At 35.5% G+C, this 245,261-nt stretch overlaps 2 protein-coding genes across 4 annotated transcripts; both read right to left on the bottom strand.

Annotated features, from left to right (window-relative positions):
• Positions 1-11,356: 11,356 nt before the first annotated feature.
• CYP20A1 (cytochrome P450 family 20 subfamily A member 1) lies at positions 11,357-73,050 on the bottom strand. 3 transcript variants are annotated; one of them, XM_090282832.1, is made up of 13 exons: positions 72,882-73,050; positions 64,238-64,287; positions 61,696-61,862; positions 58,407-58,549; positions 45,797-45,964; positions 41,549-41,627; positions 39,783-39,898; positions 38,903-38,957; positions 35,245-35,365; positions 27,545-27,656; positions 24,812-24,876; positions 11,963-12,052; positions 11,357-11,843 (listed from the first exon to the last, which is right to left on the bottom strand). In XM_090282832.1, exons 1-13 carry the CDS (start codon positions 72,951-72,953, stop codon positions 11,693-11,695), a joined length of 1,389 nt encoding a protein of 462 aa, XP_090138958.1. In that variant the 5' UTR covers positions 72,954-73,050; the 3' UTR covers positions 11,357-11,692. The 3 variants fall into 3 exon arrangements, with proteins under 3 accessions (XP_090138958.1, XP_090138960.1, XP_090138964.1); XM_090282834.1 differs by lacking the exons at positions 61,696-61,862; positions 64,238-64,287 and having other exon boundaries at positions 11,358-11,843; positions 72,882-72,930; XM_090282838.1 differs by lacking the exons at positions 58,407-58,549; positions 61,696-61,862; positions 64,238-64,287 and having other exon boundaries at positions 11,362-11,843.
• A 16,863-nt stretch (positions 73,051-89,913) lies between these two features.
• NBEAL1 (neurobeachin like 1) lies at positions 89,914-240,507 on the bottom strand. Its single transcript, XM_090282704.1, has 55 exons — positions 240,412-240,507; positions 239,313-239,587; positions 221,137-221,228; positions 213,375-213,536; positions 206,114-206,195; positions 205,421-205,548; positions 197,927-198,009; positions 197,514-197,599; positions 192,547-192,853; positions 190,728-190,834; positions 182,120-182,203; positions 179,877-179,975; positions 179,195-179,775; positions 178,246-178,378; positions 175,383-175,502; positions 174,101-174,404; positions 169,148-169,233; positions 164,558-164,647; positions 162,550-162,715; positions 161,968-162,101; positions 161,380-161,539; positions 161,171-161,273; positions 160,481-160,637; positions 158,892-159,050; positions 155,837-155,996; positions 153,366-153,454; positions 150,417-150,992; positions 149,894-150,069; positions 148,981-149,134; positions 148,565-148,693; positions 147,816-148,121; positions 147,576-147,725; positions 145,519-145,676; positions 139,296-139,420; positions 138,261-138,387; positions 136,642-136,790; positions 136,001-136,134; positions 134,124-134,225; positions 132,529-132,624; positions 132,006-132,130; positions 130,538-130,678; positions 126,943-127,073; positions 123,912-124,021; positions 119,078-119,195; positions 117,267-117,364; positions 110,428-110,544; positions 109,054-109,143; positions 107,605-107,714; positions 104,255-104,427; positions 103,248-103,342; positions 100,406-100,522; positions 99,618-99,779; positions 98,801-98,949; positions 92,725-92,860; positions 89,914-90,036 (listed from the first exon to the last, which is right to left on the bottom strand). Exons 2-55 carry the CDS (start codon positions 239,361-239,363, stop codon positions 89,935-89,937), a joined length of 8,079 nt encoding a protein of 2,692 aa, XP_090138830.1. The 5' UTR covers positions 239,364-239,587; positions 240,412-240,507; the 3' UTR covers positions 89,914-89,934.
• Positions 240,508-245,261: the final 4,754 nt, after the last annotated feature.

Genomic DNA, 245,261 nt, shown 5'->3' with positions numbered 1-245,261 from the left:
TTAGATCAAGCAAACTTTTAAAGTTTAATGGATCAAAAGGCTACTGTTGATTTGAAAGAAGCCCACCAGGTGAGTTAAATGGTGGGCTTTTCTCCCATTACACTCTTCACACCTAGCATTCTTTCAAATACTGCTTAGCAATTACCCCCAATAAACACATCTCCCTGAGGGATGATTCGTCATTCTAGGAACCACTGAGTGAGAATTCCAGTATTGTGCCTTCTCAAATCAATTTGTGACATCCTGTATGGATCTTACCTTCCTTATCTGAAACTCAAAGGGGTAAATTCAAGTCAGTTGTTCTCAGACTTCATCGCAGATTAGAATTACCTGGAGAGCTTGTTAAAAAAGATTGTTAGGCCCCACCCCCAGATATTCTCATTCAGATGGTCTAGTCCAATTTATACTTCTAAGGAGTATAGGTGATGCAGATGAAAACTGCCGCTCTGGCTCTAAAGATCCATGATTCCAGTTTCTGGAAGCTGGGCATCTCCACTAAGAGGAGCTTTAACACTCAGGAGAATACAAGGACCGAAGGACATAGATACTTCTGCTGCCACAGAGATAATTTAGGCCAAAAGGATGACATCTACAAGAGCACTAAAGGTACATGTAATCTGAGTGGTGAGATTGCAGGGCTTTTTGGTTTTGCTCATCCTGATTTTATAAAATGAACATGGATATTTTTCTAAGAGTCCAGTGAGACTATTATGTCTCATAATCATAGAGAATACCTTTATCAATGCTGCCCAAGATGCCTTTTTAAAATAATTTTATCATCAGCTTGAATCAAAGTAAGCATTAAAAACTCCTAGTTTTTTATATATTAACTACCATGCCAAGCAGTTTTTTTAAATGTAATTACAGTTCTTTACATTAATTCCAATAAATTACACTTTAGCTTTGTCCCACATTTGAACAAGAATGTTGAATAAGTCAAGGCCAACAAAAGAGCCTAATGGTTTACCCCTATAAGCTGCTTCACCCAGCTGTTAAGAGCCACTATCAATATACCTTAAATATGGCCAGTTGTGAATATACCTTAGACTCACACCTACCAAAGATTTCATCATTGTTGACAAAGACTGGAAAGACTACTGTCAAATTCTTCTGCTGAAATAAAGATGCACTATGTCTGTGGAATTCCCCTGATGTATATCATCCTGGTAACTCTATCCTTAAATGAGGAAAGTAAGGTAAAGTACATAATATGCCTGATAGTATGGGTGCTAGAGAAATAAATGTTGCTTAACTAAACTGTTTACATTGCTTGTCTTACATCTAGAAGCATACTCATCCACTCCAGGCTTTCCCCTCAGATTCTTCCTATGCACCATTGACATGCTTATTACTAACACTGTTTACATCATTAACCCTTTGCCCCCAAATTTTCAGTATGTCTTTTAAGTGATATCGACCTATCACTTTTAGTATCCTTAACATTAATAAGAGGGTCAATTAGTATTTGTTACTGTATTTATCATACTTCAGAGAAATTTATTAGAGAACAAAGAGCTTCCACGGCACCTGCAGAATAATACCAGCTGTTTTATATCCATACAATGGCAGTTCCTGTAATAGTCATCTCTTTTCCTGGTTTTATATTAAATGCTTAGAAACATTAAATAAGAAACCGGTAAATGTCTTCCTTCTTCATGGAGATAGTTTGGACTATTTTGCTCTTTTACCTTAAAGATTTCAAAACTAGTTTCTGGCTGCTACATGAATTTATCAGGCAATACCAAACTGGATATATATGTATATAATTTAATATATACATAAAATATATATTTTAATGAATGAATATATATTTCCATGAAATTTTAAAAATTCCTTCTTTTTGTACAATTAAGTTCCCTGTTAGAAATATCACACAGTACTCAGGAGAAAAGCAAGTAGAACTTTTTATTCATACAATGAAATGGTTAACTAACTTCCCATTCTCACCCCAAACAAGAAAAATAATGATCAGTGATTAATATTTTTATAGTATTTATACACATTTCTGGGTTTTAGAGAGATTTAAGACAATCAAGAAATTTAAATACCAAGTGCATACAGTTTGAACATACTAAATCTGAAAAAAAAAAATGTTCTGTGATCAAAAGATAAATGCCTGGAGCCCTGGCTGGTGGCTCAGTTGGCTGAAGAGTGGTCTCTGTACACCAAAAGGTTGTGATTTCAGTTCCCAGTTAGGGCACATACCTAGGTTATGAGTTTGATCTCGGGTCAGTTGGGTGCTTTGGGAGGTAGCTGACTGATGCCTCTCTCTCTCTCTATCTCTCCCTCTCTCTCTACCTCCCTCCCCCACCTCCCTCCCTCCCTCCCTCTCTCTCTCTCTCTCTCTCGACCTTCCCCACTCTCTCTGAAATCAATGAACATATACTTGGATGAGGATTTAAAAAAAGATAAATGGCTGAAATTTAAGATTTATTCTTAGGCAAGCTTTATCATCTAAAACTTTGGTTTCAGTTTTATTGATATAAACTTTGGTCTCAATTTCAGGGATACTTATTCAATGGCTAAAAATGTACCTATTTTATGAAAAAGGCTTTTTGTACAATAAATCATTCCATGCTGTATAGCTATATGAATACATTTTTTAAAAAGATTTCATTTATTTATTTTTTAGAGAGAGGGGAGGGGAGAGAGAAAGAGAAGGAGGGAAAACATTGATGTGTAAGAGATAACATTGATTGGCTGCCTCTCACACACACCAACTGGGGACATGGCCCATGTGCCCTGACTGGAAATTGAACCAGCGACCTTTTAGTTCTCAGGCCAATGCTCAATCCACTGAGCCACACCAGCCAGGGCTGAATATACATTTCAAAAAAATAAGTTAATGTTTTAGTGTCTTTATTATGGAAATTACAAACATACAGTATGGACAATGATATAATGACTATGCAAAATACCATTCATTAGATGTAAAATAGCATCTATTTTCTCATATTATTCTTATGCTAAAGACTTTTAAAGAAAATTATAGTAATTATGACATTTAACCCCAAGTACTTTAGAATATACCTCTAAAAAATAAGGACATTTTGCTACATAAGTACAATATTGTTAGCATATTCAATAAAATCAACAATAATCCCTTCATACTATCCAATAGCCAATAAAAATAATTGTTAAAGAAGAAATTTCTCTTATAAAGAGAGGAAATACCATATACCTAAGATATAACCTGGAAGAATTATACTTAAGTATTTAGTAATATGTAACAGTTTCCTGAGAGAGACAACGAAATACCTCCCTTCTGAAAGAGAAAAAACAAATTCTGTTAAACCATTAAAGTGAACTATATAAACTTGAAATTATTCATGATAATATATCTATGTGTATAGGTATAACAATGGGGTAGACATTAGCTTGAAAGTCATGTATTTTTGAAGAATAAAAATTCAACTAAAATTGGCTTTACATATTCCTCCCTCCAAAAAAACTATGAATTTCAGAATTAATGAGTAAAACAGGTAGTAGTTTCTTCACAGCATACATATCACCAATCAGTTCACAAAAACTGGATTGTGTTAAAATTTCTGTAACACTTCAAGCCTCAAAATATATTAGCTGGGTTTTTGTTACTGAAAACTATACTGACCTTAATTTAATAACATGAATTGCTAAGAGTTTGAAATGTACCAGTTTTTCTGATTGTGCATTAATATCATTAGAACTTATATGCTGAATATTAACTTAGAGCATGTATGATTACCAAAGCTGCCAACTTTTTACAAAAATTTAACCCTCACCCGAGGATATGTTTGTTGATTTTTAGAGAGAGGAGAAGGGAGAGAGAGAAACATCAATTGGTTGCCTCCCATACACGCTCCGACCTGGAATCAAACCACAACCTAGTCATGGATTGATTTTGCAACCTTTTAGTGTACGGGAGGATGCTCCAAGCAACTGAGCCACCCTTCCTGGGCCTGCAGACTTTTTTTTTACATAACTATCTGTTTCTTGTCAGTTTCAGTAATATTGCAAAAGTTTACCCTTGGACAAGATCGCTAACTAAACACCATAGTGCATGGTAATTAAGTTTCACTTGTACAGTAAGTACAAGGTTAGTAGGAATAAGCATATTCTTTGCTATGTTCATTAAATGGAATTTAGGCAAGGTTAACATAAAAAAAAAAAGGATTAATGATTTTCTTTGTCAAAGTAATTTAAGTAGTGTTTCAGAAAGAAAGGAGAACAGAATAATTTTGATATTTTAAAATGGCAGGGAACAGTGAGTTTAACTACACTTAAAAATACATCAGTAGGATTTCTTCCTTCCTCCTCCACAGGAATTAACAATAAATTTCTCACAGATTTCTGTTAGCTACTTCTATTATCTAAATGTCTAACCAGATGAATAAGTAAATGACTCATATCATTGAAATATTTCATAAGATTTTATGATGCTATTTCAGGGAAAAATACCATTTTACCTTCCAGCAGAAAATGCTTTGGCAATTAAGATTAAAATACAGGAAAGTAAGAGTCCCATCAGTGGAACAGGGTCTAAGATGAAATTTTTAGAGTACTAGTGCATTTTTGCAACTTCAATAAATCTGTGTACTATGAAATTGCTTTTCTTTCTTCTTTTTTTTTAGAAAAGTTTGGCACCTATTTACTATTTTGTAAATAATTTAAAGCTATCCTAGAGGTTTAAACAATGAAATGATAATTCATAAATAAATCCTTGGATTTGCAGTGACAGCTAGCATATAACCAGGAAGGATAGCCTCAAAAACCACTGAGTCATAGCACCATGCCATGTAAAGTTAAGATGTGTCCAAAAGCAAGCTTCATGGTTGCAACCAGTGCAGTCCCACAGACAGAACCCCACTTCTCAGAAGGGCCCTATGCTAGGGGATTAATGCTTTGAGGATAACAGAGCAAATTCTTTAAAATTTTAGTTTTGAGTTTATGTTTTGTAAGTGAAGTCCAACGGGACCATGGAGCACACACTAGGGGCTTGGAGCCTACCTCCTTGCCTTGCATGCAGGTTCTCAGTGACTAGCTCCTTGCTCCCTATGCCCCACCTGGCCTTCCTCTCCCCACCCCTGCAGGTGACCTCTACTGTGTTCTGCCTAGGGCAGCAATAGGACTACCTTAGCAGGGAGTTGGTGAGTACCACGTTTTCATTTTGCACTGCGCTCCACAAATTATGTAGTCAGCTCTGATTGTGCCTCTTCTAAAAAATTCAGAAGCCTTTATTAACATCATAGTATGGACTACGGGACATCTTTTTTCAAGTGTTTGTTTTTAGGAGACTATTAGCCTACTTCTCTCAATTACCAATAACATAGTATACTAATTTAGCCAGTTTAGTTTTCTTATAGCGGGCCTTTTTCTTTGTTTTAAATTCTTTCTTTAGAGAATAAGATGAAATGAAAAGGAAATCACATTCTGAAGTTTTTTTTTAAAAAGAACAGTATGAACCTGAGCAAATTCCCATACAAAATAAAGTCTGCCAGGATAAACTCCATTTATGTAAGGGGACTGGATTAGAAAGTATCCATGGATTTTCTTAAATGTAACATAGTATTTCAGAATCTATTAAAACTAAAGTAAATCAAAGCTAACAAATTAATAGATCATATTTCTAACCTCAACTTAGTTAATTAACTATCTTCAGGGATTCTTGAATTATTATAAAACATTAATTTTTAAAAACTGCACGACAGAGGAACTTAAATATAAAACACAAACATAGCTCTTTAACAAGTATCTCAAAATGTTAGGTACCCATGGTCTTAAGTAAAAGTCATAGGTACTGTTACTGAAAGGTACCGATGACTACCCCCTTATTCCATTGCTAAATAAATTCATATTTCCAGAATTGCAGGTGAGAGTTCCTTCCTTGTAAACTTTAGGTCTCCAAAATCCTGGCCCCTGATATGCAAAATAAAGCTTGGTAGACAAGAGTATCTGAAATGGGATGAAAGAAGACGTCTGATAATGGTCTCTCTCTAGCATTGCTGGATAGGAGTTCAGGCCACTGTGCACATGCCCGGCCATTGTAGAGAATATTAGATTAGTTTTAGATTGGATTAGATGGTCTATAGATTAGATTTAGATCACCTTTAGATTAGATTTAGACGATCCCAGGGAGGCTGGATCAGTTTTGAGGCTGACCAAGCGATTTGATCTAGAATTTCCCAAATTTCCTATGGCCCTCCTATAAGTCCTCTGAATAAGAAAAAACAGAAACTCAGAACAAACTCATGGTTTCAGCTAAAATTTCATCTTGGGTTTGAAATCAGATAAGTCTCTGATTATGGAGAAAACAAAATGACATTTATCTTGGCAGAATCCCTGTGTTACAGAACTGCCCTATTTCTTGATTTGCATATTCCAAAATTACATAATTCCAACAAGGGCACCGTGCGGATAGAAATACGAGTATACCACAGTGCCCAATTCTTGTGATTAAACCTTATATTGGGAAAGATGAAAAACTCAAAGAAACAGACATAAAATTTGTCCACACATTAAGAAAGGTTGTCATGGCAACTTTGCTTGAAGATATATATTTTTAAATTTAAGTAAATTTAACATTCAAAACACATTTGCATCTCCCTCAAAGGTGCTGTAGCAAGAATTTTTTTAAATTTCCCAGTTCCTTCTGAATCTACATCTTCTTGAAAGCTTAACAAAATTCTATGACTATAATAGCAGCATAGACTTAAGCACATATTTTCATAAGGATATGAGAAAAATCCAAAGAGAAAGCCTAATAACATTACTACTCCCAGAATTCCCAGGCTTCTCCCTCTAAATTTTTAGATTGTGAGCTGGCTACGCTTTAAGCTTTAAAAATTAGTTATCTATTAGTTATCTATTAGCTGATGACCTTGCAACAAATCATGAAAGTTAAACACACCTAGTGCTGCTGTATAATTAAGCAACAATTCTTACAAATGACTGTAATAAACATTGCTCTTTAACACAAACCAATTCTTAGCTTTATTTCTTCTCACTCTGAAAGTTCTCCTATATTCCTATTTAGCATCAATGTTGACAGCTATTCTTAATAAGATACCTCATTTAATTATCTTGCTCATACACTAAAAATAACAAAAATAATGGTTCTTCTGCTTCCTTTACATTCATTTATTCAAAAATGTTTATTGTCTTTTTGGAGACAGGCACTTTACAATTTTATCTATCATATAGTTACAATGGTGAAGCAAACACAGTTTGACCCACTATTATCATGTGTTAAAAATTAAAATAAGAATTTGTTAAGTATTTTAAATGTAAATGTATGTGTCTTTTTTTAATTACTCAACAGGATATAATTGTGACTTATTTGCTCATGGCATTTTATCTTGGGCTCTAACAGGATCCATTGCCAATCTCTACAAAGAAAACCACCAAACTGTGAATCTATTAATTGTAGAGTGCAGTTAGAAGGCATATCATTTCCTGCCTTTTGTTTATTGCCTGGATGTTTTACAAAACAGCTCCCAACTCAGTTTTTACAATTATGTGTTCATTCAGTGTCATAAAATTCTATAAATCAAACATTAAATTCATTTCTACTTTAAAAGTCTATTCACCCCACACACACAAAAAATCTATTTCCTGAAGCCCTTATTAAAAAAATAACAAAAGAAAATGTTTGAAATCCATTAGTGAAAAGTAAACCATATTGTTATAATTGCAATAGGTAAAACTATGTATGTGTAAACAGGAAAAAAACTATTATTTTATTTTATTTATTTGTTTTTAGAGAGAGGGGAAAGGAGAAAGAGAGGGAGAAAAACATCAATGTGCGGTTGCCTCTCACATGCCCCCAACTGGGCACCTGGCATAGAACCTAGGCATGTGCCCTGACTGGGAATCGAACCAGCAACACTTGGCTCGCAGGCCGATGCTCAATCCACTGAGCTACACCAGCCAGGGAACAGGAAAAAATTTAAACAGTTGTATAGTTGGTTGAGTTGGCAGCATTAGTTCACTTTTTAAAGGTTTCTTTTAATACTGTTATGGTACTATCAATCATTTTCTTTAGCTATTACAAATAATACATCATTTGAAACTATTGTTTGATTCACTTTTAAATAAGAACAAATACACCAATAAACCCACTGAAGATATTAAAATAAACTGAAGTTTAGATCTTTTACTTACTATCTCTTAGTATTTACCTATCTTCAATGACAGTATTTTTTCTAGCAGGAATGGAAAATTATTTTAGTTTGTCACTGAACCTACTGTTATGTTCTAAGGACTAAATGAGATAGATATATAAAGTATTTGGTCTGTAACAAATGCCCATTCCAGTCCCTTGTTCTGCTTTCAGCTTAACTATTACTGTAAGTTTCAGCCTCCCTCCTTTTTATCACTGTAGGTCACTCACAACAGTTCAAAACAACATTGTATTATTAAGCCTTTTTGGCTGTGCTGATTTCCTCTGACTTCTGTAGTAACAGTAGCTGCTTTGTTGTCATATCCTCCTCACCACTAACTCCTCCCCTTCTATCTTAATCATTGGTTTTAGTAACTTAGGGAACAGGCAGAGGACTGGCTAAGAAGAAAAATAAGGTCATTGGTTTCAATTTGTTGACATTATATAAAACCTGCCCTTGAAAATAGTGTCCATTTCTCACAGCTGCTAAACTACTCCTTGATGCTATTGGTCATGTCCTCAGTCTTACAGACGGTAGAATTGTGTTTTTAAGTGGTTTTCAATCTGTCAACATAGTCACATGGAGGAAAATTGTATAGGTTAACAGTGCTTTTAATAGATCTGGAGAAGAAAATAAAGAGATCTTCAGGGAAGAATCTTAATCAGTTTGCCCCAGAGTCCAAAAACAATAACAACGATTCTTAAGATTTCCTCTTAAAAGTTGAAATGCCATCTCAATTTGAATTTAATTATACTTAAGACTTTCCTTGGGATAGTAATTTCTTTTATTAATTGTTTATTTTACATTGTTCTATGACTAGCAACTTAGATGTACAAATATACAAACATTTTGTTAGAAATGATGGAGAAGTAAGGATATTTCCAAAGTTGAGAAGAATAAAAAGAATAGCTGTGAAGGCAAAGAGAGAAAAGAATGCCAAAAATCTGTGCTTACTTTCTGTGTGAGAAGAATACTAATGTTCCAGTTATAGAAAATGCTATTGTTCATAAAATACTAAGTGAAGAGAAAAGTATAGAGAATATGTCTACAGAAATATGTGGATACAAAAGAGAGAAGGATCTATCTCATAAGCTTAACACTGACTAACTTCAAGTGGTGGGACTATCATTGACTGAGTTTGCTATTTTTGCATTTCTCCTACATGTTTTTCTACAACAAACCTATATAATTTTCATAACAAAAAATAGAACATTTTGTTTTTAAAATATAAACTATTTTAAGATAAAGAAAACAAATAAATTTTGACATAGGATCTATAAATAAAATCGAATCTATTTATATAAGAAAATGAAGCTACACATTTGTGAGCCAAATAAACACTATATGAGGTTTTCCTTTTTCCCAAACACATGTACAGAATTAATTCTGCCTTAAATTTTATGAACATGTGTGGAAAAGCCCTTTTATTCCATAAAAATGTGTTGTGCTGATGTTTTTAACAATAAACTTCTGAACTATCAAAAAGAATGCATATCACAATCAGTGAACAGTTTTAAAAAAACTAAAAAGCTGCAAAACTTATGAGTCCTGCTAGAGTTATGCTACGAACCATCAGTGACACTGAGGCTACTAAAATTTCAGTCATTTGATAAATACAAAGAGCCAAGTAAGAACAACAGTGAACGAACAACTTATTTTATGCATCATTAATAGTATTTCATTTTTTAAATCCTCTTGAAGATGTTTTTTAATGTTTTAAGTTAGTTATGTAACTATGAATAAAATATGCTTATTTAAATGATTCTTCTATCTTCTATTTTCCTTGATCCCAATCATATTAGTAATTATACATGGCCTCATTTGTTGACAATATGCCAATTCTCTGGCTCAGCTGCCCTGTTTTTGCATTGATCACTGCTGATCAGGTCTCACTTACTTTGAAATTCCACTTATTTCATCTGACTTTACTGCCACTTGGTTTACATATCAATAGCCTACTCTTACTCTTAACTTTTACAGTAAGTTTCCAAATCAATTAAGGTACTTGGACAATAAATGAAGGTGTGCTATATATACAAAACCACAGAAAATTATACCTGGCTGGGAATAAATTTAATAATTTATTTTGAAACATATCTTTTTAGAAACAACATGATGCTAGGAAATATGAATACATTTTACTTAAAGTTTTAGAATTTAAATTATTCCATAAGTTAAATATTTTTGTCAAAAATAAAGCCTGTATCTAATTAAATTCTAAGTTAACCACTCATAACTAGGTCTAAAATGTTAGCTCTTTAACCATAAACATAGCATAAAATAATAATAACTAGGGTACATTCTTGAAACTAAACTTACAAATGAAATTCAGCAGTTTCAAAAATAAGCTCACTTACAACCTTTTTCATTTTTCTCCCTTTCCTCTCCATCTGCATTTGGCATATTCCTTCAGTTGTAGTCTTTAAAAAATGTAGTTTAAAAAAAGAAGTCTTTAAGAACAGCATAACCAAAAAAAGTGGACTAAAATACAGTGCTATCAATAAAAAGTATTAAATATAAAACTTATCAGTACTGAAGTGTAAATGTTAAAAGATACTTAAAATGTTTTGAATCAGCTCCAAGATTTCTTTACTTACTAGTGAGACTGACCATTTTCTAAAAGTTTAGTAGTTATTTCCTTCTGTAAAAGCTGCTATTCATGTCTTTATCCATTTGTCAATTGTATGTTTTCTTACCAATTTGTATGAGTTCTTTATACGTAACATGGTTATTAAACCTTTCTGTCAAATATTTTGCAATTATTTTCACCCATATTTGTTTTCTCTTTAACTTGGTTTTGTTTTTTGGTTAGTGTGCTCCCATTTCTTAATCATAAATTCATTATGTTAACTATAACATAATAAATAAATTTAGGAATTGTTTTTTCCACAATAAGAATTAGTAGAATGATTTAGTGCTAATAAGATTTCTAGCAAAACAGAAGGATGAACAAGCCTCAATTTTAGTTTGTCACTTCGGTATTAAAAAACAACTGTATTATTTTCCCAATGATCAGAACACTTCAAAATGATGAGACTTGTCTAAGTCATGAAATGAGCACTATTATCTGGGGAAGAATAAAAATAGCAAATACAAGACAGGTTACCCAATGAATTATGAAACCTAATTAACAATGATTAAACACAAATTAATTTATACTCAGACAATAAAAATATTAATCCAAGAATAAAATTATGAAAAATCCTTTTTCTCTCCCTTTAAGGTGATTTATTGGAAGTATGAAAACAAATAGGCTTTTGTTTCTTTTTTATGAATATTCAGAAAACCATATTCTCCAAATTCTGTAAAATAATTTCTTTTCAAGAATATTTATTTTAGAGATAAACTTAGAAAAGTATATACAAAGAATGGCATAGAAAGTGATAAGACAAATGTAAATCATGCATTAAGAAAAATCTAATATAAAGAAGTCCAAATTTACTTAATAAAGTATTAATATGTGTTTACATTACAGTGTTACTTGGTTTGTAGAAGTATTCAATACAGATCTTCTAAATGGCCATTTTTCTCAACCAAGTTAAATGTATAATATTTTAATATCTCTTAGAGACAGTGATCCAAGCTTCTTCCTTGAAGGATGTTACCAGTTCATACTTAGTTTCAATAACTTGTCCCCCCACAGAAAGTAGGTGCAGTCTCCTCACCAATACACTCAGAAGTACTGTGGTCACCATATATGCAAACCTAGTCAAGAAGAAAGTTAATAAAGATTAAAAATTACACTTTAATGATATAGATTACTCATTCTTATCAACTTCAGTAGTAAAAAGTCTGACACCTTTCCTTTCACTTTATCATCTCACCTCAACTCTGGGCATTCCTGTGTGCCTGAGAATCCAAGCAAGGAGAAAGTTTTCCTTATCGATTCATCATCAAATCGGTCTGGATCAAACCTAAAAAGAAGACTGGTATTTAATTTTTTTTAAATGTCACCTCGGTATATTTAATTTAAAAGAAGAAGAAGTTTGGGGGCTAATCACAATAGAGTTCCATTGGCAATTTATATATTTACACTGTAAGAACACGGGTATGTAATAAACTATTGAAAATAGAAACTGTTGTCACATTACATTTAAATTTCACTTATTATTATGTTTCCAAATTATTGAACATACATAGTCTCTTTCTGCTTATTTTATTATTCTAAACAATAAATGCAAAATACATTTCTCTGGAACTAGCAACGAATAAAATTTTAACAGTTTTTACATCATTATATGAAATATAAGGAGAAGTCATACAAAATCACATAACATATATTTAAATTTAAGAGTGTTCAAAATATCTGTTATATGAGACCATCTGATCAATATGCAAGGCATTCTACATTGCCTCGTCAATTAAATTTATTTCTTAAAATCAGAGACACAAGACTTAAAATTATATTCATCAATTATGTTACATCAAGTCTTACTAATAAGTGATGGAAATGAAGAAACTAAGGTTTTTTTATTGTATAGAAATTCAGTCTGTAAAAAATTACAGGAAGAAATGGATATAGTAAAACAAATAAACCACCCACTATGGAGCATAAAATTTCATCTCAAAAACAAATGTTTCTTTGAAAAGATAAACAGAATAGATAAACATTTAACCAGACTCATCAAGAAAAGGAGAGAGGGAATCCTAATAAATAAAATCAGAAATAAGAGAAGGGCATCCAAGATGGCTGCAGAGTAGCTGGAAGCTCTTTCCACTTACTCCCAGACTGGTCTTACAGCTAAGCCACAGAGCAATCAACTTGAAAATCCAGTGGAAAGTAAGAGTGTGTGTGAGTGTGTATGCAGATGAGGTCCAGGAAGTGTGCATGAGTGGACAAAGAGCCTGCCCGTCTGCAGGGCATTCATGAGCAGGAAGCCCACGTTCTCCTAGTGGAGCAACTGCCATCACCGCTGGCCAATTCAGCACTTCTGGCTGCCCAGAATCAGGGTAGCTGTGGATCAGCTAAGGAGCCATGAGCTCTGGGGGCAGAGAGAGAGGGCCAGGAGGCTGCTGGCTGCAGAAGCAGCAGAGGGGAACTGGGGAGAACAGGCCCCCCCAGGGCTGGGTGCTGCAGCATGGGGACCACACAGATTCTTTCAAAAGAGGAGCTGATGTTAGACTTGAGACTTGGCAGGGACCCAGAGCTACGGTGGGCGTGCACAGCAGCTCTGACAACAATGAACTCAGAGGGCCAGAATCACACTGAAGGCACTGTGGGACCCAACCGATCATGGCTGGTTTGCAGGGACCTGTACAGAGGGGAGAATTCCACTGAGTCTCCTGCGAGAGAGTGACAGGCTGGGAACTAGACAGCCAGAAGCTGAACACCTGAGATTCGCTGCAGCCAGGCAAGTCCCAGTGGGATTACAGGCTCTACAGATCAGTGAGACCTGGCTCAGGAGCCCCATGTTGGGAACATTTGCACAGGGGAAAGAAGAAAAAGCTCTGAAAGGGTCTTTTTTACAAGACACTAAGAGCTTCACTGTTCCTCAGGCCCTGATCCACTGAAACCAGCAGAGCAAAGAGATTAGAGACAAGTGCAACAAGGAGGGTTCTGGGCTGCACCAAGCCTCGGTGTCTAGACGGAGTTGCTGTCTTCACCAAGCAGAAAAGTCTTTTACACAGATTGACCCCTCATAGGAAACAGACAGCTAATTCACCAGAAACCATACATTATTGGAAAGAATCTGGGACAGACCAAGACATGTGGCAAGAGGGTGGGAAAATACTCCCACCATCTTCCCTGAAGACTGAACAATGCCTCTCAGGGGTGACCCAGAGTTTCTACCCTCCCAGTCTAACCAGAGGCCCCCTCTGGAGGCAGGTGGAGAAGGTACTAGCAGTCCTCTCAGGTCATTAAATGAACCACTCCTGGGCCCTGGGCTGATGGAATGACAGCAGGATAGAACAGAGGGTACCAGCCAAATCTGAAGGAGACATCCACAGACTGTGGATTGCTTTTAGTCTCAAACAGGCTGCCTAGGGCCAGACTAGGACACCATCTGTCATTAGCAGGGGTGGATCCACAAACAGAAAACTGTGGTAAACACTGGATTCTACTGAGACAAAATCCACTGTGGTCTTCTTCATCATTTGTGTTATCTCCTGCATAGCTTTTTAACATTCATTTATTTTCCTTCAAGTCTGTGCCTATTATTGCAGTAGTTTTATATTTATGTTAATTCAAATCTCATATCTTGCTCCTCTATTCTCCTACTCCATTTTACCTTCTTCCTTCCTCTTCATACTTTTGATTTAAATTTTATTTTTTCTCTTGCTATGACTTGATTCTGTTCCACACTCTTACTATTTCTCCCCTCTCCAGGCTCACAAAACCATTTTTCTTGTCATCAGTCATCTCACATTCTTTCTCCCAGTCTTAAAAATACCCTTATTATCTCTCTACCTTGATCAGTTTTTGCTTGTTGGTTGTGGATATGGTGATGGTTGATGCATTTCTTCAATTTTATTTCTAGATCTTCAGTATTTTTCATTTCAAATCTCCAATTTTACCATTCTTCTCACCTACTCCCTTTTGCCTTCCTTCTGCCCTTTCATTTTTTTGTTTTAAATTTTAGTTTCTTTTATGTCTTAGCCTGTTTTTCATTCCTCACTCTTAATATTTCTCCTCCCTCTATCCTTTCAAAATTACCTTTCTTTCCTCTAGACATCTCATAAGCTTGCTTTCTTCCTTTTTTCCTTCTTATTCCCACTCCACCTACATTAATATTTGTTCATTTGTCACTGATATTGCTGTGGTGGATCCTTTTATCCAATTTGGTTCCTACTTTCTTCACTATATTAAAAAAAATTTTTTTTGTTTAAACCTCATAACTACACTCTTCCATTTTCTTACTCCATTTAGCATTCTTCCCTCCTTTTTTATTTACAATGTAAATTTTCTTTTCTTTTTCTCATCATCTCATCCCTGTTCCATACTCATTATTGCTCCTTCTTCCACCCTCTCAAAATCATTTGTATTTGTTAGTCATCTTATATTCATTTTTTCTTTCTTACCTCTTACATCTTTATTAGTATTTGCTCATTTGCTATTGATAGTGTGGTTATTGGTGGAGGTTATTTTTGCAGGTGTGGGTTTGTGTCCTGGGTTGTTTGATTTTGTTTTAGTAGCACCTGTACAACAGCATGCAAGACATGGCTGGCAGTGTCACTCTCGGTCAGCCAGTGAAAGGGAAGGACCCACCAAAGAACGACCCAACAACAAACAAAACCCAATTACAACCAGAGAGTCCACATAAGTGGCATAAAGGGCATCCCACAAGCATCCAGCTCAGAAGATCAATGACACTGCACCACTGAGTACCACAGGCTTCCTATCATAAAAGTCACATCATAAGGACAGGGAGTCAAAGATCAATCTAACAGGCAGGAAAAAACAAGAAGAGTCATGTAAAATGGAAAGACAAAGAAACAACTCCCACATGAAAGGAGTCCCCAGAAAGAGTGCTAAATGAAATTGAGGCAAACAAACTATCAGACACTGAGTACAAAATAATTGTTATAAGGATGCTCAAGGACCTCAGTGAGAACTACTAGGAACTCTATGGAGGCTACAAGGAACTTGCTGTGAACTATACCAGCATGAAAAAGGACACAGAAACTATCAATAAGAGCCAGGAGGAAGTGAAGAATACAATATCTGAAATAAAAAATACATCAGAAGGAATTAAAAGCAGGCTAGATGAAGCAGAGGGTTGAATCAGTGAGTTGGATAAGGTAGAAAAACCCTCAGACAGAGCATCAAAATGAAAAAAGACTGAAAAAGAATGAAGAGAGTTTAAGGGAGCTACAGTACAACATGAAGGGTAATAATATCCATATTATAGGGATTAACAAAAAGAGAAAATGAGAAGCAAAGAATAGAAAACCTGTTTGAAAAAAATAATAACAGAAAACTTCCCTAACTTGATAAGATAAAAAGTCACACAAGTCCAGGAAACACAGAGGGTCCTAATCAAGATGAACCCAAAGAAGCCCATGCCAAGACACATCACAATTAAAAATTGCAAAATTCAACCACAAAGAGAACATCTTAAAGGCAGCTGGGGAGAAACAGCTAGTAACATATAAAAGGGAGCTTTGATAAGGCTATCAAATGATTTCTTAACAGAAACACTACAAGCCAGAAGGGAATTGCAAGAAGAATTCCAAGTACTAAAAAGCAAAACCTGCAACTAAGACCACTCTAGCTGGCAAGGCTCTCGTTTAAAATGGGAGGCAAAATAAGGAGTTTCCCAGACCAAAAAAAAAAAGAAAAAGGCTAAAAGAATACATCTCCACCAAACAAGCACTGTAAGAGATGCTAAAGGAACTGCTTTAAGAAGATGAAGAAAGAGACAGAGGAATATAGGTACAAAGGTAAAAAATTGCAACGAATAAGTGCCTATCAATAATAACCTTAAATGTAAATGGATTAAATGCTCCAATCAAAAGACATAGGGTAGCTGAATGGATAAGAAAGTATGGCCCACATATATGCTGTTTACAAGACACTCACCTCAGAAAAAAAATTTACAAAAATTGAAAGCGAAGGGATGGAAAAAAATATTTCAAGCAAACGGACTTGAAAAGAAAGCTAGGGTAGCTAAACTTATATCAGTCAAAATAGATTTCAAAACAAAGGCCATAAAAAGGGACAAAGGAGGACACTATATAATACTTAAGGGAGTAATCCATCAAGAAGATATAACCCGCAGTCCCATGTCTTAAAAAGTCAGGAGGGACACCTGGGGAATGTTCCCAGCTCCTCACCGGACCTCACAGCACACAATCCCAGCACTAGGGAAAATCAAGTCTCATTGCTTCTGATTGGGCATACCCGTGGGGGTTGGGATAGAGGCAGAAATTGCCAGTCTCAGCAGATTCTGCTTGTTTAAAGGGACCCCACAGTCCTAGAATGTCTGCCAGGGAACGACAGCCAGGACAGCAGCTAGACGGGCACCAGTGTGGTGCAGAAATGGGAGAGGTGCCTGGAAAAGGGGCAAGTGCTGGGCTGGCAGCATTGTTCCCTCTCAGACCCCTCCCCCACAAATAGCGCCACAACGTGGTGAAACAGGTCGCCCTGTGCTGACAAATCCTTAAGGCTCCGCCCCTTACAACATAACAGGAGTGACAGCTCTACCTGGGACACAGAGGCAAACAAACACAAGAGCCTGTCAGAATGAGGAAACAGAGAAGTATGGCCCAAAAGGGGAAATAGATCAAGGTTCCAGTGGAGAACTAAGCGATAAGGAGATAGCCAACCTCATTGATGAGGAGATGGACAACCTAACAGATGAATAATTCAAAACACTGGTGATAAGGATGCTCACAGGCTTGACAGATATGCTTAAGTATGGCAAACGCATAAGAGAAGAAATGAACGCTATGCTAAGTGAAACGAAGAAAAATCCACACAAAACCCGTGGTGAAGGGAAGGAAACCGGGGTTCAAATCAATGATTTGGAACATAAGGAAGAAAAAAACAGTCAACCAGTGCAGAATGAGAAAATAAGAATTGAAAAAAATGAGGAAAACTTCCCAAATTTTGCGAAGGAGATGAACATACTGGCCCAGGAAGCACGGAGGGTCCCGGGCAGGCTGGACCCAGAGGGGACCACACCAGGATGCATCATGACTGAGATGCCAAAGGTGAAAGATAAAGACAGAGTCCTGGGGGCAGCAAGAGAGAGGTGGAGAGTTGCCTACAGGGGGATGCCTATCAGACTATCAGCTGATTTCTCAGAGGACACTTGGCAGGCAGGAAGGGACTGGCAAGCAGTACTCAATGTGATGAAAGGCAACCTGCAACCAGGATTACTCTATCCAGCAAAGCTATCTTTGGAATGGAAGGGCAGATGAAATGCTTCCCAGACAAGGTGAAGCTAAAGGAGCTCATCATCACCAAGCCATTATTGTATGAAATGTCAAAGGGACTTACTTAAGAAAAAGATCAACACTATAAACACTAAAATGACAACAAACTCACAACTATCAACAACTGAATCTAAAAAATAAAAACAAAATCCAACTAAGTAAACCAGAACAGGAACAGAATCATACGTATGGGGACCGCTTGGAGGGTTATCAACTGGGAGGGGGGAAGGGGAGAAATGGGGAAATGGTGCAGGGACTAAGAAGCATAATTGGTTGGTACGAAATAGACAGGGGGATGTTAAGAATAATATAGGAAAGGGTGAATCCAAAGAACTTACCTGCACGACCCATGGACATGAACTAAAGGGGGGGTCGGATTGCTGGAGGGAAGGGGTGTACTGGACAGAGGGGAGCAAAGGGGGAAAAAATTGGAACTACTGTAACAACATAATCAATAAAATATACTTAAAAAAAAAGAAGATATAACCCTTGTAAACAAACATGCACCCAACATAGGAGCACTTAAATATATGAGGAAAATCTAGGAGGACTTAAAGAAAGATATTGACAGCAACACACTCATTATAGGGGACTTTAACACCCTATTGTCAACAATGGACAGATCTTCCAAGCAAAGAAACAACAAGGGTATTGTGGCACTGAACAATACTCTAGATCAAATGGACTTAGTTGATATATATAGAACTTTTCACCCCCCAAAAGCAAAATATACATTCTTTTCAAGTGTACATGGAACATTTTCAAAGATAGACCATATGGTAGGACACAAAACAAGCCTCAACAAATTCAAGAAAATTGAAATCATATCAAGCATTTCTCAGATCACAATAGCTTGAAACTATAAACCAACCTCAAGCAAAAAACTCAAAAACATTCAAATTCATGGAGCCTGAATAACATGCTATTATATAATGAATGAGTTGACAATGAGATCAAGGAAGAAATAAAAAAGTTCTGGAAACAAATGAAAATGAACACACAATAGCTCAAAACCTATGGTAAACAGCGAAGGCAATCCAGAGAGAGTTTATTGCAATACAGGCAAACATAAAAAAAGAGATAGAAAGATCTCAAATAAACAACCTAATCCTACATCTACAAGAACTAGAGCAGCAACAACACACATAAGCCCAGAGCAAGTAGAAGGAAGGAAATAACCAAGATCAGAGCACAATTAAATGACATAGAGACTAATAAAACAATTCAAAGGATCAATAAATCCAGAGCTGGTTCTTTGAAAAAATAAACAAAATTGACAAGCCTTTAACCAGACTCATCAAGTAAAAAAGAGAAGGACCCAAATAAATAAAATCAGAAAGGAAGGGTTACAACCAATACCACAGATATACCAAGGTTGTAAGAATTTACTATGAACAACATATGCCAATAAATTGGACAACCTGGGTTAAATGGACAAATTTCTAGGAACATACAAGCTTCTAAAATTCAATCAAGAAGCAGCAAAAAGCCTAAATGGACTAATAACAACAGTAAAATTGAAGCAGCAATCAAAAAGTCGCAGCACACAAAAGCCGTGGACCAGACGGCTTCACAGGTGAATTTTACAAAATATTTAAAGAAGAGTTAACTCCTATCCTTCTCAAACTATTCTAAAAAATCCAAGAGGGAAGACTCCCAAATTCTTACTATGAGGCCACTCTTGTTGTAATTCCAAAACCAGGTCAAGACACAACAAAGAAAGAAAACTAAGGGGAATATCTCTGAAAAACATAGATGCTAAAATCTTCAACAAACTATTGGCAATCTGGATCCAGAAATACATTAAAAAAATCACACACCATGATCAAGTGTAATTCATCCCAGGGATGCAAAGATGGTACACTATTTGCAATCAATAAATGGAATACACTCATAAACAAATGAAAGACAAAAATCACATGATGCTGAAAAAGCATTTGATAATGTCCAGCACCCATTTATTATAAAAATCACTCAGCAAAGTCAGAATAGAGAGAGCATACCTACAGCAAACATCACACCCACTGGGCAAAAACTAAAACCTTTTTCCCTAAGATCAGGAACAAGACAAGGGTGTCTACTCTTACCACTTTGATTCAACGTAAGTTCTAGCTACAGTGATCAGACAAGGAAAAGAAATAAAAGGCATCCAAATTGGAAAGGAGGAAGTAAAAATGTCATTATTTGCAGATGACGTGATAGTATACATAGAGAACCCTATAGTCTCCACCAAAAAACTACTTGACCTAATAAATGAATTTGGTAAAAAAGTGTGATACAAAGCCAATACTCAGAAATCAAAGGCATTTTTATATACCAACAATAGGATATCAGAAACAAAAACTAGGAAAAAATCCCATTTACTATAGTAATGAGATAAATAAAGTACCTAGGAATAAACTTAACCAAGGAGGTAAAAGACCTGTCCTCAGAATAGTATAGAACAGTGCAGAAAGAAATTAAGGAACATACGAATAAATAAAAGCATATACCATGTTCATTGATTGGAAGAATTAACTATCCAGAGCAATCTATAGATTCAATGCAATCCCTATTAAAATACCAATGGCATAATTTACAGATCTAGAACAAATATTTGAAAAATCTATATGGAACCAAAAACAACCCCGAATAGCCTCAGCAATCTTGAGAAAGAAGAACAAAGCAGGAGGGATCACAATATCTGATACTATACTACAAGGCCACTGTAATCAAAACAGTATGGTACTGGCATAAGAACAGACATATAGATCAATGGAACAGAATAGAGAGCCCAGATATAAACCCAGGTCTCTATGCTCAATTAATATTTGACAAAGAGGGCAGGAGCATAAAATGGAGTAAAAATAGCCTCTTCAATAAATGGTGTTGAGAGATTTGGACAGGTACATGCAAAAAAAATGAAACTAGACTACCAACTTATACCATACACCAGAATGAATTCTAAATGGATAAAAGACTTAACTATAAGTGATACACAATGGAAGTCCTAGAGTAAAACATAGGCAGTAAAATTTCAGATACTCCATGCAGCAATATTTTTGCTGATATATCCCTTAGGGCAAGGGAAATAAAGGAAAAAATAAACAAATAGGACTACATCAAATTAAAAAGCTTCTACACAGCTAAAGAAAACATCAGCAAAATGAAAAGGGATCCGACTATATGGTAAAACATATATGCCATCGATACCCAGGCAAGGGTTTTATCTCCGAAATACACAAAGAACTCATGTGACTCAACACCAGGAAGACAAAAAATCCAATTTAAAAATGGGCAAAAGACCAGGACTGCCTTTTGACTCAGTGATTCCACTGCTGGGAATATACCCAAAGAATCCTAAAACACCAATTCAAAAGAATCTGGGCAACCATATGTTAATAGCAGCATTATTTACAATAGTCAAGTGCTAGAAATAGCCTAAGTTCCTGTTAGTAAATGAGTGGATCAAAAAACTGTGGTACATATAAATAATGGAACACTACGCAGCAGAAAGTAAGAAGAAACTCCTGCCTTTCATGACAGCATGGATGGAACTGGAGAGTATTATGATAAGTGAATAAACCAAGCAATGAAAGACAATTACCATATGATCTCACCTATAAGATGAACCTCATGAATAAAACAAAGGAGCAAAATAGAACCAGAGGCATGGAAACAAGGAACAGACTGAGAGCGACCAGAGGGGAGGGGGTAAGGAAGATAAGGTTAGAAAGAAGGGGAAGGGACTAGTCAAAGAATATGTATGAATGACCCATGAACATGGAAACAGTGTGGGCACTGACTGTGGAAGAGGGGGGTGGAATAGTGGAGGGGAGCAAAGGGGGGGGCACGATTGGAACAACTGTAATAGAACAACAATAAAATATTTAATAAAAAAAGAAATAAAAGAGAAGTAACAACTGACACCACAGAAATACAAAGGATCATAAGACAATATTATGAACAACTACTGGCCAACAAATGGGACAATCTGAAAAAAAAGGATATATTTCGAGAAACATACAGTCTTCGAAGACTGAATCAAGAAGAAATAAAACCTGAACAGACCAATTACAACCAATGAAATAAAAGCAATAATCAAAAACTCCCAACAAACAAAAATCCTGGATTGATGGCTTCACAGGTGAATGTTACCATATATTTAAAGAATTGAAACCTACCCTTCTCAAACTATTTCAAAAAATTCAAAAGGAGGTTAGACTCCCAAGCTTATTTTACCAAGATAGCATTATCTTAATTCCACAACCAGATAAAAACACAACAGAGAAAGAGAATTATAGACCGGTATCCCTGATGAACATAGATGCTAAAATCTTCCACAAAGTATTAGCAAACTAAATTCAGCAATACATTAAAAAGATCATACCCCATAATCAAGTGGGATTTATTCCTGGGATGCATGGTTGGTTCAATATCCACAAATCAATTAACATGATATACCACATAAACAAAATGAAGGATAAAAACCACACGATCATATCAATAAATGCAGATAAATCATTTGACAAAATCCAGCAGCCATTTATGATAAAAACTCTCAGCAAAGTGTGAATAGAGGAACATACCTCAATGTAATAAAGGCCATATATGACAAATGCACAGCTAATGTCATACTCAATAGAGAAAAACTAAAAGTGTTTCCCTTCAGATCAGGAATGGAACAACAGGGATGTATGTCCACTCTCACCACTCTTATTCAACATAGTACTGGAAGCCCTAGACGCAGAAGAAGAAATATTCAGACAAGAAGAAGAAATATTCAGAAATCAGTTCCTTTTTAGAAATCAATAATGACCTACCAGAAAGATAAATTTAAAAAGCAATCCTAGTTAAAATTGCATTAAAAAAAAAAAAACTAGGAATAAATTTAAGCAAGGAGATAAAAGACCTATACTTGGAAAACTGTAAGACACTGAAAAAAGAAACTGAAGAAGATACAAATAAATGGAAGCATATACTGTGCTCACAGATAGGTAGAATTAACATTATTAAAATGTCCACACTACTCAAAGCAATCTATAGTTTCAACAAAATTCCTATAAAAATATCAATAGTGTTTTTCACAGAACTAAATAATATAAAAATTTATATGGAACAATAAAAGATCCCAAATAACCACAGCAATCTTGAGAAAGAAGAACAAAGTTGGAGGCATCACACTACCTAATATCAAACTATAGTACAAGGCTATAGTAATCAAAACAGCATTGTACTGGCATGAAAACAGACATATAACTCAATAGAACAGAATAGAGAGCCCAGGAATAAACCTACACCTGCATGGTCAATTAACATTTGACAAAGGAGGCAGAAACATACAATGGGGTAAAGATAGTCTATTCAATAAATGGTGTTGGGAAAATTGGACAGATACATGCAAGAAAATGAAACTAGAACATCTCCTTACACCATACGTTAAAAACTTAAATGTAAGACTCAAAACCATAAAAACTCCTATAAGAAAACATAGGCAGTAAAATCTCTGTAATTCTTCTTAGTAATTTTTTTTATATATATCACCTTGGGCAAGGTAAACAAAAGAAAAAATAAACAAATGAGACTACATCACACTAAAAAGTTTTTGCATGGCAAAGGAAAACTCTCAACAGAACAAAAAGACAACATACTGAATGGAAGAAGATACTCACCTACAATACATCTGATAAAGGGTTAATATCCAAAATTTATAAAGAACTTATACAATGTAACACCAAAAAACCCCCAAACAATCCAATTAAAAAAATGGTCAGTGGACCTGAATAAACACTTCTCCAAAGAGGACATACAGATGGCCAATAGACATATCAAAAGATGCTCCATGTCACCAATCATCAGAGAAATGCAAACTGCTTGGTATTTTTTAATACTTTCTATCTCTTTTGAAATTCATACTTTGTTCGTGGATTGCTCTCTTGACCTCTGTGAGCATCATGATGATGTTATATTGAATTCTCTATTGTGTAATTCACTTATATCCATTTTCTTAAGATCAGTTTCTGAGGATTTATCTTGCTCTTTTGTTTGGAACATATTCCATTGTTTCTTCATTTCCATGGCTTCCTCTGTTGGTTTCTTCACATTAGATAAAAGAGCCAGTCTTGACAGAAGTCTTGTGTAGGAGATAAAGCCTATTAATTAGCCCAGCTGGAGCTGATTGCCTCTGAAACTTCTGTGACTATTCAAGCCCTTTGTAGTGGCTCCCAGTAGTTGAGGGTATGCCAAGTCCTGTCTGTGTCTAAAAGGAGAGGGTCATAGTCAGCACCTAGATGCAGATGGGTTCTGGACCATCAGGCAGCTGAGAAAGTATGTAGTCAAACTTCTTCCAAGGAGCCCTGGCTGGTGTGGCTCAGTGGATTGAATGTTGGCCTGTGAACTGAAGGGTCACCAGTTCGATCCCCAGTAAGGGCACATGGTTGGGTTGTGCACCAGGTCCCCAGTTAAGGGCATGTGAGAAGCAACCAATCAATGTATCTCTCACACATCATTGTTTCTCCCCCTCTTCCTTCCTCCCTTCCCCCTTCTCTAAAAATAAATAAATAAAATCTTTTTACAAAAAGAAATTAAAAAATAGTTGGAGAGATCAGGTAATTAAATAGATCTTAGGATAGAAGCAGTAATAGGAGAGACAAAGAGTAGCAGACAGCAGATTCATGAAAGAAAAATAGTGAAGGGAAGATATAAATGTATCATTGCCACATATTAAATTTTCTCCTCAAAACATAGAAAAGGAATACAAAATATACAACACATAAAACTCAACAATCACAATGACAGTGACAAATATTTCATACTTGTATGGTGATGGCCAAGTACTGGGATCCTGAAGTACCACACCAAGAGCATAAAGAACAAGGGTCTGCAAAAAATATATACTCGAGTTAGTCAACACTGACAAAATGACTCCCAGAAAGTCAACTCATCCTAAATGTTCTTTTAATATAGATAATAAATACAAATTAAAAACATAAAATAATAGAAGAAAACAGAGACCATTATTTTGGTAATTTTATAGTGGGGAAGACATCCCTAAGATGTCACAAAAGCCATAAAGCAATAGCAGACTAAACTATATAAAAATTTTAAAAACTGCATCCAGTCAAAATGGAACAAAACATATCATAATGAATACCAGTAAGAGTAAATAATACCAAGAAAAAATATTTGCCATATAACTGACAGTATATATAATATACAAAAAGGCATATAAATTCGCTAGGAAGAATGCTGAGTTACAAGCAGATAATTCACAAAAGAATAAATATAAAATTTACATATATATGTATATATATACATATATATATAAAGCTGCTCAATCTCTCCAATAATTAGGGAATAGCAAATTAAAATCATAAGACAATTTTTATATAAAATTCACAAAATATATGAGATTCATAAAGCCAGAGATGGTAAGGATATGAAGAGAAAAAGCTTTCTCACATATTATTGATAAAAATAAATCTGCCTTTTAGATGGCAATTTAAATTTAACATACATATGCAGTTTGACCCCAAAACTCCATTTCTAAAGCTCTATCCAATACCACTACAAGTATATAACTTGTAATTAAAAATATCAATCTAATTTCCATCTATGAGGACTGCTTAAATAAAATTATGATACATGTGTGGTAGGCAGTTAGACAGATAGGAGCAGAGCAAGGATGATGGGCCAGTACAGAAGGTCACCAGGGCGGAAAGCCCTGGGTGCCCAGAAACTGACCTTTCCTCCCCTGGCATATTACTGGTCATGTGGTTTGAACCCTCCCCTAACCTCTCCTCCCTGGCATGTTGCATGCAGGTTAGACTCCTTTAGAAGGGGAACAAGGGGACCAGAGAATAGCCCGTAAGCATTAAGCCTCAGGACAAGGAGGTTCTGACCTGCAGCAAATACATTTAGGCCTCAGTTGTATTTCAGCTTCAGACCCCCCAAAAGAAGCAAAACCAGGTAAATGACCCCACAACTGACCTCAAGACCAGCTGCAGTGACTAATGACCCCTGCCCTGGTGCCAACCAATCAGTGGAGGTCACATCCCTGAAAGGACATATCTGGAAAGCTGGGGCCTACTCTAAAATCCTCATACTTAAAAGGCCTTAGGAAGAAGATCCAGCCCACTCTCCCTCCTGGCAGAACCCACAAGCCTTTCTCCTCTCCCTCCTCATCCCCCAAGGCTCATTTCCTCTACCTTCTCCTCTCCTGAGCTCCAAGGACCCTTCTTTTGCCTATGTAACTTTTATGAATCACTTCTACTTCTGTGACTTTCTAAAGAAACTATCTCTTATAGTTTGAGTCTTGGCTCTGAATTCTTTCCTAGCCAGAACTCAAGTACTGAGGTTGCTGAACCAAGGTAAGTCTGACGCCACCAGTCTAACACCTGGTGCCATTTTCTCCATCACCAACACATGGCATACTCAGCCTCCATTAAAAATAATGAGTTGGATCTGTATCAAGTGCCAGTTGCACTAGTAGCCATGATACACTCAATAAAAGAAGAAAATTAAAGAACAGTATATAAAGAGTAATCTTTCACATATAAATTCAGTTTTTTAAATATATATACATCTATGTGCATATACAGACACACAAGGTGATATACATACACACAAAAAAATCTATAAAAATACACACTAAACTATTAACAGCAGTACCAACAGGGAAGGGAACTTTTCTTTATATTGAACTTTAAGACAAATATAAGAGGTATGTCCAGAAAAAGTCCAGCCATTGTTTATGTAACAAGAACAGTTTGCATGCCATCGATATAACCTGGCAGCCAAGGAGAATGGACTAGAATGTGCATGCATGAACAATGATGACTTCACTGTACTAGTCAGTAGGGGAGGTAGATGCCATTGAATGAGCCTGTGTACTTTGTGGTCGTCGCATTCAAAATGACTGAACCAGTAGAGCAACAAATATGCATCACATTTTGCATAAGCTTGAACATTTGTCCACGGAAAATATCTGGATGATTCAGAAGGCCACAGCTATGGGCAACTGGTGATTGGCAGCTTTGTTACAACAATGCATCAGCTCATGCATCACACCTTGTGCAGAGCTTTTTGGCAAAACATCAAATTACCCAGGTGACTCAGCCTCTCTACAGCCCAGATTTGGCATTCTGCGACTTCTGGATTTTCCAAAAACTAAAATCACCTTTGAACGGGGAGGAATTTCAGACCATCAATGAGATACAGGAAAATACGACGGGCTGCTGATGGTGACTGGGATAACTATGTGAGGTCCCAAGGTGCCTACATTGAAGGGGACAGAGGCACCATTGTTCTATGTACAATGTTTCTTGTATCTTGTATCTTCTTCAATAAATGTCTCTATTTTTCATATTATATGGCTGGATACCTTCCGGACAAACCTTGTATATTATTTTGTCATTTAATATGATTGTGTTTTTGATTTAATAATGGTTAGCATTTTTATGGACACTTTAAACAATACAATTTAAAAAATAGACTAAAAGAGTTGAAAATAATAATTGAATGAGGTAAGTAGATTAAATGTTTCCTACCTCTCTAGGAATAATAAATTTGTCAATCTTTCCTTCAATATCTTGAAGCTGGGCAGAAACTGGGGTCAGTTTGGCAGTTCGAACTGTTTCACAAAGCACCTGCCGACAATATCTGTTCAAAAAAAATTTTTTTTGAAGATCTTTACTTTGAGAGAACCAATTTGAAACATACATACATTTCAAAATGTCATTCAACAACTTTCATAACCTTCCTAATGTCAAATAGTCACATGATAATCCTTTCTTATATGAAGATATGTTATATATTAGAAGTATATAAAGCGTAGGTGGGTAAAGATTTAAACAAATAAAAACATCTTTAAAAGTACCAGAAAAGAGGGGGTAAAGAAGGGGAAGGGGCTAGTCAAGGAACTAATATGAATGACCCATGAACATGAATAGGGCAGGGACTGACTGGGAGAAGGGGGACTGGGCAGGACAGGGGTGAGCAATAGGGGAAAATGGGACAACTGTAATAGAAGACAATTAAAATAAATAAATATGTAAATTTTTTTTAAAGTGAAGAAAATGTTATGTGAAAAACAAAAAAGTACCAGAAGAAAACTCAAAACAACATTTTTATCATTTTTGAGTGAAAAGTCCTTTGTTTTTAATACAGAAGTTAATAAAAATTTTAATAAAGGACTCTACTAATAAAGTTATATAAATATTGAAACAATGATAGAAACACTAAAGAAAAATACAAATAATCTGATTATGAAACTTTAAAAAATATATTTGCAATTATATGTAAATTTAAAAACTAGAAAAATATTTACAGTAAATATATCTTTAATGTACAAAGCTCTTTAAAATTACATAATCAAAATAATCAAACACCCCAATAGCTATATGGAAAGAAAATATAAATAAAAAATTAACAAAATAGATACAAACGGCCTGCAAACATATGAAATGGTACTCAACCTCACTAATAATGGAAAAATTATTAACCAAAACATTTTTTTACTTGCGATATTAACAAAAATGAAAAGAAATGACAATAAACATATAAATAAAAATGGGGAAAAAGACATTCATAGTTGATTAGTAGAAATATAAATTGGCATAACCTTTCTGAAGGGTAATTTGGCAATTTATAGTATAAGAATATTAAGTGTGCATCACAATGAGAAGAATAAAACTAAAATGTATTGAAATCTTGCCATGAACCAGTTCTGTTAATAGTTTCTAGGTAGTATCTCTTTTAACCCTAAAAGAACCTCATGGATTCTATTATTATTTTGATTTTAAGAGGTTTAAAAAATGAGGCACTATATTACTGCATATATCGTTAAATAATAATATCATTACTTATTAATAGAAACAATTAGAAATATTAACAAAGATGTAAGCACAGGAATGCTGATTGTTTATAATATCTAAAAACAACAAGAACCAAAGAGGACACATCCTTCCTTTCCCCATTGAACAAATATTTATTGCATTGAACAAATATTTATTGCATATGGACATTAGAAGCACTGCATTAGATACTCAGCTACAGCAGTGAACAAGACAGATAATCTCAAAGGAAGACAAAGTCTAGTTGACAGGGGAAGGGAGAAAAGCAGGGACATCAAGGATGAAGAATTACGGGGACTTCTGGCCAAAAAAGGAGGCCTAGACAGACACACTGCATCTCCCTCCACAACTAAAAAGGAATACAACTACCTCAAAACTAGAGACAACCAGAAGTTCCAGAAAATCAAGCTGCATATCAGTCCAACAAACAAACATATAAAGAAGAAATACTCATCCAGACAGGTAGGAGGGGCAGAGAGGACAAGGTGTGGTGGCAGCAGCAGCAGGCAGGTGGAAAGCGCAATCACACGTTTTAAAAAGTAGGGAGGGACACCTGGGAGTGCTCCCAGCACCAGACCAGATCGCACAGCTCAAAGTCCCAGTACTCAGGAAAATAAAGCCTCATTGATTCTGACCATGCAAACCAGTGGGGATTGGGGCAGAGGAAGAAACTGCTGGTCTCTCAGCAGAGTCTGCTTGTTTAAAGGGCCCGCATGGTCCTAGAACATCCACAGACCCACCCACCCTGGGAACGACAGCCAGGACAACAGTTAGAGAGGCCCCAGTCCCATACGGAAGTGGGAGAAGTGCCAAGAAAAGGGGCGAGTGCTGAGCAAGCGGCATTGTTCTCTCTTAGACCCCTCCCCCACATATAGCACCACTACATGGTGAAACGGGTCACCCTGTACTGATGACTACCTAAGGCTCCACCCCTTACAACATAACAGGAGCATCAGCTCTACCTAAGATACAGAGGCAAACAAACAGAAGCCCATCAAGTTGAGGAGACAGAAAAGTATGGCCCAAAAGGGGGAACAGTTTCCAGTGGGAGAACTAAGCGACGTGGAGATAGCCAACCTAACAGACACAGAGTTCAAAACACTGGTGATAAAGATGCTCACAGACTTGACGGATATCCTTAAGTATGGCAAATGCATAAGGGAAGAAGTGAAAGCTATGCTAAATGAAACAAAGGAAAATCCACACAAAACCAGTGGTGAAGGAAAGGAAACTGGGGTTCAAATCAATGATGAGGAATGTAAGGAAGAAAAAAACAGTCAACTACTACAGAATGAGGAAACAAGAATTGAAAAAAATGAGGAAAGGCTTAAAAACCTCTGGGACAACTTTAAACGTGCCAACATCTGAACCATAGGGGTGCCACAAGGAGAAGAGGAAGAGCAAGAAATTGAAAACTTATGAGAAAAAATAATGAAGGAAAACTTCCCAAATCTGGTGAAGATAACAGACATACAAGTCCAGGAAGCACAGAGAGTCCCAAACAAGCTAGACCCAAAGAGGACCAAGATTCATCATAATTAAAATGCCAAGAGAGAATCTTAAAAGCAGCAAGAGAAAAGCAGAGAGTTACCTACAAATGGGGCACCTATAAGATTTTCAGCTGATTTCTCAAAAGAAACTTTGCAGGTAAAACGGGGCTGGCAAGAAGTATTCAAGGTGATGAAAAGCAAATACCTATAACCAAGATTATCCAACAAAGCTATCATTTAGAATGGAAGGGCAGATAAAGTGCTTCCCAGACAAAGTAAAGCTTAAGGAACTCATCATCACCAAACTATTTTTATATGAAATGTCAAAGGGACTTACTTAATAAAAAGAAGATCAAAATTATGAACATTAAAATGACAACAAACTCACAACTACCAACAACTAAATCTAAAAAATAAATAACAAAATCCAACTAAGCAAACCAGAATAGGAACAGAATCATAGGTATGGGGATCATTTGGAGGGTTATCAGCTGGGAGGGGGAAGGTGGAGAAATGGGGAAATGGTGGAGGGATTAAGAAGCACAATTGGTTGATACAAAATAGACATAGGGAAGTTATGAATGATATAGAAAAGGGTAAAGCCAAAAAACTTACATGCATGATGCATAGACATGAACTAAGTGGGGTGGGATTGACGGAGGAAAGGGGTTAACTGGGTAGAGGGGAGCAAAGGGGCAAGAAATTGCGATATTGTAACAACATAATCAATAAAATATACTTAAAAAAAAAAGGATGATCAATTACCAAAGCACAATAACTGTTATTAAAAAGAAAGTTCAGGGAACTAGTAGGAACGCATGGAAGGAGCACCTAACTAGAGAAATAACTATGCAAAAAAATAAACTTAGACTGAAACCTGCAGAAAAAAAGAGGGGAAAAGAGATTCTAGACGAAGAAATAGTCTGCAAAAGCCAGAAGAAATAAAAGAGCGCTGTACCTCTGAAGAAACAAAAGAATTACAGTATAGCTGGATCCAAGGTATGAACAGGCACGAGTAATAAGAGATAAAGTAGGAGACGAATGCAAAGCTTAGCTATTGAAATGCCTCATAAGCTGTTAGTGAGTTAAAGTTTTATCTTAACAGCAACCGGAAGTCACTGAAGGATTTAAAATTGGTAAGTAGTCTAATCAGATGTGACTCATAGATATATAAAGATTACTCCAACACAGTGACTCTCAACTTTGGCTACACATTAGAATCACCCAAGAAGCTCTTGAAAACTTCTGATGCTAGAGACTGTTGGTTTGGGATTGGTCCCAGGTTATCCATTTTTAAAACACCTGAAGTGATTACAGTGTGCAGTCACAGGCTCCAGTATCGATTTGGAGAATGGGTTGGGGGGGAGCAAGATCCAAGACTGTTGAAATATCCCAGACAAGTTCACTGTGGTCTGGAAAAAATGGGCACAATGGAAAGAACTACAGTAGTCACTTGCTATATCACGCTTCACTTATTGCGGCCTCACTGTATCGCGGGATTTTTAAAAATATTATATTTAATTATTTATCGCAGACTTTTTGCTATATTGTATTGTGGGATTTTGTGGTACTATATACGTATGTTGTTAAAGTTACATAGGTTTAAGAGTGTAGAATAAATGTAAGGTTCCTACTTCGCAGGGGTTTCTGGAACGTAATACCCATGCTAAATGAGGGAATACTGTAAAACTAAACTTGCAACTAAAAGTTGTTTGGAAACTAGAATCAACAGAACTAGATCATTGATAGGTTGTGGTGGAGTTACTGCATCTAAGAATACTGTCCATTAAGATATTTAGAGGAAAAAAAACAGATATTTACAGGAGAGTTATATGTTACATACTTTTTAATGTTTTAATTTTTTTGTTTTACATATATATGTATATATGTATAGAAAAATCTGGAAAAGTAGTAAAATAGTTAACAATTTTTATCCCTAAGAGTACATGTACAAATAATGTACCTTCTGATCTGGCCAGGTGGCTCATTTGGTTGGAGCATTGTCCTGTACACCAAAAGGTTGTGGGATTGATCCCGGGTCAGAGCACATACCTACATTGTGGGTTTGATCCCTGGTCAGGGCACAAACGGGAGGCAACTGATCTATGTCTCTCTCTCACATCGATGTTTCTCTCTCTCTTTCTCTTTCTCCCTTTCTCTCTCTCTAAAATCAATAAATACATTCTTGGGTGTGAGTTAAAGGTTTTCTTAAAAGAACAAATAATGTACCTCCTATACCTTCTACTTCATACACTTCTGAATAAAAATTTTAAAAGACAACTATATATTACTTTTAAAAATAAAGGTAGTTACGTCAATGTAATAAATAAAACTTCCAACATTTTGAAGAATCTGCAACAGAAGTCTCCCTCTGAAACCCATGGCTTCAAGTTTTTTCCAATGGCTATATCCCTATCATCATTTCTATAGCTGAAAGATGTTCCAAATTAGAGTTGCTTCTTACCCAGTCTCAGACTCCAATTTGCTAAGTAGTCACAGCTGCTATTTAAAAAAATCTTTTAAATTATTACTTGCATATAAAAAATATCTATATTTCAAAATAATTTTTTATTTTTCAATTACAGTTGATGTACAATATATTAGTTTCTGATTTCATATATATGTGAAATCTAAAAAAAAATTATTTATTTTAGCTGTATATTTTTATAAATCTTAGTAATGCCATACAATTGTGTAACCACAACTACAAGACATAGAACAAGAACAGTTCCCTCATCCTACACCTTTACTCATGGCCCTTTGTAGTTGATCCCCTCCATTGATCTGCCTTCTACCACAACAGTTTTGCCTTTTCCATAATTTCACCTAAATGAAATCATATTGTAGGCAATCTTTGTGTCTGACTTCTCTTAGCATGAGATTTTCCATTTTGTTGTGTGTATTGATAATACTTTATTTTTTATATTAAAATTAGTACTTTCCTTACATCAGTTAAGAAAAGCAATTCTATGTTGTACTCAACTACATTATAAGTAGATTTAACTGATATGTATTATTTTATGGTCTTTTGTCTGTAAATATAAAAGTAAAGATAACAATGTAAGTCATATTTATCTTCATGGCAACTCCTCTGTTTTGGGCAGTTAGAGAAGTGGGAAGACAAGCTTCTCTGTGCCTCCCCTGATGTTTCTTGAGCTCTAGCAGAGACATTTTCTATAACTGGTTTTCCACATTTGCCAAGAGTCCGTTTCCTCTTAACATTCAACATGTTTAGCAGAAGTCTTGTAATAGTTCCAAAAATAATAAAACTGGTCCCAAGCATAAAAATGATAGATACACACACATTGGGTGTTTTTTTTTTTTTAACAGTGGCTTTAGTTTTGTTAACTTCTTTTAAACAATTTCTTATTTTAATTTCTATTTAAAAATTTTTTTTATTTATTTAGAGAGGGGAAGGTGGGGGAAAGAGAGAAACATTGGTTTATTGTTTCACTTATTTATACATTTATTGGTGGCTTCTTGTTTGTGTCCTGACCAGGGATCAAACCTGCAAGCTTGGTGTAGTTGGACAATACTTTAACCAACTGAGCTATGTAGTCAAGGCTCTTTTAATAATTTTTAGTGTCAAATCATGTGGTAGAAATAAGTTTTTCTTCACAGTAATAAAACCCACCCACTGGAGAAATGCAGTGAATGACTTGTGCAGAGGGTGAGAATTATCTGCATAGGCCAGCCCAAGACAGTGATCATCTGCGATGTCCAAGACTTCCCATTAGTGATAAGTGGGAGGTTTGGTTAACTTCAATGCTGTATCCTCAGAAGGACAGAAGCTTATTCAAGGTATATGCTTCTGATACACTATCTGTAAGGCTATTCTTAATCTGATGAAATCAACTTCTCATATGTTAGCATGAAAAGGCAACATTAGCTTGTATTTTATCCAATCCTCCCAACAGTCTAAGATGGTCAAGGGTCCCAACAATTAATTTCTCTGCTTTCATAATTAGATGTTTGACAAGTGAAAACATTTAGACTTGCTTTTTAAAATTATTTTAGAGACAGAGGAAGAGAGAGAGAGAGTAACATTGATTTATTGTTCCACTTATTTATGCATTCATTGGTTGATTCTTGTACATGCCCTGACCAGGGATTGAACCCACAACTTTCGGCATATAGAGACAATGCTCTAAGCCAGCCGTCCCCAACACTTTTGGCACCAGGGACTGGTTTCGAAAAAGACAAGGGTGCTGGGGGCAGGGGGAGGTGGAGGCCAAGCTCAGGTGAGCTTCACTGGCTCGTGGTCTGTGGGCAGAGGAGGTGGGTGATAGGAGGTGGAGCTCAGGCAAGTTTCGCTAGCAGCACGGCCCAGGGTAACCCCTGCTCTAAGCAACTGAGCTACCTGGCCAGGGCCTAGACTTCCTTTTAAACTATTGTTACTTTTCATTACTTGGTAACATTCCATGGTATTGAAATAACACAATTTTTTTATTCACCAGTTGATGAACATCTGGAATGCTTCCAGTTTTTTGCTACTATAAATAATATTGCTATGAACATTTGCATACAGGTTTGTGTGGACATTTGTTTTTATTTCTCTTGGGTGGATGATAGAATCGCTGGGTCATATGGTAAGTGTATGTTTAACTTTCTAAGTTCCCACCACACTGTTTTCCTATAGGATTGTATCATTTTCCATTCCCACCAACAAGGTATGAATGTTCCATGTATGTGACATCACTGACACTATTTTATAAAGACTAATGTAAAGCTTTCCAGAACTACCATAAAGTAAATTAAGTTATCTATTAAAATCTTATGTAAATATTTTAAGTCCCATATAGATGTATAGCTTTCCTAGATACTAGCATCAGCTTTAAACTGGATAGTAAAACCAGTTCAAATTTACCTTTTAATGATCTCCTCCTCCTTTTCTTGTGTTCTTACCTGAGCTGCTCAATTTTCTCTGGGGTAATAGGACCCTTCCCAAAAACTTGGTCTATCTCTTCATACAGTTTTTTCTGCACTTCTTCAGAGGTGGTTAAAAAACAGATTGCCCAGGTACACACTAAGTGAAAGTTTATATTAATAACAATGAAAATAGCAAATTCATAGTTAGGGTACAGAATAAGAAAAAAAACATATTTTTTGTTATTTTCCTTTTTTTCTGATATAGAAGATAAATAAATGCTACCAAAAAAATAAAACAAGTTGTTCACAGGATTTATACTTCATTGAAGAGAACAAAAATATTTCCAGAATATTCCCCAAAAGCCATAGCACAATCTGGAAGATTCCTCCTGCCCTTCCTTTCTTCCTTCCTTCCTCCCTCCCTCCCTTTTTCCCTTCTCTCTTTCTCTCTCTCTCTCTCTCTCTCTCTCTCTCTCTCTCACTTAATCCTCATTGGTGGATATGTTCATATTTTTTTAGAGAGAGGAAGGGAGAGAGAGTGAAACATTGATGTGAGAGAGAAACATCGATCAGTTGCCTCCCATACGCATCCCAACCAGGGATCAAACCCACAACCCAGGTATGTACCCTGACCAGAGAACAAACCTACAACCTTCTGGTGTACAGGACAACACTCCAACCAACTGAGCCACCTGGCTAGGGCTGGAAGATTTCTTTCGTAAATTGAAAAGTAACTGAAGCCACTTAATGCATTATACCTGGGTAAAATAGTAATGATAATAAACTTCACATCTGGGGTAGTTTTAAATGTTGATAACTGATGGATTGTCTGGTTCACTCAACCCTGTAAAATCAGAAACTGATATATCAGCTCCCTCAGGAGCCCTAATGAAATGATTCATACAAATCAAAGCAGCAGGAGATTTACCTGCAAATCAATATTCTAAATTTTTACTTGTAATGGTAGATACACTGGCTCAATGACTGGAACTGGTTATTGCTCAGGACAGTGGTTCTCAAAAATCACCTGGAAGCCGGTTGATCGAACCACCTCACATCCAGAGATTCTGATTTATTAGGTTTAGGGTAGGCTCCAAGCATCTTACTTATAACAAATACTGCAATTATTTTGATGAATATTTTCCAATGATAGAATTGGAAAGTCACCAATTTATAGTTTACTTTTGGTTAAAACTGCTTGTGGATTATATTCATTATGGAAATAAAAATGTAAGAAAAGTACGTGATGAGCATAAAACAGAGAAAATAGAGTAGTTATATTTCCTTTAGTAATCCACTGGGATTACAACTGTTCAAAGAATTAAATCATTCATATATATGGTACCTCTTTCCCTAGATCATGCTTGAGATGACTATCTGCAGCTCTACTTTTCCTATGTCAACTACTTTAAAAAATATGTGTACTAATTGCTACCTCTACTTATTACCTCTTTCCTGAGCTAACAAGGGCTGGCATAAATTTGTCTCAAAGTTAAAATTTTTAAATGTTTGCCTAACTCACATATTATCCAATTTCTATGCCTGAAAAAGATATAATTCACTTTCTACACCAAATATATTGATAAAATCAATAGCGTCCTGGTCAATTATTTTGATAATTTACTGACATAGAGTTCAAAAAAGGCACATGATGAATAACTGCCTGTCTCTAACTTTTTCCTACACGTTTTTTTATTATGGCTTTTGAGTAAACTGCAGAATTTTTGAAAAATGAACAAGTAATAAAGAAATAGACTCCTAGATAGAGAACATTTTGATGATTGCCAGAAGGAGGAGAGGTTGGAGGGATGGATAAAAAAGTAGAAGAGATTAAGAAGCACAAATTGGTTATTACAGAATAGTCATGGGGATGTAAAGAACAGCATAGGAAATATAGTCAATAATATTATAATGACTATGCACAGTATCAAATGGATGTGAGATTTATCAAAATGATCACTTAGTAACTTATGTAATGTCTAATCACTGGGGTGTATGCCTGAAACTAATGTAAGAGTGTATGTCAACTTTAATGGAAAAATAAAAATGATTTAAAAATGAAAACAAATAAGTGACATGAAAACTAGTACAGAGAGTGTACAGTATGTATATGTATGCAATGTATACAACACTGAAAGATGGAGCACAAAGATTTGAATACAGTAGGCACCTGTATACTCTGCTTGACCAGAGTATCATTATCACTCAAAATTAATATAACTGTGTAAGCTTAATAATCTCAAACATTGGTTCTTGTGTAGAACTCTATTAAATATAAAGTATCTCTGGAGATAGCCTTGAAATGTGATTTTAAGCCCCTGAACATTCTTTAATTACACTACTAAACGAAGACACAATTTTATAGCTGCAAGATCCCTTGAAGGTCATCTAAAGCTAAATCCTTATTTTAGAAAAGGAGAAAATGCAGAAGTAAGTTACCTTCTTCAAGGCTCATAAGCAGTGGAGGAGGAACTTTAATTAAGGTTTCCTACCTATCTTGCCTCTCAAAAACTTCAGAGATGACAAAAAATAACCAACCCATATTCAAAGAAATAATAATACTCTGAAAACTTACTGTAGAAATAGCAAACATGATTAAAATATTAACAACCTTGGAAACAGTTATTTTTTTCTGCTATCTAGAGCACAACTGATTCAGATTTTTTGAAGGACTCAGGCAAAAATATATTTTAATGTAATAAAATTTTAAAACAAATAAAGCATTAAAAAAAGGTTCAATACATTATATTTGATATATGCTTACCTCCATTGCATTTAATTTATATTATCTAGACATCTCTAACTGTCAAAAATTTTACAACAGAAAAATTTTTGGAAGGCCTGGCTGCTGTGGCTCAGTGGATTGAGCGTCAGCCTGCGAACCAAGTGTCACTCGTTCTATTCCCAGTCAGGGCACATGACTAGGTTGTACGTCAGTTCCCCAGTTGGGGACGCATGAGAGGCAACAGCACAGTGATGTTTCTCTCCCTCTCTTTCTCCTTTCACCTCTCTCTAAAAATAAATAAATAAATAAATAAATAAATAAATATTTTTAAAAATTTTATGGTAATTTTATATATGTATTCATCATTTTTAAGAAAATTTCCTTCCACAGAAAGAGTTGTAAATGAAATCTTTCAAGTGAACATATTTTTTTTAGATTTTAAGTTGATGTTTTAATATTTCCTTTAGCATTTTATGTTAGTATATTTTTATAGATATACATAAATCTTAACATATCACACTTTTTAGATTTTTAAATAAAAATCACCTTCAATCCCAACAAAAGAGTTCTTTTACATCACAATTTCTGTGGCCTATCTCTTCTGTTGATAGACCTTAATAACAGCAGGCTGAACTGGAGTCGAAGTGAAATGCCTCAGCAGGAAATTGAAAAGCTCACTGCTCAGCTGGAAAGTTGTCAAAAGCAGTTCATTTTAAAAGCACTAACTAGAATTCACAATCCATAAACTGTCAAAAATTTTATGGGAACATTCAGAGGTGGCATAGAACACCTGGGGTTAAAAAGAAAAAGGTACCTGTGTGAATCAAGACTTTCAAACAAAAATTTTTTTAAAAAAGAGGGAAGGGAAATTATAAACAGTTCTTACAAACAGTGTTTCCTTTATTTCAGAATAGCTTTACCCTAGTATATTTTATACTCTATCTAAAGAAGGAATCAAGTTATACTTACATTTTGCAGTTATTATGCAACTGGCCAGAGAAAATATCATACTGTCTTCTAGGATCTAGAAAACAAAACTAAGTTTAGAAAGTATGAAATGCAAGGTAGTCTATATCAAGCCCTACTAAAAAAACCTAGAGTATAGAATTAAGAGTCAAGAAAAGGGAAAAAGTATGTTATTTCTTTATGTTTCACTTAAAAAACACCTACATAATGGAAAAACCAACCTAAATATTTTATCGTCTTTTTTCATGCAGTAAACATTTATCTATACTATTACTATCTCATGATATATTTTTGCAAACAAACTGGCTCAGTCTTCTCTGGTTTGGCCTCATGAAGCAATGATGCCTCAGGAACAGTGGAGAAGAGCCTGCCATTCACTGTGCATGGAACCTAATTCAATTTCTGTACTCACACACACACCAGAAAACCACTTCTGTCTACAAAGACTTGCATGCATAGAATGTGGCTGAGGAATCCTCCTATAAAAGGATGTGGCAATAATGGTTTTACTCCTGTCCTCCTTTGCCTGACAACATCACACAGTGGTGTGCGGGGGGTAACAGACACATGCTGGAACAAGCCAAGCTGCCATATCTGGTCATAAGGGCAGAACAGTTTAGTCAGTGAAGACTGACAGAAGTCCTCCTATCTTATGATCAGAGAATTTTGGCTCAATATTTGCTTACCCAAACATTAAATAATATACAGCTGCTTCAAAGAGCTAAGTAACAGGAGACTAAATACTTACATTGTTTATGGATAATGCACATTAAAGAAAAGAAAGCCATTGAATTTGGAGGAATTTTGGGTTAAATTAATAAAAAATATATTCTATACATGTGTGATTATCTTTTATCTGATAAATATTTAGCAATTATATTACCTGTTGGTCATTAAGGTTCCCCTGTACTAAGGAGTCAATGAAAATATATTGACTGAAGTTTCTTCCTTTACGTTCTTTTATGATTTTCCTCAAAATAGATTCCAGTTGCATAAGGGCTTAAAGGAGAAAAACAAAAAAGATTTTAGAATATTAAGCATGTGTAAAGATTAAATTTTTAAAATATTTCTGTACAATACTACCACTGCAGAATAAAATTTTCAAAGGTAAAAGAGTGGTAATCAACAATTTTTTAAAAAGCTAATTTATGTTTAAACTCATCTGCTTTCTTTTCCTTCTTTTCACTAACTTTTAAATATGTATAAAAAAGTAATAAGACATATATGCACAGTCTGAGACATAATTATAAGGCAAACATTCATAATATCACCACCCAGGTCAAGAAGTAGAACAATACCAGCACCTTACAGGCCTCCACACTCATACACATCTTCCCTGATATTATCCACCTTCCTTCTAAATTCTGTCTTCTTAACTTCATTCTTCTCCCAAATCAGGCACCATTCATTCATGGACAGAAACAGATGTGAAATAACCAATTTTTGTTAAATATGTTTGTTATTAAGGGAATTACTCTACATGCATCCATCAAGATAATCAGAATGTTAACAAAAACCAGATAGCATAAGATGTGTCAATTAAATTGGCTTTCTGGACTTATGTTGGACATCAAGGGAACCACCAGAATGGTAAGCCCCATCAGGACAGAGAGTTTTCTTCCATACAAAGAAGAGTGCCTAGCACATATGGGCCTCAATAAATATTTGTCGGAATAATAAAGGAAGAGAATCCTGGGAAGCAATACTATTATATATGGGAAATAATCCATTATTCCAATGCACTTTATGTATTTTAATTTACCCAGCCTGCTTCCAAAAAAGGAATTGAAGCAACTCAGAATAAAGGTATTGAAGCATTACATTTATTAAATTACTGACAAATATATAGAATAAAATAAAAAGGGGGGAGGATAATTGGGAAACCATCTTAAACTAAAATTGCTATTTTTCTGTGTAGAGTTCACAAAGTTGTAACCAATGCTGAACAATTTTGAAAATATTTTTATTCCATATTAAATGGTAAGAACTTTTATGTTGCTACATTTTTAACAAATATCTACAAAATATTTAATCATGTTGTTATTATTTCCTTAGCATATATTGGACATTTAGATTGCTTCTGGTTTTCTACTTGCAGAAATAGTAGAAACAGAAATATTCAGGGAATATTTTTCTTCTTCTAGATAATTTCATCCATCATCTATGACTTAATATGGGTCATCAAACTGCTTTCCCAGGATTGTACTCTTATGCTTTCCATTAATCCTGTAGGCTGGGTCTGCTGCATGGGCAACAGCAGACCCTCCATATCACCCTGCCCAGGCTCTGTAGCTTCAGCTTCACTGGAGAGGACACTCCAGCGTCATCACAAGATGTCGATGCAACACGGGAGGAGACAGATACCGTGTCACTCCCGAGTTGGACTGCACAGCCATTCTTGGCGGTGCAGATAGACTCTTAAGAAGCTACACCATCGTCTCTGGAGACGGATGGCTGCCGACGACGACGACGGAATCCTGTAGGCTATTCGAACTCTTCATTTACTAATTCACTGCTTTTTTCTCTTTTGTTTAAGAAGAACTTTCATTATAGGAAATGTAGAAAAAAATAAAGAGAGAGAGAAAAACACGACTTAAAAATAGAGCATATATCCTTTTGTCTTTACTAAAACTTAAGAGTAAAACCTACCATCTTCATATTGTTTTTTCCGGGTTGTACTTTTGTCAAGTGATCCATCTAGAAAGCCTTTTCCAATCTCAGACCAAACCTGAAAATAGGAGAACATACCTATTAACTAATAAGGAGATTTTCTAAATAATACCAAGCAATCTAAGCTAATAATTGAGACACTCCTATCTAACAGAACTGATAATTAAGCTCTCCCTTTTAAGTGAGTTATATAATCATTTACTCCATAGTCTCTGAAAAATAGAGCAAATATATCTTAACAATTTCAGTCAAGACTCTTTCAAACTAATTATAACTGAAAAGTCAAATGTTCCTTTTCTTTAAAAGGTGCAGAAATGGGAAGGAAAAGACTGCAGCAGAAGAGTCAAATCTCAATTTTTTATTATAATGGTACCAGTGGATAACTAAAATTCATAGAGAATTCATTGGGAATTACAACTTTTACTTCACCTGGGATATTGAAAAGACTGAGATCCAGAGCAAGGTTCAAAATTAGTCTAAAATTTGGAGATAGTAAACAACAAGATAGGCTTCAATTATTTCAAAATAGGGTAACTAGCCCTTGGAAAAACTATAACTTGTTTATAATTCAAAAGTGCTTAAAGAACGTAGGGGAAAAATACACCATTTATTAATTAATGTTAAATATTTTTTAAAATATTAATACAGTTAGGAGCACTCAACTCTAACCTTACAGAGAAAGATCTTACAGATTATTTAAATGTAAAAATTAAACTATTAAAAGCATTATAAAGATATATAGTAAATTTTTACATTATGAATACCCTTAAAACGAGAAAGGAGGTTTCTAAGCACGACACAGAGAACCAAGCAAAAATTTATAATGAAAAAGTTGAATTCATTGAGCTACTCCATCCCAACAACAAAAAGCTGAATAGACTGAAAAATCAACAACTCTTCTTGGATCCCTAGGACACAGGAAGATCCAAGGAAAACTGATGCCCCCAAGATGGGAGAGACAAGAGAAAACAGGGAGCCACATCTTACTGAAATAGACTCACACATAGAAACCACCTCAGGAACCAGTGCAAAGGTAGGAAATCCTGAACTGTAATTGACAAACTGCTTGAGGTTCAATATACACAACTCTGAGAGTTAAAAGCTCCAGGGAGACCCAGTCATGGGAGACCCCCAAAATATTGTGAGATTTATCTCTAGGAGCTTAACCAGGTTCCCACAGTAAATGCTGGTGAAAACCTCCTTGGGCTCCCAGCAGGGGTACTGAATAAAGGAACCGAACCTGAAATAAGCCAGAGCACTCCATTAATCTTAGTAAGGCCTATCCTCTTCCAAAACTACTTAGCCTAACCTCCTGGGGTATTATCAAGAGCCTAACTGACCTGGGGAAGGGAAATATCCAGCTCCAATCAGAGCTAAGCCTTCCATGTGGGAGAAGGGAAGTACCAAACTCCAGCCCACTCTGGCCATCCTGTTCTGCCTAAAGGGAGAGAAAAAACTGAAAAACACTTGTGAAGTTCACAGCACACAGGAACAGGCTCACGAAAAGACGAAGTTAAGACCTTATTATAGAACTATGGAAAGCTTCCCTTTTCCCCACTGGTGTCTTTTACCCAGTATATCACGTCTAGCTACAAAATATATATATATATATATATATATATATATATATATATATATATATATATATATATATTTGGCAAAAACATAATTTGAACAAACAGAGCAAGCATCAGAACCACATATGGCAGGGATGTTGGAATTATCAGACCAGGAATTTAAAATAACTATGATTAATAAGCTAAGAGCTCTAAAGGATAATATCCTAAAGGCTCTAAAAGATCCTCAGGTAAAGGATAAAGTATACTGTATGCAAGAAAAGATAGGCAATGTAAGCAGAGATGGAAAACCTGAGAAAGAACTGAAAAGAAATGCTAGAGATCAAAAACACTGTAATAGAAATGAAGAATCTCTTTGCTAGACTTATTAGTACACTAGGCACAGCTCAGAAACAATCTCTGAACTATAGGATATATCAATAGAATCCTCAAAAGCAGTTTGTTATAAAACTAAACATACTCTCCCTATATAATCCAGCAATCCCAGCCTTTAGTATTTACCCAAAGGAGGTGGAAACTTATGTCCACACAAAAATCTGCACATCGATGTTTATAGTAGCTTTGTTCATGATTGCCAAAACTTGGAACACCAGAATGTCCTTTAGTAGGTAAATGGATAAACCGTGGTACATTCAGACAATGGAGAAGTATTCAATGCTAAAAGAAATGAGCTCTGAAGCCATGAAAAAACAAGGAGGAAGATTAAATGTCTATTTCTAAGTGAAAGAAGTCAATCTGAAGTGAAAGAAGTCAATCTGAGAAGGCTACATACAATAAAATCCCAACTATATGATATTCTGGAAAAAGTAAAACTATGGACACTCTGGAAAAGGCAAAAATATGGATACAATAAAAAGATCAGTGGTTGCCAGGAGTTGGGAGAGGAGGGGGAAGATAAAGAGGCAGAGCACAGAGGATGTTTAGGGAAGTAAAAATACTTTCTATGACATAATAACGAATAAATGTCATTATACATTTGCCAAAACCCACTAATATACAACACCAAGCATAAATCCTTAAACTTCAGATGATTATGATGTGTCAATATAGGTTCATCGTTGGCAAAAAATACCATTCTGGTGAGTGATGTTGATAATGGGGGAGTCTTATATGTGTAGATGCAAGGGGTACATGGGAAATTTCTGTACCTTCCTCTCAATTTTATTATAAATGTTAAAATATTTTTTTGGAAAGACTTTTTAAAAAGCACTATAAACAAAAGTAAAAGAAAAAGGAAACTTAGAAAAGAACACAGAGCTCTTGCAGATTAGTATGAAAAAGAAAAATATCAGTAGAAATATGGGCAGAGCATATGAGAAAGCATCCCACAAAAGAACAAACACAAGTTTTCAACAAAAATATTAAACAATGTTTAACCTCACGAACAATAAAGTAACTATAAATTTTAATCAGGAAATATCATTATTGAATGATTAGGCAGGCAAATATTCAAGGACTAGTAAATCTAAATGTCAAAAGCACAAAGAGAGAGCACACTATGTTGTTGAGAAAATAATTGGGACAATGTGTTTGGAGAAATACAGTATGCAATGAATGCGGAGTGTACATTTTTCACACCTTAACATCTGTGAAATCGGTACACATCCTACAACTGATGACATCTCCCAACTGCTGTCAGCCAAGAAGCAGTCACGACACAGTTGTTATGGCCTCTGCATTAACAAATTGGTTATTATTCCTAGTGACATAAACCCCTTTTAATGTGTCTCAGACATTAAAAGATCATTTGAGGAAGGATTTCAGTTTATGTTTATAGTCTAAAAACTTTCCTTTGACAACTTCTAGTAATATTAAAAAATACCAGATTCCTTCTAAAAATATACAAAATAAGCAAAACAAAAGAATAGGCAAAACAGAGCAAAAACAGACCCATAGATACAGAGAACAAATTGATAGGTGCCAGAGGAGAGGTAGGTAGAGGGATGGGTGAAAAACATGAAGGTGAATAAGAAGTACTAACTTCCAGTTATAAAATAAATAAGCTACAGGATGTAGTGTACAGCACAGGGAATATGCCAATAGTATCATAATAACTTTGCACATGGCATATGGTTACTAGACTTATTGTGGTGATCACACTATAAAGTATATAAATATTGAATCACTATGTTGTACATGAAACTGATATAATATTATATGTCAACTACACTTCAATTTAAAAAATTATTTTTTAAATAGAGAAAAATAAATTCCATATGTGAACCTAGAAAGGGCAAACAGAAAATCAATTTTAGAGTGACTAAGCCTTTCTTCAAATCATATTATCTCATTACATTTTAATGCTCATGGGCTTTAACTGCTTTCTATATAGGACACAGTCTAGTTGTACTAAATACAGTTTTTCCCTTTATTCTAGAATTCAGTATTATTGTATTATATACTGGGTAAGTATTAAAAGAAAATTTCTTTAGTTACATAATTTTTTAATTTCAGAAAGTAATTGCAAGCAAAAAGTAATTCTTTAATTTTTAAAAAAGGCAATTATCTTTTTTTGCATTGTTGTTTTTAGCCCAAAACATGGAATTTCTATACTATAAACTCTTAAATCTTATTCTTGAGGTGGCAAAATCTACATTATTTAACTATCCAATGTGATGAAAGAATAATTTAAATTTGGCCCTATACTTACTGTGCCATGATTCTTCTGAAAACGAATGACTTCCTGATCATCTTCAAATGTACTCCCCATTACCATCTGTGTAACAGACTTCATAGCAAAACCAAGCATCTGCTGGCAAAGGGGTACATGCTGAGACTCTGGGTAGGAGAGCCATTTATCTAATATTTCTTCTGAAAGCTGAAAGAGAATGGAAAACTACAATGATTTACTGTTTCCTCTTGCAAATTTGAGAAAAAGTCAACAGATTCATTTCACAGAATCCATAGTTCAGCTCTAATCAAGTAAGCATTCAGGTGGTTACTTAATCTGTCAGGCTAATACTGGCTCCACCGAAAACTACATGCTCAGTGGTTCAGATTCAGATTCTGTCAAAGGACTGATTTGCAAAACAGAATGAACCACCACCACCATCACAATAACAAAATATATAACTTAAAAGTTCAAAGGCTGGTAAGACGTTAAAACTAATGGTATTTAAGAGACTAAAATCTTAATATCTAATTAAAATAGAAGAGGCTCACCACAGAGTATCTGTGATATACTAAACAATCAATAAATACATGAACATGTAAAAGTCCTAGACATGCTCAAGTAACAGAAAACTCTCGAAGTCTCTCTGTCATTCCTTTATCAAACCCCTTATGGAATAAAAACAATGTGTAGGAAAAAGATCAAAAGCTTTGGAGTCAGAAAAACCTTGGTTTTATTTCTGGCTCTCACTTAGAAGTAATGTGACTTTGAGCAATTTGCGTAATTTTTCCAATGTTCAGATGTCTCAACAGTCCAATAAGAACGCCTCCTACCTCGCACAGCTGCTGTGACTGGGATAATTATATGCATGTCACATAACGTGGTAAGGATTTTGTGAGGTAATAGATATAAAGCCCCTTTCATGTTAGGAACTCAGATTTAAGCTCTTTTTTCATATCATCTTCATGAAAATTCTGTCACAGTATAAAGAATTAAAATCAATTTTCTGAGAAACAGATAAATATTCAAAATGAAAAGATAGGCACAACATAGGTTTACACCTACTTAAAGTGAATGATGTGGAATATAAGATTGTTTTTGGAAGAAGGGAAAGGGAAGCCTTCATGATTCCATAGTATCAAGATTAATTAATTGAGCTGGGTAATATATTTTATTTTTTATTTTTTGGTAATATATTTTAAAAGCACTCTTTGAGACTTAGATGAAGTATAAAGAAAACAGGAAAAGAATGAAGTAGAACATGACTATATAATTAAAAATAACTTTCATATTACTAACAAAAATAATTGCACATACTTTAAAAAGTTAGAATTCAGTAATTATTATTGAGATTACATAGTTTCCTTTATACTAAAAAGTAAAAAAAGAAAGGTTTCAGAAACAAACCATGCTATTTCTAGGTGAAAATAGAAGAGCCCATATAAATATGACATGCAGGTAATGATAGAATTTCCAATTGGAAGGGCAAACACTGGGGGAGAAAGCTTTCTTGTAAAAGAAAATAATAAAATACATTAATAAATGTAAGGTAAACCCATAAGATTTCCTTTTTCAAACATCACAGTTCACTTGCTTCAGAAAACACTATTTTTCTTAGAAAGCATGATATTTTTGCCTCAAAACAATTCTTAGAAAAATATGTAACTTGAAATCATCTCAGCTTTGTGCACAGATGGGAAGCTCGACTGGGTGTCAGTGTTTATCCACTTAAGATACTCAGCTGTCAGACCTTACCTTCTTCATCGATCTACTCCTGAATGTCTAATCCTAAATTATGAGACCCGACCCATGTGAAAAAACTACACCCTCATGACTTACAGCCTTTGCGTTTCACCCATTTGCTTGGGTTTATGACAAATACCACATGTCAATGCTGAGCCTTTACCTTGATCATTTTGCTTAAAGTAGAATTTACTTGGGTGTAAGTGTGCATTCCATTTGCTTATGTGTTCATTCAGTTTTCACAAATGGTTACATTGCTGTCTGTCCATTAAATTCATATCTTTTTCCCACCAATTTGAAATCCCACTCACCATACATTGAATTCCTGTAAGAATTTGTGACTGTTTCTGGACACTGTTTATTTTGTTGTTCCAGAAACATGCCATCATCATAATTTTGAAAATTTATTATATTGTTATAATACTTCCCATTATTATTCTCTTTCAAAATGTTCCAGAAGAGAGACTGACTTCCAGATTGGTGGAGTTAGGACCTTGGTGATCTAATTCTCCCTCTAAAACAATAAAAATATGTACAAAACTAAACAACTAGTCAACCATTTCAACACTTTGTCAGTTAACCAAAACCCAGTATCCAATGAAGTGTTTATCCAACAAAAGCAACTGAACCTCGGTGAGACAGTGGGGTCTGTGATGTTTTGATGTTTACATTTAAGGTCATTTATATCTCCCTTCTCTCTCCAGCTTAGTAATATGGTAGCCAAAACCCAACAGAGACCTGACATCTTTGAAGCACTAGTCATCAAAATTGTCTCTGAAAATAGAGGAGTAAGGAATCCCAAGATTCTATCCCTCACCAAAAGTAGGTAATGACCTGGCAAAAAAAACTGTCAGAATCAACTTATAAAAAAATCTGGAAAACAGTCAAAAATGTACAACAACCAGGGGAAAGCACGGTGAAGAAAGAAGCAAAGCTGCTTTGTGGTAAGAAAGTACCACGATTTTAAACAACCTCCCTACCGTTCCCCACACCACAGATAGGCAGCAGCTCTGACAACAGCAGCCCATACTACTGGTACCTGTTGATAGGAAGCAATACATAATTCTTTTATTCTCAAAGAATTATGGTTGTGAGTCTCAACTTGGAGACTCCCATCAAGGACTGGTAAAAATGCTTCCCTTTATTTTGTCCAACTCTGAGCATTCCCAGAGCTAGGATGAATTCCTGGGTGGCTACTGCCAAAAACATCTAAGGGCACAGGTATTGGCCAAAAGAGTTGGGCAAGAAGCACTTAGGACAAACAATAAACAGACCAAGAAGCACAGAAGGGAAGAGGTTGGGAGAAGAAATAAATGTGGGAATAAGAGCTCTTTAAAGTTCCCCCCATACACCAGAGGATTTAAGAAAGCCATGCACATGCCCAAGGGCAAAACACATGCTACCAATAAGCCAAGACTAAGCTTTCACATCTGGCAAGTCTTTCCAAACATGTAGGAAGTAAAACCTAAGGTAGACTTGTAAAAGGCCTGGTAAGTCATTCTGCAAATATGGGAGAGTATTCTTTCTTTTGTTGGCTCCAAGTGTTTATGGTAAATCAGTCAAAACAGCACCTGACCATTAAACTAACAGAACAGATGCTTTAATGGCCATACATGACAAAGAACACAGTCTTAAAAAAAATTTTTTTTTCAGAAAAAGACACTCAAAAACAACAACACACGGCAGGTAGCAAAACAAACTCTGAGGAAGGTGAAGGATCTGATTTCAAGAGTTGCCACCCACAACTGCGCCCCCTTCAATAGTCTGGATCTTAGTCCTGAGCTCCCTCAGGCCGTCTGTCCCATACCTATAATTGGTGACTACTCCTTATAACTGCGATTCCTATATTCCGTAGAGTTCTCTTTACGTCTAACTAACCAATTTATCTTTATCTCTCATTACTCCAATCCTATTATAGTTAATAATTCTTTATGTTAAAATTTTCCCTTTTTAAATAATTGTGTGCGTTCTCTCTCCTAATTGGACCCACACTGATAAAGACCTTTGGATACACTCATCAAGAAAAGAGAGAGAAGGTATTACAGAAGCTAAAGATATTAAAAATGTAACAGAATATTTGGTAATAAAGCAGGGAAAGAAATAAAAGGTATAAGGAGTGGAAAGGAAGAAATAAAACTCCTTAATCTCAGGCACCATGATAAACCATTAGGGTTAATAAGGGAATTTGGCAAGTTTCATGACTACCAGGGCAATGTGCAAAAGTAACTGTATATATCGGGAACAAAGAAAAAATAAAATTAAAAAACAGTACCATTTATGATACCATCAAAAACCCTCCTAAATACTTAGTAGTAAATTTAATAAAAGATTAACAAGACCTCTACACCAAAAAATAAAAAATATGTATCTTGAAAATAACAAGACCAAAATGAGCAAAAGGGCATTCTTCTATGTCCACAGAAAAAGTGCAATGCTCATACACTGCCATGGTAAAACCACTGCAGAACACTGTTTGGAAGCACCTACTAATATTTAGCAATTCATTGCATCCATAATACTATGACCCAAGTAACTGTTACTATCAGCATGTGTCAGAAGAAAGTAACGTGCCCAAGGCTACACTACACAACAAAAGTCACAGAATTCCTATTCCAACCTACAAAGTCGGATGAAGAAACCAAACTCTCAACTACTATGTTTCTCTCTGTGTAAGGAAGGTAAAAAATACATTCTTAGAGTAACCAACTACTTGTATGTTCCTGTTATGTAAGAAGGAAACTAAAACCAGAAGACTGATAAACCTCAAAAATAGGTGTTCTGAATAAGGGTCAGCATGTGGGCCAAGAGTGGATTTAGGGGAGAAAGACAAACTGGTAAAAAGCCTGCTGTCAAAAATTCAGAGTTTGAGATTAGTTCCAACATTTAATAAAAAGAATGATTTAAATTAGCATCACTATAGTATTTAAAGACCAAGTATTTGATAACCACTACACATAAACCTTCTTAAAGGCAGCTCTGTATACAGGTAATTCTATATAAACTTTGCAGGCTAGAAGGGACTGGCAATAAATATTCAAAGTGATGAAAAGCAAGGACCCACAACCAAGATTACTCTCCCCAACAAAGCTATCATTTAGAATCAAAGGACAGATAAAAAGCATTCCAGACAAGAAAGAGCTAAAGGAATTCATCACCACAAAACCAGTATTATATGAAATGTAAAAGGGTCTTTTTTAAGAAGATTTTAAAAAATGAAAAATAAAATGACAATAAATATCTATCAACAATAGAATCTAAAAAAAATAAAAAATAAAAATAAACAACAAGCAGAATAGAAACAGAATCACAGATAAAGAGAACATTTTTATGGTAGCTAGATGGTAGGGTGGGCAAACCAAGGTGAGGGGATTAAGAAGTACACATTGGTAGTTACAAAACAGTCATGGGGATGTAACGTACAGCATAGGGAATACAGTAGCCAAAGAACATATATGCAGGCCCCATAGACATGGACAATGGTGTGGGTATGATCTGAAGGAGGGGGAGGGTTTGGGGGGACGAAGGCCAAAAAACTGGGACAGTTGTAACAGCATAAACAATAAACTACAGTTTTCAAAGTGCCTGTTTCCCACACTGCTGACCGCACTATGTTTTGTCATTTTCAAAAACCTCTGTCAGTTTAACAGGTAAAAAATTGGCTTATTTTGTTAATTATACTAGGGTTTAGACAACTTTCAAATATTTAATGGCCATTTACATGTTTTCTTCAATGTATCGCATGCTCACTTCTTGAATCATTTTTCTATTGGGTTTATACCTTTTTCTTAACAACTTGTAAGAGTTTTTGTACATTGCTGGTTTTTCAATAAAATCTAGGGTATACCTTTCCATAGTTCTTAGTGATAGGTAGTCAAACAGCTCTCTGGTGATGTTTCTTCAGTGAAACATTTCACATTTAAAAAAAAAAATAAAAAAAAGCTAAAAATGGTATTACCAAACACCAGATATGCGACCTAAATGGTATCCTAAAAACCTATTAGGACATTATGTTACTTCTCAGAGATTTTAATTGTGACTAACTGCCCCCAATACCAGATCACTGCTGATTATGCAACTAACAGATTAAATACTTTCAGCTAAATGCTGGTAGATTTAATCTATGACCCTAAACATTTTCTTACAAATACAGTCACTTATATCACTGCATTATGATTTGCTCATGGCTTAATCCACTTGCTTTGCACTATACTCTATAAATCAATGCAAATATTATAAATGATTTATACAGGATTTTCCTCTAGGTACATATCTAGTCGGTTAGAGGATCGTGTGTATCTCTTTTAGTTTGTGAATCTTGACTAGTTTATATTAGGTGGGTATGCTAACAATCTGTTGATGAGCTTCATTTGATAGTCAGATCAGTGTTACATATTGACTTATTATTGGTAGAAATGTCCAAATCTATGATAAATGCTTTCATACCTAATAGACTTATTTTTAAAATATCCTTTCCATTTTTGTCATATGTGATAATATGTCCATTTACACAAAAGATAACTACCCTGTGGTTGAATAACAAGAATGTGTCTATGCTGGAATATCCTTCTAGGAGCTATATTTATATGGTATATAAATTACATATATGATATATAAAAATAAAAAAGGTATGCTATTAATCTTATCAAGTGTCCTGAGAAGAACACGATACACAATATAACTTATAGACTTCTTCAGAATGTTCATATTAAAATATCATACTAATTTCAACTACCGTAAAATTATATTGAAAAAAGCGAGACTTCTGGCCAAGATGGAGGCTTAGACGGACACGCTTGGTCTCCCTCTACAACTAGAGAGGAATACAACTACTTCAAAACAAAAGATAACTAGAAATTCCAGAAAATAAAACTACACGGAAGCCCAACGTACAAAGTTATAAACCAGCGGCGCACTTTGGGCAGGTAAGAAGAGCGAAAGGGGGCGGTGCTGCTTGCGGTAGCACCAGGGACAGCGGCAGGGAGAGCAATCTCAGCTGCAGTCTAACCCCGGCAGCTCGCGACCCCAACGCTGGGAAAAGCAGCCACCGCATCACCTCGAACAGTGAGGCCCAGAGGGCGGGAGGACGGATCCCAGTCTCCTAGCGGAATAACTGTGTGAATCCATCTTGGACCCCCGCCCCCACACAAAGCGCCACAGTGCTGCGAAATAGGTTGCGGATCGCTGCTGGTCGCTGGGCAGTCACGACAAAGCGCCACAGCGTGGTGAGAAAGGTTGCTGGTCTGCTGCCGGTCGCTGGGTTGTGACAACAAAGGGCCACAGTGTGGCGAAAAAGGTTGCGGATCGCCGCCGGTCGCTGGGTTGTGATGAGTACACAGGCACTGCCCCCTATAGCCGGCCCAAGAAAACAAAACGCATCTGTCAAAATGAGGCAGACAACTATAGAAATCCCGGTGGCGCAGCTCACCAGGCAACAGATGAAGAACCTGACAGATGAACAAATAAGAAACCTGTCAGAGGCTCAGTTCAGGGCCATTGTTATCAGGTGGCTTACGGAATTAACAAAAGATCTGGGAAAAGATGAGAAAGAATTGAAAAACACTCATACTGAAAGGAACAAAACCTCATACGAGACAGATGGTGAGGAAATAAGATCCAGAGTTCAAATCAACAAACCAGAACACAGAGAAGGAACAAACAGTCAACCAGTGCAGAGAGAGGAAACGGGAAGCAAGGAAAATGATGAGAGGATCAGAAACCTCTGGGACAGCTATAAGAGATCGAATATATGGATTATCGGATTGCCAGAGGGCGAAGAAGAAGAACTAGAAATTGAAAAATTAAGTGAAAATATAATAAAGCAGAACTTCCCAAACTTGGGGAAGGAAATAGACTTACAGGTCCAGGAAGCACAGAATTCCAAAACAACTGGACCCAGGGAGAACCACACCAAGACACATTATAATCAAAATGTCAAAAGTTAAAGATAAAGAGAGAATCTTAAAAGCAACAAGAGAGAAGAAAAGAATCATGTACAAAGGGGTACCAATTAGACTATCAGCTGACTTCTCAAGGGAGACCCTGCAGGCAAGAAGGGACTGGCAAGAAATATTCAAAGTAATGAAAATCCAAAACCTACAACCACGAATACTTTATCCAGCGAAGCTGTCATTCAGAATAGAAGGGCAGAGAAAGTGTTTCCAGGACAAAATAAAACTGAAAGAGTTCATTAGATCCAAACCACTGTTATATGAGATGTTAAAAGGACTGGTTTAGAAAAAGGAGGATCAAAACTATGAACACTAAAATGAAAACTGCATCACAAGAACCAACAACAGAAGCTAGGGAATTGAAACAAAGGCAAACTAAATAGGCAATGAGAGTGGAAAAAGAACTATATGTATGGGGAGCATATTGGGGGGAGGTCAGCAGGGAAGGGGAAGGGGGAGAGGGAGGGAGATGGTATAGGAATTAAGAAAAATCGTAGGAGGGAATGGAATAGACAGAGAGGTTGAGAAGAACTATATGTACAACCAATGGACATGGACTAAAAGGGGGGGACAAGGGGAGGGAGGGGGGCCACTGGGTGGAGAGGAGCAGAGGGAAAGGAAATTGGAACAAATGTAACACTGTAATGAATAAAACACATTAAAAAAATGTGATATATCTACATGCCAAAAATCTAGAAACATGAAAAATATGCCAAAGAAAAAAGCAAGTCAGCCCTTGCTGGTGTGGCTCAGTTGGCTGGAATATTGTCCCATACAACAAAATGCTGGGGGTTAGATTCCAGGTCAGGGCACATACCCAGGTTTCAGGTTCGATCCCTGGATGGGTCCCATCGGGAGGCAGCCAATGTTTCTCTCTCACATCGATGTTTCCCTCTCTCTCTTTCTCCCACCCTTCCCCTCACTCTAAAGTTAAATAAATAAAATCTTTTAGGAAAACTTTAAAAATTTAAAAAGAAAAACAAGTCAGTTTATCTGGAGCCAGACTTACAATTTGAAAGATAAGGTTTTAAAGTATATATTACTTTTCTGAAAAAATACAAACTTTCTTTTTGAAAAGTCTTTAGGTAATTAAACAGTAATTACTGTGAAAATATTAGAATTTCAGAGAAAGCAAATTATTTTTAATTCCACCTTGCGTTAGCATATTATTGTGACTGCAACATTAACAAAGGATTTTTAAAAAGATAAAGAAAACCTAGCCAAGCAAAACTACATTCCAGGGTAGCAGAACCAAGCTATAGAGAAGCAATGTGCCAGACTGACTGGAATCAAATTCTAGTCCTACTATTTATTAGCTGTATGACCTTGGACAAGTTACTCAACTATTCTGTGCTTCAGTTTTAATAGGACAAAGGCCCATTTTTCACGCCCTCTTAGCCAGAGCTGGCTGGACCTCATAACGCATCACTGACCCTAATCGTTTTATGAGCCTTTATCCTCAGAACTAGAAAATTACTGGAAGTGCCCTGAAGGTGCAGTGGCTCCGGAAACTTACGAAACAGGACATACCAGACAGGCCCCCAACCACTCGGACCCTGCACCCAAAGATAACACAAAAACAAGCTGCAGCCCCACTGAAACACCCTGCTCTACAACCACCCCATTACCGGATAAAAGCCCAACGCCCTAACCCCTCGGGGCTGGTGCACAGCTCCGCCCCTAGCCCCTTCCCTCCCTCGGGAAAGTAAAATAAAACCTCTCCTCTGCACTTTCTTCTCTTTGTGAATTCTCTCACAGCCCGCATCACTGACCACCCTAATAAGTTTCTTCATCTAAAAACAAGGAAATAACAATTCAAACCTATAAAGTTCTTGTTAGAATTAAATGAACTCATTAAGCTATTAAACCAATGACCTCAATAATTTTGGCTATTAATATTATTACTAGGCTGTCAAAAGGATAGTCATAAATTCTAAAATCCATAAATACTTGTTAAATCAGAATTTAGCCCAAAATTCACAGGATATAGCTTGAAGCACACAGAAGAAAGAAGTTACACTCACAGAATCAAAGAGGAGGTTTACACTCAGCCTCGGAGCAGAGACAGTCAGAGCAGGAAGAATCAGAACACACAGGATGTGGTCTGAGAGGATTAGAGAACAGTCAGAACACAGAATTCAGATCTGGACCAAAAAGAAAAAAAAAGAAGAAAAGGTAAAAGGTTTAGCGTGTCACTGTGAAAAAATATACAATTTAATTTGGAGTGATAAATATGGTAAAGAGCTATTCTCTTAAAGAATACCACTGGGAGAGAGACAGCAGCACTCTGCAATCAGGGGCTCTCTGATTAAACATTAATTGGTATTTCAGACTAATGCTTAAGCCCAGTAGCTACTGGTTTGTGCTATGAGATTGACAATAAAAAATCTGAAACACATTTCTCACATCTGGACCCCGTCTGGGCCAAAGTTTGAAAATATGAAGACAAAAAAAAACATGAAAACTGGGAAATAATTTTCCATCTTAATTTGCATTTGATCAGGCAGGAGAAGAAAAATGGAATACAGAACCACAACAAAAAAGAAAGTTTAGGAAATAATGTCCATGAAAAAAGATTAAAGAAGTTAGAATTATTTACTTTGCAGCAGAGAAGAAAGAATAATTAAGACTTTTAACAGTAAATATTGCTGAAAAGAAAAAGGCATCATGAAAGCAAAGCAAAATGGGCAAAATTCCCTGGAGATAAAAAATTAAATACAAAAAGATTCTTACTAACAAATTCTATGGGCTTTAACAAAATAGAAAGGAAGATTCTGACTGGTGAATGCTCAGAGAGGGGCAACCTAACTGCTTCCAAGGAGGACACTGAGGGGCAGCAGGAACAGCTACGATAAGCCAAGCAGACAGCCTGAGAGACCCAGAGAACATGCTGTGAGCATGGCCAGCATAAAACCCTGAGATTCAAAACAGGAATGATAACAAGGAGAGGGTGGAGATTTGCTACATGTGTCTTTTAATGGGCCTCTGACGGCTATCAGTTAGAAATTGGAACTGGAAAGGAGGGACAAATCAGCAGCCAGCCATAGTTAAAGGCCTTGTCCAGTCTGTTTTCAGAAGCAAAATGAAGGTTTTTGATCAAGGGAGTAATAAAATAAGAATTACATTTTGAAATTATCTATTCTCAGGAGTTCTTAACTTCAAGTCCACAGACACCAAAGGGTCTGTGCATAAAGTCTAGGAGTCCATGACCTTGAATGAGGGGGTGAAAAAAAATCTTTATTTTTCACTAACCTTTAAATAAAAATTAGCATTTCCTTCAATTATGAATATAGGCCATTTCACGTCATATTAACAGTCATTACGAAAATCTCCAAAAAAATAGTTTTGTCCCCCTCATAACATCATTACTTTAAAATCATGAAAATTTTGGAAGCCTTGCAAAATCTAGCTATTTAATGAGTTATAATGAACCATATATATTAGATTATTACAAAAATTTAAAAAATAGTCTTTTGATTACTATATTGTAGTTACACATATTAAAATGTCATTCTCAGAAGGAATCCATAGTTTCACCAAGATTCCCAGGGGGATGTGTCATAAAATAAGTTTAAGAATTCCCGCAGAAAGTAGAAAACAAACAGATGCAGGGAAAAGGACAGAGAAACAGTAGAGAAACAATCTAAGTAAGATGAGGGAAGCTTAAACTAAGAAGATGGCAGTGCTGGTGGAGAGAAGACTGATTTGAAAGATATTTAGGAGGTACAATGGACATTAGAGACCTTTTTCAAATGTAATTTTCAAAGAATACTTTGTGTTATAAAAATGCTAATAATATAACAAGTGAAAAATGCAGTCTAAAACTACCCATATCATATGACACTGATTAAAATTCTGCACACAGAAAGACTGTAAAGATAAGAAAGTATTTTAAAATATTGAACATGATATTCACTGGGTAATGAATAGTTTTAAAAATGTTATTTTTCCTTAGGACTTTCCCAAATTTTTCTATATTTTGTAAAATGACTACCAGAAAAAAGTAAACCTAGTTTTAGTTGATTTTGGAAAATTTTTTAATGACAAAGTAAAATGTTTACAATATGTACTAATGTGAAAAATATATAAAATTGTCCCTACAGCATTATCTCAACCATATGTACATCTTTGGGGAAATTATGGGTGATTTCTTTATAAAGTTAGATTTTACTAAAGCAAGCATATATAACTATTATACATTATAATATATTTAAAGGGCGCAAATGGATGGATTAGCTTTGGACATAGGAAGGACTCTTTAAGATTTAAAATGAAATGAATAAGGACTAAGATGGACAGAGTTTGTTGGTGGAGGAATAGGACAATGAGAGAGTTAACATGTAAGGGACTCTAGTCTCAGCAAAGCAGAAGGCAAGGACATGCACTGCAAGCAAAAAGGGCTGGTGGTACCAGTAATACTACATTAAGAGTGAAGGTTTGGAACAATCCTATAGGGACACCGAGAACTGTCAGAAAGCATACGGCTCAACTAAGGCTCTTCAGGGACAAGAAGGGAATGGTATTAACTAGTATTATTTTCAAACTTTGTAAATAATTCGTGGCGCTTCTTAAACACATCAGATCCCCCTCCCAGTAATCCAGTCCATCCAAGTGGAGTCTAAGTAATCTACATTTTCAACAGGAGAGTGTTTCAGGTGACTTCACACCATGTTCTGGAATCAGTGGTTCAGAGTTTGGCCTGAAAACAAAAGACAAATTTACTGATGTAGGAAATGTTTTCAGGTTCTTTCCACTTCCATAATTTTAATTTATACAGGGAGTCTAGGTGTTAAGTTTTCTGTTTTCTTTTTGTTTGTTTCGTTTTAGAATTTCAGGAGAATAAAGATCAGCTCAGAAAAACAAGTGAGGAAAGAGTAGCAAAAGCAAGACACACAAAATCAAAAAATATACTATTATCTGTATTGCAGAACTCCAGGCCAAACTACTTATCACCTTACCTTTAACAAGAGAGCAAAATTACTCTGCAGAGAATTAGTCACACCATTCTCATACAATTTTTTTCTTGTGAAGTTTTCACTCACATTCTCACCACCAGATTGATACCGTAATAATGACTTTAGCATGGTTTCAAAAGGGTCCGCTGAAACAAACAAATAAAACATTTCTAAGTCAAAGGAATCACTCCAAAAAAATCTCCAATAAAAGGACATAGAGATCAGGAAAGTATGGAATTGTAACTAAAAGCAACTTTTTTTTCACAACTCCTTTAAATGTCTTTTCTAAATATGAAAAGTTCAAGAGGCAATATAAATTGGCAAGAATACATATCCTGACTGGGAATTTCACTATAAATAATTAATACCTATATAAATTTTCTTCCTACATGACAATAATATTGTTGACTTTATAAAAACAGATCATTCTACTGATTTTAAAGAAAAACTGATGATGCAATGTAATCGTCAAGTATTAGAGTTAAGAAAGACTGAACTGAACTTGGCTGGTGTGGCTCAGTGGATTGAGTGCTGGCTTGTGAACCACAGGGTTGCCAGTTCAATTCCCAGTCAGAATACATGTCTGGGTTATGGGCCAAGTTCCCCGTCGGGGGGGCACGCAAGAGGCAACCTCACATTGATGTTTCTCTCTCTCTCTTCCTCCCTCCCTTCTCCTGTCTTTAAAAGTAAAAAAACAAATTTTTAAAAATTTCCTTAAAAAAAAAAATCACTTAGCTGAGTTCAAAAATTTCTTTTCTCTTTTAATCATTATCTGAAGTGTTTCTTTAATGACTTTACTGTTCTCACACACATACAAAAATACATTTCACGGTAAACAATTAAAACACAGTAAAATACAATAAAGAAAGAAAAATACATCTAAATCTCACCACAGAGATATAAACTGTTAACCATTTTAGAGATTTTTTTTAGAGCTGTTAACATTTCTTAACATAGATAGAGAAATTTGGCAGATTTCACAAAGAACTGCAGTCCCTTCTTTTAGACCACTTGTGCCAGATATTAATGTGATCATTTCAATGCTGTTTACATGCTTCTCCTACTCCCCAGCACTAAACTACAAACTCCATAGGAGCAGTGACCACATTTACTCAGCACTGTATTTCTGACAGAGCCATCTTTCTATGTTGTGAAAATTGAGCACCAATTCAGAAGCCAGACTGTCTAGCTTCCAGTCTCAGCTCCAGCACTAATTAGTGGTATGACCTTGGGCAAATGACTTAACCTCAATCTTGTCTTCTGTTAAATGGGAGTAACCAACAATACCTACTTCATAAGGTTGTTCTGAGGAATAAATGATTTACTATTTATAAGGATTTATAACAGTGCTGGCACATAGTAATTACTATACAAGTATTTGATAAACAAAATAAAATATCTATTATTATATTAAGGCCTGAAAGATTACAAATATTCTCTTATGCAGCCATTGATAAGTATTTATTTCCTTCTTATTTATAATTAATGCTAATATGTCTTATTTAAGTGATTATCAATTCATGATAAATTCCTAAAGATTATTATTGCTAAGTCAAATATCACTGCCAACCTTCTCTCCAGGAAGTCTGTAAAACATTTATATTCCATGTTTCTCCATTCCCTCATCAACAATGAGTTTTGTCAATATTTTTCATATCTTTAGTCAGACTGGGAAAACCTCATTTTTATTTGCATACCACTGATTATTAGGTTGAAATTTTTTCATTTGCTTTTTGGCCATTTATATTTATTCTTTCTTAATTACCTTGTTTTAACCCATTTTCCTACAGTTGCATTTTATTTTTTCTTATTAGTTTTTATTTACTTTATAAATATATAGGTGAGAAATAGCTTTCGCATTTCCTTTAAACTTTTTCATGATAACTTCTTATTTTACAAAAGTATAGTCAATTAATACATATGTATAGTAATGAGTGGCCAACATTTTTCCATTTCTTTTTTTCAACCTTTTTCAAGGTGTTTCTATTGTACTAAAATTTTTCACTTTTCTGTCAACAGATTTATACAGCTTGTGCTTGATGACTCCTAGATCTCATGTCATGGTAAAAAAGGGTTTACCAACACTCCCCTTTAAAATTTAATATTTAATTATGTTTTCTTCTGTTACTTCTATGATGCCATATTTTAATTATCTGGAATTTATTTTGATATAAAGAATAAGGCAGGAATTCAGATTTTTTCCCAAATACACAACCAGTTTTCCCAACCCACTTATTAGCTTTCCCTTTTATCAAAAAATGCTATCTTTATCATAGGTACTTGGTTGAAATTTTTTTGGATTACTTACTCTATTTCATTTCTCTATATAGTCCTATCACAGCACAAGATTTTTAAATTAATCTCTCTTTATAATACACTGTTCTATCTGATGGTAGAGGTAATCCTCTCACTAATGTTCTTTTCTAGACATTTCTTGGCTACTCATGTACATCTACTCTTCCAGATGTAACGTGAAACTATTTTTTCAGGATCCCCCCAAAAATTACATTGGGATTTACACACACACACACATACACACACACACACACATATACACATATGAGGGGGGACCCAACAAAACCCCAGAATTATCTTCTGGATGGTGGGCCCTTGTAACACAGGCTTCCCCCACTAGGTGAGTGTTCTAGGAACCCATCAGTATCAGTGACCAGCTGGCATTGTTGTGAGAGGCTGTGCTCAGCTTCAGTGAATGTCTTTTGAAGACTCTTTCAATGCTTTGCCCACTTCACGATGTGTGAGTTACTAGTGTACCTTCCCACACCATGTTTAGTATTCAGTTGACCGAAAATGACATGACCCCCCGTGTCCCATCCTCCCTATTCATTAGATTTTATCACAAGAGACCTTTTTTGGTATCCCCAGATGAAAAGAGTCGTCAAAGGGAAACATTTTGCTGACGTGGAAGAGGTGAAATAAAAAATGGCAGAAGCAGTAAAAGATATCAAAATCCATGAGTTCAAAAACTGTTTTGATCAGTGGAAAAAAATCTCGATAGGTGTATTGCATCAAATAGAGAGTACCTTAAAGGCAACTGAAGTTTAAACATGTAAGAATAAATACACATTTTTTTATAAATAAATTCTGGTTTTGTGGGGATCCCCCCTCTCATATGTGAAAATAATAATAATTGTACAATATTATGTCTTAAATAAGGTACATAGTATAAAGCACTCAATACATTTTTATTCAAGAACAATGTATAGTTCTTTATTTATAGACATTTCTTCTTAAAAGATAAGGATCAGCTAATTAGAAAGAAAATTAAACTTACATGTCTGATTGGGGTTGATATGCTGCTTCAGTACATCAACAGTACCCAAACTAACCACAAGGCGTCTGCCAAACCAGAAAGAGACTACAGGCCCATATCTCTCATGCAAATTAACCAGGAACTCATGCAAACTTCCACTGTTCACAATATCTGGAAGATTACCATCTCTGAGAAAAGAACGAATTTGACAAAATAATCAATTTAACTTGGAATAATCAGAAAAGCAACAGTAAATTATGAATTAACTCTATCAAGGGATGAGACCAGAGGCACATGAATTGCAATTACTGCAAAATCCAAAACTCAATTATATTTGACTTCTTGCTTTCTATAGTTATATTTAGATACAGATTAGTCTGATATTTTGAGAATCCATAACAGTTCAAACTGTTACAGAGTGGGCGTCTCTCAAAATCCCCAGAGCTTGTGGGTTGGGGGATGGGGAAAAAGGAAAAGCTTTTAAGATACCTTTGCATGACTATGGCTAATAGCTTAGTTTCTCAGTTATGCAAATGGCTTTGGTTTTTCCAAGGCCCCAAGAAGATGGGAGGGGTTTTGACCTTGGAATGGTGAGGAAAGAGCATACAGAGCCTGTGCAAGGTTCTGTGAATGGTCAGAACTGGTTATCACGCCCACTGCGTCACAGGACGCAGTCAGGGGTTTAAAAATAGGTGGCAACCATTTTAGAGAGAACTCCCTGCGACTTGGAGAGGAGATCTACACGGTTTGCAGGAAGGAGATCTCCACGTGGTTTTGAGAAGAGGAAGAAAGGAGATCCACGCGGTTTGCAAGGAGGGCAGAGGAGAACTCCATGCGGTTTGGAAAGGGAAGGGAGAACTTCATGCGGCTTACAAGGAGGCTGGAAACTCCACGTGGTTCTGTATTAAGAGCTGGAGGGCACCGCAACACAGGCAAAACCTCCCCGGTCAGGATCAAATGATTGGGAGCTGCTGGTAAAACTGAACTGTGTCTGGGAAGTAGGAAGACTGTATCTCTGACTTTTCAAAAACTAGCCTGGTTTGGTAGGGGGAGGCAGAACTATGTGTTTGTGGGTGTTTTAAAGAAAATAAGACTTAACAGCAGAAATCCTCAAATAACCTAAATTTATATAACCATTAAATAAACAACTCTTTCTTTCCACCAAACTCTGGTATTGAGTTATGCTTCTGGCAGCCGGCAATTGGGCCCGTAATGTTACAGAAACAGGGGAGTCCAAAAATCCCCAGAGTTTTCGGCTGGGGGATGGGGAGAAGGAAGCATCGTTTCAGAATGCCTTCACATGCCTGAGGCTGGTGGCTAGTGTCTTTCTTATGGAAAATGGCTTTAATGCATCCAAAGCCTCAGGTAGATGGGAGGAGTCTTGAACCAGGGGACAGTATGGAAAAAGCACACAGAGCCTGTGTGAGCTTCTGTGAATGGTCAGAACTGTTTGCAATGCCCGCTGCGTCAGAGGACACAGTCAGGGATATATAAGCAGCTGCGGATATTTTAGCTCTCTCTCTTGTGTTCTCTCTCTCTCTCGCGTGCGCGCTCTCCCTCACTCTCTCGCGCTCTCCCTCTCTCACCCCCACCATGCGGCTTGGTGAAGGGGCCTTCTCCATGCGGAATAAAGAAGCTAAGTTCTCCATGTGGCTTGGAGAAGGGGTCTCCAGGCTGCTTTAAGAGGCTCTCGCTATGCAGTTTTGAGGAGAGGAGATCCATGCGGTTTGCAGGAAGAAGGCAGTTTGCAAGGAGGCTGAGAATCCAGGCGGTCCTGCATTGAGAGCTGGAGGGCACCACAGCACAGAAAGGACCTCCCCAATCAGGATTGAGTGATTGGCAGCTGCTGGTAAAGCTAAACTGTGTTTGGAAAGTAGGGAAACAGTTTCTCTAACTTTTCTAAAACTAGCCTGGTTTGGTAGGGGAAGGCAAGAATATGTGTTTAATGGTGTTTTAAAGAACATAAGACTTAACAACAGAAATCCGCAAATAACTAAATCTATATAACTGTTAAATAAACTATTCTTTTTCTTTTCACTAAACTCTGGTATTGAGAGTTAAAGTTTTGGCGGCGGGCAATCGGGCCTCTAACTAAAGAGCCCGTGGGTTTGTTTTCAATTGGAGCAGCCCACGGGTTCTGTAACACTAATAACTGAACAGCCTGTGGGTTCTGTTACAAAACCACATAAGAAAGGTTCACAAGAAACAGCTGACAAAGACACTGGAAAACAACCCAATTTTTGCAGCACCTATTTGGAGATAGCAATGAACATCATCATAGGCTGATGAAAAACATTAGATCTATAGCAATTTTCTTTCATTCCTTCTATCTTAATCCTATGTATTTTCAAATTTCTCTGGCTTACGGAGACGAAAGAAATTACAGGTTTTGATTTATATAGCCCTTCTTTCTGTTCTTAATGAAGGTTAGGTTGTATGCCAAGAGGTAAGTTGAGAGTAAATAAAGGAATTAAATAAGCTGAGTAATCTAATAATATGGTTTAGTTTCAATACCACAAATTAAGAGTTGACTCTACTTGATTCCAAAATAATAATTACTCACTTTTCTTCAGTTGGAGTAATCCCTGGAATACCTGCAGCTTGTCTGGAAGCCTTAAGGAACAATTTTAAAATAGTTTTAGTATAATGAATTATCATACATTGCATTGTCAGATGTGTTTTGCCATGACATCCCTATAACCTTAAATGATGGCTTTCCAATTAGGTTATATCTCAGAAATTATTTCTATGTTAAATATAAAAACTGGGTTCTTTGTATTTAAAATAATTATCTTAATATTCCTTTTCTATGTCAATTAAACTAAGGTGTTTGAAGAATTTAACATCCATTCTACATAAATTAATACAAGCAAGCACATTTATCTTTGTTCAATGTCTATATAGTGTCCCATCTGGCTTGGCTTAAAAAATAAAACAATGTCATGGTTATAATAGTTTCATTCCTAAAATATTCTCCTCTTTCTAGTCAAAAGAAGTTACCAAAATACAATCATCTTTTGCTTTAATAGTTATTCTTATCAGGGTCATATAGTTATGGAGGTGTCTTGTACAGAAATTAATAACTAAATAATTCATAGCAAATTGTCCAAATGACAGACTTTAAGAAATGAACTGGGGAGAAGTTTGGGGAATTTCTGTAAATCTGTAGGAAGTTTATGATTGCTGTGTTTGGAGTCAGTGTTATTTTTTATTTTACAACACACATGTAACTTCTTTTTTTGAGCTATTTCATATTTTAAAAGTATATTTTATTGATTGTGCTATACACTTGTCCCAATTTTTTCCCCTTTGCTCCCCTCTGCCCAGTACCCACCTTCTCTCCAGCAATCCCACCCCCCTTGTTTCATTGCCATGGGTCGTCCATGTAAGTTCTTTGGCTTCACACTTTCCTATATTATTCTTAACAACCACCTGCCTATTTTGTTCCTACCAATTATGCTTCTTAATCCCTGCACCATTTCCCCATTTCTCCCCCTTCCCTCACCCAGCTGATAACCCTCCAAATGATCCCACACCTAAGATTCTGTTCCTATTCTGGTTCTTTGCTTAGTTTTTTTTTTTTTTTAGACTCTGTTGTTGATAGTTGTGAATTTGTTGTCATTTTACTGTTCATAGTTTTGATCTTCTTTTTCTTAAATAAGTCCCTTTAACATTTCATATAGTAATGGCTTAGTGATGATGAATTCCTTTAGCTTTACCTTGTCTGGGAAGCACCTTATCGCCCCTTCGATTCTAAATGATAACTTTGCTGGATAATCTTGGTTGTAGGTCTTTGCTTTTCATCACTTTGAATACTTCTTGCCAGTCCCTCCTTGCCTGCAAAGTTTCTTTTAAGAAATCAGCTGATAGTCTTATAGGGACCCCTTTGTAGGTAACTCTCTGCTTTCCTCTTGCTGCTTTTAAGATTCTCTATCTTAACTTTTGGCATTTTAATTATGATGTGTCTTGTTGTGGTCCTCTTTGGGTTTAGCTTATTAGTGCCTTTCTGTGCTTTCTGGAGTTGTATGTCTATTTCCTTCACCAATTTAGGGAAGTTTTCCTTCATTATTTTTTCACATAAGATTTCAATTTCTGGCTCTTCCTCTTCTCCTTCTAACACCCTTATGATTCAGATGTTCGTACATTTAAAGTTGTCCCAGAGGTTCCTAAGCCTTTCCTGTTTTTTTCAATTCTTGTACTTCATTCTGTACTGGTTAACTGTTTATTTCTTCCTTATGCTCCAAATTGTTGATTTGAACCCCAGCTTCCTTCCCTTTACCATTGGTTTCATGTGGATTTTCCTTCATTTCACCTAGCATAGCCTTCACTTCTTCCCTTATGCGTTTGCTGTACTTAAGCATATCTGTCAAGTCTGTGAGCATCTTAATCACCAGTGATTTGAACTCTGAATCTGCTAGGTTGGGTATCTCCTCGTCGCTTAGTCCTCCCACTGGAACCTTGATCTGCTGCTACCTCTTTTGGGCCATACTTCTCTGTCACTTCAACTTAACAGCGTCCTGTGTTTGCCTCTGTGTTTTCGGTAGAGCTGTCATACCTGTTACATTGTAAAGGGTGGAGCCTTAGGTATTCGTCAGTGCAGGGAAAACTGTTTCACCACCTTATGGTGCTGTTTGTGGGGGAGGGGTTTGAGAGGGAACAATGCTCTTGCTCAGTACTCGAACCTTTTCTTGGCACTTCGCTCGTTTCCTGTATGGGACTGGCGCCCCTCTAGCTGTTGCCCTGGTTGTGGTTCCCAGAGTGGGCGGATTTGCAGATGTTCTAGGACAGTGGGGGTCCTCTAAACAAATGGACTGTGCTGAGAGACCAGCAGTTTCTTCTACCGCCCTAACCCCTCACTGGTTTTCACAGTCAGAAGCAATGAGGCTGTATTTTCCCCAGCCCTAGAGCCATAGGCTGCGAGCGCTCCCCAGGTGTCCCTCCCTACTTTTATAATGCGTGATTGCACTTTCCCCAAGCTAGCCACAGCCATTGCCTTGCTGCCACTGCCACCACCACCATACCACATCCTCTCCACCCAGGCTCCACCCCTCCTACCTGTCTGGATGAGTATTACTTCTTTATATCTTTGTTTGTTGGACTTTCATGCAGTTCGGTTTTCTGGTGATTCTGGTTGTTTTTAGTTTTGAGGTAGTTGTATTCCTTCTTATGGTTGTGGAGGGAGGCATAGCATGTCTACCTATGCATCCATCTTGGCCAGGAGTCTATTTTAGTTTTTTACTTATATTTTATTGATTATGCTATTACAGTTGTCCCATTTTTTTCCCTTTTTCTCCTCTCCACCCAGAATCCCCCACTCTCAGACATTGTTCATGCCCATGGATCATGCGTGTAAGTTCTTTGGCTATTCCATTTCCTATAGAGTACTTCATTTCCCCCTGGCTATTCTGTAACTACCTATTAGTACTTCTTAATCCCCTCACCTTTTCACCCATTCTCCCACACCCCTGCCCAACTGGCTCCATCAAAACCCTCTCCATACCCATGATTCTGTTCTTGTTCTTCTTGTCTGCTTAGTTTGTTTTTTAAATTCATTTGTTGATAGATATGTATTGCCATTTTATTGTCCATAGTTTTGGTCTTCTTTTTCTTAGACAAGTCCCTTTAACATTTCATATAATAATGGTTTGGTGATGATGAACTCCTTTAGTTTTTTTCTTATCTGGGAAGCTCCTTATCTGCCCTTTGATTCTAAATAATAGCTTTGCTGGGAAGAGAAATCATGGCTGTAAGTCTCCGCTTTACATGATTTTGAATATTTCTTGCCAATCCCTTCTAGCATGCAAAGTTTCTTTTGAGAAATCAGCCAACAGTCTTATGGGAGCTCCCTTGTAGGTCTCTCACTGCTTTTCTCTTGCTTCTTTTAAGATTTTCTCTTTGTATTTAACCTTTGGCATTTTAATTATGCTGCATTTTGGAGTGGGCCTCTTTGGGTCCAACTTGTTTGGGACCCTCTGTGCTTCCTGGACTTGCATGTCTATTTCCTGCACCAAAGCAGCAAAATGTTCTTTCATTTTTTCAAATAGATTTCCAATTTCTTACTTTTTCTCTTCTCCTTCTTGCACCCCTATGATGCAAATGTTGGTATACCTGAAGTTGTCCCAGAGGCTCCTTACACTATCCTTGGTGTTTTTTTTTTTTGTTTGGATTCTTTTTTCTTCTTGTTCTGATGGTCTGCTTTTTATTTCCTTATGTTCCAAATCATTGATTTGATTCTAAGCCTCATCCACTCTGCGTTGTTTCCCTGTAAATTATTCTTTATTTCAATAAATGACTCCTTCATTTCTGACTGAATTGTTTTTATGTTGTTGAGATACTCTCAAAGTTCCCTGAACATCTTTATAACCAGTGTTTTGAACTCTGCATCTGATAGATTGCTTGTCTCCATTTTGTTGAGTTCTTTTTCTGGAGTTTTGATCTATTCTTTCATTTGGGCCATGTTTATTTGTCTCATTTTGGCAGCCTCCTTGTTTGCTTCTAGACTCCCTGTCTTGCCAGCATGGCCTAATGTAATAGGTATCCCAGAGGGTCCAGTGGCACAGCCTCCCCTATAACCCAAGCTGGGTACTCGAGGTGTGCCTTTTGTGTGGGCTGAGTACACACACCCTCCTCTTGTAGTTCAGCCTTGACTGCTGTTGGTGGGTCAATGGGAGGGATTTACTCAGGCAAGTCAGCTGCAAGGACTGGCTGTAACCACTGACCACCAACCTTCACCATTCATGGAGGATCAGCTGTGTAGTGGTAGGCTGGTGGTGCTCTAATGTGGTTTGTAGCTGTCCACTGGGTGAACAGGCTCTGGGGTGTCCTGGGTGGTTCAGGCTAAAGTCAGTCCCCACCTGCATGAGATAAAAGCAATCTGAAATGGCTGCTACTTGTACTGGACTTGGAGATTCCCAGGTAAACCCAAGCTTTGAATCTAGGCTGGCTGCTGCTAGTGCTGGGCCTAGGGCTACTTAGCAAGATACAGGGGTTAGGGGCTCACTGAGGATGGCTGTTGCTTATTTCAGAGGATTTAGGAATGTGAAGCATGAACCAAGATGAGCTATTTCTATGGAAAAATCATGGTTAACAGTTTAGGTGGGCCTGTAAGTTGGGTAGGATGGAGTCTCAAGGGAACTCCAAGGCAGGGCAAACAGTGTTAGCCAGGTTGATGGAGTCTCAGATATGGCACCCACCTTCTGGCTCTGTGGCTCTGTGGGGGGACACTTCAGAAAAGGGAAAATGGCCTCTGCCCAGGTTTCTGTCTGGGACAAAGCTGTCCTCCAGCTCCCACCTTGATGCCAGACATTTCAGTTCCTTCCTTTATGCCACTGGTGCCTTTCAAGCTGCTACCCTGGTGCTGGAGCTCAGGGGGAGTGAGTCTGGGTAAGTCCATGTGTAGATTCTTTAAGGGAAACTGCTTGGGCCTCCAGAAGTTTCTTCTACTGACTCAGTTATCACTGGTTTTTGCAGCCTGAAGTATGGGGACTTATCTTCCTGGCACTGGAACCCTGGGTGTGGGGTTGGGACTCCTCACTCCCAACATATCCCTCCTGAATTTTTATCCACCACGCATGGATGTGAGACCAGCCCTTTCTGGGTCTCTGCTCCTCCTACCAATCTGGATGGACATGGTTTCTTTAATTCCATGGTTGTCAGACTTCTATTCAACTCAATTTTTGATGGTTCTGAGTGATTGTTATTCTATATTTTAGTTGTAATTTTGAGGTGAGGCAAGCCATATTTACTTATGCTGCCATTTTGAATGGAAGTGCATATAGCTTTTATATGACTTTTATAAAATAATTTTTAGCTCTGACCGGTGTGCTCAGTTAGTTGGGTGTTATTCTGTGAAGCTAATGGTAGCTGGTTTGATTCCCAGTCACATACATGCCTGGGTTGTGGGTTTGGTCCAGTGTTGTGCTGTGTGCAAGAGGCAACTTATTTAAGTTTCTCTCTTGCATCCATGTTTAGCGCCCTCTCTTTTTTCCTCCCTTCCTCTCTCTCCAAAAATAAAGTCTTGAACAAAGACTTGAACTAAATATTTATTTAGTTTTTAAATAAATATTTAGAAAAATACCTGAAATAACTGAATTTCAGAATGAAATCTGAATTTTGTCAATGATTTTGACTAGTACTCATCAGAGTGTATCTATTTGGCATAGCCTACTTAACATTATATAAACAAAGGAATTTTATTTATTTGAAAATTTAAAGGCTAAACTACATTTCATCATGTAACCAGAATTGCTTAATCATTTTCCTACTCTATTGCTGTAAAATAGTTGGGCTCTTTTCTTTCTTTTGTTTTTCCACTATTATAAGATATGCTATAAAAAGCTTTGTATAACTTTTATTTTTTTCTCCTTTGGGGTATATATGCCAAAAGAGAAGTACTAGGTTGAACTGAAGTTACAGTCTCTACTAATCACTACTGGAAATGCTATCTAGAATAGTAACTTGCATTTAACTGATAACAATGAAACCTACAATGTAAAATTTTGTTCTACAGTCTCATCAATATGAATATTTTTCAAGTTTAATATTATAAATAGTGGGGGAAAGGATGGAAGGAACCCCATAACTTGAAAAAGATAGTAGCATAAAAAAAATCCTATTTTTGTTTTCTAGGCTGAAATTATTAATGACTGAAATACATTTCCAGATTTCCCTTTCAACATGGTAGATCAATAACATTCATCTATTATCTCTTGCTCCTGAAATCCCACTAAAATAAAAGTGAAGAAATTTTTAAAAAGGAGAAAACAGGGATAAAAAGAATGAGAAGACAGCAGTAATGGAAAATCCAACCAATTTTTTGAAAGTGTTAAGCTGTTGGAGCAGTGATTAATTGACATAGTTGTGAGGCCACATCTGGGGGTTTTTGCAGCGTACTCCTACAAGAAGCAATGTGATTGCATTCAGTAGCCAGAAAGGCAGGATAAGACACAGACTTTAACAATTAGTAAAAAGTCAGGCCCTGGCCTAGGTTGCTCAGTTGGTTGGAGCGTTGTCCCATACACCAAAAGGCTGCGTGTTCAATCCCTGGTCAGGGCACATACCTAGCCCGCAGGTTTGATCCCTGGTTGGGGTTCATGCGGGAGGCAACCAAATTATGTCTCTCTCTCTCTCTTGCTCTCTCTCTCTCCCTCTCTCTCTCTCTCCCTCTCTCCCTCTCCCTCTCCCTGCCTCCCTCCCTTCCTTCCTCTCTCTCTAAAATCAATAAACATGTCCCCGGGTGAAGCAAAAAAAAAAAAAGTCAAAGTCAGTATACAGATCCCTTAGACACATACCAAGGTATTCCATTCCTGTGAATACCATCCTTCTGGAAGGAAACCTCGATTCCAGATTCAAGAACAAACGGCTGGGGAGGGGGAGGCCCCTATAATTCTAAGGGAAGATTATTTCCAACCTAGAATTTATACCAAGCCTAACTATTATGCAAGCTCCTCAAGCTAAAAATTTGTTTTCCTTGATGCCTCTTTCTCACATTTCACATCCAATCCACTGGAAAAATCATTGGCTTTATCTTTATAATACACCAGTTCTCACCAACTCTGCTACCCTGGTCCGTGCCAACACCATCTCTCACCAAACTTATTGCAATAGCCTCCCAACTCCTCTTCCAGCATCCACCCTTGCCTCAGATCCACAGTCTATTTTTAACATAACAGCCAAAATGAATCTTTTATAATTTAACTAACAAAATTAAATTTGAACTCTCTGAAATGGAAAATGTCACTCTTCTGTCAAAATCCTCAGTGGCTTCTCACCTCAGGGTAAAGCCACCCATAAAATGGTCTACAACTAAAATCTGTCCTTCATCCCCATGATTGGGACATAATCTTTCTTAACTAGTCTCTTCACTCCAGCCACACTGGTCTCTTTGTTTTTCTGGAACACACTAAGCACGTTTCCCACTGAAGGTTTGCACTCACTATTATTCTCTTTGCCTGTACGGCTTTCCCGTATACTTAAAGGGTTTGTTCCTTCATCTCCATCAGGTCTTCGTTCAAATGTCTCCTTATCTCTTGACCAGCTACTTAAAAATAACAGTCTTACCTACCCCAAACTTTACTTTTCTCTGCAATACTTAACACTAACATAACATATTATATGTGTTATTTGTTTATATTGCCTGTTTCCCCTCACTAAAATATAAATTTAATACATCAAGAATTTTCTGTGTAGGTGCTCACTGCTGCATCCCCAGCACATAAAACCCTATGTGGCACATATTTAGTTGAAAGAATAAATAGTATTGCTCCTATTAACTAATCAAAGTATAATCTAATGTAAAGACTATCAAAATTTCAAGACCTGGGGCCACTAAATGTAAATTCTCAGAAAGTAAGAAGTACTGGAAATTCCAGATTGTGTAGTTGCAGTATTCCATTCTAATCTATTTACCAGATCTGAAAGTGTTTACGGTGTTACGTCATTCTCAGTGATGTATTTGGGACTGTTCAGCTACTTCACAACTTTTTCTATCAAACCACCACCTTGCTTTGTAGAACACGTTTTCAGAACCACACTCTGAGGTTGATAGGGGCAAGTAGGGAAAGAAGGCTAGCATGAGATTCAGAGATAAAGCACAGTGGCCAAGTGAAGCTCAAACATGACCCACCACAATGCTCATTCCATTACCCTATCTGTCTCTGAGACCCTCAGAGGACCAAGACCCAGGCTGGGCCTTCAGGACTTTGGATTCGGGTAATGACAGGTCAAAAGACAGATAAGGCAGCGCGCGTGTGAACACACAAACACACACTCTGCTGGGAGAATCCTCGGGAAAGAATTACGAGTGGCGCACCCAGGACACACCAGAAAATAAAATTTAGGTTTGGCTCTTACTGCCAAACAGCCACCCAAAGTACTTGAGACCCGCCCTGTGACAGGGCGCAGGGAAGTCGGACCCTGAGGACCAGCCCTCAGCCCTCCCCCAGCCACGCGGGCGTTTCCTGGGCTCCCTGATGCAGCTGAGCCCCCCTGTAAGTCGTTGGGCCACCCGTGCGGCTCCCCTCTCAGCAGGGTTGCGTGAGCCCAGGCGCGGTGTCCACGTCCCTCAGTCCGTCACGTGTTCGGAGCACAAGCAGGAACCACTCCCTCAAGCCCGCCCCCTGAGGCCCGATGAGGGCAGAAAAACGTGGATATAGGCTAGACAGGGCCTGGGGCGGCGGCCACAACCCGAGGACTGACTCGGCAGTTACCGGGTAGAGATAGAGCACTGCTGCCACCAACGCCAGCAAGAAGGTAACGGCGAAGATCGCGAAGTCCAACATGGTCTTCCGCGCCCGGGAGCCACCTCTCGGATCCCCGGCTCAGGCAGCTGCGCCTTGTCCTGTCGGGAGCTGAAGAATGAGCCTCTGGGCAAGACGCCCCGCTGGACCTGCGAGCGAATGGGTCGCGGGGGGCGTGGCCAAGGCCCAACCGGGGCTCCGGGAAGAGCAATGGAAAGCCGAGGAATGTTGGTAGACAGGACTTCAGGACACGTCCACGACTCAAGGACCAAGTTGCTGGGGAAAGCAGAGCCCTGGCTTCTAAAAAACATTAGGAATTGTCATCGTTCTGCCCCAGCCAACATATTTTCCAGTGGATTTTAAAATAAAGCCTCTAAAACAATGATTCTCACAGTGGTTCCCGACTGGCAGCAGCCGTAGCATTGCCGGGGCACTCGTTAGAAATGCAAATTCCTCATCTCATCCCAGACCTAAACAATCAGACACAGGAGGGAAAGGGGCCCAGCAACCCGTGTTTTAACAAAGCTGTTAAACACAGTGAGAGCTACTGACCTAAGGTAACCTGACCAGGGAAGTGTCGGAGTTGAGCACCTTTAGATGTTCCCTGCTTGAAAGGCAAAAGAATTTATGTTTGAAGCGGTAGGAAATGTGAACCCCTGACCATTTTATCTGGCACCGCCCATGCGAAAAGGTATAATCTACTTTAGCATTTAGCATTAGTTCTAAGCTAGGATACCTCTTCCATTTCACATGAGTTTCGATACGGATAATGTAAAGCTGTTTACTTACAGGTGCTCCATTCAGTGAAAGCGTCCTACAAGTGTTTATAGATTTTACAGCTTTAATAATGTAAAGTGACCAAATGGGACAGAGGAGCAGTAATTCAATAAAAGAAATCATTCCAGATTACATTTTAGAGCTTCTATGACAATTTACTTATGACTATACATGAAACATGTCACTGAATATGGCATTTTGGGACATCTATAGCAAAATAAGAAAACGTTGCTGAGATTTAGTTTCGTAGTCTTTGAACTCCAGTCATCTGAGTACACGTTTCAAAAGTTCATTTTTCAATCTCTTCTTTGCAATTTTGAAGACATTTCCAACTTAAAACATGTTCCAAATAGGTTTTCAAAACAGTAAATACCAGATTTTTAAATGCATAATGTTGCAACATAATAGTGAACCCTAGCCCTAGGCACCAATCCTCCAGGATACCTAGATTCAGTTCCCTTTTAGTCCTAAATTAACCTGACACTTGAACTTTGAGGGTCCATGAAAAAGGGACAGAAATTACAGAGGTTGAGGAGGGCACAGTATTTTAAACTATATAACCTCCTCTTGTGTTCTTCCAACTTTTTCCTAAGTGCTTCTTAAAAGAATTTTTGAAAAATCATATTTATGTATATACTTTTACATATTTTTGTGTTGAATCGAAAATTTTTATCTTCACCTTAAAGGATTAAATTTCTTATGTTTTATTGTAAATATTCACATTTTGAAATCATCTCTCTTAAATGTATGAAAGGCTATTTAAACATCATAGTAAGGTCATGATTATATCATCATTTTAAAAAAATATATAAACTCTTTGTGAAGAGCTAGAACTCTTGCTGTGTCATCTGTGTGCCTTTGGGGACAAGGACCTGTAATCATGAAGAGCCCAGAGTTTGTGGAAATGGGAAGCACGAAGTCTCCCAGTGGATCATTAGGAGTGAAAGTCAGAGAGGTACTGCTTCTGCTTCCACCCCCAGATCTATACATTATTCTAATTGGAGCCAGGAAGCCTTTTGGGCTTTGATTTAGTAAGAATAGTAAATCCTTAAGGATGGCAACCTCATCCTTATATAGAGTACTTGCCTCTAACGTGATGGGACGTCTAGTGGATTTAATGGTTCAGCAACCTATTCCAATGCTCTGTCAGGATGGCAGCTTGTGGGTGATACATGTCAGATGATCAGTGGATCCCACTGTCACTGGCTTCCTCAACACCTATTTACTATAAAGTGGATCTTTTGGCCTGATGCGATGTTATGTGGTGTACCTGGCCCATGAATCATATTCTCCACAGCCCTTAAGATAATGGTACTGGCTGAGGCACTGTAGACAGAAAAGGCAAACCTACAGAAAATACATGTCTATTCTTGTGAGAATGAACCCCCTAACCCTTCCAGAATGAAAGGGACCCAAATTAGCCAACTTTCCAGCAAGTTGCTCATTGGTCTTGTTGAGGAATGATGTTATATAAGTGCTAAGCATAGCTTTTTGTCGCTGGTAAGTGAACTTCTAGTGTTGGTAGTAGCTAGCAGCAGCCTTGGTAAGTGGAGAGTTAATACCGTTGAGTCCCTGTAGTCATTATGCCAGCCCTGGAGTGGCCAATGCAAGGACTACCTGAAATAAACTGGATTGAATTTGTCCACTTGACTATTAAGTAAGTGCCTCTTTCATGGTGGATATTCTCTGTTGGTTGTTAATACGTAACTAAAAGATTATCGGACTTCCTACTCCCATATGTTCATCTGTATACCTCTGTCTCAGACCTTTTTGTCCCCAGTCTTAAAAAGTTGTCTTTCCACTCATGCCTTCAACCAGTTGGCCAAGCCTTTCACCACTGCCCGCAATTCCTTATATATTCTCACCTTGGGCCTCTTCTCTTTTGATCCTAGGTGAATGACATAGAGCACCACTAGAGATCTACCTATTGAAATGGTTTTCCCTTGCCACTGTCTTTCAAGACTGCCCATAAATAAAGCTTCAGTTCAGCTGCTACCCATTTTTAGTTTTACACATACCGAGCCATCCCATTTGTAAATCAAGTTTGGGCTTTTTCCTCCTCCTCCATCTGATCATATAGGATCACCCACAAACCAAATGTGTTAGCTGAAGAAAGAGCACTGGTGTAACAGTGGTTACTATGTGGATCTGGGCTACTTCCTCATACTTGTCTCTGCACTGTGGTCCTTAAGACTTGGTGGTCTGGCAATACGTAGCTGATAGGCAGTGTTGGGAAACTGAGTCTTTTACAGGTAAGGTATCAACTTGCCATTTTGTTCTGGACACCTTGTAAAAGGATTTTGTACAGCCGACCCTGAAAGATAAAAATAAGTCTCCCTCTGGAACAAAAGGCTCCCTCCCGGGCAAAGGTCAGGCAAGTCTGCTTTAAGTCCATTATACAAGATTTAACTTTCCTCCTGTCTTTTGTCATCTAGTGGTTAGGATTGAACGATGTCCTTTAACCCTGTTGCCCCCAGAATACAACAAGGATGCCAGCCTGTTAAACCAAGCATGCCATTGTCCAGAGACAGCCAACCAACCTGGAGTCTGCACGATCCTTCCCCTTGTAGGAAGGCCACCCTCCCCTCCACATCCCCACTCTTATTAGGGATTTCTGGACCCAAGGGTAGGTAGGACGACGACCATGTTCAGCTTGAAGCAGCTAGAGGAGCTCGAGACCTTCGTCCATTGTCCTTCATAAGATTGTAAAGGGTCTTAAGTCTGAGAGGGAGGGATTGTTATTTTTTATTGTTAAAATATTTAACTAATTAATTAATTATTTAAAAAAAAAAGAAGAAGAATATATGAAAGGGTGAGCCATGGGCATGGACTTGGGGAGGGGATTGTCGGGGAAGGGGGGTGCTGGGCGGAGGGGAGCAAAGGGGAAAAAATTGGAACTATTGTAACAATATAATCAATAAAATATACTTAAAAAAAAAAGATTTAACTTTCCTAAACTCAGATTCTTCAGCTGTGACATAGATTGTGAAATGTACTCTTATGATTTCTTCTAGTTTATATTTGTAGGTTTTATATTTAGGTCTATAATTCACTTTTAGTTTGTAAGGTGAAAGTGAGACATTTTTCCACATGGATAATGAGTTCTAGCACCATTTGTTGAGACGACTTATTGTTATTTGCCCGTTGAATTATTTTGGCACATTTGTAGACAATCAGTTCACTATGTATGGATGGATATATCAAAAGGGCTTCTATTTTCTTCCATCAAACTACCTGTCTCTCCTTATATCTGGATTACTATACCTCTATAGTAAGTCTTAAAGTCAGCGTGTGAGCCTTCCTACTGTTTTTCTCTTTCTTTTGTCTAACCTAATCCTTTATATTTCCATAAAAAGTTTAGAATCAGCTTTTCAATTTCTTCAAATCATTGTTCAAATTTTCTCAACATTTTGAAGTTTTCAGTATGCATGTCCTGCAAATATTTTATTACATTAACTCCTGTTTTGAATCACAAGTTTTCATTACTAGTATACTGATCATAAAAAAAAATTTTATTGATTTTTTAGAGAGAAGAGAAACATCAATTTGTTGTTTCACTCATTAGTTAATTCTTATGTGTGCCCTGACTGGGGATTGAACCCACAACCTTGGTGTATTGGGATGATGCTCTAACCAGCTGAGCTACCTGGCCAGAGTAGAACTGTAACTTCTTTTTGTATACTGACCTTGAATCATATGCTAGGCTGTGAGTATGTATCTTCGGATTTTCTATATATGCATCATGTTAACTGCAATGAAGAACACTTTTGTTTCTTATACAATATGTATGCTTTTTTGTTTTGCCTTACTGCACTAGCTAGGACCTACAATAGGAGTAATGAGAAAATTCTTCCCATATTCCTGATCATAAAAGAAATACTTCAGTCTTGCACCATTAAATATTATGTTAGCTACAGGTTTTTCATAAATACCCTTTATTACATTAAGGAAGTGCCCTTCTATATATAGTTTGCTGAGAACTTTATATCTTGAACAAATGACTTTGTCAATTGATCTGACTGCATATATTAAGGTAACTATTTTTCTTCTGTTAATATGAATTACATGCACTGATTTTTAAATGTTAACCCAGTCTTAAATTCTTAATCTTACAGTATGAACCACACTTGGTCATCATGCATTATTCTTTCTGCATACTGTTAGAATTCATCTGTTAATATTCTCTTAAGTTTTGTGTCTTTGCTCATAATAACAGACTGTAGTTTTTTTGTATTTTGTTTTGCAGGGGTGAAGGGTGAGGGGTAGGATTATATGCCTTTCAATATTTCTCTATTGCCTGCACAATCTTAAATTCTGGATTGGCCCCTCATTTTTTTCCTCCCTCACCAGTCTCTGAAGTGACTGCGTTTTTACCCTCTTCTCAAGCAGCAATGCCTTCTGAGACTGCCACATCGAATGCTGCACACTAAGTCCATTTCTCCATATACAGTACTTTGATCCACCCAAACTTTTTCAATATTTTTGCACATAGGATGGGCTTTCTCTTCTGGAAATCTTTTTTCTTTTTGGTTCAATCTCAGGTTCTCTATTCACCTACTCTTTCTTAATTTTCCTGGACTCTCCTTGCTCTCCAGAGGCTTACTGTAAAAACTTAATAGCTCTACTGGAATTTTAAAAAATATCCTTAGTAATTTTAGGTTTGTAGTGTTAACTGTCTTCTAGATATCTTTTTTTTTCAAATTGTATTATTAGGTACAGTTTTTCAGAGGACATGAAGAGAAATTCAAATATAGGTAGCTATCATTATCTTAGGCACCCTGTAAATCCAGATTCATCCATTTTGGATATGGTTTACCACTCACCCATTCATTTTCCACCTTCCAAAATGCTTATCTTTTCCATTTTCCTTATCCTTGTAGGTTTATGCTTTTGTCCTTGTAGTTTTATGTCTTCATCGTTGTTCTGATAGAATTTTAATATGGAACAAAACTAAATACAGTACATTTATATTCAATCTGTTATCCTTACCCTGAAGTGAACAGTCTCTTCAAAGAGCTGGGCAAACAGAATCAACTGTGGCAAATGTCAAGTGGTAATAGCTACTTCTAGTTTAGTTGATCACTCTTAACTTGAATTTAAGATTTCAAAGATGTAGAAGTAAAATATTTAATATCTTTTAAAATAGCCCAAATTAAATTCTTTTTGGATATTGATGCAACTCCTATTTTCCTTTAACAAACACCTTTTAATGCTGGTTAACTTCCTGGCTTACCAGTTAAAAGAGGAATGTTTTGTAAAACACATATTCCCATTTCAAACCGCCATATAATTTTACTGCATAAGATCTGTGAACCTTAATTGTAAAATGATATTAGCTAGTTACATCATTTGGTATGAGAATAATTTGGCTCAGGTAGCAAGAAAGAAAATAATGTATAACTGGTATATATTATTGTTTTTTCACATTCGCTACTATGTTAGGCTGAATCAAGCACCCAAATATGTATATATCCGAACCCCTGGAGTTTGTGAATGTTACCTTACACAGTAAAATAAACTTTACAGAATAATTAAGCAAAGGATCTTGAGATGTGAAGATAAACCTGTATTATCCATGTGGGCCGAATATAATCACAATAGGTCTAATAGGAGGGAAACAGGAAGAGTCAGTGGCAAAGAAGACAATGGGATGGTGGACGCAGAGATTAAAGTGATATGTTCTCAAGATCGTGGCTATAAGCCAAGGAACACCACTAGAAGCTGAAAAAGATAAGGAAATGGATTTTCCTCACAGAGCATCCAGAAGAAATCATCCCTAATTATCCTCTGACTTTAGCCCAGTGAAACTGATTTCAAATTTCTGACTTCCAGAATTTTAAGAGTAAACTTGTTTAAGTATATTTTATTGAATATATTGTTACAATAGTTCCAATTTTTTCCCCTTTGTTCCCCTCTTCCCAGCACTCCCCCTCCCCCAGCAATCTCACCACTCCCAGTCCATGCCTATGGGTCACGCATACAAGTTCTCTGGCTTCACCCTTTCCTATATTATTCTTTAAAAAAAAATTATTTTTTTATAACAATAAAAAATAACAATCCCCCCCTCTCAGACTTAAGACCCTTTATAATCTTATAAAGGACAATGGGCGAAGGTCTCATACTCCTCTAGCTGCTTCAAGGCGGACATTGTCATTGCCCTACCTACTCTTGGGTCCAGAAATCCCTAACAAAGTGGGGGTGTGGAAGGGAGGGTGGCCTTCCCACATGGGGAAGGATCTTGCAGACTCCAGGTCGGTTGGCTGTCCCCGGACAACAGTGAATTTATGTTGTCTTTAGCCACTAAATCTGTGGTAATGTATAGTAGCAACAGGGACATTTATAATCTCTTTAAAATGCAATGATGTACCTTAAAGGGAGATGAGGCAAAGCACCTAATGTTATGATCAATACCACCTATCAATTAATTACTTTCTAGTAGAGGTAATTAGATTTGGGGTATAAGCATTCACTTCAAAGAAATTTATTTTGCCTCTCTTAATAGATTACCCCTTGCCAGGGAAGTACATATTTCCCTTCTGTGAAAGATAAATCTAAGCACTGAGTTCTTTGAATAAGATCTGTCCCTTCATTTTAAAATCTGTGTGGCTTAACATATTATGTATTATATATTCCCTTGCTTAATTTATAACTTATTAGTAACCTTTCAGGGCATTTTTATGATGGAACTCTACTTGTTACCCAATATTTAAACATATATAGCAAACCAACAATACACCAATAGTCCTACTTTCATTAAAGTGAAAATAAAATGGTTTATTACAATGCTATATTTCTCACCTCTGATCCCTTATCATTATTTTATTTGACCCTTAAGCCATCATAAATATTGCTATTTTACAGATGAAGTGGAACCAGATAGGCTTAAGTGTCTTATTCTAAAACATTGTGCTAGTTACAGTACAAACGCAACTTGAAGCCAGATCCTTTGTTCGAAGTGCACTTCCTTTCCACTCTTATCACTTTCTATTAGAGATATATTACAGTATCTCAAAATCTTGCCCAATAATGTTGACCATAGATCAAAATTTATGTTGTATTTTCTGATGTTTCAATATATTTAAAATGTAGTAGTGACCTTAGTATACATAAGAGAATCTGTTGATAGTATATAAAGCAACTGTGAGAAATAAAATGAAGGCTGTCTTCAGAAAGAATGAGCACTGGATATTAATATACTGTATTATAAATTAGTATATTTACATTGTGTGTGTGTGTGTATATATACACCACTCTTATGAACTTGTGATCATTTGCATTCTCAAGCTTCTCTTTAGGATACTGATAGGGCTAGATCCTCAACTATGACAAGTTCATCAAGGAAATAACATCCTGAGAAAGCCTGCACCTGCACAAATCTCTGAATCTCTATGGCTCTAATTAATAATACTATTAATATAACCAGTACTCATTTGGTCAATGTGGGAAAATCAATGATTTTCAGTTTTAATATAAATTTAATTGTTTTCTCAAAAGTTCCTCAAAGTGTTATACCTCAAACAAAAGTTCCAGATGATCTGCATATTCCTTTTCAGATGTAAAATTTAATGAGCATTGCTTTTAGGATGTCAGTGTTTTTTTCCAATCTCTTTGACACTGTATTCAAGTTCTCACACAGGCAAGCTATCATGTGTTTTCCCATCTGTAAATGCCTGTGATATTTCTTGGAAAAAAAATAAAAACCTAAGATAGGATTCTGAAAGTATTGTTCTAGGCTAAATTAAATTCATCTTCACCTTCTCTTTAATCACCGTATCATATGCATGTGAGCGACCTTGGCACACTACTTTTCTTCTGAAAATCAATGATATATTAAAGGATTAAAGATGAATAAAAAAAAGAATTTTGTATCATTAGAGCATGTGTTAACCAGGGAGACCTGCGTCAGGGGTCTCTACCTCTTTGGTTCTTGCCTTGCTCTTAAGAGAAGAATTCAGGCAAGAAACAAATATGTATAGTGGAAATAAAATAGCAAGTTTATTTATGAAACATACTTTAGCAAAAAACTACAGGCAGGCACCCAACTAGTCTGAATGCCCCATATACAGAGGAAATGAAGTGGTTAATAAGTTTGTTCTATACACTTGAACCCGAAGCTGTAAGTGGGCACCTAGCTAATCTGAGTGCACAGACTACTGGGGTTCAAGGATTATACTTTTGCCAGTTTCTAGGTTCCCCCTCCTCCTCTCCCTTCCAGACCCTGGGACAGTTACAAAGGCTTTCTTTCCCAGCTGGTGGAGATGATACACACAGAATTTTAAGAGCTCCCCTCTTCCTGCGCTATCATAGTTTTGCTTGTGACGTTTGGAACGCCTGGCAATCTTACCGGATCAGGCTCAGGAGTGCTGAATCCACGGGTGAGACATGTCTCCCTTTTGTTTCTAGCGTCCTGTTTTAAGTTCTTTATTTGACTGCACTGGGCGGGGGCCCTGCTTTATTTCCTCTCTGGCCGCTCATTCCTAGCTGCTACCTAACACATGGATAAGAGAAATTCACAATTTCTCAGTAACCTTCCTCTAACTCTTCCAATCTCTTCAAAGTTACAACTGAACCACCTTTGAACAGATACAACTTTAGAAAATGCACCAAACACTATGAAAGTAAAGAGTTTTATAGGAATTGAATAGACTGAAAATCATTAAAAGTTCGGTAATGGAAAAAAGTTAAAAATCATTAAAATGTTCTCATAATAAAAAATTTTGAAGATCATTAGGATGTATGGTGGAAATATATAAGCTCCAGTACTATTGTGTAAAACAAACACATTTATTTGATGCTTGGTATGGTGTTACGGATATATTTCATATCACAAAAGCAAGGCCATATTAACTAAGCCTGGAACTGACCTGGCTTGGATTGTCCTGCGACTGAGCAATTTCACCAGCTGAATTAATGCAGGAAGTTTCCAATTCTAGCAAAGTGTCTTCAATTAAAGTATAGAATACTGCGCAGATGGTGCTAGGCTAGAAATAAGTTAATGTTCCTTTCTACTGTCCTGTTACTATGGATCTAGAGACAAAGGTACTAGCAAGAACCTGAAACAGCTCGGGTTCTGTCTTATTATGGACTAAGTTCTATTAACCTTAACAAAAACAGAAGGATTAGGTCAACAACATTTAGACTGTCAAAAGTTGATGAATAAAAATTTTAATTATGAAAGAAAATAAAAGTAAAATAAAATACCAACCTAATGTAGTGTTATTTAACTACAAATGGAGATTTCTGGCTTATGAACATTTCCTGGCGGCTTGGGGGGCGGGGGGTGTAACCATGTTTCTGAGGTGGCTTTAAAACAAAAGGCTTAATGTCTGTCATTACATATTACAAAAACTGGTCAATTAACATAACATCTTATATACACAGGACTATAGAAGAATTTCTGCTCATAAGAGAAAGTAGTAATCAGTTTGCTGCTTAATTAACAAATACTGTATTCAATTCCTTGCCTACTCAAATAACTTAGCCAAGGTTAAGTTACACTTGTAATTGGACTCTATGAATTGAGAATTTACAAATCAATTGAAGAAAGTAACATCATTTTTTAATTTGAAACCCATTTTCATGTACAAAGCTAATTTATTATGTACAAAATAAATGTACATTCTTAAGAACTTTACAATACAAATTTTGAAAGGACTAAAAAAGTGCAAAATTTTCCATTATTATCTTCAATCATGCTATACAGAAACAAATAAAACATTAGCTCATATACACGCATTGAAAAATTTTAAAACAGCAGTCAGTGTAACAAAACAAAACATACATCTTATATGTTTATTGTAAAAGTATGAAGGGAAGAATGTATTGCACCAAATTAACAGTAACTTTATTATAATGAGAATATTAATCAAAATTATTTACACATGTTTATAGTTTAAAACTTTCTCAACTTTAAAACCTTTTTTGGCATACAAATATTCAGTCACAGTTTGCACAGTCAATAATTAGATATAAATAAGGCTTAATATTCTTTTCCATGGTCCATTCCAGTAGAAGAAATGAGAACAATAACTATATAACTTTTTGAATTAAATATTTAAGTAGCAGCACAATTTGTAAGTTTTTTAACATGTAATTCCGAATTTTCAGCTACCTTCCTCTGAAATGACTATATGTATGCGTGTGTGTGTGTGTGTGTGTGTGTGTGTGTTTTCAAGTCACTGTTCACATCCTAGAAAACTGACACATAGAAGAAAAATCATTTGTATGATATTCTTCTGTCTCAATGGATGCAGGTCTATAACAATACACGTGATAGAAAATGACTGTCTGGCTAGCTGTCTGATTACTTTTATCAAAATTTTTCCTATAAGTCTTTACAAGCAAGTAGTCAGGGGAAGAAAAGCCCTATCTGTTAGGAGATTCTGAAGAGAACAGAACAGCCATATAGTTTTCTAACATTTTTTCTTATGTAAAGCTAACTGTAAAACAAACAGTAGCCATAAAGATTTTGGTTATGGTATTTATGAATCACAAACATCAGTAAAAAAAAGAATAAGAAAAACAGTCTAAAATATAAAAGATATTTAACAGTAAAATCTACTTAATATGCCATAATTTTCAGAGAAGTACTGAAACTATTATAATTAAATAATTTAAAAGTTAACTAAGAAAAGCAATCAAAATCCCAAAGGGAGAAATAAAGTTATTCTCTTTAGTCCCTATATAAAAAACTAAGAGGCTGAAATTCTTTTCAGTTATGTCCGACAACTGATAATCTCCTTACCAGAACAAGTTTCTAAAGTGTTTATTATATAATTTTAGCATTTTGAAGAGGAAAACAATGTCTATCACCAGATTGTATTTTTTTTCCTTCAAAGTGCAAAAGAAGTATCTGTTGAATTTGTAGACTGAGCACAGTAAATCTTAAAACACATGGCTTACAGAATATGAGAAAATGTTTCCAAGAGAAGGAACATCAAAACAGCATTTTAACATGAATCAGTACCCTCTAGTTTTAATACATGTTAAATTGAACTGTTATTCTGCAAATAAAATTTTAATAGTCCAATTAGATTAAGAATTCTTTTTAAAAAGTTACATTTTAATCATAAAATATAATTTTATTCTAATTTCACCTAAATCCTAACTTGTTTTCCTATTCTCAAATTGTAACATGACATTGAAACAGTATTACAAACAGCTAAACACTTTGTACACTCAAAAAGTTATAAATTAAAATAATGAGACAGCTATATTATAAGGGAACACACACATACACACATACATGCACAAAACTCCATTAACAGTCAACTATGAAAACGAATGGGTAATTCTTTCAGTGACCAAAATATGTTGCTTTATTGTTATCATTATTATAATATTTGCAACATGTTGAATTAGTGACTTTCTACTTGTTCTTTTCCCTGAATTTTCAGTTCATAAGATTATAGGCACTAAAACAAAAGTAAATAGTTATGTCTGTCTTTTTTCACTAAAACCATTAGCTTCATAAATCATAGTCCTGCAACGTATTCAGAAATCAACCACATATGACAAATGTCAGTGAGATAATGCCAGAAGACGTGTCTGAAGAATTACTGCAATATACCAGAAAAGTATTTGATAACAGACACTTTTACGCAAGTTTCTTATATTGAAGAAAATAACTTAAATCTTTCAATTAAGGATGGCCTTATATTATTACTGTAGAAAATTGAATCATTTCCAATATAGGCCTAAATATGTTAAATGTTAATGCTATATTTTTTGTAATACTAGAACTCTGCATATGAAAAATTGAAGATTATTTCCATACAGGAGCTATACTTACCAAAGTCATCATAAGTGGAAGGGCTTTATCCAATGCTTTTTACTTAGAAAAATTCTATTGGTAATTAATTAGAGCTTCAAGATTACAAGAGACCTAATTTTATTTTTTAATTCTAGCATTTTTTTACTTGTGCTTTTTTATTAAAACTTTTAAATGTTACCTAATACAAATATGCAAATATTCACTGATAGTCACTAGGATTAAAAAGCAAACATACTTTTGAGGGCAACTATTAGTTACAAGTTTCAAATATAAAAGGTCTGAAGAGGGTTTATGATGATAATGCAACTGAAAATAAAATTTAGTTGTTTCTATAGCATGCAAAATGAAGAACCCATTTCAAGCAAATTTTAGATAAAATGTCTCCAAAGATAATGATTAAAATTATTTTCAAATAAGCCTGTGAATATTAAATCTTATTTACAAAAATGAATGAATTTCTATAGAGTAAAATAGTTTAAGATTTAATATAATAATCCTGAGATGTAATTTATTTTATATTGAGAACATCTAGTAAAGTCATTCAGAAAGTCCAGAGTAGTGCCTCAACCTCTGTATATTCGTAAAACTTCAATAAGTCTGATCTGCAATGTCAATTAAGGAAAACTGGCCTAGAAAATGTTAGGTTCAAATTAAAGAAGTATGGTAGTGGCCAACATTTTAATCATATCGAAATAATTACTGATATATCGCCATTGCCTAATGTCATCAAAAAGAGTACCATTGGGCTCTGATGAAGGAAAACTCCAGAACAACGTTATACATGTGGTCAAGTTTAAAACAAACCAAATGCTGAGTATACATGATAAATAAGTTAGGCAAAAAAATACTGAGAATTGATATTTGTTGAACAAGTGACAGAAATATTTAAGACTGGTCACTTACTGGGAAAGAACAGTTTCAGTTGATGGCAAACAGTAATTAGGACAAGGTATGTGTCTGGATGATAAATGAAAACAGATCAGATTTAGAGAAGTAAAAGGATGTTCTTCATTTCTTATATCATTCAAAAACTATAGCCTAAATACAGGTTTAAGAACGTATTTATGGTTTATGGAAGTTTAATGATGTATTTGAAGAGACCAACCTTCACCCCTCCCATGCTATTACATATTGTAATATTTATATAATATAGTCCATGAACTTGCATCTTTTCCTTGAAAAGGTAATAAAGATAATGCTACTCATTTTTAAAATACAAATATATAAAAGGAGTTAACCTCTTTAAATTCAATTAAAATATTTCCATTAGTGATTTCTTTAGTAATAATATAAAATAGACTTACAGGCAAAGATCATGAGTCTATCATTAAATAAAAATCTGGTATTCAAGTTGAAATTTTTCTTTGCCTATTCTTATTCAAAATATAAAAAATCTTAGGTTAAAATTCAGCTTTCAAGTCTCAATTCTAATTAAGCATGAAGGCGCACTTATTCCTTCAGAAGCTTAAAACTGATTTTCAACAACAGTTCTTAAGAATAATTTTATGACTCACATAGTTTCGGGAAAAAAAGCCGTGCTGATATTCCTTGCTAATTTTAAGTGAATGCATAGCATTTTCTCTCCTAGAAAAGCCTGTATCCTAAAGAAAGCACTTTGACCTACAGAAAATAAGATAGAAATGTTCATAGCTGACATAAACTTCACAAGCTTAAAATATTTTAAACCATCTAGCCAAACTTCATTTTCATATACTTCCCCAATTTTCATGCCATGATCTATTTTATCTTCTCTCCTCCAATTTTAACTAAGAAAATGACCGAATACTGACTGGGGAAAGTTGAAGAAAGGCTTACAAAGTTCCTTTATTCTCTAAATGAGGACAACTATTATAGGTTTACATATCTGACCTCACTTTCTAAAAGTAAAACATCATCTTACTATAACTCTCCTCACCAACAGGAAGCTGAGATTTTTATTTCCATCATCACCAGTGTCAAGAAAGAAAAACAGATGAAAAGTTCTCCAAAGACTTTATAACAGTCAAGTTGAGATATTATATTCATTAACTGAAATATCCACCTATTTTCCATTTTAATGATATTGTTAATATCTATATACAATATAAAAATAATTTATATGAAAAGCATCTAAATACACCAGAATCTCCCAAAGTGTATCTTTCCAGTGATTTAATCTAGTGATTTTTAATTCAGTGTGCTAAACTCTCTAAAGAGAAATATATTATTCAGCTACTGGTTCCACTATATTTGCTTGTTTTATAAATAAACTTTAAGTTCTGTTCCTCTAGACTGTTGCTAATATTCTCAAAGACTTTCCTCAAAATTCTAAATTTGGGGTTTTTACTTCTTGGACAGAGTAACGTAAGGTATAATTCCACTGCTCTGCATATCTACTGGTAGTGTAGGATATCTATTTTACCATGAACAAAGCTGTCTACTTGTGCAATAAAGTGAATACTGCTTTTTCAGTTCCTTGATCTAAAAAGCAGCAAAGTAAAACACCATAAATATAGGAATATTCCCTTGATAATCTACGTTAAAACTTTTTGTAACTTGTAAGCATCCAAAATAAGGTTTTTTTTTTACAAATCTACATTTAAAATATCAAAAATCAAGTTCTGCTGATTTGAAACCTCCTAAAAAATATAAGATAAAAATTAAAATAGAATGAAATAAACTAATAGAAGCAATAAATCTCAATAAATCATAATTATCTCTACTGACTTGTTTTGAGACATTTTCACCACAAATTCCTTAAGTTTTCAAAAAGGAAACCTTCACATTTACATATGTTATATTTTATAGTTGCTGCACCAATTTATATCAATGTTATTTACCTAAAAAATAACTTTTTTAATGAATAAAAGAGAGGATTTAAAATAATTTGGAAAAAAATTATTCTAGTATATAACCTTTTATTAATCTAGACTCTAATCAAATCTATTGAAAAAACTTTCCCTACACAGAATCCTTTCCTACACAGAATCCTTTATTTCTTAAAAGTTTTTACTCACTCACAGGGTTATAAAAAAAAGGGTAGTAGATAACGTGGGTAACAGGAGAGGTTTGCAAAGGGAAAATTTTTCAATGGTTCAATTAAGACGACAATTGGATTTAAAGAATCTATGATTTGTGGAATGTAAAAGAATATTATTTTAAGAAGCTATTAATGAGGAAAATATTTTTTTCCTGATCAAAGACCCCTTTAAGTAAGCCATGCAACTATTCGTTCCTTAAAAAGAAGGCAACACAAAATTTTCACACAATTTCAGGTGATTCATACATGCCACAAAACCATAGAATCTCAAATTAAGAACACTCATAGTTGTAAAAGCTCTCTGACTTAACTCAAAAGATGACCTTATAAAATCACAAGGTTTAACACTCTTTCTGAATTCCAATCTGGCTTTTACTATAAAATCTTCAACAAAGCATAATGTAACATTTAGCTACGTAAAATAAAATTAATTATAATCCTAAAAGTTATACATAACATGAAAAAAAATGTGTAGTTTTAAAAATTACTATATCTAAATGAATAGTTTAAGTTACACATGTCTTTTCAATTCATTCATCTTTCATACGGAAGTGCTACTGAAAAATGTAATAGATTTGGGTATCATTGCTAAGTCTTCTCATTATCAAGGGAAAACAAAGTATTTGTGTAGTGAAGAAAAAGCCAAGAAATTTTGAACTTTGGAGCTATAAATTGTGCTGCAAATGCTACAGAAAGGACCCAAATGTCAGAATCACAACCAGCATTTTGTATCTCTTGTTTCTCTTATTCCTACTCAACATTTATTATTTTAAAATAATAATACATTTCAATAAATTTCACTAGTAGTACGCTAAGTAATAATGGAATAAGCCTATGCACAATTTCAATAGTCTTATTTTCAACTTAAAGAGTAAAAACCTGGAACTTATACTGAATTTTGAAGATCCAAGAATGCAACAGATACCTTTAAAATATTATCTCCAATCAAGAGTTCCATAAGTAAATTAATTTTAAAAAAAGTATGGTGGTCGGTAAATACGAAAACGATTAACTAAAGAACATATTAAGAGCCATGTCTCTCAACTGTCTTATTATCTGTTCTCTTTTATTAGGTATACCTTATATATCGTTGTTTAGAATAATAAGCATATTAAATCTAACTTCTTCACTTTTAGAAGTTTGTTTTTAAAAATGGATCTAATGATCATTGGAAATGGACCACTAAATCTAATTAAATGTATTTTCTCAAATCTTAGTGCAGACCAAGAATTAGTTAAAAAGACTGAATTCAATAATGTTAATGAGAAATTTTTAAAGTGAATAATAATACAATCTACATTTTTATACACATATCATACCAAATTATGGTAATCTCTAAGCGCTTTTCAGGGATAAAAGCCCTGAAAGATTGCAGATAGTTGAGAGAGGTGGTTAAAGTGACAAAACAGTAAATCAAGTTTCAGTTACCCATGACAGAAGACAGAAATTAACAATCACTTGGAATCTTGAGTATTATATTCAGTTTCTCCAGATGATATCTGGCTAAGCCGCTTGCTAGATCCCCAAAATTTTCGAGAAAGCTGACTTGAACGCATCTGTTTAAAATAATCCAGAGAAATGTTATTAAGGAAGGAAAAAAAGGAATAAATAAAATTGATAAAGACTTTAATTTAGTAGAATGCAGAAAATATAAGTTTTGCTAGCAGAATCAATAATATTTTAATAATTCTTGATTAATAATAATGAAAGAAAGGCTTCTCTACATTGAATGTCATTCAGTTGAGAACGGCCTAATGCCAATGTGTAAATTTTTACATTAAGTGCCCCAGCTGTGTCAAAAGTACAAGACTCTCTTACTTTATTAACAAAAATACTTCATTAAAATGATCTTTTCAAACTATATTTAAACATAGGTTTGGGGATTTTCTCCTCTTGTATGAAGCACTATTAATGCCAATAACAAGGATAAGAAGTAACATGTTTTGATGAAAATAAACTTTAATAACTGATATAAAAATTTCAAAAATATTTAACAATAAAATGATAAAAAATATAATTTAGAAAACAAGAATAGCATCGGTTCTTTAATGGTAAGAACCACATTTGTCCATTGTTAGATTCGTACCACCTAGCCCACTTCTCAGCATATAAATATTTATTAACTGAACCAATGAATAAGTGCCCCTCTATAAATGCTTACAATTCTAGGTAGGGGGAAAAAAAACACAGGGAAAACATTTCTCAGTCTAACTATATGATTTATTGGAATTATTTTCCCAAGTACAATCTACTTTTAAATGGTGATCTATATGCCATTCTTTTTAAATGGTTACTTTTCTTGGTATATTTATTGGTGTGCTAAAGACAAGCCTAATGCAAAGACACTGTGGCAAGCTTATCTTGCATTTTTGTTTCGAGATGTATTTCCAGAAATGTATTTCAATTAATCTATTACCACTTTACCATCTAATTTATAAATACACACTTCCTACTGACAGTATAATATATAAAACAGATGCATGTTTTAAAAATACACATTAATCAAGATTTTGACCTTTTAGATAAAAATAATCTTAAAATAGAACTTCTTTCATAATGATCTATTTAATTTCTACACTGTCATACACCAAGATTCGAAGTATTAAATCTGATTATATACTAAAGTAGATTGATAATTCAACATACATTCAAAGATATAAAAAGATAAAAAATACTATTCAAAATCTACACACAATTCAGATTATTCTTTGTGTTATGGACTACATAAATCTTTCAATGAGGGCAAAAACTTATTTGGTAAATATATTATATAACGTTGATTTAGGCCTGTAAATTGAGACTGCTTAGGCATTTTTTTCCCCAATCAAATTTTAAAAGAAAATGTGGGCACATATGGTCATTTCATTTTGAAAATTTCAGTAAAATAAAAAACTGACAAATTACTTAAGGTGAGGAGAGGGCAGGCAAATTTAAAAGGCACTTGAATAAACCACAGAAAGTGAAACATACTCAAAGAGTAAAGACTAAGTAGAGTTCTTAAGTAATCTCATTAGCAAAGGACAGGAGGGAACTATTTATCTGGGAAAATTATTAATCAAGAAACTATTACCATTGAATGGAAAAATGCTTAAAATGTTTTAAATACAAGTGAAATACCAAGTAACATCGGGGACTTTTATAACTGAAATTAAATACTGTTGCAATCACTTTAATAAGACCTCTCTATTGCCTAAATAATATCCCGAAAAAGAGTATGACTAATAAATCTTATATATTAATGAAACAAAAAGTTTCTTATGATTTCTGATAGGCTTATTATAACTACTGACAGTGTATTAAATAGTAATGTCTTCTCTTGAAATAACCCCTACAGGTATCATATTTTAGATTTCTCAGAAAACACCAATCATATTAATAAACATTCATAATGCTTAATTTGATGCAATTTAACAATACATTTTCTAGAATCATCACTAAATTACTTGAGTGCCTGCTACTAAGTTTTCTTAAGAACACTGTTAGATTTATATCTGAATATTCACTACTGATAAACTACTGGCAAATAAATTCAGTGACTATAGGAAATTGATTGAGAACTAGCACAGTATATGGGATATTTGCAGTTCCAAGTAAAAAATTATACTTTTATAAAAGGACAACTGATACACAGTCAGGCTGGATATCTGTTAAAATACAGTTTTATAAAGATTAGTTTTGCATGTTCTTGAACTTTATATAAATAAAATCATTCAGTATATGCTTTCTTATGTCCTCCTCCATTCAATAAGCATACTAAGTTTTAAATTTATGCTGTTAAATGTTTCATTAGTTTGTTCTTTTTATCGCTGGGAAGTATTCCATTGTACAATTATCCAAAATTTATTTATTTTCATATTGACAGACATTGAACTACATTCAATTTGAAATGATTATAAATAAAGCTAATATTTAAAATAGTTTATTGAGTCTATATCTCATTTTTTATAAAGGCTTTTATATACTAAAAATCCAAGAAGTGGTCTTGAATCTAGATTTGGGAAGATAGAGAATAAAGAATATCCTTATTCATAGAGAGTGACAGACAGAAACTGTCAAATGTGTGCTTTCAATTATAATATCAGCATCACTCTTGAATACTTGAATACTAACTTTACTGCCGTTTGAAAAATCAAATTTTAAAAATTTGTTTATTCATAATAGTTATTCTTGGTTCATTTAGAACAAAGGAGGAACCAATGGAATACCACACAGTGTGGGAAATGAAATTCTTGACTAGGTTTTACCTCTGCAGGCTTGCCAACACCCACTACAATCAATTTGCCATCTTCTAATCCTACAAGAATATGGCTGTATTCTTTGGTTACACAAACACAGTGGATAGGCAATCGCATAGCTAATGGGGTGATGCTGAGATTCAAACTAGAAGAGAAAAACATACACATAGTTAATGGATATATAATAGATTTAATAGATTCTTAGAATCTTATACCTGGAAGTTAACGTAATGATAATCTAGTTCTACATTCTAATTTTACAGATGTGCGATTTAGGTTCAGAAAGTCTGCATGCTTCACACAAGGATCCACATTTACAGCATTACTTAAAATACTTAATAGAGCTTTTCATTATTCTAAACATTTATTTTTCTTCTGACTATATATATGAGCTCTCACAAAATGATTTTTATCTTGTTGATTAATAAGTTAAAGTTGAATAAAAAGGGCAAAAGCTCAACAAGTATGTGTGTGTGTTGGGGGTAAGGTCAATAAAATTGATCTATTTACTTTGTCTTAAAAGATGTAACACATCATGGATTTCTGGTCAAGATGTAGATATAGGTAGACAAGCTTCACCTCCTCGCACAACCACAAAAAGGAATTAACAACTAAATCTCAAAACAAATAACACTCAGAACTCAGAAAATTTAACTGTGTGGAAGTCCAAAAACCAAGGATTTAAAGAAGACACATTCATCCTGACAGGTAAGAGGAGTCGAGATGCGGACACAGAGCAGAAAGGCAAGGAGACATGGTGTGGCGCAGAGAGGCAGTGGTGGCAGCAGAATGGGCATGAGTAGTCCCACATTCACATGTGGTGAAGACTGGAGGGTTACCTTGGGAGCCAGCAATCCCAGCCCCAGGCCAGAGCCCACAGCCCAGGGTTCCAGAACCAGGGAGATAAAGCCCCATAATTTCTCGATATAAAAACCAGTGGGGGTTGGAGCAGCAAGAGATGCTGATTTTCAGGGGGCTTGGCTTAAAGGGTTGGTACAGTCTTAAAAAGTATGCAAATCCACCCATTCTGGGATTCAACACCAGGACAACAGTTAGAAGGGCGCCAGTTGCATATGGAAAGTAGGTGAAGTGACTGCAAATGGCACAAGTGCCAGGCAAATCCATAGAAGTCAAGACAGTGGCATAATCCCCTCTCCAACCCCACCCCCAACCCACAAAGCAATGAATCAGGTTGCCCCGCCCAGGAATTACCTAAGGCTTTACCCCTCACAATTTGCAGGTGCCTTTTACACGGAGTCAAAGCAGCTCTACCTAATACACAGAAACAAACATAGGGAAGCTGCCAAATCAAAGAGAAAAGAAACATGGTCCAAATTAAAGAACAGAACAAAACCCCAGAAAAAGAACTAAACGAAACAGAGACAGCCAACCTATCAGATGCAGAGTTCAAAACACTGGTGATAAGGATGCTCAGAGAACTCATTGACTACAGCAACAACATGAAGAAAGAAATGAAGGTTACACTAAGTGCAATAAAGAAAAATACACAAGAAACTAACAGTGAAGGGAAGGAAGCTGGGATTCAAATCAACAATTTGGAACGTAAGGAAGAAATAAACATTCAACCAGGACATATTAAAGAAACAAGAATTAAAAAAAACAAGGAGAGAATAAGAAGACTCTGGGACATCTCCAAGAGTGCCAGCCTCCAAATCATAGGGATGCCAGAAGAAGAGGATGAGCAAGAAATTGAAAACTTATTTGAAAAAATAATGAAAGAAAACTTCCCTAATTTGGCGAAGGAAATAAGACTTACAAGTCCAGAAATCACAGAGTCTCAAACAAGTTGGACCTAAAGAGGAATGCACCAAGACACATCATAATGAAAACGCCAAAGGTTAAAGATAAAGAGAGACTCTTAAAAGCAGCAAGAGAAAAGCAGAGTTACCTACAAAGGAGTTCCCATAAGACTATTAGGGGATTTCTCAAAAGAAACTTTTCAGGCAAGAAGGGGCTGGCAAAAAATATTAAAAATGATGAAAAGCAAGGACCTACAACCAAGATTACTCTATCCAGCAAAGCTATCATTTAGAATGGAAGGGAAGACAAAGTGCTTCCCAGACGAGGTAAAGCTAAGGAGTTCATCATCACCAAGCCATTATTACATGAAATGTCAAAGGGACTTACTTAAGGAAAAGAAGGTCAAAACTGTAAACATTAAAAAGGCAACAAATTCACAACTATCAACAACTGAATCTAAAACAAACAAACAAACTAAGCAAACTAAGCAAACAACCAGAACAGGAACAGACACAGGTATGAAGATCTTTTGGAGGGTTTTCAGAGAGAGGGAAGGGGGAAAAAGGGGAAAATGGTGCAGGAATCAAGAAGTATAACTGGTAGGAACAAAATAGACAGGGAAATGTTAAGAATAGCGTAGGGAAGGGTGAAGCCAAAGAACTTACATGCACGACCCATGGACATGAACTAAGGGGGAAGACTGCTGGAAGGAGGGGAGGTACCAGGCAGAGGAGGCAAAGGTGGAAAAATTGGGAAAACTGTAATAACAATCAATAAAATATACTTTAAAAAAAGATGTAACACATCAAAATTACAACTAAACTAGAATAACCATCATTCAGAAATATCAGAAGTTGAACTGAATGAAGTCCTACAACGAAGAAATTAAAAAAGAAACCACATCAAGACTGTAAGAGGGACAGGGATGCTGGAGGGGCTGGCCCCACACCCATGTGTGGCTGATAAAAATCGGAAGGAATATTTTAGGAGCAAAGGGTCCCCACACCGGGCGCCCCTAGCACAGGGTTCCAGTGCCAGGAAGAGAAGTTGCCATAACTCTGGCTGTAAAAACCAGCAGGGATTGAAGCTGTGGAAGACAGAAACTGCTGGAATTCCGGTAGTTCCTCTTAAAGGGCCCACACAGAGACCTACTCTGATGCACTCCCTCTGAGCTCCAGCTGGAGGCAGCAGACTGACAGGCACTACAGACATATGGAGAGGAACTGAATTTGCTGGCATCAGGGTGACAGCTGGGAAGCAGCTTTCTCTCTGACAGAAGAGCTGGAAGAGGCCACTGTTCCTTTCTGAGCCCTCCCCAAAGCCACATATCCAGCAGGTCGATGCCATATCTGAGACTCCATAAACCTGGCTTACACTGTTTGCCCCACCCTGAGGATTTTATGAGGCCATGTCCCACCCAACTTTTGGGCCCACCCAAACTGTTTCCAGTGGCTTTTCCATATGAACAGCTTGTTTTGGCCCATGCTTCAGATTTTCCTAAATTCTCTCAAACAAGCAGCATCTGGCTTCCACAAGCCTCATGTCTTGCTAAGTTAACAGCATTAGCAGCAGCGGGCCTGGGTTCACAGTTTGGCCTCCCCTGGGCATGTTGAAGCTGGCACAGTAGCAGCCATCAGCAGATTGCTTTGTAGATTATGCTGTGTGACCCCACACAGAACACAGGTGGTGGCTGACCTTGGACTTGCTAACAGCAATCAAGGTTCAACTACAACAGGAATGTATAAACAGCCCACACAGAGGGTACACCTCAAGTACCCAGCTTGGGTAATAGGGGAGACTGTGCCACTGGACCCTACAGGACACCTACCACATTAGGAGAAACATAGCAGCTTTACCTAATACATAGAAACAAACACATGAAGACTGCCAACAGGGAGACAAAGAAACATGGCCCAGATTAAAAAGAGAATAAAACTCCAGGAAAAGAACTAAAGAAAATGGAGATAAACAATCTCTCAGATGCAGAGTTCAAAACACTGGTTACAAGGATGCTGAAGCAACTAACTCAGAACCTCAACAGCATAAAAAATATCCAATCAGAAACAATGGATACACTAATTAAAATTTTAAAAAATTTACAGGAATCAACAGTAGAGTAGATGAAGCCAAGAATCAAATCAGCAAATTGGAATATAAGGAAGCAAAAATCATCCAATGAGAACAGTCAAAAGAAAAAAGAATCTAAAAAAAATGAGTGTGTTAAGGAGCCTCTGGGACAACTTCAAGCACACCAACATTTGCATCATGGGCATGTTGAAAGAAGAAAGAGCAAGAAATTGAATACCTGTTTGAAAAAATAATGACAGAAAACTTCCCTAACTTGGTGAAGGAAATAGACATGAAAGTCCAGGAAGCAGAGTGAGTCCCAAACAAAATGAACCCAGAGAGCCCTACATGAAGACACAACATAATTAAAATGTCAAAGGTTAAAGACAAAAAGAGAATCTTGATAGCAGCAAGAGAAAAGCAGTTAGTTACCTACAAGGGAGCTCCCATAAGACTATCAGCTGATTTCTCAAAAGAAACTTTGCAGGCTAGAAGGAACTGGAAAGAATTATTCAAAGTGATGAAAAGGAAGGACCTACAACCAAGATTATTCTACCCAACAAAGCTATCCTTTAGAATCAAAGGACAGATGAAGAGCTTCCCAGACAAGAAAAGGCTAAAGGAGTTCATCATCATCAAACCAGTGTTATATGAAATGTTAAAGGGTCTTCCTTAGGAAGAAGATAAAAAATATGAATAAAATGGCAATAAATACATATCTAACAACAATTGGGCAACAGCAGACCCTCCATATCACTCTGCCCAGGCTCTGTAGCTTCAGCTTCACTGGAGAGGACACTCCAGCGTCATCACAAGATGTCGATTTAACACGGGAGGAGACAGATACCGTGTCACTCCCGAGTCGGACTGCACAGCTATTCTCGGCGGTGCAGATAGACTCTTAAGAAGCTACACCATCGTCTCTCGAGACGGACGGCTGCCGACGACGAACAACAATTGAAGCAGAACAGAGACATAATCAATCAGATATAGAGAATGATTTGATGGTTACCAGATGGGAGGGGCGTTGTGGAAGGAGTGGTGGAAAAGGTGAAGGGATTAAGAGTTAGAAATTGGTAAAGTTACAGAATAGTCATGGGGATGTAAAGTACAGCATAGGGAACAGAGTAACCAAAGAACATATTAGCCTAAAATCACATATGCATGACCCATGGGCAATGGTAGAGAATTGAGAGGGTCTGGGAGAAAGGGGGCAAAAGGGGAAAAATGGGGACAAGTGTAATAGCCTAATCAATAAAATATGATTTCTAAAAGATGCAACATATAAAACATATAAATAGACTGTAAAAAATACAGATTTAAAATATGATATGTAATGAAATACACCATTATGAAAAATGCTCACAGCTTTTACAATGAGGGAATAAAAAATCCTATGATATAATTAATATGTTCTACACTAACTTGCTAAAATATTAGATTTTTCTAATTTGGGATTTTCTTAACAATACCCTGAAAGTAGGGTTGTAAAACATAATGTTGGATCAGTATGATTGGAATGGTGACTCAATGCTCTACCACAGAAGATATAAAAAGAGAAGAAAAATATAAAAATAGGAAGGAGATGCTGGTATAGAAGTAATTCTTATTGAATGCAGTAAGAGAAAACATCTTGAGTCAGGAAATATTTTACAAAAAAGGTTTTTGGAAAGGCCCAGATAATTTGAGGAATATAAATAAGTCACAATAAGTTTTTTATAAAAAGAAAATAGAATGTATGTGGGTATATAGGAAACATAAACATATCTACTATTCAAACATCCTTCTCCTTCACTGCATTAAGTAACAAGATTCTACACCAATTTTATGCACACACAAACGCAATCATAACAGATCCATTAGCCTTATAAATGTTTTAGTTTGTTTTACTGCAATTAAAAAATATTTTTTAAACCCTAACTTTAGTTTGTAAAAATTCAAACTGTAATTGGAAAAATTTCCAAATCTATAATCCAGGGTGGGCACTTCCTGGCTATTTTTTTTTTTTAATTGTTTAATTGTGGTAAAATATACATAATAAAATTTTCTACACTGAAAAATTTACATCTGTATTTCATTTACTAATCCAGGAACACATTAGCTTACCCATTTTTTTCATAGTTGCTAAAAAAGACATGTTCATAATAAATGATAAACCAAAAGATTAGAAACCTTAGATTGCTGATTTTCACTCTAGGTTGAAAGTATCATACTACCAAAATTTTTAAATGTTACCTCAATAATTCTTACTATTTACCTGTGGAGATCTCTTATGGACAGGAACCCTTGTAAACTGCCCATAACAATGTATTCTCCAATTATGCATATATCTGATACTTCTTCCTTCAGGACTTGAGATCCTAGATACTTTCCATTTACAGAAAACAGATGCAATGCGTTCTTATTCTGCAAAGGTTACATGAAGAAAATTTAATTATCTTAATTTAAAATTCAGTTTCAATACTGTTAATTAAAACTATGACTGTAACAGTGATTATTGCATTTAAAATGTCGGAATAAACACTTGACTATATTTAAAGAGAAAGAGTGTAAGCAATATTATTGAAGTAATTTCAAATCAGATTGCCAAGTAAATAAACATTAAATAAGAACTCTTACTCCTCCCAAAAGAATTAAAATCTTATTCAGTCCAAAAATAAAACATCTACATTCTTAAAACAAAACAAATAGATTCTTTTAATTTTTAAAAAGTTGTCAATGAAAGGAAAATAAACATAAGAAGTCCATGGCTTATTTATGTATACCCTGCCTTGTGCAAAAAGTATTTGGTTATATTTTCCACTTAATCTTATAAAGTCCCACATAATCAGAAATTATTTTTGAAATCATATATTACATAGGCCAGTAGAAATCCTAAAAACAAAACTCAAACATGAAGCCAAGATTGTGAGAGGGTAAAGTAATGGTAATGAATGAACAAATTGAATGATGAAAGGAAAATATCCTTTTTACAACATGGTTTTGTTTCCTTCCTCAAAATGCTTCATATATAGAATGTGGGAAAGAAAAGACAAGCTGATAGTCTAGCCCTATTGCATGAAATTGTTAGGTACCTTGAGAGTGGCCTTTTCTTCAATGCTGGAGTAGATGACAATATGTCCTTCCCAAGATATAGCCAAATTGGGAATGGTCAGGAGCAGAGAACTCTCACAAGGTGGTCGTAAAGTCCTCATGTACTGACCTTTCTGAACAGTATGTATTATCACAGTGCCATCCTACACAGAAAATATTGGAAAATGAAAAAGACAAAGAAAAAAAAAAAAAAAGCACCAAAATTTTTTTAAAAAGAAAAAGAAAGTGGGCTGGATAAAGAAATGTGGGAAAGTAACTGCAAAAATGATTATTCCACCAGGAACACATGTACCTTAGGGAAAATTCAAATCTTGCAATTTCACATATTTTATTTTATGAAATGCCCTGTTATTCTTAACTAGTAAGACCAGTAAATCCCCCAAATAGACTTGTCTTTTTAAAAAAGGTTGTACTTTCTGCAGTTTTCTACTTTTGCAAAGTCCTACAGATGTATAAAATTTTTATACTTTTACCTATTCCCCTACAAAAAATATAAATATTACTTCTAAATTTATGGAAAAAAATAGCATTTTTTAATCCTCACTGATGCTTACTGACTTTAGAGAGAGGGGGAGGCAGAGATCGGGGAAAGAAACATTGACTGGTTGCTTCTTGTACATGCCCCGACAGGGAACCAAACCTGCAACATAAGTAATGTGCCCTGAAAGGGAATCGAACTTGTGATCTTTCAGTTTACAGAACGACACTTCAACCAAGTGAGCCACACGGGCCAGGACAAAATTAGCATTTCTGAAAGGTGAAATCTTACCCTTGATCCCGACACTGCCATGTCTAGCTCAGTGCTGATGCCGACACTCAATACCTCGTCAGTGTGTCCATACAAAATCTGAAAGGGTTTAGCTGCTAAGCCCACAGGAACACCTCCCTAATATTAAAACAGAAAAGCAAAGGTAATTTTTTGTAGGCTATTTCTATTAAAAGGTTTATGCTGTATTTAATTAAACTAATTACAAACTAATACTGCAACTAGTTCTTAATACTGATTCTGTTCAAAATACTCATTCTTATTTGTCCTTGGGTTCTCAAATTATTTTCAATCTTTGGTAGCTGAAAAACATAACCTGAATAATTTCAAGGTTGATTATTCTGGATTAATTTTAAAGGTATATTGTCTGCCCTTTTCATCCAGAGATTTATCCTCCCTTCACTTCAACATTTTGTATTATATTTCTGAATATTTTCTCTTTTTCATTTATTGGAGTACATCAATTTCAGGGACATCAATTATCATTATGCTGACTTGTCTTATTTCTATAGCAATCATTCTTTTTCTAATTGCTTTAATAATTTTGTTTTTACATTTGTATCCACTTTGATTAGTACATTAATTCTATCTTCCATGCTAACAATTTTATTTTTAGCCACATCAAATCTGTTCTTACTGTTTCTGCTTTGGATTCATTCTATTTGTAATGGACTTGGTCTGACCCTCAGTTTGATCCTTCTGCAATCTCCCTTTTCATTTTAACATGCATTTTATAATTTCATTTTTGAGGTCCTGTTTTACTGAACCAATATTCTTATTATGTTCTTCTAATACCATAATATTATTGCAGGAATCTCCCTGTATTTGAGTTGTTTTCTTCCAGAAGAAGGTTCTTTCTTCACTTGCTTTTGACATGTTTTGTTTGTATACGGGTATTACTTCCTATGATAGAGATTGCTTGAGTAGTTACCATGGTATTTGTGTTATGATTATCCTAGATAACTCTGTCTACACCTTCTACTGGTGCTACATTATGTGGACAAATTCCTCTTTACACACTATTACCTGGGACACATTTGTCTTCCTGTAAGAGTATATGAATGCTTAGTGTACTCTAATTTTCAAAAATCAGGCCATTCCTGTATTATTTTCGGCAATTAAGTTATAGAGAAAGATGGATCCTTCTCAAATTCATTTTATAAAGGTTGCATATCCCAATATTTAACATGGTAAAGACAAAACAAAAATAGATTTTTGTTCACAAGTAGAGAAATAATTAAAGCACTAGCAAATAAAATCCTGCAGTAAAATACAGCAATACATCACGAATCATGTGGGTTTATTATAAGAATTCAAGGACAGTTCAACCTAAGACACTTCTCAACATAATACATTACATTAAGAAAAAATAAGAGGAAACCTATAAATAAAAAAAGAGAAACTGGGAAAAAATAGCTGCAAAGGGACTACTGGGACTACTTACAAAATTAGAACGTGGACTATGGATTAGGTAATGGTATTATATAAATGCTTAGTGTTCTTATTTTGATAACTACACTGTGGTTATGAATAAAAATGTCTTAGTTCTTAAAAAATACACACTCAAGTATTTAGGGGTAAAGGAACATGATGTCTCCAACTTTAAAACTGTTCAGAAAAAAAATAAGATGTTAGGAGAGGGAGAGAGAAGGAAGGGTTAGGATAAAATACTAAGACAAATGGATGGCAAAAATGTGCTAAATGTAAATTGAAATTTTATTGAAACTAAAGTTACCAAAAGAAAAAAATAAAAGGAAAGTAACTACATAAATATTAAAAATTACAACTAGTGAAACCCACTAGCAAACAGTGTACTAAATGGCACAATAGTGAAGACACCTCATCAAAATCAGATGTACTACAGGAAAGCTAACTATAATTTTCTTACCTTATTACATTAGATGATAATATAATAGGATAAGAAAATGAAATAATTAGTATATTGGAAAATATTTTTTAAAAACCTTTATTTTCATGTGATCTTATTTTCAAAAAACCCAAGAAATACCAATGATTATGAGAGCAGGATAAGAGGATTTGGTAAAACAATTAGTTACAAAATAATTGTATAGAAATTAAATCTTTTTTCAATATTAGTGATAATCAGAAATAAAAATGATTTAAAAAATTCCACCAACCCAGTAACAAAAATATGATAATTAGAAGTAAATATAACCAAGAACCTAAATTTAAAGAATTATCAAAAAACATTTATGCTAGTATAAATAGCCTTCCACCCAGAAATGAAAAAAATCATGTATATTGTTATAACTACAGAATATGTATTTTGTCTATAGAATACAGAATATAAAATATATGCCTATATTATATAACATAATAATTAATTATCAATGAATTAAAGATTGAAATGTAAAACAATAAAACAAGAAAAGTATTACAGGAGAATTTTTAGTTAATATTTTTATAAATTTGGAATGGGAGAAAGCCTGTTAAACAAGATAGAAAATCCAGAAGCTAGGAATAAAAAACATACTTCCTTGAACCAACATTATTATGAGAGTACAATAAGGTTGATGAAAACTATAAATCTATAATTTCTAGTGGTCCCACTGAAAGGAAAATAGGAATAATATGTTAACAGGATAAGAAAAATAATTGTTTTCCTAATAGACATTAACAAAGAGGAGTTTCTGGAAAGTAAAAGGATAAAAGGTCAAGAATCAAACAGAGAAAAATGTGGTGATTTAGGACAGGACAGAATGGGGAGCAAAAGTGCAAAGGAGCTCAAATAATCATTCAACGCCAGAGAACAATTCACTAACATCACAACAGTATTCCCAGGGTAAATCTCTGATTGAAACTGAGTATTTAAATGCATAACTACCTGTTGTGTTATTTGCCATATCATACATGTAGTATCTCTGGAACCAGAAATCAAATGTATTCCACAGTAATCTGTAGCTAAACAAGTCACAATATCTGTAAGGAAAAAAAATAAATTGAAAAAAAATAAAATGGCTTGGTTTTACTGGAACAAAACACGGCAATTTTAGTTTATCCTCAAACTATTACTAAATCAGTTACTTTAACAGAGAAATATAGGACTGGCATTGGAAAAGCATAGCGAAAGAGTGGCCCAGTGAATAGGTAGTATTAAAATCACGTAGAAGAGCTTTCTTTGAGACCACCCTTCTTTGAGGGTCAAGTGTAGACATTTTGGCAGGAGGTCTGGCCCAGTAAATGTTGTTACTCTCATCCCCATTCACCCTACTCCCACTGGAAAACGCAATCATATACAATATGTGACCGTTACCATAATTACACCGTAAATTCATAATATAAAATACATTTTTCCTAAATTGTAAACACCTGAGCGAAGTGGCATCTTAGAAATCACTAGTACAGAAGTAGCAGCAGACTCCATTCTCTTTCCTATTAGGTTTATTAAGGAAAAATCTGCTCGTTTTATTTGTATATTGAAGACTAAGACACTAAGTAGTACCAGATTAAAGAACACTCAACAATGTCACTTTTTTTCATGTTTTACTGTTAACATGTATAGGGCAGTTTATGTATTATTCAATTATAACAGACTTTTAAAAACATTTGGTCGTAAAATTCTTATTTCTATCAACAAATTTTTTTTAAGACTTAGTCTAACACTTTAAAAATACCATAAAGCTGTATTTAATTTATATAGTACTTAATGTACCCCAAATATATTAGACTCTTAAATAAAGCAAATAATATTCATAACACTGCTCTATCAAAAAGTTCACTCAGCTTCAGGGTTAAAAGGTCATATTTTTTCTAAGGAGTATGTACTACGGTTATAGTTAGAAAAAGCAGAGACATTTTTGTGTTTTTGGAGGAAAAAACGTTAGTGCTTACCCATATGTCTGATATTGTGCGAAATAATTTTGCCTTTTGTAAGTGACATCACTTGAATGCTATTATCCCAATGTCCAGCACTGAAAAGCAACTTCGCATCATGTGATACTATAAAGAGTTTAGAAGTGATCTCCAACCCTGGAGCGAAAGGACCATTCAGACTACGCTGAGTTCTGTAAACACAATTAAATATTAGACTTTTCCTTGAAGATCACTTAGACTTAACTATGTTTAATGTCTCTAAAAAGAAATAAAAAAATAAGCCTGTTCAACCTTCAGTTTGAAATGTCTACTAATGAATGATACTTTCAAAAAATACATTCTTACTTTATTCATATTTTTCATGCAATAAAATTTTATATAACAAAGTCTCAAGGGTTAAACATTAAGAAACTGATATTGGTGAAGGTGTGAAAAAAATTTAAATCTTGGTTTTCAAAGGCAATTAGTAAGCATGTCAATTCTGTAAAAATAGTAGCCTCAAAGTAAAGGGTGGGCAAAAGTAAGCTTACAGTTTAATACATAATAAACAAACAAACAAACAAACAAAGCAAGCAAGCAGGCAGCAAGCAAGCAAGAATAAATTGTGTTTTGTGTTTTCACAACTGTAAACCTATTCTTGCCCAACCCTGTATAAAGACAAGGAAGTACATACCAGGACCAGGAAAGTCAGAAATAAACTGAAACTAGGGATCTGCTACACAGGCAGATAAATGTATATCTAATGATACCCACGAAGATCATTTTCCATTCCAACCAAAGAAAGCATATGGGTTTTATCTGCTTCCCACTGAAATACCTGTGCACTTAGCCTATCTAAATTCTGCAGAAAGACAAAAAAGTGATTATACTTCAGTGTGTATTATAGTAAATGAGAACAAATTCTGACATTTCAGCTGTATAGACTTTTAATACTTAATATTAATTTGCTGAAGGTATTTTTGTGCAAAGCACAATGTACTAAGTCCTATGTGAGATAAGAAGGAAAAGATATTGCCCTTAATATAGCTAAAACAACTCAAGAGTAAGGGAAACATCACCTGAACTTAGAACGTAAGCTTTGGATATTTTAAAAGATAACTAAGGTAAATAATAAAGTCTTATTAGATAAAACACACTGAGTCTTATTTGAAGATAATATTATATAATAAACCCTGGCCAGTGTGACTCAGCTGGTTGGTTGGAGTGTCGTCCCATACACAAAAAGGTCGGGGGTTTGATTCCTGGTCACAGTGCATATGGGAAGCAACCAATCAATGTTTCCCTCTTACATCAATGTTTCTCTTTCTCTAAAACCAATAAATATATTTTAAAAATACTGTATAATAAAAATAAGCTTAAAAATTATTCCTAATAATTTTTGCTTCCATAACAGTATGATAGAAATTGTACACTGAAAATTATGCAACATTGAAGAAAGAAATTAAGGAAGATACAAATAAATGGAAGCAAATATCATGTTCTTGGATGGGAAGAATCAACATCATCAAAATGGCCATACTACCCAAAGCAATTTACAGATTCAATGCAATCCCTATTAAAATACCAATGACATATTTCACTGACCTAGAACAAATACTCCAAAAATTCATATGGAACCAAAAAAGACCCCGAATAGCAAAAGCAATCTTGAAACAGAAGAACACAGCAGGAGGAATCACGATACCAGACATCAAACAATACTACAAAGCCACTGTGATCAAAACAGTCTGGTACTGGCATAAGAAGAGACATATAGATCAGTGGAACAGAATTGAAAGCCCAGAAATAAACCCAGACCTCTATGGTCAACTAATCTTTGATAAAGGAGGAAGGAACATAAAATGGAGTGAGAAGAGCCTCTTTATCAAATGGTGCTGGGAGAACTGGACAGGGACGTGCAAAAAAATGAAACTAGACCACCAACTAACACCACACACGAGAATAAACTCAAGATGGATCAAAGACTTAAATGTAAGCCGTGACACCATAAAAGTCCTAGAGGAAAATATAGGCAAGAAAATATCAGATATCTCACGTAACAATCTCTTCACGGATACATCTCCTAAAGCAAGAGAAATAAAGGAAAAAATAAATAAATGGGATTACATCAAACTAAAAAGTTTCTGCTCAGCAAAAGAAAACATCAGCAAGATGAAAAGGAAACCAACCATATGGGAAAACATATTTGCCAATGACATCACAGACAAGGGACTGATCTCCAAAATATATAAAGAGCTTATACGACTCAACATCAAGAAAACAAACAACCCAATTAAAAAATGGTCAAAGGACCTGAACAAATACTTCTCCGAAGAGGACATACAGAAGGTCCATAGGCACATGAAAAAATGCTCAACATCATTGGCCATCAGAGAGGTGCAAGTAAAAACCACAATGAGATACCACCTTACACCTGTCAGAATGGCCATCATCAACAAATCAACAAGCAACAAGTGCTGGCGAGGATGTGGAGAAACAGAAACCCTACTGCACTGTTGGTGGGAATGCAGACTGGTGCAGCCACCATGGAAAACGATATGGAATTTCCTCAAAAAACTAAAAATGGAACTGCCTTTTGAACCAGCGATTCCACTGCTAGGATTATACCCGAAAAATCCTAAAACCCTAATTCAAAAAAACCTATGCACCCCTATGTTCATAGCAGCCCTGTTTACAATAGCTAAGTGCTGGAAACAGCCTAAGTGGCCATCTGTAGATGAGTGGATCAAAAAACTGTGGTACATTTACACAATGGAATTCTATGCAGCAGAAAGAAGGAACTCCTGCCATTTGTGACAACATGAATGGAACTAGAGAGAATTATGCTTAGTGAAATAAGCCAGGCAAAGAAAGCAAAATACCATATGATATCACCTAATACAGGAAACTAAAGAGCAACACAAACAAACTAAATAGGCAAAGACTAGAATAGTAGTCAGTAGCCGGGAGGGAGGAGGCAGAGAAGGGGGATAAGGAAGGGAAGGGTTTAGTCAAGGAACGTGTATGAATGACTCATGAACATGGACAAAGGGGAGGGACATGATTGTGGGAGAAGGGATGGGCTGGGAGGGGGGAGCAATGGGGGAAAAATGGGACAACTGTAATTGAAAAACCAAAAAATAAAATTAAAAAAAAAATTATTCCTAATAATTTTTGCTTCCATAATGGTATGAGAGAAATTGTTTTCTCTGTAAGCCAATATCAAGTCAAGGGAATGGAAGGAGAAAAATAATGGAAGAGGAAGGGAGGGAAAAAAAGGAAGAAAAGGCAGGAGGAGGAAGGAAAATCTGGACGTCTACATCATTACTTTAAAGATGAAACCGATCAATCTTGTTGTTTTTCTTTCCCTTAAATGTTCATTTACTTACTTTGGATTTGTCACAGTTTGATCCCTGATGAATGTAAAGTAATTAGAAATGTTTCTGTCATAAGGCAACCATCCATGAGTTCCAATAACACAATTCATGCTTACTGTTACCTAGAAAAAAATATGAAGATAAAAATTAAATGACTGACTTTAAAAAGCAACACAGAATAATCAAATGTTCACATGATGTTATCATTTATCATTTAGGAAAAATGAAGGATTGTGTGCTTAAAATATGAAACTTATTAAGAAAGTCTGAAATAAGTTAAATGAAAAACACTATTCTACTTCAAGAAAAGTTGTTCCATGTATCTTTCTTTAGTGAGATGATTTTCCTCATAATTTCTCAGTTTATTAGCATCTATTAGTTGGCAGTCAGAAGTAATTAAGGGTCAAGTCTTACCATAAAATTTTATCTATATCATTTAGAACATGAATGAGAAGTATTATTTATGATGAATTGTTAAGCTCTCCCTTCTTAGTGACAGACAGAGTGAATATTTTCTTTTAAAAATGAAAAGATTTTCTACCCTATGATTACAAAAGTAGATTACCAAAAAGAAAAATCAAGATACCTTTTAAAAATATAGGTATTAAATCTGAAAAAAATCACAAGAATTTGACCACTTAAATTCAGCCTTTTTACTCACCCTTTTTTTTCTGAGTAAACATACAAAATGCATAATTAGAAACAAGATCTAATGCTAGAATCTCTACTGTTCACTCTGCTATACTCTATTTCTATGATTTCTAAGTGACAAAACTAGAATAAGACAGACCTAGTTTTGGTCCATGCACCAGGGTCCCAGATCCCTTACTTGCTAGCTCTTGTGACTATGAGCAAGTTACTTTTGAGTTTTAAAACTTCTCATTTGTAGAAGAGAAATAATAATATCCCACAGGATATTTAGATGGGTTAAACAACAAAAGTCAGGTAAAGCACTCACATGCCTGTCCAACATGTAAATCATAATCAGTTCTGTATTATTTCTAATTTTCATAATTATTACTGCTATATTATAAATTTCAATATCTAATAAGATGGTTTTAAAAAATATTTTTTGGTTTTAGAGAGAGGGTAAAGGAGGGAGAAAGAGAGAGTGAGAAACATTAATGTGAGAGAGAAACATTGATTGGCTCCCCTCCACATGTGCCCCAGGGCACCAAACCTGCAACCCAGGTCTGAGCCACACTGGCTGGGGCCTGATAAGATGTTACATCCTATTTTTCCTGTACAAAATTTCCCCTTATTTTCACATAATATTTCAGATAAATGTTAAAATAATAGTAACTACTTAAAATAAAATCTGTGTAAATGGAAAATACATTTTCATACTTGGTCAATTTCTATAATAATTTTCTCTATTTTTTAAAAAAAGCTTTAAATTTTTTTTTTCTCGAAATAATTTTATATGTATATGGCAGTGTGAAAAAGGGATAATCAACTTACCAGTAACTCAGGACTGCCTTGAGACATAAAAGAACGAGACTGATTTTTGGGGACAATGGCCTTTATTAGTGGAATACCATCACTAATTCCCTATAAAATAAAAGACAGAGGTTTAGTGGCTAATTCTGCTTATCTTTATTAGGCACAAACTCTTCAAAACTTCTATTTCTTTAAACAAAAATGAATCCTGTGATATAGCATTTTATTCTATCAAAACATCACCATTTAATTTAAAATGTAGGAAAAAATTATATACTATGTTTGAATGACATACTTAAAACTTCTGAAACCCATCACCTTCTTGTATTCCATTACTCTGTTATTAAAGAGAGATGTAAATTTCAAGAAGCACCAATTATTTAGGATCTTTCCTTTTTGCTAGCCATACTGATATGAACATAAAATAGAAAAATATAGACCATACGAAAGTACATTTCTAAAGTAAGTCAATTGGGAAAACTGGTTATATTTTAAAACAATTTCCTTTTAGGTTTAATTTTCAAAAAAACAGATCTATTCCATTGACTGAGGCAGTCCCTGAAAGCCACAACAGTACAAGAAAATAAAGATAATCTTCAGAAAACATCTAAACACCTACCTTTACCTTATTAGAATGTGAAAGCGAACAATGATTAGAACTAAGTCTCTTGATGTGACAATATTTCATAATTTATACGTAACATTTATTAGGTAAATTGTAGCCTGACATTATTGAGTACATACTATGTGCCAGGGTGGTCTTGGAAACCCAGAACACATCCTTGAAATTAGTCATCAGTTCTAAGCATTTTTTTCTATTTATTCCAGGCAAATGACTGAGATACTTTTGAGAAACAACCAGTTCGGTAGGCTTTGTATGGTTAAACATTAAACAACTTTCTCAGGGACAACGCTATAACCAACTGACCTACTCGGCCAGGGCTGAAGGTACTCTTTCAATTACAGCATTAACTACCTTTATCTTACTTCACTACTCCTGATATTAGCAATTAACAATCTGACTTATTGGGCCACATTTTATACATGAGCAGACATTAATAATTAAGTTATTTTAGACTCCCTCTATGTATCAACTATCACAAAAAGCAATTTAAATAAAATTATTAAATGTGAAACAGAAAAAAACCAAGAGAAAGCCACTCAATAGCAAATAAAAGCTTTCAATAAGAGTTTTAAAACTTCAAGACCATATTTAAAAATAAAATAAAAATTTTAAAAATCCAGGAACAGATAATTATTTAGTATTTTGGATTAAATATTATAATCCACCCCCTATATTGAAGAATAAAAGAAACACTGAGGTTTATAGAATTTGCAGAAAGAGAGACAGACAGACAGACAGACACTCTTTGATATTATCAAGTTGGATATTACCTCTATAAAAAATGACTTGAGTTCAGGGAGGTGCTGAAATAGGTTTAGGGTTGAAGTCTCGGTTTTCGTCTGCTTCTGCACTGCTTCCTCTGCTGATAATCTAGGAGGGTGTGGCTCCTTTAAAATAATTTTAAGAAAAAATAATTTCATAATATTAAAACATCTCTCATTGTATTCCTTCAATATATACTGGGCTCTAGCTACAGTAGATTGCATACCATGCACTATTGCTCCAATTCTTCCCTCAGCAGAGTTCCTACCATCTTCATTTCTAGAGAAACCCTACTTCGTGTGTGTGTGTGTGTGTGTGTGTGTGTGTGTGTGTGTGTGTGTGTGTGTCTGAATAGGTCTTTATTTTATTTTATTATTATATTTTTTTATTTTTCGGTTTTTCAATTACAGTTGTCCCATTTTTCCCCCATTGCTCCCCCCCCACCCAGCCCACCCCTTCTCCCACAATCATATCCCTCCCCGTTGTCCACGTCCATGAGTCATTTATACATGTTCTTTGACTAAACCCTTCCCTTACTTATCCCCCTTCTCTGCCTCCCCCCAGAGAAACCCTACTTCTATTTTGAAGGTTTTTTTTTACCAGTACCTCTCTAAATATCTAAGTGAGTATCACTTATTCTCATAATATTTTCCTGAGCACATTGCTTTATTTAATACTTTATTTAGAACTTATTTCTTTCTATGTTGGCTTATATAGTACTTGTTTATGATCTGTTTTCCCATTAGGAAACACATATCTTCAACTCAGAAAACAAGTCTTATTCATGTATGAATTTTCAACACCTAGAACAGTATCTTAAATATCTTAAAGCATCTTACTAGATAGCTTAATAAATGCTTGGTCAAATTAAATACATTGTTCAAAAGTCAAAAGCATAATATGGGTGAATCTTTAATTCCTGAAATAAAATAAAAATGCCAATACTAATCGAATCGAATGAGAGATACTGCTAAGTTTTTTCAAATTATTCTCTTAAATTTAATGCCAGAGACATAGAACAGTATTATCTTTATAAATAAAAAGAAAATAAAAAATGAAGTTAACATTGCAAAGGTAAGAGTTTAAAGAAGAATAAGATTTTATCTAAAAGGGATTCTTCTATTTCACTTCTGTTCAAAAGGTGGCCACATGGTAAACAAGATGGTCTCCTCACACAACCACATCAAAATTACAACTAAACTACAGAACAACCAGTATTCAAAACTGCCAAAAATAGAACTAATGGAAGTCCTACAAGTACAGAATTAAAGAAGAGACCACATCAAGACAGGTAGAAAGGGTGGAGACACAGAAGGGGCTGGTCCCACACAAACCTGTGGTGAATAAAAATCAGGAGGGATATCTTAGGAGCAAGGGGTCCCAGCCCAGAGTTCCAGTGTCAGGAAATTAAATCCCCTTAACTTCTGGCTATAAAAACCAGCACTATGGAGGACAGGAACTTCTAAAGTCCCAGGCAGTTTTCTTAAAGGGCCTGCGTACAGACTTCCTTAAGACTCACTCCCTCTGAGCACCAGCATAGGAGCAGCAAATTGAAAGGCACAAGGGGCATATAGGAAGGAAATGAAGTGACTGGCATCAGGGCAAGAGCTGAGGGACCTTTCTCCCAGAGAGAAGTGCTGGAAGAAGCCATTACGTATTCCTCTTCTGAGCCTTTTCCTCTCATAGTGGACGGATGGGTGCCATAGATGAGACTCCATCAACCTGGTTCATACTGTTTGCCCACCCTGGTGATTCACTGAGGCTTTACCCCCCTCCCCCCCCAGCCTTTTCTAGTGTCTTTCCATATCAATGTCTTGTCTTGACTCAAGCTTCAGAATTTTCTAAATTCTCTCATACAAGTAGCATCTGGCCTCAGTGTGCCACATGCCTCTTGCTAAGTGGCCTCAGGCCTGGCACTAGCAGCAGCTAGACTTGGTTCACAGCTTGGACTCGTTTGGGCACCTTTAAACCCAGTACAAGTAGCAGCCAACAGCACATCGCCTTCTAGCTTATGCCAGATGGCCCCGACTTTGGCCTGCACCTGCTGGGAAGCCCCAAAGCCTGCACACCCAGTGGACGAGTATCCTGCCATGTAATATGAAAAACAGACATTTATTGAAGAAAATACAAGATACAAGAAACAATGTACATAGGACAACGACACCTCAGTCCCCTTCAAAGTAGGCACCTTGGGACCTCACATCATTTTCCCAATCACCATCAGCTGCTCTGCTGTATTTTTCTGAATCTAATCTGAAATGTCTTCCCTTTCAAAAATTATTTTAGTTTAGGCAAAAGCCATAAGTCACAGGGTGCTGAATCTGGGCTTTGGGGGGAGGGGGGTGCTTTTCACCTGGCAATTTGATGTTTTGCCAAAAAACTGCACGAGACATTATGCATAAGCAGATGTGTTGTCATGATGAAGCTGCCAATCACCAGCTGTCCATAGCAATGGCCTTCTGAATACTCCAAATAGTTTCCATGGAAGAATGTTCAAGCTTAATGCAAAATGCGACGCAGATTCATTGCTCTACTTGCTCAATCATTTTGAATACAACAGCCACACAGTACACATGCTCACTTGAGGACGTCTACTGCCCCCACTGACTAGCATGGTGAAGTCGTCATTGTTCACATATGTGCATTCCAGTCCACTCTTCTTGGCAGCCAGGTTACATCGATGTCACACAAACCATTCTTGTTATGTTAATAATGACTGGACTTTTTCCTGACAGACTTCATATATATGTGACCCACAGACATGAAGGAAGTGGGGCTGGGACTGGGTGGTGGGGCCAAAGGGGAAAAAATTGGGACAACTGTAATAGCATAAACAATAAAACATAAATTAAAAAAATTATAAAAGGGATTCTTCTATCTCAATCACAAAATATTAATTATAGGTAATAGATGTGCCAGCTATAAGTACTTCAATATTAACTCTCAATTGTTGAGGTATTATTCACTTTAAATACAAAGGCTGATTTTTGTGTATTTTTTGAAGGTGATAAAAGACTAATTAGCACTACTCTAGTGAGAAAAAAACAAAATATTATTTTGCAAAAACATTATATAATCTATTTTAAAGCCCAATGAAGTGTTCTGTTTATTGTTACTTTCGCCTTCTGTCTCAATCAGCAGGTAAAAAATAAAGCCCTGACTTTAAATATAACTGCTCTGTAAAAATCAATGTTGGAAGCTTTAAATAAACTGTTGCTAAGGAATATAACAATAATAAAATTTGGTCTGATAACTGAAAAAGTGGAAGTACATCTGTAAACCAGAATTTGCACACACTGCTGCCATAACAATTGGGGAGATTTCAATTCAAGGAACATTTACTGCACACATACTATATGAAAAAAGATACAAAATGATTAAGAGAAGGTTGTGGCCTTTTACATGTTTATAATATAGTGAGGCAAGTAAAGATACAACTAACTAAGGTAGAAAGGGTCAAAATTAGGATATAAAAAACAGACTAAAAAAATACATGGAAAATTAATCTAGTACAACAAGATATAGCTATAAATTTAGAGGTAATATGGCATGGTAGAAAGGCTTTGTAGTTAGATGGTCATACATCCAAATACTGCCCCATTCACATTCTAGTTGTGTAAACTTAAAAATAAAAATAGTATTTGATTTTTCTTAAGGTGTTATAGGCTAGGTATTATTTTATATGAGGCTTGGTTTCATCATCTAAAAAATGAGGACAATTGGATAATCATTGTGAGGATTAGATAATTCCCCTAGCACTGTGCTTGCATAAAAAAATAAAGACTGAGCCCTGGCTAGTGTGGCTCAGTGGATTGGGTGCCGGCCTGCGAACCAGAGGGTCACCGGATCAATTACCAGTCAGGACACATGCCTGGATTGCGGGCTGGGTCCCCAGTTAGGGGTGAGGGGCAACCACACATCGATGTTTCTCTCCCTCCCTCTCTTTCTCCTTCCCTTCCCCTCTATCTAAAAATAAATAAATAAATAATCTTTTCTTAAAAAGAGAGCAACTTTAAAAAAATATGAACCCATAAAGACTGAATAAATGGTGTATTATTGGGTATTCTTCACTTCTAAATTCATATACTAACAAAGATCAATACATCTTTGAAACCTTACATTGGATTAACTTTTATGAATCCAAAGCTGTGTGCAATCAGACAACAATTTAACTTCAGACACCAGTATGGAGAAAGATATATAGTAATATTTATAATTTAGTTCTATTATGTTTTATAGTCTATTATTTGAGTTTTAAGACTGGGTTTGGGCTCTGGATGGTAAGTACCTTTTTTGGGCAGATGTCAGCTACTGTAAAGTCTTATATATAGGACGAGTCCCAAAATATGGGCTGTTTTAATAGCATAACCTAACTGATATTAAGTAAGAATTCCTTCTCTAAATAAAAGAGAAAGTACTGTGATAGTGTAAACAATAAAAAGAATAAATAAATAAGGGAGTAATATCTCATGAGACAGCAGACCTTACACTTCACCATTTTCTTTCTCAGAAATAGCAAAATATAGTGACTGGCTTTCTGCATAAATATAAGTCCTCTGTGATTTAAAAGGAATTCACTGTACGTTTATGTTCAATTTTCCCAACACCATTTATTGAATAAACTATTATTAACCCATTGTATGTGCTTGCTTCCTCTATAAAATATTAATTGACTATAAAGGTAAGAATTTATTTCTGGGGTCTCTATTTAGTTCCATTGATCTATGTGTCTGTTTTTATGCCAGTACCATGCTGTTTTGATTATTAAGGCCTTACAGTATAGTCTGATACTAGGAAGTGTGATTCCTCCAACGTTGTTCTGCTCTCTCAAGATCGCTGTTCTTTTGTGGTTTCATATAAATTTTCAAAATATTTGTTCTAGTCCTGTGAAATACATCATTGGTATCTTGGTAGGAATTGCATTGACTATATAATTGTTTGAGGTAGTATGGACATTAAATGATGTTAAATCTTCCTATTCATAAACACAGTATGTCCTTCCACTTACATGTATCTTCAATTTCTTTCTTCAGTGTCTTATAATTTTCCCAGTAAGCTCTTTTATTAATACAGCCTTGCTTAAATTTAACCTAGATATTTTATTCTTTTTGAAGCAATTGTGAATGGAATTGGTTTCTTAATTTCCCTTTCTGATTAATTCATTATGGGCATGTAAAAATGCAATAGATTTCTGTATATTAATTTCTTATGCTAAACACAAAAATAAATTAAAAATGGATTAAAGACTTAAATGTTAGACTCGAAACCATAAAAATCCTAGAAAACATAGGCAGTGCCCTGGCCAGTATGGTTCAGTGGGTTGAGCGCTGGACTGTGAACCAAAAGATTACCGGTTCGATTCCTGGTCAGGGGACTTGCCTGGGTTGCAGGCCAGGTCCATGGTTGTGAGTGTATGAGAGACAAGTAATCAATGTTTTTCTCGCACATCGATGTTTCTCTACCTCTATTTCTCCCTTACCCTCTCTCAAAAAATACTCTTTTTAAAAAATCTTAAAAAGAAAAAAAAAGAAAACATGTGCAGTTAAATACCAAACATTACTCACAGCAATATTTTATCTGAAATATCTCCCCAGGCAAGGGAAACAGAAGAAAAAATAAACAAATGGGGCTACATCAAACTAAAATGTTTGCACAACAAAGGAAACCATCAACAAAATAAAAAGACAACCCACTGAATGGGAGAACATATTCGCTGATACATTTGATAAGGGGTTAATATCCAAAATTTATAAAGATCTTATAAAACTCAACATCAAAAATCAATCCAATTAAAAAATGGGCAAAGGACCTGAATAGATACTTCTCCAAAGAGGACATACAGGTGGCCAACAGACATATGAAAAGATGCTCAATGTCACTAATCATCAGAGAAATGCAAATTAAAACCACAAAGAGTTATCACCTGACACCTGTCAGAATGGTTATCATCAATAAATCAAGTGCTGGTGAGGATGTGCAGAAAGAGGAACCCTTTTGCACTGTTGGTGGGAATGCAGATTAGTGCAGCCACAGTGAAAAGCAGTATGCAGCTACCTCAAAAAATTAAAACTGCATCTGCCTTATGACCCAGTGATTCCACTTCTGGGAATTTATCAGAAGAAACCCAAAACACTAATTTGAAAGAACATATGGACCCATATGTTCACTGCAGCGTTATTTACAATCACCATGATTTAGAAGCAGCCCAAGTGTCCATCAATAGATGAGTGGATAAAACAACTATAGGACATTTACACAGTGGAATACTACTCAGCCGTAAAAAAAGTAGAAAATTTTACCCTTGTGACAGCATGGATAAAACTGAAGAACACCATGCTAAATAAAATAAGCAAGTCAGAGAAAGACAAATACCATATGATTTCACTCACACGTGGAATCTAATGAGCAAACTGAATTAACATGCAAAATAGAGATAGACTAATAAATGGAGATCAGGAGGACAGCTCTATGTAGGGGGTAGGAAGTGGAAGGATCAAATAAAAAAGAAAAAGGAATCATGGACACGGACAACAGTGCAGTGATTGCGGGGGAGCAGGGAAGTAGATGGACGTGGAAAAGGGTATAAGGGGGATAATGGTAATGGAAAAATGTAATAAAAAATAAACTATTAAAGAGTAATTGTATATATGCATTTTTGACTGCAATATTTTATTTCAAAACAAACAATCGTTTAAATCTATTCTTTATTAAGTGACAGAATATTTTCCCAAATTCTAAATAATTCTGAAATAAGATTTTAAATAATAAAAATCCTTGAAAATACTGGTAGTACTATTCCTTAGCAATTTTATTCTAATCATATAACCAATTAACTTTTATGATTTACCTTTAACAGTTGACAAGGTGTTTGTCCAAAATTATTAATCATCCCTTCTAAGGCTTTTCTTTCCTTCTCATCTGTTAAGGCATCCAGATCCACAGCTCCTAAAATCAGAAGTAGTCAACTCACTATACAGTGAAAAATAAATCAGAAGCCAAACAAATGATTGATGTATCAGAGACTGATTAGTATATTTTCATTAAAATATTATTCCATTCTTTAATTTATAAGAGCATTTTAAAGAGGCAATGTTTTTTAAAAACAGTAACATATCAAAATTAAATATGTAAAAAATAAATTTTATCCACTACTTATAAATAAAATATTTTAAACAAATTTAATAGTCTATAAAAGTTTCTCTTAGCAAAATACAAACTATACTAGAGTATACGTAATTGTTTTCCTCATGAGAGTCAAGCTAAAACAAGTGTAAGAATCACACAAAAATACTGCCATAAAATATTGCTGATCTAATAAATGATGGGGAAGGTGTTATTAGGGTTAAATGATTATACCCAGCCGTACCTGATATGAATCCTTACATGGCTAGTAATTGGCCAAACTAGGCCAGTCTGATTTCAAAGTCTATGTCTCTTACCACCATGCATACTACACCTCCCTTCCTTATAGAAAACATACTTATCTATTTACAAAAAGTCATGTGGGCTCTGCTCAAATTCATATAACTTCATACCATTCACAATCTTTACAACTGTTAGATATACTGAAGGATTAGAAAAGAGAACTTTTTCTTATGATATTCAAAGCCTTCAAAAAATGTTCTTGATCCTGAGCTAATAAACATTAGAACCTCATCTTTATCATTTAAAGCACTGTTATTTGTAATTCTAAAGGTCTTTTTTCAAAGTCTACTAAAACTTCAATACTAAATATTTAAAGTAGGGCTTGAATGAATAGGACACATATGACCAGGGAGCAAAAACTTTTATGCCACCAATAACTGACATTCATAATTAGATTTGCATATATATATACTCATACAGTATTCCCTCACTTATCAATGGTATTATGTTCTAGAACCCTCCCCCAACCAACGATAGGTGAAAATCCATGAAGTAGGAACCTTACATTTAATTTAGTGTTTATATGTATTTTTTTATTTTTTAATTTATTAATTTATTTATTTACTTATTTTCAGAGAGAGGGGAAAGGAGAAAGAGAGGGAGAGAAACATCACTGTGTGGTTGCCTCTCACTTGCGCCCCCAACTGGGGACCTGACGTGCAACCTAGTCGTATGCCCTTACTGGGAATCAAACCAGTGACACCTGGCTCGCAGGCCGACGCTCAATCCACTGAGCCACAGCAGCCAGTGTTGTTTATATGTATTTTAAGGCTTTATAAACCCTTCCCACACACTCATAAACCACTCCCAGTCCCTTATTAACCTTTCCCAGTCCCTTATTAACCTTTTCCACACTTTTATAAACACTACTTATGTTCTTAAACATATTCTACACTCAAAAACCTACGTAACTTTAACAACATACGTAAACAGTACTGCAAAATCCCGTGATATCGTGAAAATCTGCGATAATTAAATATAATAATTTTAAAAATCCCACCATACAGTGAGGCCACAATAACTGAACCGCGATATAGAGGGGGACCACTGTAACTACTTTTATTTTTTTTACAAAAACAGGTCTCTTATCTTTCAAATAGAAAAGAATCACTAAAACTATTTTTAAATGTAGTTTCGCATGTTAAATCACTATGTCAAATACCATATTATAAACACATATTAAATAATACTTTCTATCAATATAATGGAAGAAAGAAGTATATGCGCTTGTACCTTCATAACTACAGTAATAGAAAACATTGAGTGCCTCCACTGCAGCTGGCCCTCTTTGTTTATAGCCAAAAATCAGATCTATCCATTCATGAAGATGAGCAGAAACATATTCAGACTCCTAGAAAAAGAACAAATAATATTAATGTAGAGACTTCCCCATTACATTGTAGAGATGGGTCCATTAAAAAAGTAACAACAAATTAAGCATTTCTACACAAAATCTTACCACTGTAAATAAAATGATCTCAAAATCATGTTAATTATTCATCCTGTACTACATATATTGACTATATTCTATCTTGTAAAATGTAGGCATTGTATTCAATAATATTTACTACATATGCATCCTCCAACTAATCGGTGAAAAAAATAACACATCTAATAGCCCAAGTATTGGTGACAAAAAATTAATGATAGCTCTGGAATGTATCTTTGTTGTAAAATTTCCATTGAAATAATTGTTTAGAAATTCAATTCAAGGAAACACAATGGGGTTGATGAAAGATTCCGCAAATCGTTCCCTCTACCCCATCCCACCAAGAGGTGGACTGGCGGGCAGGCAGAGGCTTGAAAGACTTCCTGGAGCCTCCAAGATTGCTTAAAAGACAGTAAGAAAATTGTTACTGGACATAGGGAAAAAAAGGGACTCAATATTTTAGTTACACAAAAAAATAGGGTAAATAATGAACTCATGGATCTGGAGATGGAGATTTCCAGGCAGAATGTTTTTAAGTGCTAATTGGTTTCTTTTTATTTGCCTGTGATTAAGTGTCAGAGGAGCAAAATGAGTTAAGAAAAAAATAACTGTTCAAGTTTTAAGCATAATTTTTAAAGAAAATATAAAGGAGCCAGGTCTTACAGGGTTCAAAATAAAATTACTTATTATTTCCAGGATCACTCGAGAGTATAGACTCCCAGACTCACAAATGGCCTGAGTCAACCAATAATCAAACCAGGGTCACCAGTAAAATATGGCCTACGGCAAAAGTTTAGTTCAGGAGTGTGGCTGTCCAACAATCTGTTGAGACTCTTTTCCCTCATAGACACACTCAAAACAATAGAGCATATCTTAAGAATGTTACAGGAGAAAAAAGATAATCCAAAGATGGAGTTGTTTGTGCAAACCAAGACTTAACACCTAACCTCATTGCTATTTCAGTCTATCGCAGGAATATGACCTTTAACCAGTCAATCTGGAATCGCCTAATGAGCACTAGTGAGGTAATTTGTATGAAAGCCCCTTGCCTTTCCTCCAAAGGAAGATGACTTGCCTGAACCCATCCAGTCTGTGCCAAGACTTCCTTTTTATGACTCCCCTTTGCCTACAGAGCCTTCCATTTTGCACAGCATCTGGGAGCTTCTTTCTATATGATAGATGGGATGCTGCTGGAATCATGAATGACTGAGTAAAGCCAATTAGATCTTCAAATCTATTGAGCTGAATTTTGTTTTTTAACAAGAATCTTAAGGGCATTTTTCCCATTGTAGCCTCCGACTCAGCCCAAAGTAGATAAGGGGCTGTTGTGTAAAGTAATATGGAAGGTTTTTGTCCAGTAGGAGTGGATGCATAAGGAACCCCTAAAATTTTATAAGAAATTGTATTAGTTCAGTCTGAAAGAGATAAAAACTGTTCAAAAAAGAAGACAGATGTTTGGCTTCCAAGTTACTATGGTTGAGAAAGAGGCTGACAGAGACACTTATGGAAACATTTTTTTTTGTAATGGAAAAGAAAGAATGGCTGGGTGGGGATGTGGGGGTTCAAGAGTCCATGGGTAGAACGAAAGAGCTATGGAGAACCACTCTCGGGGAATAGCAGAGTGAAACAGGATAGTAAGAAGCTAGGAAAATTCCTTGCCAAGTGTCATAGGGAAACTTAAAGACAGACAGCTGAACACAATGGCCAAGCAATTTGCAGCCAGGTGTGGATGGTCACCAGGGCAAGGCTCCAGTGCCTGGCAGGGGGCAAAACTGGAAAAACCAGGACATCACCCCAAGGTAACCTGTCCTCCCTGGCCTTTCCTCCTTGGAGATAACATTTAGGCCTCAGCAGTACTTCAGCTCCAGGCCCAGAAAAGCAGCAAAACCAGGTAAGCAAAGACTAAAGACCGCCTGCCCTCCATTGACCAATCAGAGAAGACCATGACCCTAAAAGGGTACACCCGGAGAAATGATGCATATTCTGAAACCCTCCAGAGACTTCCCCTAAGATTCCTACCTGCAAAAAAGCCTCAAGATAAAGGACCCAGCCTTACATGTCTTCACCCTCTGGGGAGCAGCCAGCATGATTACTTTTCCTCTCTTCCCCCGCTACTTTCTTCACAGGCAGGTGTTTCCTAAACTCTAAGGCAATGGACATTTGGCAGCTTGTCCCAGGCTTATCTCCTGAACTCATCCCTAAGGTTCGTTTTCTCTGACTTCCCAGTGAGCTAAGGCAGCCCAGACTAGACTCTGGTTGCTTGTATGCTAAGCCTTTCTCACCTCTAACAAAACTCTTAATCATCCACTTTCACCTTGCTGATCTGTAATTCTTTACTGTGTCAGTGAGAAGGACTGAGCTTCCAGTAACAAGAGCATGTTCTTGCTAGAATTCTGAATTGTTATAAACCAGTTCCCTTTTGAATAAGAGTCTATTATAGTTCTTCCCTTGTCACACCGCTATTGTTATATGGGGAAAGATAAACTGTCTGTTTACTTCAGTCTTCTAATCCAAGAGGAGACACAGCTGAGTATTTTCATCCACATTTAGATTGATAACAAGATTCTGGACTTCAGGCCTCAAGCCTTAATGCAAGAATCAGTAAACTATTGCCTGTGTGCCAAATCTTTACTTTTTAATTAATTATTTATTTGTTTGTTTATTTATTTTTAGAGAGAGGAGGAAGGAGAAAGAGAGGGAGAGAAACATCACTGTGTGGTTGCCTCTCACTTGCGCCCCCAACAGGGGACCTAACGTGCAACCTAGTCATGTGCCCTGACTGGGAATTGAACCAGTGACACTTGGTTCACAGGCCGACGCTCAACCCACTGAGCCACAGCAGCCAGGGCTGTGTGCCAAATCTTACTGGCTGCCAGACTGGTAGATTGGTCAAACACAGCCATGCCGTTTATTTTACATTACAATGGTAGAATTTTGACAGAGAACTGATAGCCAATTAAAATATTTATTGTATTTTTCTTTCTGTAAAAAGTTTAAAGATCCCTGCCTTAAAGAGATGAGACTCTGGAAGGGTCTTGAGAATAAATATGTATAATTTACATGTTGCAGGAATGTGAATAATTTGTGGCCAAAGGGCAAACTCTGTGTTGTAGATTAAAGATGGTTGCGAATTCTTTCTCACTTCCATTATTGAGAAATGACTTCATTTTCCCTCCTTTTGAATCTGCACTGATCCTGTTACTGTTTAACCATTACAAGGTGGCAGAAGTGAAGCCATGAAAAAGTGTGGAAGCTTCCACTTTTGTGCTCTTGGGGAGCCTGCAACTGCCATGTAAGAAGTCTGGCTGTCCAGTAGAGAGACCACATAAAGAAGAGATATCCTGAGATTATATAGAAAGGGAGAAAAGTCCAGCATGCCAGCATCTCAATGAAGCCAACATGACTCTAGCCTTAGCTGTCATATGACTCCATGAGAATCTCAAGCAAGACCAGGAGAATTGTTCAATTGGGACCAGTCACCTCACAGACCCGTAAGAGATCATAAAATGGCTATAGTTTAAAGTCACTACAATCTGGAATACAGTGGAATGTCGGTTCTCAAACATAATTCATTCCAGAAGGCTGTGTGAGGAGTGATGGTTCAAACACCGAATCTCCTTTGTTGCCTGAGAGATGCGTAACCGATGATACCAGTATCAGCATGAAAGGTTGTAAGGTCAAGAACCAAAGTGCTGTTCGACAATCTAGACATTTTTTCCATTAATAACTTGGTCCGAGAAGCAAATTCTTAAGAGAATGGGAGATATTCAAGAATCAAGGTTTCACTGTAGTTCCTTACACAGAAATACGTAAATGCAACACAAACTTCTAACATCTCACTGATAAGGAACATGGTTTCCTGAAATTCTGGGCCCCTACTGCATGTCATAGGTAATACAGAGAAAAGCACCTGAGAAGTTCCTGGTTAGCTATAAGAAACAGATGATGTTTTGGAGCTGCTTTATTCATAAAGAGGGTTATGGTTTACAAGTATTATAATCTTATCCTGAATATTGTAAATTTGACAAACTATATACTAATTACAAGGAATGTTTCTAAGTATTGGCCTAACCAGTTTTAGAGTCTGCAACATTTCAGTTTAGATAGTGAACTAAGTGGGCTATTGTGGGGGAAAAAACATATTGCCTGCAAGATAAAAATATTGCAATATAATATCAATATTAACCTAATTCTTTGATTCCAAACTGAAAATTTAGCTAAAAACTAGTAATATATTTTCAGTGGAATTTAGGATTTAGCTGTCTTAATAAAAACTTACTGAAACCCCTGAGAGAAAACAAAAGCATACTTATCCTTATATTAGATTTGAAATATATGAATGAACAACAAAACATCAAATTACACCCTGCCTGTGGCTTGAAATAGTTTCACATACAACAGGCAGATTCCTTATAGAACTGAAAATTTTTCCAAATTTTCCAAATTATCCAAAACTTTATTATACCTTCACTATATCAGAAGATTTATTATCTCAAAATAATTTATTATACTTTCTAAAACATGATATATAAGAGATTAAAATTAATTTAGAAAAATAATAGTCAGATATACTTAAATTTCATCCTCTGGAAAACACATACATTTTTATCTTAATCTCTCTAAACAAAAAAATCTTACCAGAGCTTTCCTATGTTTATAGATGAAATCTTCAGCTGACTTAGCCCATTTGGGGAGAATGACATCATTTACTAGTTCTTTAGAAACTTGTAGACGACCCAAGTTAAATTCTAAGACACATAAAAGATAAATGTATCAAGTCATTTTAGATTTAAATAAATCAAGTAGAATATGAGGACACATTCCTTAGCAAAACTGAAGATTTTTTTCTTCTTTAAGAGTGAAAGGTGGGAATCAATTACCTTTTTATAAAAATCTCCACCCAAGGATATGTATTATTCAGTTCATAAAAAAAGTAAATGAAAATATTGGGTTGGCCAAAAAGTTCATATGACTTTTTTCCCATAAAATAAAGACACATTTTTCATTTTCACGAGTAACTTTACTGATTTAGATATTTTGAGTATGTTGGTTATCTCCTGTGTGATAAAACGTAGATTGTTCTCAATTAATGTTTCAATCTGATCGCTATCAACTTCAACTGGTCTACCTGACCGTGGAGCAACACCTAGCAAGAAATCTCCAGCACGAAACTTCGCAAACCACTTTTGACACATTCGGTCATTTACAGCGCCTTCTCCCTACACGGTACAAATCTTTTTTTGCGTTTCAGTTGCAGTTTTACCTTTCTTGAAATAACGAAGCATAATACGTCAAAAATGTTGTGTATTTTTTATCTTCAATATTAAAATGACTATACAAAAATTCACCAATTTTGATGTTATTTTTAAATGCATACTTATAAGACAGCTGTCACAACACAATCTAACAAAACTGTTTTGAATGAAGTTAAAGACAACTCAGTGCTATTAAAGCCATCTTATGGAAAAAAACCAAACTTTTTGGCTAACCCAATAGTTTTAAATTAGCTATTAAAAGGTAAATCAAATAAATAATTGATTTTTTTGTTGAGAAAAGTGAAGGAAACTATAGTTGACCAAAACCTTAAAGAAAAATGAAAGATTAAGTATTCTTCTTAAATTAAATAATAATTAACATACATAGTCCCTCTAATGGTTAATTTACAAAATATAACTCTTTAGAGCTTTTTGGTTTAATTCATACCTTAAACTCACTTTAAAATTTATACTTGCCTAATAGAAAACCAATATATTTATTGATATATACCTCTATTCTAAGCAGATACTGACATCATAAAGATTTGCTCATACAGTTGAACCCAAAGATGAGGTTTTCTTGTTTATACAGTGTGGGAAGGGGAAAGTATTAACACAAAAGATCTTCATAAAAAGAGCTGCCTTAAAATATCAGTGTGACTCAAAGTAGGAGAGAGGTTTAATGTCATTGAATGACAGGACAGGGTCTGTAGCTTTGTTAACTCAACCACTGTGTAGCAGATACTGTTTGTCAGCCACCATGTTTTGTAGCAGAACCTTGGTTTATTCAAGTTGTCCAACCCTGCCGTATAATTCATGCCTGTTGCAGGTGACTGTTGTAGGGGTTGATCTATGACCCAGCTCTGGAGAATGGGGGGAAGTTATGAGAAAGGGAAACCCTAAGAATTAACATTCTCACTTCTTTCTAAGATACTATTATATCTGCCTATGACACCTAATACTGAGTAAGTCATTTGTAACCATGATAGGAACTATCCAAGGACAAAGCTCAAACACTTAGAATAGCAGTGAAAATACAGAAAGAACTTGGCTTGGATGATATTGTGAAGCCACCTGAAACTACTATACCTCAGGGTTTTTATGAGGAAAAATACTAAAGTTTTCTTGCTCATACATTGAGTTTTTTTAAGTCAATATCTGTTTTACTAATTAATATAATACTAATATTAATCAATATTTGTTGGTATTCTAACTAACATACTTTGCTTTCTCTCACCTACCTCATTTCAGACAAAGAGGCAATGCATACTTAGAAATGGAGGACACCTGAATAGTAGTGCAAGACGGCAATTGGCTCTGGTGAATGTCAGAAATTGTCAAGCTTAGTACCTTAAATTCTGCATCCGAATTCAGTCTGCTCAATACACCTGTCCCAGATATCCTGCTTTAGGAGACTCCAGTCCTATGACTGACTAAAAGTCTAGGATCAGACCCAGTCAATAGATTCACTTGATTTTCTGCAAGTGACCAATTTTAATTGCCTAACTCTGAGAATCAGATGCCCTACCTCCTACAGCCTGTCCCAGTGAGCACGACCAAAGGACATGAAGCCCTGAATATGTTCTCTCCAGCCTGACAAATAATTCTGCTGAGCAAGCAAAGGGTCAAACAGTACCATTACATGCTAGGTGGAGGTAAAAAGAAGTTGGTAATGGTCCTTGACACTGAAATTTCCCTAAAGAATACCAGTAGTAACAATTTTGTCAATTTCCTTATCTGTGCTTAAACTAAACCTAAAACTACCTCATAGAAAAAGTATTTGGATGTTTTTAAAGACTATACTTAGCTCCATGATTCTCTCCCTCAAAAACATGATTTTTCAAATACTATGATAACTTATGCCATCATTAAGTTCAATTTACCTCCCGTCTTCTGCTTTAAATCAGGAGACTGCAAATTTTTTAAATAAAGGGTCAAAAAATATTTTTGGTTTTGTGATCCCCATGGCTTCTGATATAGCTACTCGAACCTGCTGTTACACTGTGAAAGCAGCCACAGTCCGTATGTAAATGAATTGGCTGGCTGTGTTCCAATAAAATTTTATTTATAAACATATAAATCTGCCTACAGATTTGGTCCATGGACTTGAAGTTTGCTAATTCCTGGCCTAAATCCTCATCTTATCTAACTCAAACACTTTTAACCTAAGTGACTATATGGCTGAAATTGCATATGGTCATTTTTGCTTCTCTAGTCAACACTGTACTTTGACAAATTCTCTTACCAATTCACATTTTACTCATTTATCTTACTTCATTGTAGCACTTCCCTGGAAAGTGAGATGAGTGCCTGCCACTGAATAATACACAGACAGAATGAATCTTAAATAATGTACAGGGCAAGATTCTCCACTGGGACCTGTGGAGTCAAATTTTTAATCTCCTATATCTTACGGTTTTGATTTTCCAAAAACTCTGGGAAATAGAAGAATTCAGGAATAAGTTCCTTCACATCATTTGGACTGTCCATGAGAGTCTGCCAGGTGGCAGGGATGGAATGGAATTGTCGATCTGCACAATCAAACCTGCATGTGGAGATTGAAACAGAAAAGTGAATGCTGAATGAGAGCAACAACACGCATGAAAAAAACCTTTAAATTTGCTTTAATTTTCCTAATGATCAGTTTCTCTTCTTAATATTTCTCTTTAATGTCTAAAAACACAATTTGCTCTCCGTCTTATGACTATCTTTTATACTCTGTTGTCAGGAACTAAACACCATCCTTTTAACCGCTAGTACCTTTTTAGTTAAAATAGCTGAAAACCAAATCACACTGGAGAAAAATTTTAAGTACCTAAACATAAACCTAAATATAAACCTAACACACCTTAAAAATAGCACTTTTTTTTTTCAATTACAGTTTACATTCAATACTATTTTGTACCAGTTTCAATCCTGTACTCTACAAAGTGCTCCCTGTTATAAGCACCTCCTGGCACCATGCAGTCACCGCACCATCACTGACGTTATTTCTCATGCCTTACATCACATTCTGTGTCTATTATGTAACTACTCATTTGTACTTCTCAATGCCTTCAAAAAATGGCACAATTTTTGCTCAGTAAAATTTATTAAAGTGAATAAATGTTATTTGGTATTTTTAAATCACAGTTTAAATATCGAAGTATAGTATTAATGTATGTGGTTAAGAGATCTATAAAAATGCTGCTAACTTAACCCTCGATACATAAATAGTATCTATAAACTCTTCTTCTAAAACCTGGAGGGTGATTTAGAGAAATCATTCTGTGGCTAAAGCTCTTATATTTTACTTGCATATACGACTATCTTATTTTAACTTTATTTTTAAGCCCCATCATGGCTGTACAGTAGTTGAAAAAAAAAAGCTCAAGTGGTCATGCTGCCATTGTACTATTGCTTTCTCTAATCACGAAAAGCAAAAACTTCTGTTTCATCTCCTTTGATATTGTTTTCCTGGATTTATTAAGTAACGACTTACTAAGTGACACTGATGACTAATTTGACTTTTTATGCCTATAAATCTTGCTTTGAGGCTAAGCTCAACTTAGCAGAACTCTGAATTTAATTATCATCAATGATTGGGTTATCAATAAAGTCTAATGATGGTGTATCCAAATTCAAGGAGAAGTACAGTTTTAATGGTAGAATCTTTTTTGCTTGTGTGGGAAAGAACAGCTTTATTGAGCTGTAACTAACATACATATAATTCACTCTTTTTGTAGAAAATTCAATGGTTTAAGGTTTTTAGTGTATTTACAGAGTTGTGCATCTACCACCACAATCAATTTTACAACATTTTCATAACTCCAAAAAGAAATGCTGTATCTATTAGCAGTCACTCTTTATTCTCTCTATTTCTAGCCCCTAATCAACTTTCTATCTCTATGAATTTGCCTATTTTGGACATCTCATATAATTCATACAAGATGTAGCCTTTGTGCCTGGCTTATTTCATTTAGCATACTGTTTTCATGGTTCATCCATGTCATAGCATGGATCAAGCTTTCATTCCTTTTGTTCACTCATGGCCAAATAATATTCCATTATATGGATATATATTTTATTTAATCCTTCATTAGCTGATAGACATTAGGTTGTTTCCATTTTTGGCTACTACATATAATGCTGCTATATACATTTGTGTACAAGTTTCTGTGTGAACATGTTTTCAGTTATCTTGGGCATATATTTAGGAGTGGAATTACTAGGTCATGTGGTAATTCCATTTTTAACCCTTTGAGTAACTGTCAGACTGTCTTCCATGGATGCAGTCTGTGGAAAACAGTACATAAGGGTTCCAATTACTAAGCATGCTCACTGACATTAGGTATTATCTATCTTGATTATAGCTATCCTTGTGGATGTGAAGAGGTACCTCGGTTAGATTTTCATTTAAATTTCCCTGATGACTAATGATGCTACTATGTACCTTATCCTATGTTTATTAGGCATGTGTATATCTTCTCTGAAAACATTTCTATTCTGATCATTTGTGTCCAGTAGTTAACTGGGTCAATTGTCTTGTTATTATTGTGTCGTAAGGGTTCTTTATATATTCTCGTTACAAGCCCCTTATCAGATACACAATTCGCAAATATTTTATTCCACTGAATGGGCTGTCTTTTCACTTTCTTAATGGTGTTCTTTGAAGCACAAACAGAATCTATTTTGAAGCTTTGTACAAAATAATTTATTCATAAAATCATTAAAAGCTGAAAAAACCCAGTTATACTTTACCAGAGAGGAAACTATTGATATTATGGTAAATGTAACATTTGGAGATGTACAGTGATCTCGAGGACAGAGTCTCTTCTTGAAAGCCAAGGCTTAATGTACTAAAATCAGGAATAAGGGAGCTGTGCTAATTTTGAGAGATAAAAGCTACATGGAGCCCTAGCCAGTAATGGCTCAGTTGGTTGGAGCATTGTCACGGGTTTGGTTCTTGGTCAGGGAACATGCTGGGGTTGCGGTTTCAATACCTCTCAGAGTGCATATGAAAGGCAACCAATCAATGTTTCTCTCTCACATTGATGTTTCTCTCCCTCTCTCTCCTCATCCATTCCCTTCTCTCTAAAATTAATAAGCATGTCCTTGGGTGAGGACAATAAATAAATAAATAACCACATATAAAGACAGTAGAATAGGCAATGTTTACATAGCTCTTAATTGTGTAGGGAAGACAAATCATAATGTTAAAGAATAAGCCAACAGGGAGACAAAATGTGAATCAGCAGAGAACTACCCGGAGGATACACTGAGGAATGGAGGATTCATAAAGTTGTTGTTTCTTTCAAAACATTAGGAAAATCTGTAACATAGGTTAAGTTTTAATACTGACAGATAATATGATACAATGGCATCCAGACCTGTTTGAGCTGCTACTCATAAGAGCCCTTCATTCCTCCTCCTTTTTATTCCCTTTGATTAATAAATATTTTTAGGAAGACTGCATGAGCATTTGTTAGGTATGAATCTCTGGTAGATGTCTTGGATCTAGCCTGAAATCAGTTCTAACTTTAAATTGATGGTGAGTTGCTAAGACTAGTAAGAATCACAAAGGTTCAATGGGTAACAATAAAAAGGAGTTCTCCTTAAAAGTCATTTGTGTCCCTGACTGGTGTGGCTGAATGGGTAGAGCATCATCCCACAAGGCGAAAGGTTGCTAGCTCTATTCCCAGTATGGGCACACGCCTGGGTTGTTGGTTCAGTCCCTAGTCAGGGCACCTACTGAGAAGCAACCAATCCATGTTCCCCTCTCACATCAATGTTTCTCTCCTCTTTCTCTCTCCCTTCCCCTCTCTCTAAAAATAAATAAAATCTTTTAAAAAATCACTTTGACCCATTCTCAAACTATTTTGGCTATTTTATCTAGAGGCTATACAAAGCAAAACCTAATAAATGAGAATAAAAAAGATATGGCTCTGTTATACAATACATGACTTGAAGGCAAAGAGTTTTTAACACTAACATAGTCTTAAAAAAATAGTGTATTTACCCAAAACATACCTTCCACTTTGAAGCTGGATGTGGAGGGTAGTGAATGGTTCTATACGAATAAGATAGTGCATAACCCCAGCAGAATTTGAGTAGTGAGTACCATAATGAAATTTATCAATAGTTCCCATAGGATCCTCAAAGTTTTCATATCTAAAAAAAAGTAGATGTGCATTTAAGTAGAGTAACACTTGGTTGGCCACAGAAATCAACACAAATTCAGAGGGGAAGGAGGGGGGTTGGGGTACTAGAAGTGGGGAAAAGGGGGATAAATGGGTACAGAAAGAAACTTTGCTTGGGGCGATGGGCACATGATACAGTATGAGGCTGACATTTTGCCGAGTTTTATTGTATACTTGAAACCTGTATGACTGTATGAACCAACGTCACCCTAATAAATTCAATTGAAAAAATAAATCTTTTATTTTATTATTGTCAGGAAAAAATGTTTGACTAATGGTAGCAATACATACATAGCCAAACTCCACTAGTAAATCAAATCAAGTATTAAACACTACAAAAAGTAGTGATTTGCAAAAAAAAGCAAAGAAAAGAAAAAACAAAGAGAAAAAGAAAGAGAAGAGAAGAGAAGAAAAGAAAAAAGATGAGAAAAGAAAAGGAAAGAAAAGAGAGACTTCCGGCCAAGATGGAGGCCTAGACTGACATGCTCCGTCTCCCTCCACAGCTAAGAAGGAATACAACTACCTCAAAACCATAAATAACCAGAAGTTCCAGAAAATAAAGCTACATGGAAGTCCAACGTATGAAGTTATAAACAACTGGTGCTCGTCCGGATGGGTAGGAGAGGCGAAGCCGGGGCGGAGAGGTCAAGCTGTGCTGGCGGCGGTAGCTGAGGCAACAGCGGCGGGATGGCGTTAAGGACAGACACCCGTATTTAAAAAGAGGTGAGAAACACCTGGGGAAGGCAGACCTCCATGGCCTCGGACTGTAAAGGCTGAAGAGGGTGGGGATGGAGGAAGGACCTCCTGGTCTCTCAGCAGAGAGTGAACGGCAAGAATCCATCTTGGACCCCCATCCCCACACACGAAACGTCACGGTGCGGTAAGAAGGGTCACCCGGTTGTGACAAGTGCACAAGGCTCCACCCCCTATAGCATAGGAGGTGTGATAGCCCCGCTCAGGAAGCAAAGGTAAACACAAAACTGTCAGGATGGCAGGGATCATGATAGAGATCCCAGTGACACAGCTGACCAGAAAGCAAATATCTGATCTAACAGATCAGCAGATAGGAAATCTTTCTGAGGCACAGTTCAAAGCTTTGGTTGTAAGAAAGCTTACAGCAGATCTTAAACAAGACAGGGAAGGAATGAAGGCTAGTCCTGCTGAAATGAATGGAAACACATATGAAACAAGTGGTTTGGAAAACCAGGGATCAAATCAACAAATTGGAACATAGGGAAGAAACAAACAGTGAACCAGTGCAGAAAGAGGTATCTTTGGAAATGATAAAAGGTACTTACTTTTCTCGCACAGCTTTGGCATTTTTATCATTAACTACCCCAACTGGCTTGGAAAGATCTCGAAAAATAGATGGGTTATTCAAGTCCAACTCTTCAGAAGTATAATCTTGTAAAATCCAGGGAAACTAAAAGACAGAACTTACAATTTAGACATCTCTTCCTAGAGAAGCTACTAATTCACTATCTAATATCAAATGCTTATCTAAAGACTAAAAAGGAAGTCTTAAAATATATTTTCCCCTGTTGCAAATGTTTATTCATCTTTATTTCAATAACCAGAGAAGCATTATTTCCTAAAATTCCACTGGAATATTTTCAATGAAGCAAAAGTAAAAAGCTTTTATTTTTTAATTATTCTTCATGTTTATTTTCTTTTTGAAAACAGCAGGACAGAAAATATACAGAAAGCCAAAAACACATTTTATATCCTTTTAAAAATAAAAATAACTATCATGTGCATATATTTTTATGTATTATAAAACTGAAAGGCAATCCATATTTATGAGATTTATATAAAACTTACCACAGGATACTGTGCAAGGTCATTATAGGTTCGCCCTGCCATTGTATTTATTTGAATGAGGTAGTCAAAATTTGATATTTCTCTATTCACCCATTTCTAGACAGTACCAAAAAAAAAAAAAAAAAAAAAAAAAAAATCACAATTAATCTCTCTTAGAAACCAGTAACTAGTAATGATTACTAACAATCTTTATCATCTTTCTGATAAAAGGAATGGAGTTTTAAAAAGACTTAACAGAGACATAAAATCAATGTACTTTTCCTAAATTTACTTTCTTTTAAAAAATTGGTCTCTAGAAAAGGAACAGAAACTTCCACGTAATTTTTATACTACATTCTTTTAAATCTAGAAGGACTGTCCAAATTGATAATTTTGTTATAAATGAAATTTTCATTAATGAATAATTTAAAAAACAATATCTTAGTATACTAGAATGATCTACAAGTTTTATATAAACATTACATTATCTTTTATAAAGCAATGGTAAAAGGATTTTGCTACATTGGATACAAAATTTTCTAAAGAACGACAATCATTTTTTTCTTGTAATCACCTTATTGCACACAGCCTGCTAATTACACAGTGTGGGAATGCTAGAGAATTTTGCTGACAGTTAACATTCAAATTTAAGTTTACTGTGTGCCTTAAGCAAGAGATGCACTTATAGGGACACATTGAGAAATAATCTGTGTATATAGATTTTATTAAAAGCCCAATTATAATTGTTCTTGAGTGTCAACTGAAGAATTAGTACTTTATGAATAAAGTTTATTTCACAGAAAAGAGAATGTATTTTACTAAATAAAGCTTATTCCATAAACAATAGAAAAGAACTGCTGATGGCTTTTCAAACAAGAACAACTCTTAAGATTATGATTAAAGTACAGCACAGAGAATATAGTCAATAATATTGTAATAATTATGTAGAGTGCCAGATTAAGTACTAGAATTAATGGGGAGATCACTTTGTAAATTATATAATTGTTTAACCACCCTTCTGTACATCTGAAACGTATATAAAGTAATACTAAATGTCAACTGTAATTGAAAAAAAAATAGATTAATGTATATATAGAAGGAAGGAAAAAGCCAGGGTCAAGAACCTAATTAGGAAACTACTAACAGTTCTGGAAAGCAAAGAACAATGTCTTTTCCTTGGATTTTGGCAGTACAAATTAAAAAGATATTGGTACTATACAGGTGAGGCTATAATACACAAGAGCATTAGTTAGCTTTGGCTGTCAGAAGAAAGGGTGTTTTTCTTTTGTTTTGTTTTTTTTACCTTTTTTCCATGATGTCTTTTGTATTTTCCTATTTTTTTACCTTGTGCATGGATTATTTTTATTAGTAAGAAAAACCCACATAATTTTTAAAAAAGAGGAAATTAATGAATAAGAGATTCCCATAAACTAAATGATATGAGAGCTGGAAGACACGGCACTATGTGTGAGGGAAATAAAGATTCAAAACAATTCAAAATATCAATCTGAATGGAAGAATAGCAGTCATAATATTCAAAATAATCAGGAGTTTTACCTTTTTCAAAACTCTGAGATAAAATGAACACCAAAACAATGACTGTAAAAATTTTCTACCTGTGTTAATCCTGATGCTTTGAATAACTCCTGTGGTGATCTGGTTCCATAACTATTTGGAGAATGAAATGACAATAGTCTGCTATATACTTTGTTTCTAACCTATAGAAAACAGCATATTTAAAAATTAATCAACACAAACTAGGATTATGGCTCTTGTAATAGCTTGAGATAATTTCCATAACCATAAAATTCACCATGTAAGTATACAAAGTTTAGTGGGCTCTGTATATTCTGAGTTGTACAACCATCAATATTATCTAAATTTGAAACATTTTTATCATCCCCAAGGGCAACTATAGCTCTCCAATTCTCATTCTCTCCCATCCCCTAACAACCACTAATCTACTTTCTCTCTCTACAGATTTGCTTCAACTGGACATCTCAAATAAATAGAGGATTATGTTTATAACTTACTATACTAAGCTCAGTAAAGTCAATACATGTATTTTTTGAGAAATTTATAGTGGATAATAGAATGATCATCAGACACTGAATCAGAAAATTAATTCAAGTCTACTGCAAATTTAGTTGTCACTTACTAATCATCTTGGCAAATCAATTAATTTACTGAGTCTCATTTCTACATTAAACATAATAATCTCTACTCTTAATAGATCTGTAAATTATTCAGGGTTATATGAATGTAATTAAATTCATCTTTGAACTTCAGTTTCTTCAACTATAAAAAAGGAATAATGAAATTTTCTCCATCTAATCTGAAGGCTGTTACGAAGATTAGATACTATATACAAATGTGCTTTAAAACTATAAAATTATAAATGTACAGTATTCAACAGGAACACTTGGTGTAATTACATGATACAGCTTTCTAATAAACACATGCTTTGTATTTTCCTATTAAAAAAATTGGTTTTTAATAGTAAAAAAGTACAGTAGTCCCTCTCTATATCACGGTTCACTTATCGCGGCCTCACTGTATTGCGGATTTTTCGCTGTCTTGTGGGATTTTGTAGTACTGTATACGTATGTTGTTAAAGTTACATAGTTTAAGAATGTCGTCGTCGGCAGCCGTCCGTCTCGAGAGACGATGGTGTAGCTTCTTAAGAGTCTATCTGCACCGCCGAGAATGGCTGTGCAGTCCGACTCGGGAGTGACATGGTATCTGTCTCCTCCCGTGTTGAATCGACATCTTGCGATGATGCTGAAGCTACAGAGCCTGGGCAGGGTAATATGGAGGGTCTGCTGTTGCCCATGCAGCAGTCCCCCCCTCTCTTCGCAGCTGAAGGGTCCAAGGGAAAGACGGAGTCGATACAGCTTGGGTTCAGGTGCGCCGCAGGAGTTGCCGGTGTTGACTACAACGTCAAACCGCCTTAGGGACTCCGGCTCCGGATTTTCTGTCGGGGTTTACTCCCTTAGCCTTTCCCCTGAAGAGGTATGCCGCAAGGCAGCGGAGGTTTTTTGGAGTCAGAGTTTTCCTTCTCTGATTTACCCTGACTGGAAGATCGAACCAGCGACACAGCTCGCAGGCCGACGCTCAATCCACTGAGCTAAACCAGCCAGGGCAAAGTTTAAGAATGTAGAATATGTTTAAGAACATAAGTAATGTTTATAAAAGTGCAGAAAAGGTTAATAAGGGGCTGGGAACAGTTTATAAGTGTGTGGGAAGGGTTTATAAAGCCTTAAAATATATATAAATACTAAAATAAATGTAAGGTTCCTACTTCGCGAATTTTTACCTATCGCAGGGGGATTCTAGAACGTAATTACCATAAGTGAGGGAATACTGTATATTTTTCCTCTAATATTCTGACTTGATGAAAGAATAGAATGCAAAATTTCATTATAGCTCACTAACTGGAAAATAATTTCAAGCTAGTATTTTAGGGCTTCCAGAAAGGTAATGTGTCACATACCTCTTTTTTGAAATTTAGAAAGTAGTTGGATTGGTCAACATGGAAAATCTCAAGAGCTGACCGCCTTAAATTGTAACGCCGCAGGTGAATCTCTCGAACTTGAGAATGAGGCCATTTGAAATCAAAGCCTACTCCTTAAAACAGAAGATACCTTGTGACTACGGTACCCTATAAAGTTACTCATGCATAAATTGTTTCTCTTAAAACTATTTAAAATTCTATAGTTATTCTATTTCCTTCCCATTGGAATAGAGAATAATTCTTAATATTATATCTTAGGAACATTTCTCTTTATATTGACATTTTAGATTTAAGTATCTTTTTACTTTCAAATAAAGGATTAGGTGAGAAGCCTAAAGGAATAAGTGGATACACAAATAAAATTAAGACTGTATTTTATAACTTAAATTTATAGCAATCCCCTTAACCAAATATTTTGAAAACATTGATTTAAAAAACAATCATTCCCTTCAATATATTGTTGAATATGAATTTAATCCCACACTGACTCTACATTTCTCCTTTTACATGAGAGATTATAATTCCACAGTCCTATCTTACTGCTTTTTTTCACATTAATGATTGATAAACTGGATACTTAACTATTGAACAACAGAAATTATTCCCCCAGAACTCCTCACCATCTTCTTTTTCAATGCTGCCATCATAGAAGTAAATGTGTTGAGTAGTGATTTCTAATCTGCCAGGAATTATGTCAATTATTGTAATCAGTTCACAGTCTACTGACAACACCAATTTTTCTTTTTGATCCTGTTCTTTTTTCTCATCACTGTAAAAACAAAAACCAAACACCTAACAAAGTATTTTGTGTAAATGGAAAAGAATATCATATTCAAATATAGATCTCATGTCTACAAAATATCCAACAGAATATTTAAATAATCTATGAAATATATTCCACTGTACATTAAATATTGTCCAAATATGCATATTACCCAATAATTCAGTTTTAAAAAACAAAACATATGAATCTTTAATAATACTGGCAAAGGTCATTTCAAACATGTAGCAATACTGGTCATGTCATTTTAGTTATATTTGTACTAGTCAGTGGGGGCAGTAGATGCCATTGAGTGATGATGCGTACTGTGTGGCCATCACATTTAAAATGACTGAGCAAGCAGAGCAACAAATCTGCATCAGATTTTGCATGAAGCTTGAACATTCCTCAGAGGAAACTATTTGGATGATTCAGAAGGCCACTGGTGATTGGCAGCTTCATCACAATAAGGTGCCTGCTCGCGCATCATGCCTTGTGCAGAGTTTTTTGGCAAAATACAAATCATCCAGGCAACTCAGCTCCCCTACAGCCCAGAATTGGTGCTCTCTGACTTCGGGCTTTTGCTAAAACTAAAATCACCCTTCAAAGGGAAGAGATTTCAGACCATGGATGAGATTCAGAAAAATACAACAGGGCAGTTGATGGCAATTGGGAGAACTGTGTGAGGTCCCAAAGCAACTACTGTGACGGGGACTGAGGTGTCATTGTCCTATATACAATATTTCTTGTATCTTGTATTTTCTTCAATAAATGTCCCTATTTTCCATATTACATGGCTGAATACTTTTTTGACAAACCACAAATATCTAAGACTATTGAAATTATATATTTCTTCCTGAGAAGGTTTGGTAATTTGTATCTTTTAAAAATTTATCCATTTCATGTAAGTTCTCAAATTTACTGGCATAAAGTTATCAGTAGTATTTCTTTTTAATCATTTAAATATTTGTAGCATTATCTTCTCCTTCATTCCTGCTACTGGTAATTTATGTTGTTTTTCATTCTTTCCCAGTCTAGCTAGAGGTTTATTGTTTTGTTATCTGTTTTTTTAAAAACTAGCTTTATAGTTCCTTTATCTTTCTTAGTGTTTTTTGTTTTTCCTTTTCATGAATATTTGCTTTTATCTTTGTACTTTCTACTTTTGGTTAGGAGTTATAGTTCATGCTGTACTTTCCATCTAAACACAGCCATAGCTATATACCATATGTTATGTTTTTATTATCATGCAAATAAAATACTTTCTAAATTCAAGGTCCAGCTTCAAGTTATGCCAGTTCTAAGAAGCCTTCCTCAATAATCTCAGTTAACACTGAAACACTGCTAATAGCTGATATAGCATTAACTGTTAGAGCCTGGAAATGTATAGTATTAAAATTTCAAGGAAGTATCTTCCTCAATTTTACAATCCCATATCTCAGAACAAACTAATTTTAAATTCTTTCAAGTACATATACATACATATTTACTCTGGCTGTTATTTCCTCTTCAGAAAGATCTAACTTATCTTCTTCCATATCACTAACTTTTACTTGTTTCACTACTTCCAAAAGCAATGAATCACTGGAAGGCTGTGAGTGTTGGACACCTGTTCAAAAACAAAATATTTATTATACACAAAGCAAAAAAATATTAAAGCTCTTCTCTAATTTCTGACATAATTATATGAAAATAATGTGCATTAAAGAAGGTACTTAGCTCTCTTGGTTAATTTCATGGCATCAATTCTATTGACCAATATATTAACAAAACTTTAAAAAATAAATTTAAAAATTAGTACTAATTTCATCTATAACTTAGTCACTGAACACAACAGAACACAATGTTCATTGGAACACAGATAGCTAAGGTAAAGTATTTAACTATAATTTAGTATACACATAACTGGCCAATGACTCTTAACAATCAATATTTGGCAGTTTTTACAGGCCTCTCTTCCAAAAGGGAGAAATGCCAAGTCAGACAGTTAGAAAAGAATGGCTTCCTAAAACACTGTAGAAATTTTTTCAAATCTGCTTTGAATTAATGATAGGCTATGTATTTTAAAGCATTTTTCCTCCCATTGGCCCATCTGAGATACTAAATATCTCGAGTTCTGTAAGAACACATTGTAAAAGAAAGGCCTAGAGTCACTAAGAATTCTAGATATATTTAACATCAGCCTCAGTCTTGGTAAGCAAAACTAAAGGGAAAGGACCACTGTTTCATTGTACCATAATGAATATTAGAGACAACACATTTCACATGAATGAATGACAGTATAATTTTATGGTTTTAAATTATGTTTTTGTTTGAAAAATTACAATCCATTGAAAAAGAAAGTCACGTTAGATTTAGGCCAAAGGTAACAACATTTAACATATACAACTATTTAAACATCAATTCTAAAATACCACCCTTCTTTCATGAGTAAATAATTTTGAAACAATGAAAACAACAACCAACTCCATCAACACCCTTACTATCTTCAACAAATAAATAGCCATTGGAACTCACCTAGATTATCTCTCAAAGCACTAGCTTCCTCATGGGTTTTGAAGTTATAATTTGGTACCAATTTAAGTTTCATACGGGAATAATTTTCTACATTAGCTAGTTTCCAGTGAATTGGATTTTGTTTCCTATGAAAATTCATAAATAAACATGTACAATTATTTAGCTTAAAGTTACAAAGACTGAAACAGAATAAGAAATTATCAGGTACTTTACATGGTTTAACACCATTTCACAAAAATTCACATTTATTTACTCATTTGACTCAAAAACAATTCTGAGAGAAAAATCAGTGTGAGTATGCACAGCTACACCTTATACATGAGACAGCCAAGAGAGGCTAATCTTTTTTTTTTGCTTAAAATGTCATGTGTTTTATAGGTAGTAGGCATAAGATCTGAACATAAATCTATAGTTATATCTTTGACATCTTTTAACTCTTTGACTGTTATATGGATGTTTTTAACTAGCTATATGAGTTTATTCCAAATAGAGTTTTTAAAATACTGCAAATGAATCAAAGATCTAACTATAAGAGTTAAAATTCTTAGAAAAAAAGATGGGGTAAGCCTTTATGACCTAAGACTTGGGAATCATTTCTTACGTATGACATCAAAAACACAAGCAACAAAAGAAAGAAACAAACAAGTTAGACTTCAAAATTCAAAACTTCCATGCACTAAAGGCCACTATCAAGAAAGTGAAAAGACAGCCTACATATTTACAAATAATATATCTAATAAGGGTCTACTATTGAGACTACAAAGAGAACTCTTAAAACTCAAGCACAAAAAGTCAAACATCCAATATAAAAACGGTCAAAGAACTTGAATGGAGATTTCTCCAAAGAAGATATATACAACTGGCCAACAAATACATAAAGATGATCAATGTCATTAGTCATTAGGTAAATGTAACAACACTTTAAGATATCACTTCCCACCCACTAGGACAGTCATAAGTAAAAAATCAGAAAGTAAGAAGTACTGGTAAGGTGGTAGAGAACTGGAATCCTCAAGTATTGTTAATGAAAATGCAAAATGGTGCAGCTGCTGTGAAAAATAGTCTGGCAATTCCTCTGTAAGTTAATCATAGAATTATCATATGACCCAACAAATCTGCTCATAGATATATACCCAAGAGAATTAAAACGCAGGTACTGAAACAAAAACTTGTTCACAAATGTTCATAGCAATACTATTTACAATAGCCACAAGGAAAACAACCCAAATGTCCATTAATTAATGAATAGACAAAATGTGGTATACCCACACAATGGAATATTATTTGGCCATGAAAAGGAAAGAAGTACTGATACATAACACAACATAATGAAAGAATTATGCTAAATGGAAGAATTCAGACACAAAATGCCACATATTATATGATTCCATTTATATAAAATATTCACAATAGGCAAATCCAGAGTCAAAAATCAGACTGATGGTTGCCTGGGGCTGGGGGAAGGGATATTAGGCATTGACCACTTAATGGGTCCAGGGTTTCTTTTTGATGCAATGCAAATATTTTGAAGCTGGACAGTGGTGATGAATACACAAGATGATAAATATACTTAATACCACTAAAGCGTATATTTTTAATGATTAAAATTTTTTATGTATTTTACCACAATAAAAAAGGACTGTAAAAATATATACATATATCACATACCATATATGTGATCTTATATATAATTAAATGATATTATGTGATATTACTTAGGATCAAGTAAAAAATTGTAAAATATTCAAGCACAAAGCATCACTAACTCTATCTAGCTCAAAGAGGCAATGTCAGGAAGAGAGAAGTAAATTGATTCAAAACAAACTATCACAGAGTAAAAGTAAAGGAAATAAATCCATGGTCAAAAATATATACATATAAAGCTCAAAAATATCAGAACTATAATTTACAAAAGACAATCAAATTAAATAAAATTAAACTTCTTACATATTTTTTGTTTTTTAGGAGGGATAAAGAAATAAGTACAACAATCTTTGCCCTTAAGGAGCTGAGTTTGGAAGACATATATAACCTACACACAATTCATAAAGTAAAAGAACTCTAATGGTAGAGATAAAAACCAATTCAGGTATATGCTTAATTATAATTTTTATCAATATCCCCAATTTGTCCATGAGAGAACTTAGGCTGAAAATGGCTACTTCCCTAAGGTCATATAGTTTATAAATGTCAGAGTTGGGACTTGAACCCATGGGCTCTGATGTCAGTAGCTCATTTGCTCTAACACTAGGGTCCTATTTTTTTCAGTCTTCTTTCGCAGGGACAAAAACTGTCATCTGCAGATCCTGTGCCTGGATTTCTGCTTCCAAATTGATACTAACTGTGGACAGCTTGCTTACTGCCAGAGTGTTTTGCCCCTGGGCTCTACCTTACTGGCAAGACTGACTCCATGCTGCTGACATCTGTCACTGAGTTGACAGGGTTCTTTATTCTCCTGAAACCACACAGCCAGTTAAATAGGGTTCCCATGGCAGCTGGAGATCCCAGTGGGTGCCATAGGAACCTTCTCCCTCTTTTTTTAAAGGATTTTATTTATTTATTTTTAGAGAGGGAAAGGGAAGGAGAAAGAGAGGGAGAGAAACATCAATGTATGGTTGCCTCTCGTGCGCCCCAACCAGGGACCTGGCCCACAACCCAGGCATGTGTCCTGACTGGGAATTGAACTGGCAACTTTTTGCTTCACAGGCCGGCACTCAATCCACTGGGCCACACCAGCCAGGGCAGGACCTCCTCTTTCTTATGCTAGAGCTCAGATGCAGGCCACATAAATTTTTTTCTTCAGCACCAGGTCCAGAGGACAGCTCCAGTAAACTCTGCACTGGGAAATACCACTCAATGTTTCATCCGAAAGAGTTTTCAAGTACTGTACTATAATGGTCAATTTTATATTTTTGGTTGTAAGGAAAGGAAACAAAATTCAAATTGCCTATAAGCACATAAGACATATACAAGCTCTCATAACTTGCAAGTCTAGGAGTGCATTTGGTCTGGATGGATCTAGAGGCTTCAATAATGCCATCAGGAATGAGATGGCCAGTCACACAGCCCAAGACTCACATTCTGTTAGCTTAGTGATCCCAAAAGACACAATCTTCCCTGACAGCACTAGCAGTAAAGTCTCAGGGAAGAGTAACTGGCCTTACTTGAGTCTGTGGCACCTTTGTGATAAGGTGAGTTGGGAGGGCCTTTATCAAAGTGGGTTCCTCACAGAAAGGGGGAACTTTAGTACCAGGAGAAGGAAATGGTGCTAGAGAGACAAAAATAATAGGATTCCCTACAGCTGGCATTCTCAGGGTGTTCTTAAAACCCACAAATAATCTGAGGCCTGTTGTGAGATAGAAACATCATTCTCCTTAGTAGTATCTGAACTCAGCTTTCTAGAAGGCTCAGCAAAAGCTCCAAATTATAATTCACACACTTCTTTACTGTCCTTTCCCCAACAAATACGTCCAGGGACATATATGTAAACTAGGTCCGAGAACAGCCTGAGCGCCTTAAAATACCCCAGGATTGATATGCAAATAAAATCCTATCACCCAATCCAGGTTACATTTATAACCTTATATCTACCATGATTATAGTGCAGCCTGTTCTATAATAGCTTCACAGAATGTGTAGTAAATGAGTATTTTTGAAGAAAAAATCTGAATGTGATAAAAAGAGCACTTCCCTTATTCTGCAAACAAATAAGATCTTGTTGTTCACTTGAGCCATCTGTGAGGAATTCCTCTGTGTTTCACTGTGCAAGACACTATTTGTTTCTTTTTAAATTTTATTATTTGTTTTTAATTTTTTGTCCTTCCATCATTTTTATTCCCATTTCCCTGCCCACCTCCCCTCTGGCAACCATCAGCTTCTCTATGTCTATAGGTCTGTATCTTTTTTGCTTTGTTTATTAATTTGTTCTGCTCTTTATAGAATCCCTTAAGTGAAATCACAGAGTATTTATCTTTGTTCATACAACTTATTTCATTTAGCATAATACTCTCTAGGTTCATCCATATTGTCAAAAATAGCAAGATTTCATTCTTTTATTGCTGAATGATATTCCATTACATATATACCACATCTTTTTTATCCATTCATCTATTGACGGACATCTAGGTTGCTTCCATATTTCCAGTATTACCATACCAGTAATGCTGCAATGAACATAGGGGTGCATGTAATCTTTCTGAATTAATGTTCTGGGCTGTTTTTTAAAAATAAATACCTAGAAGTGAAATTGTTGGATTGTATGGCAGCTCTGTTTTTAATTTTTTTGAGGAATCTCTTACCATTTCCCATTGTGGGAATGGGAAATGTAACTCACAATCTACCAACAGTGTACAAAGGTTCCCTTTTCTTCACATCCTCACCTGCACTTGCTATTTGCTGATTTATTGATAGTCATTTGAACAAGTGTGAGATGACATCTCATTGTGGTTTTAATTTGCATTTATCCAGACAATTAGTGATGCTGAGCATCTTTTCATATGTCTGTTAGCCATCTGTATGTCTTCTTTGGAGAAAGGTCTATTCAGGTCCTATGCCCATTTTTAAATTAGTGTTTTGGTTTTTTGGTGTTAAGTTGTATGAATTCCTTATATATTTTAAATCTACATATTTAAAACCTACAAATTCAATTCAATACCTATTAAATATCAATGGTTCTTCTCAGAAGTAGAACAAGTCCCAACATTTACATGAAACCACAAAACCCCACAAATAGCGAAAGATATTTTGAAAGAACAAAGTGGAAGGTATCACTCTCCCTGATTTCAAACTATATTATAAAGCTACAATAATCAAAACAGTAGAGTACCAATGTAAAAAGAGATATATAGATCAATGGAATAGAATAAACAACTTAGAAGTAAATTTTCGCTTACACAGTCAATTAATCTAGGACAAAGAAGGCAAGAATATACAATGGGGACAGTTCAATAAGTGTGTTCAATAAGCAGTGTTGAGAAAACTGGGTAGATATATGCAAAACAAATAAAACTGGACGACTTTCTTACACCATATACAAAAATAAATTCAAAATGGATTAAAGACTTAAATGTAAGAGCCGAAACCATAAAACTCCTAGAAAAAAACATAGGCAGTTACTCTTTGACATTGCTCTTAGCAATAGCTTTTTGGATACATCTCCCTGGGCAAGAGAAACAAAAGCAAAAATAAACAAATGGGATTATTAAACTAAAGTTTTGCACAGCTTAAGAAACCAAAAAACAAAACAAAAAAAGACAACCTACTTAATGGAGAGAAGATATTTGCAAATGATACATCTGATAAGTGATTCGTATCCAAAATATATAAGAAAATCAGTCTATTTTAACTTGGGTTTTGAAATTCATAGGCTTTTTAATATTCATTATGCAGCTAATGAGTATGTGGCTTGTGAATGCAATCTCTGCCAGCAATTTCTTGCCTCCATTGTTTGTTTGTTTGTTTTCCAAAGGTCATCAATGACAACAGTTGTGTGTTTGGTTTTGGTCTTAATCTCTGTATTTTACATACCTTGATGATATCCCATATATTTTGAATCTTTTCAAAATTTAATGTGATTGCATTAATATTAACTATAAGCCTAATTCTAATGTATGCATCATATTCCAGAGAAAGGATGTTTAACTTTATAATTCATTAAAAAAAAAAAAAAAAGTAATCTTGGCTGGTGTGGCTCAGTGGATTGAGTGCCAGCCTGCGAACCAAAGGGTCACTGGTTTGATTCCCAGCACATGCCTGGGCTGCAGGCCAGGTCCCCAGTTGGGGGATAGAAGCAAATGACTGACGTTTCTCTCACACACTGATGTTTCTTCCCCCAACTCTCTCCCTCACATCCTCTCTCTAAAAATAAATAAAGTCTTAAAAAAAAAATGCATATCCTTTTCTCCTGTCTCCCATATTATTTTTAATTTTTATTTATTGAATTGAGAGAGAGAGAGAGAGAAAGAGAGAGAGACATCTACTTGTTCCACTTATTTATTCGTCCATTGGTTGATTCTTGTATGTGCTGTACATGCCTTGACCAGGAAGTGAACCCGCAACCTAAGCATATCAGGATGATACACTAACCCATTGAACTTCTTGGCCAGGACTCCCCCATTCTTTTATAAATTGAATGTTTTTAAATTCAATTGGAGAAGACATTTCTTAAAAAGTTCTAGACTAGAACTAAATAAAAAAGGTTATTTAATAAATGATATATTCATACCTTTCAGCCCAAGGTCCCCTTTCACACATAAGATAGACCTGTATTGCCTTCCAGCGTCTCAGAGTGGCTAACTGTTGACTGCTAAGTTGTTTAAGCATATTATTATACCTCAAGTTCTCCTGGCGTGCTTTTCTATTAAATGGCTCCACAAAAAATTCCTAAAAAAAAAGGCAATAAATAATACCACTGAATCATATTTTTACAGGCAAATTTTAATGCCATGAGTTAAAATATCTGACCCAATAAAATCATACAATAAAAGAGAAGCTGGTACTCAACAGGATTTTCTTACTCTATTAGAAAAATATTCTTTAGTGAAGCACGATATGTATGATTCTAGCCATAATCCATTTGTATTTTTTAAAAGTTAAGAAAATAGCTAACCAACAAGTCTATGTTATGAAATAAACATGTATTTTTATTTGGTTTTCTTAGTTTCATCAGTATTTTGTAGTTTTTAGCATAGCAATCATGTACATATTTTGTTAAACTGATACCTATTTTATTTTTTTAGAGATACTCTGAATAGTATATTTTTTAAATTTCAGTTTCCAATTTTTTATTGCTTAACATGAAGAAATATGATTAAATTATGTGCACTGATCGTGTGTCTGCAATCTTGCTAAATTCATTAATAGGAAATTTTTGGTAGATTCCTTAGAATCTTCTACATAATCACGTTACCTGCAAATAATCATGTTATTTCTTCCTTCCTAATGTAAAAGTCTTTTATTTCTTTTACTGTTCTCACTGCATTTGCTAGGACTTATAGAACAGCAGTGACTAGGAGTGGTGAGAGCAGACATTCCTGCCTAATTCTCTACCTTCTCTATTCTATAGGAAAGCACTCAGTTTTTCACCTTTAAATACCAAGTTCACTAGGATTTTTATGGAGATTCCCTTCTACTTCTGGTTTGTTGAGAGCTTTGATCATAAACAGATATTGAATTTTGTTAAATACTTTCCTGCATCTATTAATATGATCACGTATTTTTTTCTTGAGAAGTTTACTAATGTGGCCCATTATTATCAACTGGTTATCAAATTCTGAATCAGCCTTGCATTCCCAAGATAAAACACTACCAGGTTGTGATATATTATTTTTTTATATATTGCTGGATTTGGTTTACACCTATTTTCCTGAGGGATCTTGGTCTGTGGTTTTCTTTTACCATTTTGTATGATTTGAACATAAGGGTAATATTGCCCTCATATAATGAATTCAAAAGTGATCTCGCTTGTCTATTTTTTGAAAAGACTATGAGGAACTGGTATAATTTCTCCATTAAATGTTTGGTAAAATTTGCCAGTGAAACAACCTCTATCTGAAGTCTGCCCTTTTGGCAGGTTTTTTTTTTACCAATAAATTTGATTTCTTTAACAGACAGAGGACTATCTAGGTTATCTACTTATTATTGAATTAGTTTTGGAAATTTGTATCTGTCAAGAAATTGATTCATTTTATTTATGTAATTTATGTTCATAGATTGGGTTTGTAGTAGTCTTTTATTATTAAGTTGATGTTTGTGAAGTCAGTGGTGATACCTCCCTTTTCTTTCCAGGTATTACTAATTTTTCACTTTTCTTTTTTTGCTTTGTCCATCTGGACAGAAATTTATCAATTTTATTAATATTTTGAATAACTAGATTTTGGTTTCATTGATTTTTCTCTATTGTTTTTCTGCTTCCAATTTCATTTATTTAGACACTAAGTTAGATTAGCTTATCTTCCTTTTTTTAGTTTGTCAAGCTGAAACAAATTATTAATTTGAGGCAGTTTTCTTTTCTAATATAAATATTTCATACTATAAATTTCCCTCAGCACTCAATTTACACCGACTCCTTTAAGAAAGCTACTATCACCTTAATGGACTTTTTTCATAATCACAGCATACAGAACATTGATTTAATTGTTACTAATCAATGCTTTCCTTTCAATTCTGAATAATTTCAGTCAGAAGTACTATTTGCTTTCAAAGTTCAGACTTGTCATTACTCTTACTTGAATATTAAATGCTTGAAAAAACTAGATACCAAAAGCACGTAACAATTTTTACCTGAAACTTGAGTTTGCTTTCTCCTCCTTCCCGGTCTCTTTTATGCATATTCACCATTAAGGCTTCATAACAATCCTTCCAATAAAGTGCCATGTTCTCATGACCATCATAAAAGGTATGGGTCTCATACTGCTTCATATAAGGTATAATCTTTTAAAAATATATATACAAGTTTTAATATATACTTCCATAAAATAATAATTTAGTAGAAAAATACCGCTCAAGAAAAATAAAACTTACATATTTTTCAATGTAAACTTGCCATTCATTTGAACTGCAATATTCTTGAAAATCTTCAAAAAAAGAGGAACTACCATTGCTAAAAGGTAAAGAAGGCAGGTGCAAGTTCATGAAAAGAAGTTCATAAATTTTGGAAACCAGGGTACGGACAAGGGGAATCAGAAATGAGTAGATTTCCGTCTGTTCCTTGATTGATTGACTTAGAACATGTTCTAGCTTCCCTAAAATATAACACGCTTCTTCCTGATTTTCAATCACTTTGGTCTGCAGAAGGGTGTTTAGCTTAGCAGATGCCATTGCACAAACCTGGAAGGAAGTAGGTGAGAAGGAGCAGAATAAAGAAGACACTTAGTAAGAGCAAAAGTTCTTTCACTCTTCTTGAAGTCTATAAAAATTAGAAATTTATCCTGTTTAATTTGGAATATACAGTAAAGTTGTGATGGATAATTAACCATCCAACATCCATTCTACTCCTCTTAAGAGTCTGCAGTGATAGGGGGATTATTCCATTATTGAAACACTTTAAAAGGAAACTTTAAAATTATACTAAGTCATAATCTTCAAGAAGAAACAATTAGCTGACTGTCAAGCTTCTTTCTAATCTCACAAAACTGAAACTAGAATGAAATCATAAATATTATTGGAATAAAAAAATTAAAATACTGAAAACATATTATCATTTAGTTACTACACAAATAATTCCTATACCACTTGCAAGCATAAAAAAAAATGTAAAATAATTGACAAACCTGTAAATTACCCTTTCCAATAAATCCTAGAAGCAACTGGATTTGAATTTGAGAGAGTTTTACACATACTGGACTTTCAGAATACCAAACTGACAGACAGTCGAAGAGCAGCATCACATCCTCTAAAAGCTATTGCAAAGGAAAAATTGAAAAAAAAAATTCAGTTATTTAATCTGCTGATGATGAGTCTTTCCCAACACTAATACAAATTACAAACATTTCAAATCTAGTTCAATGTACAGTTAGTAAAAGCCAAAAGACTTATTTTAGTAACAAGCTAATAAAATCTGTGACTATCACATCTTATCCATGCATCTAATGAAATATTAATACTCTGAAAAAGGGGTACAAAATTTGTTTGTTTAAATAAAGTCCTTCAATATCAAAGAAATAATTTCAAAGAGATATTACTGCACCTTCTCAGTCCATGTGTTTGAATTAACTAGTCCCTCTGACTGCAGGAAGTCCTGTATGATCAGCATGAGTCGGAAGGCATTTTCAGCAGTTACTAGATTGGTTTTTGCTTCTCTATTTTCTGTGACTGCCCATTCTAACATCTTCTGTAGCAAACTAAGTGTAAAATAAAGTCCTCTTAAAACCATTTAAACATAGAAAGATAGTAGGATATTAAAAAGCACAGTTATTATTTACTAATAAGACTGTATCTCCAAAGATACACTATCACTGGCAGGCATCATAAAACACTTGGGATAGAATTTAGTAACAGTGAAGCAACTTTTAATCTTTGGAGTACCTATTTTTAACACACATAATACTAAATAGCAAAGTGACAGTTGTCTGTGGACTATTAAAAAGCCATGAAAATAATTCACATTTAAGTCTCCATGAAATACTTAAAAGTTTCTTTAAAGTTGAAATTGGAAAAGTTAGAAACGAAAGCCTTATTGTGGGTCAAGCTCTGTAGAAAACAAAGAATTCTCTCCTACTGTTCTATCATAAGCAGGGAACTCAATGCTTTAGAGAAAACATGAAAACACTACTGCTCTACCTTAACATAGAAACACTCAAATTTAGACAAGACCATAGAACACAAGCACCAAGTGCTTAGATATTGCAGAAAACAATTTAAACAAGGAACATATAATGACTTAAAATTCAAATTAATTTAAGATTTAAATCTCTTCACATTGGAGCTAGTTTTTGGATTTCTCTCTAGGCCCCAAGAGAAAGGCAACAGACAGAAAAGGAGCTGAAAACAAAGTTTCCCCCTTTCTCTACATCCACTGAATACTGATAAATGTTCAATAAAATATTTTAGGCTTCTGCCCACTCCAAGAGGAAAGGAGAAGTCACTAACTGAATGCTTACATTAGTTTTATTTCATCTGATGGTCGAAGCAGGTCACTGGACACTCCTGATTTAGTTAGTGCCGCAAACACTTGCCCCCGTTCAATCCAAGTATCATCATCAGACTTTTCTAGTCCTTTACACATTACATAGTTCAAAATACTTGTCAGTAATTGAAGAAGCTCCTCCTCACATTTCTATAGAAATATAAAGTAATATTAAATTACTGAGGGAAGGGATGTTAAAAGCACATAAGAGCTATCACATATACTGACTGTAATCCTTTAAAATATTATTGAAGTGTCTAGATGAACCTGGAACTTTACCAGTAGGTCCTGGAGAGATTTAAAGATTAGTAAGACACTGGTTACGTTGTCAGGACATGCATAATTTAATGACTTACAGGTTTCTAATGTCTTAGATCATGAGACTTAGAACATGAATCTAAAATGAAATTGTTAATAATTACACATTTCTAAGGATTAGAAGTATATAATAGACATATAAAAATAAAAAGAGAATTTGGACAAATAAGATATTTTACCTCTTGGCTTTCAAGTAAAGAGAAGTCATCACTAAAGCCCATGTCACTGGTGATGCTGTTTTCTTTGTCAGATTGCACAGGAAATGATTTAGTAGACTCTATTGGGGATGGCGTGCTAGGCAAGCTATCTGGCATTTGACTTCCACTATCACTCAGTTCACATGAATCAACTCCACTGAGATCTAAACTCAAATGTGAAGGGTTATTGTGCCAGAATTCTTCCTGATTCTCTGATTTGAAAGACAATTCTCCCACAGAGCTATCTTCTTGAAATAATGGTGTGTTTGAATCTAGAGAGTGTCTATCCTCCAAACTCCAATGATCTGAAGGCACATCAGCTGAGGCAAAAGAGTTGATTCTTCCATCATCTGTCTTTTCATCAAAGTTCCTCTTAATATCTTCAGCTGATATATTTTTATCATTGTCTTTCATTAAAACAGCCCTACTGTGCTTATGAAGAGCATTTCCATTTTCAAAATTTGCTTTAAAAAAAAGCCTAACTAAAGTGTCTTGCCAACCCACTTGCTGAGATATCTGATGTGCTGCATCTGGCTGGGACTGTAAAATCTGTAAAACCTGCAGAGATTAAGAACACAAAGTTCGTCAAAAATTATGCAGTACTTTACATCAAGAACAATCTCTTTTCAGCTATTTTAATGACAAAGTAACTTAATGAGAAACTTTCAGGAGGTATACTTTCAAAAGATTACGTTAATACTGAATTAGAAACTATTTGAAGGGCAGACATTATGTTTATAACTAATCCACTTATCTCATTACAGAATAAGGATGTACTCAAAAATTTGCTGAAAGATAAAAAGATAAACAATCCTCCACATGTCAACACACTCATGTTATTTTAATTTTGTCAGAGAAAATATAAATAGAATGAAGGTATATTTAAAATGGAATAAAGTTATATCCTCTTAACTAAATACTTTAGATGAGCCTATTACATTAGTTTAGTAAATACTGAACATCTACTATGTGACAGGCATAGTTCTGGCACTAGGGTTAGGGGATTAATAAGAATACACAAGACACTTTGATAGAAACTAAGTGCTAAGTGCCCAAGAACAATGTTTTCCCATCTCATTTTTTTCCTGGCAAAATTAATGGTTGTTTTTGCAAGCACATTTCTTTCTTATTTACTCTATATTGTTTAAACAAAACAAACTAATTTCAATAAAATGGAAGCTGCTATTTAACTAGAATAAGAAATTAAAATTAAAGAGTAGACACCAACATGGCAATGTGTATGACCTCCGCTATGCAACTGACTTCACTTTTTGTTTGTTTTTTAAAATTTATTGATTTTTAGAGAGAGGAAGGGAGAAAGAGAGGGATAGAAACATCAATTGGTTGTCTCTCACATGCCCCCAACAGGGGACCTGGCCTGCAACCCAGGCATGTGCCCTGACAGAGAATCAAACCAGTGACCTTTTGGTCTGCAGGCTAGTGCTCAATCCACTGACCCATACCAGCCAAAGCTCATTTCACTTTTTTTGTGTGTGGAATAAAAACAAGTTCTCAAACAAGTTCTCAGAAATTCAGTTAAAAGTACCTCTTTTATTAGAATTTCTAACTCTGACAAGTGTATAGGAGATGAATAATGTTGGTAGGGACTTCAATATTAATAGCTCTAGCATATGCTGATATAGAAAGTAACGAGGCACAATGACTTGCGAAGTTTCTTTCTTCACTAATGCTATCAATCAGTGAGCTACCGTTATTCTGTAGGTGCAGTATACTAATTCTTTTTTCTTCCAGATTAAGCTTTGCTTGGATAAAAACTAGGTTACACTGATAGCTGTTTCTAATTGCACATTGAAAGGAAAGGATCAATTTACATGACCTGCTTCAAGGACAACATGGCAAAATCAATCAAAATATAAACTGCAAATACCTTTGGACACAGGAATTCCATTTCATGGAGCATGTCTTACAGGTGTATTAACACAGGTAAAGACAGATGCAAAAAATTCTTTTTAAAAAAAATGTCAAGAACATTGCAGTTTATTTATTTTTAAAAGATTTTATTTATTTATTTTTAGAGAGAGAAAAATGGAGGGAGAAAGAGAAGGAGAGAAATATCAACGTGTGGTTGCCTCTCATGTGCGTGCCCTCAGCTGGGGACCCGGCCCACAACCCAGGCATGTGCTCTGACTGGGAATCAAACCAGCGACCCTTTGGTTCACAGGCCAGCATCCAATCCACTGAGCCACACAAGCCAGGGGCAAAAAATATTCTTAATAGAAGTTTATTAACATGGAAAAAAAAAAAAAGAAAAAGCAACCTAAATATCCATCAATAAGAAACCACATACTTTGTAGAATAGCCAAAAAATAAAAAAATATGCAGCTGTTAAAAAGAAAGATATATATCCACCTTTACTGATGGAAAAAGTGTGACATAATCAGAAAGTAAAATTTAAAAAAGTAAAGCAGCAAATTATATACTTGACAGATCAGTGGTTACCAGTGGAGTACAAAGATTATAATCAGAAAAAAACGACAGGGGATAACTAATTATTGTCTTAGTTCAAGGTTAAATGAGTGCACTGAAGACAAATCATTGTTGAAATAGGCATACAAATTATAAAAAATTCTTTCCACAAAGTTCAGAAGATTCAGAAACCTGAAAATACAGTAAATGAATTAGAAATAGTCATAATCATTAGAAGTTCTTATAAAGAAACTATTCTCTGATAATAGATTTTTGACTCCAGAAAGGGCGTATTTCCAGAAGTCCATGTAGGTAGGGGTAACAAAAACATATTTATATGCTGATTGTAAGTACATGAAATTAATCTCAAAAAAGGAAACTATAAAATTATATCATTCATAAAATAACAAATATTAAAACATATCTAGTGCAAATACGCAATCTAAGTTATTCACAGTATAATGACATTGCTATTTTTAAAGAATATCTTATAAGTTTACCAACCTTTCTGCAGATGACCACCCTGACATTTATATATGTTCTGTGAGATATATATACCACAGATAACAGATCTTTGAAATTAATAGCAGTATCTGTAGTGGAAAAAAATGAAAAGTTAAAATTAAATTTAAGAGATAACCAAAAAAAGAACTGTAGATAAGAGTTATGCTGAAGTAACTGATTCATTTCTTTTTAGATTTTTTTTCTTTTTTTGTTGTCATTAGATGCCCTTTTTTTCCCCCAGCTTTATTAAGATATAATTGACATAAAACACTGTATAAGTTGAAGGTATGTAATGTGATGATTTGGATATATTGTAAAATGATCAACACAATAAGGTTAGTTAATACATCCATCAACTCACAAGTTAACTTTTATTTTTTGTGGTGAAAACATTTAAGATCTGTTCTCTTAGTAACTCAATTACACAATATAATATTGTTAATTATAGTCACCTTGCTGTATATTAGATACCCAGAACTTACGCATCTGTAACTAGAAGTTTGTACCCTCTGACCACTTTCACCCATTTTATCCACTCCCTCAGCCCTAATAACCACCAATTTACTACTCTGCTTCTACGAACTGATTTTTTTTTTTTTTTTTTTTTTGATTTCACACATAACTGAGATCCTACAGTATTCATCCTCTGACTTATTTCACTTAGCCAAATGCTTCCTGGATTCTTCCATGTTGTCACAAATGGCAGGATCTCCTTTTTTATGGCTACCCACTCATCTGTCAATGGACACTTAGGTTGTTTCCATGTCTTGGCTAATGTGAATAATGGTGCGATGAACATAGGGGTGCAGATCTCTTAAAGACAGTAATTTCATTTCCTTGGATAGATACCCAGAAGTGGGATTACTGAGTCATATAGTAGTTCTATTTTTAATTTTTTGAAGAACCTCCATATTGTTTACCACAGTGGCTGCACCGATAATGTATAAGGGTTTCCTTTTCTCCACATCTTCACCAGGACTTACCTCTTACCTTTTTGATAATTATCCTCTTAAGAGGTGTGAAGTGATATCTCGTGGCTATGGCTTGCATTTCACTGATAATTAACGATGTTGAGCACCTTTTTCATGTACCTGTTGGCCATTTGTAGGTCATCTTTGGAAAAATATCTATTCAGTTCCTTTGTTGATTTTTAACTGGATTTTTTCTCCTGTTAAGTTGTATGATTTCCTTATATATTTTGAATATTAACCCTTTATCAGATTTTCAGTTGCAAATATTTTCTCTCACTCTTTATGCTGCCTTTTCATTTTGTTGATGGTTTCTTTTGCTGAGCAGAAGTGCTTGTGTGTTGTTGTTTTGGCCTTTTTTTTGCTGGTGCTTTTGGTATCATATCCAAAATATCACTGTCAAGACCTACGTCAAGGAGCCCTTCCCTATGTTTTCTTCTAGTAGTTTTATGGCTCAGGTCTTACAGTTAAATCTTTAATGCACTTGGGTTAATTTTTGTGAGTGTATAAGGTAGGGGTCCATTTTCATTCTTCTATATGTAGATATTCAGTTTTTCTGATAAAATTTATTGACAAGACTATCTCTTCCCCACTGAGTATTATTAGGTCCCTTGTCAAGTATTAGTTGATCATACATGTATAGGTTTATTTCTGGGTTCTTGATTCTGTTCCATTGGTCTATGTATCTGTGTTTATACCTGCAGCATACTGTTTTGATTTTTATAGCTTTGTATTATAGTTTAAAATCACTAACTTGGATGCCTCCAGCTTTCTTCTTCAGGTTCTTTCTCAAAGAAAGAACTGTTGATAATAGTTATATAAATGCTGAAACAACTTTTTAAAAAAAATAGAATTTAGAGACATATTTAAATTTTACCAGACAATAGGTTTAGTATAATTGACATCTTCTGAGTAAACTGTAAATAAATATTCTTTTTTTGATTGTGTGAACATAGTGTCCTTACTACTTGGTTTTTATACTGTTATTTATTTTTTTAAGTACATGCTTTGTCTTATCAAGATGGTAAACTACTCAAAACAAAGACCTTATCTTCCCTTTTGAACCCCTAGCATCTGATATAAATTTTATAGTTTTTATTATGTACTAAAAATGGTTTATAAAAATATCTAAAATTAGTTTTTATTTTGCATTTAAGAATTTAAGCTCCATAAAGAAAAAAGACAAAATATTTTTACATATTTTCTCTAGTGTCCTTTTCTTGTTATAGAGACTCAATTATTTACTAATCAATCAATAAGCATTAAACAAAGGTCTACCAAGTAAGGCACTGGGTTATGACCTAGGGAAAAAAAAAGGTAAATAAGAAACAATACCCAAGGAAAGCCTTGTTGATCAAATAACAGGTAATTTAAAAAGCAACCTGAGGAAGAAAGGAAAAAGAACCTCAGGGAAAAAAAAATAATTGAGAACCATTAAACAGAAGTATATTACTACAAAGAACATTTCTTAAAAACCATCAATATCATCATGCTTGGTCATACCTGTATTTATGATCTGATTGGTGAGATTTTTAATGAGAGAAGTATTAACAGGTGCTTCACTTAGAAGGAGTCCCAATCCTAAGTAGCCAACTTCTCTGAGTCGAATACGTTGTTTACTCCGTTCATAAACATTCGTGCATTTCAACATTTGTTCCATAACCTGGTCACAATAGGAATATAGTCTTCTCAATACAGAGAACTAAGAACAGTTTGTCACTTAGGTTAATATTGAATAAAATATTGGTTTAATAGGTTTTTTGGAGCATAATTTTATTATAAAGTATAAAACCAATACCCAGCACTAAGAGGAAGCAGTGCTCTGTATCATACTATCACTCAAAAATAAATTTCAAAATAAATTGGACTAAAACACATTTGTATTAGAATAATTAATATGTTAAAAATTTAGTCTACACCCTGACCAGTGTGGCTCAGTTGGTTGTGTGCCATCCTGCAAAGTGAAAGTCCACTGGTTTATTCCTGGTTGGGGCACATGCCTGGGTTGCAGGTTTGGGCCCTGGTCAGTTGGTGTGCATACAGGAGGCGACTGATCGATGTTTCTCACTCTCATTGATATTTCTCTCCCTCTCTTTCTCCCTCCTTCCCCTCTCCAAAGATAAATAAAATCTTTAAAAAAAAATTTTAGTTTACATGTATTTCTTGGCAGATAAAGGGAATTAATTTAAAATTTCTTTTAGTGGCTAAGGCGTAAATGGAAACAAACCCTGCAGCTTGTAAGAGGAACAAAGATGTGTTCTGTTAAAAGAACAAAGATATTTCTAGATCAATCTTATAATCCACTTATGTAACAGTTATCAAAATAATTTTTAATAACAAGGAAACACTTCATGAAGCAACCTACCTATATCCTAAAATGGGCGAATAAATTAGTTCCATACTTCTTCAAGTGTGAGCAACATTTTTCAAAGTGAGATACTGAAACCATATATGAAAAGGGTAATCTTGAAAATAATATCATGAACAATCCCTCCAAAGTCATTTTTGAAGAAATAACATTGAACCTCCATAGAGGAACACTTGTATGGGCAGATGCTTTACAGAGTGGCCTCAGGGGTCACCATAACCAATATGCGGGAAACTATGTCAGACCATTTTTAGTGCACCTTTGTTTTCTAAACTTTTAAGGATTTCAAACACAGGCAATCTAAATATGACCCATAAGTAGACTCTGTGATGTAACACAAATGATGTAAGAGGGAACAACTGTTGTAAAACAAGTAAGCATAATGAATAGGAGAATAAATCATTTTTTAAAAGTATGTATTCAGCAGTAAAAATATGACCTACTCCACTGTTTTTAGTTAACAAAAAAAGATGGAGTGGGTAGTTTCAGCCAAAGTTTAGAGTTTGGCATATTCTGGATAGTTTAAAATATGTTCTAGCCTTGGCCGGGTAGCTCAGTAGGTTGGAATGTCATCCCAGTACACCACCGTTGAGGATTCCATCCCTCATCAGGGCACATACAAGAATCAACCACGTCGTCGGCAGCCGTCCGTCTCGAGAGACGATGGCGTAGCTTCCTGAGAGTCTATCTGCACCGCCGAGAATGGCTGTGCAGTCCGACTTGGGAGTGACAATCCCTGCCGCACTTGTTACAGGTGAAGGCAGATGGCTGTTGTTGCTGCTGTTGACGCTGCTTCCGCCTCGATCTTTTCTGGGCCGCCTCCTCGTTGCGCGCAGCCTCCGCGCGTGACGTACCTTGCCTGACCGCGAGCCTCCAGGCTAGGCGGTCGTCTGCTTGAACTTCCCATGTGTTGAGATTGATGGAGCATTGTGTCATGTCCTTTTTGCAGATGTCTTTGAACCGCAGTTTTGGGCGCCCTGTCATCCTCTTGCCTTCTGCTAGCTCGCCGTAGAGGAGGTCTTTGGGGATACGGCCTGCATCCATTCTTTTGACATGGCCGAGCCACCTGAGGCGTCTCTCACTAAGAACTGCATGCAAATTGCTCATATTGGCTCGCTTCAGCACTAGCAAGGGTCTGCAGGCGGGCAAGAGCGACCCGGGCGAATACTTTGCCGACGACGCTGAGGAGAGAGATGCCCCGGTAGTTGTTGCAGTCGCTGCGGTCTCCTTTGTTCTTGTACATGGTGATAATGTTGGCGTCTCTCATATCCTGGGGGATGTAACCCTCCTTCCAGCAGAGACAGAGTAGATGGTGGAGCGGCTGTAGCAGGACTGGTTTCCCGCTCTTTAGGATTTCTGGAGGGATTCCGTCGCTTCCTGGTGCTTTCCCGCAAGCGAGGCGGTCGATGGCTTTGCCGAGCTCGGCCGCAGTAGGTGGGGTGTCTAGCTCCTCCATGACTGGTAGGTCTGGGATGGCGTTAAGAGCAGTGTCTGTTACGGTGTTCTTCGTTGCGTACAGCTCGAGGTAGTGCTCGGTCCACCGCCGCATTTGCTGTTCCTGGTCAGTGATGACCTCACCTGTCTTGGACTTAAGGGGGGCGATCTTGGAGGGGATTGGGCCTGTTGCCTTCTTGATACCCTCATACATTCCTCAAGAATCAACCAATGAATACCTAAATAAGTGGAAGAATTAATCGATGTTTCTATTTTTCTTTCTCTCCCTCCTCAAAAGCAATTTAAAATAATTTTTAAAATAAATAAAATAAAATGTGTTTTATATCCTTTGACAAGTTATAAACTTTCTGCCTCTGTTTCTTCATCTATAAAATGGGGAAGGAAATAATATATACTTCATAAAGTATTGCAAGCACCTGAAAAATAGTGAGTGCTACATAAGGTTAGTTATGATCTGCCATGTAGACTCATCATAAGTCAAAATGGAGATGAGAGGTTTTATATTGAGGACAGAATGACAAAGTACGTTTTCCACTGAAATAATTGGTAAGATTACAATATAATTAGTTTTTTAATATGCTAACAGAAACATGAAAATATATATCTAAACAAATGTGACAACTTAAAATTAGAAGCAGATATTAAAAAAGAATTTATATAGAATGTATATATTCCAAGTAAATTCATCTACTGTAACTGTCCCAAAATATAAAGACATTTAAAAAATGCTCTTACCTTAAAAATGATTTCTCTTAGTCTGTCGGAGTACTTCTGATGTAAGAGCAAGGCATAAAGTATGTCAGCATTTCCTGGTTCAAACAGCAGTAAGAAAAGCTGACCTCTAGTTGGGCTGGTACGCAGGAGACTAAAGAGTATATCCAAAATTCCAAAGAGCTTTTAAAATTAAATAACACAAAACAAATAACTACATTTACATATGGAAGCCAAATAAAATCATAAGCCATGAAGTTATTTAACTAAATGCTACATACCCTAATATTCTAGCTTAACTCTCTGATGTCTTCTGAACCTTCTTTTCCTCTCACTACCACATTTACCTGCTGAACCATACCTGTCTTGCTTTGTCCATATGAAAAGCTATCTCTTCATAAAGCCTTTCTTGGTCTCCTCAACATGTAATACTGTCCTACAAAAACCTCATAGGACTTTGTATCTCTCTTATAGATGTTATCTTATTCTTGTTACATAATTATTTATAAACCTCCCTTATTCATCCCTGTCTCCATCAGGCTAAAAGCAAAAATGATAACTGATTCATTATCATAAATCTACAATGGCTAGTATTATTCTACACATATATAGTTACGTTTTCAATAATTTTTTAAAGTGACCAAGAAGATATCATTGGCAATGAATCACAGCAGGTAACGATAGAACTATCATAAAATATGATGGCTACTCATTATTCTAAATAATGAGAAGCTTTTTAAGTAGTCTAACCTCACACAGAAATTGCTGAATTTAACTTATCTATATAATACAAATTATAAAATCATGTAACCTTTGAGTAAAACAATAAATATTTCATGATACAGAGAAAAGTATTTGAGTCAATATAAATTAAAGCTACTCAAATTCGGTGTTGAGAATGATATACAGAAAGAGCACAGAAACAGCAGTAAATACATTCAGTTTTTCTAGTACCGGGTTTATCAGCTGTGTGATTTTTTAAGTCAAGTCACATAATATCTTTGAACATATATTTCCAAATGTCCAAGTGGGAAGAGTAATTCCTGATCTGTTTATTTTATGCCAGTGCTTCTCAAATTATATCATGCACCAGAATCATATGGAGGGCTTAATTCAGCAGTCTATTTTCATTTCTAAAGTGTTCCCAGGTGAAACTGGTCAGGAACTATACACTGAGAACCACTGTGTTAAGAGGGTAGTTCTGACCTCTACATAAATAATGTATATGAAAGTACTTAAAAATACAAATGCACTTACACTTTACTTTATGCAAAACTTTTATAAACCTATGTTATGTTCAAATCATGTTAGAAATCTGCAGTAACTCTGATAGGTCAATATACATTATGTGATCCATGAAAATAGGCTCAGAATTGCCAGATAAAGCAACGATTTCCACATCCTATTTTCTAGTTCATTAAAATATTTTATTATACTGCCATCTAGCTTATTAAACTTTCTTTTAGGAGATAAAATTTATTTCTTTAAATGAATAATCTTGCATGTGATACTATGAACATTTTATTCTTAAAATATATTTATTATACATGTGTAAGTATAAAAAGAAGACAGAGCAACTTAAATGTTAAAAAAATTAATTATCTTGGGCATACCTGTTCTTCTTCATTAATAGCAGCTATGTAACCCATAATACTTTGTATCTCTTCATGAGTTCCACCTTTGCACATAAAATATTTAATTAGGCCATACAAAGAAGTCCTTATTGTTCGAATATCATCTAGAGATAGCTCACTATGTTTACAATCACTTCTGAAAGAGAAAGTAAAAGTGCAAGAATTGATATTCAAAATTTTTATATTTGTGTATTTTACATAAAAAATTTGTAATAAAAAAGAAGTTTCTATGTTATTAACCGATGTTACCCCAATAAACTTAATTTTTAAAAAAATCATGGCATCTCTTCTTTTTCTAAATAAGAAATCTTTTGAAGTTAGGAGTTTCAATAAGAAAGATATAAATTTATTTCTTATTTAACACTCACTATGTGGCAGACACTGTTCAAAGTGCTTTATATATTATTAACTCATTTAATTTAATGCTCAACACAACCTTAGGGTGTCTCAGTTTTATCCCCTTGTTCCAGAACAGAAAATCTAAGCACAAAAACAGTTGAGAGTTGTCTATGGTTAGTTAATGAAACATAGGATCAAACCCAAAGTATATGATCCATTGTTCATCATTTTGACTTCCACACTATCCTGTTGGAAAAATAAACATTCCAGATAGTCCAATCAAGTAGCAGGTAGAAAATAGCAAACTGAGAAAGAGTACAGACATCATACCCATAATAAATCCTAAGTGAATCTAGAAGAAACTGTACACCATACTTCTTTCGGAAAACTCTCCGGCTATCTTTGATGATGGTGGAAAGATACTGTATGTGACCTAAAACAGAAAGTTCACTCTTAAATGATATACCTAAAATGAAGTCATATATGTAGTAATACATTTATAAACAACTATAAGATTTTATCTAACAGCATGCTCTCACCGATTCGAAAGGGAAAATCTCCACGGTTCCAAATATGAAAGTCAAAGAGTAAATACTGATACATTTGTTGCAGGAGCTGCATATTTTTCTCTAATGATACCTGTTCAATTAGTAATTGAACTGCCATCAATACATTAACATCCATCAAGGTGCTTGGCACCTAAAATCCAAACAAAAAAGGGTTCTGTAAATTCAGTTTAAATAATTGTTATTAAGCTGTAATTTCAAATAATTTATTTAGAACATCTACTAAATATAAAAATCTTGATTAGAAAAATGTAAATAACTTAAAATTCATTTTCTGAAGTAATGCTAGAATATATTTTCCTAATGTTATAAATTGATCAAATATCCCAAATAACAAAGCTAACAAACACGATCTTGTTACATAATGTAAACAAATCTTGTACAAGGTGACTCAACAATTCTTAAAATCTACTTATGAAGTAAATTACATCCACTAATATAACAAGCTGTAATAGTGTGATAGTGTGATTTTTAAAAAAATATTTACCTATTAGGAAGAAAAACCCAAACCCAAGTGCTAATTACAATCATCAGCCACACCTTATTGTAAGACTAGCTCACCTTCTGAAGTAAGGCACCAAGAGTGGCAACTCCATGGGAGTGAATAAGATTGTCCTGGTTAATAGGATGTCTTTGAATAAAGTGTTTCACAATCAAGATAAATGTTGCAACTAAACTTCTCTCTAGTCTTGACTCTGTGGAATTGTGAACATGTCATTAATTATCATAATTACTCTAATCACTTTTATATCACATTTTCTATATCATCATGAATATTGTAACATACAAAGAAGCTGGTTAAGAAATTGGTCTCCAAAGGTCACTTGTAGAATACAACGATCAGAGAAAGCAACAATTGCATATTGTATACTTATAGCACACGTAAATATTTTCTCTACCATAAATTTAATACTGTCATATTTTCACTAAGAGTACAAACTAAGGATAAGAGTAAAACCAACACCTTAAGTTTTTGACCAAACTATTATAAACTTTCTGAACTACATTAGTAAAATTAGGGATGGGCTGCTTCAGCTACAAATGGTTAAGTTTTTTCCTAATGGCATCAAGATATTTTAATCTATTTTTCCATTAATTCTTAAACTTTTCAATGACTATTTTGTTTTAATTTCATCTTAATACCTGATGTCTTTGTGGAGGTCGACACCACCCAATCTCCTTCTACAGGTATCAATTCAGAAACTGTTCTTTCACTCAGTCCTTCAGGAATTTGTCCTTCACTGATGTGGCTAATTTGTTCCAATAGGGGAAAGAGTACATCTAATCCACCTATGCAGTTTATGATGTCCTGAAAAAGAAAATAATAATTTTTTAATCTTTAAAACAAGGGTAATTTTTGTCACTTAATATCTATACAGCATGTATGAAGTTATAATTTACTAAACGTTTAGGTAATGGACGCTACAGTCTAAGCTAAAGGAACTCTTGTATGGGTATATGTAGCTATAAAGAGCAGCCTCAGGAGTCACCATAATCAATTCTCAATGGAAAATAAGCCAGACCATTTTTTAGTGCCCCTGTTTTCCAGAGTTCAGGAGTTCCAAAAATAGGCAATTTAAACATAACCCCAAAAGCTGACTTTATAATGTAATGCTAATGATGCAAGAGGAAACTGTCACAAGGCAATTAGGCATAATGAACAGGAGAATAAATCATGAAAAAAAGCATGAATGTATTTGGTAGGAGAAATATGACTGCCTCCTCTACTTTTAATTAACAAAAAAGGTTGAGTGGGTGGCTTCAACCAACAATCAAAGTGACTATTTTGGATAGCTTAACAAGCTATATTCAATATCCTTTCACATGTTACTAATTTTTTCTGCCTCAGTTCCCTCATCTCTAAAATGAGCATATTAATTCCTACTTTATAAAGTTGTTACAAGAATTAAGATAATATACTAAAAGTGCTCGGTGCCTGACATATAGTGTGTCTCTATATAATGTTAGGTATTATTCACTGCTAAAATGTTCTAAAACGCCGTGTAGACCCAGCTTAAGTTTGTAAACAACCTCTTCATATTTACAAGCCGTGTAAAACCAATCTTACAAGTGAAAACAAAAGTTAGCTTATAAATTGGTAAACACATCATAAATCTTACATGCTAACAGATAAGTGTTCTGCTCTTAAAGAGAAAGCTTTACACCACACAAATAACATGAGATTAATACTAACTGATAGATTCGTTTTTATATAGGAAGAATTATTCTAATAATTTGTTCCATTGAAAGAATAAGTATATTCAACTGGTGTTCAGTGACTTGAAGGAGTTGAAATCTGCCACACAGTTTTAGGGATTAAATACCTTAACAGGAGGTGCAATTAAGACAGTATACAAGGAAAAACCTGACAAAAAACAGAATTTATTTATAAAAATTTGTGTATTTATTCTTACATGTTTAAACTTCAGTCACCTTCAAAGTACTCTCCATTTGATGCAATACACCTACCCAGACATTTTTTTCCACTGCTCAAAGCAGTTTTTGAAGTTGTTGATTTTGATGCCTTTTAGTGCTTCTGCCGTTGTTCCCCCCCCCCCCCCCCCCCCACCTCTTACACTTCAGCAAAACGTTTCCCTTTGAGGATTTTCATCAGGGAAACAAAAAAAAGTCACTCGGGGCAAGGTCAGGTGAATAGGGAGGGTAGGGCACAGGGTCATGCCGCTTTGGGCCAAAAACTGTAGAATACTCAGCAGGGTCTGAGCTGGTGTGCTTGTAAATCACACATCATGAAATGAACACACACATTGAAAGAGACTTCAAAAAAAAATTCATTGAAGCTGAACACCACCTCTCACAACAATGCCAGCTAGTACACTGATTAGAACTCTCATGTACCAGGGGAAGCCTGTACTACAAGGGGCCCACCACCCAGAAGGTAATTCCAGTTTTGTTTTGTTGTTGTTTCTTTTGGTCCCCCCTTGTATTTTTCTCATAAAAAGTGTTAAGCTGATGGCATGTTTAAAAACTAAATTTCTAGCAAATCAGCCATTCACTACTCATTTGTTCACCCTTCAAACTGTATATCTTGCCTGTAAACATTTTAACAGTGACTTATTATTCAGATCAATCTGGTGGTGCTTAAAGGATCAGTAAACTTACATATGTTGCCTGCCATTTATCATTAACTTACCTTAATGTCCCAGTTCACTACTTTGTTTCCTGTTATCCTTCCATGCAAACAGTTAGTAGATAAATCAAGACAAATTGAATTTTTGCAGGCCTAAGAATAAAAAAACCAAAACAAAGAATATGGCAAACAGTTAAGAACAATAAAGACAAAACATAACTTTAATTATAGATGGAGCATTTCATCATAATTTTAAAAAGTATATAGTACAGTTAATGATAAGATGGCTACAGTATTAAGTTTAGTATTACCATTCTCTGTTTGTTTCTTAAAAGAATCAAGGACTAGATTTCTAAAGTACTCATTCATCAAATGCAGGCCATGGCTGCTTTTTATCTGATAGATGAGCTGCTAGAACTTACCATTCACCAACCACATAGTTTTAAACTTTCCCTCTTTTAAACCAATATAAGAAAGAAAATTATCTTGACTTTTTAAAAAATTCAATGTTTTATTGCTATTAGTACTTCCCTAGGTACAATTTCATGATCCACCTGGCTGGGTGACTCAGTTGGTTGGAGCATCATCCTGTACACCGAAAAGGGTGTGAGTTCGATCCCTGGTCAGGGCACAAACCTAGGTTGCAATTTCAATCTCCAGTCAGGGCAGGTACAGGATTGGAGGCAACCAATCAATGTTTCTCTTTCACACTGATGTTTCTCTTGGATGAGGACTTTTTAAAAAGTGTGACTAAAGTACAATAGAAATCACTGAACAAAACAATATGTTACAATATGAAAATCCAACGACATGCATAAGCCACTATTTTCCCCATGTTACTGAGTATAGTTATAATCAGATTAAGAGCTTAGTCTGAAACTCTAGAAATTGTTGAATTTGTTAACTTCCATAAAGCCTTCTAAGAAGTAAACTTCACATTCAATCTGAAGTTGCAGGTAATGAAGCATCCTTGAATCTAAGTGCTACCTGACAATGAAATAAAGAAACCTACAAATGTCAAAACAGATGATGCAGCTGTTGCTTTCCTCTTAAGGCAACAGAGAAAAGTTGCGTTAATAAAACAAATGTAAACTAAATAAGTCTCAGAGACAGAAATGTCTTTCTCCCATTACTATCTTACTTCCAGTACCTGTTTATCTATGGCCTAATTTCATAATTGAGAATACGACATAATATGCTTGTGTTCAGGTTTATTTTCTATAGTCAGCAGTGTTGATCTGTTTTTTCTTTAATCCATATAATGTATTAAAATAGGCTTACTAATATATCTGGCTGGTTTGGCTCAGTGGATTGAGCGTCGGCCTGCGAGCTAAGTGTCGCTGGTTCGATCTTCCAGTCAGGGCACATCAGAGAAGGAAAACTCTGACTCCAAAAAACCTCCGCTGCCTTGCGGCATACCTCTTCAGGGGAAAGGCTAAGGGAGTAAACCCCGACAGAAAATCCGGAGCCGGAGTCCCTAAGGCGGTTTGACATTGTAGTCAACACCGGCAACTCCTGCGGCGCACCTGAAGCCAAGCTGTATTGACTCCGTCTTTCCCTTGGACCCTTCAGCTGCGAAGAGAGGGGGGGTCTGCTGCATGGGCAACAGCAGACCCTTCATGTCACCCTGCCCAGGCTCTGTAGCTTCAGCTTCACTGGAGAGGACACTCCAGCGTCATCGCAAGATGTCGATTCAACACGGGAGGAGACAGATACCGTGTCACTCCCGAGTCGGACTGCACAACCATTCTCGGCGGTGCAGATAGACTCTTAAGAAGCTACACCATCGTCTCTCGAGACGGACGGCTGCCGACCGAATTTCATAATGGTATGACTGCCTCCAGTCTCTATATCTCCAATTTGATTTCCACACTGCAACTTGAGACCTTTTTCTAAAACGCAAACCTTGCATTACTCTTCTGCTTAAAAATCCTACCCAATGCCTACTATTTAGCCTAGTAGAGGAGGTTGGTATGATCTGGCCTCCATTTGCCCTCTAATCTCATTTTCTGTCATCTTCTCTTCCTGCTTCATACACTATACCCAAATACATGTAGAACACAGTTTTATGTTCCATGCCTTTGTAGGTGCTGCTCGCTGTGCCTTCCACATCCCTCCTCAACTTTGCCTTAACACAAATCAAACCATCTTTCCTATGATCTCTAACCTACTGGAAAAACAAACCACTCTTCCTTAGTATCTGCACTGTATTTTGTACATAATTCCAACACAGACATATTATATAATGCTTAAGGATATGAATTAAACAGGCTGGCCACTCACTAGAATTATGAGGCTAGGCAAGTTACTTATCTTTACTCAGACTCAGAAAACTACAGCTTAGAAAACATAGGATAATACTATGTGCCCCCTCAGAACTTTTGTGAAGATTAAATGAAATAATACATATGAAATATTCAGTATAGAGTGTAATATGTTATAAACACCTAATAAGAGGTAGCTAAACAGAAAATTGCTCATTAAATTATACTAATTTAAATTTTTACACATTTATGTAACTTTACATTTTAAGCTACTTAAAGCCAAAGGCTTTAATTTATTGTTGTCTCCTAAAGAAGTTAAGACAATTCTTAGCAGAGAGAAGACACTCAAATTTTAAACAAATAGATGGTTAAACACCTCCTAAAAAGGAGTACTAAAATAAAAAACTCTTAACTGTCAAAAAAATCCTTTATAGCAGCTTTTCCCAAATTAGCATTTGTTAGTGTGATAAAATACAAAATGTGTCCCATGTTCACATAACTGGTAAAAAAGTAGGATAAAACAAAAGTAAATTATTTTTTTTAATAGCAGGATTTTTCAAGCATATCATCAATCTCCAAGAAGGATGCACAGACTGCAACATCCCCCAATACTTACATAATCAGAGAACCCATTTATCATGCCATATCACTATTTTCAAGAAATATTCTTCCAATAAACTGTTTTATCGTATAATTTGTCATGAGAAAAAACAATAATGACTCTATTTTTAGTATCAGAGAATTTTACTTCCAAGAGTAAAAATGCAACCTTTCATCTTTTAAATTACTTTGAAAAAAATATGGCAACTATAATATCTAAAAGGCCCAGTTAGCCATCATATGTCTAGATATATAATATACCAAACACATTAGGTGAAATTAAGTCTAATTATCCCTATCTACCTATACTAGACAGTTGTAATGAAAATAAGTATAAGATATACATAGCTTCTGACAAGAAATCTAGTTTGGTAAACATATATCTTTGGAAAAAAGTTAAAAAGAAAACAAAAAATAAAGAGAATTGGGGACATTATAACTAATGCAACACATGAACCTCAAATGGATCCAGGGTTAAATTATTTTTAGTATTTTTTTTAATTGTCATCCAAGGATATGTTGACTGATTTTAGAGAGGAAGGAAAGGGATGGAGAGAGGGAAAAAAAATGGAGAGAGGGAGGGAGTAGTGGAGGAGAGAGAAAGAGAGAGTGAGAAACATTGATCAGGTGCCTCCTGAGCGAGCCCTGACCAGGAACCAAATTGCGACCTAGGTATGTGCCCTAATGGGAGTCAAACCCACGAACTCTTTTTGGTGTACAGGACAATGCTCTAAACAACTGAGCAACCAACCAGGGCCTCCAGGGTTAAATTTTAAGCAAGTATTTTAAGGAAAACTAGGAAAATTTGAATATGGGTTATATAGTACCTAAACTGTTGATAATTTTATTAGATAGGTTAAAGATTATATAGGGGAAAAAAGTTAAGAGTAAAGTGTCTTGATAGCTATGTCAATCTGCTTTCACAAATGATTTTAGATAGACAGGTAAAGACAACTGTGGCAAAATGTTAAGAATTGGGAAATTTAGGTGAACAGTATACAGGATTTCACCTGACCGTTCTTCCAAGTTCTCTTTATATTTGAAATTAATCAAAAGAAAAAGTTAGGGAAAATACCAACTGATAAGTAAATTTTATTAAGTTAGATATAACGAATTAGTATTCAATGTAATAAAATATGTTCATATACTAGCAAGCTAAGCTAGAAAAAAATTCTATAATGTATAATCTCACACAGTGAAAGCACTTTCTATGTCAATGCCAAATTGAATATAATAAAGGCAATTGATATTGTTTGTTTATGCCTCTTCTCCCTTTTCTTCCTTCCAGGTCTACCTTTGATCTTCTTTCCCTTAGTCCTTGCTAACCTTTTTGTCCAAGGAAAAAGGACTAAGCATGGTATACTTACAAGTGGTTTCTTTTCCTCCTTCTAAGTACACGTTTCATTTTTATTTTTGGACTAACATCTTATTTTTAAAAATTACAAAGCAAATGCTGAGTAAATTCTGTTTTCTCTCTCCTTCCAAAAAACTAAGAGAAAAATGTTTAAACAGTTTCATTAACTGAAGTTGATTCATTAGTACAAATTCCCACTACAGTTGTTCCCATTCATACTATTGGGAGACTAATGATCATATTTGAACTGTAGTTGAGAGGTACTCCTATTTTTAATGCTTCTCATCTCCCTTCGAAAAGCAATAATTTTTAATGGCAATTCAAACCCTTCCTTCTCAATTACCCACTGAAATGACAAATTAAATTTAAAAAGAAATTCTAGTTCTCAGACATTGTAGTTACAACTAAATGAATAATCCATGCATTTACTCTGACCTTTGCAGTGTAGTGAAGAAGGACATTACCAGGCAGGTCGGCCATGTCAGACTCTTGAAATTTCCAAGGGCTTAAACAGTTTGGACCTGAAAATTATTTATACACACACACACACACACACATCATTGAATATATACAGCCTCTTTGGTTCTGTGTAATCAGAACAAAATTTAAAATTCAGCTGTTTGAAGCTACTCATATAACACAGTTAAAACACACTAGCCAAAATGTACTTTATTTCTATATCACTTCTAGTTCATCCCAAACCTAGAAAAGTTGGGGGGATGGATCAATCTCCATTAGAGAAAGAAAATTTATAAACTAATATCAAATATAACAAAATTTATCTAATGTAAACCAATTCAAATTTATAAGACAAAACAGTAATATAGTCAAGAATGTGAATATATCACAGAAATCAAATAAAAATGAGTAGAAAAAATTCTTGACTTTACGAAAAAAAAGAAAAACAAAGAAATAAAATCAAAACTAGTTTCATTTTACATCAAAAAATGGAGGAAACAGTATAGAACATTCCACCTTAATTAGGCTGTGATGAATCTGGTATACTTATGTATTACTGGTAGGGACTATTAATTGGCATTCCCTTTTTGACTGCTAACATGCATTGAAATCCATAAAAACATTAATCACTTAAATATTTATCCTGGAAATTTATCATAAACAAATATATCAAAGTAAGAAAAAAGTACAACAGTTCATCATATTTAATATTTGAAGTTTATATCAATATTAAATATTATAAACAGTCTAAGTAAATTATAAATTATGAATCCAATTACTATGCAGCCATTAAGAACTATCATTATGAGCACTGTATAACATACAATTATTATTTACAAGAGCAGAATTGTAAGTAGGAAGAATTTTAAGAACAAAATCCAAACTAGAAAGCTGTGATTACATTAAATGACTTATTAACTTGGAATTTTTGGGATTATAAAGCTCAGCTTCAAATATTTTGGTGAGTTTTAAAGTAATGAGAAGGTCCTAAACTTTGAAAGTTTGGACATTTTCATTCATTTCATCTCAAAACTCCCATGTAATCCAAAAAAGAAATTTTGACAAATAATAAGCTCTTCTTAAGAGTTAATAAACATGACTACGTAAAGGCTTAACTCCTGAACAATCTACTAAAATAGATATAATTTTGAAAGTAGAAACTTCAGGACAAAATGTACGCGTAAGCAGATACGCTTCACCTCCGCACAGAACCATAAGAAGGACCACAACTAACCTCAAAGCAAAAAACACCCATAGCTGACAGGAACCCTTGGATGTCCGACAACCAAGGATTTAAAGAAGCCATACTCATCCAGACGGGTAGGAGAGGCGACAACGGGGAGGTGGGTGGAGAGGATGTGGTGCAGCCACAGTGGCCAGAGAATTAGGTGGTCCCACATTCACACGTGGTGGAAAAAAATCAAGGGATACCTTGGGAACTAGAGATCCCAGTCCCAGGCCAGACTGCACAGCTCAGGGTTCCTGAACTGGGAAAAAAGCCTCGTAACTTCTGGCTGTATAAACTAGTGGGGGTTGGGACGGCAGAAGAAACTGCCGGTCTCTCAGGAGAGTCCATTTAAGGGGCCCACACAGTCCTAAAACATATGCAAACCCACCCATGCTGGAAACCACCATCAAGGCAAAAGCTAGAAGGGTTGCATACAGGAAGCAGGTAAAGTGACTGGAAATGGGGCAAGCGCCAAGCAAACCTCCAGAAGCCAGGCAGCAGCACTGTCCCTTCTCTGACCCCTCCCTCACATACAGAGCCACAAAGTGAAGGAGTGCGTTGTCCCACCCTGGCAAACACCTAAGGCTCCACCCTATATAATGTAACAGGAGTACTATGACAGAGTCAAAGCAGCTCTACCTAATACACAGAAACAAACACAGGGGGCCTGCCAAATCTAAAGGACAAAAAAATACAACCCAAATGAAAGAACAAAACCCCAGAAAAAGAACTAAATGAAACAGAGATAGCCAACCTGTCAGATGCAGAGTTCAAAACACTGGTTATAAGGATGCTCAGAGAACTCACTGAGTATGGCAAAAGCATAAGGGAAGAAATGAAGGCTACCCTAAGCGAAATTAAGCAACAGCGAAGTGAAGGAAGCTGGGGTTCAAATAAATGATTTTGAACATAAGGAAGAAAGAAACAGTCAACCAGTTCAGAGTGAAGAAACAAGAATTCAAAAAAACGAGGAGAATAAGACGACTCTGGGACATATCCAGAAGTGCCAACATCCGAATCAGAGGGATGCCAAAAGGAAAAGAGGAAGAGCAAGAAACTGACAACTTATGTGAGAAAATAATGAAAGAAAACTTCCCAAATTTGGCAAAGGAAATAGACATACAAGTCCAGGAAGTGCAGAGGGTCCCAAACAAGTTGGACCCAAAGAGGACCACACCAAGACACATAATAATCAAAATGCCAAAGGTTAAAAATAAAGAGAGAATCTTAAAAGCAGCAAGAGAAAAGCAGAGTTACCTACAGAGGAGTTCCCATATGATTGTCAGCTGATTTCTCAAAAGAAATTTTGCAGGCAAGAAGGGACTGGCAAGAAGTATTCAATGTGATGAAAAGCAAGGACCTACAACCAAGATTACTCTATCCAGCAAACCAAGATTACTCTATCCAGCAAAGCTATCATTTAGAATGGAAGGGCAGATAAAGTGCTTCCCAGACATGGTAAAACTAAAGGAGTTCATCATCACCAAGCGCTTATTATGTTAAATGTTCAAGGGACTTATTTAAGAAGATCAAAACTATGAACATTAAAATGACAACAAACTCACAACTATCAACAATTGAATCTAAAAAACAAAAACAACAAAGGAAACAACTAGAACAGGAACAGAATCATAGGTATGGAGATCATTTGGAGTGTTATCAGCTGGGTGGGGGAAGGGGGAGAATAGGGGAAAACATACAGGGATCAAGAAACATAATTGATAGGTACAAAACAGACAGGGGGATATTAAGAACAGTATAGGAAATAGACTCTGACTCCAAAAAACCTCCGCTGCCTTGCGGCATACCTCTTCAGGGGAAAGGCTAAGGGAGTAAACCCCGACAGAAAATCCGGAGCCGGAGTCCCTAAGGCGGTTTGACGTTGTAGTCAACACCGGCAACTCCTGTGGCGCACCTGAAGCCAAGCTGTATTGACTCCGTCTTTCCCTTGGACCCTTCAGCTGCGAAGAGAGGGGGGGTCTGCTGCATGGGCAACAGCAGACCCTCCATATCACCCTGCCCAGGCTCTGTAGCTTCAGCTTCACTGGAGAGGACACTCCAGCGTCATCGCAAGATGTCGATTCAACACGGGAGGAGACAGATACCGTGTCACTCCCGAGTCGGACTGCACAACCATTCTCGGCGGTGCAGATAGACTCTTTAGAAGCTACACCATCGTCTCTCGAGACGGATGGCTGCCGACGAGGATAGGAAATAGAGAAGTCAAAGAACTTGTATGCGTGACCCATGGACATGAACTAAGAGGGGGGAATTGATGGAGGGAGGGAGGGGTACCAGGTGGAGGGGGACAAAAGTAGGAAAATTGGGACAAGTGTAATAGAATAATAAAAACATGCTTTAAAAAAAATTATGATCCAATAATAATATGTGCATATTTTAAATCACAGCCAAAAGAAAACAGCTCATAGTATTATCTAAGGGTTCCTAATTTTACTGACTTCATGAATTCCTCAGGTGTATTAACACATGAATTATAAAAATGACATGTTTTGAAATAAAACTCATTATTTTAGAACCAGTCATGTAATTTCTTATGAAGACAGCTTTGTATTTTGTTTCCTACTCTTATTAAAATATGTTAAAAGTATGATGGACTGAATTCAGATGTTGAATGTATAATCAATGTGACTGTATTTGGAGATAAGGCAGGGCCCCTTATAAGATGAGGAAAAGACACCAGAGACCTCTCTCTGCGCACACACAGAAAAGAGACTCCATTTGAGGACAGAGCCAAGAAAGCAGTCATGTACCAGCCAGGAATAGAGGTCTCACCTGAATCAAGCCTGACAGAAAACTGATCTTAAAATTCTAGCTTCCAGATTTTAATAAAATAGTTTTAAGTCATCCAATGTGTGGTATTTTGTTATACCAATCCTAACGAACAAAAATTATGCCTACCAAAAAGAGTATAGTGTACTATAATTAATAATACTGTATAACATACTTAAAAGTTAAGAAAGTAGATCTTAGGGAGGTGGAGGAGGGGAGGAGGGTATGGGGGATAAACGGTGATGGAAGAAGACTTGTCTTGGGGTGGTGAGTATTCAATAGTGTCCAGATGATGTGTTGTTGAATTGTGCACCTGAAACCTATATAATTTTGTTAACCAGAGTGACCCCAATAAATTCAGTAAAAAGAAAAAAAAATAAAGTAATCTTAAATATTCTTACTACATATAAAAACGGTAATTATGTGAGGGGATGGAGGTGCTAACTATTAGGGCAATCATTTTGCAACATATACATGTATCAAATCATCACTCTGTATACCTTAAATATATATATATATATATATGTCAATAACATATCAATAATGCCAAGGTGGGAAAAAGCATGGTGTGTGGTGGGTTTTTCTTCCCTTTAAGCTTCAATTTAAATACACACACTTTTCAGCCCTTATCACTGTGGCTCAGTTAGTTGGGAGTATTGTACCATAAACCAGAAGGTTGCTGGTTCAATTCCCAGTCAGGGCACATGACTAAGCTGCGGGTTCAGTCCCCATCAGGGCAGGTATAAGAGGCAACTGATCAATATTTCTCTCCCTTTCTCTCTCCCTCCTTTCCCCTCTCTCTAAAAATCAATATGCATGTCCTCAGATGAGAAAAAAAAATACAGTTTTCAGATTTAGGCAACCGAACAAACTAAGTTTAATTTAAACAATATGAATGTAAATATACTCACCTGCTAAATATAATGCCTTCACCTGGGGGGGTTGTAGTGCTTCATAGAAGATGATAACAGACCCTAGTTGACCCTCCAGGGATGTGGGACATCCCCATTCACTGTCCTGGGTTCCTGCTGATATCAATTTGGTAATCAATTTTGATTTTTCAGTTGTTCCTCCCCAGGAGGCTGATGACAGAATTCCACCAAATGATGTCCGATGAGGGATAATGGGAGAAGAAAAAGGCGGATCTGGGATTTGGGATGGTGGAGGAGTGGTGGTTCTTTGCCCAGCTGAACCAATGCAGCATGAAATAAAAGGCTAAAAATTAAGACAAAATCAAGACAAATCACACAATTTCAATTAAATCCCCATCCTTTTTTTTAAAATGAAAGTTCATAAAATTAAGCAAATAAATAATTTGCTGGATCATATGTGTACACTAAGAAGACATTATAGATGTTACCTGTGGCCTACTTGATTTGGATGCATTATTTTTAGAACTCATTTTAAATCCTTTTGCACATTTAAAATTTTTAATGAGTGCATTTTTAAAATTTTTAATGAGTCATATTAACAAAAAAAAATTAACAATTTTACTATATTCTGAAATACAGAAAACTCCTTTTCCACCTTCAGCTTTATAAATAGAGAATTATACATCAGTATAATAATGCTAATTATAGGTTATCCTGAAATGGTCATCGAGATAAATAGCAAGAAGAAATTACTAAAATCCTAATATTTGCGAAGTAATCTAATCCATCCCATTACCTTCAGAAAAGGCCTTTCAAAATTATCCAAATACTCTCAAAAAACTTTTACACTAATGTTCTTTATGAGTCACCCTAGAAAATAAATTCTTATACTTAACTACAATACCATGTAACCGACTGAAGTTTCTTCAATATTGTTTCAAATTCACTGGAGAAGGAAACAAGTCCATCATAACAGTTTCTAACTGTTTCATATCCCTGCAGAATTTTATTAAAGATCCTTTGCTCTGCTCTATTCAATTTCTTTGGTTTCCCTTTGGCTGTCTTAAGTCTTTTTTTTTTTTTTTCTAAGCCTTTAATTACATTTGTTTCTTCCTTGAATTGTTTTTCTTTATTACATGTTGTCTGACTTCAACTAATTATGACAGGCTAACTGAATTAAATATTAACTATATTTTACTATACAGAAAACATTAAAATTTATGGGCACATACTCAGAATAAAGAGACCCTTCAACACTAAACTAATTTTTCAAAAGTGATCAAAAAACTGGTTCTCTGAATAGTAAGTTAGCTGTGCTCACCTCATTCATGGCAGGAAACCGAAGCGGGGCAGCGGCCTTCTGCTGCCCATTGTCGTAGATGTAGACAAGGCTCTGCCCAAAGGGCCTTTTTCCAGGCATGTGAACAATGGTTATGTTGTGCTGGTAAAGTAAAATACATGTTTAGAATGGTGAAAAATCATATTAAGTTTTTGGAATGACAATGTTTTCAGAATATCACCCTATAACTAGTTTGTGTGGACAGCAGAACATTAACATTAAGCATAACTAAATGCTGATCAAGATGATCTTCAAGTTAGTAACATGTTTTTCTGTAGTACTATGAAAACATATTTATTGTAGAAAATCTACACACATAGTATCTTCCCTCCATTTCCCAAGTCTATGAGTAGTCTTTAGAAACAATTTTTTCTAACGAGAACCATTTCATAGTTTAAGAAAAGCAGAAATGCAGTTTTTAACAAATATGTTCTCATTTTAAATTCAAAATCAAATTTAATTCTAGAACACTTGAAAGAAATCGCAACATTTCATTTTAATTTTTAGCAGAAAAAATGATTATTGCTAAATTTACAATAGTGATAAATGGACTTCCAACAAGATGTAGATGTAGGTAGACACACTGCATCTTCCTCACAACTAAAAAATCTCAGAGAACCCAGAAAACTGAAATACATGGAAGTTCAACAAACAAAGAAATAAAGAAGAAATATTCAGCCAGACAGGTAGAAGGGGCGGAGCCAGGATGGAGAGAAGGATGTTCGGTGCAACAGCAGCAGCTGTGGGGGTGACGCCTGACAGGAAGCTGCTGGTAGCACGGCTAGCAACAGCGGCACAGAACTGCAACCCTGGCAAAAAGCAGGGTCATACATTTTAAACCTGGGAAGCACCCCCAGCATCAGACCAGATCGCACAGATCACGGTTCCAGCACCAGGGAAAATAGAGCCACATTGCTTCTGACTGTGCAAACCAATGGGGAACTGGGGTGGAGGAACAAATTGCCAGTCTCTCAATGGAGGCAGCTTGTTTAGTATGAGAATGGGGAGAAGTGCCTAGAAAACGGGTGAGTGCAGGGCCAACGGCACTGATCACTCTCAGAGCCCCATTCCCCACATACAGCACGACAATATGGCAAAATGGGTCACCAGCACTGACAAATACCTAAGGCTCCTCCCCTTACAACATAATAGGTATGACAGCTCTACCTAACACACAGAGGCAAACACAGAAAGCTGTCAAAATGAGGAGACAGAGAAGTACCGCCCAAAAGGGAGGGTAGATCAAGGTTCCAGTGGGAGAACTGAGCAATGAGGAGATAGCAACTTAACAGACACACAGTTCTGAGCAGTGGTGGTGACAACACTCACAGACTTGACAGAAAAGATTAAGCATAACAGAGAAAAAACTGAAGGCTAATCTAAGTAAAATGAAGGAAAATCCACATGAAACTAGTGATGAAGGAAAGGAAACCAGGGTTCAAATCAACAAACTGGAACACAAGGAACAAACAAAGAGTCAACCAGTACAGAAGGAGGAAACAATAACTGAAAAAAGTGAGAAGAGGTTTAGAAACTTCTGAGATAGCTTTAAACGTGCCAACATTCAAATCATAGGGGTGCCAGAAGGAGAAGAGGAAGAGAAAGAAATTGAAAACTGAAATTGAAAAAATAATTATGGAAAACTTCCCTAATTGGGGAAGGAAGTAAGACATACAGGTCCAGGAAGCATAGAGTCCCAAACAAGCTAGACCCAAAGAGGACCACACCAAGACACATCATAATTAAAATGCTAAAGGTTAAGTATAAAGAGAGAATCTTAAAAGCAGCAAGAGAGAAAGAAGAGAGTTACCTACAAAGGGGTACCTATAAGACTATCAGCTGACTTCTCAAAAGAAATTTGGCAAGCAAGAAGGGACTGGTAAGAAGCATTCAAAGCGATGAGAGGCAAGAAACTACAACCAAGATGACTCTATCTAGTAAAGCTATCATTTAGAATGGGAGGGCAGAAAAAGTGCTTCCCAGACAAGGTGAAGTTAAAGGAGTTCATCATCACCAAGCCCCTACTATATGAACTGTTAAAGAAACTTATTTAAGAAAAAGATCGAAACTATGAACATTAAAATGACAACAAAATCACAACTATAAACAACAGAATCTAAAGAATAAAAACAAAAACAAACTAAGCAGAGAACCAGAATTGGAACAGAATCATAAGTATGGGGATCACGTGGAGGGGTGTCAGTTGGGAAGAGGCATGGGGGAGGAGGGAAATGGTGCAGGAATTGAGAAGCATAGTAGAGGGTGCAGAATAGACAGTGGGATGTTAAGGAGAATACAGGAAAAGGTAAAGTCGAAGAACTTATTCACAGGACCCATGGACATGAACTAAAGGGGGTGGGGTTGCTGGGGGGGCTGGGCAGATGGGAGTAAAGGGAAAAGAAGTTGGGACAACTGTAACAGCATAATCAATAAAACATAACAAAAAATAATAAATGGTATTAACTTCCTTATAGAAGAACTTCAACATGACTAGAAAATGAAAATTAATCGACTCACAGAGCAGATGAAAATGCCTGATGCACATGCAACAAATGTGCGCTTTTTTTTTTTTAAGGTTTATTTATTTTTAGAGAGCAGGGAAGGGAGCGAGTAAGAGATGGAGAGAAGCTTCGATGTGACAAAGAAACATCAACTGATTGCCTCTTGTAGTACACATCACAAACTGGAACTAAACTCGCAACCCAGGCATTGCCCTGACCAGGAATTGAATCGGCAACCATTCCCTTTGTGGGACAATACCCAACTGAGTTACACCAGCCAGGGCAAATGAGTACTTTTTAAAGGAAAGATTCAAGAAGTTAAATGTGATGCCTTAAAGCCTTACCCAGAGAGAATCACAGAAACTGTGGTCTGGAAGCTTAACTGTTGCATATTCTCTTTTCGTGCACACTGCCACAACCAACATACCTGAATAGGTAATAAAAGCTTCAAAACCCATGCCACTTCCTGTAAAAAAGCTAACAAAAAATATGTATTATCAAAACTTTTGAAGTCAATTATTCAGTTTTATCCTCACTGAAGCACACAAAACCATGCCATCATTAATATCTTTATCTAAGACATTGTGGCTTACATTCTATTGCCACACATCAGTCCAACCCTGCTTCAAAGATGATTTTTAAATCTTTGTTGGACAAAAGAGTTCATTAAATTAAAAAAGGCAGTCTTATAAGTGGAATTCCATTAATAAACTATAGTAAAGTTGTAAATTTTCAAATCTTAAAAATTTACCCAAATAAGATTCAGATAGCATGAATAAAGGTCTTAAAAATCAAAGGCATATTAAAAATTATTACTGAAGTGACTAATTTTGGATATATATACATACAAGTTTTCTGGTTGGTCCTTCATATAATTATATAGCAACTTCAATGGGGCAAAGAGATTACCGTTCAATTTCAAGTTTATTATTCCTTTGTTGTCCATTTTTACAATATTTTTAAGATGGAACTTGTTTCCAAACTAACCTCAGAACTAGGAAAATATTTAAGATATACAATTATGAGGAAAGCAACAAAGCACCTATAATTTAACTGTGGACATAACTTGTACATTTGAAAACTAGATGCTTGAGCTGCATTTCTGCTTTTGAGCTCAACCATTTATATACACTGTGGAGGAAAGGGCTGCTGGTACTTTCATTAAAGTTATCTGAGAAATAAAAATTAAGATAAATAAATAAAAGACAAACTAAATGCTTGGAAAAGCATCCTCCTTTTTAAGAATATATCCTATGACAGTATTCACTTATATTTTATAATTTGTACCAGTACCTGTACAACTGTTTTCTTTTTCCTCCTTTGTTAGCATTGCCAACTGTCAACTGATCCTGATCTAAGCAAAACCAAGCATTGAAGGAAAAGGCAGACCCTGGCCATTTCTGTATGGAAGGCACAGAAATTCCTGCCATACTATGTGATAGATTGAAATACTGCAGTGCACTCTCCAGACTCTGTTTTCGGGCCATTGTCAGGATTGCTCGAGTCACAGGAATAGTATAAGGGTGAATATACTCAGATTCATCCACTCTCAGCAATCTCAGTAGTCGACGGATTTCTTCTGAGCTCACTGACTGACTCCCTAAGGAACCATGGAGAGCAATCAGGTTCTCAGCACAAGTTCGATGGAGGGCAGAATGGGAATCAAGGGTTTCAATGATTCTAATTCCCATGTTTGCATTGACACAAGTAGTTCGACTCTGTCTATTGATACAACAAATTCTTTTCAGCCAATCAGAGATAAAGTTCTGCAGGTCTTGAGATTCTAGCTCAGGAAGCCACTGGATGAGAAGCAAGAGAGGCTGGACATTACTAATGCCCAAAATCCCAACTGAAGTGTGGTCACCCTCTACAGCCTGTAAAGCAATATAAGAGATAAAAGGTTAGTTACCATCTTTGATAAGGAAATAACAGGACTTCTTCTAATGAAGCTAAAAAAAAAAAAAAAAAAACTCACCATATTCATAAGTTCTTTCAGTAGTTCCAGTGATGGCTGACCCAGGGATTTTAATACTTCAAACATATGTGTATAACCAATTCTTTCTTTAAATACTTCCTAGGGGAGGGAAAAATCAACATACCAAAGCACATTTTCAAAGACCAAATTTGCTGGAATTTTTAAAAAATGTTGTATAATATCCACTTAAGCTAATTAACTTAATATTAAAAGGATTATGAGTTCAACATTCATTTTCTCAAATCACATATCTTCATCTTAAAATAAACTCCATACAACTTCTAGAATACAATGTTATAATAATCTACCAAAATGTACAATAGGTGAAGTTAGCAACAGTTGTTTATTATAAAGTTATTATATTTTACAAGTTAGGTCACATGACACTTTCTTTACTTTCTTCACTTGATTTATAATTAGAGCACTATTACATTAAATCAAAACTAAAATGAAGAAAAAATAAGGAGAGTCTGGAACTAACAGGAGTCAGATAACAGCCTCAAAGGACTAGAGAGTCCTGCCAATTTTGAGTAGTGGCCAAAAAAAAAAAAAGAAAAGAAAAACCCAAATGGGGTCATTTTCTTTCACCTCTTTGTATCTAAATGTTCTGAATTAGTGGGAACACTAAGCTCATCTTAGTAAGGTCTAAATTACATGTGTTTTTGAACTGGTAAGACACAAAGCCATAAAGTAAAATCTGAAGACAACCAAAAAACCTAGCAACACTAACCTGGTTCAGTAAAGGAGGCAGAACTATATACACTCATTATAAAAATCAAAAGATTTAAACAGAACAAGTTAGACTGGTTGTCTCTGAGAAAGGAAACTAGTTGAATATAAACCAATGGTAAAAAGAAAATCTTTTCAAAAGGTATGTTTTAAATAATCTTTTTATTTAAATAATATTTTAAATTTTAAACCATGCAAGGCATTATACACTATAAAAAATTGATACTGTAAAAAGCTTTGAACACCATTTTAGGTTTGTATTTCATAATACAGTATAAGGAATTTATACTCATAAGCCAAATTACTTAGAACTTAAAATGATCTTTATCCTTATAGAAACTGTTATAAATGGAGGTAAGATTCCCAAGCCAGCCTGTAACAGCTGTAAAAGCCTATTTAGCAGGAATCTAACCAAGAGTTATATACAGAAACAATATAAGGCAAAAGTTCATTTCCTAACAAAAATCAACAGAGTGGAATACAACTAACTGATGGCTTAGGAAGCAAGGAGTAATTCATTCATCTCTGGTACTAGAAAGGTAATTACGGCATGAAACATATTAGAGGTGATGTATAAAAAGGTAAATGTTAACAATAAGAGACAGTAATATTTTAAGCACTTGCCATGTGCCTGCCACTATGCTTACCACTTTACACAGATGTTCTCACTAATCCCTAAAACTACTCAATGATAAAACTACTAGTACAAAATCAGCGTAAGTGGAAAGCAGGACACAGTCAGTGGTAGTGAGTGAAATGAGAAGGGAAAGAAAATCCTGAGGGTTAGTGACTACAACCAAAGCAGAATTTCCATAGCCATATGGAAAAATAAGTCCCGCATTGGTAGGGCTGCTGACATGTGGAAAATGTTCCTGTTCTCAGCAGTTATAAACTGACCAAATAGTGAAAGAGTGATTATTTTATTAAGGAAGAAAAACTAGAATATAAAATTTAATTCTTTAAACACACTAGCATAGAATCACTTAAAATAATCATTCAACATTCAACACAAGTGCTCTCTTTCCATGCATTGACTGACACTGTAAATCCTTACTAGGCTGCAGTTTAGTCATCAATGTCTTAATCTCAAAGCAGGGCCCACCAGGCATCAGTCTTTAAATTTATAGGAAAAATGATACTGACATATTTTGTGAACTATTTCATTTAGGGCGTGAAACTGTATGTATTACACACTTTCATATGACTTTGGGAATTACATAATAATAGCTGGTACAGTGGTACCTCGGTACTTGTTAATTTGCTCCGGAACTTGTGATGAGTGCCGAAATCAATGAGTACCGAAACCGATAAGTACCTAACAATGAAGCATTTTCTCTTGTGGAGTAGCATCGTGGCTCATACAAGTTCTAGCAGGTGTGACGTATCCTGAGCAAGCATCAAGGTCTGAAACATCTTTTTCTCGTCAAAATGCGACAAGTACAGGGTTTGACAAGTACCGAGGTATGGCTGTATATCTAAGACAACATTGTGGAGCCTGAGGATATATGTTTCACCTTAGCAGCTGGAGATTTGTTCATTACTGCCGTCAAAGCTTGAATGGTCGATACAGCCAAACAATCCAACTGTCCCTGAAATGCCTACCAGAGCGGGGGAAAAATGAACAGGAAATTAACAAATGTAGTCAAGATTTGTTATTAAGTTAGGAAACCTTTGTTTCTGAAAACCTGAGAAAATAAGTACTTAACATGCAAAACACTTCTCTTCCAATGAAATAAATTTCTGAAACACTATAACCTTCAAGAAAAGTTGCCTATTTGACAGAAAATAAGCCACATGTCAAGAAGGACAGGGTTACATTCACTCATTACATTAAAATGTTTTGGAAAAAAACCCCACAAAACACCAAGCTTAATACATGCTTTATTTTTTTTTTTAATGGACAATCTCAAGAGGAAGGGAGGGAGGTCTATCATTAGAAGTTCTATTATGTTTTCATTTTCCTTAAAAATACACGTGAACTTCCTAGGTTTAAATTTTATTAGTATATATAATAAAATGTCTAAAATAGTCTTGTCTACTTAGTTTCCAAACTCTGAAATGGTGTGTGCACATACCCACCAATTAATCACACTTGCAAACAATAATATATTTTTACATAAAATGCAGAATTTGAAGCATAAAATGAAATATGTATCTATAAGCAGTGTCATGTTTTTGAGAAGGTAAACTTTAATGCTAAAAGTTGTAAAAAAATTAAAAATGTTTTGTCTATTTCTGCTTAAGCTTCATCATAAAAAAGAGGTGTTAAATTTCAGTCAGTGCATTTATAGCAAAAATAAAAACAAAAACAAATATAGCCTTAACAATACTAAAAAAACTGAACATGGCTATTACATCATTAAGCTTAGTCAACAATGAAAGCATAACATATGGACTAGAAAGCTATAAAAACTAATAGTCCCCCAAATTTGCTTTTGGGAATATATTACTATAACTTGAAGGTAGTCACTCCACAAATAGGATTTTCTCCCCTCCCTACCACTAAAAAAGATTTGAGGAAAAGGGGACTGATTTGATCTTTGTTGTTTTAAGTCAAGCTCTACCCCTTTCAGGCAAGTTATTTAAACTGTTATCTTGGTTTTTGTTCATGTTCTTTGTTTATTAAGCATTACATAAAATAAGCATCACATAAGTAACAAACATAATATGTATTAAACATTCTGTGTACAGAATTTCATACAAATAAGATCTTTCCTAGACTTTATCTAAGAGGACTAGGCATCACAGAATCTAAAATTAGAAATATTAACATAAATCTCTAAAAAGAGTATTATAAGTGTTTTATTAAAATATAAGAATGCCTTAAAAGGGAATAATACTTACAGAGAAACCTAAAACAGTACTCTGTAAATTGATATTGTAAATCCAGAATAGAAAATAATTATCGTGTCTCTTTCTATAGCACATCTCTATTTATAAACATGAACATTAAGATAATGTTAATAATGACATGACGTAAGCTCTTTCGTAAACATTCTTGGAAAGAAAAAAACAAAGCAATTTTGTAGGTGGCCTATCCAAACTAAGTTACCTATTTATTATAAAAAGCAACATAAATTATATATTTCTACCTATTCCCATATAGAGTTGAATATTTAGAAAATAAAAACATTAAGTTTTATTCTAAATTAAGACTCAAAGGGTTCAGCATCTTCTTCCCTTCCTCCAAGATTCAGGTTGTCCACTGAATTATAATCATTATTTGAAAAAAAAAGAAGCAAAGAATCAAGATATTAAAACTGACCATACATATTCACAAAGCCCTCAAGTCCCAATACACCACAATGCTTAGGAAAAGAAGCCCCCAAAATATGAAGTCACCACCAGGTGGACAGCATTGATATTGGAATTCCATTCCTGTACTTTATATCTCCTCACACTGAAAAGAATACACATATTCACAAATGGAATACTGTTGATCATTTATATCAACCACCAAAGTTTAAATATATTGATTTTTTAGATAAAAAATTAAAAATCAAAACTTCTTTTAACAATTTTCAAAAATAATCTATGAAGATTAGAATTAGATAATATCTGTGTATTTTAAGAAAAAAAAAGTACAGGAATAGTGCTCCCATTGACTGATTATGGACTTCAGCTGAAACAAGATGCAGGCTTTGTAGATACCTGGTCCTCATTTATTTGTGTCAGTAATTTGTTGGCAAGGTCTTTCTCGTTCTTGTCTGCCACCTTATTGTTAGCATTTAAAAATAGCTGTTAAAAACAGAGACAAGAATAATGGAGAAAAAACAAACTGTTAACCTACAAGCAGAAATGAAGCTTAAATGGATTTCCATGTGTCTTGAAAATAAATCCAAGAATCCACTTATGAAGTATACCATTTTTTAATAACAAACTTTAGTTCATATACTATAATTATTATTTATTCTCTCAGAACTCAAAGTTACTAAAATAAAAAACAGCAATAATTAAATTAGTTAACATATCTAAATTCTTAAAGAATCAACAGAGAATGTCTCACAGAAAAGAAAATGTGCTATTGAGATGGGCTACATTGTAGTAATAATGCAGAGTGAGGGTTCTGTAGCCAAATATGTTTGTGAAATACTGTTCAACTAACTTTAAAAAGGGTCCTAGGGTCTTTCCAGAAATACTTTTTAAAGTCTCAAATATACTAATATGTAGTTTGACAAGGGAGGTCAATGTGCAGCATTTTCCAAATTCATCTGACCACACATTTTGTTAAAATTTTTCTTCAAAGCAGAAATAATCTTCCCTAGGGACAATGGCCCTACCAATACCTTGATTTTGGACTTCTGGCCTCTAGAATTGTGAGGAAATAAATTCTATTGTTTTAAGCCACCAAGTTTGTAGTAATTTGTTATTGCAGCCTAGAAAATATATATAGCAACCCATTCAAAATGGTGACATCACAGAGGATTTTCAGGGCAGTGCAACTATTCTATATGATATTTTAATGGAGATAAATGTCATTGTACAATTGTCAAGAACCACGCAATGTACAACACCAGAGTGAACCCTAATATAAGCTATGGACTTTGAGTGACAATGACGTGTTGATATAGGTTCATCAATTATAACAAATGTACCACTCTGGTGGGGGATGGTGATAGTGGGGGGGGTAGGGGGTAAATGGGAACTTTCTGTATTTGCTGTCAGCCTAAAACTGCTCTGAAAAAAATAAAGCCTTCTATGAAAACTGAAAAAAGCTTTCTTCAAACACAAACCAACAGTATCAAGACTTGAGCATGATTTACATTAGTCTGTCTACTAGAAAGGAACACTAACATACACGGGGAGTCCCCTTTTCTGAAAGAAACAAAGGAATCAAGTATTTCAGTTTAAGTATATAAAACTCAGCATCCCAAAACATCCCAGTCACAGTTCAGGTAAAAAGATAGTTCAAGTAAGAGTGAAAAGGGAGAGAAAGTTAGACTTATAAAGGGATTTTTTATCAAAAGCATCCTAAGAATAAAGTTCTTAGAAAGTTCTATCATTTCAGAAATGAGAAAATTCCAGTAATTGGCTGAAATAATGCAATATAAAATAAAATGGATAAAGGCATGTAGTATGATGTGCTATATGCAAGAGTATAAGTAAAGCTTAACCTAAAAATAAATTAGTGTATACAATACAGGCTTTGGAATTAGAAATCTGGATGTGAATCTTGGTTCCACTAATTTAGTAGTTACTTTAAAAAGAACAACAACAAAAACAAAACAAACAAACAAAAACACTGCTCCAATGTTGTTTTCTCAAAAAGTAAAAGAATAGTATCTCATGAAAGAGAAATGCAGATTAAATGATATAATCCATGCTAGATTATTAGCATAGCATCTGGCACAAAATAAGGGTTTAATAAATGAAAGCTGTTATAATCATTATTATCACCAAATGTTTAAAAAATAGCATTATTCCATACTATCTAGTTTAAGGGACATAGAATGCTCAAAACTGATGAAAGCAAAAATGAGTAAAGTCTTTCCAGAAAGCAATCTATATCAAGAATATTTTTAAAAGTTCTTATTCTTTAAATGAATAACTTTATTTCTAAAAATCTACCCCAAGAAACAGTAACTTACATCAAAATTTTAGAATAGAGATGCTTACTTCAGCCTTATTTATTTCATAATAGTAAAAAATAAAAAACCACCCAAATATCCAACAATAGTAAGAATGGTTAAATAAATTACAGTTCATTCGTAGGTTGAAATCCTCAAACTGTCTGGTCTCAGGACCCCATAACATTTAAAAATTATTGCAAGAACCCCAAATAACTTTTATGCAGGTTACATCTACTAATATTTACATCAGATATTTGTTTATTCATTCAAAAATAACAAATCCATTACATATTGACATAAATAGTACTTTTATAAAAGTTTCAAAATATACTTTAGTGAGGATGGCATTGCTTCTCTATTTTTACAACTCTTTAGATGCCTGACTTAATAGAAAATGGATGAACTCTCATACCTGCTATTTCATTCAAACCATTATGATAATGCTGTTTTGGTAACGTTTACGAAGAAAATCTAGCCTCAAAGAGAAATGTTACAATTTGACTTTGCAGACTCACTAAAATGATCTTCGAAACCCCATACTTTGAGAACTACTGGATTGAAATATTTGCAATCATAAAAAACAATGTTTTGAAAAATACATGATGGCATATATTTTGGAGAAGGGAAGAGTCATTTTGGTTTGGGAATACTCTTGATTTAACACCATTTAAAAGCAGGATACAAAAATATTCAGTAGTAACAAAAAATACATCCACTTTAAAAATATATACACAAATATTGTTATGTGTATTTTATCACAATTTTAATACTATACATATACTTTGTATAAAGATTAAGAAAAAAATCTTTTATACTTTTTTCCTCCATTATATTTATTTTGAGTGTGCATTCCTCTAAAATTTAAACAAAAGTTTATTTAAAAAAAAAACAACTCAAGGTCACTAAGGCTTAAGGTCATAACCAGGCAGATGTGACTCCCAAAGTAAGACTTTCAACTATACCATTCTATCCACTCCCAACACTCTTTCCAGAGAACATCCTTTAGTTACTCCTTTCATAAATTCTCATTCCTACTAAGACTGTCTTGATGATAAATTTTTGTTGTACTGTAGTTGATTTTAAGGGGTAGACGTGGAGAAAAAAGGGAAAAAAGTAAAGAAAGCAAAGAAGATGAAAAAGACCACAATATCAAGAGCTTTCCAGAATCTTATGATGTAAGTCCTCATGAAACTTTATATGTTTACAAAATTCAGTAATGTCTATAAAATTATTTCAACTCCAAGCAGAGTGCTAAGGTCAATGTAATGGTTTTGAGTTCTTCTCTTTGCTACTAGAAATTTGTTATTTTCTTCTCTTTAATTCAAATATCATTGGTCAGCTTTTAAAAAATTTTACATTAATTCAAAGTATATTCCCCCTCTCAAAAAGTAATACAGTAAACCAAAATAACTTTTAAATGTTTAAAATGTTTATATGTTAAAATCATAAAACTTAAACAAATGATTCCACAGAATTGTATTTTAAGTGCTTTATAGTATGATGACACTCATTTTGATAAGCCCTGAAGTCTTCACACAAATATGTAAGGACATTAATGCATACTTGAATTGGCTGGTGAATCTCACATATACAAAAAGCTTTCAGCAGTCAGCCTAAAGTTTTCCAGGTAATTCATAAATATCTATGCCCCTTAAAGCTTTAGTTGACAATGTTTCCAATAGGTCTGAATATTTAAACAATTCTCTTTATTCTCTATTATTATATAAAATAGAATGATTCATTCCTTACTAACAAAAGTTTAAAGAAATATTAATCATAGACACCTGTAGTAGCATCTTGTAATACATTTAGAAATTAGAAGTTTTCACAAGATGCCAAACATTTTTATATATTCAGGAATCATATCACCTATCTCCATAAATATGTGTGTTTATCAGTAGAACCTGTAATTCCCCTATATTTAAATCACAAAAATCACTTTTTCCTATGGACTAAACAGTGACGACTAACACATTTACAAAATTACATATGTCAATAAACTAAAGGTAGAAGACATACCTGGATAAGAAATCCTACCTCCATCATGTGTTAGTGTTAATCTTGAGCAAATCATTAAATAAATCTCTTTGGACATATTTCCTCATTTGTATGATAAAAGAGTTGGGCAGTTTTTTTCAAAGATTCCCCCTTGTTCATGAGACTTAATGACTAATTTTGATGATGAATCTATAGTGATTCTGACTAGAATATTCTGAAAGTAAAAGAAGATCACTGCCAGCAGGGAAGGCCAGGTCCCAAAGCCTGGCTTTCCCTTCTGAAATGGGTTTCTTCTCTAGTGCTTCCTGTTTCAAAACAAAATGTGGTAAGTGGTATCAAATAATTAAATTTTAAAACGCTATGACTGTCGACAAATTTCTAGTCCAAACTTTGGACTGTTCCATAATAAAAAGAGCAAATATTAGCTCTCCATTGTGACAGTTATTTCAAACAAATTTGTAACTTTTAAAAAGATATTTTGACTATAACATGATAGATTTTTAAAATTATATGAGTTTCATATATTAAAGAAAATCAAACACTAGTAAAATATTAACAGAAACTACATTTTATCTCAATGATTTACCCTTCTATAATGTGTAACTGGCAGGTTCTCTACACATGTGAGATTTTGTCTTTATCACTGAAGTTGCCTTTATAGCTGATAAAGGCAAATAAACATTTTTCTAATGCTGCTTTCATTTCCCAATATTTCTTTCCCAAGAATGAATGATTTTTAAAAGGTGGGGGAAGGCATATTAAATCTCCAGAGGTAATTTGGTACTTACACTGACTTCACAGATATTCACTACTATTTACTTAATATATTTGTTACTCTTTTATTGTTAGTTAAGCATCACAGTTACATAAATGCTTTCAGGGACATTCCTCCTAACAGTATGGAAATATTCAGTGCTGATATTAAAATCCTTATTCTGAAATATTCTCACAGAATCAGAATAAACCCCTGGTATTTGTCAGCAGGGACTCCATGAAAGGAATACCTCAAATAGAAAGGAAAAAGCTCTTTGAAGTAGTTTCATTTTCAAAGGCTTCTGAAGAAGCTCTCTAAAATATTTCTGTTACCATCTTGAAATTTATGGAAATATGATGTAATGATCAGAAGTATTAATTATGTATTCACACACAAATCTGCTAGAAGTGTAAGTTAGTGAAAAATAAGAAATTGACAGTATATATCAAGAATGTCAACAGTATTTCTATTTTTCTACATTTCCAATTACTTAAGTTGTTTTAATATTAATGCAATATTCCCTAACCTTAAAAAAAGTTTATGCTCTTTGACATAGTAATTCTACTAGAAATAAAATTCTATTTGATGAAACTTGAGTTATGCAAGAGCAAAACAAAAACAACAACAAAAAAAAACTGGAGACAAAATAATTACTACCAATAGAGAATAGTTAAGTAAATTATGGTGCATCCACTTAACATAATATCATGCAGATATTAAAAACATTACAGAAAAATACTAACGAAAAAATCTTAAATGAATCAAAAGCACAAAATTATATGCATCAAATGCTCTCACCAAATTTTAACAATGCATAAGAAAAGATACTTTAAAACTCAACAATATAAATGAACAATCCAATTTCAAAATGCGCAAAGGTCTTTGAAAAGACATTTCTCCAAAGGAGATAAACAAATGACCCCAAAAATGCATGGAAACATGCTATCACTAATCATTAGAAAAAGGCAAATCAAAACATGAGATACCACCTCACACCCATTAGGATGACTATTAAGATTTTTTTAATTTTAAAAGGAAGAAAATAACTCATTATGTGGATATGGAGAAACTGGAACCCTTGTACTTTTGTGCACTATTGGTAGGGATGTAAAATGGTACAGCTACTATGGAAAACACTCTCATGGTTCCTCAAAATACTAAAAATTAAATTCTATATGATCTCTCAATCCCACTTCTGGATATACCCAAAAGAATTAAAAGCAAGGTCTTGAAGAGATATTTGTATACTCATATTCAAAGCAATATTATCCATGATAGCCAAAAGGTAAAATCAACACAAGGGTCCATCAGTAGAAGAAGGATTGAATAAAATGTGGTGTGTACACACACACGTATTATTTGGCCTTAAAAAGCAAGAAAATTCTGCTATGTCATACAATATGAATGACTTGAGGACATTATGCTAAATAAAATAAGTCGCACACACACAAACACTGTATGATTCCACTTATAGGAGGTACTCAGAATAGTCAAAATCATAGAGACAGAAAGTAGAATGCTGGTTGCTGAAGGGAAGGGAAAACATGGAGTTGTTTAATGGATATAAACTTTGTTTTATCAGATGAAAAGAAACATGTGAAACAAATGGTAGTGATGGTTGTACAACTATGTGAATGTGAATGTACTTAATAATGTAAACTGTGCACTTAAAAACAGTTAAGACAGTACATTTTATATGTGCATTTTACCACAATAAAAGTTGGTAATAATGTGCTCAAACTTGAAAACATAAAACAATAACTTCTTAAAAAGTAAGGAATAGTAATAATAGAAAAATACCTTGCAATTTTGTAGCAGCCGTATGAGATGTTCAAAGCAATTACTGTTAAGAAAAATGGCCTGAAGTACAGGCCTATCTGTGCAGTCTAGCATGGCTGTGATGGTATCTAGGAGAATGAAAATAAAATCACCCATTTATAAAGTAGAAAATTTGGGATCACAGAAACATTTACTCTAGCTATATTTTAAATTCAGGCTTTTCAGATGACAAACAGAAGTAAATTAATTAGGAAATAATAGGAAGGGGTAGTAGGAAAACAATCTGTACTTCTTACTTGGTAAAAAAAGTGAACATTTCTATACTTCATTAAAAATTTTAACTTTTTATATAAGAATAATATATATTTCCCAGAGTTTACTTATTTGTTCTTCCATTATAATGCTCAAGTATAGTCAATTGAGGTACCCAACTTGCTGTTACCAAGAACATGTGGTTATGTTTGGAAACATAGTCTCATTTATATATATTAACATACAGCCATTATGAAAATGAGACTCAGTTAACTAACTCATTTGTAATGATGTTTTGCTCTTTTTTTCTACTGAAGGAATACCCCCATTCAGAAGTCAAAGAACATTTGGTACAGGTAATATAATAGTTTCCAACAAAATAGAAGTTCATTCAATATAGTCTCAAGCTTCCTTATAAACTTACAATTTATAATAATTATAAAACACAACATGTTACAGCATATAAAAGAACAGACACAGCCCTGGCCAGGTAGTTCAGTTGGTTAGAGCATCATCCCAATACACCAAGATTGTGGCCTCAATCCCCGGTCAGGGCACATACAAGGAACAGCCAATGAATGCATAAATAAGTGGAACAACATATCGATGATTTTCTTTCTCTCTCTCTCTCTCTCAAATCAATAAATTTAAAAGAATAAAATACATATAATACAGATCTCATTTTCCTACAGAAACACACTGTCGTGGCTCATAAAGTTTCACCAAGATTTTGATATCCAATATTTTTAAATTGAACACCACACACACACACACACACACACACACACTCACACAAACACTTTTTAAGTCTGTAGAGCTACACAACAAACCATTCATGTTGGTTATGTCTGTATGATAGGATATAAAAAATTGTAATTGTCTTTTTACTTATCTGAATTTCCTAGTTTAGCTGTAATAAAAATATTTTAATTCTATAAAAGGGAACTCTCAACTGGTAATATTTTTATCTACCAATCTAATACAGGAAGACAATAAAAAATTAAATATTGGTGTAGGAGCTTCCAGAGGGACAGAGATAAATAAGTACAGAATGAAATATAATAACCAACACAAAGAGGGAAAAGAGAAACCAGACAGACACACACACACACGCATGCACGCACGCATGCATGCAGAGGTTCTGAGGAAAACAGAACAAAACAAACAGAGGTCCTCTAGAGGAAGGACACATGTTGAAGTAGTCTACAGAGATGTTAAAGCACACACAAAATTGACTGTATGTGACTCCTGTCATAGGTTAGAAACTACAAATAGCACTTTCTGAAATTTTATTTTTCCTAGAATTTCAAAATCATAGCTGACTTTCTTTTTAACATTGATTTTTTAGTAAATAACACCTTCAAAAAAGAATACTGAGACTCCATTTTGTCACTGTTAAACAAAGAAGCTGTACACACAAATGAATTCCGTATTAATAATCTCAATATCAAAACTGAAAGTCACACAATATCTGAATAAAACAATACTTTTTATACAATGGCTTTGTATTTCAAATGAAGTGGGAAATATAAAAGTAAAAAAAGGACTTGGAGAAAACTGAATATAATAAACTTTATGTGATACTTACTCAGCATTTTTATCTGTAGACCTATGAACCAGCTTTCCCACTCTCTGGACCTCCTTTGTTTTGGTAAAGCTGAGTGATCTGAATTTAGTAACTTAAAATAGTTCTCAAGAATAGTGCTGGTTTCCACTTGACGCTGGTCAGAGCTGCTAGTGAGAAGAATATGTACCACTTCTGTAAGGCACTTCAGAGTCAGTTCTACCTTCCTACCCACTTCTTCAGGATTTCTGTCCTCCCAGGAATCACAATCTGCCAAAACTCTCATAAGAACTTCCATGGTGGCTGGAGAAATTGCTTGCAAAGCATTCCTCTGAAACATGACAAAAGATAAAAATAAAACCAAAAAAACTGCAGTTTTATATGTTTGAAAAAAAAAAAAAGGCCCTGGCCAGGTGGTTCAGTTGGTTGGACCATTGCCCACACACCTAAAGGTTGCAGATTTGAATCCCAGGTTGGGCACATGCAGGAGGCATCAGGTCAATGTTTCTCTCTCACATCAATGTCTCTCCCCCACCCCTTCTTCTCTCTTTAAAATCAATAAACATTTCCTCAGGTGAGGATGTTCTTTTAAAATAGCTTTAAAAAAGGAATTTAACCCTTTAAAAAAAGGAAAATTTTAATTTAAAAAAATGAATTTAACAAATCTTCAACTTTTTATTTTAGTAAATTAACATATAAAAAATTTTAATCAGATATTTTCGATCCATCTTCATTTCCTAACAGAATTGAAATTCTATTCAGATAGCAATCTCCCCATATAGAAAACTCACCACTCCCCTTGCATCTAGGATTAGCCATGTGACATAGTTTTGGTCAAGGATATATGCCAGTAGACTATGAAGAAGATATCGCTTTACAAATGAAAAGGCTTTGGCCTTTTCACCTGTTTCCTGCTTGAAATGCAGGCATGACCTCTGGAAGCACCTTTATATCACAAGGAAATAAACCCAAGAATTAAAGTAAGCAGGCTAGCCCTGACCAGTGTGGCTCAGTTAGTTGTAGCATTATCCTGTAACCAAAAGGTTGAGAGTTCAATTCCCAGTCAGGCCACACATCTAGGTTGCAGGTTCAACCCCTGGTCCAGGCGCCTCCTGGAGGCAACCAATGTTTCTCTCTTTCCCTTCCTCTCTCTCTAAAGGCAGTGAAAAAATGTCCTCAAGTGAGAATTAAAAATAAATAAATAAGTGAAAATAAATTAAGCAGGCTGCAGAACAGGCATATTGAAGGACCATAATCCTTGGTGGTATCATTGAGCAGCTATACCAGACCAGAACTGCCTACATCCGGACGTCTTATGTAAGAATGAAAAAAAGGAGAGTTGATTTGGTTAAGCCTCTCTCAGATTCTGTTGTTTATAGCACATGCATCTCAAATGATATAGATGTATAAGTAGACTGGAGTGGCTCTGAGTCAACAAACATTTCTGAAGTTCTAAATAATTGGTAACTATTGGAGGTCATTCATTAACCTTAGAAATAAACAATACATATTGCCCTAAATTATTAAATTGATATACAATAAATAAAAACATAGTTATGCAAAATTACCTTAAAGTAACACTGAAACTATTAGGACTTGTTATTATCAACATAATAAATATTATCAGTAATAACAAGTACTATCATGGAAGAAATTGCTGATGGCCCACCCAACTTCCATTTTCCTCTGCTTCCTAATAAACAGAATCCCTAATATATTGCTATGTATATAGCTATCAGGAATAAAGATTACATTTCTTAACCACCTCTGCTGTTAAGGAGTCTGAGGAAGCAAGTTTCATTAAAATTCTTATTTGGATATATTTGCCCTCTTTGCAGTTATCTGATGGAGTTTAGCAGATGAGATAAAAAGACATCAAATGTCAGCTTTTCAGTATCTCGTTTAAAAACAGTTGGCACATGCCATTTGTCTTCATCTCCCTCTCCATCTTTGGGCTTAAAATGCAGACAAGAGATCCAGAACTCTAGAAGCTATCCTATGGCACAAGAAATAGTAAGTAAAAATAACGAAGTGGCATTCAGAAGGAACCTGAATACCTGAGGATCCCAGAGCCACTAGATTAACTCTGGACTGCTTACTGTGTTTTCTTTTTTTAATGAGACAAAAAAAGTGAACTTCTATTTTAAGCTTTTATAATTTTAGTATTTACTGCTGCTTACAGGAAATCACATAAACTGAACTAATATACCTGTGATTTCCTTAGTGCTTAGAAGCACATGTACTTTGTTAAATGTTCTACATATATTATATATCATTTGGTCCTTATAACTACCCCATACATGTTACTATTTCCATATTATAAATAAACTAAAATACATGTAAATAGTTTTTCCAAGGTCGAACAACTACTAATAGATGGACATGGGATTTAAACCTAGGTCATTCTGGCTCCAAAACCCTTGTTCTTAACATAACACTAAACACAACAAACATGCAAATGGTAAGCCCAGGCATGATGCTTTGGGAAGGGAGAACAGTCATCAGACTTCAGTCTTTCTGCTCTTTATGACAAGGCCATTCTTATGTCTTCAGATATTGAATTCATCTAAATACCCTTTCACTGGTGCTATAGCCAACAAACAACCTTCTTTTGAATATTTTGAGTACAACAAATAATAAGTTGGCCTTTTAGTATCTGCTTGATTTCTGTTAGTTTTAATTACTGCAAGTTTCTCAGAGCTTGATTGCCCTTGGGCACTAACATAAAGTTTCTGTGTGTTCAAAAAGGGAATAGGATCAAACCAGCTTCTCCATTAGTCAAAAGCAATGTCATTTTCAATTTTATTCACATATACTTATTAAATCTTACTCTTAGCACAGCAGTGGAGAAATGATGGACATTGGGAGATACTGAAATACAAGGTTATCAGCTAATAAAGGTAGGTGATAAAGCAAACAAACTGAAAAATATGATTTTGGTTACCATTCCTCTCACTACAAAGAGACTCTCACTCTTCTACTAGAGTGAAGAGGCGAAGGCAAGGGGTAGCCCACTAGGAAATCCAAGTAATATAATAGCAATACCTGTGATCTTATCACCATAGAATCATATAAATTTTCTTATATTATAGTTGTCGCAATGTCTTAAAACATCATTTATCCTTATCTCTTTTTAGAAATTTTCATACTACTAGACTTGCTGGTATATCTTTTTATTTAATGTGTTATAAAGCACATATTACTTTGTTACAAATTTATTAATATTTTAGTAACTGTATTTCAATAAAATTAGTTTCCTTTGTGATTGTATGTATTTTGAGTATTTGAAAACATTCTGATAAGGGGCTTTATCAGACTGCCAAAGGGGTATGTGATACAAAAAGTGTTAGAAATCTCTAATCTAAACTGTGTGGATAAAAAAAAAATAGGCAACCTACAACCACGATTACTCTATCCAGCGAAGCTCTCATTCAGAGTAGAAGGGCAGAGAAAGTGCTTCCAGGACAAAGTAAAACTGAAGGAGTTCATCAGATCCAAACCACTGTTATATGAAATGTTAAAGGGACTTGTTTAGGAGAGAGAGGATCGAAACTATGAACATTAAAATGAAAACTGTAGTCAATAGGGGGGAGGGGGGAGGGAGAGAAAGGGGATAAGTAAGGGAAGGGTTTAGTCAAGGAACGTGTATGAATGACTCATGGACATGGACAACGGGGAGGGATATGATTGTGGGAGAAGGGGTGGGTTGGGTGGGGGAGAGAAATGGGGGGGAAATGGGACAACTGTAATTGAAAAACCAAAAAATAAAATAAAATAAAATAAAATAAAAAAATAAATAAAATGAAAACTGTATCACAACAACCAACAACAGAAGCTAGGGAATTGAAACAAAGGCAGACTAAGGAGGCAACGAGACTGGAAAAAGAATTATAGGTACGGGGAACATTATGGGGGGAGATCAGCAGGGAGGGGGAAGTGGGGAAAGGGAGGGAGATGGTACAGGAATTAAGAAGCATAGTAGGAGGGAGTGGAGTAGACAGGAAGAGGTTGAGAAGAACTATATGCACAACCAATGGGCAAGGACTAAGTAGGGGGACAACTGGAGGGGGGGGTCACTGGGTGGAGGGGAACAAAGGGAAAAGAAATTGGGACAACTGTAACAGCATAATCAATAAAGCATATTAAAAAAAATAAAGTAAAAATAAAATAAAATAAAATAAAATAAAAAGGGGCAGAATGTTCTTTCTGAACTATAATCCTGTTTCAACCAGTAATTAGACTCGAAAGTTTACTACAAGCCCTGACTGCTGTGGCTCAGTGGACTGAGCATCGGCCTGCGAACCAAGTGTCGCTGGTTCGATTCCCAGTCAGAGCACATGACTAGATTGCACGTCAGGTCCCCACTTGGGGGGGCGAGTAAGAGGCAACCACACAGTGATGTCTCTCTCCCTCTCTTTCTCCTTTCCCCTCTCTCTAAAAATAAAATAAACAAACAAATAAATAAATAATTTTTTTTAAAAACTTAGGAAAGAGCAGTTTTCCATTAAAAAAAAAAAAAGGAAATAAACATTACAAAATAAAGAATTTTCTTCTTAAGGATTTGTTAAAAACCTTATTTATATGCGTTTAGTAATTATAAGTTGACAGAAGGGTGACTAAATTTACATACCTTAGGAAATCAAACTGCTAGAGCTTGATTTCATCAAGTGGACTAATAGGGCTGACTATCCTCTATACTCTAAAGAAAGAACTAGTAGCGGGAAAGTCAACTCAAGTAAAAACTTATGATAATAAAAATTGTTAAATCTGATTATGTATTAATTCTTTAGTGCTAGGATTATTATTCAGGTTTCTAGGAAGTAACAAAATAAAGAAGTAAGCAGATTAGTTTTAAACAAGATATAAACTTAGAAAAATATCTGTATGTTTCATGAAATTATAAAAAGAAAAGAATACGTTAAAAAACCCATGGAAAGCTCTCTGCACTGTAAACTGTTATTTTGTATATTAACATTCAACACTTTCCTTACCTGCCCACCGGTTATAATGGCTCCAAAGAGATGCAACAAGCAACACTTAAGGCTTTCCTTGAGATGTTCACTTTCCTGAAAACACTCTGTGAATATAATACACAAGTAAATAAGATTTCTCTTTCACAGTATTATTTATGTCTAAAGAATGTCTGTCACTGAAACATTAAGAACTATTTGTGAACAGGCATCTGTTAAAAGGCAAGGTCCATACGTATTTTTTCACAGGAAAGGAAAAAGAGAAACCATCTATCAGGTAGTATTTTAGATACTTTATGCCATCTCATTTAATTCTCATAATATCCATACGAAGATGATATTGTGTCCTCATTTAATGAGTGAGCAAATGGAAGGTCACAGGGCTACTAAGTAACATCAAAATCAAAGTAAGAGAAATTAGAGCTGTTACTTACGATAAAAGAAAGGGACAAATTCCACAGTGAGAGAAGCTGGTTTATATTTCTGTCTGCTCCTTTCCACCGTACTAAGGATTCGTCTATGATTAAAAACAAGTTAATACCAAATTATATCATATACAAGTAGAGATGGCACAATTATAAAAATAATTATAAAATCAATTTAATATTTTACTTTTGATTCATGTACTGAATCATACATCTCCAGGACTGACATAATCTTAAACAGGAAGTCTAGCCAATAACTTAAAATGTCCACCAATGAAAGAAGAAAGGATTTCTTCTTTTGAAGCAAGCAAAAAATTTCTAAATGCTTAATGGTAAAATACAGCAGCCAGGTTAAGTCTCCAAACTGGAAATAGAAAAAGGAACTAGCTATTTAAAATTTCCTATCTGTAAAAGAACTTGTTCAGCAGTACCGCTAAGTTGATACCTCGGTAACAGTGTTTTACTATAGAGCCACTGACATTCATCAGAAATCAGGCTATTCACCACTTTCCGAAATTTTATCTAGACACGAAAAATCCATAACCACTGGTCTCTTTCATCTTAAGGATATAGCTCCATATGGCTGAGATAAATTTTGTTTTTAATGACAATTCCAGTACTTTTGATGACTGAAATATTTCCACAGACTTTCATTAGGCCAGCATGTACTTTTACGAAATACGTTTCAATTCAACACAAGATGAGTCTCTTGGGTTGCTCTGGTGGTGTGAGGAATGGGGAAATAAAGGTTACTGTTATGATACATCCAACAGGTAGACTGTTGAAAAATTTTTTTTAATTACATTTTTTCATGCTGTGTAAAAGCTCTTAACATTGTAGATAAAACCAACAAAAATGAAGAATATTTGAAAAAGTACCACATAGAAATTCCATACATCTAAACATCATCTACTGATAAAGTATTAAGATATTGTCTTAATAACTATAATTGAGATATTAAAAGTACATTACTTACAGTTATTCAAAGCTAGAAGGAAAAGCCAATTGACCACAGAATAAGCCAAACAGGACAGGCACAGCTGGACTCAGTAAAAGACAGAATAAAGAGTTCTATGATCCAGATCTAATATCCAGATTCACTAGAAACTGTTTCAGACACCATTTGCTACTGACTGTTTTCCAAATCTATGACTATTTCTACTGTATAGAAGGCATAAGAATTAACATACTGTCTGTATTTATTATAATTTCAATATCCTATAATATTACTGGATCCTCCTATTTAATCAAGGCCATTATCAAATATTTTATGTCTTTACAGTATTACTGGCATTTCAAATAAAAACTACAGTCATGCCCTTAAAAAATTCAGTCGTGTGGTAAAAAAATTAATTTTAGAAGAATTAAGTTTAAATTTTAGCTACATTTTTCTATGAAACTATTTCCATTTTGCACTTATTATCAATTATGGTATTAATAGATTGGATTTACCCTATCCAAACATCCTGTGCTACAAACAAATTCAACATTCTCACTTTATTAACATAATAAAAATGTACTCCTGCATTTGTAATTAATGACTCCTTCTAAAGGCCCTGTATTAACTGAATAGTCTGAGAGCTATCAGAGGGGACAGGGTTGGCAGGACTGGATGAAAAAACATATATACAAAGACACAGGCAATAGTGTGGTGATAGCCAGAGGGAAAGGGAAGTAGGGGCTAAGTGGAGGCAGCCTAACCAAAGGGGGGTTGGGGGGGGACAACAAAAGAGTTTGCTTGGGGCAATGGGAGCATGATACAGTGTGCCAATGATGTTTTATTGAGTTGTTCACTTGAAACCTGCATGGTTTTGCAAATGTCACCCCAATAAATTCAACTAAAAAAAAATAAATAAATAAAGCCCTGTATTAGATGTAACATATAAACATAATTTCTATTATTAATGTGGGAAAATTTAATATGCTAACATAAATAAAGAGGAGAAAATTATTATACATAACACAAACAATAAAGCATGAGTAGCCCTGGTCAGTGTGGCTCAGTTGGTCGGAGCACTGGCCCATAAACTGAAAGGTCATGGGTCCTATTTCTGGTCAGGGCACATAGGTTGCAGGTTTCGTCCCCAGTTGGGGAGCATATGAGAGGCAACCTATCAATGTTTCTGCCCTGTATCAATGTATGTACCTCTCCCTTATTTCCTTTCTCTCTAAAATCAGTAAGTATATCCTCAGGTGAGGATTAAAATTAAATTAAATTAAATTAAAATAAAACAAAACAAAATAAAGCATAATTAGTTTGCACTGCATGCTTTCAATAACGTAAGACAGAACAGCTAAAAATGAATTTAGTCTTACACCATTTTTGGAACATAGCATACTTGATTGCCCCATTACCATATAATACTTGGGCCAAGAATCTAGCATTTAGCAGATGCTAATACATACTAACAGGTTTCTGAGAGCACTGTAAAACATCTGCATCTCAGTTTCCTAAGTACACATCCCCTGGTAAATTTTTCTGTCTTTTTTTTTTTTTTTTTTGTGCTTAAACCATGCTTGGGCTATAACTATTTTCTTTAAACTTTTTACCTGGATATGAGCTCAAACTCTTACAAAAATTTCAAAAATAAAAATAGTATGAAGAACTTCAAATATAGTTTACCCAGGTTCATTGTTAAAATGTTACCCCAAATGCTTTTCCATTTGCTCACTCTCTCCCCATACAGATAGTGCACATATATTTATAAATATACATGTTCAGACATACAATATTTTTCAGATCACTTAAGGGGAAATTATGGATATTCTGGCCTTTAGTGAATACTTCTTTAGAATAGGGATATATTTTTAAGTAAAAGCACAGTGTAGTTATAAATTTCAGTACATTTAATATTAATATAGTTATTCAATCTACCATTCATAATCCAATTTTGTCAACTGACCCAATGGTGTCCTCTATAGCATCTCCCTACCCCCCACCCAGTACAGCTTCCTGTTCAGGGTCAGGTATTGCATTAAGCTGTCATGTCTTTTTAGCTTCCTTTAATCTGAAACATTTCCACCACCTTTCTTTATGACACTTTTAAAGAACACTGTCCCTACCCTTTTTATTCACTAAAATGTTCTTCATTTTGGGCTTGCTTGATGTTTTCAAATAATTAGATTGCGATTATGCAGAATTGGCTGTAATACTATGCAAGCAATGATGTGTCCTTCTTTGACTTGTCACAGCTGGACGCACAGAATGTCCATTGCTTCTCACTGATGTTAATTTCGATCATCCAGTCAACATACTATCAGTAGTATACAAAATAATTACTAATTTTTCCTTTACAACGAATTTGTAATCTGTGGGGAAACATTTTAAAACCATGCAAAAATAATGGTCCTTATCAAAATTTATGTGTCATCCTGGAGGATGTTTTGGATGAGATTAACCTTTAAACTGGTGACCTCTAGGTAAAGGAGACTGCCCTCCCCAAAGTGCCTCATCCAATCAGTTAAAAGGCTGAATAAAGAAAAAGGCTGGCCTCTCCAAGCAAGGCGGAATTAATTTTCCAGTAGACTGCCTTCTGACTTCATCTGCATCAACAGTTCTGGGTGTCTAGCCTGACTGCCCTTGAACCAGGACTGGAACATCCACTCTCCACCAGCCAGCCTTTCAGACTGTAACTGCACCACTGACTTTCCTTGGGCGTAAACCAGTCAATCCACATGACAGATTTGGATTGCCAGCCTCTATAATCACACGAGGCAATGGCTTATAATAAACTCTTTCGAAACACATGCACAGACCCCTACTGGTTTTTTTTTTTTTTTTTTAATGTGTTTTATTGATTATAGTGTTACATTTGTTCCAATTTCCCTTCCCTCTGCTCCCCTCCACCCGGTGGCCCCCCTCCCTCCCTTTGTCCCCCCCTTTTAGTCCATGTCCATTGGTTGTACATATAGTTCTTCTCAACCTTTCTCTGTCTATTCCATTCCCTCCTACGATGTTTCTTAATTCCTATACCATCTTCCTCCCTCTCCCCCTTCCCCGCTGACCTCCCCCCAATATGCTCCCCATACCTATAGTTCTTTTTCCACTCTCATTGCCTATTTAGTTTGCCTTTGCTTCAATTCCATAGCTTCTGTTGTTGGTTCTTGTGATGCAGTTTTCATTTTAGTGTTCATAGTTTTGATCCTCCTTTTTCTAAACCAGTCCTTTTAACATCTCATATAACAGTGGTTTGGATCTAATGAACTCTTTCAGTTTTATTTTGTCCTGGAAACACTTTCTCTGCCCTTCTATTCTGAACGACAGCTTCGCTGGATAAAGTACTCGTGGTTGTAGGTTTTGGATTTTCATTGCTTTGAATATTTCTTGCCAGTCCCTTCTTGCCTGCAGGGTCTCCCTTGAGAAGTCAGCTGATAGTCTAATTGGGACCCCTTTGTACATGATTCTTTTCTTCTCTCTTGCTGCTTTTAAGATTCTCTCTTTATCTTTAACTTTTGACATTTTGATTATAATGTGTCTTGGAGTGGTTCTCCCTGGGTCCAGTTGTTTTGGAACTCTCTGTGCTTCCTGGACCTGTGAGTCTATTTCCTTCCCCAAGTTTGGGAAGTTCTGCTTTATTATATTTTCACTTAATTTTTCAATTTCTAGTTCATCTTCTTCGCCTTCTGGCAAACCAATGATTCTTATGTTGGGCCTTTTATAGCTGTCCCAGAGGTTTCTGATCCTCTCATCCTTGCTTCCCGTTTCCTCTCTCTGCACTGATTGACTGTTTGTTCCTTCTCTATGTTCTGGTTTGTTGATTTGAACTCCGGATTTTATTTCCTCACCATCTGTCCCGTATGAGGTTTTGTTCCTTTCAGTATGAGTGTTTTTCAATTCTTTCTCATCTTTTTCCAGATCTTTTGTTAATTCTGTAAGCCACCTGATAACAATGGCCCTAAACTGAGCCTCTGACAGGTTTCTTATTTGTTTATCTGTCAGGTTCTTCATCTGTTGCCTGGTGAGCTGCGCCACTGGGACTTCTATAGTTTTCTGCCTCATTTTGACAGATGCATTTTGCTTTCTTGGGCCGGCAATAGGGGGCAGTGCCTGTGTACTCGTCACAACCCAGCGACCGGCGCCAATCTGCAACCTTTTTCGCCGCTCTGTGGCCCTTTGTCGTCACAACCCAGCGTCCGGCGGTGGTCCAGGAACCTTTCTCGCCGCGCTGTGGCCCTTTGTCATCACTGCCCAGCAACCAGTGGCTACCCGCAACCTATTTCGCAGCACTGTGGTGCTTTGTGTGGGGGCGGGGGTCCAAGATGGATTCCCGCAGTTATTCTGCTAGGAGACTGGGATCCGTCCTCCCGCCCTCTGAGCCTCACTGTTCGGGGCGATGTGGTGGTTGTTTTTCCGAGCATTGGGGTCGCAAGCTGCCGGGGTTAGACTGCAGCTGAGATTGCTCTCCCTGCCGCTGTCCCTGGTGCTACCGCAAACAGTACCGCCCCGTTTCGCTCTTCTTACCTGCCCAAAGGGCACTGCTGGTTTATAACTTTGTGCGTTGGGCTTCCGTGTAGTTTTATTTTCTGGAATTTCTAGTTATCTTTTGTTTTGAAGTAGTTGTATTCCTCTCTAGTTGTAGAGGGAGACCGAGTGTGTCCGTCTAAGCCTCCATCTTGGCCGGAAGTGCCCTACTGGTTTTAATGCTATGGAGAACTCTAAGAAAGACAATTTCTCTCAAGACATAAAGAAAAGTAAATGTATAAATAAGCCAATAGGACTATCATATTTAATAGCTAGAGTACGTGTTCCGAGTACTCTATTTCTTACTTCTTGCTTTAACTAAAGGATGCATTATTTAAATAAAATATCACTATATAAAACATATAATTATTACCATGTAATCTACATAATTGTTCTCTGTTATAAATTCTTCGCCATCATCTAATTCTGACTATTCAAAGTGAGGGTATACTATCCTAAAAACACTGAGAGTCTATAAACACCAAACATTTCAGTAATGAAATGTTACAGAAAGTGGGAATTGTCTTTCAGTGGGTTAGGTTAAAATGAAAATGAAAACAAAAAAATCTTGAGATTGAAAATATAGTAGATTTGGGAGACCTAAAAAAGATGTCTCATTGTGGGTGATGATACAAATCTTCCTATTCTGTGCCACAGGTTAAGAAAGACATATGAGTTTAAAACTTCTCTGTGAGCTCTGTACCGGTAATTATGCTACTGCCACTAACCTGCAAATCCACCTTCCTATATTCTATCTGCTTTGATTCTGGGACAGGCACTCTGCAAACTCTATTTCTCTTTTCCTAGCCACTGTACTGTTGGGTTCCCCAAGAGTGAGTACTAAATGGAGCCCAGAAGGTTGAAACAGCAAAAAATGAATTGATTCCTTATTCCTTATTTTTTGCCAGCCAATAGTTCTGAACTGTAGCATTCGCAGTTGGATCCTGTTTTCAGCTTCTTTTTGGCAATCTCAGAACTACGCTCTTTATGACTACTCAGCAATACCCACACTGGTGAAGCAATACTCCTTCCTCAGAGGTACAAGCCCCAGCACTGCAGGAGCTCTCCAAACATTCAAGTTTCAGATAACTCCTGTCCCTTCCCTTTGTTCCCACAGCCCCAGGGAAGTAGCTGCTTTCTAAAGTCACTGTGTTTGTATTACATCAGTGACTGCTGTGCTTTTTAAGCTCTTTAATACCTATTAAACAATTTCCTTATATTATACAGCGTTGAGCAAAAGTAGGTTTACAGTTTTTCATGACTAAATGATTATAAAAAATACAATAAATTATTAAATAAAAATACAATAATGCAATAATTAATAAATAGCCCTGGCTGGTGTGGCTCAGTGGATTGAGTGCTGGCCTGCAAATTGAAAGGTCACCAGTAAGGTTCCTGGTCAGGGTACATGCTTCAGTTGCAGGCTCAGTCCCCAGTTGGGGGTGTGCGAGATGCAACTGATAGATGTTTCTCTCACGTATCTTTCTCTCTCACACATCGATGTTTCCCTCTCTATATATATATAATAAATTTTAAAACATGAAATCTTAAAAAAATGATACAAAAATAAACTCTCACGTGTTCACAACAGTAAACCTACTTTTGCCCCACCCAGTGTTTTCTCTTTTTAAATACTATTATAGTATGGTTTCTGTTTTCCTGACTAGACCGGAACTGACAAAATTCCACAAATAAAAATAAATGGAAAAAATACTGTTAAAAATCATTTTCAAATTATAAAATATGCTTTAAAAACAGAGACCTTCCCTTGAAAAACATGTACTGTGCTTTGAAATTTTCCTGTCTGATTGTTAACATTTAATTGCATTACAAATAGAAGTTCAGGTTAAATTGATTATCTTGAAGTGGCATTTATCATGAATTCATTACCTCCAATATAGTTCCCTACCTCAGAGAAAGAGATGGGGATCCTCTTATACACATCTTACCGATTGCTTTCATAGAGACTAAGACTTGATTTAAAGAACTGTGTATATTATGACATTCAGATTAAAATGAAAATTGTGATTTACAAGACATACCCTGAAATTCTGTGTCTCCAATTCCGATATGGATCATATAAACTTTCACAAAATGCCAATGCATGGATCACAAATTCTTCGATGGATGTCTGATCTGCCAATTCCTTCTCTTTTTTTTTGCTTTTTAACTGAGAATAAAGTTAATCATAAAATTATATCTGGTTAAAAATATTAAACTGTACAACATCCTTAACTACATCATTAAAGGACTATATGTTTCATTCATTATCTAATAATAAATCGTTTTTATTCAAATAAAAGCCTACGTTCCATTTGAATCTAAAGACAGTCAATTAATCAGATGGACTGACTATAACCGCTCAAATTTTATTAATTTACTAGGAAGGATTTCCAATGAACAACCAAAGTTCTTCCCTCCCCCCCCAAAAATGTGTTCAACAAGAGATGTCTGATGAAGAAATAATTACGTAAAATAACAAACTGTCATTTTTTTAAATTAATAAAATATTTTAATTGTTTAATTAAAATAAAATATATTAATAATTGCTTCTCTACTTTTAGATAATATGCATAAGACGCCCAAAATATATTATACCAATGATAATTTTAACTCTCTTCTCAATTATTACAATGTCTGAAAACATTTAACTTTACTAAATGTACTACTAAAAACAGTAAAACCTAGTTACTCTCAGTAAAGCAGCAAAGAAAGATGTATTAATTCACACCTACTTGCTGAATATAAAGTGTTGTCATAGTGATGACATGATTAATATAAGAGCAAGTGCCAATTTCTTCCACATTAGATAGATTTCTGTGAGAAAAAATATACAGGTATATTTATTACATGTGAATCGTGAGAAAAATGTATGCTCACGTGAAATTCAGGTTGGATTTTGAAAACACATTGGCATGTGAAATACAAAGACATTTATTAAAGCTTAAAATCAATAGTTATATAACTGCTTTCTCACTGAGAATGTGATACATACTTCAAGCACCATTTAACTCCTATAACCAGAGAAACGTTTAAGAAACACATGCTGATTAACATTTATTATAGAAAAACTGGGAAAAAATCACAAAGTAGAAACAAGAGAGGAAAAATATCACACATATTCTACAAGCCAAACATTAGCAACTATTTACATTCTGGATTGTTTCTTTTCAGGTTTGTTTGTTTCTTTTTTCCACTGCAGATTCTTAGTTTCGATTTTGTACATATTATAGCCATTATAACATATGTGCAGTTTTATAGTTTTCAATTTGCTTTTTGAAATTATAATTACGTTTTTAGACTTTGAGGGCATGGTGCATTTCTTTTTTAAAGCAGTGGGTCAATACCTACAGTCAAGATGGAGGCGTAGGTAAAGAGTCCTTGCCTCCTTGCATAACTACAGCAAAAATTACAACTAGACTACAAAACTAAACCACCCAAAATTGTCAGGAAATCAAACTGTATGGAAGTCCAACAACCAAGGATTTAAAGAAGCCACATTCATCCAGACCGGCAAGAGGGGCGGACATGCGCGGAGAGGCGCAGAGTTGTGGAGTGGTGCCAAGAGGAGTGGAGATGCAGAACCAGCAGTCCCACATCCATGTGAGGTGAATAAAAATCAGGAGGGATACCTCGGGAGTGAAGGATCCCAGTCCCAAACCAGACCACCCATCCCAATGTTCCAGCACCAGGAAGATAAGTCCCCATAACTTCTGGCTGTAAAAACCAGTGGGGGTTGGGGCAGCAAAAGAAATAACAGGATTCTCAGGAGACTCCTCTTAAAGTGCCTGAAGGGATTTAGGACAGAGACTCACCCACTCTGAGATTCAGCACCAGGGCAACAGCTGGAAGGGCACCAGTGATGTACAAAGAGAAACTGAAGAGACTGGCAACAGGGTGAGGGCTGGGAGACAGCTTCTCCCCAGGCAAAACTCCAGAGGCCAAGCAGTAGTACAGTCCCCTCTCCAACCCCTCACCCACACAGAGCCACAGAGCAGTGACATGGGAGGCCTTGCCCTGGCAATTACCTGAGGCTTCGCCCCATATAACTTACAGGTGCACTTTCCTACAATAGGCCATAGTACTAAGACAGGGAGTCAAAACAGCTCTACCTAATACATAGAAACAAATACAGGGAGGCTGCCAAATTGAGGAGTCAAAGAAATATGACCCAAATGAAAGAACAAAACAAAACTCCAGAAAAAGAACCAAATGAAATGGAGATAAACAACCTATCAGATGCTAAGTTCAAAACACTGGTAATAAGGATGCTCAAGGAACTCAATGGGAACTTTAATAGCATAAGAAAGACCCCGGCAGAAATGAAAGTTACATTAAGTGAAATAAAAAATAAAAAAAAATCTATAGGGAACCAATAGTGGAGGGGGTGAAGCTGGGAATCAAATCTTTTTAGAACATAAGAAACATAAGAAAAAAACATTCAATCACAACAGTAAGAAGAAAAAAAAGATTCAAAAAAACGAGGATAGGCTAAGGAGCCTCTGGGACATCTCCAAACATACCAATATCCAAATTATAGAGGTGCAAGAAAGAGAAGAAGAACAAGAAATTGAAAACTTATCTGAAAAAATAATGAAAGAAAACGTTCCTAATTTGGTGAAGGAAGTAGACATACAAATCCAGGAAGCACAGACAGTCCCAAACAAGATGAACCCCCAAAAAAACACACCAAGGCACATCATAATTAAAATGCCAAAGTATTACAGAAACAGGGGAGTCCAAAAATCCCCAGAGTTTGTGACTGGGGGATGGGGAGAAGGAAGCAGCTTTTAGAATGCTTCCACATGCCTGAGGCTGGTGGCTAGTGTCTTTTTTATGCAAAATGGCTTTAATGAATCCAAAGCCTCAGGTAGATGGGAGGAGTCTTGTATGGAGAAAGCACACAGAGCCTATGTAAGGTTCTGTGAATGGTCAGAACTGTTTGCAATGCCCACTGCATCAGAGGACACAGTCAGGGATATATAAGCAGCTGTGGACATTTTAGCTCTCTCTCTTGCACGCTCTCTCGCTCTCTCGTGTGCTCCCTCCACGTGGCTTGGTGAAGGGGCCTTCTCCATGCGGAATAAAGAAGCTAAGTTCTCCATGTGGCTTGGAGAAGGGGTCTCCAGGCTGTTTTAAGAGGCTCTTGCCATGCGGTTTTGAGGAGAGGAGATCCATGCGGTTTGCAGGAAGAAGGCAGTTTGCAAGGAGGCTGAGAATCCAGGCGGTCCTGCATTGAGAGCTGGAGGGCACCACAGCACAGAAAGGACCTCCCCAATCAGAACTGAGTGATTGGCAGCTGCTGGTAAAGCTGAACTGTGTTTGGAAAGTAGGAAAACGGTTTCTCTAACTTTCCTAAAACTAGCCTGGTTTGGTAGGGGGGGAGGCAAGGATATGTGTTTGTGGGTATTTTAAAGAGCATAAGACTTAACAACAGAAATCCGCAAATAACTAAGTCTATATAACAACAGAAATCCGCAAATAACTAAATCTATATAACTGTTAAATAAACAATTATTTTTCTTTTCACTAAACTCTGGTATTGAGAGTTATAATTTTGGCGGCGGGCAATCGGGCCCCTAACTAAAGAGCCCGTGGGTTTGTTTTCAATTGGAGCAGCCCAGGGGTTCTGTAACAAAAGGTTAAAGATAGAGAGACTCTTAAAAGCAGCAAGAGAAAAGCAGAGTTATCTACAAAGCAGTTCCCATAGATCGTCAGCTGATTTCTCAAAAGAAACTTCACAGACATGAAAGGGCTGGCAAGAAGTATTTAAAGTAATAAAAAGCAAGGACCTACAACCAAGACTATTCTATTCAGCAAAGCTATCATTTAGAATGGAATGGCAGATAACGTGCTTCCCAGACAAGGTAAAACAAAAGTTCATCATCACCAAGTCACTACCATATGAAATGTTAAAGGTAATTATATAAGAAAGGAAGATCAAAACTATGAACATTAAAATGGTAATAAAGTCACAACTATCAACAATTGAATGAAAAAACACACTAAGCAAAGAAGAAGAACAGGAACAGAATCACAGATATGGAGATCATTTGGAGGGTTTATCAGCTGGAAGGGGCAAGGGGGAGAAAGGGGGAAAAGGTGCAGGGATTAAGAAGTACAAATCAGTAGGAACAAAATAGATGGGGGTGTTAAAAACAGGAAATAGAGAAGTCAAAGAAGTTATATGCGTGAGCCATGGACATGAACTAAGGACGCGGAGGTGGAATGATGGAGGAAATGGTGGTACCAGGTGGAGGGGGGGCCCTCATTTTTATTAATTTTTAAAGACTGAGGTAAGATACAAAAAAATCTAACATTTCCTATATCTAACATTAGTCTTTTTCTTGGCATAGAAAACAAACTATTAATTTTCTGTTCTGAGACATTGAAAAATACCTTGTATCTTAAAATCCAGTATATGCTAAATAAACAGAAAAAACTGAACTAATAGATTTCTTAATATAAGAAGTCAGATTAGCATGACATCTTAGAGAAAACAGAGTAAGGGAGAGGTAAAATTCATACTGTGCAGAGGATTCTGGGGGAGATGATGGAGTAGGAAGTACCAGGAATCTGTCTCTCCACCTAGAAAACAATTGCACTTGTAGAATTGGTCTGATATAACTATTTGGAATTCTAGAGTCTACTGAAGACTCACAACTTTCAGAGGAAGACCTGGGCAGTAACTTGCAGTTAATGTTGGTTAATTCTGGTCAACTTAGGCTAATAACAGGAGTAGTTATTACCCAGTCCCAACCCAGCCATGAGAAAGGTAGCTCAGCAAACTTTCCTGGAACAACTTGCTACCAGTTTAAAAGAACCAGCATGGGCAAAAGGACCTTATCCTCCAAATATTGGAGGTTTGTGCTCTTTTATTGATTGCTGCTTCTTATCACAGAGGTGCAAAGAGGCTGGCAGCCATCGTTGTTGTACCTATCCCTATTGTCACAGGTCCCTCTGCCTCTGCTTAAGTAAATTCCAGGGAATTTAAAGGGTCACCACGGAAACGATCTCAATATAATAAAAGCCATATATGAAAACTTCACAGCAAACATCATACCCAATGGTAAAAGACTGAAAGCTTTTCCAGAACAAGGCAAGGATGGTCGCTTTTACCACTTCTAGTCAACATAGTACTGGGAAGTTATAACCAAAACAATTAGGAAAAAAAAAAGAAAGGAAGGAAATAAGGGAAGAAGGGAGGGAAGGAGCAAGGGAAGAAGGACTGAAGGAAAAATAAATAAATAAATAAAAAGCATCCAAAATGTAAAGAAAGAAGTAAAACTATTTGTTTGCAAATTATATAAGCTTATAGGTAGAAAACTCTAAAGACTACACACACACACATAAAAAAAACTATTAGAACTCATAAATGTAATTAGGACAACTATAATAGCATAATCAATAAAATATAATTAAAAATAAAATAATATAAAAAAAAACCCAACTAGTACATAAATTCAGCAAAGTAGCAGAATATAAAGTCAACACATAAAAGACAACTGCATTCATAAAACACAAGGAATAACCTGAAAAGGAAATCATGAAAAGAGTTCCAATTACATTACCATCAAAAGAAATAAAATACTTAGGAATTACCCAAAGAAGTAAAGGACTTGTGCAATAAAAACCAAAAAATATTGCTGGAGGAAATTAAAGAAAACATAAATAAAAATATATCATATCATGCATTGGAAGACTTACTACTATTAAAATGTCAGTATTAACCAAAACAATCTACAGATCCAACGCAATTCCAATAAAAATCCCAATGATGTTCTTTGGAGAGAGAGAAAAAACCCATCGTAAAATGTATATGGTATCTCAAGGGACCCCAAATAGCCAAACAATCCTGAAAAAAAAAAAAAAAAAAAAAGAAACAGCAAAATGGAGGACTCACACTTCCTGATTTTATCTTAGTACAAAGCAACAATAATCAAAACAGTATGGTACTGGCATACAAGACAGACATGCAGACCAATGATACAGAATACAAAGCCCAGAAGTAAATCCTCAATGAATTTTTGACAAGAGTGACAAGACCATTCGGGGGAAAGACAGTCTTTACAAAAATGGTGTTGGAAAAATTTGATATTCAAATGGAAAGAATGAAGTTGTACGCTTACTTTACACCATATACAAAAATTAAATCCAAATGGATTAAGGACTAAGTATAAGACCTAAAACAATAAAAGTCTTAGAAGAAAACAGGATGAAAGCTTCATGACATTAGATTTGCTAATGATATCCAGAGGTATAGGAAACAACAAAAACAACAGAAGAGACCAATTGCCATGCAGCAATATTTTCACCAATATATCTCCTAGGGCAAAGGAAATAAAGGAAAGAATAAACAAATTGGACTACATCAAACTAAGAAGTTTCTGCTCAGCAAAAGAAAACAACAGCAAGATGAAAAGGGAACCAACTGTATGGAAAAACATATTTGCCAATTACTGTATACCTTGGAAAAGGGTTTGATTTCCAAAATATATAATTTATATGACTTAACACCAAAAAGACAGACAATCCAATTAAAACATGGGCAAAGGACCTGAAAGGACACATCTCCAAAGAGGACATACAGAGGACCCATGACATATGAAAGGATGCTCAGGATCACCGGCTACCAAAGAGATGCAAATTAAGACCACAATGAGATACCACCTCACACCTGCCAAAAGGGCTAGCGTTAATAAATCAACACACAACGAGTGCTGGCAAGGATGTGGAGAAAAGGGAACCCTAGTGCGCTGTTGGTGGGAATGAAGACTGGTGCAGCCACTGGGGAAAACAGTATGAAATTTACTAAAAAAAAAAGCAACTGAAAATGAAACTGCCTTCTGACCAGTGATTCTACTCCTGGGATATACCCGAAGAATCCCCAAACACCAGTTTCAAAAGAATTTATGCACCCCTATGTTCATAGCAGCACTATTTACAATAGCCAAAATTTGGAAACAGCTTAAGTGCCCATCAGTAGATGAGGGGTTCAAAACTGTGGTGCATTTACAAAATGGAGTACTATGAAGCAGAAAGAAGGAACTCCTACCTTTCGCAACAGCATGGATGGAACTGGAGAGTATTATGCTTAGCAAAATAAGCCAGTTGGTGAAAGACAAATACCATATGATCTCACTTATAAGAGGAATCTAACAAGCAAAAGAGAACCAGAGACATGGAAATATGGAACAGACTGACAACGGCCAGAGGGGTAAGGGGAGGGGGGAAATGGTGGGAAGAAGGGGAAGGGATCCAAGGACATGTATGAATGACCCATGGGATTTGACTGTGGGAGTGGGGGGTGGGCTGGGTAGAGGGGGCAAAGGGGGTAAAATTGGGACAACTGTAATAGCATAAATAATATTTTTCAAAATAAAAACAAAAAAATAGAATTTTAGGAGATATGTGATAGCCCGACTCAACAGTTCTTAAATTCTGATATGCAGATTAACTTGGAATTTGTGAAAAAATCAAAATGCCTGAACTCTTTTGTATCAGAAATTCTGTAAGGATCAAGTTCTATATTTCTATTAAGTTTCAGAGTGGATACTTAGGCATACCAAAATTTAAATATCAGAGACCTAATTATCTATAAATATGGAGAATAGAAGGTGTAGCATAATTATACTTTCTTGGTACAGTTATAAAATAAAACATTAGAAAAATAATTTCCAAAATGATAATGCACAGTAATAAAAATGAAAATAGGTCTATAGGTGAACACCACACAGAAAACAGCAGTGTAATAAACTCTTGGTTAGGAAAACTGCCACTGCCTTTACTCTAAAGCAATTTTTAAAAAATCTTAGCTGAATTTCTCTATCACTAGGTATAGTAACTAAAAGGCTTTCCAAAATAACAAAACACAAGCCTACCGCAAAAGCTGCACTTATTCTTTAACACTATGTATGAAAAAAGTACCAATGACAATCAATAAATGCATTACTATTTTGGTAATATTTACTTAAAACAAATATTTGTACCAGATACCTGCAAAGAATAATGAAGAATTTGACAAGCAAAATTGATAAAGCCTGCTGTTGTTCCTCTAACCCATCTGCCATTTTCTGAACACAGTGTAGTAGCTGGATCCTCAGAACCTGCAGAATATTGTCAGGAAGCAGAGATATTCCTGGAGGCACATCATCTACCCTACAATATAAGGGGAACAAAATTAACAGGGTGTTTAAATACAGTTAGAGGAATGGCATTTTCAGCTCAAATCGTAAAGAAACTCTTTTATTCTAGATACTATGCCTTCTTCTCTGCAAGACAACACCAGGTGGCCAGTGACACTTAAGAAGGTTTTTAGAGAGGAGTGGTAGGCCTTACTTTAGAGGAGGCTTACTGAAAAAAGAGACAAAGAGAAAGGCTTTTTATATTTTCAATTGTGCTATTTTTAAAGGAAATACTTATAATATAAATTAGTTCACTTTCTATTTAGAAACACAATATATGTATGTGTGTATACCATTTCTTAAAAAATAACAACAACTAGCAAATAGAAATGAAGTGCCTATACTAAACAATATTCACCTACCTATAGGTTATCCAAGCCATGTGATCAGAAGAGAGAAGATAACCAGTAAAAGGAAAGCAGAGATAAAGAGGTGAATGTAGAACCCCAAGTATGAGCATCAACAGATGTTTTTTTAAGTAATATTTCAATATTTTTGACAACTAGTTTCTGTGTAAGAAGACAGTATTGTTCGCCCTGGCCAGGTAGCTCAGTCCTTTAGAGCACTGTCCTGATCCACAAAGGTTGTCAATTCCATCCCTGGTCATGAACCAACTAATGAATGCATGAGTGGGTGGAACAACAAATCGAGGTTTCTTTCTCTTTCCCCTTTCCTCTCTCTTTCTAAAATCAATAAATTTTTCAAAAAATTTTAAAAAGACTATATTGTTCTTTAAAGGCAAAAGCCAGCACCTGATGTGAATGGCTTCTCTGTGTGTCTCTTAAAATAAAACCCCCCTAGATCCTAAGTCAGAAGACCTGCATACAAGTTCCACCTCTGTAACATGAAGCGCTTCATTTTATCTCTAAAGTTCCTTAATCTACAAAAGCATAGTATCATCTGCCTTACTTCACAGAGCTTTATAACCACAAAGTCAATGTGCATTTTCAGCTTTGAAATATGTAAAAAATTCCAAAGATGTAATATATTTTCAAAATATTGTACCATCACTAAAGCCTAAGAATCTTTTCATAAGTCACAGTATACTCATTTCCCTATCTTTAGTAAGAAAAAAATGCCCAAATCGCAAAAGAGCACCCATAAAAAACTCCTACTGTTAAATAACAATTATACCTTATAATTGTCTTTCTGCTAATAAAGCTTAGTATGAAGTATTACTATTTTTACAGTAAGTAAAGGCTACTTCATTCACTGTGGACAGAAAAATTTAAAGCACATTACTAGGAGTCACATAAAAATATATGACACATATTATTATCCTCTTTCTAAACCACACTACAATGTAAATAAACATGACTTTAATTAAATTACACTGAAAATTAATCACAGGACACATTACCAAGATTGCGAAATTCTACAACCACGTTACAAAAACACGTTTCATTTTAGCCTGGACATCCCTTCACTTGTAGCTGTGGAATCTTTCAATCTCTCTTATTTATAAACAGTACCAGAATACTCTCATTTTTATATATACTTTTCTTGTGAAAAAGCTAAAAAAGAGGTGATCAGAAAAACCAGAGTAACTTCAAAATAATACACAAAGATTTAAATATAACTGATTTTCAAGATTAAGCTCAACTATTTCTCCCTACTTTCCCCAAAACATAAGTCAACAAGAAAGGCAACATCACATTTCTTAATATTCAATACTAGTTACTTAAAGGATTAGCCCCTTTTATCTTTAGGTCTCCCATTCTCTATCTGCACATGCTTTTTATTTTACTACAGAAAAGAAAGCCTCTAAAAGAGAAACACATGTTTGATTTTTTTTCTTTTTTTTATTTTATTTTATTTATTTTTTTATCACTGTATGGTTGTCTCTCACTCGCACCCCCAACTGGGGACCTGATGTGCAACCTAGTCATGTGCCCTGACTGGGAATCAAACCAGCAACACTTGGCTCGCAGGCCGACGCTCAATCCACTGAGCCACAGCAGCCAGGGACTGGATTTTTTTTTCTAATCTTATTATAAAACTGGGGCATGGTTAGAACACAATGTATTAAAATTTTTAGCCATGTTTCTAATATGATGAGGATTTAAGAATGTAGCAGCATTTTTCCCACCTCTACAACTTTATTGTCCAAAATTCCATGCTTCTTTTTGCTGAAATTTCTCAAATTTGTTTCAGAAATACTTTTCACTCCTCTGTCTGGCTACTGGATGTCTACAGTAAAGACTGAAAATTATTGTCTCCATCTATCACAGGAAAAAGCCCAGCTTAAATGTCAAGGCTTTAAATTCTGTTAAAAGCAATCTTTGCCTTGTGTTATGAATTCTCTAACTTGTAAATTCTATAAAGTCAGTTTAAATGATTATCTCTGGGAGTCTTACCTTTAAGATGGACTAAACTAATTTCATACATCTTGGACACAGCGTTCACTTGAAAAATGTAAAGTTTACTACTAGTAAAATCTAAATTTATCATTCAGTTTTCTGACAAAGATATATAATACATTTTTTAAAATTTATTTAGATGTCTCAGGGTTTATTTTGCCTTTTCACATGTTATTGGAGAGGGAAGTGTCAGTGAGCCTCTTCTGTTTGGCAAAGATGTTCTATAAGCATTTGAGTCTTTTAGGAATATAGAGATGCTCAATGAAACTTTTCTTTTCTTTTTTTCAGGAAAACAAATAAGATGACCAATCAGGTGCAAACTTAAGGGCATGAATTTGATCATCCAGAGCACAGAAATAATCTTTGAAGACCAAGGATCATAAAAGGTTTACTTCAACAGATAACCATTCCAAAGACAGGGCTATGCATTTTTACCTTAGTCATTGCTCTGAACCCCAAGAGCAAGTTAGTTTTTTTTAATGATTATTTTCAATTCAACACCTTACTGGAATAAGCATTATGATACAGAGTAATGTCTTTCCTGCAACTCATATTTCTGAGATTTCTCTCATCAGCACTAGAAAAGACCTGCATCTGAAACTGCAGTTTCTTGCCTTCAGTCTCAACCCTTTTCAATCCAACCTCAGCACTGAAACTGCAGTTAGTCAGGAGAGAAAATAAAAGCAGGTCTAAGAAGCTTAAACTTAAATATGGCAAGGGAAAAAACAGAACAAGTTTACTATCAAATGAAATGTAGGGCAAATAATATTTTGCATCTACACTCAACTCAGATGATGAAGTTAACACTGTTTGACTTTATTAAAATATCCTGATTTTGAAATACAATTTTAAATAAGCCAAAAAAATCAAATAAAGCAATGCTCCTGGCATTCTTTCACTTACTTTTGATATAGTAGTGGCAATATGTGTTTACATTAATGTTTTTAAGAAACGATGTCCCCCCCCAAAAGAGACATTTATAATGTAAGGATAACACGTGCCTCTTAGAAAATCCCAAGCATTCAAAGGCCCAAATCTTAACTCCATAAAAACCTCTCAGGCTCGTGATTTGAAGTGAGATGTAAATATATATATATATATTTTTTAATCTGTAGGACTGTCTTATTGGAATGACATCCAGTTGCAAGGCATTTGACATTCTTCTTGCCTGTAAATTAAACATCTTTGATAATGCCACAGACATAGTTTAACTTTCAAATGAAAACAAATTTTAAATGAAAAGAAACTTTAAAGACGGTTAGTTGCACTACTTTATAGTCTACAACTGGGCATTGTGATCTTTGAATCGTGATTTTTCTCCCTAAGATTACCCTCCTTGTCATTAAAGGGACTGCATTAAGTCCATTTTTAATTTATCCTGTTCATTTGCATAAACACAACAAGAGCAGCAAATGATCACTTATGATCTTTAGTTCTGCTTTGCTGGAACTTACGCAAGGAACAATTTAGGGTGACCTTCAGTCACCCCTTCAAGGCACAGAAGCTGAGCCACATACCTGGCATTCAGCCTTGCCTGTAAACACCTGTCTTTTCCAGGTCCTCCTGGTTTTCCATTGTGCCTTAAGGTCCCTTCTAGCCATCTTTCAGGAAAACAACCTTCATTCCTTCCCTGGAAAGATTGCTATGGACCGCTCATCCATCCAAAGTACCAGCCCTTTTATCTCGTGGACTTTTATTACCTTTGAAAGCCAGTCCCAGTTGCTCAGGGCTTTTTGGTAACAACCAAAGCCCAAGCATGTCTCCTTTAGGCATGACATTCCATTCAAAGTCTTAGTTAAAAAAGAAAAAAAAAAAAACCTATTAAGAAATGGTCTTATTAGTTTTGTGCAAAGAAAGTTAGGTCATTACTTACTTCTTTAGAATGCCAAATTCTGGAGGGATCAGATAGGGAGAAAAATATACAGTGTGAAGGAAAATCCTTGTCCTTCTAATAGTCACTGAACTTGCATTTCTATTCTTTATATTTTTTCCCCCCACTAAAAAATTTTCTGTTTGTTTGTTTTTCCATTACAGTTGTCTCACTTTTTTCCCCCTCTTGCTTCCCTGCACCCTGCCCCGCCCCCTTCTTCCACATTCAGTCTCCACCCAGTTGTCCATGTCCATGGGTCATTTATACATGTTCTTTGACTAGACCCTTCCCCTTCTTACCACTTCTCTCCCTCCCATCTCCCCTTTTGTTACTGTTAGTTTATTCCTTGTTTACATACCTCTGGTTCAATTTTGCTCATTTGTTTGTGTTGTTCATTAGTTTCCTGTAACAGGTGATAGCATAAGGTAATTTTCTTTTGTTGCCTGGCTTATTTCACTAAGCATAATTCTCTCTAGTTCCAATCATGTTGTTGCAAATGGTAGAAGTTCCTTCTTTCTTTCAGTACTTATTCATTGTCATTTTCCCCCTTTGTACTCGTGTTCCTCTCTGTCTCTCTCTGTTTCTTCATCTTCTTAAAGCAGACCCTTTAGCATCTCTTGCAATGCTGGTTTGGTGGAGATGTATTCTTTTAGCCTTCTTTTGTCTTGGAAACTCCTTATTTCACCTTCCATTTTGAATGAGAGCCTTGCTGGGTAGAGTATTCTTGGTTGTAGGCCTTTGTTTTTCATTGCTTGGAATATTTTTTGCCATTCCCTTCTGGCTTGTAGTGTTTCTGCTGAGAAATCTGATGATAGCCTTATTGGAGCTCCCTTGTATGTTATTAGTTGTTTCTCTCTTGCTGCTTTTAGGATTCTCTCTTTGTCTTTGAATGTTGGCATTTTAATTATGATGTGTCTTGAAGTGGGCCTGTTGGGGTTCATCTTCATTGGGACCCTCTGTGCTTCCTGGACTTGCATGATTCTTTCTCTCCTCATGTTAGGGAAGTATTCTGTCATTAGTTTTTCAAAGAGGTTTTCTATCCCTTGCTCTTCTTCTTCTCCTTCTGGAATTCCTATGATACGGATATTATTACGTTTCATGTTGTCCTGCAGCTGTCTTAGAGCCTCTTCAGTCTTGTTCAGTCTTTTTTCGTTTCGTTGCACTGTCTGTGAGTTTTTGTCTACATTGTCCTCCAGCTCGCTGATCCGATCTTCTGCTTCCTCTAGCGTGTTTTTAATTCCTTCTACTGTGTTCTTCAATTCAGAGATCGTATTCTTCATTTCCTCCTGGCTCTTATTGATAAGCTTCCATGTCCTTTTTGATGCTGTATAATTCTCAGTAAGTTCCTTATAGTTCTTCTGGAGTTCACTGTAGTTTTTCTGGAGTTCTTTGTAGTTTCCGCTGAGCTCATTGAGCTTCTCCATAATCCATGCTTTCAATTCCATATCTGATAGTTGGCTCCCCTCTATTTCATTTAGCACTCTTTCTGGGGACTCTTACCTTTCCTTTCAATGGGGGGTTGTTTCTCTGTCTCCCCATTTTTGTGACTCCTATTGTTTGTTGGTGCTTCTTAGAATCGAGCTGTAAATTATTTAAAAAGCACTTCCAGGCACAAACTACACGAACACTTTTTTATGAGTAAAAATCAATGATATATAATCTTATTTATATCAGTTAAAGATTTAATACTGAATAAACCTGGTACAAATACTCATAATCTAATGAAGAACTCTGAAACTGTACTTACAAATAACGAAGCACTATTGCTTTTGAAGCATAACCACACCATTCTTAAGTTCAATGCATTGGTTCAAAGCTCTACTGAGTTTTTTCCTCAGAATTATTACAATCACCTCTTAACTGGGTTTCTTGTCTTCATTCTCAACCCTTTTCAATCCAACCTCCAAATGCCACCAAAGCAGCTTTAAAAGCAACAACTTGATTATGACACTCTTAGGCAGAAAATTCTTTAACAGACTCGTATCTTTCATAACAAAAAAGTCAAAGTCCATTAACAACGCATGCCTGGCACATCACAATCTGGCCTCCCATTTGATTCTCAAGATTCAGCTCATCTGTGCCTGTCCTCCTACTGCCTATCTCCATCCTCAAATTGCAAATGCTTTTCTCCTTAAAGACTTTTTAATTCTCCACATATTTTCTCACCATCAAACACTACCCATTTCTCCCTTCCCCCCTCAACACATCTCTCTAAATGGGGTTTCTATTGTAGCTAAGTGCCTCCTCATTTCACCAGCCAACCTAACCTCTGCTACCTGACCTAAAAGTAGTAGATTGTCCAGATGGCTTGAGATACAACATTATCTGAGAAGTGGACCTGAGAACTGTGAAGGCTGGGAAATGGTGGCAGGAAGAAGAATGGAAGAAAAGATTTGTGCTTTCACTTGTACTTTGCCATATGTTTTAAATCTCCCCTCCCTTTGATTTTCAAATCTAGCTTTTAAAAATATAAATACTTCACCTCATCTATGATGTTCTTCTAAGGCCCTACTCTAAGGCCAGGAAAAGAGAAGTAAGTTTCAATTCAAATGCCTGTAGTATAATAAAGAAATTTAATGCAAATGAAGTGACTCACAGTGGGCCCTTAAGACAGTTTTGAGAGGAGCTGACCACATTTGAAAGACCCTCCTTCCCCCCTTTCTGGGAGGAGAAAGAACCTGGTGACTGAGTTCACCCATATGGTCAATGATGTAATAAGACCCAGTGAGACTCTGGACACCCAAAGCTCAGTTTCCTTATATGAATACACTGATGTTTGGGAAAGGCAACATGCCCTGACTCCATAGGAATAAAATATGGAAGCCCTGCATCAAAACCCTTCCAGGCCCTGTCCCACAGGTATCCTTTATGATAAAACCATAACCACAAGTATAGCGCTTTCAGTGAGTTCTATGAGTCATTCTAGCAAATTACTGAACCTGAGGGAATAGTGAGAACCCCCCCGTATTTATAGCTGGTTGGTCAGAAGTGTGCATGGCTCCCAAGACTTGCAATGTTTGAAGTAAAGGCAGTCTTATGGAGGACTCTGCCCGTAAGTTGTAGGTTATGGTACTAATGTCAGGTAGTGTCAGAATTGAAGTGAATTGCAGGACACCCAGTTGCCAGGGGCTGACTGAAGTAGAAAAGTGCCTTCCAGATGCCAAGTCTAGTATCAGCAAAAAGACTGCTGTGATCAATTAGCAATGTCTGCCATGAAAGTAGGGTTATAAAGGAGTATCATGTGTGTCACATAATTGCTATCCCTGTATATGTCATCAGTAAGTCTTCATGCCAAAAATTAACAAACTCACCCAAGGGTAAGATTATTAAGTGTTTCTACATACCTGGTAGGCAGCTTTTCAAAGTCAACATCTAAGAATTGTTCATAGCTAGAAACAAAATTGTCCAACCATAGCTTCAGGTAATCTGGATCTTTCTGAAATAAGAAAACCATGAGAGTATTAAGTATATCTGTCAGAAAGAAAGAAAAAAAAGTTTTTACTCCTTTTAAGCAAATATAAATTGATAAACTTAAAGAAGAAATAATATGGAATCTCTAAGTGATACTCAGAAAGACATATGTTCTTAACTACAGCCAAACCTTGGTTCTCAAACAATTTGGTTCTTGACCAAGTTGTTCACACACACAAAAAAAATATGTCTCAGTTTCCCTGACTGGTGTGGCTCAGTGGAGTGGGCATTGTCCCACAAGGTGAAAGGTCACTGGCTGGATTCCAGGTTGAGGCACATGCCTGGGATGCAGATTCAGTTCCGGGTTGGGACGTGTATAAGAGGCAAATGATGGATGTTTCTCTCTCACATCCATGTTTCTCCCCCCTTTCCCCTCTCTCTTAAATAAATAAATAAATAATTTTAAAAGTCTCGGTTATCTAACAAAACTTGGGGTCTTAAATCTCTACCTGACAATTTGTTCACGCTGATACCTGTATGATCAGTCATGCCAAGGTTGCCAGTTCATTTCTTGGTCAGAGCACATACAAGAATCAACCAATGAATGCATAAATAAGTGGAACAACAAATTGATCTCTCTCTTCCCTACTTCCTCTCTCTCAAATCAATAAATAATAAAAAAAGGGGGATATACAAATGGCTAATTAGTTCACAAAAGCATGCTCAACATCATTAATTATTCAGGGAAATGCAAATTAAAATAAAATAAAACATCATTTATTAACCACTAGAATGGCTAAAATTAGAGAGACTAACCATACCAAGTATAGGTAAAGATGTAGAACTACTGGGATTCACATTTCTGGTGGGAATATAAAATAGTGTAATCAACTGGAAAGTAATTTGGCATTTTTAAAGTTAAACATACATTTACCACATGGCCTATCCATTTCTCCTGAGAGAACTGAAAACAAACTCACAAAATACTTGTACAAAAATGTTCATGGAATGTTAGGGCTCAAAACCATAAAAATCCCAGAAGAAAACATAGGCAGTAAAACCTTGGACATTTCTCATAACAATTTTTCTGATATATCACCTCGAGCAAGGGAAATAGAAGATAAACAAATGGGACTACATCAAATTAAAAAGTTTTTGCAAAGGAAACCATCAACAAAGCGAAAATACAACCCACTGAATGGGAGAACATATTCACCAATGATATATCTGATAACGGGGTAATATCCAAAATGTATAAAGAACTTAAGATCAAAAAAAAAAAAAAGAACTTAAGATCAACACCAAAAAAAAATCCAATTAAAAAATGGGCAAAGGACCTGAATATACACTTCTCCAAAGAGGACATACAGATGGTCAACAGACATATGAAAAGATGTCATTAATCATCAGAGAAATGCAAATTAAAACCATAATGAGATACCACCTCACACCTGTCAGAATGGCCATCATTAATAAACCAATAAACAACAAGTGCTGGCCAGGACATGGAGAAAAGGGAGTCCTAGTGCATTGTTAGTGGGAATGCAGACTGGTGCAGTCACTGTGGAAAGCAGTATGGAGATACCTCAAAAAATTAAAAATGGAACTACCTTATGACCCAGATTCCACATCTGGCAATATATCCAAAGAAACATGAAACTCCGATTTGAAGGAATATATACACCACTAAGTTCACTGTGGCATTATTTACAATAGCCAAGATTTGGAGGCAGCCCAAGTGTCCATCAGTAAATGAGAGGATAAAAAAGCTGTGATACATTTACACAATGGAATACTATTCGACTGGAAAAAAAAAAAAAAAAGGAAATATTACCCTTTGCGACAGCAAGGATGGACCTTGAAAGCATTAGGCTAAGAGAAATAAGCCACTCAGAGAAAGACAAGTACCATATGATTTCACTTATATGTAGAATCTAATGAACAAAATAAACAAACAAAACAGAAACAGATTCATAGAGAACAGACTGACAGCTGTCAGAGGGGAGGAGGGTTATGGATTGGGTGAAAAAGGTGAAGGGGTTAAGAAAAAAAAAAAGCTCTTACAGACACAGACAACAGTATGATGATTACCAGAGGGAAATGGAAGGAGGCAGAGGAGGAATGGGGGGAAAAAGTGATGACGGAAGGAGGCTTAACTTGGGAGTGTTGAACACACAATATAATATCCAGATGATATATTATAGAACTATACACCTAATTTTATTAACTTAACATTACCCCAAAAATTCAGTAAGAAAAAAATAAAATATTCATAGTATTCTAAAAAATGTTCATAGAATTATTTTTAAGAGCCAAAAGCTGTAAACAAACCACAATTCCATCAGCAAGTTAACTGATAAAAAATTGTGCTATATTCACACAGTGGAATGCTATTCCCTAACAATATATGAACTACTGATTCAACAAATAGAAATTTCAAAAATATGTTCAAGAGAAGATGACAGGCATTCAAGTATATACACTGTATAATTTCATTTATACAAAGTTCTCGAGAAGGGTGACAGAAATTAGGTCACTGGTGGTCTTTCAGAAAACTGATTACAAAGGGGCACAAAAGGGTACTTTTCTTGGTGATAGAAATTTTCTTATTTTTAAATTCGGGTAGTGATTACATTTTTTTTTTATTAGGGTAGTGCCTGTATCAAAACTCATCAAATTTGACACTTATGATGTGCATTTGTGGTAAAAAGCTGATGTAAAAAAAAAGATTCATCAGAAAAATGTCTGTTTCAATTTAACTGCATCATTAAAAATGATATTCAAATTTGTTTCCTTCACCTCCTTAACATTTCTTGAGTCAATTTCAAAATAATAGGAGTCTCAGTTACTTAAGTCATTAGTTATTTCCCTAAAATAAAAGCATTACACTACAAATCAGAGTTCCTAAAGGAATGTTCTCAGAATATGCAGACTGTTGACCTTTTGCATATTTGTTTTTCTATTAATATACTGTTCCAAAATGAGGTTGTAAATTGCCACTATCTACATCATCACTGAAAAGATGGAAATGTTTCAGAAAGAGAATTATCTCATGAGAAATTTTCTCAAGGATCTCATTATTTGTTTTTCATTTCCAACTAGCATGTCATTCATTCATTCATTCGCTCATTCATCCATCCATTCAGGATAGGGCTCCAGAAATAGAAGTAGCTTGAGTTTTCCTTATCATTGTTCCTTTTTAATAAAGCAGAGAAGTGCCTCTTTGTAAAAACTAGAAACAAAATAGCCTCATAATGCCATAAAAAATGAATGCATTTCTCCTCATAGTTTATTTAGGAACTCTATAGTGTGTGGTTCAAAGTCTAAAGGTCAGAGCTACCAAGTGCTCGGCAAGTACAGAGTTCTCCTAGGAAGTTAAGCAACTCGGAAAGAAATGATACTTAAATTAGTAAATTTTCATTTAGTGAGAAGTAAAGTAGTTTTTTGAGCATCTGCTGTATGCTAAGTGCTAGAGCAAACTATTAAAGTATGTATATACATATATATATATATATATCATCAACATATTTCTTACAACTATCCAGAGGTTTCATTACCCCATTTTAAAAGTCAGAAAAGGGAAGTTCTAAGGATATGTAACTTGTCCGCAGTCACACAGTTAATAATCAATAGTGCTGAGTTTAAAATGAAAGGATATATGAATCCAACTGTACTTTTGCCACTGCACTACCCTGTCTTTAAACCATGAGCAGGAATAAAATGGACTTCAATTGGCAAAAAGAGTTTAGCCAGAATCAATAAACTCAAGGCCATAAACAATTTAACACACAAATCATCCACATTCCACACAACCCAAATAAAGCCTTTGAGGATCCATACTTTACTGCCAAAGACCATAAAAAAGATCTCCACACACCCAGAAACAACATTGAGTCTCAAGCTTAGTCACTTTCACGGTTAAAAAGAGCTTGGTATATTGAAAACACCAGAGGATGATCTATCCCCAATTTGCACAATATTAATTAACGCAGCACATAAACTTAATAAGTACTGCAGGAGCACTGGGGCCAAATTATGTGGACCCTAAATCCCTGCTCTGTCACTTTCTTGAACAAGTCACCCTATGATTGCTCACCACTCTCTTCCTCTGTAAGAATGAAGGTAACAATAGTACCTTTCTTTACAGGGATATTGTGAAAATTAAGTAACCTAAAATGTGTCAAAGGCTTAGAACATAATGCCTAACACATATGTTCAATTAGTATTAATTAGTATTATTTTTATAACCTACTGCATTCCAAAATTAGGAAGCTCCCACAAAATAGAAATGTTCCATGCTACACATAAACACATTTAAATATTTCATGATCCCGCTTGCCACATGACTTTAATTATATTCTTCTCCTTTCAAATCCTTTTGCATTTACTATATGTGCCATTCTATGTTTTTCATCTGTAAAATAAAGATAACATTTCCTACCTCATATGGTTGAGAACACTATATGATATAAATAATAAATTTAAGGACATTTAGCAAATGCTCAAAACACATTGGCTACCATTATTAGGACACAGACTCTGCTATTAAATTGGTCATGGTCCAATAATAAAATAAACAATTATAAAATTATAAAATCTATTTTACTGATTTTTGCACTCAAATATTCATCCAATCTTCTGCTATTGTTCAAGATAAATATGCTCTTTCATTTGAACTGTTATGTAGCTTCCTACTGTTCTCTGCAGCGTCAGTTTCTCTCACCTATACATAGCTACTGATGGGATTTGCTAAATTAAAATCTAATTATCTCTTCTCTCCTGTTCAAATACCTGCAATGACTCCCCATTACCATAATATGAAATCTAAGCACTTAGAGATGTGCTGTCCAATACAGTGACCATTGGACAAATGTGATTATTTAAATTACATTAAAGCACAGGAGGCTTTTATCTTCTCATAACATCCATTCCCCTGCAGGGAGGCTTTAGCAGGTAACGGAATTAAGGAATCCATACAATTTCTCCTAGGTCTTAATAGTAAGAGTTACAGGTAAAAATAAGGGAAACACCTTACTTCTTTTTCACAATAACATTTGGGTTGTAGTATTCCTTAAAATATTAGAACTATAAACTTTTAGATACATATATATTTTTCAGTCAACTTACATATTAATTGGATTTTTAAAATTCATTTAAGTGAGTTATACAGAGTGGGACAAAGTAAGTTTACAGTTGTTTGTATGGAAAATAATACAATAATAAATAATACAAAAACAAACTGTTTCACGTACTAACTGTAAACCAACTTTTGCCCCACCCTGTATTCATAATATATTTTCTAACACCCTACCAAAAGAAGATAAATTCCCCCCATAGAAACTATTATTAATGGTGATTAGTCTTTAAGTCCAGCTGTCAAGTTTTTCTGAAAGCACCTAGTTACTTCAAAAAAAAAAAAGTAATAAATATATGCCACAGACAGTGCCAAACTCTATGGATATGAAGACAAATAAAACAATCTTATGTCAGTTATACGTTGATTAAAAAAAAAACAACGCATAATCTTGTCCTCAAAGTGCTCTTTTTTCCATAGAAAAGGCAGGCATAAGATTGTAGTGTAGTCACTATGGAAAACAGTATGAAGGTTCGCCAAAATTTAAAAATAGGACTACCATATGACAGCAATTCCACTTCTCAGCAATTATCCAAAGAAATCCAAAACACTAATTCAAAAAGATATATGCACCCCTTATGTTCACTTCATCATTACTTACAAGAGCCAGTTATTAAAATCCTCACAGGAGTGTAAAGCATAGCATTGGGAATATAGTCAATAACATTGTAATTACTATCAATGGTGTCAAATGGGTATTAAGACTTATCAGGGTGATCATTTATATAAATGTCTAATCAATATGTTGTACACCTAAATTAATATAATATTGTAGGTCCACAAATAACCACAATTAATTTAATTGAATAAATTTTCAAGAGGCATAAACAAATAAATGCAAAACAGCATGAGCAGTAAAACAGTGTCACAAGTTTTAAAACAATACAAAGAAGGTAGATATTGACTGTCAAGGTTGGAGGTAACTGAGTAGCAGAAGCACTCAAAAGTTTTCATAAATCATAAGCAGATACTCTCCAGGAGGGAAGAGAGAAGAGAGGAATTCCAGACAGACAATAGTATGATATGTTCAAAGATGTACAACATCTGGTATTGTTCCACTGTGAAAATGACAAAAAGCAGTAAGATTAGAGAAGCCAGCATTTCCTAAGCAAGTACTTAAATACACTGTTCACTGGGATTAGAAGACATGACTCGAAAAGTTTTAAAAAAGAAAAGATGGCTGTGCTTACTCATGTTTGAGCAAAGTTAAATGAAATTTTTAATAATGTATTACCTTTAAGATGAAAAGCACCTTGAGGATGGCATTAAAAGGGGTGGATGTATATGAGCTTTCCAAAACAAATATAACCACAAACCTTATTTTCCTGACTCAATTTCATTAGTTTTATCAAAGAACCAACTTTTTATTTTGTTGATTCTTTCTATATGTTCATTATTCCATTGATTTCTACTCTTTCTAAAAGCATTTTATTAAAACTTAAAACACACATAAAAGTAGAATGGTATGACTCAGCTCCAACAATGATCAATCCATGTATAATCAATCCCTATCCTCAACTGGGATATCACATCATTTCAACCTCAAATATTTCAATATATATGCCTAAAAGGTATCTTTTTAAAATATGACAGTATTATCACATCTAAAAAGTCAGTAGTTCCTTAATATCAGTGTTCACTTTCCTGACTCACTCATAAATACATTTGGTAAGATTAAGGCCCAAATAAAGTCCAAAATTACAATTGATTGATATATCTTTTAAGTCTTTTTAAACCTTTTTTTCCCTCTCTATTTGTTGAAGACACTACGTCATTTGTGGTGTAGTATTTCTCACATTAGGGATTTTGCTGACTGCATATTCTTATGTCATTTAACATGTTCCTCGGTCTTCTGTATTTCCTGTGAATTAGTAGACCTCAACTTTAAGATTTAGGTTCTTTTGGCAAAAAATACTACATAGGTATTGCTATATAGGTCTTTCAAAAAAGTACATATCTGGTTATCTTTTTTGTGATACTGGTCAATATTTCCTAGATTTGGTATTTTGATTTTCTCCAATAAACATTATAATTTCCTTATGACACCATCATGACTAGAAAGATTTGCAGAGAAAAGGGCCATTAATTTACTCTCAATCCTACTTCCAGATTCTTAAGATTATGTCAAGAGACAGACTGTGTTTATGCCATTCAACCCAAAATGTTATATAATGATTTATCAATATTAAACATATTCCTTATTACATGACAACTTCCTTATATACTTCCTGCAACAACTGAAAAATAAACATGGTAAATTAAAATTTTTTCACATTAGAGGGAAAAAAGCACATACTATTCCTTTACTTTGGCTTTGTCTTGTCTTCTTGAAATGGATATATTAATAATCTTATTCCTGCATAACAAATTAAACTTAAGAGCTAAAACAATTATTATCTTACTGTTTTTTAGGGTCTGGAATTCAAAAGCAGCTTAGATGGATGGTTCCAGCTCACAATTTCTCATGAAGCTATAATGAAGATGTCAACTTAGGCTACAGTCATAGCAAAGCCTGACCGCCCTGGAAGAACTACTTTCAACTTGACTTACATGGTAGTTGGCAAGGTTTCAAGTCTTCACAACATGGGATCCATAGGGCTGCTCACAACATAGCAGCTGGCTTCCCCCAGAGCAAATGATCCAAGGTTAAAAAAGGAGTAACTGAGATGAAAACAACAGTGTCTCTTCTTATTTTAGAAAAGACATACTATCACTTTTGTCAAATTCTGTTGGTCACAGAAAAGCCGTGGTACAATGTGAATACCAGGAGGTGGGATCTTGAAGGCTGGCTACCACAAACGACTAGTTCATTAATTTTTAGCCTTTTTTTTCTTTTCTTCACTTAAAGCCATTTTCACAAGTACTGCTATAGCTGCCCTTCCCCCAAGTTCTAAAATGTAGTATTTTTATCATTCAGTTCCAAAAAAATTCTGATTTTCTTTTATTGTTTTTAATAAAAGGTTTATTTAAAAGTATATTTCATGGCTTTCAAATATTTTAAAACATCTTTTTACTATCAATTTATTCCTTAACTACCTTCTCATCAGAAAGCATACTCTATCATTTCAATCATTTGAAATTTGTTAAAACTCTCTTTAAGGTCTGTTACATCATCATTTTTGTAACTGTGTGTGCTTGAAAGGAATGTACGTTGGGTATGATGCTCTACATAAATCCTTTAAATTAAATGTGTCAATCCTGTTGTTTACATAGTCTGTTTATTTACCGAGATTTTTTTGTTTTTCTGTTCACTCTATCAATTCCTGAGAAAACTGCATTTCTTAAAAACTACTAAAAATATAAAATTTTTTATAAATTGACTGATTATGTTCATTTCTCTGTAGTTTTGTCAATGCTTGCTTTATTTTTAGATTGTTATAAGGTATACACAAATTTTAAAATATTATATTTTCCTGGTGAATTGAACTATTTCTGTTTTGCTGAAAATGGCTTAATTTCATTTTTCTCTCTGAAAAAAAAATTCAGTTGGTTGGAAATTACAGATTTGTAAATCTCTTCTTCAAACATGTCAATCCATTATCTTTTCACTTTCATCATTATTACTGAAAGGTTGGCTATTCATCTGTCATCCCTTGGAAAATACTTTCTTTTCCCCCTGGCAGCTTCGAAGATTTTTCTCTCTTTGGTTTTCTGCTAAAATAGTATTGTTTTACTATGATGTGTCTTGGTATGAAATTTTATTTATTGTTCTTAAGATCCACTGTATTTTCATCATCCTGGAAAGCTCTCTCTATACTCTCTTCAAACTTTAATGCTTCATTTATTCCTTTCCTCTCCAGTCCAATAAAACATGTATCAAACCTTTTCATAGTATTCTCCATATAATTATTTTCTACATCTAGACATTTATTTTTAAAAACTGCCAGGTCACATTTATATAATATTTCTCTGATTCTAAGATATATGTTTTTACATTTAGGCATCCTAGAAATCAAAAGGCAGTTTTCAATTGCTCTCAGAGAAACTGCTGTTATGACATACTCGTCATTGCCTGTGCAAACTTGGTAATAGGCATTATTGATGTTCTCTTGCTAGATTTACATGCAGAGTTAGTATTACAACATGTTGAGTTTCATTGCTATTCAAAATGTCTTAAATTATACTATGATTAGGCAATAAAATGAAGTTATTGTGTACACAGAAAGGCATGAAAACAGAGGAGCAGTGTATAATTTAACATTAATGACTCAAATATTCTTTATTATAGAAATGATCAAAACTTCTTGCAAAGCAACAGCTAAGCTCTTTACAAACTTCAAAATGAGATACCCTCAAATAGATCAAACTCAAATTCATGCAGAAGGAATTATCTACCATACGCCAATCAATGGAAATGAAGACAAGAGAATCTGCCAAATTCCTTGGAAAAGATTAAAGAAATTTCAAAGAGAGTATGGTATGATCAATTCACACATCATGAATTAAGGTATTAAGTAGCAATTTGAAAAAAGTATTTGAGAGGTAAGAGAGGACTTCTGATCAAGATGGAGGCATTAGGTACTAGTGGCTCACTTCCTTGCACAACCACAGCAAAATTACAGCTAAACTACAGAGCAGATATCATTCAGAACTGTCAGAAAATTCAGCTGTATGGAAGTCCCACGACTAAGGAATTAAAGAAACCATTCATCTAGATGGGTAGGAGGGACAGGAGGGCAAAGACATGGAGATGTGGAATGGGCTGGTCCCAAAAATATAAAACATAGGGCTATCTTGGGAGCAAGGGATCCCAGCCCCACACCAGACAACCTAGCCCAGGGTTCCAGTGCCAGGAAAGTAAGTCCCCATAACTTCCGGCTGTAAAAACCAATGGGAGTTGGGTTGGTCGAATAAACTGCAGGATTCTCAGCTCCTATGGAGGGTCCTGCACACAAACTTACTCAGATTCGCATCTGCTGGGATCCAGCAACAGGGCAGCACCTTGAAGGGCACCAATGGCACAAAGGGAGGAACTGAAGTCTCTAGCATCAGGACAAGAGCTGGGGGATAGCTTTCTCCCAGTCAGAATAGCAGACGGCCATTGTTCCTTTTCTGAGCTCTCGCCCACACAAAGTCACAGTGTGGCTGGCACGATATCTGAGTGTCCATCAACCTGGCTCACATGGTAAGCCCTGCCCTAATGAGTACCAAAGACTCTGCCCCATCCAATTTACAGGCCCACCCAAGCTGATAACAGTGGCTTCTCCATAGGAATGGCTGGGTTAGGCACAGGCTTCAGACCTTCCTAAAGCCTCTCAAACAAGCAACTTTATAGCTTATGGCAAGGGGCCCCAAACAGAACACAGGTGGAGGCTAACCTTGGCTTGCACCACCCAGGAAACCCCAGAGCCAGCGCACCCTGCTGACAGTTACACACCACATCAAAGTACCACCACACAACCACCTACCTCCACAAGCCATGCAGGAAGGTAGTTCCTGGCCAGAGGTCACAGCCAGTCCTACCAGCTATCTGGACTGGGTAAACCCCTCCCATTGACCTACAGACAGCAATCAAGACTCAACTACAGAAGGGAGTACTCAGCCCACACAGAGGATGCACTTCAAGTACCCAGTTTGGGTGATAGGGGAGGCTGTGCTACTGGACCCTACAGGACACCTACTAAATTAGGCCACGCTACCAAAACAGGAAGTCATAGAAGCTCTACCTAATACCTAGAAACAAACCCAGGGAGGCTGCCAAATTGAGGAGACAAAGAAATATGGCCAAAAGGAAAGAACAGAACAAAACTCCAGAAAAAGAACTAAACAAAATGGAGGTAAACAATCAATCTGATGCAGAGTTGAAAACACTGGTTATAAGGATACTCATGGAACTCACTGGGTACTTCGACAGCATAAAAATGATCCAATTATTAATGATGGAAACACTAAATGAAATAAAGGACAATTTACAGGGAATCATCTACATCAGGCAGAATGGATGAAGCCAAAAATCAAATCAATGACTTGGAACATAAGGAAGAAAAAGACAATCAATTAGCACAGATTTTTCAATCACATCCATAAAGCACTTTAAAAATGTCTACAATGAGCCCTGGCTGGAAAACTCAATTAGTAAAAACATCGTCCCAATACACCAAGGTTGCAGGCTTGATCCCAGGTCACGGGACATACAAGAATCATCCAAATAATACATAAATAAGTGGAACAACAAATAAATGTCCAATTTTTTGGATTCTTTTTTCTTCTCCACTTTCCTCTCTCTAAAAGCAATAAATACAATTTTTTTAAAACCTACCAGCTGTTCATTAAAAATATATTTAAAATTTTCTGAAATGAAATTGACTTTTCCCAAATATCTGTATTTTCTAAATTTTCTACAATTAACTTGTATATCTTAAATTTTAAAAATATTAAAGCCCAGCATAAAAGTAGATCATTACTTTTTCTTAGAACATAAATCTAAACTACAAAGCCCATGTTTTTACCTAAAATAAAGTTCATTCACTAGAAAGTTAAATTTTAAATATTTTGAACTTAAATTTTATATTTTGACCAAAATCCTAAGACAAAATTATTCAACAAATATAAATTCACCTTACAATGACAATATAAAATAGTACATATCTTAAGATGGAGTAATAAGTAAACACACCTCGCCTCCTAGCACAACTACAGCAAAAATTACAACTAGACTACAAAACAAGTATCACCAAGAAACATCAGAAAATAGAGCTATATGGAAGTCCAACCAATAACCAAGGACTTAAAAGAAGCCACGTTCATCTAGATGGGTAAGGGAAGCAGAGACATGAAGAGAGGTAGAAAGGTGCGGCGGAGTGGTGTGCAGAGCTGGAGAGGAGCAGGAACAGTGGTCCCACATCCACGTGTGGTAGATAAAAATTGGAAGGGATACCTCAGGAGCGAGGGATCCCAGCCCCAGACCAGACCACCCAGCCCAGGGTTGAGCACCAGGAGGGTAAGTCCCAATAACTCCTGGCTGTAAAAACCAGTGGGAGTTGGGGCAGCAGAAGAAACTTTGAGATTCTCTGGAGACTCTTCTTAAGGGGTCCACAACAGACTTGGGACCTGAATATTATTTTAGACTGTTCCTTTTCCCTCATGTTCCACATCTACACATTTAAGTACTATCAACCCTACTTTCTGCCAAAATTTTATAATTGATATTCAAAAGGGAATAATAAATTTTCATGCATCTTTAACAGCTTTTTATAGTGCATAAGCTAAAGTCAAACTACAAATATATTATCCCTTTCTTAAAAGCTACTTCCATGTCTATAGATATTCATTTCTTGCTTTCACATCTAACTTCCTAAAGAGAAGATGTAATTGGTAATCACTACTACTAAGCTAACGACTGTTTTGTTTTACTTAAAGTCAAACATTACTTTCCTTACACACAAAGTCATGATTAAGCCACAGAAAATTAAGAGCCATTTCTACACTCTGCATATACCAAGACTCACTACATGTGGGTTAAATTATAAGATCTGATATATATTAGTGTATCCTACAAAAAGTTATGGTACATTTAAGATTATAACCAAAATTGAACAAATGAATTATAATTCTCTCAGAAGAGTATTTGTTCATTCCATCTTTTTTAAATCTATGTATATAAAGAGGTACTTGCCTTTTTAACTGAATGAAACACCTCTATAATCTATTTTCTTTATAAAACAAAACTTTTATTCTGAAAAGGAAGTTCACTCTGAGCTCACTACAAAACTATCTATTTCAGTCATATTCCAGATTTAGCAGAACAAAGGGCAACAGCAGAAAACGGAGCATCATCTAGGTCCAAAACAAACTTGATTCAAAGTAAAACAAAACAACAACAACAAAAAAAAACCCTCAAATTATTAGGATAATTAAGCATTATGCTTGAAAGCAAAAATACAGATTAAAAATTAAGGCTTTCACAAGCACAGCTCCATCACTACTGATAAAAAAACAATAAAATATTGCCCTCTATTATTATACAATGTAAAGGCAAAATGGAAGTAATCCTGATAACTTTCATGCTCATATGTGTATTTTTTAAATGGTAATAAAGATTACATCTAAAAGGATTACATTTTTATATTCTTATCCTTATGGTGTATTTAAATACAATCAATTCATTTATTTCTCAACAACTTTGAGAAATATGCAAAATAGTTATTTTTTTCCATTTGACAGATGAGAAAACAGAAAATATAAATTATGTAACCTGGTTGTAGGTCCTTAAGGTCAGAAGCAGATGTGGACTAATCTTGGCTCTAGTTCTGTAGCTTCATAAGTATTATTCTGTGTAAACTGAATTACCAAAAAATAAACCAGCTAATGACAAAAATTAACCATGAATTTCAACCTACATTGCCCCATTTCAAAATGTCATAGTTTTGAGTCACTTTGTATCTTTTTACTGAGTTAATGCATTTGATACTTTCCACTAGACAGAACAAAAATAACTTAATCTTATCAAAGAATTTGATAAGCCTCTCAAGGCTCAGTTTCTCTTCTGCATATTATGGTGACCAACTGCAGCGCTACCAAAAGGCTAAATGTCAAATAGAAATAAATTCTTATTCCTATCCAAAGAGAGCAGTTGGGATAGGGGCTTTATGATACATATATGTCTTGTTCTATGCAATAGATGAATTCTAAAATGTTGTATGAGACCAAAATTCTTCTCAGCACTCTCTCTTACCACAAGCACATTAAATCAATGTCAAAAGAGACAAGGAATAATAAGGTGCCTAACACAGATAATATAAACTAAAATCTCTAGATAGTAAAAAGAAAATCAATTTGCCTTGTACATTTAAGATAAATGTGCTCTGCCAAGTAGTAGTTAACTACTTAACTAAAATCCAGATACATTAAATGTATTCAAATTAATGTTTAACTTCCAAGAACTATACGAAATGCAGTTAATAAAATCCTTGACCCTGGGTGGGGATAACCATTAGAGTCAAGAGAAGTTTAGACTATATAATTTGAATTAGTCTTACACACTGAGGAAAGAATCTGTAGAGCAGGAATGATGCGTGATCAGAAATTATCCTGCCTATATATGTAATGATAATTATATGCATTTAACAAATAACCTACCAGATGATGAATGTTTCTAACAATGTAATTAAATATTATACTGAGCAGGAGAAAATAAAAAGTTAGGCCTAAATAGACTGGTTAAAAAAAAAAAAAAAAAAACTGCAGCCCTGGCCAGGTTGCTCAGTGGGTTGGAGCTTCATCCCATACACCAAAGGGTTGCAGTTTTGATCAGTCAGGATGTCTACAGGAGACAACCAATCCGTGTTTCTTTCCTTTCGCTTTTTTTTTTCTTTCTTTCTCTTTCTCTTTCTCCTCTCTCTCCTCTCTTTCTCCTCTCTCTGTCTCTGTCTCTGTCTCTCTCTCTCTGTATTCCACCCTCTCTAAAATAATTTTTTTTTAAATTCATTCTCAGGTGAGGGTTTTTAAAAAACCCAAATTCTTTTCAAATATTGAGTTTAATATGCGGGTACCCATGTGCTAAAACCTGAAACCAGTAATGTATTTTAGTTCTATTTAAAGGACTTTAATCATAATATTTAGGTTCGCGAACAAACCCAGACAAATAGAAGATATATATTTCTCTTTGTATTCCTTTGACTAAACAATATTATCCAAAAGTTATTTCTAATATAGTCCTACTTACATACCACCTAAACTTTTATAATGTTCAATGGCAACTTTTAAAACATCATATTATATACAGTGTAATGGAATCTTAATATCAATCTATTGCTAATGCACTGTAGAATTCCTGTGCTAAGGTTAGCACTGTGACAATTAAGGAGGATGTCTTAACCTTAACACCCTGAAGCACACCTTCAAAAACCTTCAAAGTCATCTTCTTTAATCAGGTGTGTATACAATGTTTGGTATGAATAGCATACCAACTAGGGCAGTAAAATAGTAGACAATGTTTAAATTTTAATCATTAAAGGTGAACTTGATACTCAAGAAAAACTGGTCTTCTTGGAAGGATGCTAGTAAGTCAAGCCATTGTAAAAACAAAGAGAAAAATCAAACATTTATTCTGCCTGCCTTCCCTTTTAAGAACATCAGTTATCAAATAACTGATGAGGGGACATTTCTTGATATGTTCTACTAATATATAAATGATAAAATTTGATATCAGTTTTGCAAACTCCTAATGAAATAATTATTGCATATAGGCAAAACCCACTGATAGCTGAGACCCTCACAAGTTATTCTAGCCTCACCGCACTAAATAAAACGTGAATCAATCAAACCTCTTGATATTCCAGTTTGCAGACACCAGTAGAGAGAAAGAAATATTTTTATCAAGGGAATTAAACCAGTAAAACACAGACTGAGAAAAACTCTAATGTTAAAATCTAGTTCTTCAACATACAGAAAAAATAAAAAGTGTGGTGAAGGTCAAGGCATACATTAAAAACCTAACATATATTTTCAACAAAATAGGTGTATGCTTTGTTTAAGTACAGAGTCGAACAGCAAAAAGCAAAAAAAAAAAACCTTTATGATACTACCAGGAAAGAATGAACAGCAACCAGATATTGGATGATTTTTAAAATTACCATATTGCAATTATGTTTTTAAGAGTTCTTATTTCATAGGTATATTTTTAAATCTTTATGGATAAGACCATATGTTGTCTGGAATTTGCTCCAAAATAATTCAGGGGTAGAGATGGTGTAGTGTAGGGTTATAGATGAAATATTACTAAAAATAAATTAATAATTATTGAAGTAGGGTGATAGATACAAAAGGGTCCACTGTAGTATGTTCTCTGTTTGTGCCTACATGAAATTTTCCATAATAAAACTAAAAAAAAGAAAGATGAACTAAAAAGTTCTATATGATCATCTATAGAAAAAGGACAAAAGACCTCCATGTCCCTCAGAGGTCAAAACTAACTAAAATCTTAATGGTGAATTAAGACATTCTCCCTGTACATACATACTATTACTACTTGACAAATAAGAAAACTGAGACTCAAAGAGGTAAGTCTTGCTCAAGGTCACAAAACAAACATCAGCAGAGCCAAAACTAGACTCCACAATTGTAAGCCCAAGTCGGAGCTAAGTTAGATCTACACAGTCCTGAAGTAGTCAGAAAGCCCCACAAAGGTGTAAAAAATGTCTTAAAAGTTAGTCAGGTGAAAAAAAATGTCAGGTAGCTTGAAGGGCTGGCTATATGCTAGAGTGAGAGCAATAAAGCTCGAGAGAAAGCATAGAGAACTGGGTATTTGGTAATCATCCTCACTAGGGAGATGTGTTAAATCTATGATGTATATTTGAAAGCTACTTGAATTCAAGATGTTTGTGGCAAAGAAAGTTGTTGTCTAGCTTACAAGTAGCTTACTCATGAACGAGTGAAATATAAAATCATTATTAAATAACAATTTTTTGAAAACAGTTGAAAAAATTTTTAAATCTTAAGCGCACAAGTGATTTAAAACATAAAAATGGGACTTATCTCCTGTCCAATAGGCTTCAAAAATCTGACTATGAAGGGCCTTTACTACTTACTTAAATTTTAATGAACAGAAGGATTGGGATTAACATTAAATGTCATTAAAAATAAAAGTCTGTGTATGCCAATGAATCATGCTATCTTTTCAATAAATGTCACTTAAAATAAAACATGAACTCAACCTAGATACAATATAACTAATTAATAAAACAATGTAACCCCATTTACCTTTTGTCACCCAGAAAACAGTAAAACCTAGTAAGTTTGTTGTATTTTTAAATAAATCATTTTCAAACTACTACGCATTCATACTAAAATGGATTTTAATTAGTCAAAAATTAAAATGCAAATCACCAGACACTATTTTCAAAAGGGTCTGGTGATTTGGGTTAGTTTTTTATTGGAAGAGTGGTCTATTTTTAAAAAGACATTTCTGGCATTAAATTACAAAAGACTAAAAGCTATTTTAAACATCCATATTAAACATTTCAAAATATACGTCCTTCCTTAATTTTAAGAAATATCAAATCAAAAGTCAAAGAGAATTCCAGTGTGACCTCTAAAATTTAGTATTACAGATAACTGAGATTATTTGTTAAAGAATAACTTGTTCTTTTAAGGAGCCAGAAGGGATAATGCAGAAATGGAATCTGATACTTGAAAAACTTCACCACACACACACCTAAAGTAACTTAAGTGGATTAAAGATGTTTCTCTGACGCTTGCTAATATCTTCAAAGTAGTAACAAAGCTCCTCGTTTGAAAAAGATGTTTTTAGATAGTACCCTTCTCCAATAACTGAAAATCAAAGCAACCGTGTACAAATTCACATAAAGGTAAAGAAAGAAAATTATTTTTGAATGACAGAATCGAAAATATTAAGAAGTCATAATGGGTAAGACCATGGACTTCAATCAGTTTCGGGCTCAGTTATGCTACTCACTAGTCCCTCTAGACTCTGCATCAGTGAAAGGGGATAATTACAATATCCATCTCACAGAATTGTTGTGAGGATCAAATGAGACAATACTCATAAAATGCTAACATCATGTCAAACTTATAGTAACCACCTCAATAACCTTTATATACAATCACTAACCTTTTTAATACAAGTTAAAAGGCTACCCATGAAAAAAATGCTTAATGCCCTTCTCGTGGAAATAGCTCTATCCTCCCACTTGGGGGAGAAAAAGAAAAGCACAAAGAAAAATTAAAATATTTTTATTTTTCTCTTAATGTCATAATTTTACTTACATAATTTTGGGATTACTGAAGACAAATAGCAAATAAAAAACCACACCCTACAGTTTTTAATCATATGCCAATATCGTGCATGTGTTCAAACCTGAAAAAAATGGAAAACAGCAAATCCCAAGTTTTTAAATTCTGGGTCATGACTATCAATAAATATGCTATTACTCATTAAATAGTGATAATAAGGCCAGTCACAAAATTTTATAAGAAAATATTTTAAAACTTAGAAATAAAAAAGAAAGCAGTTACCTTTGTACAATAAAGCATCCAAAGTTCAAATAGCCTCTCTCTGGATGCCATTCTGGCTTTCACTCTGGCAGTTTAATTTTTCTTCAAAAAAAGAAAAATTATGTTCAAGACCACAGCATGTTCCCTTTATTTTCCAAGTTTTTCAGCCGTTACAATAAAGCTCAAAGCAGTAGGAAAAACAAGAAGTGAAACAAATGGACTTCTTCTGGTCAATATAATTCAGTTCCAGCAGTTACTCCAACTTATCTTCATCAGTGTTAGGCAATTAAGTAAACCTGTGAAAGAGAAAAATATGCAAATATTTGCTAGAAAGAGGTCATATTAAAAATTTTAATTTTATCAGAACTAGAGATTTATCTACTTCACTCCCACAAATAGGCTAAGCTTTTATTTACACTTGTTAGATAAGATTTCACAGAAACATGTAATTCAGCAGAACATTATCGTCAACAGTATTTCACATGGAAGTAGTCAGAAACCTCTAGGGCAGATTCAGAAAGATGCGTGCTCATAACCAAAATTGCGTCCACTGATAATAAACAGCAACACGACATTAAAAAAGAAAAAGCACTCTTATTTATGACATACAGAATCCCTTAGAATTTTCTAGTCTGCTTCTTAAACTTGTTGGGAATGTTTGCCGTGTTGCAGGGCAGGGCGGGGGGTGGAGGGTGAGGAATTCCTGGTTTGTTTGTTTAACACTCCTCAGAGTGAAAATCAACCTGCCCACCTGGCCTCTCTGCCTCTCCCCATCCAGGAAGGAAGGCGCTCGCACCGGCAAGAAAAATGCCCCGGGAAAGCCTCTAGGTGTTTTTCGGAGATCTTTACATTTCCACCTCGCATCCCAGACAACCAAAACAGAGGCAAACTTAAGATGTGCCAAGCTGCCAAGAAAAGCTCTGGGAAATCGGGCAATGATTGCTCTACGGCGCCCACCCGCTATGCCCGCCCGACAGCACCGGGACACACCCGAGTCAACCTCGCCCCCTCACAGCCGCCTATTACTCTACACCGCCCTCAGCACCAAACACCCGGGCCCTCCCATTTCTGCCACGCAGAACCCTCTTCCCTACGACCCGCTCCCCCTCACCACGCTCACATTAGGGGGTTGCACCGGCACCACCGCACGAAGTCTAACTTGCTTCCCTCGCCCCTTTAACCAACGCGAAGCCCCGTATTGCCCCGTATTGCCCCGTGTCACCCCGCAGCTAGGAGGCGGGCGAGAGAGGGAGGCGGGGCCCAATGGCCGGGAGGAGCCAGGGGCGGAGCTCCTCCCTCAGCTAATCATTCCGGCCTCTGAAAATTTATCCAGCCCCAGGGCACTCACTGTTCATTGGTCGTTCATGCTGGTATGGGGCGGGGTGGCCTGAAGCCCCGCCCCAGCATACTTGCGCAGTTGCAGTTTCTCCTGCTCCTAAAGACCCGGCGGCTGGGGGAAGCTAGGGCGATCCAGTTTTCCCTCAGGCCTTTACATGTATGGGGGCGGGGCCAACGTGCTGACGTACACGTCCCGGCACTGCTGGGGTCCGTCAGACGTAGCCTTCGGCTGATGACATCATTTCCGGGAATCATCGGAGGGCGGGGAACGGTACACCGAAAGCATTGTGTATTCTGTTACGATTTCTTGTTGTGAAAGGAGGCGTGGTCCTGGTGTATATAGTAATGTGAAAACAGACAACGCCCCCCCAAAATCCTTTTCCTTAAACGTGTTTTATGCCTCGTTGAAAGTCCAAAAGACTTATTTTACCACTACTAAAGGTTTCAAAAACGGTTTTGCTCTTTCAGGAAAAAAAAGGGAAACGGCTGCATTTGCGAGCTATGGGTAAGTTTCAGGGTTTCTTTTTAAAGGGGAGAGGAAGACTCAAAGTTAAGCGCCTTTGGTACAACTAAGCATTTTTAAAACTTTTGTTGTGAAAAATGTCAAGCATATAGAAAAGGAAACTAGTATAATGAAACTCCACATACCATCGCCAGCCTTTCAAAATTATCAACTAGTCCCATCTTCCTTCATATATACTAGCAGTCTGCAAACTGAAAAGCCAAAGAGTAACTACTTTAGGTTTTGTAGACAACAAAAATAAAAATAATTCATAATATGTGAAAATTAGGTGAAATTCAAGTTTGTGGTGTAAAGATTGTTGGGACACAGCCATGCCCCATTCCTTTACTATTTATTGATAACTACTTCGCTCCCAGGTGACACAGTTGAGAGTAATTTAGAGTAGTTTGCGAATCATGCCTTTTCAACATCTCTCCTTGATTGTCTAGCAGCATGTGAAACAGTATGTGAAAACTTCAGGAGGAGAGTGAGGAATCCCCCTTTATCATAATCAGCAGTACCGTTCTTCCAGCGGGTCAGTCCAAGAACCTAGGGATTATCCTTTCCATCTATTGCATATACCTCATATTCGATCTAATCCTTTCAGCTACTGGCTGGTTTGGCTCAGTGGATTGAGCGTCGGCCTGCGAGCTAAGTGTCGCTGGTTCGATCTTCCAGTCAGGGCACATCAGAGAAGGAAAACTGATTCCAAAAAACCTCCGCTGCCTTGCGGCATACCTCTTCAGGGGAAAGGCTAAGGGAGTAAACCCCGACAGAAAATCCGGAGCCGGAGTCCCTAAGGCGGTTTGACGTTGTAGTCAACACCGGCAACTCCTGCGGCGCACCGGAAGCCAAGCTGTATAGACTCCGTCTTTCTCTTGGACCCTTCAGCTGCGAAGAGAGGGGGGGTCTGCTGCATGGGCAACAGCAGACCCTCCATATCACCCTGCCCAGGCTCTGTAGCTTCAGCTCCACTGGAGAGGACACTCCAGCGTCATCGCAAGATGTCGATTCAACACGGGAGGAGACAGATACCGTGTCACTCCCGAGTCGGACTGCACAGCCATTCTCAGCGGTGCAGATAGACTCTTAAGAAGCTACACCATCGTCTCTCGAGACGGACGGCTGCCGACGACCTTTCAGCTACAACTTCTAAATCTTTTCTAGTTTATTGTAAAGCCTTTCAGTTTTCCTTTCCACCTCTACCTATGCACTCTCCGCACCCATGGATGATTTTCAACATTGCAACAAAGTGATCTCTTAACATAGAAACCTCTCCACTGGCTTTCCATCCTACTTAAAACAGCCAGCAAGAACCTGTGCTCTACTCCCACATTTCTCTCTCTAACTTCTCTTATTATCCTGGCCTTCCCTTACTTCACTCCAGACACATGGCTTCCTTGCTGCTCCTCAAAGTCACAAAGTACACTCCAGTCTCAGGGATTTTCTTTAGATTTTACTTATTTATTTTTAGAGAGAGGAGAAGGGAGGGAGAAAGAGAGGGAGAGAAACATCAATGTGTGGTTGCCTCTTGCAGGTCTCCAACTGGGGACCCAGCCCACAACCCAGGAATGTGCCCCAGCAGGGAATCAAACCAGCAACCCTTTGGTTCCCAGGCCGGCGCTCAATCCATTGAGCCACACCAGCCAGTGCTAGTCTCAGGGATTTTAAATAAATTGTCCCTCAACCTGAAATGCCCTTTCCCCTGATGTCCACACAGAATCTTCAAGTCTCTGCTCAAGAATCCCCCTGTCCATTGCTGCAGTCTGGAAAATTGTGTACTCCAAATTTCATCTGTTGACATCATAGCCCCTGAAATTATGGTATTAGGGGGTGGAAGCCTTTGCAAGATATTTATGCCTTAAGGAGGAGCTCCCATGAATGGGATTATTGCTTTTATAAAATAGATCTCACAGAGAGCACCCTATTCCTCTCTGCCTGTGAGTACACAAGAAGTCTAGGAGCTGGAAGAGGCCATTCATCTAATTGTGCTAGCACTCTAATCTTGGACTCCCAGTCTCCAGAACTGTGGAAATTAATTTCTGTTTAGAAACAACCTGGTGTGATATTTTTATAGCAACCTAAATAGACTAAGACATCCATGAAGTGTTCCCTGACCCTTTCTCCCTTACTTTATTTTTCACTGTAGAACTTAACAACTGACATGACTACTTTGTTTATTATGACTTGCCCCCAATAAAATGTAAGAATCCTGAAAACAGGGAGTTTATTCACTACTATATCTTCAGGCCCTTGAATAGTGTCTTAAGCAGAGTAGTAGCTCAATAAGTATTGGAAGACTGTATAATGAAAGAAAGAAATTACCTCTTTCACTCTATATCTGTACTATTCCATCTCCAGTTTTGTTCCCACTACAAACTGTTAGTTTACAGCATGTAGGACTCGTAATAAGAATAGCACTATAAAATATAAATTTAATCAGTTTGTAAATTATAGCAAAAATGTATTGTCCATAAACAAAGATGATAATATTGTTGTACACATTGGTTCTCAAGGTGTGCCTCAGAAACTTTCAAGTGCATGTAAGTCACCCAAGAATTTTGGTAAAAAACTGCTTTTGATTCAGTAGGTCTGGGATTCAGGGGTCAGACGTCTATACAGCTCCTAGCTAATGCCAATGCTGCTGATCCACAGTCCACACTTTGAGTATTAACATTCCCACTATTAATACAAGATGAATTTGGCTTTGGGGTGGTACTGATAGATTTGTATCCATCTATTCTCATCTTCTTCACCTTCACCTTGTGACTAGTGAAAAAAATATTAGATGTAGTCTGTGAAACAAAACCAAATCAATTGCTACATGTAAGCATTGAATCTTCAAACAGGACATCATTGCAGTTACTTCTAGAAAGAGACGAATACATCACCTGTGTGACACATGGATGTTCCAGTTGGGAAACAAAGAATGGCAGTATTTTGTTTTAATGTCTACTAAGAACACTCCAGGGCTTTGACTTACCCTAGTTAACTCACAAAAGACTGATGCATGTAACCTGTGTGGCAGGTGCATCCTTTCTGTCCCACAGGTCTCTATCTATGCACTAAAGAGGATAACGTCAGGGAACTCAACTATATTGTCTCTGAGGAATCTGCTAGTTGATTCTCTTTTCCATCTAATGATTCTAATAATGGGGTAGGCTTGTAACCATTAAACTTCTGTGAGCAGGGATTATCCCATTCTAGTATCTCCTTTCCATTTTCACTCAGATGAAATATACACTGGATTACAGTGAAGGATTAAGCAGTTCTTATGCTGAAGATTTCAAGTCTCCCAAAGATTACAGAGAGTCGGGGGGTGGGGGGCAGGGGGAGTTAGGACTTACGTCTTTGATTAGTTAATTCCTTTTCTTATGCCACATGAAAAGAAACAAGCACAATATTTCACTGCCTGGGTTTAAATAAGATGTGTCTACTGAACAATGTCCAGTTCCCTTAGCTCTCCTAATTCTCATCAGTTTTCCATGTGACCCTCCGCAAAGTCTTATCTTCAAACTGTTCCCTTCCCATGTCTTTATTATCTTCAAAGAATACAAAAGTGTAGTCCTCAGCTTCTTCTTGAGTCTGTCAAATTCTACTGAAGACATCTAGGTTTCAGCTAGATACCAACAGCCTTCCTCTGCTGAGGCTTCTGACAGCCCCCAGGAATAGGGATAAGCTTTGGTTTCATGAGTGGGCTTTTCAGTGCAGAAATCACTAGCCATATGTAGTTATTGAACACCTTAAATGTGACTTCTGCAACTGACTTCTTTAACTTAAGTAGTCACATGAGCTTACTGTTCTAGACAGTGCACCTCTACAGCTAATTTGAATTGTAGGAAACACAGAGGATAGAGAACCAAGTTAAATAATAATTTACTAAAAATTAAATCAAGATCTAGAGGGGTTGACTTGCCCTGTAGTGCATTGATTGTTGTTGACAGAACTGGAACTCTAACCCAAGACTCCTTAAGCATAGGCATTTTTTAAAAACTGTATTGTGCTACTTGTTTTTGAGTCTACAGGATGAATTTAAAGCAGCATTTCTCAAACTCAGCATTATTAACATTTAGGACTGGATAATTTTTGTTTGGGGGAGTTGTCCTGTGTGTTATAGAATGTTTAGCAGC

Source organism: Furipterus horrens, unplaced genomic scaffold (genome assembly GCF_987537825.1).
Source record: "Furipterus horrens unplaced genomic scaffold, mFurHor1.1.pri manual_scaffold_1, whole genome shotgun sequence".
Classification (NCBI taxonomy): Eukaryota; Metazoa; Chordata; class Mammalia; order Chiroptera; family Furipteridae; genus Furipterus; species Furipterus horrens.
The sequence above is the reverse complement of the archived record's forward strand: the minus strand, read 5'-3'. Positions and strand labels throughout refer to the sequence as shown.

Bases quoted from the DNA above. Each gene is read 5' to 3' on its own strand.
- CYP20A1 (XM_090282832.1), bottom strand. From the start codon at position 72,953: ATGTTGGACTTCGCGATCTTCGCCGTTACCTTCTTGCTGGCGTTGGTG. The intron at 41,628-45,796 runs GTAAGTATAGGG...TCCTATTTTCAG, and splicing joins TTCAGAAGAATCATGGCACA to GTTTGGTCTGAGATTGGAAA. The intron at 12,053-24,811 runs GTATGAAATATT...TCTTCTTTTTAG, and splicing joins ACTTGGCCATCACCATACAA to GTTTGATCCAGACCGATTTG.
- NBEAL1 (XM_090282704.1), bottom strand. From the start codon at position 239,363: ATGGCATCCAGAGAGAGGCTATTTGAACTTTGGATGCTTTATTGTACA. The intron at 182,204-190,727 runs GTATTTTTCTAT...CCGCTCTGGTAG, and splicing joins GGCTGCTACAAAATTGCAAG to GCATTTCAGGGACAGTTGGA. The intron at 104,428-107,604 runs GTAAGTAAATGA...TTGTGTTTACAG, and splicing joins CAAACTGTGACAAATCCAAA to AACTCAGCGTAGTCTGAATG.